This window comes from Pongo abelii, chromosome 6 (genome assembly GCF_028885655.2).
Source record: "Pongo abelii isolate AG06213 chromosome 6, NHGRI_mPonAbe1-v2.0_pri, whole genome shotgun sequence".
NCBI lineage: Eukaryota > Metazoa > Chordata > Mammalia > Primates > Hominidae > Pongo > Pongo abelii.
The window spans coordinates 115,285,848-115,574,205 of NC_071991.2; the positions used below are offsets into that span (position 1 = coordinate 115,285,848).

Sequence of the window (288,358 nt, forward strand, 5' to 3'; positions counted from 1 at the left end):
TAAAATAAAGATGGCAACAGTGCCTGTCTCATAGAGTTTTGGGGAGGATTAAATGAGATAGAAGACACACCATTCTTAGAACAGTGCCTGATATGAATGAAGGAAGTGCTATATGGGTCAGATGTTATAATTTTTATAAGAAATTTCACTTTTTTCACTTTTTCTGATTTTTAATTTTCACATATTTTCTTGAATTTTAATTTTAGCATTATCTTCCATCTTTTTCTTTCTCTTCTCAGGTTGCTAAGTCTATTATTTTAAATCATTATATTCGATTTGGTCTACTTTCCTGTTAGAGTTTTCCAATGGTTTATTTTAATTACTAGTTTTAGGACTTTCTTCTCCTTAGGTTTTGTTGACACCCTCTATTTTCCTCTTTTTCTTTTTGGTTGGTTGGATTGGTGGTTGTGTTGGTGGGGGCACATGTGGATTGTTATTATGGTGGTGGTGATTTTTAATAATTTGTTTTAATTATGATCAAAAAGCAGTCTAGAGAGGTGATTAGTAAACTTTAATGTATCTCAGAATAATCTAAACAGTTTGTTAAAGTAGACTGATGGCACCATGCTCAGAGTTTCAACTCGGAAACTAACATGTCTAACAGGTTCCCAGGTGGTGCTGATGCTATTGGTTGGTGACCACATTCTGAGAACCACTGGTCTGAGGGAGTGTGAACAGGGGAGAGAGTCTTTATTATACTAGAGAAAACCCTTTCCATGTACCCTCAACCAGTTTGGTTTATTTTGCCCGTGGTTAGAACTGGTTTAGTTTATTTAACCAAATAAACCCAACATGCTTTATTTTATTCTCCCCAACATATTCCACTCCCTGCTCAGTGTGGACTTTTCCCAGCCACCCACTGTATGTGGGTCATTGATTTACTGAAAAGTTATCTATTCAAACCTCACACCATCCCCTTTATGAGAAAATCCATGACTTTGAATCCATGGTATCCAAAATATATAATGATTGGATTTTAGAAAAACCTGAGCAATGTGTGCCACGAGGGAAAAGCAAGGTGAACTTCATACCCAATAGCACACTGTTAAGTCCTTACTCTTATGAGGAGCCAGGGGTAATGGAGTTCCCAGACGACCCCCTGGGAATGCTATGGTACAAGTCAGGTTCCTGTTACTTCTTTTAAAACAGTCACTTTTAATAAAACTTTGGGAGGACAGTGGTAGAGACAACTAAAATACCCATGATTACCCATCTTTGTGTCCTCTCTTTCTTCTGGGGATAACTATTTCCCCAGAGCATATATGCATTTTTCCCGTGCATGTTCATATAATTTTATTATCTACATGTCTTCCAATATTAGTATTATTATGTATTATATATTATTTACATATTTGGTATCTTTTTTCCCACTTTCAGATGATCCATGTTTCCCTTCTACCTCTATTATCCTGTTCCCAAATCTCCTCAGTCCCCCAGATTCTGGAATAAACAGAATTACAGAGAAATAACTGAACTATGCTTTTCCAGTCTCTTTTCTTTGTCCCTAGAGAGCAAAGGATGTTATCCTGAGAACACTAGAGTCCCTCAAGGGATACTTTTATCAAATTTGGGTCCAGATCATAATGATAACTCTGATAACAGTTTCCTCCTTATTCCTTATCTCCTGTTGGCTTTATTTCCTCCACTGAGAGACAGATTTTCCCCATGAAGGAACTCTTCTCCAATATCAAATAACCATCTGCCTTCTTCCTACCTCTTATGCTCTGCCATCTCAAACATACCACAAAGTTTCAGAAAGTGGGCAGTCACTTCACTGTCTCCAGATAGAGAGATCTGATCCAGTGCCTGACTCCTGCTGTGTCACCAGCCCATAGGGGAAACAGTCAGAAATCCTGCAGATTCACCCACCACCTCTGTCCAGGTGGGCTCAAGCCGGCTGGATCTGGAGTGCACTGGTTTTCAGGAGGTGGCACTCTGGCAGGCCACAGCCACACAACATCACCAAGGAGTATGGCTTATTAAGCCTGGTAGACCTGGAGCATGATCTGCATTCTCCGAAAGTCGCCTCTTGGATTTTAGCTGGTTGGGAATCTGACATGAAGGTCTCCAAAATGTTGAGGGCTTTTAATATTAATCGCCTGCTAAAGTTCTGAATTTTATGTCATCCATTTCCCTGTATGTCACCTTTTAGGTCTTTTAGTCCTCTAGCCATCATGTGAAAAAATCTCTTCCAGAGATACAGATCATTCCACCATCCTTACTTCTTTCACATTTAGGGCTACTGCTGCAAAATTGCCTAACACGTCCGGAAAGAAATATTTTCTTGTGATTTTTGATCTTACTTATTGGCAGGCTGAATATTGTGTGTCTCCATGTTAAAGTAAGCATATAGTTTATCACCTAGCCTGGAACATTTTTGAGAGTGACAAATGATACACCAGTTGGAGTGCTAGTACATCAGGAGAATGCCAGGACAGTCCAGACAAACCAGAACGCACAGGCATGGCCATCCTACATAATGTGCACATTCCCTCTCCAAAAGGAAATGTGCAGAAGCAGCTTTCAGTAAACAAGCTGTTGTGTCACCCCTGCCAGGATGATGCTTCTATTTGCAGCTCCAGGAAGGCTTGACACTGGCTACGTTGCCCAAAATATATTTGCACACATGTGGGATTTGTAGTCCAACTCCCTGGTTTCTCTGGGCAGATAAATCTATACAAGTCCATTACAAATAGAACCTTCATTATCTGTGCACTGCATGCTTCAGCCTTGGCTCAAAATGTAGGGATTTGCATTGTTTCCTTTTTCTAGGGAAAGTGTTGGCTACTTTAACATTTCTGCCCTCTCTCAGAACTGCCAAGAAAGGATCTTAGCAACTCTCAATTACTAGCAACTAATCATGCAAAGAGGAATGACTTAACTGATTGGGTAGACTAGGGAGAAACCAGTATCTATAAGGCCACATTTCTCAGTTGATCAGGGGTAATAATAATAATACCTAATATTTATTGAGTATTTCCTATTTGCCAGTGACTTTACATGTTTCTCCATGGTGCATTAGTCTCCTGTGGCTGTTGTAACAACTACCACAAATCTTGTGACTTAAAACTACAGAGATTTATTCTTTTACAGTTCTGTACACCAGAAGTTTGAGATCAAGGTATCTGCAAGGCTGCACTCCCCATAGAAGCTCTAGTGGAGAATCAGTTCTTAGCCTTTTCCAGCTTCTGGTGGCTGTTACCATTCCTTTACTTGTGGCTGCATCACTCCAATCTCTGACTTCATGGTCACTTTGCCTCTTCCTCTTTGTCTAATATTCCTCTGCCTCACGCTTCTAAGGACATTCGTTTATTAAAATATAAGGTCTACCCAGATAATCCAGGATGGCCACCTTTTCTTAAGATAATTACACCTGCAAAGACCTTTTCTCCAAATAAGGTAACATTCCCAGATTCTGAAAATTAGGATGTGGATATATCTTCTTGGGACAATCCTTCATGGTCCCTTCACGGGTTATCTCTCTAAATTCTCACAACGTAAGTCTAGAAGATGGGTACTCATAATACCACTTCTATTTTTCCAGTGGGCTTACTTTCTAAGGTCACACAGCTAATCAGTAGAGGAGCCAGGATTTGTACTTAGGAAGCTGGACTACAGCATCCACATTCCTAACCATTATGTTAAGAACACTACAAAATAGGTGCTCAATAAGCAAATACCAAGCTTATTGAGTTGGTGTCATTGGGACATTATAGGAGTTCATACATGGCCTTCTATGTCTTTCACTTTCTCTTATACCCTTTTCCTTGTAAATTAAAAAGGATCAGAATTCTTTGTTACTTCTGGCCTCCATATGGTAAAAAGCCCTAGTAGGTCAGCCCTATCTTTGGACCAAGAAGTTTAAGACAAAGCATGAAGGCCCACATTCTCCAAATTCTCTTGATATGCTTCAGTTTTTGTCAGAGAGATAATTGTGTGTATATGTGTATGTTTTATATTATATAATAAAATGTGTGTTGCTCAAAACAAACTGCTCAGTAAAATTACCAGAGCTTATGAGAAAATGGAATAGGGCAGACCACTCAAAACTTGGTGAACAACACACTAAAAAACAAGCCAATGAAAACAAAACAATAATTAGCATCTCAGAGAAAACTTGGACTGCCCAGAGAGGCAGCTCAGCATGGCTGGAGGCTGCCACAGAAGATATTTAAAATGTATGCACAAAAAACTACCAGCAAAGTAAAAAAGCTGGACATATGGCTTACTTTGTTTCTTAATTTATTCTACAAACCCACCCCTGGTGGAGCTGCTCACTTGTATGTGCCTACCCCCTCCCATTCCTGGCAGGTCTGCATGCAGGACCCCACCTGCAGGTGCTGAGGCACATGAGGCCTGCTTCCACTTGCTCTATTCCAGCAGGAGTCAATGACAGACTTTATCCTTAAAATGAAAGAGCAAACATGAGTGCTATCTTCTTAGGCTATTTTATTCTGCTACATATATTTCTGTGATGTGACTTAGCTTATACACAATTAGTAAATGGGGGAGTGATATCAGATTAACGCAGATATCAAATTGGTTCATTCTCAACTTTTCCTTAGCCAAAGGAGAGTAGAAGAATTATAACCTTCTGTAGGAAAGAAAAACACTCTGCTTCTACAATGGCAACAGAAACACATTTAGCTTTAATTTTTTAAATGTAAAGCTAATATCTGGACTCTTAGGAGTCCTGGACTTTGCATAGCTTTTGGCTGGTCGTGCCACCTCAAGTGCCCACCTTGAAGGCAGACCCAGAGACTTTGAGCTCCAATTCTATCCATATTGTCTTACTGTCATACAGTACTGCTCCCCTCTTATGTCTATTCTCAATTGGTGCAAAAAGGAGAAAACACAGGCTCTGGTACAGGCAAAGCTGAATCCCATCATGGCAATCATCACAATAACAGCAACAGGCACTCAGAGAGTCCTTACTATTGTTACATGCTCTTGTGTATGAGTGTATTAAATCAGCTCATCTAATCCTCAACACAACACTACAAAATAGGTGTTTTCAGCTGAAGAATAAGACCTGGGAAGGGTACATGATTTAGCTAAGGCCATTGTTATTAAACTGGCACAGCTTGGAAAAGAAGTAAAAAGTTCTAGAGTTGAAATGATAGTTTAGGGTATTGGGGTTAGAGGTTGAAGGCAGGAAAAAAAGAGCTAATACCAAGCTTATTGAGTTGCTGTCATGGGGACATTGTAGGATCAACTTAGATAAACTAGAATTTGGAAAAGTGCTATGGGATTATAAATGTTATCCTGAGGCTGCTCAGATAATTGATAGATGACTAAACATACTATTTTTAAAAATCACATAACAAAATGAATTCAAGTTATTCTTCAACTAGAATAGCAGCCTAGAACAATTCTTAAATGTATAAAAAATGGTATGTCTGATAGAAGAGTTAAACTTTTCCATAAGGGTTAAACAAATTTATCCCCCCTATTATTCTTTATAACTTGATTCAAAATGATTGAATGGTACTTTCAGGTGAGCTGGATACAGACTCATATAGAACACAGAAATATTGTTGTATATTCCAATGATGCGGTTATATTATCTTAATTCGTGAATGGCCTGAACAAACAACTGACTCTGCAAGCTCATTATTGCCATAAAACCGAGTTGTAGCTCAACTTTTCAAATGTGAAAATAATTACTTTTAGAAGGATGTCCCAGAACTTTTAACCAGTTTATAAAGTACAAGCCCATAAAACAAGTTATCTTGATGAATATTTCACAAACAGGGCATCTCTTTGGAGAGTATGTGAGGAAGTAGAGCTGTTCAAAGTTGGATAATATATGAATGGTAAAAGGACAGTTCAAAAAATTTTTGCTTTTGTGGTTGTTTCCTGAATACAGCATCTGGTTATACTGCTTTAAATTGTTTTCAAGCTAAATCAATTGTTGCCATGCTACACAGAGAAGAACTTTTGGATTTGATTTTATATTAATCTGCATGCTGGAACTAATCTAAAATTATATTTTGGGGAGTACTTTAGCCCTCTGCAGGTATTTTCCTAACTTGCCTCAAGGGGAAGAGATACAAAGACCAGCAGAGTAGCACATATAAGTGGGTACATAGCTGCTTTTCACCATACCCTTTTTACTCTTTTTTAATTCCAATCCTAATATATCTCATCTGATTACATTTCATGTCTTATTATAAGTAACTATAAATCACTTTCTGAAGAAACTGAGGTATAAATAAATTGTAAAAGAAATTGAATATATTTTTAATACATTAGTTCAAATATATTTATATTTCTTCAAATACAAGTTCAATTGCTGGCATAAACATACACACATACACATTGAAGTATCTCCAAAATTTGCATAAGTTGTTCTCCCAGTTGAACAACTGAATTGTTTACTGAATCTAAGGTTCCAGATCTTAGATTACAAACCATATTTAAAACCTCTAGATACTAAATATTTTATTTTCCCAAAAAAGGAAATTTGCAATAGCCACCTTTCCTAAGAAGATAGTATTCTCTTTCCAATAAGGCATAATTTTATCTTGAAAAAAGAAAGTTGCATGCACATTTAATGCACTATTTTGAAGTATATCTGTAGATATCATACTTCTTTGCAGGAATGGCTAATAGACAATAAGTCATCTTCCTCAGTTGGTCTTCTACCTGACCAAAGCCTAAACTTTTCCCCTCACTTCTATTAGCTTGATACACTGAAGCTAATGTCTAGTCCTCAGAATGCAAGCCCTTTTACTAAAAGGGTAAGACTAAAACTTACAGTCACAAGTTTAACTATTTCCACCAGTCCTAACTTTGGGCCTCATTCTTCAAATGGAACATGAAAGGATTTTTTTGTTTCATTATCTGACAAAATACCTCGCTAAGTTTATTTTCCCCCAAGAGGAAGAGTCACAGAGGATATTTTTAGTACAGGTAGTTTATTTGGGTGGTGATCCTAGGACATAGGAGTGAGAGACCAGAAACTTTAGTTCAGAAAATAGGAAAAGCCAACATAAAGGTTCATTGCCACAGTTTTCACTGTGGGCAAAATGAGCTCAATTCACCAGGACCTACTGAGAAGCACACATCATGCTTCCCAGAATCATATTCCTAAAGGACAAGAGGCTGGAACATTGATCCACCAGCTTCCATCTCCTATTGCTTTAAAGCTATCCTGGTAATTAACTCACCTGTACTTTCAGGTTCCCCAACATCAGGGAAGGACTAGAGGCAGAAAGCAGAAAAATACTGGCTCTCTTGAGGTGGGAAATGCAAAGTCAATCTGAGCTTGCATAGACATGTATACCACAGCTACAGCTAAAATCAGAGGTAGACCTAAGTAATGAAATTCAGTGTTCCAGGGGTGTCTAAAAGCACCCAGATGTGGTGGTAGATGGTTAATGTGGCGATCTCCAGTGAACCACACCTCTTAGATGGCTCTTATCAGAGCAGTCACAAGTTTAGACCTTCTGCTGTCTCTGGGCTGAGCTTGTTACTGCTCTAATACGATACAAGAGAACTGATGCTGTGCCTATTATAGGCTGAGCCCTTAACTGATCTGGCAGTTCTACTTCCTGCTTCTTGAAATGCTTACTCTTGGAACCCAATCTCTATGACTTGAGGCCCCCTGGCTTAGAGCTCTAGCGGGGCTCCTGGTTAATTCTCCAGATGACTAATGCTGTCCCAACAGGCAATACCATGTGCAGCAGCAGAACCACTCAGTCAAGCCATGAAATCACAAGCTATAATAAAACATTATTTTATGCCATTATATTTTATGGTGTTTATTTTATTCAACAATCAATAGCCAAAATATCAGTCAAGAAACCTTGAATAAAATAGTGTTCCCAAAGTCCCTAGAAGGGACAGCTGTGTCTTCTATAACACGACCATTGGAGAACTGCATTTTCTAGTTTTGCCTATTTCTTACCTAGTCATATGGTAACCCTTATCTTATCCTTGCCTATCAGTTATAGCTGTGGAGGATTCAGAATAATTTTAACGCTTCTGACAGAAAATACTTTTGATATCTCTTGCCAAATTACTTAGCTCAGTATTATTGTATAATAGATTTTCATGTATGCTCCAATTTTCTTCCTCAGTGTGGATGGTTACAGAGTTACCAGATTCATTAAATGTTCATTCAACAAAAAGTCATTTAAAATTCATTGAACAAATATTTATTGAGTAACACTATGTGGCAGGCATTTTTCTAGGTACTGGCATTATGAAAATTAACAAAATAGAGAATAAACCCTGTTTTCTTGAAGAGAGGAGACTGACAATAAGCAGAATAAATACAGGGAATATTCAGTATTTAGAGAGTGGTAAGTGTTAAGAAGAAAACTAAAGCAGGGAAGGGATGATGAAAATATTAAACGGTGGATGTTAAAATTTTAGAGTAGTGGCCCAAGATGGCAGAGAAGACGACATTTGAGGAAAGGCCTTGAGGAAAAGAGAGACAGAACAACAAGGAAATCTAGGAGAAAAGCGGAGAGAATAGCAAGAACAAAGAACTTGAGACAAAACTGTGCCTGATGTATTCAAGAAGCAGTGATGAGGCTATTGTGGCTGGAACTGAGTGAGCAAGGGTATAGTAGTAAAAGACAAGGTCTAAGAGTTGATGGGGAAATAGGTCATACAGGATCTTTTAGTCATAGTTAGGATTTTGGCTTTAATTTTGGTTGAGAATGGAAATCACTGGAGAGTTTGGGCAGAAGGGTAATATGACCTGACTAAGTGTTTTAAAGGATCATTCTGGCTTCTGTGTTAAAAACAGATATGGGTAAAGGGACAAAAGAAGATTCAGGAAAATCAATCAAGAGATAATTGCAATAATCCAGGCAAGAGGACAATGACTTGTACCAGAATTGTGATAGTACAGGTGGTGAGAAGTGGACAGATTAGACAGATTCTGGATGTAACTGAAAATACAGCCAGGCAATGGGATTTCCTAACAGATCAGAAGTGAGGTGTGATTTTAAAAAGACAGGCATTAAACATTACTCCAAAGTTTGAGCCTGAGCAACAGGATGAATGAAGTTTCCATTAACTGACATGAGGATGTTTGAGGGTTTACTGTTACACATGTTAATTTTGAGATGGCTATTAAACCTACAACTGAAGATGTTGAGGAGGAAGTTTTATCAACAAGACTGGAATTCAGGATAGAGGTTCAAGCTAGAGCTATAAATCTGGGAATCATCAGCATATGGTATTTAAAACCATAAGACTGGATTAAATCACTAAAAGATTGAGTATAGATAGAAAAGACAAGGGGTCTAAAGACTAAGTATTGGGTATTCTAAACTGTAGAGGTTGGTAGGGAAAGGGCATTTATATAAAATGGTGTATTATTTGCACATAACCTAGGCACATCCTTTCATATACTTTAAATAATCTGTAGATCACTTATAATACCTAATACAATGCAAATGCTACATAATTAGTTGTTATACTAAATTGGTTTTATTTGTATTATTTTCATTATTGTATTGTTATTTTTCATTTTTATTTTTAAAATACTTTTTTTTTCTTTTTTTAAGATGAAGACTTGCTCTGTTACCCAGGCTGGAGTGCAATGGCATGATCTCGGCTCACTGCAACCTCCACCTCCTGGGTTCTAGCGATTCTCCTGCCTCAGCCTCCTGAGTAGCTAGGACTACAGGTGTGCGCTACCGTACCCGGCTAACTTTTGTATTTTTAGTAGAGATGGGGTTTCACCATGTTGGTCAGGCTGGTTTTGAACTCTTGACCTCAAGTGATCCACACAATTCGTGCCTCCCAAAGTGCTGGGATTACAGGCGTGGGCCACCACACCTGGCCTATTTTTTAAATATTTCTGATCTGGGCTTCATTGAATCCCAGATGTATTAGATGTAGAACCCGTGGATACGGAAGGTCAACTGTAAAGAAAGCATTTTAAGGAGAAGAATGTATCTGACTGTCAAATTCCACACAGTTCAAGGAAGATGAGGTTTGAGAGCTATTAGATTTACTAATACAAATTGCATTGATGGTCTTGGTAAGAGCAGTTTTGCAAAAACAGTGGTGGTGAAAGCCTAATGGATTAAGATAGAGATTGAGCACTCTCTTGAGTAGAGAAAGTAGAGCCTGTCACTATAGAGAATTCAAGGCTTTTGTATTAAAGGGAAGAAGCAAAATGAAATGAAATTGGCACAGTAGAACTTTTTTTTTTTTTTTTTTTTTTTTTTTTTTTTTTTTTTTTTTAAGGTGGGAGAAATGACAGTAGGCTGACGGGAATGATCCAAAAGAGGATGATTATGGTTGAAGAGAACATTGAGAATTGCTAGTCATGCTTTAGTGGGTGTAAAGGGATGCCTTTATAGTGCATCAATGAGGGGTTGGTCTTAGCTAACAGTATGAACAGTTCAAGCTAATTCTTCATAGCAGGAAAGAAGGTAGAGTGAATGGACACAGATGTAGGAGTTAAGTAGATGAGGTGGGAGAGTTTATGGAAGTTCTTCCTAAAGACTTCCATTTTGACAGTCAAATAGGTATCAAGGTCATTAGCTAACAGCGATTATGGTAAAAGAGGTGCTGGAGGTTTGCAAAGAGGTTCAAAAAGTATGAAGTATCAACTAGGAGAGCATGGATTGGGGATATATGACATAATTGCAGCACAGTACCGAGGACACTGAAGGACAGTGGTCATGAGTGCAAGTGGAAGCAGTCAGCCTCATTGTGTGCTGCATAACATGTAGCTGTGTGGGTGCAGGAGCCACAGAGAGTTGGATTTAACCAGGTTGTGTTTGGATAATTGATCGCAGCAGCATACTCCACTCTCCCCATCCCCCTCACATTCTCACGGAAATATCTGCTTTCTCTTCCTAACAGAGCAATGTTGTTCAGAGATCTTGGTGATTCTGACTCAGCTTTCAATATTTTGCCCAAGGATGTCTTGCAAATGTTTTGTCTGTTGTCATTCACTTTTCCTTTCCCATCCCACAATTCATATGTTTTTCTATTTTCCATGTTATTCAATATAGTTGTACCCTGACTAATTTTCCAAAAGGGGGCAAAGACAATCATGGAAAGAGAGGTATAATTAGAGCTTCAACAGTATCTCAATAATGTTCAATATCATTTACTGAGCATTTATGTCCTGGGCATTTAACATACATTTCTAATCCTTTTAACAAGTTTCCCCACCTTAAAGGAAGGAAACCTTACAAGGTAAAATGAGGTGCTCAGCTAGTATAGGCACAAGCTAAGATCCAAGCCCTTTTCTACTTGTCCCCACAGAATTGACTCTGGCCACAGCTCCACTCTCTAGCCCTTATTTGCCAAGACCAAAATCAAGCTTTCATTGTCCCAGCTCTAACTGTTGCATATTCAAATGCTGTTATGTGGGCTTGCCCAAATATCCTTAGTCCAAGGTGTCATTTCCAGTCTTGCTTTCCAACCACTAGACCTCATCTGCTCCTGATCTTGGGACAAAAACTTTCGTTTTCATGTTCCAGTCTTAACCCATTCTGCAACGCTGAACTTTTACTGATGTCCTCTTGTTCAGTTTTAAACCTCTGAACACCTTTGCCTATATTTATAATATCCTGGCACTATGACATTTTGGGCCAGATAATTTTTTTTTTTAATAGTGGAAGCATGTCTTGTGCATTGTAGTCTGTTTAGCAGCATCCCAGACCTCCACCTACTAGATGCCAGTGGCACCCTTACCCTAACTGTGACAAACAGAAGTAGCTCCAGACATTGCCAAATGTCCTCTGGGAGGCAAAGTCTTTCCTGATTGAGAAACACTGGATATGAAGTAAAAAATTAGAGTTAATTTTAGTTTTTTGAAAATGTTTCTGTAATTTTATATTGCTACTTTATCCACAAGTAAAGATAAGTCGCAGTCTAAATTCATTATAACAGTCCCTATGTTCCCATTATACTTTGAAATAAATAAATCTATAATAATATTTATCACATTTAATTATAGTGCTTCAAGAAACACAAATACACCATACATATTTTTGGCTATAAAACTAGCATCTCTTTGGTGACAGAGATCATGTAATTTGCATCTCCAGTACTTGCAAATATCCTAATACATAATATGTGCTCATCTTGTACTTTTAAACTGTGTTGGGAGGAATTCCATGTGTTGGCTTTTTAAATGATCTAAGAGTACAGAATACTCATGTATTGTTTTGTAACCTTTATTCGCATCACGGCCCTGCCATCTAGTGGCTAATTACCCAAACTACAGGTACAATATCTAGGATGAAATAAGCTAACAAGCCGTATTTCTCAAATACAAAAATGCAAAATTAAATTCACTGTCATAAGATAAAGAAACTTCAGAACTCCTTTCATATATGTGCAAATATATTTTTCAACTACTGAAATATTCCAATTTTTGACTCTTTGCTTAGTGAAATTAATTCACCTGTATCAGTCTTTTACCTCCCATATATAATTTTTTTTTTGCAAATGAGTGAATATATACCGATGTAATGTCTAAATTATCCCCCTTTGATTTTATACAGTATCCTTTACTAATCAAGCTCAGCCTTTCCTGCTTTTTCCCTCAGTTACCTCTCTCCCTGAAGAATCTAAACCATTCAACAAAACACCTGCCAAGACACAGAACTCAGAGAAATAAGAAGACCTAAAGAAAAGCTCTCCAGAGAGCAGGATTCATTGTTGGATTCAGCCCAAAGTTGCTCCACTATTTGGATTGAAATAGGCAGTTTTGTGCAGCAGGCTATTCATGTGGTTACAGCATTGACTGAACTGTGATACATCAGTTGGATAGGGGTCCAACAGAATAGAAGGAAGGTGTGAGAAAAGGTTGGCAATTCAATTTCAACTTTACTATTTAGCGTCTGAGAGATCATAAATTAATTCATATTTATGAGTTACAAAATGTATTTGCTTTAGCAGGAAGGCATAACCAAATGTCTCTAAAATATGCTGAATTGTTCTTTCACTTACCTGTTTTGTTGAGATCATTAACACAGTTTGAAGTCAAATGCAGCAGATGCATAAACACTCAGATAGTTCTCTTTCTTCCTAATATTAGCTCCTGATACATTGATTTGAAAGATGAATATTTATTTTTAATACTGCAAACTTACCAGTGACATAACCTCACTTTTTTACTGTCAGATCCTTAACATGTCTAAAGAAGTTTAGGAAATTATTTAGATCAGTTCCTCATTGCATAGATGAAGCAATTGGGATTTTGAAGGGTTTAACACTTTCTCCAAGGTAATGTATCTAATTATGGAAAATGATGTAGAACTCTCCACTGTTGAGAGAGTAACTATTAGCCCAGAGGCTGCACCATAATTTAATGCCTTAGGCTGCACACACCACTAAGAGGATGGCAAGATGAGACTACCAGGTTCAAGCCCATCATGCTTCACATCCCTGTGTAGTTCACTAATCTGCAGAAGTTCCAGCCTCTCTAAGTCCTTCTTTTTCTCATAAAATCATAATCCACAAACTCTGTTATTCTCTCCACTTCTCCCCCTCCCCAAATAAACCCTTCTAGTGTTTCATGTGCCTTTCATCTGTGTTCAGCAGTCCAGTCTCCTTTCCCTCATTTTCCCATCATCTCCTTGCCTTACCTTAGTTGAAACCTATCTGGTCCCTGAGAGAATGTCAGGGCCAGGATTGGAGGTAGGTGTATTCCTTGCTCCCTCCCACTGCTACTTTCAAATTATTTCACCCCTTCCTTCCTGCAAAAATCACTGTTCTTTTGATGTTTATGTCATCTGGATATACCACCCTTTCTTAGTCCTTCTCACTATCTTCTGCCAACATCCTAGTCAAGTCTCTTCATTTACTGAAGTCTTCCATTCCTGGCAAAAGGTCTTCCATTCTAACCCAGTTCCTTCCTTTATCCTTGGTGATTTCCATACCTGACTGGATGATGCAAAAACTCTCAGCTTCTCAGTTTCTTTACTTCCATATTCCAATGACATTTTCATTTTTTCCACTTCAGTCATCCATTCTGTGTCACACCTTGGATCTTTTCATCTCTTAAAAAGCAGCAACCCTTTCAAAAATTTCAAATAATAACATCTAACTTTCCTTCTGCAGCTTCCTATGCATTCAGGTCACTGACGCAAGCACTCCATACAACCACATAGTTTCTCAATGATGTGGGGACATTCAATTCTTTCATCTCACCACTTTCTTGTCTATCAGTCCCCTCCTGCCATTACTTCCCACCTTGTTCAACACAGATCCCATAAACAATATAGTTCCCTCTTTGAAATACTTTCAACTCCCAGTCCTTTCTTTGCTTCACTTGAGCTGATCTTACAAAAAACCCAATCCATGGATGAATTCACTCTGCTTCAGACCTCTCTTTTTGCTATGTATGGAGATATTTAACTGTTTGTCTGTAGCTATATATGTAGAAACAAAAGGAAGGGCAGTTGCTTACATGACTCAGTGTTCAGCTTTGGCATAGTGAGTTGGAGTCCCAAGTATTTATTTTCCTTTCACGTTTCTCCCCCTCCTTTTTTTTTTTTTTTTTTTTTTAAGTCTTTGGAGAAAGCATTTTACAATAAAACTAGTCTCTTGTCTCAAGTTCTGTCTGATCTCTTGTGGTTAGGGCAATTTATTCCTAGATAAATAGGTCTCATGTTATGAAAGCTCATTTTTACCATGTTGTAGTCTCACTACCACAAAGAAAAAATAGGGGGAGGAAGAGAGAAACAAAACAAAGGAAAAAAAGGAGAAAATAACAAAAAACAACAAAGGGAGAACAATCTTGGAAAAGTAATAAATAACATATTACTCTGAAGTCTATACATAAGATTGCAGGTATGAAAATGGCTTATAAATAGGTTGCTGTTATTTTCTTCCAAAATTTAAGTTGTCTAGCTTCCATATTTCTAATCAGAAAAAATGGGGCGGGGGAAGGAAAAGAAGGAAGAAAAAAATTGAAAACATGATTTTGGAGACTTTTGATCAGGAAAGATTTTAGAATTCAGTCCAAATTGTAGAAAAATAATAAAAATTAAATAACACTAGACAAGGCTAAAATCTAATAACAAGTGTACTACAGTTTATTCTGAAATATGATTTTTTTCTCTCTTTAATTCCCTAATTTTGTTAAACACAAAATCATAATAGGACAAACTTATCTGTAAAATAAGTTTTAGTTGTATTATACTTGGCTTGATTATTTGCATAAGGTGCAGCAAGAATAATCATTTACCATACTGGCTCCCTCTTTTTTGAAATTGGCTTTGCTGGAAGCTTTTCCATAAGGAGTCTAAGATTAGACCTTTTTAAAAGCCTCACGCCCAGCCAACAATTTATCGGTGCCTGCAGATACCTGTTTGAATTGGGTGAATTCCTCTCTTTTTTGAGGTCCCAAGAAAACTTGGGGTTCCTGGGCCTATCATAAAGGGACATTCTTAAGACAAGCCAGGACCCTGTAAAGGACAATGTATGAGGTCAGTTTTTCCAAGGAGCTTTTATCAACTCTATAGGTCAGCCTGCTCTAGATTGGATCGACAATCCTCATTAATACATCAGCTTTCCATGAGAGTCCTGGAAGTTTTCTCTCTATTCCAATGGCACAATTTCTAAAGTTACCAGAAACTTATATTTAAGAGTACTTCTCAGAGTATTATTGCTGATTATAAATCACCCCATAGAAGGATCCACAATTGTGGATGACAAAGGTCTTAGAACAGTCATGGTTAAAGACAGAATTGACAAGGAAATTTGGTTACTTCTGTGGCATGCAACAATTTTACATAATAATCATAATCACTACTGATAACATATATTAAGACGTAACAGAATCACAGGAATCTCATACAATTTTGGAACACATACTAATAACCCATTTATATAAACATAATCCAAATAAGGTTAAACACCATTTTGTATTTGACAATGCTTTCTGTATGATTTTTATTATACCAAATAAGCTGAACATGTCTCTTTTGGGCTTCAGAAGACCTAATATCAAAAATTAATGAAGTCAACAGAACTGAATTTAAAATTTGATATTAGAAAGTTTGTCAAATATAAAAAGCTTAAAACACTTCATATCACACAGTAGAATCACAGGTTATTGTAAAATAAGTCATTCATTTAGCCAAAACGATAACTCAAAGATTTCCAAGAAAAGGCAAAAATCTTTATTCTTTGAGAGAGGAGGCCTTAATTTCCCAAACAAGCCCTTGAAAAGACAGCATGAGGCCAACTAAATCTGTCTCTCAAATCTTATAAACAAATCTATTAAATTTTAATTATCTTGACTATAAGATATAATTTTCATATACCTTTTTATAACCTCCTATAACTTTTTATTAAATAGTTGGTTAGTGCTCCAAGAAAACCTTGTTAATCTGACACAGGGGCCTAGATGCTGGTTTGCATTAGTGTGCTTTTGATATTAATGTTTAATTTACAGAGAAACTCTGAACTAATTTTGTCTCTCAAAATTAGCCCTTACAACCTCACATGTCCACCTATTCTGCAATAGTCCCTGGGTCCAGAGGTATTGAATAGTTTTAATTTCTGGCTCTGTGTCTCATGAACATGGTGTATTTTGATTGTCATTTTCTCCCAGGTCTGAAGATGACGCTTTAATTGTTGTCAGTGTTAAGATTTAGCAGGACTTAGTGTCCTTTTTAGACCCATGCATCAAAGCCCTGTAACTTAACAGCACAAGGACTTTAAAAGCAATACAGAAAGTTACATGGATGAGATAACCTTAATTTTTAAAATGTTTAAATCTCAGTTTTCCAAAGCAAATCAAAATTTAGCAACAATGACCTAGGAATTATTTTGATAAAATGTAAAATCTGTTAGGCCATTTACCAAAAGGCAAAAAACAAAACAAAACAATAAAAACCAATCTTCTGCAGTGGGACTACTTTTCCCTATAAGGAGTCCACTTAGATAACCTGGAAGTCAAAACTAATGAAAATGGTACTTGAATTAGATATAGGAAGAGTATGAAGCCAAGAGCACAGAATATTATACTGGAAGAAAATATGTCCTTTAGACCTTTAAGGTAAAACATTTTTAGCTTTGGGCCACAAGAGTAGTTAGAAGCTGAGTGAAAAAATTACAGGAGCTGACAAAAAAGTTGAAGGAGAAAGGTATTATCTCAGGCCTTCTTGAAGGAGAGAGAGCTGAAAACAGTGAGACACGATAAAAGTTGAACTTTTGGGTTAAAAAATTAAAATCTTATAATTTTATTAAGCATAAATAAATACCTTAAGAAAATCTTGTTGTTCTAACCAATTCTTCAGCATATTAGTGTATTTTTAATATCAAAGCCCAATCTCCAAAAGACTATTATAAATAATTTCCTTTTAATTATAGCCAACTTAATCACAATTTTTTTCCATAAATTCTCCGCTTACAAACCTTATTACAACTTATACAAATCATTTACAACATGCTTGGACTTGCTCTTTTATCCTAAACATCCCTCATTCCTAAATAACCAGTGAGTTTACTTTAGGACAAAAATTTACCATACAAGACTCTTTCTCATATAAAATTATTTTCCTTTTAACCTTTCTTATCAAAAATACCTCTTTATATTTATTACTTTCTTTACTAGTGCTTTACTTTGTTTCAAAAATAATCTTTAAATAACCTTTGAATTAGACAAAAATTATTTTCCTTCAAATAAGATTTTTAGAAAAATCTTTCCTTATAATTAAAAAAAATTGGAAATGACCTAGTCATTTAATGAGTATCTAGTATTTAATTTGATGTAAGTTTACATTCCAAATTATATGACAAGTTTATTCCATTTACCTAATTTTTTTATAGTTTACCGAGATTACTTATGAAAACATTTAAAGTTATTTCCCTGCTAACCATTTTAGAGCCTGTGAATTTCTTGTGTTTACCTAAGAAAGAACCTTAAGGTTAAACAGACGTTTTGTTTGTTTGTTTGTTTTTGCCAACAACGCAGGATTTAGCTATTTTCACTAAACCAACAATATTTAATGCCTTCTTGATTAAAAAAATTACACAAAGATAATTCTCTTTTGGGATATATTTATAGCTTTATAATCCTCATGACAAATTTTGACACCTTATAATATCTAGCAGAAATAAATATAACACTATTTGACCAATAAATAAACAATAATGTATGTTGACAAATCTGAAGACACATCTAATTTTATTTTACCAATAATTTAAAAACCAGCTTATCTATTAGAGGTTTACTTAAGTCATGTGAACTTGAAAAAGTATTTGGGCTTAAGGTTTCTATTTTTCTGATAAAGTATTTGATACAATTTTTTTTTCTTTAAGCCAATTAATTAGAGCTCTTTTATATACTTTGGTAGTGAAGCATATACAAGACACGTAAATACGCAGATGTTTTAGATACACAGGTAGTATTAGATCTTATAGATTCATAAGACCCCTTTTTCCTCCTATTTTAGACTTCCAATTTCTTGATAATCTGTTTCATTATCCTAGGCAACTGTCAGACAGATAGCCCTAAATTTGCATACTAAAGGAAAAACTCAGGTAAAAATCAGATAGTGAAATTTATGTCTCAAAGTACTTATATGCACACACAAACACACACACACACACACACACACACACACACACACACACACACAGAGACTGAGAGAGAGAAAGAGAGACTGGTTTATTAGAGGGAGTTAAAAATGAATGCCAAGTCAAACATAAAATTCTAGAAATCTATCATAGGATTTTATAAGGAGGCCAATATTATTTAAATAGGTAGTTTTAAATTTAGTCTCTGTCTTTTAACTGGACCTCTGAGTTCTGGGCAGAGCCTACAACGAAGCCTGGGTCTCCAAAAACAGAGACATATCATGAAACTAGGCCAGGTAATGCTTTTACAGTGCACTTTGTTGCAAGGACATTTCTCTAAGTGTCTAAACCATGTCACTTCTTATCTTAAACACCCAAGAATAGCCCCTGTTGTATGTAGTAACTATTTTAGTAAAAAAAAAAAAAATCAGGTAACATAATACAAAAGCAAGCAGCTTAAGGTCTGAGAGGAACTTGTCTGTTTGTAGTCTTGGAATTCCATAATTAAAAACAGAGATTTCTCGCCAGAATGGAGTCTGGGGCCTTCACTGTTTTCTTTAAGACATTCCAGGCTGTTAGAAATTATTTTAGGTCCCTTATGTAGCAGAGGGTAGCAAGAGGAAGGAGAGATAGACAGAAATAAATGGAGAAAACAGAATTCAGTCGACTGAGAAGAAAAAAAACCTTTTTCCCAATAAAACAAGATAATGGGAGAGAATAAAAGTATAAAGGCCTTTTAAATACATATATTAAACACTGCATATATATTACATATATATTACATATATGCAGTATTATGCATATGTATACACATATACATCTTAATTAGCTTTTAATTAAGCTGACTTTTAATCATTGAGCTCTTTAAAATATCATTTTAAATCTCTTATTACCATATTGTATCTGGGACAAACTGATTTTTCAAAAGTAACACAAATACCAATCCAGAAAGGATTTGATTTACAAACCAAACTCAGGCTGCCATGGTGAAAGGGCAGAACCTTAGCTACTGAACTGCAGCATGGAGCGACCACCGTTGTTGCTCTTTCAGTTTGGCTTTGCTAGCAAAAGGTGGCCTTGTTACATAAATAAAGCCCTTCAGGTAGTCAAAATATTTCTTTTTTCCTTTTCTTAGCCATTTTTTTTCTTTTTCCTTTTTTTTTGTACACAGCTTTGGGAATTTAGGCAATTCAAAGGCTGTGTTCCCCATAATTTGGAACTTTCCTTCAGATTTAACCAAGTCAAGCAGAGTTGGTCAAACCCAATGGGAGAAAGACTGAAATAAAACAACAAAAACAGAAACAAATAAACAAAAAACCAAGCAAAACAAATAAATGATCACACAACTTATATGATTACGGAGTGCTCTAATAGTAAAGAGAAATTAAGACCACCTGGTTGTTAATCTTAATTTTTAGTCATTAAGGAGAATTTCCAAGACAAAACCACAATTCAGCTACTTACCCAGAAATGCGGCCCAGGTTGATACTGCTCTCTACCACCTTAGAAGGAAGGAAAAAACTCTCAACCTTGCCTTCCCTGTTGGAAGTGAGCTAAAGCTCCAGAAAGGAATTGCCTGCCTCTAACGTCATAGAAGCAGGAAAACTTGCATTCCTTGTTGTTAGTGAGTAAAGCTCCAGAAAAGGAGTTGTACAGCAAAATAAACCTCAGATCTCAACTAAATTTGGGAGATCAGAGATTCTCTGGAGTGGGGAGCTCCTATGCCTCAGCAAATTTTCCTACTGGTTTGAGCAATAAAGATAGCTCAAGCTGGTCCCAAGCACTGATGGGAAAGTTACCAAAGGTCAGGGCCACCTCTACTCAGAGTCGCTTCTGATGATCACCAATTTGTACACCAAAAAGTACCTGAGAGAGTTCCCAATCAATTTAGAAGTTTATTTTTCCAAGTTTAAGGACATGTCCAGGAGAGAAGTCTGTGTCTTTCTCCAAAGATGATTTTCAGGGCTTCAATATTTAAAGGGAAAAAGCAGTCTTAGAGGAAAGAAGGAGGGTATGGTCATATTACCGAATCCATATGTTGCAAGAGGAAAGGAGCAGGTAGGTGATAGTCAATTATATATTCATTTCACACTCACTAAATTGGCACTTTACATAAGATAAGGGGAACATAGAGTAGCTACCTGTGGAAACATTTAACTTTTTGTCTGTAGTTATTTGCTTAGGAACAAAAAGGCACTTTCTTGCATGATTCAATCCATGAAAATAGGACATCATCCTATTTATTTATGTCTTTTTCAATTTGTTTTATCAATGTTTTATAATTTTTGGTGAACAAGTCTTTCAGCTTTTGGTTAAGTTTAATCCTTAAGTATTTTAGTTTTTCTTGGTGATGTAAATGGAATTGTTTTCTTTCAACCTTTCAGATCACTGTTGATTTATAGAAATATCACTGATTTTTGTATGTTAATTTTGTATTCTGCAATCTTGCTGAATTATTTTTTAGTTTTAACAGTTTTCCTTGTGGAGTCTTTGGGGTTTTCTATGATTATGTCATCTGCAAACATAATTTTCTCTTCTGATTTGTATGCCTTTTCTTTCTTTTTCTTGCCTGACTGCTCTGGCTAGGACTTGAAGTATTATGTTGAATACAAATGATAAGAGTGGACTTCCTTGCCCTATTCTGGATCTTAGAAGAAAAGCTTTCAGTGTTTCTCCATTGTTTATGATGTTGAGGGTATTTTTGTTTGTTTGTTTTTTGTTTTTTTTTGAGATGGAGTCTCACTCTGTAGCCTAGGCTGGACTGCAACGGCATGGTCTCAGCTCACTGCAACCTCCGCCTCCCCAGCTCAAGTAATTCTCCTGCCTCAGCCTCCCTAGTAGCTGAGATTACAGGTGTGCATCACCACACCTGGCTAATTTTTGTATTTTTAGTAGAGGTGGGCTTTCTCCATGTTGGTCAGGCTGGTCTCAAACTCCTGACCAAAAGTGATCCCCATGCCTTTGCCTCCCAAAGTGCTGGGATTGCAGGCATGACCCACCGCACCTGGCCGATTGTGGGTTTTTATATATATCCTTATTGTGTTGAGGTTCATTTCTTCTATACTCATTTTGTTGAGAGTTTTTTAAATCATGATAGAATGTTGAATTTTGTCAAATGCTTATTCTGCATCTATTGAGATGACCATGTGGTTTTTTCTTTCATCCTGTTAATGTGTATCATATTGATGGATTTTTTTGTATGTTAAACAATTCTCGTATGCCAGGGATAAATCCCACTTGATTATGGTTTATGATCCTTTTAATGTGCTGCTGAATTCTGCTTGCTAGTATTTTATTGAGGATTTTGGCATCTATGTTCATCAAGGATATTGGCCTGTAGTTTCCTCTTCTTGTGATGTGTTAGGCTTTAAAATTAGGGTGATACTGGCTGATAAAATGAGTTTGGGATTGTTCTCTCTTCTAGTTTTTAGAAGAGTTTAAGAAGAATTGGCATTAGTAAAATGAGCAAATCACAGAAGAACAAATACTATATGATTCCACTTATATGAGGTATCTAAAATAGTCAAACTCATAGAAAATGGTGGTTGCCAGGGCTAGGCAATGGGAAAAATGGAGAGTTGTTTGATGAGTATAAAATTTCAGTTATGCAAGATGAATAAATTCTAGAAATTTGCTGTACAATATAATGCCTCTAATTAAGAATACTGTATTGTGCGCTTCAAAATTTGTTTGCGGTAGATTTCATGTTCGGTATTCTTACTATACACTCACAAAAAACAAACAAAGGAAAAACCACCACCCGGAAACTTTTGAAGTGACAGATATGTCTATCACCTTGATTGTAGTGATGATGTCACAGGTGTATGCATATTTCCAAATTCATCAAATTGTATACATTAATGATGTATAGTTTGTTGTATATCAATTATACCTCAAGAAAAATAAAGGTAGAATAAATTTTCCAACCTGTTTTTTTTTTTTAGATTGTCAGCTATCTAACATCTTTTGCACTTCTATATAATTCCATTTTAGAATTTGTGTGTCAATTCCAATAAAAAATCTGCTGTGACTTTCAAATGAATTACACTGAATCTACAGATTAATTTAGAGTGTACTGATATCTTAACAATATGGAATCTTCCAGTACATTACTATACTATTCCATTTGTTTTGGTCTTCTTTGGTTTCTCTCTGCAATGTTTTGTAGTTTTAAATTTAGAGGTCTTGCATATATTTTGTTAAATTTTTCCTAGGTATTTGAGGGGTTTTGTGGCTACTGTCATTGGTATTGCTTTTTTCTTTGTTTGTTTGTTGGTTCTGGGTTTCCGCTTTAAATAAACTTTGTAATTTGGAAACATTTTAGATTTACAGAAATGTTAGAATGATAGTATAGAGTTCTGGTATACTCCTGACCCAGTTACTCTCATTGTTAGTATCTTACATTTCTGATTTATTTTTGTCAAACTAAGAAAATTTTATTGGTGTATTACTAAAAATGGTAACTGAATTGCTTTTAAATTTTATTTTGAAATTTTTGTTGATAGTATATTAAAAACAAAATTGATTTTTGTATATTAAAACTTGTGTTCAGTGCTAAATGCATTTATTAGTTCTGGTAGTTTATGGTTTTCTTTGAATTTCCTACATACACAGTCATGAAACTGTTGAACAATGATATTTTTACTCCTTTATTTACAATCATTATGTTTTTTATTTCTTTATTCTGCCTTATAACACTAACTAGGAACTCCAGGCCAGGTGTGTTGCTCACGTCTGTAATCTCAGCACTTCGGGAGGCCAAGGCGGGCATATCAGTTGAGGTCACAAGTTCGAGACCAGCCTCACCAACATGCAGAAACCCGGTCTCTACTTAAGATACAAAAATTAGCTGGGTGTGGTGGCGTGCGCCTGTAATCCCACCCATTCAAGAGGATGAGGCAAGAGAATCACTTAACCTGGGAGGCGGATGTTGCAGTCAGCCAAGATCCTGACACTGCACTACAGCCTGGGCAACAGAGTGAAGCTCTGTTTCAAAAATAAAAAAAAAAAAAAAGAAGAAAGAAAGGAAAGAAAAACCTACTAGGAACTCCAGCACAGCAGGCATCATGTCAGCAGGTATCTCTGCCTTGTTAGCAACCTTAGGTAGAAAATGTTCCTTTATTCTGTTTATGTGGTAAATTAGGTTGCCTGATTTTCAAATGTTACATTAGACTTGCATTTCTGGAATAAATCCTACTTGGTCTTCTACAGAAATTTTAACACTTGTACTCTTTAATCGATCCTCTCTTGTGGGACCTTTGTTATTTTAAGGATTCTGGTATTTTATTTCATTTTTTTTTGAGATGGAGTTTCGCTCTTTTGCCCAGGCTGGAGTGCAGTGGCACAATCTTCGCCTTCTGGTTTCAAGAGATTCTCCTGCCTCAGTCGCCCGAGTAGCTGGGATTACAGGCGTGCACCACCATGCCTGGCTAATTTTTGTATTTTTAGTACAGACGGGGTTTCACCATGTTGACCAAGCTGGTCTCAATCTCCTTACCTTGTGATCCTCCCACTGCGGCCTCCCAAATTGCTGAGATTACAGGCGTGAGCCACTGCACCCAGCCGTATTCTGGTATTTTTAAGTAGGATTGCAGTAATTATCCCTGCAGCTAAATCATTACATACTTTCAAAATAATTTCTACATGAGCAATCCCTAAAAATGGAATTGCTGGGACAAGGCTTTCAATATTTGTTATAAAATTTTCCCCTAGAAGTTCTGAATAAACATATCCTCTATTTCTATCAAAAGCACCTCCTCTATAGATGCTCCTCTGCTTATCATAAAGTTATGTCCCAATAAACCCATGTTACAGTTGAAAAATTGTAAGTTGAACCATTGTAAGTTGGGGACTCTTTGTATAGCATTAATATATATAGTAACCAACTCTGGATGCTATCATGGTTTAAATTGCCAATTTTATAAGCAAAGATGTATCATTTTAATTTATATTCATTTATTCATTAATGAAGTTAAACTTTTTTGCAAATACTTCTTGGGCATTTCTCTTTTTTTAGTGTAAAATGCTTATTCATACCCTTTGTCTATTTTGCCAATTAGAGTGTTAAATTTTCTCTTAATGATTTGTCAAAAGAGGTTATATTTATCTTAAGCTTTTGTATCAACTACATGATATGATAATAATAGAGTTATTAGGAACAAGTTAGAATACAGATTAGAATCTCAGAGATTAAGGCACTGACCTTAAGTGGTAAATTAAGGATGATGCCAGATTTTAAAGGATGGTGAACACTGTCCTCTGTAGGAAATAGAAAGGCTTTAATAGGGAGATACATGATCTAATTTACATTGTAGAGCAGAGGTCAGCAAACTATGGCCTTTGGGCCACATCTGGTCCATTGACAGTTTTGTAAATAAACTTCTATTGGAATATATCTACAACCATTCATTTATGTATTGCCTATGAAAACTAACACGTGAAGGGGGCCCTAGCTTGATCTGCCACATTATATTTCTTTTTTAAAAAGCTGCCAGTAGAAGGCACTGAGAGAAAGGTACAAATTGTCAGGAGAAAAATTAAGAAAAGACAGGTTCTGGACATCAGGAAAGGAAGGAGGTATGTTCTCAAAAGAAGAGCATAGAACACACTATCCAACTTTGCAGACACGTCAAGTAAAATAATGATTAAGAAGCTATCTATTATCAGTCAAAAACCTTTAAGACAGTTTCAGCAGAATAATGGGGGTGGGAGCCAGATGGTAGGGGGTGGAGAGGAGATACTTGGCACTGAAGGAGTGGAGGCAGCAAATGGCTCATTCAAAAAGGCTGGCAATGAAGAAGGAAAGAGAAGAGAAAGATATACAGTAGTTTAAATGAGAAATATTTAATTTATGTGATGTTTCAATTTCAGGCCAGGTAGGTACTCAAATAACTCATTTTTTTTTCCTTTGCAAAACTTCAAGTTCTTATAGCAGCAAAATAAATATATTTTTTCATTAAGGGATTATCTCCCTATCTCATATGTTAATATGACACAAAAATAACATTAAGAGCTTGGTTCATATCACATAACATGAACAGTAGTCTTGCAAAAGTTGAGAAAACCGAAGTCATGAGACGTAGGGATTTTCTAGGTGTACTGCTCACCCAGATGTATCCCCACAAAGTGGTATGTATCTTGATGCAGCCATCCAGTCCAGGATCTGTCCTTTTAGCCTCTCAGACTTAGAAACTTAATTTCATCAATGTGAACACATTTAGTATATTTGGGAAGGTGATTCATACTAACAAAGCTCATCAGGGTCTGATATTTAAGCCATTTTATTTATTTACAATAAGGAGTTTGATTGCCAAGCAGTCTAGACATAGTGAGCCCTGACCAGTGAGCCCAATTATCCCCAGGGTATTTGTGAAGCAAGGAAGCAGGATAAGGAGTTACTTATTGGAATGTGTAATGACATCTGGCTTTGATGTGACAGTCTTTGAAATAGCTATATTCCTGTCGAGTGGATTCTTGAATCGGCCTAACAGAGCATTCTCTCTTCAGGTGAAGGCATGCTGTTACAAATTTGCTTCTTCTGCACCTTTATTTCTAAATTTCCTTTTGAAGTACATATCTATTCCTTACCACTGTTAATACCTTTCTGCCTAGGAACAGACACATCTCTTTAAAATGTTCTGCTTTTCTCTGCACTGAATGCATTACAGATGTTATTGCTTAGCTTTCAAAGTTCTTTGAGGACATCTACGATCACTCCATATAGATGACAACATTTCATTTGTAATGATGACTTTTACCATTTCTGAGGACAACTATAATTTCATTGTTTATTCTACTTTTCTTCAGGTAAACTTATTTCTTTACCTATATTTTTTAAAGGACACCTTATATTGCTACCATCAATTACCAACCCAGTTTATTTGACAAAAGTAAAAAAACCAAAAAGATAGGCACAATAAGGATGTTATATTCTTTATATTCTTTAATATATTTAAAAATAATATTCTTTAATAATTTATTTGTTTCACTACTACCTGTACACTGATATGCCATCATTTATTATCACAACTGCTCAAACATATTATTTTGTACTTTTTCATGCAAAGTCTGTTACAGTTCTGCAGTCCTATCCTGTTGCTGATGATTGTAAAAGTATTACCTTGTAATAACATCAGCACTGCTCTGACTTATCAAATCCTGATGTGACTGTCAGCTCAACCTTTAAAATAAACTTAAAGAAAATATGAGTTGTTTATATGAAATGTTCCTTAGGATAGTATCATTTAAATGAGACCAATTTCCATGGAAATTATCTAGTATGTCTTTCACAAAATTCTGTAAAAGAGCTCTGACGGTGCACTTAAAGGGCTATCATTAAACCATTTATTGCTGTGTAGGTGCTGATTTTAAAACTTTTTCTCAGACATAAAAAGATACAGTTCTTTTGGACCTACAACATATCGTTATTTTGCACAATTCATTCTATTCAATTTGTATAACACTCTTAAGACATTGTAAATGTCTGAAAGTAACTATGAGGAAGAAAAAATAAAGAATTATGGGATTTGTTGAAAAAGGGACAAAGGGTATATTTTCAGAGGCTATTTGAGAATATATAGGGGAGCTGATTAAGCACAGACAATCCTGGAGGAAAGCCTAAGAAAAGTTTCTCTATCCTTTTAGTTAGCAGTGATTGTGGATAATGCTCTTTGTCCAGAAAGTTTGTGAGCAGAGATTCCAGAAAGTAAATATTGTATTCTCAACCATAAGATTTTTAGGACTTTTCACTAAAGGATAGCAATTGTACCTGTCATATAGCATTAAATCTTTATTTCCAAACTTAGGTTTAGGATGATATAGAAAACCTCAACCAAATTTTAAATAAAATAATAAACATCTTAGTAACAGTTTAGGTACCATAAATATTATATACAGGAAATACAATTAAAGTGATGAGCTACATACATATCTTAATCTCAGAGCTTTTTTGCATTAGTTTCAAACACATCTTAGAAAATAGTAGATATTTGTTGGCTGTTACCTCAGCATCCATTTCCATTTTTTTTTCCAACCAAAACAAACCTGATTTCCTTAGGAGTACTTACCCAGCCTCAGTATAAAGTGACTATGTGGATGGAGTGGACAGACCTCATCCCCAGGTTGAGTCCTGCAAAGCATCTTGCACTTGACCACAGTGATTAATCCAGAAATGGAGATGTATCACATTTTGGCCAATAAAACATTACAGATGTGCTAAGGACTCCTAAAAGCGAAGTTTCCTTGCTGCTGTGGGAGTTCCAGGAACTTTCCATGAACAGTGTGAGAAGAATGTGAAGTTCCTTAATGCTGCCATGAGGGGATCTAGTATGAAAACTAGTCCAGCATCTGCAGGAAGACAGAGCTACAAGAATCAAAATGGACTCAGTGTCCAGATGGCAACACGAACTGATGAATTAAGTCTCCCTTTTATAAAGCCTAAAATTAGAGCGGTGTGTACACAATTCAGTTACATGAACTCATACTCTCCAAGTTTTTTCTTTCATAATCCACTTTGGTTCAGGTTTTTTGTCCCTTCCAAAAGCCTCCCAGCCAATGTAGGAAGGTAATTTGGAACACTGGAGGAAGTATTGTGGTCTGGAGGTCTGAGTTCTGGTTTAGTTTTGCCATTATTTGTGTGGTCTTAAGAAAGTTCTTTATAACAAAACCCTTTAACCACTGTATCCTTTTTACAAGAGCATTCGTTCTAGATGATTTCTATTAACACAACATAGAACAAATCGGCTAGATGTCTACCAATTCCACACATCTTTCTGAGTGTACAGGTGGACTGTATTTATTGGCCTCTCATTAGTTCAGTTGGGGAATTGTGATTCAGTACTAAAAGATGGGATGTAGACCAAAGTGACGAAAACCACACCAAGGCCTTCTACTTCATATGATTCCAAAGTCCTCTCTTCCTTCTGTTCAATGACTATGGAGGCCAAATACTGAGGATGGCAGAATCAGGGATCTCTGATTTTTACTAGGATTCAATGCCCTCTTTCTTCAAGTTTTCAACCTAACTTTCACAAAATATTTATAAAATATTCTGAAAACTTTCCAATGTATTTCTGTTCTTCCAGGAAAACTTCTCCTGGATAAAATATTTGTTAATTGCACTCATGAAACTGCCTCAGAATTACTTCACTAATAAACTTAAACAGAAATTATGTATGATTTACAACCTTCACTCGAATTTAAACCTCATTTACAAAATGAAAAAAAAAATCTTAGTGTAGAGTTAACTGTTATTTTTTAAAACTCCCAAATTTGTTGTTATACAACATTTATTTCTTATTCACCTGGAGTCCGATGTGGGTAGAGTAGCTCTCCTAGAATTCTGAACAAATGGGGTAGACTAGGGAGTTATGATTCGGGATGAAATAATCGAGGCATCCTGAGCATGGGCTTGAACCTGCCCCTCAGCAGATGAGAATCCACTGCAGAGCCTTGAGTGGAGGGTATGGCCTATTAGGGGAGCCAGTCAAGAAGTGAAATGACCAAGAGACATCAATAAACTCTCTAAATCAATGTTGGCAAGTTATTCCACTATCTCAGGAAGGAGGAGACATTCATTGATTCAACTGATTCGTAAACCTATCTAGAAATTTTGTATCAGCCTTCTAAATTGGATTTATTTTGTCTCTCCTAATTAGTCCCAGACAGACCTTTGTCCATCACTTTACTTATTGGATACAAGGAATAATTCACTAATGCTAAAACAGGATCCTTCCAATTCTCATTTTCATCTAAGATTTTGCACCCATTGAAAGTTGAGCCAACTGTGCCTAACTCCATTTCCTTGCCTGCCAACCCAAACTCAATACAGGGAGAACCACCTCAGCTAGTTCTATTTATTTTAGAAAAGATATCATTACAACCTAAACTCCTCAAAAGCAGGAACAGTATCTTATTTAGCTTCAGAGAGCCAATGATTGTCTCAGTATCTGGCACTTTGCTCCATCGTTTATAGAATTGACGATGGTCAGGAAATAAGGCTCTCTGTCTAGTAGTGACCTCTTGATACCCAATTATCTTGGGAACTGAAAGGGGCAAGAGACACCACCCACAGAGAAACTGAAAAGTTTCTGTGCAAAGAGAGATACTGTTCCCAGCAGTATCTGTGTGGCAATACACACCACTGCATATTTTCTTTCTGCTTTCCTATGGTGGTTAATGTTATATACATACAAACAGACATGTATGTATACACACACACACACACTCCATGAAAAAGGTAAAAGTCTTAAGAAAATGTGTCTTACTTATTTCCAATATTCTCTATGAAAATAATTGTTCTATTTTTTAACATGTGAAACTTTCAGTAAAGATTTCTAAATGAGTGAGTAGAAAAGGTTAAAGCCCAGTGCAACAGCTATCGTTATTGAGGTTTTCTGTGTAAGTTTCTTTGGAGAGGCATGCTGGGGGAGGAAAATTTAAGGTAAAGTTGTGTCGATTGCTGCAAATCGACTGGTAATGCCTAATGTGTTTATAGTCATCCATTTGTATGGAATGAAAAGAGACTACAAAGAAGATCTTTTTCTTCACTCAGGGTCTTCTGGTCTTCCGTCTAAACTCTGGGGAAGGCAAAGAAGGGCTAGCTACGACAGAAGCAAGAAGAGCTATTTTCACAAAGATTCTCTGAGATAAGAAATGAAAACACACTTTTAATTATTTACTTTGGAGACAGGGATTCACTCTCACCCAGGCTAGAGTGGAATAGTGTGATCACAGCTCACTATAGCCTCGAATTTCTGCACTCAAGTGATCTCTCATTTCAGTCTCCCAAGTAGCTGAGATCACAGGCTCACACCACGATGCTCTGTGGAAACATACTTTTTAATTTTATTTTTTACCAAATTGGTAAGAGTGAAATTCCATAAACTCCAGGCCCTTGCAAGTTCACCAGCCCATGCCCAATTACTCCAGGGAAAAGGCATGGGTAGCTTATACCTTCATCTCCATGACTAACTAACATCACCACACTGCGAGTTTGGCTCAGGCTTCTTGAAAGCCACAACTAGATCACTGTGGTGTTGGGGAGGAAGGTGAGATCAAATTTGTCAAATGTTTGCTTGAAGAGCCCAATATGCTTGCAGGATGTTCAGGTTTATTTGGTGGTGACCACCCATGCCAGTCCACAGAGAGAGGTTGTTATTGCTGGAGGACGGGTGAGAATGGCATCTCACATTCACCTAACAGTGCTCTCTCCTTGGCTTGCTTTGAACCAGTACGCAAGCAAGGCAAATGATATACATGAGATTAGAATACAGATTCGTGGCTGCAACAAGCGGGAGGTTCTCTCAGAGCGTGGGGATCTCACCCTCCCAGAGGAATGAATCAGTAGGTCAGAGCAGCTCTGAAATGTGGGCTCACTCTACTTTTTCCATTTCTAGCTTGATGAGGTAAGTGGCAATCGGCAGTCAAGAGTCTGTCCTAACACCATGAAATAAATGTTAGCTGTGCCACAATCAGATAACTAAGTTACTTCTTTGTATCATTTCTTGCTACATAATTGGGCCAAGTTGAAGTCTGGTGCAGCAGACAGTCTATGGTCTACTAAAGACAGGAATTTTGTTTTTGAGTAAACAATCCACTTTAGACCAACTTTGGTGGTAGCAAAGACTGCCCACTCAGGAATATTTAGGGAGGCTTGTGCAGATGTGTGAAGATGGGGAGAAACCCTACCCTGTCCTTTGCTTCACATAAAAGAGAATCAGGTGAAGTCAAATGATGACAAGGACTGGGACTAGACTCCTGCTCCTAACTCAAGAAACAGACCTTTTTAAAGGAAGAGTACTTCTGATCTCTATCTTAGTTTGAGTTCTCCCAAAAGCAGATCCTGGGGCCAGAATTTAAGTGCAAGTAGATTATTTAGGGAAAACCAGTAAGGCAGTGGAGAAGGGTTATAAGGAAAGGAAGTGAGTCAATAAAATGTGCACAATTAAGCCAGCTACTGTTGAATGAGCAGATATAGCACCTGGATTATCCCACCTTGTTGATGAAGAGGCTGTTATTTATAAACTCAGTCACTGACTGAAGACTGCTCCCTGAGGGAGTGTTAATTCCCCAGAATTCCTAGCCTGCCACACACGAACAGGGGTGCAGAAAATGCCTTCAAACACGGAGATGCACATATCAAAAACTGAAAGTACACTGGAGCACAGTGAAGTCATTTTGAGAGAAATGGGAAATGGATATTATTATATACTAATATACCTATAAGAGACATAAAACTTGCCTAGGTAAGGAGTAGTCAGGGCTTTGCACCAGCAGCATCCCCGGAAAGAATGTGCAGTGATTTTTCAGGGCTCATGGTAGACTGACTCTCCAACAGCACTCACAGGATGCAGGGTAACATATTTACTTAAATAGAAAAATAAAGTCAGCTAATGGGTTTGATAAGGATATGGGCTCTACCATAAATATGACTTAAATTTGCAGCTACAAAATTTTAATGAAGATATATTTAAAGCATATAAACAAAACACTATGTGCTAGAAGTTCCATTCTTTGCAATTAATAAACTTAGTACATAAAAATTTAGCATTTTAAAGTAAACATGCATAAAAGGGTCTTGGTTTAAATTTTTTTTAGTTAAAATTTAGAAGCCATATGAGCAAAAATAGCTCATAATTGTCTTACAATTATGTGAGCTACTCAATATCCTTTTAAAAAGGAGAATAATATTCAGAGGTTAGGTAGCTGGGTGGCAGGTCCCAAATGCAGAGTAAAGCTGGGTAAGCCAGGACCCTCTGAACACCACTGTCAAACAATCAAACTGAAGCTTCTGACCCAATACACAGTGGCACTGCTCACTGTGCCCTGGATGTCACCACAGGCATCAATGGCATGCTCCTTTATGAATTTGCTCTTGCTACAACTGGTATGATCATCAGAGTCGTTTCTCTACAGGATTTGCTGCTTTGCAGCACCCGCCCTCAATTCAATATCTGTGGTAGTCATAAGCAGAGCCTAGGCCTCTTTCACTCCAAGAAACATCAGAAAAAAGGTGGCTGATACACTGAGCTCTATCACCAAAACTTGTAAAATAGGGAACTCTCAAGAAATAAAAAGACAGTACTGAGGTTAAGCAGCCAAAAAGCAATGACTAATGTCCCCAACAAATAGCTGTCTTTAATAAGAATTATCTTGTTTTCAAAAAATCTCTCTGGTGAGATTTTGTTTCAATTCACTGCATTATTTTGACATGTTGGTGATTTTCAATTTAGTTTCTGGTGCATACGTTAAAATGCAGACCATTATTTTTGATCATGCCACATGCATGAAAAATTCCATTATGTGAGTTATTATCACATGGGGTAAAGACTTGGAAAAGTTCCTGCATATTCTTTTTGTTGTTATTTTTCATTTATTTTCCTGCATATTCTTGACAGAAATTGTAAAAACAATAGGTAGAATGGTAGGTAGGGAGGAAACAATACAGACTTTCTCTGAAGTCCTCTGAGGTTTTGTTATGTCTGTTTCTCTCAGTGCTTTATTCTCAGTGCAAGAGGTCAAGTTCAGAAAAATGGAAGAATCATATCTCAAAGCTAGTCAAAAATGGGCATTATGAGAATACATGAGGCCGGTCAGAATGATAAATTGGTAATATAAAAGCTCTGGAAATCTCATTTGTTGACATCAGAAAACAGCGGTCTGCAAACTTTCTGTAAAGAGCCTGATAATAAATATTTTAGGTCTTGCGGGCGTCTGTTGCAATTACTCAACTCTGCTGTTGTAGCCTCAAAGCAGCCATAGATGATATACAAATTAATGATTGTGGTTGTGTGCCAATAACATTTACTAACAGAATGATTTCCCCAAGGTTTGTAGTTTGCCAACCCCTGTTATAGAAAACAGTAATAGTACAGATACTTAATACTGAAGAAATGGAAAAAATGCCACAGAGGCAGAAAAGTGTTGAATCTGTCTCTTCCTCTTTGTAAAGAGTTAGGCCCAGGAATCTGAAGAAACAGTCACAACTATTCAAATCTGAATAACCTTAAGTGATCCTTTGTCTATATATGTTCTTTATTTCTTGACACTACTGTGAATTTTTCTTGGGCAACAATCTCAATGGCAGTGCAGTACATTGGAGCTTGACTGTCTAAGTTTAAAGACCGGCTCTGTTAATTACCAACAAAACGAGTTCGGGCAAGAGACAAAACTTAGAGAAAAAACCAGCAGAAACCACTGGAGTAACAGAGGTGTGGAACACAGTAGGTACTTGACGAAGATGACTTAAAATTTATGTAAAGACTGAACATGTACCACTCCGACTTGTCATGACAGTGGAGCATCCACTTTATAAGAATGACAGTATAATAAGAAAAACACACAAATGTATTAAATAATACTTTGAAGAAACTCACCTTTTACTTAATGTCACCACAGAGGAAATTCTGGGCAGAAGTTTAGAATTTAGAAAGACTTTGTGCCACAGAAAAAGATGGTCATGAGCAATAGTACTTAAGTCGTTTAGAATGAATAAAAAATGTTCAAAACCTCCTATGTACAGTATAGACACTTTACTTTTATCCAGGAAGACAATAAATTAAGAGGTTGCATATCTGTATCACTTTGTATTCCTTCCATAACAAATCGCCACAAACTTAGTGGCTTAAAACAACAAAACTTTATCAACTTACAGTTCTGTAAGTCTGATATGGGTCTGACTGGACTTAAATCAAGGTGTTAGTAGAATGTATGCCTCCAGAAGTAGGCTGTAGGGAAGAATCCATTTCCTGCTCACTTAGATTTTGGCAGAATTCAGTTTCTTGCTGTTGTAGGACCAAGGTCCCTGTTTTCTTGCTGGCTATAAACTAAGAGCTGTTCTCAGCTTCTAAAGATAACCACATTTCTTGGCTCATGGCCCTCTTCCTCCAACTTCAAAGCCCATCAACAGCAGAACAAGTCTTTTCACGTCACATCTCTCAGGCCCACTCTTCTGATTCCCTCTTCCGCATTTAAGGACTCATGATTAGAGGGGGCCAGCTGAGTAATCCAGAATAACCTCACCATCTCAAGGTCCTTACCTTCAATCACATTTGAAAAGTGCTGTTTGACATGTAAAGTAACAATCACAGTTCCCAGGGATTAGGATGTGGACATCTTTGGGGGTTGGGGGGGTAGGAGAGATTATTCTACCTTCCACAATATCCTAGTTGCCTTTCCTATTCTTCCCATTGGTAGTGACATCTGAAAAATGTCAACCTGCCTTTGAGTATTCGGACTCAAAGGTATATATATTCCTTCTGATTTCTGAAAAACTCTACATACAATAGCAATGATGTATCCATGGATATGCGCTGATCATATGTACATATAAACTCAAAATTTTGTCCTTTGAGTAGAACAGTTACTTTTATTATTAACTATTGTAAGAAGCACTGAACTAGAATCCAGGAGGCCTTGATTGTAGGTTCTACTATATAACCCTAAAAGAGTCACTGAACTTATTTGGGATTCAGTTTCCTAATCCATATGACACAGAATGTAAATTCGAAAATTCTTAGGTTCCCTTTTAGCTGTAAATATTTGTGATCCATAGTCTGAAAGAAAAAGGATGGAGGTGGGAGAGTCATTCTGATTTGTTACAAAAATGAAACAAAACTTATATAACGAGAATTTATCAAAAATAAGGGAAAGCCTTGATATTTTTTCTGCCCCATGTTTTTAATTTAAATTTTTTTTTTAATATTTAGAGGGTACAAGTGCAGCTTTCTTACATGCATATATGAAATCTGGGCTTTTAGTGCACCCATCACCTGAGTAGTGAGCATTGTACCCAATAAGTAATTTTCAACCCTTATTCGCTCCCCATGTGTTTTAATGTAATTTCAGGCATTTGCTTTCCATTGGTCACTCAAGGTTATTTATGTTTAGCTTTTGTCAATGTAACTCTTATACTTCACTCTCACTATTCCATTTACATTTCTATACCTTCTTACATTATTCATCTCTCATTGCTTAACCTCAGTATTTTTCTCCAAAAAAAAAAAAAATCAATAAATTAGCTTTGCTCTACCTTGCCATACAATGTCTGCAAGAAGTCCAAATCAATCTATTCCTTCTGTGTGGATTATAACATTAAGGAATGAATTCAGACTGAAGATCCTAGTGACCTAAGTAATTTCTGATATCAATATTATTTTCCAATTTTGGCATGCAAAAATTCAATGGAAATGACAGTATAATTTTACCTGTATTGCAATCCAAGCTGCTAAAGACAATTTTTAAAAGCCAAGCAAAACAATAAAAAAGAAAGCAAATGTACTCAGCTTACAGTTCCCTAATCTGGTTCACTATAGTGATAACACATACATGGTAATTTATTTTTTAAAAAAAGATATTGAAAAATGATCAGCTGTGGGTGCTCCATTTGGATTAGTCATATGCTGTATGCGCTATTTAAATAAAGCTGAAGGGTACGAATTCAAGTACCCTTCTAGGGCAAAGTCAGAGGTGGAAGAACTGCTTACCTAAAGAATTACTTGCTGCTAAATGACAGTATGAACCACAGAAGGAGATAAGTAAAACGGGCAGGATGACGTTATTTAAACTCCAGATTCTCAGTGGAATACTAACATAGTCTGTTATGCTACAGTACTGTCTTTTTTATTTTTTATTTTTGAGACAGGGTCTAGCTCTGTTACCTAGGCTGGAGTGCAGTAAGAAGATCTTGGCTTACTGCAATCTTTGCCTCCTGGTCTCAAGGAATCCTCCCATTTCAGCCTCCTGAGTAGCTGGGACTACAGGTGCGCATCATCATGCCTGGCTAATTTCTTGTAGAGACAGGATTTCACCACATTGCCCAGGCTGGTCTGGAACTCCTGAGCTCAAGTTATCTTCCTGCCTTGGCCTCCCAAAGTGCTGGGGTGAAAGGCATGAGCCACTACACCCAGCCGAGTACTGTTTTTTATAGTACACATGAGGTCACATGAGATTGTTAAATAGGAGAGTAATGTTAGAATAATAAGGAAAGTGAGTTGGTTCATACATAATTTTTCACAGCACTTTAATGCTTTGTAGTACAAAGACACAATAGCTGAAGTACAAGTATTGCACTTAGTTTTGTGATTGAACCAGGCCTGGGGGAATATAGCACTCAAATGATGACCTTTCACGGTGTGGGACCCCATTCTTCCCTGGGCTTGGTTCAGCCATATGCTTCATTTTGATAGTGCTTATTTTGCAGCTCCCTCACATCTTTGGGCAAAAGCGACATCAGAAATGAGTCAGAGCCATCCATCTCTGGCAACTCTACATTTCCTGCAAAGTTTGCAACTCCTTCTCCATCTGCTACTTTTGATGATCTCCGGCCCTTGTTCCCATCACTCATCAGTGTCTACCCTTCTGTAAACTGTCATTCCTTAAGCAACCTTCAACTTTTTTAAAAAGGTAAAACTATTTAAGTTAATATAACATTGCTTTATTTGTTAGGAGCTTTACACATCCTTCTAAATGAACCACTATTTTCATTTCGGTTGTTATTGTCTGTTAACACTACAGTTCAGTGGTTGCCAGACTTTGCTGTGTATTAGTTAACTATGGATGTTTTAGAATACTGAGGCCCAGCTGAACCTCATTCCATTTAATTCAGAATGTCTTGAGTGTGGGAGCCAGCTATCAGTTTTTAAAGATCATATCAGTAAGTAGCAAAGTTTGGGAACCACTGCTCAGTTTTTCAGAGTTTGAAAGGGCTTTCCCAGACTTATTTTTTCCTTAGGCTCTTATTTTAAGTGAGCCATTTTCTTAAAATGTGAAGATTTTCAGGAATGTATTATACACAGCATATTATAGCCAGAATGTTTTGTCATTTTTTGGCTTCTGCTGTGGTCTGGATACTGGTGTCCTCCAAAATTCATGTGTTGGAACCTAATATCCAATATGATAGCATTAAGAGATGGGGTCTTTTTGGGAAGTAAGTCATAAGGACTTTGCCCTCATGAACAGGATTAGTGCCCTTACTGAAGAGGTTGAACGGAGCTGCCTTGCCCCCTTCTGCCATGTGAGGATGCAGCAAGAAAGTGTCATCTACAAGGAACAGGCCCTCATCAGACACAGAATCTACTGTTGCTTTGATCTTGGATTTCTCAGCCTCCAGAACTGTAAAAAATAAATTTCTGTTGTTTATAAATTACCAAATCTAATATATTTTGTTATAGCAGCCCAGTTTCCAAAATAAAAATAATGTAAAGGGAGAGCAGGATTTGGGGAGTAAAAAATGGCTGGTAAAAAAAAAAAAAATTTTTTTTCTCTTTTTTTTGAGACCAGTCTCAGTCTGTCGCCCAGGCTGGAGTGCAGCAGCACGATCACAGCTCACTGGGCTTAAGTGATCCTCCCACTGCAGACTCTCAAGTAGCTGTGAATACAGGTGTGGGCCACCATGCGCAGCTAATTTTTGTATTTTTAGTAGAGATGGGTTTTCCCCATGTTTCCCAGGTTGGTCTTGACCTCCTGGGCTCAAGCAATCTGCCCACCTTGGCCTCCCAAAGTGCTGGGAATACAGGTGTGAGCCACTGCACCTGGTCTAAAAATTTTAATATTAAAAATCAATTTCAAAAATATCATAAAGAATGCATAAAAGCATACACAAGTATTTTATTAACATATACTGCCCTTTATGAGGTGAAACAGAGGGCCTCCTGAGATATACTGGTTCTCCAGATCTTTAAGGTAAAGTATATGCCCGTGTAAGTATCACCAGTATGTTCTGTGGCCTCGCCATTGGCTAGTGAACAAAGTGTATCATGTTTACACAGTTCTACAGATTGGCCCCATCTACTTTGTTAACAAGCAGTCTTGCCTTTTCCTGTGTCTCCCTAATCTTGCTAACCTGATTCACCAACCGCCATTACTATGCCACCTAGGATTTGCTGTCTGCCTCATTTCTTTTTCATTTTTAGATAGGGTTTCACTCTATTGCTCAAGCTGGAGGGCAGTAGCTCCAACATGGCTCTCTGCAGCCTCAACCTCCCTGGCTCAAGCTATCTTCCTGCCTCAACCTCCCAAGTAGCTGGCACTACATGTGCATGACACCACGCTCAGCTAATTTTTTTTTTTTTTTTGGTGGAGATAGGGTTTTGCCATTTTGCCCAGGCTAGCCTCAAACTCCTGGACTCAAGCAATCTTCCTACCTCAGGCTCCCATAGCGCTGAAATTACACATGTGAGCCACTGGGTTTGGCCTCATCACCTTTCTTAAGCTCTGTCTTCAAATCACATTTTTTTCTGCCTCTCCATTCTTTTATTACTTATTAACCTCTGTGAGCACAGAATATGCCTCTCCATTCTTACTGCCACAAATCAGAAACGCATACCTGAACTCCTGCTGGCCTTTTTATCTTCAGTTTTTACCTCCGCTAAATACTAATGTCAGGACCAAGCGTGATGATTCACGCCTGTAATCCCAGCACTTTGGGAGGCCGACGTTGGCGGATCACCTGAGGTTGGGATTTTGAGACCAGCCTGGCCAACATGGTGAAACCCTGTCTCTACTAAAAATACAAAAATTAGCCAGGCGTGGTGGTGCATGTCTGTAATCCCAGCTACTCGGGAGGCTGAGGCAGGAGAATCGCTTGAACCCGGGAGGCAGAGGTTGCAGTGAGCCGAGATCGCACCACTGTGCTCCAGCCTGGGTAACAAAACGAGACTCCATCTCAAAAAAAAAAAAAAAAAAAAAAATTAATGTCAGGTCATTTTCCTAAAGTGTATTTGCACTTCTTCTCAAGCACTGATTTAAGTCTTACCTGTTTTGTAAAACCTTCTAAGATTTGAACTCATATCCATCTTTCCCTTCCTTAAGCACTTGAAATGTGCACAGCTGAATCTGTCCAATCATAAAAAATGGCCATGAACAAAACACCATATTGGAATAAGCTTTGGGACTTAAAAAAAAAAAAAAAGTTATTTATGGTATAGTCTGTGTCCTTGAATAACAGTGAGTACTCATTATATATCAGGCTCTTCAAATATTACTTTTAGTTCCTCAACAATTACATGTAGTTTTGTGTAGTTTTCCCCATTTTACAGATGGGGAAACAGGCACAGAAGGTTAAGTATGCTCAAAGTCACACAAATAAAAATTCAGGCAGTTCATGAGTCAGTGTTCTTAATAATGATCCTAAACTGCTTCTCAATTAACAAATCACTTATATTTGATCTTTTCCATCCCTTAAGTAATGGAGTTAAATCTACCTGTCTTTATCACCCTAAATGAAAAAAGTAAAGCACTTTGTAATTTACAGTGTTAAATGAAGACTATCAATTACCTTTATTTGTAATTTGGAATATTCATTTTTTTCATGCAATAATTATTTCATTTTTATAAGTAAAGGTCTGTAACTATTCAGGAATTTCCTTGTAAGTAGAGACACATGATCTACTTATGTCCTTTTCTGCCTAGGAGAACTCTAGTTAGGTCTATTCAATATATACTACTGATTGGTTAACAGCTTTGCAACTTGTAGGGAAGTAAAGCATAAACGCATAAAAGGAAATAAAAGTTCTCATCACATAAGGTTAAAAATATTATTTTATTTTAAAAAATTGCTATTGTGATAGTTTTCCATAAACTATTCAGAGAAGGGCAAATTCAGTTTCCTCGGATTCTACTAGAAGTCTGATCCTTTAGGTTAATGTCTTCTGCTCAAGATTTAGATTCAGAAGTAATGGAATAAAATTATCTATTACAAGCATACTTTGGTTGATACTTTATCACTGATATAATGTCATTTAAATGAGCATTACTTTGAGAGATTTTGACTTAAGGGGCAAGTTTCACTGTTGACTCTTAATTTTTTAGTAGTCAGATGTTTATATGGTTTATATGTATCAGTTTTCCCTTGTTGGAGCTTTAATGTAATTCTCCTTTATGAGATGCTAAGCTCTCTACATTCATGTACTCCCAAGGGTACATGGCTAATATAGATAAATCACGTATGTGATGTCTGCATCCAAATGTAATTCATTTTGTCTTAATAAACGGACTTTTATTTATCCATAGGCTTTCTCGCTACATCTGTGATCCTTACAGACTACAGAAAATATAGCTCTTTTAAGACACATGTAAAAAAGTTTCCAGCCAAAGAGATTTTGTGATGCTCCATAAACACTGCTCATCTGTTATTTATCTGGCATATTAATTTAATGACAACTACACAGGGCCATAGACTTACAAAAGCACACTCTAAGGGATGAAAAGCCGTAGGGAGTATTCTTTTTTTTTTTTTGAGATGGAGTATCGCTCTGTTGCCCAGGCTGGAGCGTAGTGGCACGATCTCGACTCACCGCAGCCTTCACCTCCCAGGTTCTAGTGTTCTCCTGCCTCAGCCTCCCTAGTATCTGGGACTACAGGCGCCCGCCACCACGCCGGCTAATTTTTGTATTTTAGTAGAGACGGGGTTTCACCATGTTGGCCAGGATGGTGTTGATGTCTTGACCTTGTGATCCGCCTGCTTCGGCCTCCCAAAGTGCTGGGATTACAGGTGTGAGCCACTGCACCCGGCCTCATTTTTATAAGATCACACATAGGTTAGTTTTTTTTTTTGTTTTTGAGATGGAGTTTCGCTCTTGTCGCCCAGGCTGGAGTGGAATGGCGTGATCTCAGCTCACTGTAACCTCCGCCTCCCGGGTTGAAGCAATTCTCCTGCCTCAGCCTCCAGAGTAGCTGGGATTACAGGAACACACCAACACGCCCAGCAATTTCTTTTTTTCACAAAACTCCTAACACGTCGTTAATCATTAATTAGTCTTTGGGTTTTGGTTCAACACCTGACATTTGCAAATCACACAATTATCTTTGTTCTTTCATTTGTGGAAGACACTTTCATTTGTTACCCTGAGAATATGAGACATTCACAATCTAATTCCTGACTACATTTGATTTCAAACAGATCGGAATAAGTTTCAGAATATAAAATATTAACTATTTGGGAGTATCTTGTAGGTATGCTCTAATTAAGAAATGCTTCCTTTTCCGAGGAAAACTGCTGACATTGCAAGAGTTATTCCAAAGCCACAATTCTTAAGAAAATACATGTTTAACTGAAATTATAAAGATAGTTTGCAAAAAAGGGAAATCGCCCCTGCTGGTGTTTTGTGTATAAATCTCTTTCTAACTTCAAGCTCTCTCAAGTTAGGGCAACAGTAAATAAAGTGGGAACAGTATCACATTGAGAAATATCTGAAATGATACCTATGGCACTATCTAAGGAAACTGAGGCCCAGAAGAATTGAAGTGACCTGTGCAATGGCACCAATTTGTTAGCAGAGCCAAGATTAGAACCAAGTTTGGTGCCTTCCTGCATCAGTCCTTTCTCGGTGCTGCGGCAGCCTTTTACTTACTAATTTCACCCTGGAGAAAGGTAGACCATCCTGGCGTGGCAGAAGCGTGGACATTCGTTTTCTAAGGGATGGTCACACACCTTTGCCTATTTGCACTTAGTTTCTTTAAAAAGTAAAAACACCTCCATTTTGGAACACTTTTAGAGACAAAAGCAGAACATACGAAAGTGTATTTCACTGTTGAGTTCTTAAGAGGCATACACCGTGTGGTTATAACGTGCGCAACTCTGTCCCGGACAACTGAACTTATTTTTAGTGTTATTTTCGGCTTCTGCTGCAGAAAACTAGGGATTCAACTACCCGCACCTGCATTTCACACAACTAGCACTCGTCTCTCTCCTTCACTCCTAATAAAAACACCTTATTTCGTTTCTTCCTGCCTGGTGTACCTCGTCTCAACATTTTCTCTTGTTAACTTCCACCACACTGCCTTTTACTTGGATTGGAAACCCAGTCTCCCCCAACTTGTCTCATACCCCACCTTCAGGAAGCGTCTTCCTTTTTTCCGCCTCTCGTTCGCTTTTGTCTTACGCGGTTTCCGGAACACGGCCTAGAATTACAGCGAAAACATACTGCGCACGCGCACTCTCTCGTAACCGCTGTGCGGCTTCTGTTTGGTTGGCCAGTTTGTCCCAATTTCCGACTCGCAGGGCTGCGGAGCAGCAACTCTCACGATATTTGCTGCGGCCCGCAGGCGCGAGCCGCTGCCGGGTTCTGGCGCGCCCTTTCAGTTCTGCTTGTTGCCGGCACCGCTGCGTTAGCCGGAACTGCCGGGCCGAACAGCATGACGTCCGCTTTGGAGAACTACATCAACCGTATCCTCAAGCTGGCCGCCTCGGGCGTGAGCCGGGGTCGCGGAGAGGCCGCCGGTCGGGGATCGGTGGGAGGTTGGGAGGCCCGGCCGCGGCGGGATCCTGGGGGCGGGCGAGGAGATGAGGGCCCCGGAACGATCCAGAGTTCGCCGGCGGCGCCTCGAGCCTTGCTGCTGCTGCGGGGCCAGGGGTCCTTTCCATTTTGCCTGTAAAAGCCAAATAAAAACCCACTGTGATTATTCTAATATACGCCCTTGATTTCCTATTTCCCCATGGCATAAGTGTTGAAGTTCCTTACTATTTCCCTATGGCATAAGTGGTAAAGTTTGTGAATAAGATGAACAGTCGTCCTGGCGGCGACAATAGTTTTGCAAATCTGTGTACTTGTTTTATTCACATGATTTGCTCGTTCGAGGATAGCAAAAAGTTTAACGATGGTTCGCAGACTGTTTCTGTCCCTTTGCCACTTGAAGTCCCAACTTGTTGGTAGAATGAAAAAAATGCTTGCTGTTGTAATGGATTATAGTGAGGAGCAAGTAACAACCCCATGGGAAGTCTTAAAATAGACTTTACAAGTGTTACCGTTTTAAAGTCTCAGGACAAAAACACTACGTTAAGCTCAGGTACAAACTGGGTGACAAAAATTAAATACCGAATGCTTTTAATGATGCGTTATTGGTACCCTGTGACGCTGCTTATATAGTTTCTTTACTTTTGAATTACAGAAGCCTGTCCTGGAAGACAGTTTTTTAACATGCTGGAAGATCGTCCAACATCGATTAATTTAGTACTCATCCAATTTTCATTTTAGAAATAAACAGGCCTAAGAAACGAAATATCCTGCCCGAAATAGATTGGTAACATTCCGAGTAGAAAAGTGTCAAAAATCCAGGATATTTTGAGATAGGATACACCGATCACATACAGAAAGAGCTTTTCTTTTTCTATTTTTTCCCTTTTTTAATCATGTAATTATCACAAAGACAAAGACAGAAGCTTTTTTTAAGTTTTTTTTTCTTTTTTCTTTTTTTGAGTCGAGGGTCTCACTCTGTTGCCCAGGCTGGAGTGCAGTGGCTTGATCATCAATGCAACCTTGAACTCCTGAGCCCAAGCCATCCTCCTGCCTCTGCCTCTGCCTCCTGAGTAGCTGGGACTATAGGTCACCAGGCCAGGGTAATAGAGATGGGGGTATCGCTGTGTTGCCCAAGCTAGTCTCACCTCAAGTGATCCTCCTGCCTTGGCGTCCAAAAAACTTTTAACGTTTTTATGTAGTGAACTTAGTGGCTGTGTTGAATACTTTTACCTAGTTGTTATATTTCTTCTAAAAATTCAAATCATTACCTTGCCAGAGTCTGTTTTCAATTTGCATTTCCTAAGAAACACTTTCTTTGATTCAGTTATCAGGAACTGTTGCCGTTATTACATCAGATGGGAGAATGATTGTGGTAAGTCTTCGGAATTTTCATTCTCTGCTTTCCTGTAGGTTTATTGCTTGCAAGTTTTATGTGAAACCTCTAATCTCTAATGCCTAGACAGGACATTACACCGGTAGTGCAATTTTATTATAATTCAGCTCTTTATCACTTTGCTGTCAATCCACGTTTTCCTCACTAATAAACATTGTGTGTTACCTACAAGGCTTCTAGGAGCTAGAATAATAGATTCTGCCCTCAGAGAGCTCCTGGTCTGTAGACCTTTATTAAATTTACTTTTCTTCTTCCATTTTTATTTCCTTCCCCATTCAGCACCACATGAATCAGAATTTTTTGAAATTTTGCATATACTTAGTAACTTTTTAATGATTTAGATACTATTAATATCTAGATATCAACATTTAAGGCTTGTATACAATCTTAATATTGTTTTTAGGTTGTGTGACATGTCTTCTGTAGGACACATTATGATGATTGACTTTCTATGTATATACATATATATGTAAAATTGGCTTGTTCCTTGAAGTTGTTTCTCCCTTGCTAATTCATGTCATATAACTAAGATAAAACGTTCCTATGGTGATACTTGTATTTGGAATTTGATCTGAGGAATTCATCTCAAGATTTTTGGGTACTTGATTATTTCTTCACTTATAATTCATACTCTGAATGCTTTCAAAAGAATTTTAAGGCTACTAAACTTTCTCTATTTTCTAACCTTACCTAGTTTCTTAAAATAATTTGATCCCTTATTTTTCCATTCTTCAGTTTTGCTTTTGTTCCTTTTCTTTTTAAGCCTTGTGATTTTTTTTTTCACTGGGTCCTTAGTGACTATTATTAGTCAAAGTTCTAGCTTTGCCATTTACTAAATTTATATCATGTGCCAGGTGCATATGTGTTACATTATTTAATGTACAATACAACCTTGTGAAGAATAAGTACCCCTGTATTCTAGATTAGGAAACAAGTTCAGAGAAGGTGACTCACTTTCTCAGAGTCGCAAGGGTAGCAAGTGACAGAACCAAACTGGGATTTAAATTTGGTTTGACATCAAAGCCAAGGCCAGTTGCCTGGCTTCTTTCTTAAGGAAGCAATGATGTTTGCTTAGGCACCTCACATTGTATTTTTTCAAATATGGACAGTTAGACATATTTTAATCTCAACACTTCAGGAAGCCTATTGCTATTAATAGATATTTGCATTTTTTTTAAATTTGGTGAAAACCTTAAGTTTAAATTTTCTTATTTTTGTTAACAGGGTAGATAATAAACTGGGAAATTATTTTTAATTTTAAAGAAGAAGGAAAGTGATATAGAAAGAGCATCTTAAGTTCTAAAGTTCAGTAGTTCTGTATTTCTTTGACACATAATTTATTTGATGGGATAATGTGTAAAATGAAGTCAAGAAGTTATGAATGGGTGTTTATGATAACAACCATTTGCTAACTAGTTCAATAAATACTCCATATTTTGTTTCTCTTCCAAGTTATAGATTTCATTCTCATTTTATTTCATTCTCTTTTTATTTCATTCTCATTTTATATATTTTGACTTTCAGAAGATAAAACAGTTTAAGAGCTTGAGAGATTTAACCATCAAAACCAATGCTAGTTGATATTTCTTTAGAAACTTGAATACCATGTGAGTTACTCTCTTATGCTAGACCCATGTCTTCTTTTATTCAATACTAAGCTTTCATAAAACTCTCCCTGATTATTTCCTTCAAGTTCTGGTTTTAATTAGTATAGTCACATTTGTATCTACCTTACTGGGAGAATTAAACAATAAACCCATATGATACACATTAAACAATACATGTGAGACACAGAACACTGGTAACTAGTATGTACTGATTAGGTGTTACATGTAACTACTAGTTAAATTTTTAGTATATTTATGGGACTGATTTGAATCTGAAAAATGGCAAATTATATTTACTTGTGTATAATAGTATAGAATGTTATGGTTTAGTGGTCTGGCTCAGGAGCTAGACTTTTGTGGATGTTACGGTTTAGTGGTCTGGCTCAGGAGCTAGACTTTTGTGGTTCATCTCCTGGCTCTGCCACTTACTACCCATGTGACCATAAGACACACCATTCTGTGCCTCAGTTTCTTCTTTGAAATGGGGCTAATTATAGTATTAAATCAAAGGGTAGAGATGAGTTGAGATAATGTGTACGGTGTGTTTAGCACACTGCCTAGTGCTGGCATATAGCCTATAGTGATACTATTACATTGCTGTAGTTGGTATGTATGGTTCTTCCTTATTTATGTATATTTGCCTATCATTTTCCCTTAAATCTCCTTTGTTTTAGTTTATACCTTTAGCTGCTGGTCTACGTAAGCTTTTATGCTACTTACTTGGAGATACTCACATTAGTACACAGGTGTCCTTTGTAACTGCCGTCAACTCTGCATATGAGTGAGATGTGTGGTGCAGGTCCCCCCACCCCAGCCAAATAACCAAGAGGTAAATTGTGTACCCTCAAATACTGTTGGTTATAAAAAAGGCATTTTATTTGCCATCGTACAGGTACTTGTATTGGAATACCTGGCAACTAAAATGACTGTGAGGCTAAATTTACACTTTCAGGTAAAGCAGAATATTTCTCTTTTTCTCCTGAATATTTTCTTTACAGGGAACACTGAAAGGTTTTGACCAGACCATTAATTTGATTTTGGATGAAAGCCATGAACGAGTATTCAGCTCTTCACAGGGGGTAGAGCAAGTGGTACTAGGATTATACATTGTAAGAGGTGACAACGTGTAAGTAAAATATATCTGTTAAAATGATAAATGATACTGCCTTACTTTGTGGAGGTTTTCCCCAAGATACCCTACTATATTGTCCATACATAGTTAATAGAATCTTGCATTCATTTCTTTCGTAAATATACCTTTTCTTATGTTTGCGTAAAGTAAGGCATATCTATACATTTTATGTCAACACTTCTTTAGGTTTCAACCAAAGCTGTCTCTCTACAAATTAAACTTTTGCCTGAGATTTGCCTATTTTTCTACTAGTTAAGTAGCCTGGGTAGAGTCCAGAAAGGGCTCTGCCTTATATTAAATACTTCATTAGAGAGGCTTCTGAAAACGTTCTTACAAATACCCAGAATTTTAGAGGACCATATTTCTAGAGTCCAAGGCCAAAGTTTGAAAAATGTTTTGAAATCTCTGATTTGAACAATATTCATTCATGCTCAATAACATAGGTGTATTTATAAATAAGTACTTACTCATTATTCATTTTCTTTTAAATTTTTAGTATCATTGACACACTGAAGATGTCCCTGTGGCCTCAATTTACTTGGGACAGACAGATATAAAAGTTTAAGAGTAATTGACTGGGCATGGTGCCTGTAATCCCAGCACTTTGGGAGTCCGAGGCAAGTGGATCAGGTCAGGAGTTCAAGACCAGCCTCGCCAACATGGCAAAACCCTGTCTCTACTAAAAATACAAAAATTAGCCAGGCTTGGTGGCGTGCACCTGTAGTTCCAGCTACTTGGGAGGCTGAAGTGGGAGAATCACTTGAACCCAGGAGGTGGAGGTTGGAGTGAGCCGAGATCACGCTACTGCACTCCAGCCTGGGTGACAGATTGAGACACCATCTCAAAAAAAAAAAAAGGCCGGGCACAGTGGTTCAAGCATGTAATCCCAGCACTTTGGGAGGCGGAGGCGGGTGGGTCACTTGAGGTCAGGAGTTCGAGACCAGCTTGGCCAACATGGTGAAACCGCGTCTTTACTAAAAATATAAAAATTAGCCAGGCGTGGTGGCACAAGCCTGTAATCCCAGCTACTCGGGAGGCTGAGTCAGGAGAATTCACCTGGGAGGCAGAGGTTGCAGTGAGCCGAGGTTGCAGTGAGCCGAGATCGCAGCACTGTACTCCAGCCTGGGCAACAAGAGCAAAACTCTGTCCCAAAAAATAAAAAAGAAAAGAAAAGTGGCTGATGTGGTTCGCGTGCCATGGCTCATGCCTATAATCTCAGCACTTTGAGAGGCCAAGGTGGGTGGATCACCTGAGCCCAGGAGTTCAAGACCAGCCTGGCCAGCATAGTGAAACCCCGTCTCTCCTTAAAATACAAAAATTAGCCTGGTGTGGTGGTGCATGCCTGTAATCCCAGCTACTTGGGAGGGTGAGGCAGAAGAATTTCTTGAACTTGGTAGACGGAGGTTGCAGTGAGCCAAGGTCGCGCCTTTGCACTCCAGCCTGGGCAAAAAGAGTGAAACTCCATCTTGAAAAAAAAAAGAAAAGTGGCTGATGTGACAGAGGAACTGAATTTTAAATTTTATTTAATTGTAATTAATTTTAATAGTTATATGTGGCCAGTATTAGTATAGTTATAGAGGCTAGAAGAATGCCAAATCAATTTTCTAGTGAGTACTACACTGAATCAAAATATAGTTGGAAAGAAGCAAAAGATACATTCACAATTTTAAGCTAGATACATTAACAAATTCTAGGGGACTAACTGTCCCCTGGAATAACTTAAAAAGTGCAGGAATAATTTACTCATTTAAGTTGTTTATGTTAGCATCACCTTTAGATGAATAAATAATTTGATCTGTAATCAAAAATCAAGAGTTTATAAAATATTTTAGAGATGACTTTTAGGTGAAGTTCAAGGTGAGCTGTAAGTAATGAGAGAGAGGCAGAGCAGATAGGGCCCAGGTCTCTGGATCAGAACAACACTGTTTATATTGGAGCTGTGCATAGTAATTGATTTTAAGGTTTCTCCTACTTAAAACAATTTTTTTTTCTTGAACTTCAGTGAAAAAAGTCGTGTGCTAGAGCCAGCTTCTACTGGCTCATGAAGCAGATTGTTATATTTTAAGGAATTTTACAAGCTAGTTAATTGATGTCTTGTTAGTAGGTTGAAATTGGCCATGGTGGGAGTGTTTGCACAATGGATATTAGTAAACGCTGCAAATCAGGCTCCCGCTTTTTTTCCAGAGAGCTGGTTTTTAAAAATGTATCAGCATTCCCCTGCTTACCATAGGGATTTTAAATTATACTGAATATTATCATTTAAAATTTAAGAATATTTAAGAGTGGAATTGAGGCCTTTAGTTTGAGAAAACTTAATTCATTCTGCCAGAGTTTGATATTTTTCATTTATTAGATGATTTAAGACTTTATATACTTTAAAGCAAAATTTGGCAAATCCCTTATTACTAGTATTCGTCTTTAGAATTTGGCCGGGCACAGTGGCTCACACCTGTAGTCCCAGCACTTTGGGAAGCTGAGGCTGGCGAATTACCAGGGGTCAGGAGTTCGAGACCTGCCTAGCCAACGTGGTGAAACCCTATCTCTACTAAAAATACAAAAATTAGCCGGGTGTGGTGGCATGTGCCTGTAATCCCAGCTACTCGGGAGGCTGAAGCATGAGAATCGCTTGAACCTGATAAGTGGAGGTTGGAGTGAGTCGAGATCATGCCACTGCACTCCAGCCTGTGCAACAAGAGCGAAACTCTATCTCAAAAAAAAATTTACTCTCATTAAAACCAAACAAATGTAAACCCAACCAATATTTTTTAAAAATAATATTTCATAGACATCTTGTGATCTGAGTGATAATATTGAATATTTCCAGTTGGAGGGCTATGGGTTGGTTATCTAGCATGGTATTAATGAATTTAAAGTTATAGATACTATGTTAGTGTTGAACAAGAAAAAATTTTCTAGCTTTAACCTGAGCCAATCACATCAAAAATGATTTGTTAGATACCAAAGTACATGTTCCTACTATTATTTTTGTATATGAAGAACTGGCCTTGGATTTAACTGAAAGCTTAGGAAAACAATCTGATAGCTGTTATCTATATCATTGATTTAATTAATCAAAGTTACTCAAATGATTGATACTTTTACTTGCTAATTATTTTAGGAGTGATTTTGTGAAATTTATTTTTAATACAGTCCTAGAATTGAATTGAAATATGCTTTGGAAGTTTGAGGGTTTTTTACTGTGTCTATCCTTGTGTGTCTGTTTCCTTTAAAGATTCATGATACAATCACTATGTACAATGTGTCCTTTAATATTGGTTCCTGTAATAATGTGCCTTCAAATTATTTCTTGAGTTTTGTGACTTAAATGTGCAGTTCACTGACTCATGCCAATGTTGTTTGCTTTTTACCTTAATTAGTTCTTTTTACTGTGCTCTCTCAGTTTTACGTTTTGGAAGAATGGTACTCAGTGCTTTGATTTGATTAGTAAGATTTTTGAAACACATGTAAATTTATTTCAGAAATGTGATTGTTTTAACTCTGACTTTTTTAGTGCAGTCATTGGAGAAATCGATGAAGAAACAGATTCTGCGCTTGATTTGGGGAATATTCGAGCAGAACCTTTAAATTCTGTAGCACACTGAGGAAAAACTACATACTTGGACATCTGTAAATCTTTGTACAGAAACTGATTATTCTGAGGATGATATATGGAATTTTTATGAATGTGTAACTGGATTTTGACTCCTTATTGATTCCTTGTAATATGTAAATTAAAATATTTCTACATTTTATTGAAAAAAACCTTTTTTTTTGGCCTAAATATAAGTTTGGTAGCTTGGTTTCTTTTTTTTATTAAATAGTGTGAAAATATAATGGGCATTTTGAAAACTTTTAGAAAAAAATAGTACTTTTTGATACTTTAGTATTTATGGAAACTAGTGGAAAAGAGAAATTAGTGTGCTATATAAATCAGGCATTCAAGTAACAGTAGTACAGGATATGTGTGTTTTCTTTCCCTGATATTTAGGAAAATCACAGGAAGGTAACTCTTTACTGGAGTTATCTGAATCATTGGCATTTATCCGATTCCACTGGTGGTAGTTTGCTAGTGCTTCTAAAAGTTGCTCCCTAGCACTGAGAGGTGTGGGTAGGTAAAAATGTGTTTGCTTGAGAAAAGCAAAAATGCTAACAAGGTTTTAATAGATTGGCCCAAAATTCCAACTTGAATATTAAGAATGACTAGGAATGGTAGAATTGACAGAGATGATTGGTAAAGTCTCTTGATGCCCAATTGGTTAGGTATGAAAGTAATATGAACACATTAATGTTGAATTTTACAGACAGTATATTATCTGAAAAAAATTGATTCCATGTAGTCTTCAATTTTTAATTTTTAAGAATTGGAGAATTTCTAATATTAAAGTTAGTTTATAAATGTGAGTAAATAAGCTCTAAGTTTATATTGAAGTAGTGCTAGCTATTATTGTCAGCAATTTTCCATAATTCATTATCCATAAACTTGATTTCAGAAGACGTCAACTCAGTTTTTTAAATAATTGATAGAAACAATGTTGTAAGTAGTGTTTAGATATTCAGGCTAGTCCATAAAATTTCTGATCAACTCATGTAGAGGCCCAAGTGTGTATCTTTGTGATGAGAAGAACATAGAAAAATATTTACATCCTTGTAATTGAAACAAATTTAAATAGTTTATTTGTTTTGTTTTTATGAAAGTGCTTAAAAATAGTAGTTGGCAAACTTTTTCTATGAAGATCCAGATAGTAAGTCTTTTAGGCTTTGAAGGCCATATGGTCTCTGTCACAGCTACTCACCTCTGCTACTGTGGCATGCAAATGACCATAGATAATACATAAATGAATAGTGGCTGTCTTCCAGTAAAACTTCATTTATAAAAATGGAGGTGGGGGCTGGATTGGGCTTGAAGGCATAGTTGCTGACCCTTGGCTTAATACAAGCTCAATAAGAAAAAATGAACAATTTGTATAAATTCTGGAATAGATCCTTATAGAGAGTTTAGAGGTGGGTTTCATTCATATTTTAAAAGATTTTAAACTTCATACTTATTAAACATAATAGCTTTTTGGGGGAGGAAAATATCTTCACTCAAATCAGCCTTGTAAGGGGAGAAGCACTATTCTCTAGAATTATTTGGTTGATGTTAAGGGCTGTCTCTGGGAGAATTAGAGAAGTTAGCTAGTATTGGCTATTCATAAGTATTTGGCTTTTGTAGTATAATGTTTTATAATCAATTTATTAATAAAATGATGGAAAGTGGGTAAGGCAAACAGGCAAATTTAGGGACTGTGAATAAAATATTTTAGTATATGGCATTTTGAATTGGTAAAGTAATTCCAAAAATTAAATAAGAATACACATCATTCAGTTGCTAAGAAAAATGCATTCTAACAGTACAAATGAAGTCCAGAGTCAGATCTTTTCTCAAAATATTTGGCATATCAACACATTACACATAAACAAGTAAATAAAAACCAGTCCTGTCCCTCATGATAATGGATTTCTAATGTGATGTATTCTTGCAATCTGAAACACCTTATAAAGCTGTATTTTCCTGATTGATGTTGGAAAAAGCATTCCCAAAATGTGAATTATTGTTTTTATGAATAGTTACGGAGGATGTGATGATAATATGCCAGATGATCTATGTAATTCTTTATTCCTGGATACAAGCACATGGTGGACTTTTTTCTCACGACCGATTAAAATTGTATTTATTTTTGCATGAGAATTGTAAGGGAGCCACAACCATGAGTAGTAACGTAATTAATATACAGTGTCAAGATTTTATATTTAATGAGACATTTATTCTATAATCAGTTCTTATTTATAAAGAGGCTCAAATCAATTTCAACCTGTAATTACCTCTGTGCTTTGTGACTCAGGCACAATCTAAACCCAGTTTAATGAATCAAAGAGATGTTTCTTGGCAAGATATTTTCATTAAAGTTATTTGGAAAGGGCAATTAACTGCAAAAGGGACTTTTTTTTTTAACTGACAAGATACTATCTAAACTAATAGTTTAAAATAACATTGCTTTTAAGTCAAAGCACTTTGGTAACTTGGCCTCACATGCTGACAGTTTTGGCTTAAATATTACAAATCTTGATCCCAGAAGAGCAAGAGAGAAAGTTTTACTAATATTTGCTTAAACAACGTGTTTAACAACTTTGTAACATCCTTCTGAATTTTTAAGCTAATAATGTGAGATATAAGTATGATAAAAACAACTTTTAAACGGTATTTAATGCAAATACAGAGTAACGATGTCAACATTTTCCTCAGCCGTGTAACCTGAGATTCATCATGGGAATGGGAAAGTAAAGTCCCTTTATAATGGCATGTGAACCAGACAATTTAGTAGCCAGGGTTGTAAGGCAACTCTTAACTGACAATATAGTTAGTATATTCTGGGCCTTCATCTTCAAAATTAGTAGGTAGTATTTATTGAGTGCATATCATGTGCCGGGCCTGATGCTGAGTGCTTACAATGATCATTTTATATATGGGAAAATTGAGGCTCAGCAGGGTCAAGTGCCTTATAAGAGAAGAGGTAGCACTAGTAAGTAACAGTGCTCAAATTCAACTAGGTCTTTCAGCTCTTTATACAATACTGCTTGTTACCAGAAAGTATAGTCTCAAAATGTGCTGTCAAGCATCTATCAGAAGCCTGATGAGAAATATTCAGATGATCTAACGCAGTTCCCAAACCTGCATTGTGGGCCATTTTCATTACAATTACCTAAGGTGCTTTAAAAATTTTCTTGGGCCCTACTCGTTGTGGTTCAGCAGCTGTGTAATGGAGCAAAAAGGAATAGTCACTAAACAGTGAAGGAAAGCATGGTGGAATTATTAAAAGACCTAGCACTTACGTGCTGGGATGAGTCTCTAACCCTACAGAATTGAATTCAAACACAGGATCTTATTCAAGATAAGGATAATAATAGCTATCTTCTTGGGTTGTAAAAAGTAGCATTAGACTGCATTTTAAACATTTGGTATGATTTTGAGGACATAACGGTAAACAGCTATTTAATACTATTCCAGATAGTCAAAGGCCAATGTATAAAAGTTACAAATATAGGTCTTGTCAGCTTAGCTTTTTAAGCGTCTTTCCCACTGACTACCATATCTCTACAAGAGAATAGATGAGGAATTGAGGTTATGTGGGAAGTATGTGTAAGTTTACACTATTTTAACAAATGTACAATAAAATTTGTTTCTATGTCAGCGTATACTCTTGACTCAAGGAGTTTGAAAGTGTAAACTCAAAAAGGTCTTTCACATATAAAGAGGAACCTCTCCATTCTGTACTTGTATAGTCATTACCTCATTATGTAGATTTAATTTTACTAAATTAAATTTTACTTATTTTGGGTTTAAAAAAATTTGGGCTGTGAATCTCTGTTTTAAGTCATGGGCAAATTTGATAAAAATTCCTTTCTGTCTACATGTAATACTGAAAAAAATGTTGATAAGGTAAAGCTATCTCCGTTTAGATTGATAGCCATTAAATAGCATAGTGCTCCCATTAAACTAGCAACAAATTCATTTAATTGTGAGATATCTAGTACTTATGCTCCATCCTGTTTATAGGGATTATTGATGTGAGATTTGATCAGATGCTTTGATGTGATCTTCATTCCTCTGTATAGTGGGAAACTGAGACGTGCTTAGTTTTCGTAAATCGATGCTGCCTCCTAGTGGCCATTGCGTTCTTTTCTACCTGTCCACAAACTTCAAAAAAATAGATTTTGGAATTTTGTCAGGGACACTTATCAAGCCATTAATACATGCCAGGCAGTGTGCTCAAAGCTGTGGATAAGCCAGGGAACAGTATTCTTGTCCTTGTGAAGCTTCTATCTATCTGTATCTACCTCAACCAAATCATCTTGACTCAGATTTACTGTCGAAGGTTGTGTTATTTCATCAGATTCTTTCAGTATTCTGGGATATAATTTATGGGTTCTGGATTCATTCAAAACAACTAGAAATAGTCTTTTTAAAATCAATATAATTCAAATCAATTATTTTCCCCATCTATTTTTTTTTCTTTTAAGATTGCTAAGTCTGTAGGTGGCATAATTCTAAGGAAAAAGGCAAAATAGGACTTCACCAGGAGAATTTCTTTCATTAGTTAACAGTATGCCATCTTCTACCTACTGGCATCATTTGGGGAATGAAGGAGCTGAGAACTGTTCTTCCAGATACCTTTCAGACCTCTTCTTGGTTTTGGCATTAAGTTTTTTTTAAACTCAATTTTTGTGTTAGTTTTTTGTTATGCCTTTTTATTTCCTTCTTTTTTTAATGTTTCTTTTTTTTAAAGTCCTTTAATTTTTATTTATGTATGTATTTATTTATTTATTTATTTTTGAGACAAGTCTTGCTCTTTTGCCAGGCTGGAGTGCAGTGGTGCAATCTTGGCTCACTACAACCTCCGCATCCTGAGTTCAGGCGATTCCCCTGCCTTAGCCTCCCGAGTAGCTGGGACTACAGGCACGCGCCACCACACCTGGCTAATTTGTTTGTGTTTTAGTAGAGACGGGGCTTCACCATGTTGGCCAGGGTGGTCTTGATCTCCTGACCTCGTGATCTGCCCACCTTGGCCTCCCAAAGTGCTGGACTTACAGGCATGAACCACCACACCCAGCCTAAGTCCTTTTATTTTACAGAGTATTACTTGTCAGAAATGGCACAGATCAAGCATTGCTACAACTGGTATCAAATTCCCATCAATGTCCCTACAAGGATATGATATACTTTCTGTCTTCTCTTTAGGGTAATGTTCAATTACACTGCATATATTTTGCTTTTATGTAGGTTTTTTTTTTTTTTTCCACATATACTGGCTTTACAAATGCCATATAATTAGTATGGTACCAAATTGTTATTACATTTGAAATGTGTTAAAAAGAATCCAGGAGTCAGGGTGGGTGGGAGACATCTCCAGAGACACAATACATTGTGTCTTGTGTTAAAAACTAGTGTGTGTTGGGGTGGGGAACAGGCAGGAAACTAATGTGTTTCTGTTTGATATATGAAAATATGCACAAGCTATCTTATGTTTCATCTCATATCAACAAAATGATTGTAATAAATCATACTCTAGAAAACTCAGTAACTGATACAAGTTGCCAGAAAATGCTGCACTATGGCTTATTTCACATTTTAAAATAAATTCCCTGAAAGTGATCACAATGATAGTTGAAAGTTAAATTTTTTATTTTAAAATTTAAATTTTTATTTTAAAAAGTAGCTCTCCGACTTGGATAAGCTTTATTTTAATTGTGATTCTGCTAATTACAGAGACACTTCAATTCACACTCATAGGAGGTATGATTTTTAAAAGGAAATTATTAGGGTCTTGGGCTAGTCCAGTGTAGCATGGCAGTGAAAGGCACAGACTCTGGAGTCAGACTTAGTTTGCAGAGTTTAGCATATTAATCTTCCCATGTCTTAGTTGCTATGAAAATGAGTACCTGCCTCCTTGTACTATCAAGATTAAGATAAGCAGTTAGCACTCCCTAGAACATACTGATTTGTCAATATTAATGATAGTTAACAATTATCCTGATATTGAATGATGGACTCCAAATTATTTATTGTGGCCTAGGAGAAGTACTAAGAAGTAATTGATAGCATTCCCTGATAATTTTCATGAAAAAACTAAGAAAATTCTGGACAGGACTAGAAATTTATTGTAAATGAAAGTATGTTTCCCTTGTGCAAAGGTAATGTGATGTTTTTAATCACATTTTTTAAAATTAAAAATTTGATCAATTTTTAAAAGTAATACGAGGCAGAGAAAGTACAGAAAGGAGGAACCAAAGTCAAAGTGATTAAGTTATAAAAAGGTTAGATGTCTTTGGTGTGAAAAGATAAATGAGAAATGAGAATATGCCAGAGATCTGAAATGAAGAATGGATAAGAGCTTGCATATTTAATTTTGTATATTAAAACCAAATATTCTATGAAGATTGGAAGGATAATTTTAGGTCAAGTGAAATTCTACATTAAAGAAAGAAGAATAAACCTTAACAACTCATTAGTAATCCTTCATTTCCTGAGTATTTACTGCATGACAACAATAACAGAGATGACATGCCCGGTAAAGTGGTGTTTGAAGGCAATATATAAAAGCTTCCCATGCATGGCAAAGATGCATTTTCCTCTATGCATAGCAATATGGGAGAGGTTGGAGGAGAATCTTCACGGAAATGGATGACTTGTGCTGGACCCTAAGGATAGTAAGGATTTCCATAGATGGTTAGGAAAACTTCAAATTGGCAGATAGGAAGGCAGGAAGGAGTAAGATGTGGTTGAGTAATAAGGAGTAGACTGACCTCTCTGTACAGTAAAGGCTCAAATCTTTTTTATTGCAAAGAAAGGACCTGTCCTTCACCAGTTCCTGGAAGAAAACCTCTTGAGTCCTTGGGATATCTTACCCGTTAAGAGTGCTTTTGTATGCCTGAGACCATAGGCCTTGCTGTTACAGTTTAAGCTCTGGGAAACGAGATTCAGGAGCCAAGGTCAGTTATGAGGGAACTGACTATTTATGTGACTGAACCCTGATAAAAACCCTGAACACCAAGGCTCAAGAGAGCTCATTAGCAATACTTTGCATGTGTTGGTAAACACCATTGCTGAACTAGGTGCTGTCTGTGCAGCTCCACTGGGAGAGGACATCTTGAAGTTTGTGCCTGGTTTCTCCTGATTTTCACCCTGCACACCTTTTCCATTTACTGATTTTAATCTATATCCTTTCACTATAATAAACTGCAACTGGGAGCATAGCAGCTTTTCTGAGTCCTATGATGCCAAGTGTATCAATGAACCTCAGTATGATCTTGGGGACCCCCAACTCACTATCTAAATACATTTTTCATTGAAAATTAGTGAGAAGGGAAGAGATGGCCTTCAATACTAGTGCAAAGTTAATACTTTATTCTTAGAGCAGCAAGTTGTTTTTAGGGGATTAAAAATGTAAGACGTTTAAGGGAACATGAATTTGGATGCATTGAACAGAATTGGTAACCTGAAGGAGAAACTGGAGGCAAATTGTTTCAAGTTAGGAAGCTATTGCAGTAATTAAACTGAGCTGACACATTTTCATGTCAGATTTTCAGATATGATAAAGGCTGGAAGTACAGAGTTTCAAAAAATGTACATAAATTTATGGAAAGGAAATTTTGGAATGGTGATTCTAACTTTTAAGGTTGGTGCCATGGAACGAAAACAACTAACTTTGCAACTATCTGTTCAACAAACAATGAGAGTTACCAAATGCCAGACACTGCTAAGTGCTGGGAACTTAGATGTAACCAAAGACTTACAAGATACTAGTCTTTAAGACAAGCTTTGAGAAATTCAAGTGTAGGGTAAGGCCACCTCCCCAGCAAGTAAATACTGACATGGTGAAGATATGTATTGGGTGACATGAGAGCCCATAGGAGAGACATCTAGAGAAAGTTTAACAGCAACACTAGGCTGGACTGAGTGGTGAATACGTTGATACAGCAATTTAATAAATGTGTTATTGTCAATGTAGGCATTTTGCTCATAGCTTAGGGCAAGTGATAAAAAACAGAGCTTAACAAAGGACTGGATGTTTTAGTTTGACAGCAGTGTCTAAATTACAGATTAGAGAACTAATGACTAGCCATACCGAAGACAATTATCTGGAAATGCCTTCCCTAAGTGCCAACAGATAATGAAAATATAATCAATAGCTTTAAGTGACCCCATGCATCTTAATGCCTTTCAAGCAACATGTTTTTCTGACTTGCAAATATAAACAACCTAAGCATTGTGCAGTAGCCATGAGGGATTAGGTATCTGAGTGCACATTATATTGGTTTTGTAGAGCCATTGGAGGGAGTAATAGTTTCAGAGTAATGAAACAAATCATAAGTAGCTGCTCTAGTGCTCTCTAGAGGCAGAACTTGCTGAATTTGAAGACTATTAATGCAGCTCTCACTGGTACAAGTGAAAAACCTCTCAGCCCTACATAGCGTCTATAAGAAAGCTTTAATTTTGGTTTTTCAGAGCAATATTCACATGACATCTTTAGGATCTGGAATCTTATTACCATTAGGTTGGAACTCTACCTAAACTAAAAATAAGTGGTCTCTATCAAGTGGAAATTACTTTAATATTTTCATTTATGTTTATACTATTTATTTAAATGCGGAGAACATGGCTAACCATTTAGTACCATTTAATTATCAAATTATTAATGATTCCATAATAAACAAACATAAACTGTCATATTTGTTGACTTATATTTTATTCCGTGGAATTCAAATTTAATTAATTGATAAAGCACATTGTACTTTATAAGAGTTTGTTCCTTAAGTGTTTGAATTTACACTTTTTTCTCCTGTGACAGCATCTATTCCCAAGGCAATAAACATTTTAATGGAACGAACTGAGGTTTGCGATGGCTAATGTTATTCTCCCATCCCAGTTTCTACTTGTTTCTTGTAAAAAAAGGTTTCTAAATCTTGACTGTTGATTGACAATTAATGGGCTAAATTTCTCATTAGCAAACACTTTTCACATATACACTAATATTAGTATCTATATTAAAATCTCTGTAATTTGGTAGCAATTGACTTGAAATTTGTGATACTTCAACTTGTGCTAGGTTGTAGTTTTGCTTGTATCACTCACAGTTACTAAAAATGCAAAGGGCAAATTTGAAATAACTATAAGAATAAACCTTTAATGAACTTTTTAATATGCAATACTCAATTGTAAATAACCACTATCTTTACTGAATCAGATGTTTAATTAACTGTTAGCAGTTATTTCGAGTTATTTATATATCACTGAATTTTGAACTAAAGGTAAAGATCATCTAGCTGAATTTCCTTTATATTAAAGAGGAGGAGAAAATCTTAATACTAAGTATGTGTGAGCCTGGAGCTGCCATGGAGCATGTAGAGAGAGTCTCCTAGGTGATACCGACTCAGGAAAGCAGAATCAAGCAATAAAGAGACATTTTGGGCCTGATGACATCATTTCAGCACCTGGATCCAGCGATGCCTAAAGATGTGACTCCTAGACTTTTCACTTACATGAGCCAAAATGGTTCCTTTGCATCAATAAATCGCTCTGTGATGCATTTTATAATGTACAACCAAGAATCTTAATATTTATTATTTTGCATTAAATATCAGTGTTTGATATAAAAAGCTCAGTAAAATTCATTAATTTGAGACTGTGTCTATATCATAGTAAAGTTTTAAACCTACATAATTTTCAATATTTATACCCTTTACTGCAAAAATAAAAATGAGTTTATCCTTGTCCTAAAGCTATAAAATTAAACTCTGTACAATTCTAGTTATTTGAAATATAAAATAAAATTATTGGTCATTTCGTGTATACATTTGTGTTAACACTTTAACTTTTTCCCTGTAAGGCCATCTTTTGTATGTTTCTGTTTCCATCAAGCAGGCTTTTAATGCAACTTTATCTTCTGGGTTTCCCTAGTCATAATTAAGGGTTTGGCCCTAGTTCACAAGTAATCTTCTAGCACAAATTTTATAAACAAATGCCCTGTGAATCTGCATGACATAAATCAAGTCTCTAGATCCTGATCACTTCTATGTGAATTTGTAATATTCTGCTTTTGGACTTGTAAGACCAAGAGCAGACTCCCTAAACACAGAGGAGGCAGTAATTTAGGACAGCTTAAACATTCTGGCTGACTGCCTCATCAATGCTATTTAATAACAGAATTCTGGGGATGTCTTGAAATAGATACATTGGCAGTTTTTTTGTTTTTGTTTTTGCTTGTCTCACACATAATGCTGATGAAGAAACCATGAAGTGTCATATGAAAGGAAGTTAACGATTATTATTGGTGAGTACATCAGTTAGAACGGTATTTGGCTATAAGCACTGGAAACTCTGACTGCCAGTGGCTTTAACAGGCAGGAGTTCATTTATCTCGAGAGAAAAGAACAGAAAAGTGAAAAGGAAGGCAGTTCAGACTGGGGCACCTACTCAAAGAAGTGACGCAGTACCCAGGCCACTATTTTCTGTTTGCCATCCTTTTGTTCTAATAATTTGCCTGTGGCGTCTCGTGACTCATATTTTCCATCTAATTAGAATAAAGGAAGACGAAATAGGAAAGTGAGATTATCACATGGGAAAAATAAATGCTTTCCCAACTATAACCAGCAGACTATACTGGCAAAATATACTGCTTGAATGCCATTGGCTAGATCTTTGTCATATGGTCACCCTAACTACAAGGGAGGCTAGGAAGGTGAGGGATTTTTTTTCCTTTTATGGTGACATTTTGCCACTCCAAATAAAAAAAGGGTTGCTGTTAGGAAAAAGAGAAGAATGGGGATGGGGTGGACAACCAACAATGCCTGCCATTGTGTTAGTATAGAAGCAAGTATCTCAGAGGCAGGTGAAAACAACTTCTATGCCCAAACAGGATTCTTTTTTATCTCTGATATAAAGTGCAGAATATGAATTTTAATAAATTCCCCAGGTGAGTCATATGCACATTAAAGTTTGAGGAGCACTGATCTATACTGTCTTTCTACACACTTTTTTACCTTACTTTATCCTTCAGGATTCTGGCATGAAGTCCCTCCCTATCAGTCTTTAAAAACTGTAGCCTTAAATCAGTAGGGATATAGAAGACATGAACAATACTTTCATCCATCTTGACCTAATTGCCATTTATAGAACGTTCTATCCCAAGACATCAGAATATATATTCTTTTTAAACATTTAATGAAAGGATTTAACTCCCAAACTCCAAAGCAAGATGTTCTAAGAAGACTCATTAAAAAAATTAATCTTAAAAAACACATTTTAAATTGTACAGGAGAAATGCTTATATGAGAACAGAATTATGGGGCACTCTGAATACTAATTTAAGAAAGAAATATAAACCCCTTATAAAACTCACATAATTTTCCCATTTCCCTTGAAGAAGATACTAATATTTCTGATATCACATAGGAGTAAAAATTGAGGGGAGGTCCTAATATCCAATATTAATAGAGCTGTGATTATTCAAGCTTTAGACTTAAATTTTTTAAATAGAGTAATGGTTGTTTAGTAGAGATTAATATCTAAATAAGTAAAATGAAGAAAGGGACTAAAAATCAAGTAAATAGGATAATTGAGTTTCAATGGGCAATAATTTTTATATCATGATTTTACCACCCTGAATATCAAAGTCAGTGATGTCTCCAAAAGGCAAAGGGAAGTGTACCAATTTTTGGAGCACTATAAAAAGTGAAAAGTCATCTGCCAGATCTAACATGGTATACTCTAATGGGAAAAATCATCAAGATTCTCTTCCTTCTTATGACTCTATGGTAACAGTTTAGTCGAGAAAATAAATCATAATTTGTGATTTCAAACATTTAATATGTGCACATGTATATTATAATATACTCATCCTTTATATTTATCATGCTTTTTTGAATAAATTTGCCACATTATTGCATATGAAGAATATCTCCATGTTCTTATAGCTGTTTTTCTTGGTTGCTTTCTAATTCCTTTCCTCCCTTATTGGTTACCTATGAATTGTTCAGTTCTAACAACAATTTGTAAATTTTAATACTATAGATATATTGCTGTTAATTATTACACTAAAAATAAATTATTTTACAGAGGCTACTAAGAATGTCCATGTTTTTTTCTGAGATTCTTGCCATATTTTAAGGGTGATGTGTAATTATGGGGATAAGGGATGGTATGTAAAAATAGCAAGGACACACTTTTTTAAAAAAGAAAAGTTTACATTTGAAGAAAGCCCTGGACTTTGATGATTTAAGAAGAATTTTAATTATTGTCCTCAAGCAAGATTCAATTTTCTGGTTTGATGGGGCTATATTTTTCATTTACTAGAGTAAAAAATAAAGCATATGAAACTATAAACAAGACACCTGCATGTGTATGCTTATCATTCCACTCTTCACAGTAGCAAAGTCATAGAACCAACCTAAGTGTCCATGAGTGGTTGATTTGATAAAGGAAATATTTCATATATACATATATATATACACACACACACATATGTAACATTTCTGTATATATACACAATAACATTTACTGTTTACATATTGTATAGTGTGTACATATAGAGTGTATATATGTGTGTGTGTATATATATACACTCATTCCATGATATATAATATATAATATATAATATTATATATATATATATAATGGAATACTGTGAAGCCATAAAAAAGAATTAAATCATGTCCTTTGCAGCAACATGGATGGAGCTACAGCCCATTATCCTAAGTGAACTAACTTGGAAACAGAAAATCAGCTATCACATGTTCTCACTTATCAGTGGGAGCTAAACAGTGTGTACACATGGACACAAAAATGGAAATAATAGACACTTGGGACTACAACGGGGGGAGTACAAGAGGAGGCTCAGGGTTGAAAAATTACCTATTGGGTAATGTTCACTCCATGAGTGATGGGTACACTAGAAACCCAATCTCCACCTTTACACAATATACCCATGTAATAAACATGCACATGTATCCCCTGAATCTAAAATTTAAAAAAAAGTATACAAAATTTAAATTTCAAATTATTACAGAACTCAACTGACAGATTTCAAATACCTTATTTTCCTATACAGCTGAGAGGTAGTTATTCATTTGTTAAACTTGGCTTTGGTATGTTCTGGAAAAATATTAAGAATAATGAGTATCAAATTGGGCCAAATAACAATAATATTCATCTTTGCTATGTGATCTAATTCAAAGAGTACAGGTTTGGGGTCAGACATATTTGAGATCAATTCCACATTCTGTCTATTACTAACTCCTTTTTATAAGGCTAGGGTGTGGATTAAATGAGATTAAATGTACATAATCTACAAAAGGTTACATTCCTTCCCCCTATTTTATGACTATTCTATGTATAGGGTATACATACATAGAATAGGTACCCTATTCTATGTATAGGGTATTCATTAGGTTACCATCTAGAGTACTATTGACAAATATTAGTTTTTGGAAATGAATCTAATTCATTATATATTGAAATGCCAGTTTCATGCCACCCAAATTATTAGTAGCAGGTCATTTAGATAAGTGAAATTATAAATGGTACAGGTTGCTTTGGTTTGTTTAAAAAACTAAAGAAAAATGATTATGTAAGTTCAGGTCCTTCCAAGAAAAAGAAAAAAGAAGAAAAAAAAAAAAGCATACACACACACTGTGGGGGCAATGGGAGAGTGGCTACACTTACACATAGCTACTAAGTAGAAAGCTGTAAATAAATACACTGACAATGGAGATGAAAAAAAGGAGATGAACTGAAAGAGTTATACATTGAATAAATGGATTCTGTAAGGTGGACATTTTGCTTGTAATAATTATCAAAGAAAAAGAAGAGAGAGAGAAAGAGAGGAGCAAGAGAAGTGAGTGAGAAAGAGGAAGGAAGGAGTGGTAGAGACAGAGGTGTGGCAGGACAAACCAATTAGGTATGAGCTTAAGCCAAGGAAGTAAAAGAAAAAGATAAGAATAGTAAAGTCTATGAAAAGACACATCAGAAACTTTTTTCATAGACATTTATAATTAAATTCGTGCATATTATTTTACAATTATTTATAAACACTTATTGTAATAAATATTAATATCTTAATTTTATAACTATAAACTGTCATGCAGTTTAATATGCTTATTACTACTACCTGACAGCTGTAGATTACTGGACAGAGGAAGAGAGAGAGGTGCAAAAATAGATAATAAAATCTGATACTTCTCTCTATATATGGTTTGAAATATATATTTAATGATACACGGGCATGGGTTAAAAAATGAGAAATTATGGTCTAAAATTCCCTGTACAAGCTTACAATGAGACGATATCAGAGAACATACTGTGCTCTTCTTTTTTATCTATAGTTCTTTAACATAACTCAATTGAACTTACACATCATAAACATCAATAGGGACTATAAATGTATGCCATACTTTTAGAAATTCAAAAATGCTAATTGCTAGGCATATTATGCAGATCGCATTATTGTAACGTTGCATTTTAATGCCTTTTATGTGCTAGACATTATTCTAGGTGCTCCAGGAAATCTACAAATATGACTCCTGATCTCAAACAGCTTCTAATACTGCAGGAGATACAAAATGGGTATAAGAATAACAATAAAACAAAAATTCCTGAGGTTGGGAAGCTCTAGATTGTGGTTATCAAGAGCTACTGCTTCTGGAATTATTTTAGGAGAGCATGCATTCTGGGATTTGGATGAAGAATTTTTACCATACTCTTAATGAATATATTTAGGAAGTATAGTGAAATCCCTTTGTAATATTGGTCTGGGGAAGAGAATTTAAATTCGTCTTACAAGATAACCAATATTTCTAAGATTTTGTTCATTCGAAGTATAGAACCAGTAATGAAGATAGAGAAAAAGTTATCTCTCTTTAGATACACAGAGTTCTCTCTCTATATATGTATAATTACTAATATATATTAGCTTTATATATATTACATATATGTTTATATATAATATTACATATATTATATATAATTTTTAGGTTATATATTATTACATATATTATTTTATATATATATATAGGCTTTGGAACTGAGAGGTACCAGGGAGATTTCATGTTTACTGCTGTAATTAATTAATTCAAGAAAATAACATTTTATTAGGCATAACTGATATAAAAGGCTACAATTAATTTGATTTAAATTCACAGTAAGACTCCTTACCCTCGACTTATTTTCCCAAGTAGAGAAACCAATTAGAAACACTCTCTAAATAGATGCTGAATCTAGTTAGCATAACATAGTCCATATGCATAGCATATTTGCATTGTACATTGTGTTGCAAAATATGTATTGTAAAGTAATTTCTAGAAGAACAGACTTGCCAGAGTAGGTATTGCTTAGGTCAGTTTCATGAAGATAAAGAAGCCAATCAACTCATCTATGGTCCTGAGGCCATGGTTAACTGAGATCTGCCTTCAAACACTTGATGAGGAAAACAAGTATTATTACTTCAACTAGAACAAACTCTAGGCCTAATCAGTCTTCTCAGAAATAAATTTTAACTGGAGTGAAAACATAACTAAATCTGACTTCTTCAAGTGGATCTTATTGGATCCCACATTTTGATACTATTGCTGTAAAAACACTATGGGGAGAGGAAAGAGAATGGGTTTGGGAGCCTGGCAGGCTTGGAGTTAAATTATGGTTTAACCACTTTTTTTAACTGTAGGATCTCGGGCCAATTAATCTCTCTGAACCATAGTTTTGTAATTAGTAAAAACAAGAAAATGACAGCATGGCAACCTTGCAGAGTCATTATAATTATGCAGAGAAGATACGCTCAGCACATAATATGGTGTCTAACCCAGAGTAAAACACTGAATAAATATTAGTTCCATCTCTCCCAACTCCCCTATTTAAAAGATAATAAAAGAATCATAAAATTCTACCAGTGTAAAGACTATTCTTCAGAATTCTCAGCCATTACTAAAAAGTATAAGGAATTCAATTAAACAATAGACAAATATATAGTAACATTAAGAATATAATGTTCTGAGGCTTTGCTACAAAGTACCCCTTTGGAACATAATTGAACAATATTCAGAATGAATATTCTTTATACTCTTGGTAGGCAATTAATGCATTAAAATATCTCACGTGGCACATCATCATATGCAAGGGAGAATGTGATTTATGAAAATTTGATACCTAAAAGTGAATTACAGTTATCATAATCCTAACCTGACCCTATCAAACTAACAGAAAATATCATCATGAACAGAATTGGTGTCACAATTGGAGAATGACAAATTTAAATAGCATGATGTTTCTGAGTTTATTCCAGTAGGGTCAGAGAGCATACTTATTTTGCTCTTTAATCCTTTAGTCCAAGGAGGGAATATTGGCAGACACCATTGAGTATAGCACAAAGCATCCATTGTGAGGCCTGGAGGCACTGTATTTTGCAAGTTAGCAGATGATAGAAAACAGGTAAGAGATAACAACCCTTGCAAAAACTTTCAAGCTGCCAAGGGAGATATGTGCAAGAGAGACCAATGTACTTACTTATTCTCCCCATTCTTCTTCTCAGGAAGATGCTAATACATTTGTTTAGCCCTAGCCATTTTATCTATCCTTTGACTGAATCCTGCAAACGTGGCCATTTCTGTTCTCTTGGAAAGAACAAATGAAAAAGTTCCATGTTAAGAATTCATCTATTCTGAACGACTTGGAGGTTATACTCAATGAATTAAGTTGAAGAGGAACCACTGAGAAAGTGGAGGCATGTGCCAGAGTGGTACCATCTGGAGATGCAACTCATATCAACATGTTCAAGCTTCCAGAGTGTGTCATCAGTTGTCCCTTTCTCCAGCGGGATAAAAGTTTGTTCATCTCATGTAAGCAAAACTGTCCCTTTTTTTTTTTTTGAGATGGAGTCCTGTTCTTGTCACCCAGGCTGGAGTGCAATGGCGAGATCTCAGCTCACTGCAACCTCTGCCTCCGGGGTTCAAGCGATTCTCCTGCCTCAGCCTCCTGAGTAGCTGGGATTACAGACATGCACCACCATGCCCAGCTAATTTTTGTATTTTTAGTAGAGACGGGGCTTTGTCATGTTGGCCAGGCTGGTCTTGAACTCCTGACCTCAGGTCATCCACCTGCCTTGGACTCCCAAACTGCTGGGATTACAGGCGTGAGCCACCACACCCAGCCCTGAACTCTATTTCTAATAAAGGGTTTGTGATTCTTGTTTTAAGTGGTGATCTCCTGGGATTCTCTCTTTTAGGTGGCAGAGAAGCTGTCTGGACTACTTCTTATAGCATGGTGGTTCAAAGAGTTAGCATCGTAGGATGTCACTTTTCTAACCCTTTCCATAATCATGCTTTATCAAGCATTATGACAAGACCTATGCCAAAAAACAAACAAATTCGAATAGCCACAATCCATTAAATTGGCATTTAATTTTTTAAACTATTTAAAAAGCTATTTGCTGATCAGTCTTTTATGGTATATTGTAACAAAACTTAGCTGCCTTGAAAATTGAATATAATTAAAGATTGAATATAATTAAAAATTGAATATAATTAAAGAATATAATTAAAGATTCACCCTCAAAGTAGAAGCATATGTAACATATAAAGTAATTTTAAAAGTATATTTAGGTAAGAAAATATGTTTTATTTCCCAATATTAGGGCATAACCTAGTACCCCTGAAAGATACTTAACAATTACTTGTCGAATGAATAAATGAATGAAATTAATGTTTTCCTTAGAAAAGATTTTTGAAAAACCATTAAAACTAACTGTTCTGTATGGGTACCTTGAAGATCAGGACTACACCTATTTCATGTTTGCATTTCTGGCATCTAGCAAAATGCCTGACTCATAGAAGTTTCACTAAATGTAGACTAAACTCATGATGGCCTCATGCAGTTTTTCAGGTCATGCACTACAAAAGTCACCACATCTAAAGGGAAACAATTTTCACTGTAGTATTATATTTTTGTTTTTGTGATACATTTTTGTACATCTATTAAAACTTTGAGTAGAGTCCAGCGATGGCCTCTTCGTATGTTTATTACACAAATGCAAATCTTCTGGCTAATGCCAATAAAGTATCTTTGTTGTAACAAAATTAGTAAATCATGACAATTAGCCAACAGATGAAATAAAAGTATTTTGTTCTAATGGGAGTCAACATATATCATTCCTTTCAACTTATGAAAGGGAAAGGATATTGGTAGACTGTTAATACAACCATGTGTAAAATAACTTGTGATTTTCAGTAAAAAAATGCTTTTAATTTCTATAAGAATCCACAAGAGTAAACTGAAAATATAATTTGGTATTAGTGTACACTGTCTAAACCTGACATGTCTTTTTTTCTTTTTAAATCTGACATTTCTTATTGTAGTTCATATTGTCTTCTGTTTGTTTACAGTCCTAGTTTAAACAGACAAGCATTTTTATTATGAATAAATCATTATATCATATTTAATGGTTATTAGTAATAATTCACTTGTAAAAGTAGTAGATCCATTTTGTAACAAATCCAATGTTATAAGTATAGAGAAACAAATACTATACTTATTTTAAAGTATATATGTACTTACAATAATTTACTTAATTTAAGTAAAAACAAATATACTTAATTTGCTTTTTACTTATATAACGGTACTATATGGGCTTCTTGAACATAGTGAACTTTAGAACTTAAAAGCTTCTCCTAAATGTGGTATATATACACAACGGAATACTATCCAGGCTTCAAAAAGCAGGAAACAACACTGGCAATTAATTTTTAAAACTATTTAGAAATATAAATATAATTTATAAATATAAACATAATTTTAAACTATTTATAAATATAACAAATAGTTTAAAAAATTAAATGTCATTTGCAACAACCTAGAGGGCATTTGCTAAGTGAGATAAGCTAGGCACAAAGGGACAAATATTGTATGATCTCACATATAAGTGGCATCTAAAAAACTGGAACTCACAGAAGTAGAGGGTGAATGGTGCTTACCAAATGCTCATGGTGGTTGGGAGGTAGAGAGAAAAAGGGGAGATGTTGGTCAGTGTATAAAGTTTCAGTTGGACAGGAGGAATAAATTCTGGTAATCTTTTACATAGTATGATGACCATAGTTAATAATAATGTATTTTATACTTCAAAATGGCTAAAAGAAGATTTTAAATGTTCTCACCAGAAATAAATGATAATATTTGTGGTGGCAGATATGTTAATTACCCTGATTTGAGCATTCCACATAAATACATGCATCAAAACATCACATTGTACCCCATAAATATACGTAATTATAATTTGTTAATTGAAAACTAAAAAAAACCCTCAAAAAGCACAAAAGTTGTACCATCTTCCAAGCATACTCACTTCAACCATTACAAAAGAAAGTCTGGCTTCAGATATTATTTCATAATTTGACAAATCACTTCTTAAATAATCCAAAATTCTTGAATTTTAAGAGAAACTAATACATTTACATAATGATTTTTAAAATGCTCTTTCATTGTCAAAACTTTCATAATCTTACTTTCCTCTTTAGCAGGACTACCAAAAGAAAATCTATCAGAAGTTTTAACCAGATTGCTGTATCTGAGAAAAAGAACATTTGGGTCTCTTATTTTTCCTGAGAAATTACTTGGTGATTGCTAAGTAAACAAAAAGTGTGATAAGTAACATTACTATTTTAATACTGATATTAATATAAAGTAGCAACCATATTACATAATACTCATTTCTGACAGTAGAAGAGATAGCAGCTCATAACTATATTAATAATTATATAAAATTAGTATATATCTATCCACTTCAAATTTCTGAGCTGTATGAGTTTTATATTAGTATGTAATTGAAAAATTATGGCTGAGTAATCCTAAATTGAGGTTGGTACAACTCTTTAACTGGAGGTGGCATGATGTGATGGAAAGAGTCCTGAAGTCAAAAGAGTTTAGTAGTTCTTGCCCTGGCTCTTACACGTAGCTGTATTTTCTTGGTTAAGTACTTTCTCTTAGGCTCAATGTCTTCCATCAGGTGTGGATCTTATCTGTCCTTCTTAACTTACAATAGTTGTTGCAAGGATTTAATGAGGTAACATTTACTATTATTTTGTGAGATAGTGAAGTCTAACAGAAGAATTTGCTCTTGAGCATTATTACTGAAACTATTCTAGAATCCCAAATAAAACCCATTGTCTATTTTAACATAGGTTTTATGATTTCAAAGTTCTGCAGTTTTCACAAAATGTTGTAAATCCTAACATTGCTTATTAGGTAGTCTATTGTCTGTGGTTTATAATTTCATGCACACAGGTTTCTATAGCAGCCTTATTCACAATTGCCAAAACTTGGAAGCAACCAAAACGTCCTTTGACACGAGTGTATACTTAAGCTGTGGCACATCCAGATAATGGAATATTATTGACTACTAAAAAGAAATGAGCTCTCAAGCCATGAAAACATGGCTAGTGATACAGTTTGGATATTTGTCCCTGCCCAAATCTCATGTCGAACTGTAATCCCCAGTACTGGAGGTGGGGCCTGGTGGGAGGTTATTGGATCATGAGGGTGGATTTCTCGTGAATGGTTTAGCACCATCCTCTTGGTGCTATTCTGGTGACAGTGAGTGAGTTCTCATGAGACCTGGTTGTTTAAAAGTGGGTGGCACCTCCCTTCTCTCTCTCTCGCTCCTGCTTTTGCCATGTGATATGCCTACTCCCCTTTTACGTTCTGCCATGACTGGAAGCTTCCTGAGGCCTCCCCAGAAGCAGATGCTGGTATGCTCCCTGTAAATCCTGTAGAACTGTGAGCCAATTAAACCCCTTTTCTTAAAATAACCCAGTCTCAGGTATTTCTTTATAGCAGTGCAAGAACAGCCTAATACAGACATGGAGAAAACTTAAATGCATATTACTAAGTGAAAGAGGCCAGTTTGAAAGGTTACATAATGTATGATTTCAACTACAGTATATGACATTCGGGAAAAGGCAAAGGCCTGGAGACAGTAAGATCAGTGGTTGCCAGTGGTTGGAGAGGGAGAGATTAAAGGGCAAAGTAGAGAGAATTTTTAGGGCAGTGAAACTATTCTATATGACACTATAATAATGGGGGACTCATCATTACACATTTGTCCAAACCGATAGAATGTACAAGACCAAGAAGAACCCTAATGTAAACTATGGACTTTCGGGTGATAGTGATGTCTCAATGTAGGTTAATCAACTAACAAATGTACAACTCTGGTGGGGTGATAATAGGGTAGGCTGTGCATGTGTGAGACCAAGCAGGATATGGAAAATCTTTGTATCTTCTTTTCAATTTTGCTGTGAACTTAAAACTGCTTTAAAAATTGTTTATTGGCTGGGCACCGTGGCTCACGCCTGTAATCCCAGCACTTTGGGAGGCCGAGGCGGGCGGATCACGAGGTCAGGAGATCGAGACCATCCCGGCCAACATGGTGAAACCCCATCTCTATTTAAAATACAAAAATTAATTGGGTGTGATGGCGCATACCTGTAATCCCAGCTACTCGGGAGGCTGAGGCACTAGAATCGCTTGAACCCAGGAGTTGGAGGTTGCAGTGAGACGAGATCGCACCACTGCACCCCAGCCTGGTGACAGAGTGAGGCTCAGTCTCAAAACAAACAAACAAAAAAGGTATGTTGACTTCATCGAAAATATATTTAATTCATAAGTGAATATGTTATGGGAGTTTCTTATTACATACTTTTCTACAATATGCTAATATTGATCATCAGAAATGTGTCTACGAAAATGGAAATGATGGTGTATATACTTTATTTCTATTGCTATTTATATTTAATGAAACCACTTTAAAGTTGTCAATCAAGTGGCCTATAATGGTGAGTTGTGAAAAGACAAGGATCCAGATAAAGGTGTGTTGTCCCCCGAACCCCCTGTTCCCCACCCGCCCCCAATCCTTTGTGCTGTTTTTAAAGATTTGATTCATGAAAGACTGACAGGCACACTTGGCCTGGACTCTGTGTGCAGTTACTGTTTTAGGTGCTTCGGTGTCCCTGACTGAAGGAGCCTTAGAAGGACAGAACAGGCCTCTCAGAACTTGAGGACTTGACCAGCTCCGCAGCGGTGGAGTCGAGGTCGGAGCGCGTCTCTCCGAGAATCCGTCTGGGCTCAGCTCCACGGGGCCTGTCTGCGCCGTCCTGTTACCTGTCTTTTTTGACTCCTAGGTTGAGCCCATAGATCCCCAGCAAAATACTGTGCTGCACTTTTGCCACGCTGCCCTCGCGGCACCCCGGTGGATTTTCCCGAGCTCTGTCATGGGGCACGGTTCCCATCCCTCGTCTCTAGCCAGAGCCCTGAGGCCTCTCCTCTAGCCCCAGAGGAGCCGGGGGCCACTGTCCCTTTCTTCTACGGGAGAACCAACCGTTTCATCTCTCTGGGGAGAGGGTTCAGGATACCCCGGACAAGTCCAGACGCACAACTGTCCTCTCTGCTTTTCGCAGGAACCCTTACACTACCGCTGGGTCAAAGAAGCAGGTCTCGCCGTGGACCTGCCGCAGCAAAGCCCTGCTGCTTACAAACCATGACTTCTGAAGCGGGCCCTTAAGGACGCCACGGCCAACTCCGTAAACGGCAGGTCTGCCCATGCGCGCGTCCTTTAGGTAGGCGCAGACTCAGCGCGCATGCGCAGACCAAGCACGCTGGCTGTAGCGGTGGTGTTCTTTGCTAGTTCTGGAGGTAGAGCATCTGGGGAGGCGTTCAAAGGAAGGCGGTGCCTGTGGCCAGGCAGGCTTGCAGAGGATCTGCCCCGTGCCGACCAGGGCGCCAGGACCCTGAAAGTCTCGTCCCAGTAAGCTTCCCCTGGCATCTTGCACTTAACAATTTTTTTTTTTTTAAGAGTCTCCTTATCCCACTTTAATAGCAGCTACCTCAGTCCCGGAGCATATTCTCTTCCCACGTCCCTCTGGGCTCTTCCGCATATGTTTCTTGAAGGTAAAGGGGATGATTAATGATTGAGAGCCCATTCAGCAACCCATGTCCCAGCTGTGTTTTCAGAGAGTGTGGCAGCATGTCTCCAAGGGAAACTTATAAGAAAGAAGAAAAGTACGCAGTCTAGATGTAAAGAAAAAACGGTATTCAGCAGAATAACTCCTCCTCTCCTCTTCTGGCTCTGTCTCATTCCATAAAACCTTACCTTTAAATTTTAACCCTGATGTCAAATGAGTGTCATGAATTCAATCATAGAGATACACTTAAAAGATTTGAAGAAATCAAATTTATAGCCAATGAATGCAATTTATATCAAAGATACATGGTTCCAAGGATGCTGAAGTAGTATACACATAGAGTAAAGGAGAAAAGGTTCTCCTTTATGAGGTCAGTCCTGGGAAGTGACTAGTACATCATCTTTATATTACATCGAAGGAAATGGAGCTATGGTTAATGTCTTAGTCTGTTTGTGCTGCTATGACAAAATTCCTTGAGACTGGATAATTTATAAACAATAGAAATTTATTTCTTACAGTTCTGGAGGCTGGGAATTCCAAGATCAAGGTGCCAGCAGTTTTGGTGTCTGCTGAGAGCCCAGTGTCCGCTTTCAAGATGATGTCTTAAACACTGTGTCCTCTAGAGGGGACAAATACTGTATCCTAACATGACAGACAGAAGGAAAGACTTAAAAGGGCCAAGATAGTTATCTCCAGACCTTCTATAAGGCAGTAATCTCATCCATGAGGGCAGAGCCTTCATAGCCTAATCACCTCCAAAAGGCCCCTCCTCTTAATACTGCTGGGTTGGGAAGTGATTTTCAGCATAAACTTTGGAGGAGATGCATTCAAACCCTAGCAGTTAAGAAGCTTGAAAATTATTATGCTTCCAAGTGGCTAAGTAGGAATTTGAATCTACTACATCATTTTCATTCTGTTACTAAGATTATCAATGGAAATAATAAATATATTAAGGAGGCATACAATATGGAGAATTTTTCTCTTATAATGTTTGTACAGGACAGAAAAAAATAATTTAAAAGCTTTAATAATAACTCTCATTAAATAGACACATTTTCTGAAGATTTAAAACTTAAAAATCAGGAGGCAAAGATATAATATTAGAATATGTGTCAGAGAGTGAATGTACAAATAGACAATGGCCAGACCATGTATGAAAGTAGAACTCTGACCCACAGCCTCTGCAACCATCAGCCCAGAATGGTCAATGACTGCCAGTATTTTGCCTCACTCCAACCAGAACCAACCAGAGAAAACCAAATAGATCCTCAAACCAATCACATAAGTTGCCCCATTTCTGGTCAGCCAACAACCCCCAATCAGAGCACACCAGAAGCCTTTTCTTTTTTTCACCATTGAAGTTTTTTCATTTTCCTTTTTGCCTTTGAGTCTCTGTCAGATGCAAGTATTGATGGCTGACTCCCTTGCTATGCAAACTCTGAATAAATAGGTTCTGGTTATTCTCATTTGGGTTATCTTTATATGAACAGTTTCCCTAGACCACCAGCAAGATTTGGTCTATACCACCTATTACTGCAGACCCCATCCTTCAACCAGTGGTTCCCGTGGAGACTCCTTGCACCTTGCTTTTCATGGCTTGTTGGGTCTTTGCTGATGTGACTAAGTCAGCACAAGTCTGCATTATGCTTTATGTGTGTGTGTTCAGTTCCTCTACTATTTTTTCTTCGATTTTGTTGGTTTCTTAATTTGGTATCTGGATTTTGCTACTGAGTCTCATTTGTTTGGCATCTTTGGTGAAATCAGGCCATTCTCTTTTGTTCCTTCTTGCTCTGTTTTTGGACTTTCATTTTGCATTGTGCTATCTAAAGTGTTGTTTGTCATGAGAAGGAGAATCACAAGATAAAACATTATCCAGTGTTTTATAAGCCTGGTATTTAAGCTGGTCTCACAGACCAGTGAATGCACCAGGCTGGCATCCTGTTTGGATAGACTTTGTTTTTGGTCACCAAAAAAACTGGATGAGGTGTCAATTTTTTTGTCCTGAGATCTTGAATTTGAGTTCTGTTTCTGATTTTCCACCTGGCAGGGGATTGGGAGAGGGGCACATTGTAGAATCTGCGTTTGGAGCAGGTCAACCATCAGATCGGGTACCTGAGGTACAAAGTGTCCAAGCATCACTTTTGTCAACATAAGAATCACAAAAGTATAAATTAAGAAAGGAGACTTTATTTTTTATAAAAGGTTGCAGTCTATAAGGTGGCCAGCCATTCTGACAGGCTGGGAAGCCTAGCCTTTAGCAAAGACTGTTAGCAGGCACTTTGAAGGAGGAAGTGTTGGGGCAGGAACTTTATGTTGCACAGGTTGGCTAAAGATTACATATTTAACAGGTTATAGGAAGAGCTGTGAATAATCATAAAAGGGGTCACATGAATGATAAGCATACATGCATGCTACATGCATTCCGTATTCACTTTGCATTTAAATGCATTACAGTTAGGCCCATAAGTCAAAAGGTGAAGCAGGGATATAAAGGCACTCGAGCACAGAGCCTCTGTAAACTGGCCAGAGCCAGTGTATGGTCAGTGATCTCTTATCAGAAGAAAGTTACTGAAATCAGTCTCTTGGCCAATCAAAGCAGAGGTTATGGCTTGTGGAACAGAGGGGTCAGTTATTCAGTGTCTGTTGCTTGGTGAAATGCAATTGTTTGAATATTGCTTATCTTGAGGTCAGTGCTTGTTTAGCTGCTAGAGAAAAAAAAAAAAAAACCTCATGACAGAACAGAGTTTATTCTTTAGGTGTATAGGTGTGTCACTTAACCCTTGCCTGGCATGACTCTGTAGCAAAAAGATACCAAATTAAAAACAGGACATAGATATCTTATTGCTTAGATATCTTATCCAATTTGATATCTTATTGCTACAAAGAACCCATTATGTCATTCTTATGATCTCTATTTTGACATTAATGCTGATCAGTTATTGTGTCTGCACCACAAAAGGGAGGCGGTATAATAAGGCATGTTGAGCCTCCTGTACTGGCATGGCTGGGAGCCCAGTTTTTAAGGTTTCTCTGGGGTCCCCTTGGTCCATTCAGTCAGTTGCAGGGATTAGGATTTCATTTTTAGTCCTCACTTTAGACTGACTGCTGCCAGCTGTTATGGATGGAATCATCTAAATCAAAATTCTCTCCTTCTCCAGGAAAAGCTGCTGCTTTTTACATGTACGCTTTTAAACCACAGAGGAGAAAACACTCATAGTACAAAACTGAAGCTAAAATGTGTCCCAGGCAGAGAGAACAACATGTGTGAGACCCCTGAGATCACAAATGGTTTGTGGCATGGGCACAAATGAGCAAGGGAGAATGGTTTAAAGATATACTCAGAACATAGATCATGTAGAAGCTTAAATATACTTGCTAAGAATTTTTCATTTTTCTCCATGAAGAAACAACGTAGAGTTTTAAGCAAGGAGAGTGACACAATTTGATTCATGTTTTGAAAGAAGTATCTATTTAATAATTATCTAGAAGGTTTCTTCTCTCAGTTAGGCACAGCCTGGTCCTATAAGATAAGCAGACATCAAGAGCTCAATAAATTATCTGAAAAATACTCCAAACCAGCTCTATCTTTTCTGTGTTATTTCAAGGCCGTGTGTTACAGGGCTTGGGGCAATTGCTCTATGTTACATCAGGCTAATGTTTATATTTTGAGTTGTAGGAAGTGAAGATCTATTGGAAAGTTTTCACCAAAGTTTTTAATAAAGTTAATGCTGGCAGCAGTGTGGAGGATGGGCAAGAGTAGTCATAAAAGTTGCGGCTCAGTGATCATTTAGATGTCTCTTGTAATAGTTTAAGGAACAAAGAAGAGCCTAGACTAAGGCAACAGGAATGAGAGACAAGGGGAAAAGGGAAAAGATAAAAAACAGCTCATTAGTGATAGAAGGCAATAACCCTTCTATATGTCTGTGTACCTCTCACATAAATGTAGATCTCCTGGGCTCTAGGTTCTGATGGGTGGTCCTATAGGATAGAGGTATTATCTTCCCGAAGAGAAGGAACAGACATCTGGTGGAAGCAGGTTTGAGAAAGAGTGTGAGGAGAAAAACTAGAAAAATCATTCCACACAACTCCATTAAGGAATTTTTGTGCTAAGAGAAAATGAGATCTAGGCAGCAGCTGTGCGTCTGTGTGTGTGTGTGTGTGTGTGTGCACGCGTGTGTGCATAAGCACGCTATAAAGCATTGAGAAATTATAGTATCTATTGAATAAAGGAAAAAGAAAACATCGTATTGAAATCAGAAAAGGGAGAATTAGTGGAGCAATATCCTTCAGAACTTAAGAGGTGATGACCTGTTTCCCAAGGGTTGGCCTACTTAGGAGCAGGAGCATTTCATCCACAGTAAGAGGAAAAAAGGAAAAATGGGCAAGGTGCAGGCAAGAGGGACAGTGTGGTCCAGGAAGCCTCTGTAAGTTGCGTTCTGCTGGCTTTCTGCGTCAGTGAAATACAAAGTCATCAGAGTAGGAGATAGGTAGATAGAGAAGATAAGAAATAGTGATCCGCAAGGATGGAAGTGTCAGTGGATCAGGGAACTATCATTATAGCCAAGTGACATTTAAACTCAGTAGAGGAAAAATTTCACAAAATATACACACATCAGATATTTTCAGTGACTCACCTAGGATTTAATTATATTGTAAATGGAGCTTTGAAAGATCGACTAGTACAATAGCCTTTATTCAGAAATGCTCTACTTTGAAGAGAAACAGAGAAACCTTCAATTGGCATTTAGTACTAATACTTTCACATTTTTCAATCACACTGACCAGAAGTAGATAAAAATTGTTTATAGCTGGAAGGGTCCTGAGAAATGGGAGTAAATGTCACAATAGGGCTCAATTCACCTCTGAGGTATGTATGAATGAAAGAATTAATGGATAAAGGCCCTTGGAGGACTATTTTTAAAGAAAATCCAGAAAGAAAGGTAATAATTTCGGTGTAGAAATATCTCACAATTTTGCTATTTTTAATTTTCAATTTTCTTAAGTAGGACTCAATTCTAATCTTTGTAAAATCTACAGGGTATACTAAAAATACATTCTTTAATTTGAAAAAGGAATTGTACATTTTCAAGTAATTCAAAAATCTACTAATATTATAACAAAAGAGATATAATCTTTAGGTGTATGAGATTTCTGTTCCTGTACTTCCCAAGAACAGTTTCTTTATACTAAACTGTCAGGAAAATTTTGTATATGAGTATTAATGTTAATTATAGAAGTAAGAAAATTGATGGAAAAAAGACAAAAATAGTAACCATAAACAAATGTGAAAAACAGCCATTTATCACTGTAAACACACATACTTCATTGCCACTTTTATTCAGTATCTTTTTTTTTCACAAATCTTGCTTGGATACTCCAACAGTTGATTTCAATTATTATTCTTTCAAAATTTATATTGTCTGTTTTTTAATGCTTCTTGGAATAGGCATACTATGAATATTGAAATTAAGCCCTGATGATTTGTAGTTCTTGCCAATTTTCTTTTTTTTTTTATTTTTATTTTTATTTTTTGAGACTGATTCTTGCTCTGTTGCCCAGGCTGGAGTGCAGTGGCACAATCTCGGCTCACTGCAAGCTCCGCCTCCTGGGTTCACACCATTCTCCTGCCTCAGCCTCCCAAGTAGCTGGAATTACAGGCACCCGCCACCACGCCTGGCTAATTTTTTTCTATTTTTAGTAGAGATGGGGTTTCACCGTGTTAGCCAGGATGGTCTCGATCTCCTGACCTCGTGATCTACCCACCTCGGCCTCCCAAAGTGCTGGGATTACAGGCGTGAGCCACCGTGCCTGGCTGCCAGTTTTCATTATGTAAATACTCCCATTTCTGAGTGTAAGCTTCCAAAAGTTCTTGTATATTTAGCAATCTGACCCTGGGTGTGATATGAGTCACCTCCAGCCCACCACTGTTTGAATGGTATTTAAAGTGAAGGTACAGAAGCTATTTAAAAGGTCACAGAATTAATCTAGGCAAGAGATAAAGAGACTAAATTAAGGTAGCAGAAATAGGAGAGACTATTTCCAAATAGAATAGATGGAAGGGAGCTCCTGAGGGAAATCATCCTTCCATATGTCTTTATATACCTCATATGGATGTTGGACTGCTGTGTTCTGATGACTTGTTCTGTCAGGCAGACGGTATATTGCCCTAAACATAGTGGATTTTTAAAAAGCAATCATCCAAATAAAAGACTTATCCTGGAAGAGGAAATGAAGGATTGAATTATAAGCACTGTGCACTTAGGCTACACTAAATTTATAGAAAAACATTTTTCTTTCTTCAGTAATAAATTAACCTTAGCATACTGTCATTTTTTTACTTTATAAACTTAAATTTTTTGACGTTTTGACTGTTTTGTAATAACACTTAGCTTAAAATACACATTGTACAGCCGTACAAAAATATTTTCTTTTTTTACATCCTCATTCTACAAGATTTTTTCTATTTTTATTTTTTTTAAACTTTTTAAACTTTCTTGTTAATGTGCACATTAGCCCAGGCCTACAGAGGGTCAGGATCCTCAAGACATCCAAGACATCAGCAGGCCACAGAAATTTTTCAGCTCTATTACAATCATATGGGCCTATAATTGTATATGCAGTCCCTTGTTGAGGGACATGATTGTATTTTTTTGATTTACATACTAAATATATGAGTTCGTGTGTTGGTACACTAATATATCATGTCTATTCTAGAGCATATAAAATTATTTTCAAGGGAAGATGTAAAAATAGGTATGAAGAAGTTCTGGTACTTTTTTCCCCACCCAGCAGATCACTTTTTTTTTTTTTTTTAATCACTTGAGTATTATGCACTGCTCTTTAAAGATTCCTTCTCTCAGGAGGACCCTAAGGGTAGAATAGGAACTGGCACTCTCCCATGGCCGGGACGCTGCCTTCTGGAGGCACTTATGGAGATGGACTGGAGTCTAGAGTCATGGAAAGTAGGCATATTTGATGGGCCAGTTTTACATTAAGTTCTGTAGTCTCATTGCATCTGGCACCCTCAAGTTTCTTATTAAATACTACAGCCTGGTTTTTAGCTTTGTTCCATAGTAGGAAAAGTTTGAGCATAGGAAAAGTTCTGTGCCCAAAATTGCATCCAAGAATTCAAAAGGCAAATAGAAGCAGAGGTTATTTTTCATATACTTATCCGTTCATTTGACATACATTTACTGAGCACTTAATGTGCCAAGCCCTGTTCTGAGAGTTGAGAAGTAGCCTGGAGTAAAGCATACAAAAATGGCTGCCTTCTCAGAGCTTATATTATTGTGGCAGGACCAGCATTCCAGGAAAGGGGAGCAATAAGGTCAGGGTCCCTGAGACAGGAACATGCCTAGTGTGCTGGGAAATAAATAAATCACTGTGGTTGAAGCAATTTGAGTTTGGGTAAGAAGAACTTGAGGTCAGAAAAGTAAAAGTGGAGGCAGGGCGTATGGGATTGGGGTCGCAGATTGCATAGGGCCATGTGGATCAGTATAAGAAATTTAGCTCTTACTGTTAGGAATTTGAGAAATGATTGGAGAGTTTTTTGCAAATAAGTAACTTCATCAGACAGTATGTTAACTGGATAATTCAGGTGGCTAGGTTGAGAATAGACCAGGGCAAGGGCAGTGTATGAGGGCAGAAGCATGAAGATCAGTCAGGATTCTAGTGTAAAATATTAAAGAAAGGTAATGCAAACGAGACAGATGATGTTGGTCTGGGATACAGTGACAGGAGTGGTCAAATTCTGTTTATATTTTGGAAACAGTGCAGTCAGGGTTTGCTAACTGATTAGATGTGGCCTTTGAGAAAGAGAAAAGTCAAGGATGACATCAAAGATTTGCCTTGATCAACTGGAAGAATAGGGTTACTCAATCTCAAGTAGGAAAGACAGTAAGAGAGTGGAATGTGAGGAGACCAGTTTAGACATGTTAAGGGTGAGATGTTTATTGAATCTATAATATAAACAACCCAAATTCAGGTATTGAATAGGCAAGTAGATTTACCAGTTGGGAGTTCAGGAGAGGAACCAGACTGGAACTCTCAATTTGAGTGTCAGTAGCATATAAATGCCATTTAAAGTCATAAGACTGTGATAACCCAGCAGGGAATATAGATACAATAAAAAAAATTCTGAATATATTTTGTATTTACAATTGACAGGATTTGCTGGCTGTCAAAATGTAGGTATAAAAGATAAAATTTGAGAACGCCTCCAAGGATTTATAAAGAATAAAAAAAGCTGTTGGTGGGTTGATTCTGGGGCTCTCCAATAATTGAAGATAAAGAGGAACCAACAAATTGGATTGAAAAAAATGTTTAAAGAGGTAGGAATCAAACTAGACAAGCATGATATCTTGGAAGCCAAACCAAAAAAAAATAAAAAGTGTTTCAAGGAGTTAGCAATGGTCAGCTGTGTCAAATGCTGCTGTATTTACATGAAAACTCAGAAATGACCATTAGCTTTCATGTGATAGACATCATCGTCAATCTGGCTTAAAAGTAGTGTCAATTGAGTGATGTGAGCAAAAAGGTGATGATGGGAACTGCTTTAAGTGAGAACAGAGGGAGAAAAATTGTAGCAGAGATTATAACATTTTAGACAATCCTACTGAGGAATTTTGCCACAAAAGTGAACAATTGCGGTGATGGTTTCAGGGGCAGATGTGATCAATCTTCCTGTTTGTTTTTTTTAGGATGAGGCAAATACTAGTATGTATTTAAGCTAATAAGAATTGGTTAACAGAGAGGGAAACTTTAAAGATACATATGAAAACAGGGAAGAAGGGTTTACTGAATAATGTTTTTGGATAGGCTAGAGAGGATGGGGTCTAATACATGCAAAAATGGTGCTGGCCTTTGCTAGGAACATGAACATATCATCTATATGAACAAGAGAGAGGTAAAGTTTTTTTTTTTTTTTTTTAATCAAGGCGCAGGTAAGTGGGTAGATATCTTGGGAGCTGGTACAGTTTCTCTTTTGATTGGATCTTTTTCTGAATGGATCAGGAAAAAGGGCCATGAGCCAAGGAGGTGTGAAGAGAGAGGAAGAATAACAGACCATTTGAGGTGGATTTTCCTGAACTGGAAATGAAAGATGATGGCAGGACTGTGTTTTTTCCTTTGGTCACATTTCGTGGCTTAGGGCAGAGCAAAGAGTTTAGATTTAATGAGGGTTTTGGTTTAGGCACAGATAGGTAAGGAAAGGAATGGGGAAAAACTTAGTGAAGGTATCTGCATGGGAGTGATTATGACGATTGACCGTGGAATTTAGTTGAGTAGTGAAGTGAGGACACAGGGTGTGGGGGTCCAGGCCAGGGAAAGGATATGAGACTAATGGACTGTAGGTTCAGTGAATTAGATTTTCAAAGGACTTTTGGAGTTTTGTGACCAAAGTGAGCTGGAATATGAGAAATGGTATTAAAAAGTGTGTATGAAATTGAGATTATTGAGGAATTGCAGTTATTATAAAGACAATTCGTAGCATGTGGCCAGGGAGGTGAGAGGCTGGGAGTAGGTTGGAGGGAAGATCACTGGAAGAGATCCACCCCTCCCCATCCCCATCACAAGGAAGGTAGGTATTAGTTTGCAAGAGTTCAAGCCCTTAGATCTGCTTTTGAAGGAGAAGAGGCTATTTGTAAGAAAGCTGGTAAGTTTCTATTCCAAGGTTCATGATCTAATAGGAAGACTGCAGGTGTGGCCGTCAGGCCCAAGTCCTAGGTGAGAATGCGGGTCTGCGAGCCCCTAGGACGGGACCATAACGACCTTAACAGCCATAACGACCGTAACTGCCATAACGGCGGCTGCGCGAGGCCCTTCCAGCATTTCCACTTTCGTCAGGTACTGGAGAGGGCTGCCGGCTCTTCGCCAGGGCAGAGGGGCAGGGCGGACGGCTAGGAGTCCAAGAAACATCCTGGTCTGAGGGAAAGACTGCAGCCTGCACCGCCATGAATAAGCTTTTCAGCTTCTGGAAGAGGAAGAATGAGACCCGCAGCCAGGGCTACAACCTTCGAGAAAAGGATTTAAAGAAACTTCACAGAGCTGCTTCAGTCGGGGATTTGAAGAAGCTGAAGGAATACCTTCAGATCAAGAAATATGATGTAAATATGCAGGACAAAAAATACAGGTGACCAGACTGAAGAGCCAGCGCGGGAGGACGGGTTGGGGCCTGGGTCATTCAAGCAGAAATAAGACAAGTAGGGGCTGTTTGACACTGATTGTCACTTTGGGTTTCCCAAAGAAGAGAGATTGTCTGGTAACCATTGGCAGAGGGTCCCACTCCAACTTTCGGCTTTTTATTTAATTTTTTAAAAATGCTGGGCCGGGCGCGGTCGCTCACGCCTGTAATCCCAGCACTCTGGGAGGCCGAGGTGGGTGGGTCTCCTGAGGTCAGGAGTTTGAGACCAGCCTGGCCAACATGGCGAAACCCCGTCTCTAACCAAAAATACAAAAATTAGTGGGGCGTGGTGGCGGGCGCCTGTAATCCCAGCTACTCAGGGGGCTGAGGTAGGAGAATCACTTGAACCGGGAAGGCGGAGGTTGCAGTGAGCCGAGATCAGGCCACTGCATTCCAGCCTGAGTGACAGAGCAAGACTCGTCTCAAAAAAAAAAAAAAAAAAAAAAAAAGTTGCTTACTTGAATATTTTCTACCCTTCCTGAGTCTATCCTCTCCTCTGACCGGCTTAGTCTCCACTGGCAGTCCATCTTTTCCCCACCTTACTGTTTTGCTTCTTGGTAATAGATCGTCCCCAGGCACTAAGATGTACAATTTTGCTAATGGGAGAATAGGAAAAGAGTAGAGACGACCCCCTGGAACATTGGTTAGTTAGATTTTAACACTTGGAAACATCAAAACAAGTATCTTTTAAATTTTTTGAAAAAGAAGCTTGCTGAGTTTATTGATACTTAACAAACTTATTTGGACAGAGGATGATTTTTTTTCTCCCTTCATTGCTACTCATTACTTATCACCTATTTTCTTAAATCTGATTTCATTTTCTCACCAAATATATGCTGCAAATATGTGTTACAACTGTATAAACGTGTCAGATTCTGGGATAATATGATGAATAAGCCGTACTATTCATTAACCACACTCATTACCATTGAACTTGTCAAGTCACAAAGGTCCCTTGTAGCCCCCGGGGCCTTGATGCAACACAATCAGCTATATGAACTCTGTTAAACCACTGTCCTTACTTTGGTTACAATTTAAAAGAGACTTTTGAGAATCTCCAAACTCAGAGTTGCTGTTGAGCTGGAGTTGGCAAACAGAGGGACTCCCCAGATAGCTTCATACCCAGGTTAGCTTTATAACAAGTGTAGTTTTAGGCTCTATCGTGGCATACTTGAGAGCACAATGGCTGCTTCAAAACAGGCATTTGAACTCGCTGTTTAATCAAATTCTCCTTTAATCTAAAGTGAGTTTCTCATAGAGAGCATATACACTTAACCCTTGAACAACGTAGGGGTTGGGGTGGGGAGCCAACCCCCTGTGAAGTAAAAATTTGCTAATAACCTTTGACTCCCCCAGAACTTAACTATAAATAGCCTACTATTGATTGGAAGTGTTACCAACAGCATAAACAGTTAACATATATTTTGTATGTGATATGTATTATCCACTGTATTCTTACAATAAAGTTAGCAAAAGAAAAGAAAATGTTATTAGGAAAATTATAAGGAAGAGAAAATATAATTACTATTAAGTTAAAGTGGATCATCATAAAGTTCTTCGTCCTGTTTTCTTCACATTGAGTAGATGGAGGAGGAGGAAGAAGAGGGGTTGATCATAGTGTCTCTGGTATTTTTTGGTAGTAAATGATAAAATAGACTGATATCTACATATATTTTATGCATTCATGGCATACGTAACCTTTTTTAATTTTTCAATATTTTTAGGCTACATGTTTCATCTGCAAGTTTTTTCAAATTGTTGCAAATTTCCAAAATTTTTCTAATATAGCTATTGAAAAAAATCTGTGTATAAGTGAACCTACACAGTTCAAACACCTGCTGTTCAAGGGTCAACTGTAGTTGCATCTTGTGTTTTATCTATTCAGCCACTGTTTGATTACAGAGCTTAATCTATGTACATTTAAAGTATTTATAGATAGGGAAAGTTTTACTATTGCTATTTTGTTAGCTTTCATGTTACTATTATAGTTCCTTTGTCTTTTTCTTACTGTCTTCCTTTGTATTTTCTTGATTTTTTGCTTTGATATTGATGTGCTTTGGTTCCTTTCTCTCTTTTTTGTGTAACTTCTACAGATTTTTTTTTGTGGTTACTTTGGGACTTACATAAAATAGCTCACAGCAGTTTATTTTAAGTTGCTAACAATTGAAGTTCAATAGCATATAAAAATTCTAAATTTTATCTCCCCCCAAACTTTGTTGTTGTCATAATTAACATGTATTCATATTGTTTATGGGGAAGCTGGGGTGCTGGCAGGCCACCCCCTTTGCTCTCTTGGGTAAAGCTGGGAGCTAGTGGGTCTCTTTCTGATCATATGGCACTGTGTTGGAGGCAGGATCTTCAGCAAGAGGGTGTTCTGAATCTCTCTATTAGTTCTAGTGCCTCTGGTTTTGTATTCTCTCAGGGTGCAGGAGACTTTCAATTAGTTTCTGAGTTTTCACAAAGGGAGTTTGTCCTTATGCTGTTGCTGAATTGGTGTGTTTGTTGTGAGGAAGGGTAATTCAGGGTTTCCTACTCTGTCATATTGCTGACATCACTCTGGTTAATCTTTTTAATGTGGATCACTTACGAAAAATTTCCTCAATTACATAATATCTTCAAACAAACCCATTAACAACCACTTGCTGTGAAAATTAATACATATTAAGAAACAAAGTTAGGTGTTTGGCATTAGTAACAGTAAATATGTACTATCTGTGGCTGCCTTAAAATATTTTTGGGAGTTTTCAAGTCGTAGGGTATGAAAAGCATCATCTTTCATCACAGTTGGGTAAGTGAAAACTATACGGTTAGGAAAAGGATTTGTATTTAGCTTACTGGTAGTATTATGTCTTTTTTTTTTTTTTTTTTTTAACAAAAAGTGTTGTCCAATCTTCTAGATGGCTTTTATCCTACACCACTCCACTGAATGACTTTATAAGGTAATCGATAACTTCAATGTGACTTCATTCAGGGGTCAGTTTTTAGTCTTACCTTGCTGGCATGTCAGCAAAGTATTTTATTTGCCATATCAGTGGTATTTGAAATATTGTCTTTCAGAACACTGGGGCCATCTGGCATTTCTCCTAATTCTGTGGACACTTCTTTTGAGACTCCTTTGCTGGTTTCTCTTCATCTTCCTGACTTGTAAACACTTAAGGAATTCCACCAGAAATGATTCTCTCTCTACTTTTATCTTCACTCTCCTGGTGAAGAGAGATTAGCTTTAAATATATATATTCCAGTGCCTTCCAACTTTTAATCTCCAGCCAACCAGACCTCTTGGCTGCCTATATTTATACTTGGATATATAATATTCACTGGTGTGCTAATAAATGTTTAATAACAGGCCCTTAATGGGTAGGGGAGGGAAAGAGGGAAAACCCTGATTCATACGGTTTGTAAATTGTGGCCAATTTTAAGCTACCAATGTGATATCAACTGGCTTGCAAAATTCCTGAAAATTTAAGAGTTATCTTGTAAGAACCACTAGCTCCATCACATCACTACTTAGCTTTCTCAGACTGAGGTCTCAAACATTCCCAAACTAAGATCCTGTTATTCTACTTCTGACCTGCCTTTTCTTTTTCAATAAATGCCAAATGTTGTCTTTCAATTGCTTAAGGCTGAAATTTTAGAATATTTTTGATTCCTCTAATTCCTTCACGTCCATTTGATTAAACAGCAAATCTTGTTGGCTCCTCCTTCAAAATAAATCTAACATCCAAGCATTTCTTGCCACCATTATAAGTAACTTACTACCATAGTCAAAGCCACCATTATGTCTTAACTAGAATTACTACAGTGGCCACTTAACTACACTTTTCCCTTTTCAGCTTATTCTCAACACAGCAGTCAGAATGATCCTGTGTGATGTATGTCAAATGATATTATTCCTTATTTTCATAACTTCCAATCACTTCCCATATTACTAGGGGTAAAAGCCAGATCCATCCAGTGTCTCATACAACCCTATATGATCTTCATCTTCACCCTGTTACTTGTCTGATCTTACCTCCTACAACTCCTCCTTTCATTCATTTACCTCCAGCTACGCTGGCCTTCTTACTGTTCCACAGAAATGCAAGACATGCTTTTAGGGTTTTTGGACTTGCTGGTCCCTCTGCCTGGGGTGCTTTTCCCTCAGATAGTCATATGACTTGCTCTTTCACTTCCTTTAGGTGTTATTCAACTGTTACCTTACTAGTGAGGCCTTCCCTGGCTACTCTTTACCTACAGTTGTACCCTTTCTCCTCACTGACATTTCCTACCCTTCTTCCCTGCTTTTCTCTTTAGAACTTAGTATTGTCTGATGTACTCTTTATCTTTTAAATTGTTTGTTGTTTACCTCTTCTACTAACATGTATGATTTATAAAAGCAGGTATTTGCATATGTTTTGTTTGCTTATATATCCTCATCACCTAGAACCCTGCCTAGCCATAGTGAGGGCTTAATATTTTTAAAATAAATGAATGAAAGGATGAATACATACATACATACACATATAAATAGGATAACTTAAAGATACTATTCAGCAATAAATGCAATGAATTATGGATATATGCAAAAATATGGGTGAATCTTGAAAGTGTCATGCTAACTGAAAGAAACCAGACACAAATGACTCCATTTACATGAAATTCTAGAAAAGGTAAAAGCACTGTAGCATACAGGAAACAACAAAAAAAGAAAACTACAGTCCAGTATTCCTGATGAACAAAAATCATCAACAAAATACTAGCAAACCAAATCCAGCAGCACATCAAAAAGATAATTCAACACAATCAAGTGGGTTTTACTCCAGGTATACAAGGATGGTTCAACATATGCAAATCAATAAATGTGATTCACCACATAAACAGAATTAAAAGCAAAAACCAGATGATCATCTCAATAGCTGCAGGAAAAACATTGATAAAATCCAACATCCCTTCATGATAAAAACCCTCAACAAACTAGGCATCAAAGGAACATACCTCAAAATAATAAGGAACATCTATGACAAACACACAGCCAACATCATACTGAATGTGGAAAAGTTGAAAGCATTCCTCCTAAGAACTGAAATAAGACAAAGATGTCTGCTCTCACCACTCCTATCCAACATAGTACTGGAAGTCCTAGCCAGAAAAATCAGGCAAAAGAAGTAAAAGGCATCCAAATTGACAAAGAGGATATGAAATTATCTCTATCACATGGACATAAAGGTGGAAATAATAGACATTAGGGACTCCAAATGGGGGAATGGTGGGATGGGCATGAGAGTTGAAAAACTACCTATTAGATGCTATGTTCACTATTTGGATAATGAGTTCAGCAGAAGCACAGCATTATGCAAGATACCCATGTAACAAACCTGCATATGTACACCCCGAATCTAAAAAAAAAGGATAGTGACATAATGTAAATTAATAGTTACCAGTGGTTTTAGATATGGGGGGAGGGGAAAGAATTGACTGTGAAGAATTGACTGTAAATTGACTAGTCAAAATTCATAAAATTGTACACTTTCTTATAAATTACACCTTGATAAAGCTGAATGAAAAAAACTCAAACTGTATAGTTCTGTTTGAACGTGTGTGTGTGTGTAGAGAGAGATACTGAAAATGAGAAAGATAAAATATTAAAGGACATATACTTAAATTGCTATTTCCGAGAGAGATGAAATGTGGGCAGAGGAAAGTAGATAGAGTGAGATGGTCATTGGGAACTATTTGTTTTGTTTGAATTTTTAATAAAGTAAATTACAATGTTTTATCAAATGTTTCACAGACTCATTTTGGAAGCACTGTGCTTATGGTCTCTGAAACCTCATGTAAGCATATGTGCATATTAATGGCCTAATGGAAGTAATATTTTTAGATATGTTTTCTGGTAAAAAAAAGATACTGAAAATTGGAATTTCTGGTAAAAAAGAAAAAAAGGGACAGGGGAAATAGCATAAGCAGATCGTTCAGGAAGCCATAGTGGCCTAGTAGGAAAAACATTGTTCTGAGAGTCAAGATCTGAGTTTGAGGCCTTCTCTACATCTGTATGATGCAGAGATACCTTCAGTCTCATCTTTCAAACTAGAGCTACTACTCAATTAGTGGTTTTTAAACAAAGATCTGCAAAGCTCTGTTGCAGGCATCTTATTAAATCAGAATAGCTCCCTGTTAATGTGCTCTGCATAGTTAGCTTCTATTTTTGTTTTTATTTCAAGAGCACTGTGCCTAATAAGTTTGAAAATGAATTGGACATGTTTAATATCTCTCCTGCTATAAAATCACTTTTATGGTTTTTAATAAAAAAGCCCTTAAGATCTATACATAACTTGGTGAGTGGAGGCCCAATTCTAAATTAATACCTTCAAGCATACTACTCAAACCTAGATTACATCGAAAGTGCCCAGCCTAGAGATGAAAATAAAAGACCTAGTGTGAGTTAGCTTCCTTGGTTACTTCTCCTTCACTCACCCTGAACTCTTAAGTTATCAAGAGCCCAAGAATGTCACTTAAAAAGGGCATTCTCATGATGAGACTCAATTGAAGGCTACAGCTATGCCCTGGCCCTGTACTCTGTCTAGCAGGTAACACTTTTCACTTCAGCTTTCAAAGTAATCTTTCAGCCTTGACACTCATCTGAGTCATCCCTTTTGCTAAAGTTCAGTTTGAGATTTCTGGTATCTGATCATTCATCACCTGTCCACAGTCTATGCTGACAATTTTTCCATCGATATATGAGAGTGAGTCTGGGAGAAAATAGAACTTGAATGAAACAAAATGACATCGGTTAGCCTGAAAACCTAGAAACCAGTACTAAGCTTCACAGGAATTTAGATTTCTGGTTAGATTAAGTACCATGAGTTAAGAAGTAACAATATAAACTAAAGTCTTAAATTGGGAGTATAATGTATTCATGAAAGTTAAGGATTTTTGACAAATGGAATAATATTGATTTTATAATGTTTCTCTAAGATATCTGTAAATATACTTTTTGCATTCAACTCTTTCAAAAAATAGAATGGCCTTTGTTTTTGACATTAAGTGGAAAAGCATTCCTATTGGCCTCGAAGCATTTACATTATATGTGTAAACATATAGATAAGTGGCCACGGCAAAATTTTATTTTTTGCTGCTTGCTCCAGTTGTGAACTCTAAAATTTAAGGACACTTAAATCTAAAATTTAAAATAAAATGAATGTAAATGTTAAATCTGTATGTTTTTAAAACATTTTGGTTTTTTTTTAAACTAAGATGACTGCTTTAAAAGTATGTCAAATATTCTAAGTAAAAATCTTCTTTGCAAGATTGACGGTTTGAGTGAATATTGTGAACTTTTTAATGTTTTTGCATGCTGAAAGCTAGATTAGTTCTTGTTTTCAAATTTTGTATAAATGACCCCTGGCTGTATTGTTCAATACCTCCTTTGAAAGTGGAATCTTTCATGGCTATTTTATTTTATTGAATTTGTGGCTGATTTCCTAATTTCTTGGAGCTTAATATGAGCCATGAAATTTTTTTATGAGATTTGTTACTGAAGGTTTTAGATTCAGTTGGTGGAAGAGCGAGGTATACAGCAGGGTGCAGCAGCCATTTGTGGAGGACCTATTGGGAATCCATTTACTTTCTCTTAGTAAGAGCAGTGTGTGTGTGTGTGTGTGTGTGTGTGTGTGTGTGTGTGTAATTTTATGTATTTATTTTAAATTAGGTAAAAAATTGGAGTTGGAGGGAGAGGCAGATCTAAAAATTGGGTGGAAACCACCAAAGTTCCTTGGAACTAAATTCTCAAGATATGTGTAATAGCAGATGAAGGAGACACATCAAAATGTTTGCCAGGATTTGCTATCTACTGCAAGGGCTTATCTTTGGTGGGCTTAAAGCTATTTAGCCCTGTGTTATGTTTGTATTGAGGGCTCTGAAAACTCCTATTACATAAGGAATTTCACCCTTAAGCCAAATTATAAATGTGAACAGAAAGCTTAATCAGTGCTTCGTATCAGGATTACTGAGAAATTAGTCATCAGAAATTTGCTTGGTAAAGATGGAATCACAATAAAGTAAGGTGGATAGTTTTGAGGGAAACATAATTTAGACCATGTTGTTTGATGAATCATTTTTGTCCTACAACAAAGTACTTCTTTGTTCGTTCCTTAAATTCAGATTGTCTTTTCCATGAAGTATGTTAATTAATTATGGATAACTTCTGGTTTTATTCTGTTATGTTAGCTGACTGTCCTCTTCCTGACTGTGGTCTCTCTTTAGCTAAATAATAATATAATTGGTTAAAATTTGGCTTTTTATATTGTAGTCGTATTACAGTCTTGCCTTCCAGAGATTACGTTCAGCTAAACTTAATTAGAATTTTAGCTTTCTCCAATTTTTTTGAACTGTTTTTATATTTTCTTGGTTTATTGCCAGAGATGATAAGTTATTGTGTATAGGTTTTGTTTATCTTTTTGAAAATTACGTTATTTTTAAGCAGTTATCTTATTTTTGAGGTTCACCTTTTTGCTACTCCTGTGTGTCAATAGCAGGTCTATTTAGGTACCCGTAGAATACTTCTGAGGAGCTAAAGTGAAACAAGGAAAATATATTTAAGTTTCCTGTTTGGAACATGGATTATTTATATGTGGCCTTGGTATTATAAAATTGTCTAAAAACAAGGCTATAATGATATCACCTTAGAAGTAGATAAATGTTTATTGAGGGCCAGTTCAGGCTAAAAACTGCAAAATTTAAATGGATCTAATTAGTCTTCTGTCATAATTCATGAATGTGTGTCTGGTTTCAGGTAGGCTACCTAGAATAGGGTTCTTTAGAAGTAGAAATTAGTGTACTAACTTAAAATAGGGTTAATATCTACAACTTAGAGAGTACTTAGGCATTCACCTTTTACTTCTCAGAAACAAATGCCAACTTTAATCACTGAGTAAATAAAGAAAAACACACAATTAGGTATAGCATGTCATTGATTAAGTAATATACTTTCCTCCTGTTACCTATTAGATGTATTTCAGGTTTTAAATATAATTTCTAAATTTTATTGTGATACCTAACTTTATTATCTTTTCCAAGGCCCAGACATCATTTTGGTATTTTTTTAAAAATCTATTTTCATCTCATTATAGTTAAGTTTTCCTTGAAGTGAAATCAGTTTAATATTTAATCTTCAACACACTTGCGCAGCCCTGAAAGTTCAATAAAATGTAATTGTAATTAATGTACATTTGTTTAAATAGAAATATGTGCATGAAGCAAGTACCTTACCAATGTACAATCTGGCTTGTTTTGGGTAAAACAAGTAACTTCTCAAACGAAGACTTATCTCTAACTTTGTGTTTTGTTTTATTGACATAGAACACCTTTGCACCTAGCCTGTGCTAATGGACATACAGATGTTGTACTTTTCCTAATTGAGCAACAATGCAAAATAAATGTCCAGGATAGTGAAAACAAATCCCCATTGATTAAGGTATGCCATAATTTTTCTTTTTCAATTGGAATGTGTTTGAGTTCTCCTAGTTAACTTTTGTTGATTTTTCATGTTTTAAAACATAGTATCAAACATTAATTTATCATATCCCAGGCAATAAATTGGTTACTCATCTACTCTTGTTGCATTAACAGGCAGTACAGTGTCAAAATGAGGATTGTGCTACTATTCTTCTAAACTGTGGTGCTGACCCAGATCTGAGGGATATTCGTTATAATACTGCTCTTCACTATGCTGTTTGTGGTCAAAGTTTGTCATTAGTTGAAAAACTGCTTGAATACGAAGCTGATATTGAAGCAAAAAATAAGGTAGTTTTCTATTAAAGAAAAAAATCCTATATTTTAGAAGGCAACTGAAGAGCATATTTCAGATAATTCATCTATGTTGAAATATATGTTATATAAAGCATGAATTTTCCAAACTAAAATTGGGGAGAAAGAGAAGAGATTATCAAAAACTGATAAAATTTTTCTTTTCTTAAAGTCTTTCTTTATTTTATTGCAGATTGTAATCCTGACCTCCAAAGAAACACTATATTTAACAACTATAATTGTTTAACAGGCCATAACAAATGAGGAATATTTAATTCTCTTATAACTGGGTATTGATAAAAATCATAAAACCCACCTTTTTTCTATTTTATTGATATACTCATGAATAATAATAACAGGGTTGAAATAGCAAATGACACAATATTAAAATTAATCTAACTCTTCTATTGAGGCATTATGAATAGCCGATGAATTTTTTTAAAAAGCGTATTGAGCCGGGCATGGTGGCTCACGCCTGTAATCCCAGCACTTTAGGAGGTCGAGGCGGGTGGATCACGAGGTCAGGAGATCGAGACCATCCTGGCTAACGCGGTGAAACCCCGTCTCTACTAAAAATACAAAAAATTAGCTGGGCGTCGTGGCGGGCGCCTGTAGTCCCAGCTGCTCAGGAGGCTGAGGCCGGAGAATGGCGTGAACCCAGGAGGCGGGGCTTGCAGTGAGCTAAGATCGCGCCACTGCACTCCAGCCTGGGAAACAGAGCAAGACTCTGTCTCAAAAAAAAAAAAAAAAAAAGCGTATAAAAAGCGTATTGATACTTTACTGATATTTTGTCCACATGACAGCCAAAATAAGTGCCAGCCTTGGAAGTTTAAATGAAACCCAATGGAAATCTGAATGTGACAATATTATGAAATGTGAATTGATGGTATGCAATGCTTACATTAAATGCTAGGTGCTCATCACTTACTTATTCTAGGCTGCTCTTACCTACAATTTGAATTAAGCCTAAAGCAGAAACTTTAATTTTTTTGTCTGGCTCAACCCTGATTTGTTTTCTTGGTCTTTGAAATCACATTCTTTTATGTATTAAAATCTTTTAAGAGTTAAAGTGTATATTCAGAAGTTCTTATGCACACATATTTTAAGTTGAACTTAAATCTAAAGAGCATGAAAATTTGCTACAATGTTTTAATCATTTTTAAATAATTTTTTCAGGATGGGTATACTCCACTATTAGTTGCCGTTATTAACAATGATCCAAAAATGGTAAAATTTCTTCTGGAGAAAGGGGCTGATGTGAATGCTTCAGATAACTATCAAAGGTATAATTAATAAATAAGATAGCACATAACTAGAGCTACCTAATAGGATTATGTGTGTGTGTATGTACGTGTGTGTGTGTGTGTGTGTGTGTGTGTGTCCACAAAACACAATATATATGATATTGGGAAAATATAGAACCATAAGACCCGTAGGATGTATGCTCACATGCCTTTGGACAGATTACCTAAACTTTCAGGATTTATTTTTCCTTTTGTAAAATCAAACAGTTGGGCCAGGTATTAATTGGTTATTATTATTATTTATTTATCATTTATTATTAGAATTTAACATTAGACTCTTACATAGATGACCAACTGTTGTAGTTAAATGGGGTCAGGGGACCCAAAGTCCCAAGACACATTCCTTCATGGGATTTTGAGACATATTTTTGAAAACACTAGGCTTCCAGGAAGAAGAGATTGAAAATGATTGAGCTAGCTGCTTCCTAGGTACTGTTCATGTTTAGACTCCATGATATGATCTGTGACTGGCACACTTTTTTGAGCAGATCTGCTGTACTTTTTACATTGTTGCCTTGACTCTTTCTGATAGAGGTCCTGCATTTGAGTAGTAAATTGAGAAGACTGAATTTTTAAAATTAGGCGTGTTTAAGATCTTTACATGGGCATTCATTTCTATCTCTTGCTCCAGAACAGCCCTTATTCTTGCTGTCAGTGGTGAACCAGCATGTTTAGTAAAGCTTCTTCTTCAGCAAGGTGTGGAATTATATTACGAAGGTATTTGTGGATTCACAGCTGAGGAATATGTTTATTTCCATGGTTTTACCGTGTAAGTGATACTGCATGTCTTTTAACAACTGTATGGGGTTTGATTATAAGGATCAAAGCCTAAGCCCCAAAGTACAAGGCTGGAATAGGCTCAACAGTAGGGGTAACCACATACAAATCTGAGCAGGGATTCTTGATTTTCTCTGTTTGTGGGTTCAATCAATATAAGGGCTACAGATGGGCTGAATATGCAAATAAACTACCAGAGGCAGGAGCATTGGAAGTGTGCCAGGACAGGGATTTAGACACTTGTAACATAGCCATTAATAAAACATATAGGTGATAGAGTTGGACAAAAGATGATTCATTCACACAAAGCCTTTCATTGCCTTTAGATGTTATTAATATATGGATTGTATTCATGTTTTGAATATTATTGTTAACATTTCATTAGCTAACCTTAGTTCGATAAGTGTTCAGAATTCTAAAGTACACTCTATTTACACCCAAAAGAAAAACTATTTTCGTATGAATACAAAGTTCTGATTTTTAATAGTTAATGAGAAAATTAGATACGATGTACAAAAATTTAATTTATAGCTTATGAATTTAACTTATAGATAATTTGTAGCTAACTTAATTTATAGCTTAATGAAGTTAAATAACATACAAGATATTTTCTCTATAATTTTAAGAGCAATTTAAAATTATAAGTAGATATTTTTTTCAGTTTTTATTATTCTTCTTCCACTGCTTTATTCACATTTTAGGAATACTTTTTAATCATTAATTCCATATGAAAAGCATAGGTGGGAGGGAAGAAAAATAATCACATATACATACAGATGTTTAGTCTTAATTTAACTTTAGACACAAAAGAATTTTTATTCTATTAAATGCATGAACCATAATTGAATAAATATAATACTTTCATCTTTGTAATACAGAACATGTGTACTTTGTTTTACTTTGGTTTAAGCAGATGATATGCATAAAATCTTAAATGAAATAAACATGTAAATTATTGGTGAACATCCAAACTATAAAAGGATTCTTCACTCTACAAAAGGGATCCCTAATGTTTCTTTTATGTATGATTTTTTTCCATCACTTAAAAAGCTTAGGTATATGAAACTAGAAGACGCATGTATCTGTTTAGTAATGTATCTATTGGTCAAAAACAAAACTTGTATATTTAAAATACTTATTTACATATATGTAAGCAAGTCTCATGAAGGCATTATTGGATAGTTTGATGAGAAGGAAATCTTACAATCTTCCTTTATCTCCCCCAAATGGCTTTTAGAACAGAAAATTCTTTTTGTAGATTGCTCCATCATTAATTTTAAAATACAAACATATTGACCATGAAGTTTTTGTCCTCTTAATAGATTCATATTTTCAATGTCGAAAATTGTAAGAGAATTACATTTTTTTCTTTTTTTTCAAAGAGGTGAAAGGGAAGAAAAGCAACTTCTTATGATTAAGCAATTACCTCTAGGATGTGGAAATGATCAGCATTTAATAAAAATTGCAAGTGACTCTTCAAAACTACAATCTAATTTCCCTTGTCCTTTCACAGTATTTGCCCCTTTTTTGCAGTTGGGAACTAAGCTTTCTGTAATTGTGACTTTTGTTGCTCAAGTAGCTGTTGCCTATGTAACGTACTTAAGCATGTGCTGCTTCATAACATCATTTGTTGGCTCTCTATGTAGAATCTACATAGATTCTATGGCTTAGTAAAGTGGAAGCATAGACAATATTCCTCATAGTTTCAAAAAATTAGTGAAACACTTCCAAATGAAGGAATTATATTTAAGTATTTATTTTATGGTTAGCCATAACCCATGCATTTCTTCATTTCTCTCATTAAAATTCAGAAGCCATATGGCTCTTTTCTGTCATGGAGCAAAAGTATATTCATCACTGGATGTGTTTCAGTCCCTGACTGAGTTAGTTGTCTTCACTTTGTTAATTTACTATTAAACCTGAGAGTTGTGGGCTGAATTTCCCCCTAAAATTCACACGTGAAAGCCGTGGCCTAGTACCTGTGAATGTGACCATTTTTGGAGATAGAGCCTTTAAAGGGGTGATTAAGTTAAAGTGAGGCCATTAGGGTTGGCCCTAATTTAATTTCTAACCTGGGTCCTTATTAAAAGGGGAGGTTAGAACATGCAGAGAGACACAGGGGCGCTCATGCTCAGAGGGATGACTTATATGAAAAGGCCAGTCATCTAAAGGGCAGTCACCTAAAGCAGGTGTCCCTAACCCCTGGGCCATGGGTCTGTGGCCTGTTAGGAACCGGGCAGCACAGCAGGAGGTGAGCCGCAGGCCAGCAAGCAATGCCGCCTGAGCTCCGCCTCGTGTCAGATAAGCAGAGGCATTGGGTTCTCATAGGAGCACGAACCCTCTTGTGAACCACTTTGCAAAGGATCTAGTTTGTGGTCTCCTTATGAGACTCTAACTAGTGCTTGATGATATCAGGTGGAACAGTTTCATCCTGAAACACCCCTGTCCCCCAACTTCTGTGGAAAAATTGCCTTCCACAACGTCAGTCCCTGGTGCCATAAAGGTTGGGGATCACTAATCTAAAGAACAGTTATCTAAAAGGCAAATAAATGCCTGGGACAGATTTTCCCTTAAGGACCTCAGAGAAAGCCTACCCCACTGGCAACTCAATAAATGTGCAAACGACAGAACCATGAGAAAATTAGTTTTCTGTTTAAGCTGCCCCATTTGTGGTGTTTTGTTATGGCACCTCTAGCAAATGAATACACCAACTATAAATTAAAGCCATTTTTGCTATCTTGATAGTGGCTTTTAAAAAAATCATATTTGTGATAGCAGGAAGAAAAGAGGTGCCAGAGAATGCGAGTACGTGAAATAAAAGTGGTGTCTGTTGACAGAGTTGGCTCAAGAGGAAGCTTGTCCTCAAGTGTGTTACATTCTTGGGGCAGCATTGGCTGGTGTCTAAGGTTTTGATTTGATACTTATATGTTAGGAATTAAATTTCTATGCATGCTGGCATTCACACATAATTTCCTTTATGGATAGATACCCACAATTCACTGCGAGCTATGGAAAGAAGAAACATGCTAAATAGACACCTTATTCTTGGCACTACATGTGACTAAAGGAAGGTAAGATTGCTAACTGGATTAGTATTTTTTTCTTGTTGCTTTTTATTTGTTAATTTTTTAGGAAAGGAAACAACTTTCTTAAGTAACATTTAATTTTAAAATGGAAATTTTGTATTATTTTGAAATGTCAAATATTTTTAAGAACTATTCTTAAGAATATTTGTGATTAAAATATTCTGACACTGTGTTGGCTGAAAATGTAAAGATGTAATGTAAAAATATGCTTGATGATTAAGATTTTTTAACGCATTGTCTCATGTCTAGCTATAAAAAACAAAATTTTTGCACATATATATTTTAATAGATGAAAAACTATCATAAAAATTTTAATTTTATTGTAAAAATACATTAAATAAGCACTGTTGATAGTAGTTAATATAAGATATACCAAATAATTATATAAAATTTTAAAGAAAGTAACAATATTTGTAAAGAATTGAATTTGCTGTGCATCAACTAAAATAAAATTTTGTTATTCATTTTCAAGAATATATAGTTATTTAGGTCTGTAAAAATTAGCTTTTATTGACAAGTATGTTTTACACTGACTTGTTTTGTTGGATGAGAGAAAAACTTTTAGAACTCTCTTCTGTACTCACTAGCAAGCAGACTCCTGCACTACAATTCACCCCCAGTGTAAAGTGGAAGAAAATAAAAAGGACATAGAAGGAGTGTGGAGGCAATAGAAGATCATATAAATTCGCAACTATTCAAGCCCTCTCCATCCCCCATCCCCACAAATCTATAGTGATAATGCTTACAACAATGTTTGGTCCTATCAATTCCAGGTGAATAAACTTAAGGGAGAATTTCTCTGAATTACCTTTTCTTTTTTTTTCTGTTTTTGAGGTGGAGTCTCACTCTGTCACCCAGGCCAGAGTGCAGTGATGCAATCTCAGCTCACTGCAATTTCTGCCTCCCGGGTTCAAGCGATTTTCCTGCCTCAGCCTCCCAAGTATTTGGGATTACAGGCTCCACCACCATGCCCAACTAATTTTTGTATTTTTAGTAGAGATGGGGTTTCACCATGTTTGCCAGGCTGGTCTCGAACTCCTGACCTCAGGTGATCCGCCAGCCTCGGCCTCCCAAAGTGTTGTAATTACATGCGTGAGCCACTGTGCCTGGCCCTCTGAATTACTCTTAATGTATACTCTTATTTCCTCTTCTCCTGCACCTCTCTCTCTCTTTTAAATGTCTGTGTAGCTCTAAGAAGTGAAGAATTTCTGTGGTTTACACTTCGTTTCTTAAGGGAACTAAAGCAGTAGAAACTACAGAAAAATCTTTGCTACATTTTGAGTGCCTCTTGAGGGTAGACATTTAAAACCAGGCTCACTCATTTTATTTTGGCAAGTTTGTTCACAGTTCATAGTGAAATGTTAATTTTAATTAATGTTTTAAAGCATAGATTTATTGTGTCAAGAAAATTACGAAAAGATGTTGCAAAAATGGTGAACGTAAAAAGTTATATTTCTGTCAAATTCAAAAGGGACTACCTAATCATTTAAAAATTACTATTAGATATAGAAATGCTAAATTATAATTGTGTGTAGATGAGGCATATAATTTAAGAAATACATGTAGAAATGGAAATATTTAGACGTAAGTGAAGACATTATAAATATCATTTGTTTCCTAGATATGGAACCCATTTCTACAATTTCTTTGCCGCTTCCTTGAATTGGAAAAATGTATTTTGAAAGAACTGTTAAGTGAACTATTATGATATTTTTGCTGACTACCCAGTTGAAGAAAAGTTTGTTAATTGGATGGGATTTTTTTTTTCACGTTAGAAGACATGAAGAAATTTTAAAATATAAACATCTATATTGTGAACCATCAGCTGAAAAGATAAATTTGTGTTCAATATATAGGCAGAAAAAAATTTGTGTCAAAATATTGAATGGAATAATAATGAGTAAACTGTGTTAGGCATGTGTTAAAACATTTAAATAAAATAAAAATACATTTCAGCTACAAAATGAAGGAAAACATTATAAATAATCCTGTATAAATCGAAATTATCTTTTATATACAAGTATTTTCACTGGTAAGACCTTTTTGATTTTTTAGAAACACTACAGTAGTATAAAATATATTCAGAAAACTTGGGTATTATAGAAAAGAAAAAAGAAAATGCGTCACTCAAAGTCTCATTACCCAAACAAAACATTTGTTAAATTTTTGGCATGTTTTGTAGTATTTTAAAATTTGCTTAGTTTTTTTTCCTCAAAGAGAATTTCCAATTTTACATTTTTCTTCTTGAAAACACAATACATTGTTCACAGTTTGCACTGTGCTCTTTGCTATAGCTTAAACACATCGAGTGTGGTCTGGCTTCAGAACAGTTCCCTATAAGACCCTTTTTCCTTTAGTTGTTGCCTAGGACAACTCCTCATGGGACCTCAGTCACTGCTCTGTCATTCTGTCACTTACAATGCACTACTCTCTTCTTGCATTTTGGAATTAAAGCTCCATGAGGGCTTGAACCTTTTGTTCCCTACTACTTGTTAAATGCCTGGTGTATAGTAGATATTCAATTTGCTGAATAATAAGTGATACTTTCAGGCCCTGTTCCAGTAACTTTACATATCTTACCTCATGATCTTTGCACAGTCTTGTGAGGTAGGAAGTATTTGTATCCTCATTTTAAGATGAGAACATTGAGGTGCAACATGGTTCAATGACTTGCTTGAGATTACTGAGCTAGAACACTGGGAGCTGGTGTATAAACCCATGCTCTCTGGATTTGAACCTAACCAGTCCCATGCCAGAATTTGTACCATAAACCAATATGCCATGTCATTTCTCTCATGAATGAATATATATCATCCTTGTAAGCTCTACTTTTAATGGCTCAGAAGGAAGATTTTCTTTGAATTTGAAACTCATTTAAACCACTCTTTTATTTAAGTATGTTTGTTTCACTTATTTCTAGTGCTAGGTGATATTGAAGAGCTAAAATGGAGGGGAAATAAAACCAGACAATTCCTGACTTCAAGTCAACAAACATTTAATTTCTGCTATGGTTTCAATCAGTGATTCTTAACTGGGAGCAATTTTGACCCCAGGGGGTATTTGGCAATGTCTGCTGAGATTTTTGATTGTCAAGACTGAGAATCAATACTGCTAAATATCCTATCATGCATGGGACAGTCCCCACAACAAGTAATTGTCTGGCCCCAAATGTCAACAGTTTCACGGCTGAGAACTCTGATGTAGATTCTATATTATATGCTGGGGACCAAAGATGAAAAAGATGTTTTTATATACTCTGCCTTAAATGAGCTCACAAATTTTTAGTTTCCCCACTCCCAGTCTTTATGTAAGCAGAGTTAGAACATGTGTAGTGTACCTTCGCCATTAACAGAAAAGGAGGGAGTGGTAAACTACCTAGCGTAGTTTAGGGAGGGTCAGGGGTGATTTCAGCTAAAAAGGAACTTTTTGGCTGGGCTCGTAGAATAAGTAGGGTTTCTCTAGGTCTCCCAATCAAAACTTAGTCAACCATAATAAAAAGTTTATAACAGAGGCAGAGGCAAAACACCCAAGAATCAGAGGAGAGAGGAAGTCACCACAAGGTTAACATTGGTGGGGTAGATAAGATTTTAACCAGGTTCTGAAGGGTAGGTGGAATTTTGACATAGTACTTCTAATAAGAAATTAGGCTTGGCACGTTGGCTCACACCTGTAATTCCAACACTTTGAGTGGCTGAGGTAGGAGGATCACTGGAGCCCAGGAGTTTGAGACCAGCTTGGGCAACATAATGACATCCCATCTCTACAAAAAATTTAAAAATTAGCTAAGCATGGTGGCACATGCTGGTAGTCTCACGTACTTAGGAGACTCCTGCTGAAGTGGGACGATTGCTTGAGCCTAGGAGGTTGAGGCCTCAGTCGGTGGTGATTTTGCCACTGTACTCCAGCCTGACCTTGTTACAAAAAAGAAAAAAAATAAATTAGGTGGGATGAAGAACTTTGTGTATTTTATAATAGAATTTGTGTTGACTACTCCTTGGGGAAAATGTGTACTCTAAAATGGTATGCTGTAGTGTAGATGTAGTGCACAGATATTTGATCTGATTTTGCCAGCTCTGCTTCTCCATTACTATTACATCTCTAGGAACAATTTTGTGAATTCTCTCAAGTATTTCAATTCTTAGAATATTGTCAAATTGTGAATTACTTTTTAGTGTGCCTGGTAATATCTAAAACAGAACAAATTCACTTTTCCTTTAAGAAGTTTAACAACAGAAAACAACTATTTAATACATACCCAACTTTAGGTAAATATGTACACTTCCTGTAAGCAACCATATAAGTAGACTACTTTTCTCACTCATGTGGACAGCTAGGAGGAATACATTTCTTCATGAATGATCTCTTCCCCTAACCAACTTTGTTATGGCATAAAGTCGTGCAGATTTAGAGCACCCTCGTGAAGGGAGTGATGCTGACTAAACCATGTGCTTTGACACAAGTCTGGCAAAGAAAGGGCACATTTTTCTAATTTTTCAAAGGTAAGTGGAAGTGACACATTGCCTTTTTTTTTCTTATCAGAAGCCCATCACCCTCTTGCACTCTTGCCATCCTCCCCAAGGAGAGCATGTTAGATAGCAGCTACTTCTCCAGCCTTGGTCTCCCAATGAGACACACATGGGCATGTCTGAATTAAGCCCAGCTGATAAGAGGAACCCTGCGGGGCTTAGCAGAGCCACAGTACTCAAAAGAAAGAAATAAATGTTTGGAGTTTAAACCAGTGATACTGTGAGGCTGTTTATTGTCCCCAGCAAAAAGATGACTGATAACAGAAATCATGGGGTCAGCTTGTCAGATCAACAGTGTGCATCTCGCTTGTGATGTGCTTACCCACTTTCATTCTCTAGAAATAAAGCCTCTCCCCACAAAAGATTCTTTTACCAGCTGCAAGGAAAACCATCTCATGTGTTACATAGATGATGCTTTTATTCTGCAGTCTTTACTGAGATTTAATGAATCATACGTTTACATAATCACTTTTTGCTTTACAAGAAATACCTGACATTTCTTTCCTAAGGAGTTCTATTAGTTTGCTATTGTTGCTGTAACAAACTACCACAAATGCAGTGACTTGAAACAAACACGAATGGATTATCTTACAGTTTTGGAGGTCAGAAGTAAAAAGTGGATCTAGGAGGGTAACCACAAGGTGTTGGCAGGATGTGTTCCTTTCTGGAGGCTCTGGGGGAGAGTTTGTTTCCTTGCCTTTTGTAGCATCTAAATGCTGCCCACAATCCTTGGCTCCTGATCCCCAGCAATTATATCACTCTGACCTCTGCTTCTGCCCTCAAATCTTCTCTGACTTTCCTGCCTCCTCCTTTCACTTATAAAGATGCTTGTGATTACATTCAGTCCACTTGGAAAATCTGTGATAGCCTGCCCTCCCATCTTGAAACTCTTAATCTAATCACATCTTTACATCATTTTTGCCTCTTAAAATAACATATTCCCAGGTTCTGGGCATTAGGATATGGATATCTTTGACAGGCCAGTATTCTGCTACCCACAGGTGCAGTGGAGTGGATTGGAGATTACTTACTGATTTTATTTTAAATTTTGAAACAATCTCAAACTTAGAGAAAAATTGTCTTCTCAGTAGTTTTTTTTTGAACCATTGTGTGAGTAGGTGACCTTATGTTGTATCACCCCTAAGACTTTTGTGTGTATTTTCCTCGAACAAGAACATTCTTCTGCATAATCACAATATAACCATCTAAATTGGGGAATGATTAATATTGATACAATACTAACATATACTTCTCAGATTTCATTCATATTTTCCCAAATGATCCAATAATGTTCTTTATAGCAAAATAATCAAATATTGCCTCTATCATGTCTCTTGATTCTCCTTAATTTTTCAATAAATATTTGGTATTTCATTCATTTTTATGACCTTGACACTTTAGGAATTATAAGCCAGTTGTTTGATAGGATGTTCTGATTTTGAGTTTGGTAATTCTTTATGATTGGATCCATGTTATGGGTGTTTGGTAAAATTATCTCAGAAGTGTTGTTACATCCTCCCTTGTGCCACACCATTTCAATTTGCAGTTTACTTTGATCACTGGATTAAGGTGGTATTGTCAGCCAGGCTTCTGCAATGTAAAGTTGCTCTTTTTTTTTTTTCTATTTGTAATGATATGTATCTTGTGGAGAGGTATTTTGAAACAATGTAAAGATCCTGATCCTCATTACATTTTCCATTCGTTTATATGAACTTGAATTCCTAGTTTCCTATTTCAATGGATTGTGTAACTTAATTTGATGCTCAAATTTTCTCAGAGTTGCATGTCTAATTTTTTTTTTTTTGGTGAAAGACTGGACATTCTAGAGAATATATTTAGCAATTCTGGCTTCTGTTTTATTTTTCTGAGGGATTTCTTAAAGCCTAGTACACATTAGTTATTTTTCCTGATCCTCTCCCTCCCATTATCTGCCATCTGATAGGCCCCAGTGTGTGTTGTTCCCCTCTGTGTGTTCATGCGTTCTCATAATTTAGCTCTTGCTTATAAGTGAGGGCATGCAGTATTTGGTTTTCTGTTCCTGGGTTAGTTTGCTAAAGATTATGGCCTCCAGCTCCATCCATGTCACTGCAAAGGACATGATCTTGTTCTTTTTTATGGCCACGTAGTATTCCATGGTGTATATATACCACATTTTCTTTATCCAGTCTGTCATTGATGGGCATTTGGATTGATTCCATGTCTGCTATTGTGAATAGCACTGCAATGAACATATGCATGCATGTGTCTTTATAGTAGAATGATTTATATTCTTTTGGGTATATACCCAGCAATGGGACTGTGGGGTTGAATAGTATTTCTGTCTTTAGGTCTTTGAGGAGTCACCACACTGTCTCCCACAATGGTTGAACTAATTTATACTCTTAACAGCAGTGTAAAAGAATTCCTTTTTCTCCACAACCTTGTCAGCATCTGTTATTTGTTGACTTTTTAATAATAATCGTTCTGACTGGTGTGAAATGGTATCTCACTGTGGTTTTGATTGAGCTTTTTTCATGTGATTGTTGGCTGCATGTATATCTTCTTTTGAGAAGTTTCTATTCATGTCCTTTGCCTACTTTTCAATGTGGTTGTTTTTTTTCTCTTATAAAATTGTTTAAGTTTTTTATAAATGCTAGATATTGGGTTTTTGTCAGATACATGGTTTGCAAAATTTTCTCCTGTTCTGTAAATCGTCTGTTTACTCTGTTGATAGGGTTTTTTTTTGGTGGGGAGGGGCTGTACAGAAGTCTTTAATTGGATCCCATTTGTCAGTTTTTGCTTTTGTTGCAATTACTTTTGGCATCTTCGTCATGAAATTTTTGTCCATGCCTAAGTCCTAAATGGTATTGCCTAGGTTTTCTTCTACGGTTTTTATAGTTTTGGGTTTTGCATTTAAGTCTTTAATCCATCTTGAGTAGATTTTTGTATATGATGTAAGGAAGGGGTCCAGTTTCAGTTTTCTGCATATGGCTAGCCAGTTATCCCAGCACCATTTATTAAATAGGGAATCTTTTCCTCATTGCTTTTTGTCAGGTTTGTCAAAGATCAGATAGTTGTAGGTGTGTGGTATTATTTCTGGGTTCTCCATTCTGTTCCATTGGTCAGTGTGTCTGTTTTTGTACCAGTACCATGCTGTTTCAGTTATTAGTATAGAGGCAGGTAGTGTGATGCCTGCAGCTTCATTCTTTTTGCCTAGGATTGCCTTGGCTATTTGGGCTCTTTTTTGATTCCATATACATTTTAAAATAGTTTTTTCCAATTCTGTGAAGAATGCCAATGGTAGTTTAATGGGAATAGCATTGAATCTATAAATTACTTTGGGCAGTATGGCCATGTTCATGATATTGATTCTTCCTATCCATGAGCATGGAATGTTTTTCCATTTGTTTGTGTCATCCTTGATTTCTTCGAGCAGTGGTTTGTAGTTCTCTTTGTAGAGGTCATTCACTTCCCTTGTTAGCTATATTCCCAGGTATTTTATTCTTTTGGGGGCAATTGTGAATGGGAGTTCATTCACGATTTGGCTCTCAGTTTGTTGAATTGTTTAAACTTTAGACCATGCCAATGTATTTTTAAGTGGACTTAAATAAAACTTACACTAAAAAAGAGACTATATCTTCTAAAAATGCCGAAAATTCTAAAATGTTATTGAGAAGATACTTAGGGGCTCAAAAATCTGGCTAAGATTTTACTCCCCCACCCTCACATACATGAAATATTTTGAAACATAGACATTTCACAGGATGAAAACAATGTTCACTCTAACTTGGTACCTTAATTAGCAATAATTACCTTATTATAGGGCTATGCTGCTATAAAAATAAAGAGATTAAATGGAAACGACTGGATCCATATGATATAAGATGCACAATAATCCTTTTTTTGTAATGAGACTATAACCATTGTTAACAAAAAACAGCTGTCAGTTCTATTCATTTGAAAGTCACATATGGATCGTTCATTGTGGCAGGCAGTATGTGGGAGCAGTGGACATAGAGATCAGAGGATCTCTTATAACCTGAGTCAAATATTTTCCCCACATTAGTGTATCTAATCAGTAAACACATAAACTCTTGCTGTAAAGCTTGCCTAAGAAGCTAGCAACACTGCCTCAGAACTCACTATATTTTTGAACATGATAACTTTTAATATTTTGATATAACATTTCAAAAATAATTCTAAGGACATTTTTGTGGAAGAATCTATTTTTGGAAAGATGAACTCTTTTGTATTGGATAACTCAAGACTACTGTAAATCAGCAACTGTACTGTTAAAAGGATATCATTGTCAGTGGACCTGGCCATTCCACATCTTGGAATATATTCTAAGAAAATGACTAGAAAATAAGGCAAATATTCATATACACTGATGTACATCACAGATTTATTTAAATATTAGCAAAAGTTTAGAAGCCATTTGTGTTCAATCATAGAGGATGCCTTGGACTTCTAGGGTGAGGTGATCTCCTAATGCTAAATATGATAAATAAGTTTCTTGCCCTCCTGCTTGCTGGCCGGTATCCTATCTTGATTCTGCTGATTCTTTGCTGTTCTTTACTGCATTTATTTTGTCATTTTCTTTTGATGCATTAGAAAATATAAACTTGGGATCAATTTATATACTTATTAAGACAATAAATTTGACTTACCCATCAACCTTGCCTGTGCCTCTCTTCTCGTCTGGCAGTACTGGGTATTAGCAATCTTCAGAGTCTACCAGTTGGATACTAGTGGTGGGGGAACATCTTCATGTTTATTAGCCATTTGATTTCCTTTTGGGACAATAGTATAAAATGCCTGGCCTATCCTTTCCTGTTTCCTGTTTTTTCTTAATTACCTTCATTAATACTTAAAATATGAAGACTACAAATACGCATTCATATACATTTATTGCATATGACGTACTTTGTAGTTGATTTAACTTTGGTTCAACAGATTCTTTCAGTGATTTCTTATAGCAATCAGCTCCACCCCCAATAATATATTTATCCTTCACTGAACTACCACATATTTGAATAGGTCCTCTTCATATGATTATTTCTCTTCTAGACATAGTTATTATTAATAAGTGATTACAGTCTTTAACAATCTAGACTGTTTTACTTACAGAGTTGCTTATGGCACATTTTTATCTTATTTACACCTATTTGACTGAAAAATAATTGTGCACCTTTTATTTAATCCCTATAGTTAAGAAAGATTTCCTTTATATAACATTTCATTTCTTGTCTTTTTTCTCTTTTTGGCCATGTTTTTGATTCATAAGCAATGATAAGGTAATAGGAATATCGAAGGATTTTATTCTGGATAAGATTAAGATTTAAGGTGCTTTTAGAATATTTTATTTGGCATTTGCTTCATTTGTTAAAAAACCCTGCCTTTTCTTTATCACAAAATCTATAATTCTATGAAGTATTTGTTCTATTGGGTATTTCCCCGTGTAACTATTTGCCATCTAGTGGACAGTCTAAATGCTGCTCAGTTTTACAAAATAAAGTTTCCAATTTGATCTTTTCACAATATCTTATAGGGAGAAAACCTTTTTTCCAAGTTTTCAAGTTTTAAGCTATTTTAATACACAGGGATTTATAAATCAGTTCTGATTTGTGTATAAAAGAATTGTTATTTTGAATGAACTTGTATCCTCTCCCATATCTACTACATTTCTTAGCACCTAGTAGGCACCTATTAAAATTAAATATTTATTGAATGGAATATTTGTTGAATGAATGAATAAAATGTTTAGTGAACTATACATGTCTTTCAGTGGTTGGAGCATTTACAATTTTTATACTTCATTATTTTTATTTAGTAGAGTTAGCAAAAAGAATGGCTGGAAGTCAGAGGACTTGTTCACATATTACCAAAGAATGTCTATGTTACATGACCAATTTATGCATCTACACTACATGTGAATGTGTGTTGACTGATTTGCTACTTTTGCATTTTTTCATATTCAGGGTTTTCATAATTCATGGACATAGTGAGTGAAGCTATGCTGCTTTTACTAGGAACTATTTCTTTTGGGATTTTGCTGGTGTATTCAACTAGCAGGGAACTTCAAGTGGAATCTAGGACACCTGATTGCCTTGAACAATTAAGGCAATTGAAGGTGCTGGAGAGTAAGGTTAATCGATGCATGCTTTAGAAGTCTGTATTCACAAAGGGAAGTCAAGTGTTCCATTCAACAAATACTGAGTTTCTGTTACATGTCAGGCATGTATTATGCATGGCAGTACTAAGATAAACAACATCTTATGGTCTATAAGATTTTTTACCTAACTGGAGAGATAACACATTGAAAATCTCTTACCTTACCTTCTTCTTTGAGAAATTATGCTTTAGCTTTTGTGGTTCCCCATGCCTTGTGTGATAGGCAGAATTGTAAAATGACCCCCTGTGACCTATGCCATTATGTATTCTTCTTTTGAGTGTGTTTGGAAATTGTAAATATGATGAAGTGTCACTCCTGTAATTATGTTACTTAAATGGCAAAAGGGAGATTAACCTGTTTGGGCTTGATCTGATCACATGGGCCCTTTAAATCTAGGTCCAGAATTCAGACACAAAAGTCAGAGATGGAAGTATAAGAAAGATCTCAGGTGAGGGAAACTCTCTTGCTGGCTTTGAGTATGAAGGGGGCCATGTGGCGAGATCTGAGAGTAGTTTCTAGGAACTGAGAACATCCCATGAGCAATAGCTAGCAAGAAAATCGGGACCTCAAACCTGCAGATACAAATTATTGAATTTTTTTCTGCACCTATATGAGCTTGGAAGAGAACTCTGAGCAATAGCTGAGAAAGCAGCTTGTGGACACCTTGATTTGAGACCCTGAGCAGACAGCCCACCACCCTGTGCCAGGACTCTGACATATAAAACTTTGAGTTTGTCAATGTTTTATAGCTTTTAGTAAGCCTTTCACCTCCCTAGCTAAGTTTATTCTTTTTGGTGTTATAAATGGAATTGTTTTCCTGATTTATTTTTCAGGTAGCTGGTTGTTGGTATATAGAAGTGTAGTTGCTTTTTGTATATTGATTTCATATCCTGCAACTTCACTGAATTTGCTTATTAATTCAAAGTTTCTTTGCAGTCTTTAGAGTTTTCTATTTAGAAGATTATGTCATCTGCAAACAAACAATTTTACTTTCTCCTTTCTGATTTGGATGACTTTTCTTTCTTTCTTATTGTATAATTCCTCCGTCAAGGACTTCAGTACTTGACTGAATAGAAGTGCTGAAAGTGGGAATCCTTTCCTTGATCCTGATCTTACAGGAATAGCTTTCAGTTTTTCACCAGTGGGAATGATGTAAGCTACAGGCTTTTCAAATACGACTTTTATTATATTTAGGTAATTTCCTTATATTTCTAGTTTGTTGAGAGTTTTCATCATGAAATGGTGTTGAATTTTGTCAAAAGCTTTTTTCTGTATCTATTATGAGAGTCATAGGAGTTTTACTCTTAGTTCTGTTAATGGGCATGGTTATACTGATTGATTTTTGGATATGGAACCACCCTTGCATCCTAGAAATAAATCCCACTTGATATGATATACGATCTTTTAATGTGCTGCTGAATTAAATTTACTAGTATTTTGTGGAGAATTTTTGCCTCTATGTTAATCAGACATCCTGTTGACCTGTAGTTTTATTTTCTTGTGTTGTTTGTCTTTGATATCAGGGAATGCTGGCTTAATGAGTTTGCAAGTGCTCCTTTGTCTTCATTTTGGGGAAGAATTTGAGAAAGGCTGACACTAACTCTTGTTTAAATGTTTAGTAGAATTCACTAGTGAAGCCATCTGGCTCTGGGCTTTTCTTTGTTGAGACGCTTTTTGATTACTGATCCAATCTCCACATTAAAATAGGTCTGCCTTTATCCTTGAAATAACCTGCTCAATTGTCAACAAGAAGTGTATCTGGAGACAGTTTGCATTCCTTTTTGTTTGTTTAATGTTGATTATGTCCCTGATAATTCAGGCATAAATAAAAAATAAGGTAAAAATTATATGTATAAAAATCTATGTAGTCGATGTAACTAAAATATTTGAGGAATTAATGCTGGATTTTGAGAAGAAGGTATACATAATGGAGATTCTGGAGAAAATGCAACTGAGCCACCCACATCAAGTATAATTTTTCTTCTTATTAGAAGCACATGAGATTAATAGACTACAGTGATTATCTATTATTTACAAGTATGATACTGTAAGAATTCTTTCCTGCTTTCTGGAGATTGACCATTCAGAGACAATAAGGAAGGGGAACATGTGTTTTTTGAATCATCCTTGTGTATTTTTATGTTTCTTAAAAGTTAGTAAGAAGCTTCTCCTTTCTATTTAAGTAAGATAAATTTAAGATGTGATAGAATGTCACAATGGATTTCTGATTTCTGCTTCAGATTTAGATATCTGTACCCTACCCTTCTTTTAGTCACATACGCACACACTTGCTAGAAGGATCATCCAACTTTATTCAAAAGACTTGGCTGTACACTGAAAGCCTTCATAGTCAAGTGAACCACACCTACTCTGGGACTCAAAACTATTGGGATTGTTGAAGAATCCAAATGCCAGCAGAAGCCCTGAAACCTTATGGGAAATGTTGGTCTTCTGATGCCCTGAATAGAATATTTCTATTATTATAATTTTAATGAATATTTATAAATATATAAAATTATATATTTATAAATATATATTTATAATTTATAATTTATATATAATTTATAATATATATAAATTACAGATATATTTTAATAGATGTATAAATTATAATTTATAAATTACAAATATAAATATATAAATATGTAATTTATAAATACATAATTATAAATATTATAATATTTCTATTATTTAGTTAAAGAATCAAAGTATGATCTTAAGGAAGACAAAGTATAAGAATAGGAACTTGGAAGGTGGGAGTTAAGCGGGTCACTGGAATTTTATCAGTTAATTGCTCCTATATATAATGGGATATCAAGAATTCCTGAGAAAAAAACAACAGTTTGGGTAATACACCAGAAAAGGAAAATAGCAACACTTTCCTTTGGCCTCTCTCTTAATAGTGATTCTATCTATATATTAAAGGGCCTGAATTGTTATGGTAATAGAAGGCATAGAATTATAAGGAAATTGCAGCTGGTGTGTAGTATAGATACACATTTACTTTTCAAATTTTGTGAACGTTTCCTCCTTTGAGTCAGGCATAGAAGCTCCCTAAGTGCTGATAGATAGAATAAGTTAAAAAAAGACATTGTGATATTCTATTAACTGAATCTGTCTCAGTCTTGTTTACATTGTTCCCAAATCTCAGACGCTACAAGTGAAAGAGCCTTTTAACAGTAATACTGTCCAATGATTACATATAAAAACATACCAAACCTCACAAAATTGACCAATCTATATTAAATACCTGTGAGAAGACCCAGACTTGAAAATTTGAGTTTTTGTTTACATGTAATATGTCTAACTGTAGTAGAATGAAGTATGTTTCAGAAATATCTTGCCATGTCCTTGATATGAAGTTTGGTATGATCACTTGCTCTGACCAGGATCTTGGAGTGTAGATGACACAGAGCAGAGCTTCAGTCCACCTGCAGTGGACATCTAGCATGGACATAAATAAATCTTTGTTGTTTTAAGCCACTGAAGTTTCTTTAGCCATAGCAAAATACAATCTATCTTGACTTATACACTATCCTGAGCTTCGTATGTGTAATATCAAAAGTATGTATCAGAAGAATAAATGTATTTGTTCTTCCTTAATTTTAGAGGTATAGTCAGTGAGAAAATAAAGCTTAATTCCACCAAAGGAATCCGTTTCTACCACTTTAAAGCAACTTGTTTGATATTTAAAGAAATATCTTAGAAAACAGGCAGGAAGTACAGTGATTCTTTATGTTCTCACACAGAGAAATATTAAAAATAATGGCATATTTTCTTTAGAGAAGTAAAATGAATTCATCACCTTTGTGAATATCATATTTATGTACATTTTCTGTGGTAAATTATTTACTTCAAATGGATTTGTGTATCAGAAATGACAGGAATATCAAAACTATTTATGAATGGTTATAATTAAGAATACTTGACTTTTGTGAAAATTTAGAGATCAAAAATATTTTTTCAACTTGGTTTATATGTGTAGCAGAAGGCAGCCTAACAAAAAAGAAAGTTAACTTAGAGAGTAACCAAGGAAGAAATTACAACAGAGTTATTTTTAGAAACTATGCAATCCAGAAGACAATAGAGGGCATCATCTTAATAATACAGATTGAAAGAAGAAAAGTAAACCCTAGAATTATATACCCAGTGAAAATATCCCTAAAAAAGGAAGGTGAAAGTCTTTTTTACACAGCAAAAAGCAGAAATAACTCCTTTCCAGCAGACATGAAATGTTAAAAGAAGTTCTTTAGACAGGAGTATAACAAGAGATGGAAAGTTAGATATGAACAAAGAAAGGATTGTAGAGGCCAGGTGCGGTGGCTCATGGATGTAATCCCAGCACTTTGGGAGGCAAAGGTGGGCGAATCACCTGAGGTCGGGAGTTCCAGACCAGCCTGACCAACATGGAGAAACTCCGTCTCTACTATAAATACAAAATTAGCCGGGCGATGTGGTCCATGCCTGTAATCCCAACTACTTGGGAGGCTGAGGCAGGAGAATCGCTTGAACCTGGAAGGTGGAAGGTGGAGGTTGCGGTGAGCCAAGATCGCGCCATTGCACTCCGGCCTGGGCAACAAGAGTGAAACTCTGTCTCAAAAAAAAAAAAATAAAATAAAATAAATAAATAAATAAATAAATAAATAGGATTGTAGAAATGGGAAATGTGAGAGTAAATAAGAAGTTTACCTTTTAAAAATTTATAACATATGTAAATATAGAGATGTAACATGCATAAAAATAAAGGACAATGCAGGAAAGAAAATATATGGAAGTATATTGTTTGAAGATTTTTATGCTACATGTGAAGAAACATATAAACTAAATAGACTCCTACATACTAAAGAAATGTAGATAAATATTTTTCACAAAGAGAACTCCAGATTCAGATGGCTTCACTTAGTCAACATGGTCATATAATTTCTAGACAGCATAGTAAAGGCATGAAAAGAAAATAAAAGGCATAAAGATTGTGAAGAAAAAAATAAAATTGTTCTGATTTGTAGATGACATAATTGTCTACATATAAAATCCGAATGAACCTAAACCAACAAACAAAAACCAGCTACTAGAATTAATAAGTGACTTTGTCAAAGTCGCAAGATACAAGATAAACATACAAAATGAATTGTATTTCTGTATACTAGCAATGAACGTGTGGGCATCAAAATTAAAAATACTTTTTCATAAAGAAAACACTTCTATGAAATAGTTGTAAATGAAAACATGTACAGGACTTATATGCTGAAAATTACAAAATGCTGATGAGAGGAATACAACATCTCAATAAATGGAGAGACATAATACATTTGTAGATTGGAAGACTCAGCATGGTGAAGATGACAATTCTTTTCAAGTAGATATGTAGGTTTAATGCAATCTCATCAATATCCCAGCAAGATATTTTGTAGATATAGACAAGATTATTCTAAAATTTATATGAAAAGGCAAAAGAACTAGAATAGCTAAAACAATTTTGAAAAAAGAATAAAGTGGAAGGAATCATTCTACCTGATTCAAAGACATTATATGGCTCTAGTAAGCAAGTCTGTGTAGTAGTATTCGTGGAGGGATAGATACATAAATTAATGAAACAGAAGAGAGAACCCAGAAATAGACCTACGCAAATATGCTTGAATTTTGATGAAGACAGAAAAGCAATTCAATAGAGGACAGATCACAAAGAAAGAGAGCTGGAGCTATCATACATCCACAGGCCAAAAAATGAACTTTGACCTAAGTCTCACTTTGTATGCAAATAAACTAGAAATGGATCATGGAATTAAATATAAAGCATAAAAATGTAAAACTTTTAGAAAAACAATCATAGAGAAAATCTTTAGGCTTGGGCTAAGCAAGAGCTCTTAGACCTGACACCAGAGGCATAGTCCATTAAAGGAAAATTCAGTGAATTAGACTACATTAAAATTGGAAATTTTTGCTGTGTGAAAGACCCTGTTATAGGGAGTAAAAATTCAAGCTATAATCTATTATAGGAGAAAATATTTGCAAATTACATATCTGATAAAAGACTAGTATGTAAATTATATTGAGGACACTCAAAACTTAACAGTAAAAAACAATCAATTAGTAAAAGGACAAAATCAATGAAAAGACACATCACCAAGGAGGATATATATATGGCAAATAAGCAGATGAAAAGATGTTCAACATCATTAGCCATTAGGGAAATGGAAATTAAAACTGTACACCAATGTTCATAGCAGCTTTATTTGTAATATCCACAATCTAGAAGCAACCTAAATGTCCTTAAAGGGGAGGAGCAGTATTGCATGATATGGATGTGCCACAGTTTGTTTAACAGTGATCCTTTCCTAAGTTTGTTTAACTGTGGTACATCCATATCATACAATACTACTCCACCCCTTTATGGACATCTAGGTTGTCAGATGACCTAGATGGATGTGGTACATCCATATCATACAATACTACTTAGCAATAAAGCAGAACAAACTATTGGTACATACCATGACCTGTGTAAATTTCCAGAGACTTACACTTAATGAAAAAAGCAAGGCCCGAAGGTTCTTATATTGTATGATTCCATCTATAGAACATTCTTGAAATGACAAAATTATAGAAATGGGGAACAGATTAGTGGTTGCAAAGGGTTAAGGAAGTAGTGCAGGGCAGGAAGGATGTAGGGATGGCTACAAAAAGGCAACATATGGGATCCTTGTGATTACAAAAATGTTCTATATCTTGACTATATCAATGATGATATTTTAGTCATTTTGCATGGGTGAAACCAGGATAAAGAGTAAATGGGATTTCTCTGTATTTTTTAATGACTGAATGCAAATTATAATTTAATGTAAAAAATTTTAATTAAAAATTATATACATATGAAAAAAGTTACTAGGCTAAAACATGCTCCTCTGAAGATATGGGTACTTAAGGATAGTTTATTTCTTCCAACCTAAGATAAATTTAGGGGTACTTTACTTAAATATTTATGGCCTTGAAAATTAACTATTCTATATGGTTGGAGAGCTCAGACTGTTTTATGGGTGCAATATTCATATTTTTCCAGAGACATTTAAGTTAGCAAAAATAGAACTCAGAAAAAGTTGTATTTATTTTTCCAAACAATAGGTGGCATCTGAGTTTCACAAACTGATAATTCATGCTTATATCAGGAAATGCAGTTGTATTTTTCAAATTCATTCAAAATTTAGTTTACACAGTACTCATCATGGTTTATATTTATAAGTATTGATTAATTAAAAGAATACACTTTTTTCTAAAATTAACACTGGGAATTTTGCTAGTTTTGAGGGAAAATATGAAAATATGCCATAGATTTCATAATGTAATGTTACATCTTTTTGAATATAATTTATACATTGTATAAGAATACACTTTTACTCTCAAATTTGTACTGGAAGTTTTAACTAAAATTTAGTGAATTCTAATGCATGTCAAATGTTAATTTTTCTAATTTTCTTTCACATTATTCAGCTGTGTAGAAAAATCTAATATAAGTATTCAGTATATGAATGATACATAACTTCATTTTCTAATAAAACTTACATTATTTGGAAATACCAACCTTCTTGACTCTGTCAGCTTTGACTACTGTTTTATATACCTCAGGCACCAAATGTTTTCTTGTTTCCCTCCCTTTCACAGTTTGGAGCTTATTCTTGGGGACTATTCTAAGCCTGAGGAACCAACAACCCACGGTGAGACTAATCATTTCCTATTGTTTTCAGGTATTGAATACCTCTATATCAGTTTTAAAAAAAGAAAAGTCTGGAGCCTTTTGTGTTATTTTTCCTAGCTGTAAGACTATAAATTCTCATACATATTCAAAGCTGTTGAGTTTATTCTTTCCTAAGAACCGCTAGGTTATACTGGCTCTGAATATCTTTATATTTTGTTCTCATCCTTTTATGGGGCCTGCCAGCACACAACCCTATGGCGAAAGCCACCTGTCTGCTTTGCCATAACTACCTGGGTCTGGCTCCCAGGCTTCATCTCCCTAGCTCAACAGGATAAAAGCCCGAACTCTGAACAAATGAGTGGTAGAAACAATGCCAGGTTTTCTCTTTAAAAAATGGATTTGGATTCATCCCCTGCCATTTTTGAACTCTAAATCTCTGGTTAAGTTGTCAAACCTATCTGAGGCTCAGTTTTGTCAACGACATAATCTGTTGTGAGAATTAATTTAGGTTAAATATTACATTTGTAAGCCATTCTGTAATGGGGCCTTATTTATTTTTTGTTGTTCATTAGAAAATAAAAATTTAAAAATGAAATCAATATATAAATTCAAGCTATTGTTAAAAGAGTAATAAATATAAATTTTGAGTAATACTTAGCTGGCATAGCTGGCAGTTGTATGTAAGCTATAGGAAATTTTTAAAAACAGAAAAAGACATTTTTTTTTTTTTACTTTGAAAGTTAGTGTTCAGAGTAGACAGAGTAGAAATGCCCTTCCTTCCTTCCTTCCTTCCTTCCTCTTCCTCCCCTCCCTCCCTCCCTCCCTTCCTCACTTCCTCCCTTCCTCCCTTCCTTCCTTGTTTCCTTCCTTTCTTTTTCTTTCTTTTCTTTCTTTCTTTCTCTTTCTTTCTTTCTTTCTTTCTTTTTCTTTCTTTCTTTCTTTCTTTCTTTCTTTCTTTCTTTCTTTCTTTCTTTCTTTCTGTCTCTCTCTCTCTCTCTCTGTTTCTTTCTTTCTCAGAGTCTCACTCTGTTGCATAGGTTGGAGTGCAGTGGCACATGCTTAGGCTGGAGTGCAGTGGCACAATCTTGGCTCACTGCAACCTCCACCTCCCGAGTTCAAGCGATTCTCCTGCCTCAGCCTCTTGAGTAGATGGGATTACAGGCATGTGCCAACACTCCTGGCTAATTTTTATATTTTTAGTAGAGACGGTGTTTCGCCATGTTTATCAGGCTGGTCTCAAACTCCTGACCTCAGGTCATCTGCCTGTCTTGGCCTCCCCAAAGTGCTGAGATTACAGACGTGAGCCACCATGCCTGGCCGAAATGTTCTTTATGTAAAGGTATTACCTGTTTGATCAAAATATTACTATAAAATCTTCAAGGTGGGAGTTTGGAAAAACAGAAGCAGTCACGAAGAGGGTTTATTTTCACTAGAGAGAAAGTAAAGACAGACTTCAGGAGAGATGAGCAATGTTGGAAGGGCTTTATATTCGAATACTTAAAGGGCTTTGGTACTCTGGGAAGTGTGTGTGTTTGTGTGTTGTGTTGTTGCTATTAATACTAAGTCCCTACCTGAGCCATACGGATAAACAATAGAGGAGATGTGGTTCCACAAAAGAAAACAGAGGGACTGTTCCACATTTGTATAATGAGGATAGTATCTCTTAAGTCATAGTACTGAGGTGAGGATTAAATGAAATAAAGTATATATTGCCTGATGGATGCAATTAGTGGCCCAGAATAAGTGCTCAACAAATGGTGGTACTAGGAGTAATAATAATTTTTATTATTGTTTGTAAATAGGATGATTTTTGTTGTTGTTATAGTAGTAATTTTCTAAAACAGTTTTAGGGTCATATTTGTTATCTTAATTATTTTATCAGCATACAAATGAAGGATAATTATTTGAATATAATCTTTGCAGAGCCATTATGTAAAGGTGGCACTTCCTCCAATTATATCCTTAATTTGTTTATTATCTCCATGCCTAATCATGGTACTCTGAATTACCACAATAAAATTTTCTGTATCTCAAAAAAAAAAATACTAAGTCAAGAATTTGAATGCATGGTTGAAAACCTAAACTAAGACAACTGTGTTAAGTACATTGATTACATTACTTTTTGCTACAAAACCTCTTCTGATAGAAAGCAGCAAAAATTATGTCTGTGTTCTGCATGCCAAATCTTCACAGTGTTTCCCAGCTGCGTTGGTGTTCCAAGCCAGGCTCTTTCTCTTTAGAGTCAGTGTGATGAGCTATAATTGATGGTAGCCATGATGATGATGAAGCCTGAAGTGAGTATTTCTCATGTAAGCTCATTCAAAGGAGTTTTGAGCAATCATTTCTGTGTCAAAGTCAAGTTTTTATAGTGAATGAAAAAACTATACATATATATATATGTAAACATTCATTTTGGACCTGATAGCATTTTTTTTCCTTTTACCAGCCAATAAATCTTAGAGTTTTTTTTCTTGTTGTGGAGATTTATAAGTGGATTCATTTTCCAGAGCTTAAGCTTCCTCCATTCTATCAATGATATTTTCCTCAAAGTGCCTTTGATAGCTTAAATAGCCTTGAGAAGAAAGTTTATAAATTAAGTATAAGATTAATAAGTATATTTACTTCATTCTTTTGGGGCTGCTGCAATTTCACTGTAGATTTTTAAATCAGTGTGCAGCATTTCATATCATTAGGAAGTGGAATGGGTATATAACATTAAATTCAATAATGTCCTGGTAAGTAAGTTACAAACATCAGTATTTCCTCTCAAATAACTTCTCTCAAATATTTAAGAGCACATATTAACTAGACTTTTATATTTACATTTATATTTTTAAGGTGAGATTTATATAAAATGAAATGTCTAAATCTTAAGTATACTATGAGATGAGTACGCACAAATACATGTAACTGTGTAACCCAAAACCCTATCAAGATACAGAACTTTGCTAGAAGGATTCCTTCATTTGCTTTCCCATTCAATCCCCGTTCTCCACCAAATTTTTTTTTTTTTCTGGCTGGAGTAGTTTTGCCTTTTCTAGGATTTTACATAAATTGAATCATGTGGTATTTACTCTTTGGGGTAAAGCTACTTTCACTCCGCATACTGCTTTGAGATTCATCAATGTCGTATGTGTTAATACTTATTTTCTTTGTCTTGTTGAATAGTATTGCACTGTAGAATCTACCACATTTTATCTGTTCTCCGATTAAGATCTGAGAAGTTTCTAGTTTTCAGGTATAATGAATAAACTACTATGATCGTATCTGTTCAAGCCTGTTTTGATTTTTAAATAAGAAACTGTGTGTTTTTACTTTTTTATACTCCTACCAACCACGTATGAAAATTTCAGTTGTTCCACATCCTCACCATCAGTTAGTATTGTCTATATTTTTAATTTTAGCCATTCTTGTGTTTTTTTTTTTCGTGTAGGGGTTTGTTCTTGTAGAGGCTTCCAATAGTGGTTCTACTTGTATTTCCCTGATGACTAATGGTAGTGATCACTTTTTCATCTGCTTATTGGCCATTTGTATGTTTTCTTTTGTGAGCTATTTATATATTTTATCTTTTTATGTATTTACTTTCATTATTGTGCTATGAGAATTCTTTATATATCCTATATATTAGCCCTTTGTCATATTTTTATTTTGCAAATAAATTCTTCTAATCTGGAGTTTAACTATGTATTTATTTACTTTGCTTCAACTTTTATTTTAATTTCCAGGGTACAGGCGCAGGATGTGCAGGTTTGTTACCTAGGTAAATGTGTGCCATGGTGGTTTGCTGCACAGATCAACCCATCACCTAGATATTAAGCCTAGCCTCCACTAGATATTCTTCCTGATGTTCTCCCTTTCCCTGCAGCCCCCAACAGGCCCCAGTGTGTGTTGTTTCCTACCATGTGTCCATGTATTCTCATTGTTCAGCTCCCACTTATAAGTGAGAACATTTAGTGTTTGGTTTTCCATTCCTGTGCTAGTTTGCTGAGGATAATGGCCTCCAGCTCCACCCATGTCCCTGCAAAGGACATGATCTCACTCCTTTTTATGAATGCATAATATTGATGGTGTATACTTACCACATTTTCTTTATCTGGTCTATCACTGATGGACATTTGGGTTGATTTCATGTCTTTGCTATTGTGAAGAGTGCTGCAATGAACATACATATACATGTATCTTTATAATAGAATGATTTATGTTCCTTTGGGTATATACCCAGTAATGGGATTGCTGGGTCAAATATATTTCTGCTTCTAGATCTTTGATGAATCGCCACTCCATCTTCCAGAATGGTTGAACTAATTTATATTCCCACCAACAGTGCAAAAGTGTACCTTTTTCTACACATCCTTGCCAGCATTTGTTGTTTCTTGATTTTTTACTAATCACCATTCTGACTGGTATGAGATGGTATCTCATTGTGGTTTTGATTTACATTTCTCCAATGATCAGTGATGTTGAGCTGTTTTCCATATGATTATTGGCCGTGTGAATATCTTCTCTTGAGAAGTGTCTGTTCATGTCCTTTGCCCACTTTTTAATGATTTTTTTTTCTTGTAAATTTATTTAAGTTCCTTGTAGACTCTGGATATTAGACCTTTTTTAGATGGATAGGTTGCAAAAGTTTTCTTCCATTTTGTAAGTTGTCTGTTCACTCTGATGATAATTTCTTTTGAGATGCAGAAACTCTTTAGTTTAATTCATTCCATTTGTCAATTTTAGCTTTTGTTGCCATTGCTTTTGTCGTTTTCGTTGTGAAGTCTTTGCTCATGCCTATGTCCTGAATGGTATTGCCTAGGTTTTCTTCTAGGGTTTTTAGAGTTTTGGGTTTTACATATAAGTCTTTAATCAATTTTGAGTTAATTTTTGTATAAGGTGTAAGGAAGGGGTCCAATTTCAACTTTCTGCATATGGCTAGCCAGTTTTCCCAACACCATTTATTAAATAGGAAATCCTTTTTCCATTGCTTGTTTTTGTCAGGTTTGTCAAAGATCAGATGGTTGCAGCTGTGTGCTCTTATTTTTGGGTTCTCTATTCTGTTCCATTGGCCAATGTGTTTTTGTACTGATACCATGCTGCTTTGGTTACTGCAGCCTTGTAGTATAATGTGAAGTCAGGTAGTGTGATGCCTGCAGCTTTGTTCTTTTTGTTTTGGATTCTCTTGGCTATATGAGCCCTTTTTTGGTTCTATATGAATTTTAAAATACTTTTTTTCTAGTTCAGAAGAATGTCAATGGTAGTTTAATGGTAATAGCATTGAATCTATAAAATACTTTGGGCAGTATGGCCATTTTCACAATGTTGATTCTTCCTATCCATGAGTGTGGAATGCTTTACCATTTAATTGTGTCTGTCTTCTTTGAATTTTTTAAGCAGTGGTTTCTAGTTCTTCTTGAAGAGGTCTTTCACTTTTTTGTTGGCTCTATTACTAGGTATTTTATTCTCTTTGTAGCAGTTGTGAATGGGAGTTTGTTCATGATTTGCCTCTCTGCTTATCTGTTGCTGGTGTATAGGAACACTAACAAATTTTGCACATTGATCTTGTATCCTAAAACTTTGCTGAAGTTGCTTATCAGCTTAAGTAGCTTTTGGGCGGAGGCGTAGTAGCCTTGAATAATCTTTTATATTTCTGTGGTGTCAGTTGTAATATCTCTCGTTTCATTTGTAATTGAGCTTATTTGGATTTTCTCTTCTTTTCTTGGTTAATCTTGCTATTGGTCTATCAATTTTATTTATCTTTTCAAAGAACAAAAAGCTTTTTGTTTCATTTATCTTTTGTGTTTTCTTTTTGGTTTCAATTTTATTTAGTTCTGCTCCAATCTTGGTTATTTCCTTTCTTCTGCTAGGTTTGGGTTTGGTTTGTTCTTGTTTCTCTAGTTCCTTGAGTTATGACGTTAGATTGTCTATATGTGCTCCCTCAGACTTTTTGATATAGGTATTTACCACTATGAACTTTCCTCTTAGCACTGCCTTTGCTGTATTCCAGAGGTTTAGATAGGTTGTTCACTATTGTCGTTCAGTTCAAAGAATTTTTAAATTTCCATCTTGATTTCATTGTTGACCAAATGGTCATTCAGGAGCAGGTTATTTAATTTCCGTATATTTGCATGGTTTTGAAGATTCCTTTTGGAATTGATTTCCAGTTTTATTTTAGTGTGGTCTGAGAGAGTACTTGATATAATTTCAATTTTCTTAAATTTATTGAGACTTGTCTTGTGGCCTATCATTGGTCTATCTTGGAGAACATTCCATGTGCTAATGAATACAATGTATATTCTGCAGTTGTTGGGTAGAATGTTTTGTAAACATCTGTTAAGTTCATTTGTTTCAGGATGTAGTTTAAATCCATTGTTTCTTTGTTGAATTTCTGTCTTGATGACCTGCGTAGTGCTATCAGTGGAATATTGAAGTTCCCCGCTATTACTCTGTTGCTATCTCATTTCTTACGTTTGAGTAATTGTTTTATAAATTTGGGAGCTCCAGTGTTAGGTGCATATATACTAAAAATTGGAATATTTTCCTGTTGGACAGGCCCTTTGTCATTATATAATGTCCCTCTTTGTCTTTTTTAACTTCTGTTGCTTTAAAATTTGTTTTAAAATTTTATACAAATTTTAAATATACAAATAGCTGTTCTGATATACAAATAGCTGTTCCTCCTGGCCTTTGGTGTCCGTTTACATGGAATATCTTTTTCTGCCCCTTTACCTGAAGTTTATGTGAGTCCTTATGTGTTAGGTGAGTCTCTTGAAGGCAGCAGATAGTTTTCTTGGTGAATTCTTACCCATTCTGCAATTCTGTATCTTTTAAGTGCAGCATTTAGGTCATTTACTTTAAATGTTAGTATTGAGATGTGAGGTACTACTCCATTCATGGTGATTATTTTTTGCCTGTATATCTTGTTTTTTTTTAATTGTATTTTTGTTTTATAGGTCCTGTGAGATTTATGCTTTAAAGAGATTATGTTTTGATGTGTTTCCAGGATTTGTTTCAACATTTAAAGCTCCTTTTAGCAGTTCTTGTAGTGGTGGCTTGGTAGTGGCAAATTCTCTCAACATTTGTTTGTCTGAAAAAAGACTGTATCTTTCCTTCATATATGATGCTTAGTTTCGCAGGATACAACATTCTTGGCTGATAATTGTTTTGTTTGAGGAGGCTGACGATAGGGCCCTAATCCCTTCTAGTTGTAGGATTTCTGTTGAGAAATCTGCTGTTAATTGGATAGGTTTTCCTTTGTAGGTTACCTGGTGTTTTTGTCTCACAGCTCTTAAGATTCTTTTCTTTGTCTTAACTTTAGATAACCTGATGACAATGTGCCTAGGCAATTATCTTTTTTGCAATGAATTTCCCAAGTGTTCTTTGTGCTTCTTGTATTTGGATGTATAGGTCTCTAGCAAGGTTGGGGAAGTTTTCCTCGGTTATTCTCCCAAATATGTTTTCCAAACTTAGATTTCTCTTCTTCCTCAGGAACACCAATTATTCTTAGGTTTGGTCGTTTTGCATAATCCCAGACTTCTTGGAAGCTTTGTTCGTATTTTCTTATTCTTTTTTCTTTGTCTTTGTTGGATTGGGTTAATTCAAAGACCTAGTCTTCAAGCTCTGAATTTCTTTCTTCTACTTGTTCAATTCTATTGCTGAGACTTTCCAGAGTATTTTGCATTTCTGTAAGTGTGTCCAATGTTTCCTGAAGTTTTGATGGTTTTTTATTTATCCTATGTATTTCATTGAATATTTCTCCCTTCGCTTCTTGTATCTTTTTTGAATTTCCTTGCATTGGCTTTGCCTTTCTCTGGTGCCTCCCTGATTAGCTTAATATCTAACTTCCTGAATTGTTTTTCAGGCAAATCAGATTTCTTCTTGGTTTGGATCAATTGATGGTGAGCTAGTGTGATTTTTGGGGGGTGTTAAAGAGCCTCGTTTTGTCATATTACCAGAGTTGGTTTTCTGGTTCCTTCTCATTTGGGTAGGCTCTGTCAGAGGGAAAGTCTAGGGGTGAAGGCTGTTGTTCAGGTTCTTTTGTCTCACGGAGTGTTCCCTTGATATAGTACTTTCCCCTTTTTCCTAAAGGACGTGACTTCCTGAGAGCTGAGCTGTAGTGATTGTTGCCTCTCTTCTGGGTCTAGCTACTTAGCAAGTCTACCAGGCTCCAGGCTGGTACTGGGGGTTGTCTGCACAGAGTCTTGTGATGTGAACCATCTATGGGTCTCTCAGCCGTGGATACCACACAGTATTTGGGGTGTGTCCTGGGTCCTGCAGGAGCAATCTGCTTCCTTCAGAGTGTTTGTGGGTCCTCTTGGGTTTGCTGATTTATTCCTGAAGTTGTTCTGGAGCTAAAATTCACTGTGTGAGCCTCCAAACACTGCTCTGTCTGTCCAAGTTGTAGCTGCAACCTAGTCCTTCCCCTTAAATTTTTTTACAGCCTTTGATTTATAGTCTGTTTTATTTGATGTAGGTATAGCTATTCTTGCTTTTTTTTTTTTTTTTTGGTTTCCAGTTGCATGGAATGTCTTTTTTCATCCCTGAATTTTTAGTCTATGTGTCTTTACAGGTGAGGTGAGTTTCCTGAAAGCAGCATATGGTTGGGTTTATTTATTCATTCAGCCACTCTATGCCTTTTAATTGGAGAATTGAGACCATTTACATTTAGTGTTATTATTGATAAGAAAGAGCTTATTATTGTCATTTTTGTGGTTTGTTTTCTCATCGTTTTGAAGCTTCTCTCTTCCTTTTTTTCTTTCTTACTGTCTTCCTTTGTGATTAAGTGATTATCTCTGGTAGTATGTTGCTTTTTCTTTTTAGGGGATCTGCTATAGGATTTTGCACTTTGGTTACCATGAGGCTTACAAAATACATATCGCAGATATAGCAAGTTATTTTGCAGAGGGGATGACTTATCTTAGATCACCAATAAAAGAATAGAAATAAATATAAGAAAAACACACATAAAAATTCTACACTTTAACTCCATCCCCCAGCATTTTGACTTTTAGTTGTCTCAATTTAATATTTTATATTACCTATTTCTTAATGGGTTGCTGTGGCTATTATAGTTTTTGATAGATTTGTCTTTGGGACTTCGCATTAGAGTTATGCATGTATTGCAAACCACAAATTTAATAATAGATTATTCTGGATTTGTCCATACACTTAATTTTACTAGTAGGTTTTATATCTTGAAAAGTTTTCTTTTGCACTTTTATGTTATTATTTTCTTTCAGATTGAAGAACTCTCTTTAGTATTTTTTGCAAGGTGGGTCTGGTGTTGAATTTTTTCAGCTTTTATTTGTCTGAGGAAAACTTTATCTTTCATTCAAATCTGAAGGACAATTTTGCTAGTTACACTATTCTTGGGTTACAATTTTGTTCTTTAAGCACTTTGAAAATGTTGTATCACTCCCTCCTGGCCTGTGTGATTTCTGTTGAGAAGTGTGTTGCCAGTTGAATTTGAACTCCTTTATATGTTATTTGCTTATCTCTCACTGCTTTTAGTATCTTCTCTTTGTCCTTGACCTTTGAGAGTTTGATTATTATATTCCTTGGGGTAGTTTTATTTGGGTTAAATCTGTTTTGTTTTCTCAGACTTTCCTGTACTTGGATATTTATATCTTTCTCAACTTTTGGAAACCATGTTTTGGAAGACTCAGTTATTTATTTGAATAAGATTTCCATCTCTTGCTTTTGCTTGGTCCCCTTTGAACACCGGTAATTCAAGAGGGAACCCTGCTGGCTAGCTGCATACAATGCTCTATGATCCTCAGTTCTCTCTCTCAACTCTTACCACTATGAAGTGTGGTAATAGAGATTCCTTGTCTATGTTTAATAAAATTTCTTTATAATTTCTAAGATTTTGATTCATCTCTAGCCTGATTATACCCTTGCATTTTTCTAAATTTCACAAGGTCTTCTTTATGTAAACAAGTTTTGGTCAGGCATGGCAGCTCATACCTGTAATCCCAGCACTTTTGGGAGGCTGAGGTTCAAATTATATTTGAGGAATATAATTTTGTAACCAGAATAATTAAACATGTTTGTACCTAAATAGGCATTAGTAATCTTTTCATCAGTGAGACAACCAGAGTTGTAACTTAACATGCGTTTCTTTGGCACATGAGAGAAATTTAAACCTCATCTCTACAAAAAATACATAAATTAGCTGGACATAGTAGCACGTGTCTGTAATCCCAGCTGCTCAGGAGACAGAGGTGGGAGGATTGCTTGAGCCCAGTAGATTGAGACTGCAGTGAGCCATCATGATTGCACCACTGCACTCCAGCCTGGATGACAGAGTGAGACCTGTTCTCCCAGCCCCCACAAAAATACAAATATATTATTTTGTTGAATATTTCTGATTTTAGAAAGCCCTTTTTGGGGGAGTGAGCACTAGGAAATGTTATAATATTTACTTCTCTAATTCTACCTTATATTCCTGGTAGTCTGGTCTGGGAAAAAAAGTCCCCTACTTCCTATTCTTAATACCTTCAAAAATATTGATTAAGAGCATGTTATTTGGAGTAGAGCACAGTTTATACTATTCCTTGCAATTTAATTAATCAATTAAAGTTTACACGTGTGGATACTTTTCTATTTATTTTTAGGTTAGAAATATCAATATGTTTTCTTCAAATTTCCTTATAGAAATAATGAACTTCATCATTAAGAGATTAGTTACTTCAGTATGGGAATATAATTTTATAACAAGAATAATTAAACATGTTTGTACCTAAAAAGGCATTAGTAATCTTTTCATCAGTGAGACAACCAGAGTTGTAACTTAACATGCATTTCTTTGGCACATAAGAGAAATTTAAACAGCATCGATCTCTTTAGTACAAGTTGTCTGTACCGGTAGAAATGAAAAAGAGCATAATAATTATTTTGCTTATAATCTTCTATTGCTTACAGCCTATTTTTCTTAATTTAAAATGTGTTAGTAACTCACAGAAATATATGGTGAAATATTTCCCATTTAGAAGGTGTCTGAAACTATTTCTGCACATATTGACTGTCCATTAGAATGTAGCTTCTGCCTAATCTTTTCTCACCTTGGAGGGCTAAGAGTGACTGCCCCATATTTTGTCATGTTAAGTACTGTCCAGTTAAATCATGCTTCTTCTTCCCAAATTACCAAGCTATGTGTTAGCATCCCTAAGACATGATAACCATTCTCCAGTATTGCACACAAGAAGTAAATATATGGTATTCCATCTTTAGACTGTTGGGTTCATATTGCTAAGGGTAAATAATTATCACTTATCTTCTGTGCTACTTTTCAATTAACACCCTCTACCTTTTTCTAAATAAAAAGTTTGGCCATATGGAACTTTACTTCCTTATTCAAAAGAAGGACAGGTAGGAAGAGCCCTTATTTATTCTCTGAATTAGTTGATAATTTAGTGGAAAGAAATAACATAAATAAAAATCATTGAATTTGGGAATATGCACAAGGGAAATAACAATGAAGTCAGATGAAACAAGCTGAATAAGGGAAGTTAGTATAAGATACAAAGCTATAAATCTGTTGACGGAAGGCCAAAGACTTAAAAAATAATGATTTATGTGGATACCATCCTAAATTGGCCAAATAGTAATATTGTTTCTAATGTGAATTTTATATAATCATGATATTTATGAGCATTTGTTTTTCAATTGGAATGACTTTTGGTAATTAAGCATAATTGCAATTGCAAGGATATTTTATTTAATTAAAAATGCACAAATTGTTTAGTTCAGGGGTCTCCAACCCCCAGGCCTGGTCTTTTACTGGTCTGTGGCCTGTTAGGAACCTGGCCACACAGCAGGAGGTGAGTGACAGGCAAGCCAACATTAAGGCCTGAGCTCTTCCTCCTGTCAGATTAGCAGTGGTATTAGATTCTCATAGGAGCATGAACCCTATTGTGAACTGCACATGCATGTGAGGGATCTAAGTTGCGAGCTCCTTATAAGAATCTAATGATATGAGGTGAAACAGTTTCATCCTTTTCCCCCGCAACTCCCACCTCCTCTGTGGAAAAATTGCCTTCCTCAGAACCTGGTGCCAAAAAGGTTGGGTACTGTTGGTTTAGCTGGTAAAGAGAGCATTGCTTCCTCTCTTGGAATTTACTACCATGCAGACACAATGAAGATTGCCTAATGCCTGTGAGTAATATCAAAGTTAATTTCATTTTAACTTTTATTGTTTTACTCTTTTAAAAAATGTATATACAGTAGTATTCGCTGCTTTTGGCACAGAGTTCTTCCAGTTTTAATGTATGCATAGATTTTTGTTACCATTATCTCACCTGGATACAGAACAATTGCAACATGCCAAAGAACTCCCTCATATTGACGCTTTTAACTAGACCCTCTCCCCTACTCTTAACTACTGGCAACGACTGATTTATTCTGTGTTCCAATCTTTTTGTTTGTTTGTTTGTTTGTATTCTTCTAGACTATCGTATTGTGGAATCATATGGTATGTAACCTTTTGGGACTTACTTCTTTTATGCAGGAAAATGCCTTTGAGGTTCAGGTTGTGTTCTAGAATTCATTCATTTTTATTGTTGAGTAGAATGCCTTTGCATAGATGTACCCATTTGCTTATTAACCCACTAAAGCATATTTGGGGTATTTCCAGTTGGGGGCACTTATAAATAGTGCTGATTTAAACATTCATCTACATGTAGAAATTAAAAACATTTGTTCTGGAAAGAACACTTAAAGAACAGTTAAAAGAATGCAAGGATAAGTTGCAGACTAGGAAAAATACTTGCAAATCATCATGTATCCAGAATATAGAAAGAATATAGAATATAGAAAGTTGATTCTTGAATTATAGTATATATATATATATATATATATATATATATTCTTGAATTTTTGCCTGAAACAAAAAAGAGAATGTTAGGGAAACCGAATGGTAATTTTCTGAAGCCAGACAGGATTACATTTTGTTTTGAAATGAAACAATAATTAGAACACTATAACATGGCTAGAACAATAATGTAAAATAATATGGAAGCTGAAAAGATGCCTAAATATGGGCCAACTAGATTATATTCATGAAAAAATAGGAGTAAGATATTTGATGTAAAATTTTAACAGGGGAAGAAAGAGGTCATTGCCTTTATAGGGCTGCTGCACACATTTAAAATATAAGAGCATCTGAGCATGAGCCCTGGCATTTGGAGAGCTTTAGATGTGGAAAACCAGGTCACAGAAGTGATAAACCAAAATGCCATTATTCATAAAATATATGGAAAAGAGGGAGACGTGATTTCCTGGTTGTCTAAAGGCTGAACATATTGATAGAGACCAGAGAAGGGAATGGGAATTTGAAAAAGAATTAAATCGTAAATCACTTTGAACTCATATGGGTAGTTGATGTTAAAGGATCTGGGAAACAAGCATAAAATAATCTGTAGAGAGGGCAGTGAATGAGAAGGCATTTATGAAGGTGGTGGAAAAAAAGGACAACCAGGTTGTAAAAAAGAAAAATGCACAAGTGGCAGATTGTGGCTATGAGTGTTTCGAGAGATGGCAATACCATTTCTGAGTGCTGTCCCAAGGACAAAGATATATACCATACTTAAAGGATAGCAGCAGCTGCATGCATAGAAATAAAGAAACTTACATGGCTTTCAGAAGGAACTGTCTTTGAGAAATTTAATGCCGGTTATCACATTTATTTTCCAGATGTTTTCTGAAATTAAACTGTGTTCAGCCCCTGCACTTTTTACTCCAATATTCTTTGGGAAACCATAATGTGAAGCAGACATTTCTAAAGAGAAGAGAATTTCTCCTTGTGGAATTGTGTTATAATTAGTGATATCAAATAACTTGTGTATGAAAAACAATATGTTATAAAATAAAAAATAATGAGAGGTGATAGACAATGAAATGTGATAAACAACTATTATATTCTATTATGTGACTTAGTGCTTTGTAAACTCCAGAGATCATTTCAACAGTAAAATGCGTCCTATATGCTAGTGCTCGAAGGAAACAATTATCTGCAATATTTTGTTGCAGATAATCAACTGAAGTTACAGGTCACTTAACTTAAAAAAATATGAGTAACAAGCTAATTTTTATCTTCTTACCTGTATGTCCATATCCCTATAATTTTATATTTTTATATATATATATATATAGTTAAAACGGCAAATAAAAAAGAAAAAGACCTTGAGTTAAAAGCTGTTAGGATAAAAAGGAGGCTGGTGGAAAAAAACATTTGTAGTTTGGAAAACATCAGGTAGACTTGTGTTTGAATCTACACTTTATCACTTGGGCAAGTAACATTACCTGACAGAGACTATTTTTCGTCTGTAAAATTGGGGTAAAAATATCTATTTCCTAACTTGTTTGGGGAAATTCAATAAAATATAGTGTACAGATTCTAGCAGAATGCCTTACACATAGAAGTTTCTTGAAAAATTGCAGATGATATTCTCCCTCTTTGATTGGTGTAGTATCACTGTTGCTAAACAATTGAAGCCCCACTTCTTGATCTTATAAACAAAATATTCTAACATTATAGTTTAAGTCATTGAACCATCTTATAATTTATATGATCTCATAGTTTTAAACTTAAATTGGAGTCTTTGGCAGATATGTTTCCTCAAACTATTCATCCTCCACAAATTATGTGACACTCTCTTGCAGGGGAAGTAGCCACTAAAGACCTCCCACACCCATCCCAATGAAAAGAGACACAAAAGATTTGGAACCAGCAAAGGGCATTAGTGTCCAGCAAACATGTCATGGTCACGCATACCTCTGAGGCCTTAGTATTTGTGTTGAGTTCACTGAGAAAGTCTCCCCTTTCTTCTTTTATTGAGTGCCTCATAAAAATTTAGAGGCACTTAATCACAGGATCCTGCAAGCGCAGGGTCACATTTCTTTTTTGTTCTTCAGATTCAACAGTCTTTATCAATCTGTCTTCAGGGTTCACTAATTCTTGCCTCTGTCATCAATATTCTGCTCTTAATCCCATCCAACGAATTGCTTATTTCATATGTGTGTTATCTATTCTAAAAGATCCATTTGGTTGTTTTTTACATTTTCTATTTTTCTCCTGAAATTTTCTACCTTTTCGAAAATTATGATTTTAGTTTCCTTTAGGATACTAAGCCTACTTGTAATAACTGCTTTAAAATCCTTGTCTGCTAATTACAACATGGTTTATCACTGAATGCTGTCTGTTGATTAGGGCTGGAACTTGCATCAGGCAAACAAGACACCTGGAACACAAATTTTAAGGATATCCTTACTCTCAGGTGCTGACCCACACTTGCAGGAGCCTGTAAGTAAGTGCCTCTAAATTTTATGTTCTAGCTTGCCCAACCCTAGTCCAGGCACCTGCTGTAAAGAGTCTCATTTTCTTGTTTCTCCATATATTGAGAAATTTTGGCATATATTCAAGGTATTTTGAATGTGTTATCACAGATTCTCTAGTTCTATTATGTTCTTCTAAAGTCTGTTGATTTTTTTCAAAGCAAGCAATTAACTTGGATGTACTCAAACTGTAAACTTTGTATTTTTGGCATCAGTTCAAAGTTCAAATCTCAGATTAGTTCTCTATATCTGGCCTACTCTGAATTTGTCCTTCTCATGTATGGTTAAGATTCAGCAAGAGATTTCAGTAGTCAAACAGTTTACTCAGACTTTCAGCTCAGTCTCTTGCTTTCTCTTTTCTTGGGTTATCGCTCACTTTATACCAGCTTTTTTGTTTTGTCTTTTTCTCCAAACTCTGCCTTCCAGTTCTTTGAGTCAGAAAGAATATGCATTTATGGCCAGCTGCCAGTGGTTGCTTGTCTTTAGTCTGGCAGTTACAGCAATAGAAAATTCATCCTGTGAACTTCCTTCTTCTATGTGCTGACTCTTTGTGACTGTTCGCTGTGCAGTGCCTTCAAGTATTCCCCTCTCTGATGTTTATAGCTATCTGCAGGAAGGCTGATCAAATAGAAGCTTATTAAGAAATATAAATGCTACACCAGCAGTTCCTGAAAGGGATATTTTCTCTAAATTGATGAAGGAAACAAGTAGGAGATTTGGCAAAATTAGTGTTTTCCCTTTATCTCATTGCTTTAGAGTTAATAAAACTTCATTACTTGAGATATGCTACAACTTGGCAAGAAGAGAAAAGGTAGGTAGGAAAAGGGTGTAGTTAAGGTTGGAGAAGGTTGTTAATCTTATGTTATAGCTCCCTATAGAATAGTCAGGAATCTAAATCATTGCATCGAAGCATGAGTTGCAATCTGTGTTCAGGATTGGCTGATGGTCTCATAGTGGGACTGATTCAAGGCTGTGTGGTGGTAAGAAGCATCTTAGGAAAAGATAGTGGCTATAGTTAGCTATATGATGATGTTTCAAACCTGGAATTTATGTGAGTTATAATAAGAATATAGCGAGCAGAGGTTGGAATCTAAGCCTGTGGAACTGACAGGAAGGAGGTAAGCATTAGTCAAGTGGACTGGGGTTCAGACAGTCTCACCAGAGTTTGTTGTTTGCTTTGTTTTACAGGGGAAATTGGAGTATAGTCAAATTTGTTAAGACAAAATTATCATAAGAAAAACGGTGAAAAAAATCACAGTGGTATGAAGGAGAAAACTAAGGCTGCTGAGATACATACCATGTGTTTGATAATTTTTATACGGTAGCTTATTTTAACTTTTTGAATAAAATTGTTTTGGGGTTGTCCTTAAGCACACCAGGCTTGCAGCAAGAAAATAAGTTTTAAACTTCATTAAGAGAATGAGTCTTTCTTAGGTTTTGTGGCACCTTGTGAAGGAGCATCAGTTTAAGACCCTGGGTAGACCTACATTTATTGGTTGTTGGTCTTAAATCCCCATAAGTGGATGGAGCTTGAATGACAGATTGCACATTTCCTAAGCTCAGTGTTCCCTAGTTGTGTCACAGATTCTTTATGTGTGCATTAGTCAGTCACCTGGGCCTGCCTCTTCGTTGCCCTGTGAAGCTGGTGGGGGCACAGCAAGCAGCATGAGCAAACATAAAGCTCATGCTGCTTGCTGTGCCATAAGTAATAAACTATTTATATCCACTTGGATTCAGGGCTGTTTTGGGGCATGCTGTGGGACTGATGTTGGCAAGCCTGCCATGGAAACAGAGATAGGCAAGTCTCCTAGCATGATCCGGGCTGGGCAGAACTATTCTTCAATCATAGATGAGAGGGGCTGGGGCTGAGATTCAGGGCTGTTTTGAGATCTGCTATGGGTCTAAGTTTGTATACTTGGTGTATACAATTTTTATGTATTGATTGAAAAAAAAATCCTTTTGGAGTGGTGATCTCCTTACTGGCCAAATTTATGGAAGTATTGCAAGCCAGCCTAGCAGAAGTCCTTGTGCTGCTGCTTAGGAATTGCTTGACTGCTTGACAGGCCAAAGGAAAACTGCAAAATATCACTATTGTGCCCTGTTCTGTCTCCCCTAAGTCTATTGTTGTATTAAGAGTTCTTTGACAAATCATGGGAAATTGCATAGTGTAAATGTTTCAAGAAGTATTCAAATATAAAGAAATTGTTAATTGTCACTTGTCATCCATATTTAGACAACTAGGTTGATTCATTAGCCTCAAGTTTGGCATACTTATAAATGAATGTTTTTCTGTTCTTGGCCATCTCCTACCCCATTGCCAAACAAAATTGGTTTTTGTTATTTAAAGCATATTCTTAAAGTAGATATAGATTTCCCAGATCTGAGCTTCACATATTTAGAGAGGAAAATGTATTGCCATACATTTGACAACTTTTCTAATTTCATATCATTTGTTATGATGTGCTAAGTTTAATTAGATGAGGTAGCACATAAGAAATGAAACTGCCATATTGACATATCCCCAAGGAAGACTATTTAGGAAATTGAAAAAAAATTCTCATGCTTCTAGAAATCATGCTCTCTGGTTGAAATAACTCAATTTCTGATGAAGGATTTTAAATGAGTTGGATTTGTCTTTGAAAGGTTAGAAAAGATATGGACCACACTTATTGATTTTCCTAACAGAGCTTTAATAGGGACATAAATAGTTTCAAATCAATTCCCTTGATAAAGATTTTAATACAGATAAAATATAGTATAAAAATTACTATGTCGACAGAAATAGCAAAATTAATATTCAAATTCAAACAACAGTTGACGTAAAGTAAATCATACCAAGTAACTCAGTTTCTTTGAATATAAGAGAACTATGACGGCATGCTTTATTGTGAGTATTTTGCCAGTGTTCAATGGAAAAAGCTATATAGATTTGATATGGTTTGGCTGTGTTGCCACCCAAATCTCATCTTGAATTGTAGCTTCCATAATTCCCACATGTCGTGGGAGGTACCTGGTGGGAGCTAATTGAAAGATGGGGGCAGATCTTTCCCATGCTATTCTTGTGATAGTGAATATGTCTCATGAGAGTTGATGGTTTTGTAAGGGGGTTTTCCCCTGGACATGCTCTCTTGCCTGCTGCCGTGTAAGACGTGATTTTGCTCCTCATTCACCTTCCACCATGATTGTGAGGCCTCTGCAGCCATATGGAACTGTGAGTCAATTAAACCTTCTTCCTTTATAAATTACCCAGTCTTGGGTATGTCTTTATTAGCAGTGTGAGAACAGACTAAAACAGTATTAAAATTTAAAATAAAAATAGCACGAGGTAAATATAGACAACAAATAACTGAATATAATTACATGTGCGTTGGATAAGAAGGAAGACTAAATGGAGATTCATTATAAAATAACATACATTAGGAAAAATAGAAATAAGGAAAATCTTTATTCATGGTGAATAGCTGCCAAAATAACATGAACATAGAGAGTATCTGTCAAAGTCAAGTGTTACTAGCTTGTAGAGCCTTCTCTATATTATTTGATAGGTAAGTGATATAATTCTACCAATTGGAGTAAATATAAGTTGTACTAAATTTCTTTAGGGAAGAGGGTGAGCAATTATCTTCACATTTGAAGAAAAACTTCAGTTCAAGTGGATTAATGGTAATTTTGTTTATCTCTGCATGTTTAATATACTGGGGACCTCACGAGACAGCCAGGTGGCTGAAAAGACTAGGATAATAACACAACAAAGTCTGTACTGGATACATACCTCACAGATACTTCTATTCCACATTACCTTAGTGTTTTAGTCTCTTGATCCTTCTTGTCAATATAAAAAAAGTGTTTCTTTTTGAAAACTTTAGCTGCTCTCTTTTTAATTTGAACCCAAGTAAGCAGCATTCAACCCACTGTATGCCTATTTAGAGATCTCAAAATCTTCAGTAGCTTTATTACTTATTCCTCAGGAACAAGATAGTTTTATTATTAATGAGAACATTTTCCCTTCTACAGCCAATATATTTATTTTATAAATACAGGCATGCCCTAAAATATTTCTGAGTAAATATTCCATTATTTAAATTTTACACATGAGGTCTTTAATGCCCTTCTTAGCCCCATTAAGCAGGCCACTCTTAAGGGCCATGATTTCTCTGAGGATTGACACAACCAGACTTAAGAATTGCCCAATCTAGGTTTTTCCATGGAAAATAGACTTTCTTTCTTAACAATGTTATAGAGATTCTAAAGTAAATATTTTTATATATTTAATAACAACCTCATGGCTACATTCCTTATAAGTAGTGACCAACATGTTGTAACAGAAGTTTTCTTAATTTAGTGAATAAGTTAGAGTCATCCAAATCTTTCTCCACCAATTTTCCTAGGGGCATAATTGCAGGAACCCTTGCTTCTCTTTAAAAAAGATAAAGCAATACCATTTGACCCAGCCATCCCATTACTGGGTATATACCCAAAGGATTATAAATCATGCTGCTATAAAGACACATGCACATGTATGTTTACTGCAGCACTATTCACAATAGCAAAGACTTAGAACCAAGCCAAATGTCCAACAATGATAGACTGGATTAAGAAAATGTGGCACATATACACCATGGAATGCTATGCAGCCATAAAAAATGATGAGTTCATGTCCTTTGTAGGGACATGGATGAAGCTGGAAACCATCATTCTCAGCAAACTAACTAACGCAGGAACAGAAAACCAAACACTGCATGTTCTCACTCATAGGTGGAAATTGAACAATGAGAACACATGGACACAGGAAGGGGAACATCACACACCGAGGCCTGTTGTGGAGTTGGGGGAGCGGGGAGGGATCGCATTAGGAGACATACCTAATGTAAATGACGAGTTAATGGGTGCAGCACACCAACATGGCACATGTATACATATGTAACAAACCTGCACGTTGTGCACATGTACCCTGAAACTTAAAGTATAATTAAAAAAAGATAAAGCAGACATCTCTTATATCAAGAACATTTTATATCTATATTTAAAATATATAGGCTGGACACAGTGGTGCACACCTGTAATCTCTGCATTTTGGGAATCCATAGCAGGAGGATTACTTCAAACCAAAAGTTCAAGACTAGCCTGGGAAACATGTAGAGACCCTGTGTCTACAAAAATAAAAATAAAAATTAGGTGGTGTGGTGGCATATGCCTGTAGTCCCAGCTACTCAGGAGATGGAGGTGGGAGGATTGCTTGAGCTCAGAAGTTTGTGGTTACAGTGAGCTATTATCATGACACTGCATTCCAGCCTGGGTGACTGAGTGAGACCCTGTCTCTAAATATAAATAAATAAGTAAATAAAATATATAGCCAATTCATCACCAGAAATTTGATTCATACCATCATATATCCATCAGGAAGTAATTCTGATGAGATTTAAAAGCAAAAAAAAAAAATGAGGCAGAGGGAAGGAAGCAAGAACTTTAAGAGTATTTTTTCAACTAAATTTCATGGTATTACAATAGGAAGAGAGAGGTGGAGGTAGACATTCAGTTTCCACACCATTCTGGGACCCTTCGCAGGAGGTACTCTGTGCCCCATTGGAAACATTGAGGATATTGGCAGGCTAGATAAGCTGATATTGGTTGGAAACAAGAAACAGGGGCGGGGCTGTCAGTTGCCAGTGAAAGGATCTTGGTGTCGGCTCTGCACTTCAGCCAACAGAGATTCCCCACCAGAGAAGCCAGCCAACAGCATTGCTCTGCAGGAAGCACAATCAACAGGTCTTCCAGGCTTGAGTTCCCCATCAGCTTCTCCACCCAGCCTCAGTGCCCTCCTTGAGCCTTACCCAGACCAGGAAGCAGGAGCATGTCAGTGATTATCCACAGAAGCAGCATCTGGCTCTCCCCAGGCTTAGCAGCCAAGCGGTGAGCTAGCCACATCCCAGTGGTCTCCTTAAACCTTCCCCAGGTCAGAAGTCAAGGGCAGGTTGATGATTATCTGCAGAGGGAGCATCTGGCCCCATCTAGGCCTTGCAGCTGAGCAGTGACTCAGTCAAGCTCCAGTGCTCTCCTTCAGTCCTCCCCAGGCTGGGAGGCAAGAGTAGGTCAGCAAATACCTGTGGAAGGGAACATTTGATTTTGCCCAATTCAAGTGGCCAAGCAGTGACCCCACTCAGCCTCAGTACTCTGCTTGTCCTCACTAGGCTGGGAGGCAAGTCCATTCTAATAAATAACTGTGGAGCATAGCCTCTGTCCCTGTTCACCCTGAGTGGTTGAGCCATGACTCCAGAGACCTCACCCAGCCTCTGAGCCCATCAAATGGCTATGCCTGACTATAGAATCTAGCCAGAGAAGACATTCTGCAAACTACGTGATCAGAGGCAATTGCAGAACCTATCCAGCCCCTCTGCCTGACTCCAGAGTCTAGTCAGTGGTCTCACTGGACTTCACAGCACAGCCAACAGTTCCACTTGATCCCAGAGCACAGGTAACAGCCCAGCACAACCAGAGAGGCTGACAGCAAGGTCTCCCTAGCCAAGGTTACTACCAGCTGGCACACCCAGAGTCCAAGGCTAGACTAGATAGTGAAGGTTTATCACTGTCACAAAACTACCTGCAAAGGCCAGAATGTGTGTTTCCTCAAATGCACAGGCAACAACACAAAGACAAAATGATTATTTAGAAATGAGGAAAATATGACACAACCCAAAGCAACTAATTAAGTTCTAATAATGCACCCTGAAGAAAAGACCTATTAAAGGACTGATGAGAATTTAGAATAATCCTCTCAAAGAAATTTAGGAGAGAAAAAGAAAATATGAATAGAAAATTAAATATAATTTGTAAAACAGTTCCTAAACAATATGAGAAATTTGAAAAGTAGATATAAATAATTAAAAAAGTAGAAATCCTAGAGACAAAGTATACAATACCTGACTAAAAATCTCAACAGAGATCTTCAACAGCAGATTTGAATAGGCAGAAGAAATAATCTGTGAACTCATGGATAGGACATTTGGAATTATCCATTCAGAGAAGAAGAAGAAAAAAGAATGAGAGAGTAAAGAAAGCCTGTAGGAATTATGGGATACCATCAAGAGACCTACTTCCATAAAATAAGAGTTCTGAAAGAGAAGAGAGAGAGGGAAAAACACCTAGAATGCATAATTAAGGAAATAGTGGTTGAAAATTTCCTAAATTTTGGGAAAGATGACAATATCCAGAAATAGGAAGTGCAGAGATTTCCAGCTGAATGCACTCAAAGAGGAGTGCACATCATAATCAGATTAACAAAAATCAAAGGAAAAGAAAAAAATACTGAAAGCAGCAAGCGATAAGAAACATTACATTCAAGAGGATCCCATTATGGCTACCAGCAGATTTCTCAGTAGGACCTACAAAGCAAGAGAGAGTGAGATAATATATTCAAAATGTAGAAGGAAGTATACCTGCCAAGCAAAAATACTTTCCCCAGCCAAGATGTTCTTTAGAAATGAGGGAGAAATAATCATTTTCTTAGACAAACAAAAGCTGTGAGAGTTCATCCTCACTAGGTTTGCTGTACAGAGTTCTGTAAGCAGAAACAGGAGGCTCCTAATTAATAACATAAAACATATGAAAGTAAAAACATCAATAGTATAATAATATGTAGTCATATTTATAATACTCTAGTACCATAAAGGTAGTGTGTACAGCATTTTTATCTAAACTATGAGGGTTAAAGGACAAAACAATTGTATCTGTAATTAATTGCCCAGGGATACAAATGACAAAAAAACGTAAAAAGGTAGGGGGATGGAATGAAAGTGTAGTGTTTTTGTTTGTGAGTTAAGTTGTTATTAGCTTAAAATAGCCTGATTTTAAGCATAAAATGTTTATGTAAGCCTCATGGTAATCACAAAGCAAAAACTTATAGTAGTTGCACAAAATATAAAAAAACCCCACAGGATTCAAATCATACCACAACAGAAAGCCATTAAACCACAAAGGAAAACCACAAAGGAAGACGGAAGTGAGGAAGAAAGAAACCAAGGCTCTAAAAAACAACCAGAACACCAATTACTAAATGACAGTTGCAAGTCCTTACTTATTAATACTTTCATTAAATGTCCATGGATAAATTCTCCAATCAAAAAACATAGAGTGGCTTAATGGATAAAAATACAGTATCCAACCATGTGCTGCCTACAAGAGACTCATCTTATCAGTAAGGACACATATAGACTGGAAGTGAAGGGACAGAAAAGGGAATTCCACACCAATGGAAACTAAAAGAGAGTAGGTGTAGCCATACCTATGTCAGACGAAATTGACTTAAAGTTAAATAATATTAAAAAAGACAAAGTAGGTTATTATATAATGAAAAAATGATCAATTTATTAAGGAGATATAGTAATTGTATATGTATTTAACATTAGAACACCTAAATTCATATAGCAGTTATTAAGTAATTTAAAGGGTGAGTAAAGTGCAATACAATAACAGTAAGGGACCTCACTACACCATTTTCAACAATGGACAATTCATTTAGACAGAAAATCCATAAGAAAATATTGAACTTAAATTAAACTTTAAATCAAATGGACCTAACAGACATATACAAAACATTCCATTCATCAGCCACAACTGGTATATTCCTCTCAAGTGTACATAGGACATTCTCCAAGACAGAGCATATGTTAGGCCACAAAAAGTCTTTAAAAATTTAAGAAGATTGGAATCATATCATGTATCTTTTCTTAATCACAGTGGCCTGAAATTAGAAATCAATAATCAGAGAAATCTTTGAACATTTTGAAACATATGAAAATAAAACATGTTCTTTAACAACCAATGGATGAGAGAAGAAATAAAAAGGGAAATTAAAAAAATACCTTGAGATAAATGAAAATGAAAATCCAACATAACAAAAGCTAAGAGATGGAGCAAAAACAGTCCAAAGAGAAAATTTTCAACTTTATGCTTATATAAAAAAAGCTTATCTCAAAAAATGCCTACATCAAAAAGAGGAGATATTTCTAATATAGAATCTAATATTATACCTCAAGGAACTAAAAAAAGAACAAAATAAGCCCATAGTTATTAGAGGATAGGAAATAACAAAGATTACAGCATAAATAAATAAAATTGATATGATTTGCCTGTGTCCCCAGCTGAATCTCATCTTGAATTGCAATCCCCATAATCCCCACATGTTGTGGGAGGGACCCACTGAGAGGTAATTGAATCATGGGGGCAGTTTCCCTCATTCTGTTCTTGTGATAGTGAGTGAGTTCTCACAAGACCTGGTGGTTTTATAAGTGTCTGGCATTTCCCCTGCTTGTACTCATTCTCTCTCCTGTTGCCCTGTGAAGAGGTGCCTTCTGCCATGATTATAAGTTTCCTGAGGCCTCACCAGCCATGTGAAACTGTGAGTCAATTAAACCTCTTTTGCTTATAAATTACCCTGTCTTGGGTATTTTTTCATAGCAATGTGAGTACAGACTAATACAGCAAATTGGTAGTGAGGGAGTGGGGAACTGCTATGAAGAATACCGGAAAATGGCTGGGCATGGTGGCTCATGCCTGTAATCCCAGCACTTCAGGAGGCCGAGGTGGGCAGATCATGAGGTCAGGAATTCAAGACCAGCCTGGCTAACGTGGTGAAACCCCATCTCTACCAAAAATACAAAAAAATTAGCTGAGCGCAGTGGCATGTGCCTGTAATCCCAGCTACTCAGGAGGCTGAGGCAGGAGAATCACTGAACCCGGGAGGCAGAGGTTGAAATGAGCCAAGATCCAGCCACTGCACTCCAGCCTGGGTGAAAAAGCAAGACTCTGTCTTGAGAAAAAGAAGATTCCCAAAAATGTGGAGGCAACTTTGGAACTGGGTAACAGGCAGAGGTTGGAACTTCTTAGGTACTTAGAGGGCTCAGAAGACAGGAAGATGTGGGAAAGTTTGGAACTTCCTAGAGACTTGTCGAATGGCTTTGACTAAAATGCTAATAGTGATATGGATAATGAAGTCCAGGTTGAAGTGGTCTCAGATGGAGATGAGGAACTTGTTGGGAACTGGAGTAAAGGTCACTCTTGCTATGCTTTGACAAAGAGACTGGTGGCACTTTTGCCCCTGCACTAGAGATCCGTGGAACACTGAACTTGAGAGAGATGATTTGGAGTACCTGGCAGGAGAAATTTCTAAGCAGCAAAGCATTCAAGACAAAGTAGAGCATAAAACAGTGGAAAATTCGCAGCCTGATGATGAGATAGAAAACGGAAAAATTTTCTGGGGAAAAATTCAAGCCTGCTGCAGAAATTTGCATAAGTAATGAGGATCCAAATGTTAATTACCAAGAAAATAGGGAAGAAGTCTCCAGGACATGTCAGAGACTTGACGGCGGCCCCTCCTATCACAGGCCTGGAGGCCTAGGAGGGGAAAAGTGGTTTTGTGGGCCAGGCCCAGGGCCCCCCTGCTCTATACAGCCTCAGGGCATGGTGACCTGCTTCCCAGCTGCTTCAGCTCTAACAGTAGCTAAAAGGGCCCAAGGTACAGCTCAAGCTGTTGCTTCAGAGGGTGCAAGCCCTAAGCCTTGGCAACTTCCACGTGTTGTTGTTCCTGTAGTTGCTCAGAAGACAAGAATTGAGGTTTGGGAACCTCTGCCTAGATTTCAGAGGATGTATGGAAATACCTGGATATCCAGGCAGAAGTCTGCTGCAGGGGTGGAGCTCTCAGAGAGAACCTCTACTAGTGCAGTTAGGAAGGGAAATGTGGGGTTGGAGCCCTCACATAGAGTTCCCCACTGGGGGACTGCCTAGTGGAGCTGTGAGAAGAGGGCCGCTTGTCCTCCAGACCCCAGAATGGTAGATCCACCAACAGGTTGTCCCATGCATCTGGAAAAGCTGCAGAAACTCAACACCAGCTCATGAAAGCATCTGGGAGGGGGCCTCTTCCCTGAAAATCCACAGGGGTGGAGCTGCCCAAGACCATGGGAGCCTACCTCTTGCAGCAGCATGACCTGGATATGAGACATGTTGTCAAAGGAGATCATTTCAGAGCTTTAAGATTTGACTGCCCTGCTAGATTTCAGAGCTTTAAGATTTGACTGCCTTGCTGCCTGTAGTCCCTTTGTTTTGGCCAATTTCTCCCATTCGGTATGGGTGTATTTACCGAATGCCTGTACCCCCATTGTATCTAGGAAGTAACTAACTTGCTTTTGATTTTACAGGATCATAGGCAGAAGGGACTTGCTTTATCTCAGATGAGACTTTGGACTTGGACTTCTGGGTTGATGCTGGAATGAGTTAAGACTTTTGAGGACTGTCGGGAAGACATGATTGTGTTTTGAAATGTGAGAACATGAGATTTGGGAGGGGCTGGGACAAAATGTCATTGTTTGGCTATGTCCCCACCCAAATCTCATCTTGAATTGTAATCTCCATAATCCCCGTGTGGGAGGGACTCAGTGGGAGGTAATTGAATCATGGGGGTTGTTCCTCCATGCTGTTCTCATGGTAGTGAGTGAGTTCTCATGAGTTGTGATTTTTATAAGCATCTCACATTTCCCCTGCTTGCACTCATTCCCTCTCCTGCTGCCCTATGAAGAGGTGCCTTGTGCCATGATTGTAAGTTTCCTGAGGCATCTCCAGCCATGTGGAACTGTGAGTCAATTAAACTTCTTTTCTTTATAAATTACCCAATCTTGGGTATTTCTTTATAACAGCATAAGAATGTACTAATACATAAATAAAAACTACAGAAAGAGTAAGAGAATCAACAACACTAAGATTTGATTTTTTAAAAGATAAAATTGTCAAACCTTTAGCTAGACTAAGAAAACAATGACTCACAAATGAAATGAAAAAGAAGTGAGAAAAAGAGACATGAAAATGTTACAACAGAAATACAAGTGGTCATAAAAGAATATTTTGAACAACTAAATGCCTCCAAATTTGATAACCCAGAGGAAATGGCTAGATTTCTAGACACATACAACTTCCAAGACTGAATCATGAAGGCAAGGAAAATCTGAACAGATCAATAATAAGAGAGGAGATTAAATCAGTAATCAAAGATTTCCCAACAAAGAAAAGCCCTGGACCTAAAGGCCTCACTGCTAAATTCTACCAACATTAAAAAAACTATTACCAATCCTTCCCAAACTCTTTCAAATAACTAAAGTTGAAGGAATACTTCAAAACTCATTTTGCAAGGCCAGCATTGGTCTGATACCAAAACCAGACCATGACACTACAAGAAAAGAAAATTATAGGCCGATATACCTGATGAACCTAGATGCAAAAATATTCAACAAAATGAATAGTCGAGTGGTTGCTGGTCAAGAGGTACAATGTTTTTTTTTTTAGGCATGGGCATTAAGCTTTGAGATCTATTGGAGAGCAAGGTGACTATAGTGAATAATCATATATTGTGTATTTCAAAATGGCTGAGTAAATTTCAAATATCTCCCCACAAAATATGATAAGTGAGGTGAAGGATATATTAATTAGCTTGATTTAGTCATGTCGCATTGCATACATATATCAAAACATAACATTGTACACCTTAAATGTACACAATTATGATCTGCCAAATAAATAATACTAATAAAAACAATATACTCAATAGAGATCACTATCTGTTACTATATTGGCTTTTACTTCCCTGAATAATAATTTTTCTTGGATGAACACACACAGTATGTTTGGAATTCTGAGGATTTACAAAGTCAATAGCCTTATTCGCAAAAATTGTATCTCTAGGTAGAAAATTCACACATTATGAATGCCTCCTTGTTTTAATGTAATTTGTCTAATTTTATCATCACAATAGCTCTAAAATGGGTATTGTTTTCATACCCAAAAGAGATCAAAACCCAGGCTCAGAGTAGAGAAGTAAAGGTACTTTTAGCAAGCTAGTGGCAGAGACTGGATTCAAGGTCACACATTCTGATTTTAAATACAATGCTCTTTTTATGATTTCAAAGTATTCCAAAATAAATCGGGGGAAATAAATTGCTGTGGTTGTTGCAAGCCACCCATCTTTAGAGGAACAGTGATTAAATACTTCAGGAACAAGAGTGCATCTTCTTTGATTGTATTTGAGAGAATAAAACTATAAGGAAAAATTTTCTTCCACAGCCAAGTAAATATTTTATATGAGAAATTTCTTTCAGGTTGTGCAGTCTGAATCAAGGCCAAATAGGGCCAAATGAGCCTCCTGAGAACAGAATGAAAGAGAATGCAGTAAAATATGACAAGGTAAAATGCCAGACCTTCAGATGACCATGGATTGTGTCATCAGCCGGGAAGGTGAGAGGTTGAGCTATTCTAGCTAATTGTATTATAAAATAAGCATCTTTTCCTAACCACGATGGTCACCCTGACATACCCGACTAGAGTCCCCCATCTTGGGGGATACTTACTATGTGGAAATGACAGATTTGCACTTTTATTCCTCTATAAATTTGCAACAGAACCAGATCCAGATATCTCAGTAAATTCAGAGGGAATATGGTTTTCTATCAAGTGAACTTTGTGACATAATCCTACAACATATCTCAGAAATGAATAAAAATCATTGCAGATGCACCTACATGTCTCCAAGCTTATGAGAAAATAGGACTTTTGGGGCCATTGGGTGGTGTATAAATTACACACATGAAGTTCCTTGAGTTCTCTAGTTCAGGGACCTTCCTCTTACTTTCCAGGCAACAGGCGCAATCTGTGTCAGGCAGGATCCCACTTGAATCCTCTCTGCTTACATAGGTTTATGGCTCTAAGGGATCTGTCAATTCCCTTCTGGAAAGGAACTGAAAAGCTGGTGAAAGCTGGTATCACTTTCAATCTTTTAAATGGCTTTTAGGTCAATGCTAATAAATTTTGAATCGGTAGTTCATAATTTTTAGTTCAACCACATAATTATTCTTATTTTGTTTATCATGTTAAAGCCTTAGCATAAAATGCTACTCTCATCATTCTAGATGCTTAAGAAAAATCACCTGTCAGCTTGAATTAATTATAATTTCCTTTTTAAATATTATAAGAAGAATCTTGTTCTTGGGAAGTACTAAACAAGCCCCAAATCTTTTCTTCAAATATTTTTAAGATGTATGCAGAGGGGTAAAAAGCAAGCAATAGAGTTATATGTGTAAACCTATTTCTTGGCTGGGAATGGTGGCTCATGCTTGTAAACCCGTTGCTTTGAGCCCAGGAGTTAGAGACCAACATGGCAAGAACTTATCGCTACAAAGTGAAACAAACAAACAAAAAATTTAATTGAATGTTGTGGCGCTCTGCCTGTGATCTCAGCTACTTAGGAGGCTGAGGTGGGAAGATCACTTGGGTCCAGGAGGTCAACGTTGCAGTGAGTTGTGTTGTGCCACTGCCCTACAGCCTGGATGATAACAGTGAGACCCTGTCTCAAAAAATAAATAAATACATAAAAAGTAGACTTATTTCTTACTCTAATTCTATACTACTCTATGGATAATTTTATTTGCTACAAATTATGCTATAGATAGAGGTCATGAAAAACATACAGGAAGCATGGTGAAGTGAAAAATGTAGCACAATAGATTTAGATAATTCTAGACTCATTTCTGTTTCTTCTTGACTATGTAACCTTGAGTAAGCTCTTCAATCTGTGTCTCATCCGTAAATGGGGATAATATTATTTGCCTCCAACACATTATTGACTGATTCAGTTATACTTCCCATGTTTTCAAAAACAATATGTTGGGGACCTTTTGCGCTAATATGACTCCTTGTGTTGATCACTGCCAGGTAATATGATGATTTATATTATTAGTGAGAGGTATTTTAGTTAGAGTTGAAAATATACTCAATATGTCAGGGTTTTTTTGTGATCTCCACAATAGAAGTTGAATATCCTTGGTGAAGACTGGAACAGAGCTTCTCAACTTCATCCTGGAAAAAACTCTCCAGGGTATTGTGTTCTGTTCTGGAAAACTCACCTCAGCAGGTTCTTTAATCAAATTGAGGAGTGCATATGGCTAGGCAGTGAGTGTGTTTTTGGGCCACTGTCTGGGGACAGCCATGATAGAATTGAAGATATTTTACTTGGAGAATGAATGAATTAGGGACTTGCTATCTGTGATAATTTGCAAGAAGGTAATGTGTGGCAAGGTTTGGACTAGTTTTGTGAAGCTCTGGAGGACAGGAGTAGGATGAATAGGTGGATGATAACAAAAAGTAATTTCGAACAATTATAACTGATTTCAAAATGGATTGAGGTTATAAATATCTCAATGCTGTAGGTGTCTAGTCAGAGTCTAGACAGACGCTTTGGAGAGTTTTAATAACAAATTAGCTTAGGCTGGGCATGGTGGCTTGCACTTGTAATTCCAGCAATTTGGGAGGCTGAGGCAGGTGGATCAAGGCCAGCCTAGGCAACATGGCAAAACCCTGTCTCTACAAAAAATACAAAAATTACCAGGGCATGGTGGCACATGCCTGTAGTCCCAGCTACTTAGGAGGCTGAGGTGGGTGGAGGTCTAGGCTGCACTGAGCTGTGATCATGCCATTGCACTCCAGCCGGGGTGACAATAATACCCTGTCTCAAAAACAAAAAACAAAAAACAAAAACAAAAACAAAAACAAAAAAAATTGGGTTAAATTATGTCTTAACAGCCAAGGTCACTTTTTACATAAATATTTTATAAATTTATCATTTTCATTACCATTTTTATTGGTAGATTAATAAATAATTACAATAAAGTATTTTAAATGTCTATTTCTTTATAAGTATATTTAGAGAAAACTTCAGCTGAACATCAAGTACATTCATATCACTATATTGTTCTAATTCATCACATTTCTTCAGGCCCATATTCTTGAGATACGTATGACTTACTGATAAATGAACTTGTATTTTTTGCTTTACTTTTCCATGGTTTCTGTGAGTTAGAAGAACATTATTTCATCTTTGATATTATCTTATTTTGAAATCATTTAAAGAACAAGGAATTGGAGGTATCTTAAATATTTCCTAGGCTGATAATTCATGATGTTCTTATTCCCCCTTCTAACATTTTTGACTAGTGGCTGTCTATTACCACTTCCAAATGTAGGAACTCCCTCGTTCTTAAGACATCTCTGGCATCTTTAAATAGGTCTTAGTTTTAGAAAATCTTTTCTTTATGTTGTTCTGAATTCTTTCTTCCCGTCAGTTGTCAGTTCTCCCCACTGGCAGCACCAATGTGAAGCTAACCCTTCCTCCCCATAAATGGATCTTTGTACATTTAAAGAGGGTCACCCTGTGCCTCACCTGGAGTCATGTTTTTTGGGATTCCTGCTGCAAAATGAGTGTCATTGTCACTTTGGCAACTTTCCTCTGGGTAATCTGCTTTTTTACATCCACTCTAAAGTATGCTGTTTAGAACTGGACATAAACCTAATATAGCTGTGGTCTGGCTATAGAGAGCAGAACAGGACTGTCTCCTCCCTTGTTCTATTGTTTGTATTTCTATTAATGCAGCCTAAGCTTTTAATGGCTTTTTGTAGTAGCTGGAACTTGTACCTGACTCCTTCATTCAAGCAATATTTTTTGAATGCCTGCTATGTACTGGAGTCTCTTCTATGCAAATGAAATCATGAGCCAAACAAAAGTGTTTACATATTAGGGAATTGTATATAATGAAAACCCTTTACTCTTTTCATAAGGTCTGTCATTAAATCATAGTCTCCAACTTGAAATAATGCATTAACATTTATCCAAGTGTAGGATTTTACATTTTTCTAATTAAATTTTATCTTGAAAATATATGGTTTTTTTTTTAACATTCTGAGATTTTATGGAATCATGATCCTATTCTCTAATGCATTTACAATGACTTGGCTATGTGAACAAAAGTAATAAAGTTTGTAATGTTATTCTCAGTAGGAATTAAAACATTGAATGGGGAAAGACTGAAGACTGAGCTATGTGACATGTGACTAGAAAACTCCAGATTGACACATAGCACATTGTTCCGTACCTTTGGGTATGAATACTTAACTATATATTTGTCCACTTGATTGTTCCTGCATATAATATAACTTATATCTCTGCCTTTTTTGTATGTGTGATAATGCCAGAAAAGGCTTTGTCAAATGCCTCGCTGAGACTTGTTTGCCAAATTTTGAGATAACTTCGTGTGAAGCATGATCGATCCTCTGTGCTTTTTGCAGCTCAGAGTTGGTGGATAGAAAGAAAAAAGGAGAGGAAATGGCTTTGTTTCTTGTCTTTAGAGCTGAACATAAGCAGTCCTGACTATAATGGTTGACTTCTCCACAGAACAAGGCCAGACATCCCTATTGTTCAAGGTACTAACAGGCTCAGTTTTAATGCAGCTACAACTGGTATCTCATATTAAATTTGGTGGGTAGACTACAGTGAGTGAGCTGAAAGTCAAGCAGTGGTCAGTTCTTGGGAGCCAGGGGAATGCGCAGTGGGCTCTGATTCTCTCTGTGGCTCTCTAACCTGGGAGGAGGGATAGTGTGAGTGAAAAATATAAGTGGGGCTTGTGTTCTCTAGGTTGATATTTAAGTCAGGATTATGATCTTATAGGGGAGCCACAGAAGGTAACTAGTCAAAACTAAGGAGTTATGCCACCTGGAGAAGCACAATCTTATAGTGTAGCCCAAATCAGGGAGAAAATAAGAAATTTAAGTTGGAGAGTTTTCCCTCAGTGAGGTCGAGAGGGCCGATATAAGGAGACTCAGGAAACAATGTGACTTGAATCTTTGAATCCAAAGCTTCAAGGTGTAGGGCTAAGAATTTCAGTTTGATTCAACAATCCTTAAGGCCAAGAAAAATGAATGATGACAACTACCCTAGGTCCACTGGGGAAGACTTGAATGTAAACAAAATGTTATAATATGATATAAATGCTGTAAATATTAGGTAGAGAACACCTTTTACTATTTATATAAGGTTAAGAATCAAGAGGAGAGATGACACTGAGGTCAAATGTGATGATTGGATAATAGCTTTTTGGTAGATGGAGACAAGAGAAACATTTGGAGGAAGCAAGATGGACCATTTTTGGCTGAGCAGAAAAATTTATTTAGCATCAACCATATGCCAGGCACTATACTGGGCCATGGAAAAACAATAATGAATGAGACTATGTCCCTTTGCTTAGAGAGCTTATTATCAAGCAAAACGGGAATCTGGAAACGTTATGGCCAGGAGGAATGATGCATGGGAAAAATGTGGAGTTAGGCTATGCAGGAATATAGTGTGTGCTTCTGAAAAGTCTGGGTTTTCAACCGTAGATAATAGAGAGCTATCAGAGGATTTTAAGTAGGAATGTAATGGGGGCAAAATTTGTATTGTAAAAAAAAAAAAAAAAACTGCTGACAGCGTGGAAGATAAAGTGGAGGAAAAAGAGACTTGAAGCATTTTAAAATTTATGTCCCTAAATATTTTTATTCTCAACAACTTGAGATTTACAAGTGATTTGGGAGAAAGAGTAGACATACAAAAGAGCTAGTCTTGGATTTATTTTTAGGGGTTCATAAACATGATTCATAAGAAATAAAAACTTAAACTTACTAACTTAAACAAAAAAATCTTCTCTCACACAGTTTCTGAAGGGCAGGAACCTGGGAGGGGTTTAGTTGGGGTAGTCTGGCTCAGGGTCTTTCATGAGGTTTCAGGCAAAATGTTGGCCAGGCGTTCAGTCAGCTGAATGCTTGTCTGGGGCTTGAGAATCTGGTTGGAGGCCTCAGTTCCTCATTGGTTGAGAAAGAATGGATTAGTTGGCTTGGGCTATGGCAACAAGGTACCACAGACTGACTGGCTTACAAAACAGAAATGTATTTCCTGACAGTTTTGGAGTCTCAGATTGAGGTGCCAGTCCATTAGATTCCTGGTGAGGCCTCTTCCTGGCTTGTAGACCTGCTTGTTATGTCCTCATGGCCTTTCTTTGTTTGTGAGTGTGAGGGAACATAGCGAGCAAGCTCTCTGGTGTCTCTTCTTTTAAGGACACTAATCCTATTGGATCAGAGCACCATGCATATGACTTCATTTAACTTTAATTTCTTTCTTAAGGGGCCCAATTTCCAAATATAGCCACATTAATGGTTAGGGCTTGAACGTATGCATTTGGGGGAGACATGAACATTCAGTCCATAACCAAAAGAGGAGAGAGAGAGAGAAAGAGAGAGACAGAACAGAACCATACTGTCTTAAATAAGTGTAAAGAAATAAGCATGGCTTTATTCTGATAACACTTGATTGCCTGTGGAGTGTAGTTTATCAAACTCGTCGGCATGTATCCCAGTTTTTTGACTTGCTAGTCTAGTGCTATATCAAAGAATGAATTAAAGTAAAATCTACACAATCTACAATTTATTCTAAGTGACCACAGGCTGGGGTTTGATGATTTTGTATTCCTTTTGAAAACATTTACACACCTTGCTTTCAATGATCTAGGCTAGCATTTTGCATGTCATCGATTTTGAGCTCACGTCTTGGCAGAATCCATCTTTGACTCTGGACAATTGAAAGAACATTTTCCCAGATTTCCTCTTTGGGTATTTGTATGTTTTTAAGAATTGGTGTCAACAATATGGCATTTTGATGATAAATTCTTTTAGCACTCTGAATTATGGTGTACCTCTCCCTGGGAATTTGAAGTCATTTAGATCAGCTGGATTCTCTCTTCTAATCACGTCGCTCATCATGGACCTCAAGCCTTTCTTTTCAGTATTCTATTCTTCTCTCTTTCAAGTTGCATGCAAAGATGGGGTAGAAAAAGCCTGTTTTTTTTCTCTCATGCATTAGTATAATACTACCGCTAGCACAAACAGAGCTCAGACCACACATCTTCCACCATTTACTATCCTTTCCTCTGCTCTTTAGCATAGTCCAACTTGTTTTAAGAGGCATTTTTATACCCTAGCTGCACTTTCCCATCTTCTTCTCAAGCCTGGGGAGGGAAATAGAAATACAAATTCAGGAAGCCCAGAGAACAAATAGGATGACGCCAAAGAGATTCATACTGTCACACATTATAATTAAATTGTCAAAAGTTAAAGACTAACAGACATACATAGAACATTTCATCCAGCAGCAACAGAACACAAGTTCTTCTCAAGCACAACATTCTCCACTATAGCTCATATGTTAGGCCAAAAAACAAATCTTAACAAATTTAAGAAGATTGAAATCATATCAAATATCTTTTTCTTTATTTTTTAACATACTTCTACTTGGATTTCTTTCACACTTATCGTGAGGTAGTACTCAATTAACTAAAACTGCTCCCATGAATAAAAATCAAGTACATTTTTAAAGAATATTTATTTGAATGATTGCCTGTCCCAAGTCTTACTACTCTAGGCCTAGACTTGTCTTCAATAAACACCTCACTTAAACCATAATTCTGATCTAATTTCTCTCCTTGGTTCTCCCTTTCTGTTATTGTGGACAGAGGAATGCCAGCATCTTATATTCATAAGTACAATATTTTTATGGGATAGATAATAAAAACATGACTCAGAAATAGTTCCACAGTTGGAACCAAGTTTTTTCTGCTCCAGAACCAAGAATAGCTCTTTGTACTGGCCTTTCCCCTTTCGATTCTGGTATTAGATGAAAGATGAGTATTAAAAAAATTCAATGTCTTGTTTTATATATAAAAGTTATAAATATATATAACTAAGAACAACATATCATTTTATTTTAGCATTAAATTTAAAAATATATTAAAATTTAAAATACTGCCACTTTTGTCTGTTAAAAAAGAGGCAAAAAATGCTACTTCAGTTTGCAAAATTCTGAGAAAGAGGTGGTAGAACATTTTGAAATGCATTTTTATAAACAGCTGCTCTGCCTGTTGTGATTAGATAAAGAAGCTATTTATTCTGCTTTGGTGATATTTCAAATCTTACAAGCACCTCACCGTAAAAACTGTGGGAGCCAATTTTCCAAATGGCCAGTTTGCCAGATGACCTTGTTTCTTTTAGGTATATTAATTTTGGTTAACCAGTTTTTATTTTGTCTTTATGATTGCGAATGTTAAAATTTCTACACATCAAATGGTACGTTGAAATTATATTTACTAGAATAATAGAAATATTTAATAGAAAATCTTTTATTTACATATTTTATTGATGTCATTTATTTATTTTAGGTGCAAATGCAGAATTCATTTTTAAAATAGATATTGCTGCTTTTTTCTGCTACTGTGAAATTACATTTTACAATTTATCATCTTGATTTGAAAATTGAGATGTGTTATAAAACATTTTAATGCATATATTTTTAAAAGATGGTGTATAGGCTGGACACAGTGGCTCACACTTCTAATCTCAGCCTTTTGGGAGGCCAAGACAGGAGTTTGAGACCAGCCTGGCCAACATAATGGAACCCCATCTCTAAAAAAAAAAAAAAAATCTGGGCACGGTATTGTGTGTCTGTATTCCCAGCTACTTAGGAGGCTGAGGTGGGAGGACCACTTTAGCCTGGGAGGTCGATGCTGCAGTGAGCTATGATCACCCCACTGCACTCTAGCCTGGGTCACAGCGTTAGACTCTTTCTCAAAAAAAAAAAAAAGAAAAGATAGTAAATACTTTATATAAATTTAAAATTTGCTTTTGAAATATGAGTCCCGGAATGTTAGAGAAATACAACTGATTATTATAAAATTAGAGAACTCAGAAAACATGTTATCATTGATGTAACTTAAGCATATAAGGATCTGCTTTGGGGAAGGATTCTTCTGCACCACAAGATTCTCATTAGGGCAATTATATTTATCAGATTGTCAGAGATGAGAGAATGAAGGTGAATATGTCCACTCAAAAAACTATAATAGGATGTTATAATGAAGAATCAGCAGGATTTTTGCTTAAAAACCAAATGAGACATTAAGGCTGGGTGTAGTGACTCACGCCTGTAATCCCAGCATTTTGGGAGCCTGAGGCGACAGGATCACTTGAGCCCAGGAGTTTGAGACCAGCATTTCTACTTAAAAAAAAATAAGAAAATAAATGGGTCATTAAGAAGCAAAATTTCAGCAAACAGAATAGAAAATTGATTATGAGGAACCTTTTTTTTCTAATTTTTATCAATAAGCTTATTAAAAATAGTAAAATGACCCACATATACAAACAAAGGCCTAAAGCTAAGAAATAAAAATTAAAGAACAATTTATTTCTATGAGTAAAATAGTTTTGAGGCTTAAATAAAAGTGTGGAATTTGCTATAGTGCATTTGTTTTTGGTTAAATATTTTGATAAGAAATGAAAGTGGACAATTTTTATTTATTTATTTATTTTTTATTTTTTCTTTCTTTTTTATTATACTTTAAGTTCTAGGGTACATGTGCACAATTTGCAGGTTTGTTACATATGTATACATGTGCCATGTTGGTGTGCTGCACCTGTTAACTTGACATTTACATTAGGTATATCTCCTAATGCTATCCCTTCCCCCTCCCCCACACCCCACCACGGGCCCTGTTGTGTGATGTTCCCCACTCTGTGTCTAAGTGTTCTCGTTGTTCAATTCCCACCTATGAGTGAGAACATGCAGTGTTTGGTTTTCTGTCCTTGCGATAGTTTGCTGAGAATGATGGTTTCCAGCTTCATCCATGTCCCTACAAAGGACGTGAACTCATCCTTTCTTATGGCTGCATAGTATTCCATGGTGTCTATGTGCCACTTTTTCTTAATCCAGTCCAACATTGATGGACATTTGGGTTGGTTCTAAGTCTTTGCTATTGTGAATAGTGCCGCAATAACCATATGTGTGCATGTGTCTGTATAGCAGCATGATTTATAATCCTTTGGGTATATACCCAGTAATGGGATGGCTGGATCAAATGGTGTTTCTAGTTCTACATCCTTGAGGAATCGCCACACTGTCTTCCATAATGGTTGAACTAGTTTACAGTCCCACCAACAGTGTAAAAGTGTTCCTATTTCTCCATATCCTCTCCAGCACCTGTTGTTTCCTGACTTTTTAATGATCGCCATTCTAACCGGTGTGAGATGGTTTTGATTTGCATTTCTCTGATGGCCAATGATGATGAGCATTTTTTCATGTGTCTTTTGGCTGCATAAATGTCTTCTTTTGAGAAGTGTCTGTTCATATCCTTTGCCCACTTTTTGATGGGGCTGCTTGATTTTTTCTTATAAATTTGTTTAAGTTCTTTGTAGATTCTGGGTATTAGCCCTTTGTCAGATGGGTAGATTGTAAAAATTTTCTCCCATTCTCTAGGTTGCCTGTTCACTCTGATGATAGTTTCTTTTGCTGTGCAGAAGCTCTTTAGTTTCATTAGATCCTATTTGTCGATTTTGGCTTTTGTTGCCATTGCTTTTGGTGTTTCAGTCATGAAGTCCTTGCCCATGCCTATGTCCTGAATGGTATTGCCTAGGTTTTCTTCTAGGGTTTTTATGGTTTTAGGTCTAACATTTAAGTCTTTAATCCATCTTGAACTAATTTTTGTATAAGGTGTAAGGAAAGGATCCAGTTTCAGCTTTCTACATATGGCTAGCCAGTTTTCCCAGCACCATTTATTAAATAGGGAATCCTTTCCCCATTTCTTGTTTTTGTCAGGTTTGTCAAAGATCAGATGAATGCCAAAAGCAAACAAATGTTAGTTCTGTTAACAAAGATCTACATGTCAGATGGTTGGATCTTGTCACCCTCAAAGAAAATAGGTTAAGTGTAATATAATTTCTCTGGGGACTTTGGAGGTATTAGGCTATTTGTGATGCAAAACTTTGCTCCTTCATTCAGTTAAAACTAGGTTCTTGTCACACAATCAGGAAAAATTAGGCATGCGGACACCTTGAAGATTGAGTAGAGAATTTATTGGGTGAAAAGGAAAAAAGGAACAAAAGCTGTCAGCAAAATGAGAGGGGATCCTGCAAGCAGGCTGCCATCTCACATACTGAATTCCAAGCCACCACTCTTGAGCTGAAGGGGCCAGGCTCCTCCCCACTGCACAAGGCACGAACTTCCCTTAGCTCTACGCCATTCTCCCAGTGTGCTGGTGGGTTGAGGATGCTCCACAGACCCTCCTTTTTATCTGCTTCTTGCATCTATCATTCGGATAGAAGGTTATTTATTGTGATTCTCTCTGTAAATCTGTTCTCAATGAACAGAAAAAAAAATCTAGGTGATAAGACAATAACTGGGTGGAGAGAGAAAGATGTCAAGAATAAATGGATCTCAAATGAGGATTATATCAAAACATGCTATAATAGGGGCCAGATGAGAAGACCATTATCTACATAAATGAAGCATAACCTGGCTCCCGCCAGTTTCTATTAAAAGTTTGGCTAATGTCACTTTAGAAGAGCCAGATTTATGTAGAAATGAGCTCTAGGTCAATAAGCCAAAAGTCAATTTATCAAGTGGCCAGTTGGCCAAATGACCTTGTTTCTTTTAACTATATTAATTTTAGTTAACTGGTTTTCATTTTGTCTTCATGACAGCGTTTAAAATAATGATCAATTTGCTTCTCCCCCAGTTTACTAAATAATGTTCTTTTTGTTTCTACTGCAGCTGAAGACCAAGGGCCAGAGGGAGGGAAAGACTGACAGGCATAAGGACATGTTTTTGATTATAAAAAATTCTTAACAATGTATTCTTCATGAATATATTCTATATATGGATATATTCTTCATGAATGTATTCATTTAAATTTATATATATATATAAACAATTTATCTTTAGGAGACTAGATTGTTATGAATATATTTTTCTTAAGAATAGGAATATGTAACTCAGAAATATTTTAGAATATTAGGAATTTCAAGTTTAATTTTGATCTTATTCTTGAATCTAATCTATCTCTCCTTCCTCTCTTCATACTTCAAATCCTCCTCTTTTTTCTCCCCCATTGCTAGCTCTTGAGCATGGTGTCATGAAGACAAAATAAGAACCAGTCAATATAGTCAGAAAAAATAAATAAATTAGGTAAATTAGTGAGTTATCTGACCTCTGTGGGGATGCAAACTTGGTGTGGTTGAGGGAGAGTTAATTTGTAATATTTTCTAAAGGAAATATAAGGATGATACTTTGCTTATAAGAAGAGCAGGATAAATTATATCACATAGCTATTAGCACAAGTGCTTGGAATGAACATCTTACAACTGTTTTGGATCATTCCTATAATGGCTACACCTTCGTTAAGATTTATGATTTTAATGCAAGATTGATTTAGAGTCTACATGACTATTATGCAAGATTTGTAGTCCTGCATTGGATTTGTCACTTCACCCTTCATCAAATGTAGGGTAAAAAAGGTCCTATATGTGCTGAGTTAAAAGAGAAGAAAAGGTAAATAAATTATATGAAGATATTTATATTTGATGCATGTCATAGGTATGCAGATAATGCTATTAAATAAGCAAATGCTGCTGAATTTAAGGAAGAGGGGAATTATCTTTTAGTTATCTTATTTGAGAGATTTAAATAAGCCCACAGTAAAAAGCATACACAGAAAGCAATATGTTTCCCAATACTTTAATAGAAAGCCTGGTCAGAGCTTCCTGCCTATCTGGTGATTCACAGTACAACACTGTGCTGTGAATGGGTCAGTTACATCCTTTTCCAGTTACCCTGTTGTGCTGTATGAATGCAGTTCTTTTCTATGTGTGCTGCATTGTAAGCAAGGTGGAAAGTACTGGCTAGACAACGCTAATATTAAAAACAATTTTTATTTTAGCCTTTAAGAATTGTGTGATTGCCACTTTACACTGATGCCCTCTGGGAAAAAGACTAACAACAGCAAAAAAAGTCAGTGAACCTTTTTTTTTCTTTGTCTTCTTAAAGAATTGACTAAAAAATTGCTCCTGACCAACAGTTTTTAAATTCAGTCAACTTCACAGGGAAAGCAAGTGAATGAACACTATTAGGGAATGACTCCACTCCAATGCCATCAAATTAGATGTAATGAGTAGGTGACCTGAATACCATGTACAAAATCTGTTATTCTGAGAAACTTATTTGATTACTGAATCAGGGATTTAAAGGGTGACTTCCATAATAATTAAACCAGAAATAAAATAGTCCTGGAAAGATAAGTAAGTGACAGTCTCTTGCTTTGATTTCTAGATCTCCATTATCTGAAAATTCATCTGAAAGGCAGTAGGCAAGAGTTGAAACAACAGGGTGCCATTTATTTAGAAAAAAAAGATATCTCAAAACTGAAAATATTAATAGAACCTTACTTACTAACGTGGATAATTGATAGAACATTGATCTGAATGAATGAAAACACTGAATTGCAAAATTTATTCAAAGAAAGGAAAGTTAGTTCATTCTAAATTTATAGTTATACAAATAAGCTTAATAAAATATGTTGTTATTAAATGTCCTTTATATCAAGTGGAAATAATTCATGATTGGTTAGCTTCCTAGGACTTCTGTAACGAAGTACCACAAACTGTGTGGCTTAAAACAACAGAAATGTATTCTCTCATGGTTCTAGAGACTAGAAGTCTGAAATCAAGAGCTGGCAGGTTGGTTCCTTCTGAAGACCTTGAGAGAGAATCTGTTTCATGACTCTCAGCTGCTGGTGTTTGCCAGCAATTTTCGGTGTTCTGTTGTCTAGATGTATCACTCTAATTTCTGCTTCTATTTTCACATGACATTCTCTCCATGTATCTCTGTGTGTTCAAATTTCTCTCTTCTGTATAAGGACATGACTCATTGGCTTAGGGCCCACCCTAGTCTAGTAGGACCTCATCTTAACTAATTACATCTGTGAAGACCGTATTTACAAATAAGGTCACATTCTGAGGTTCTGAATGGATCTGAATTTTGGGGAACACTCTTCAACCCAGTATAATTAATACAGTAAACCACCAGCCCAGACAATCAGCTACACCCGGCACACACACTAATGAGTTGTTTGCAATACATCTGCGATGCTTGGAATTGTTTTTTAAGAAACAAAATTTGGCCTGTAATTCAAGCACTTTGGGAAACCAAGGTGGGTGGGTCACTTGAGCCCAGGAGTTCGAGACTAACCTGGGCAACATGGTGAAACCTTGTCTCTACAAAAAATACAAAAGTTAGCTGGACATGGTGGTGTGTGCCTATAGTTCCAGGCACTCAGGAGGCAAAGATGAGAGGATTGATTAAGCCTGAGAGGTTGAGGCTGCAGTGAGCTATGATTTTGCCACTGCACTCCAGCATCGATGACAGAGAGAGACCCAGTCTTGAAACAAACAAACAAAAGAAACAAAATTTGCTATATCTATATTTTTATTACCAATTTCTTGGTAACTCTTTAATATTGATATGATAAACTTAACTCATTTCTTCTTTTAATTACCATGTATTCTAAATGTATTAAATTAGAACAAATGATTTTATCATAATTATACTTGGAATTCATTAGTATAACCATCATCTACAGAATAACCCCCACTTTTTGGAGGACAATTAATGTGATGAAGGGAATGCAGTGAAAGTATATTATCTAAAGTGATTTTTTTTCAATTAAATGGCTCATGAATCTAATTTTTTCATACCAATATGTAATGGCTGCTGGAGAAATAAACCATAAACTATGTTTGAATGATATCAGGCTGGATTACCCTGCTACCTCCCTGTCCTCTAGTTTTCTTGGGCTGATTTTATTTTAAAATCCAAAAAGAGTACAGTGACATCCATACTACTTACCTGGAGGAGCCCACTGGTGCTCTCCTTAATACGTTTGCTAATTCCTGGGTAATGGGGAGAAGAGGTTACCTTCTGTATTACTCCATTCCCACACTGCTAATGAAGACATACCCAAGACTGGATAATTTATAAAGGAAAGAGGTTTAATTGACTCACAGTTCAGCATGGCTGGGAGGCCTCAGGAAACTTACAATCACGATGGAAGGTGAAGGGGAAGCAAGGCACCTTCTTCATAAGGTGGCAGAAAGGAGAAGTGCCAAGTGAAGGGGGAAGAGCCCCTTATAAAACCATCAGATCTTGTGAGAACTCACTCACTATCATGAGAAAAGCATGGGGGACACCACCCCCATGATTCAATTACCTCCACTTCATCTCTCCCTTGACACGTGAGAATTATGGGGATTCCAATTCAAGATGAGATTTGGGTAGGGACACAAAGCCTAACCATATCATTCTGCTGTGGCCCCTTCAAAATCTCATGTCCCTTTCATATTTTAAAATCAGCCATGCCTCCCAACAGTCCCCCAGTGTCTTAACTCATTCCAGCATTAACCCAAAAGTCCAAGTCCAAAGTCTTATGTGAGACAAGGCAAGTCCCTTCTGCCTATGATCCTGTGAAATCGAAAGTAAGTTAGTTACTTCCTAGATACAATGGTGGTACAGGCGTTTGGTAAATACATGCATTCCAAATGGGTGAAATTGGCCAAAACAAAGGGGCTATGGGACCCATGCAAGTCTGAAATCCAGCAGGACAGTCAAATCTTAAAGCTCTGAAATGATCTCCTTTGACTCCATGTCTCACATCCAGGTCATGCTGATGCAAAATGTGGGCTCCCTTGGCCTTGGGCAGTTCCACCTCTATGGGTTTGCAGGATACAACCCCTTTCCTGGCTGCTTTCAGGAGCTGGCGTTGAGTATCTGCATCTTTTCCAGGCGCACAGTGCAAGCTGTTGGTGGATCTACCATTCTGGGGTCTAGAGGATGGTGGCCATCTTCTCACAGCACCACTAGGCAGTGCACCAGTGTGGATTCTGTTTGGGGTCTTTGATCTCACATTTCCTTCTGTACTGCCCTAGCAGAGGTTCTCCATGAGGGCTCCACCCCTGCAGAAAACTTCTGCCTCAGTATTCAGGCATTTCCTTACATCCTCTGAAATCTAGGTGAAGTTCCCAAATCTTAATTCTTGACTTCTGTGTCCAGAATTTGACCTGCAGGCTCAACACCATGTGGAAATGTCAAGGGTTAGGGTTTGCACCCTCTGAAACCTGACCTGTATGTTGGCCCCTTTTAGCCACAGCTGGGATGCATGACACCAAGTCTCAAAACTGCACAAAGCAGCAAGGCCCTGGCCACAGCCCATGAAACTGTTTTTTCTTCCTCAACCTCTGGTCCTGTGATGGGAGGACCTGCTATGAAGTTTTCTGACATGACCTGGGGACATTTTTCCCATTGTCTTGGAAATTAACATTTGACTCCTCATTACTTATGCAAATTTCTGCAACTGGCTTGAATTTCTCCTCAGAAAATGGGTTTTTCTTTTCTATTGCATTGTCTGGCTGCAAATTTTCTAAACTTTTATGTTCTGCTTCCCCCTTAAACATAAGTTCCAATTCAAAATCATATTTTTGTTAATACATAAAACTGAATGCTTTTAAGAGCACCTAAGTCACATCTTGAATGCTTTGTTGCTTAGAAATTTCTTCTGCCATATACGGTAAATCATCTCCCTCGAGTTCAAAGCTCCACAGATCTCTAGGGCGGGGCAAAAAGACCCTTTGCTAATTCCTGGGTAATGGGGAGAAGAGGTTACCTTTGCTAAAGCAAATAAAAGTGTCTACAGTAATTATGACCTCCAGTCTCTCTTGCACCATAAACTGTTGCAAAATATTGCCTCCTAGATTCAATGTAGTGAGAGAAATGCTCCTCATAGTTGTAAGAACACTTAAATGGGATAACATATGTAAAGAACCTTGAACAGTTTCTGGCATTTAGTAGGGGAACAATAAGCTTGAATTTTCTTTTACCATGCTTATAAGGTTTTTACATAGATAATGAAAAAAAGTTTTTCATGAGGGCTGCAGAAAAAATAATAATGCTTATGCAAATTTGAATAAATTTTCAGGATGTTTTCAGCCTTTGTAGTGAGTGTTTTTTGCTACATTAGTCGGTTTTACTATGTTTTTATATTACTCAGCTAAGATGACAGTAAGTTATCTATTGAGTTGTTATTTTTTCTTTTTTAGATACAGACATGAGTAAAATGTTAAATTTGTTATGAATTTACTTAAGAGAACCATGGACAAGAACTTTCTGAAAAGGCTGGGGCAGGAAATTGAAAGGCCAAGCTCTCTGAATGTTCTGCCTCTGGTGCTGCCAGTTGGGTTAAACAATCATCCTAAATAAGCATTACTCTTGTTAGTGTGTCTGACATTTTCTTCACCTTCCCATCTGCTTGAAATTGCTAGTAGAGTTGCTCCATGTACTCCTGTTCTTGGGGAGTTTACAAGACATTTGATCACTTTCCCTGATTTCCTTTCTGCTCATCTTCCTGGTAATAACCCAGTTCTTTCTGCTGACTTTCAGTTGTTGCATTTGATGGGGATTCGCTTGCTTTGTTTGTGATTCAAATTTACTCTGAAGCCGTTGTCAGGGCCAAAAGAAAACTTCCCTTTTGCCCTTCGAAGGTTTGCTGAAAATCACTGACAAGAGGCAGATAAAGGCACATACATTTATTTGATCATAGTTTTACATGACACAGGAGCCTGCAGAATAAAGATTCAAAGATACAGGGGAAATTGTCCATTTTTATATATAGGTTTAACAAAGTATAGACAGCTGAGTAGAAATATGATTGAGCAAAAATGCTAATAGACTCTTTGGGGAAACCCAGCAAGATTCTTCTTGGCCTCCCTGAGCATGCATTTCTTCCTTCTGGGTGTGAGGTAGAACCCTCTCTGGAATGGGGTTCTTGTAACTATAGTAAAACAAGGCAGATCAGATAATTTTTCTATGGTCAGTTTGTACACGTGAAGGTGGAAGGAAAGTTAGAATAATATTTTTAGCTTTTATCGCTGGCTTTGTGGAAAAGGGATCTGTGTTCTATGACCCACCTTGGGAAGAGGATTCTAGTTTCTATGGCTAGGCTTGAGGGAGCATGGGACTGAGAGGAGGACAGGGGAAGGTCAGAGAAAATTTTGCTTCTGAGGCCTTCATTTTGGGGCATTGTCTTCTGAGTCACAACAACATACTTGGTGGTTTCTAGGCTCTGAAATCTGGCTTTCCCCACTTAAAATTTCCATGTAGTCTTGTGGTCCTAACAGGCTGATGCATATGGTGAGTATTCAACAGTTGTAGATGTAATTTCCTGACACTTCAGGTCATTGATTCCTACTGTTTTTCTTTTTCTTTTTCTTTTATTTTTTTATTTTTTATTTTTATTATACTTTAAGTTCTGGGATACACGTGCAGGACGTGCAAATTTGTTACATAGGTATCCATGTGCCATGGCGGTTGCTGCACACATCAACCCGTCATATACATTCAGTATTTCTCTTAATGCTATCCCTCCCCTTACCCCTCAACCCCTGACAAGCCCTGGTGTGTGATGTTCCCCTCCTTGTGCCCATATGTTCTCATTGTTCAAATCCCACTTACGAGTGAGAACATGCGGTGTTTGGTTTTCTGTTCCTGTGTTAGTTTGCTGAGAATGATGGTTTCCAGCTTCATCCATGTGCCTGCAAAGGACATGAACTCATCCTTTTTTATGGCTGCATAGTATTCCATGGTATATATGTGCCACATTTTCTTTATCCAGTCTATCATTGATGGGCATTTGGGTTGGTTCTATGTCTTTGCTATTGTGAACAGCTCTGTGATAAACACACGTGTGCATGTGTCTTTATAGTTATAATCCTTTGGGTATATACCCAGTAATGGGATGGCTGGGTCAAATGGTATTTCTAGTTCTAGATCCTTGAGGAATTGCCACACTGTTCTTCCATAATGGTTGAACTAATTTACACTCCCACCGACAGTGTAAAAGTGTTCCTATTTCTCCACATCCTCTCCAGGATCTGCTGTTTCCTGACTTTTTAGTGATTGCTATTCTAACTGGCATGAGATGGTATCTCATTGTGGTTTTGATTTGCATTTCTCTGATGATCAGTGATGATGAGCTTTTTTTCATATGCTTATTGGCCACATAAATGTCTTCTTTTGAGAAGTGTCTGTTCATATCTTCTGCCCACTTTTTGATGGGGTTGTTTTTTTCTTGTAAATTTGTTTAAGTTCCTTGTAGATTCTGGATATTAGCCCTTTGTAAGATGGATAGATTGCAAAAGTTTTCTCCCATTCTGTAGGTTGCCTGTTCACTCTGATGATAGTTTCTTTTGCTGTGCAGAAGCTCTTTAGTTTAATTAGATCCCATTTGTCGATTTTGGCTTTTGTTGCCATTGCTTTTGGTGTTTTAGTGATGAAGTCTTTGCCCATGCCTATGTTCTGAATGGTATTGCCTAGGTTTTCTTCTAGGGTTTTTATGGTTTAAGTCTTACATTTAAATCTTTAATCTATCTTGAGTTAATTTTTGTATAAGTTGTAAGGAAGGGGTTCAGTTTGTTTTCTGCATATGGCTAGCCAGATTTCGCAACACCATTTATTAAATAGGGAATCCTTTCCCATTGCTTGTTTTTGTCAGGTTTGTCAAAGATCAGTTGGTTGTAGATGTGTGGTGTTATTTCTGAGGCCTCCGTTCTGTTGCATTGGTCTATATATCTGTTTTGGAACCAGTACCAAGCTGTTTTGGTTACTGTAGGCTTGTAGTATAGTTTGAAGTCAGGTAGCGTGATGTGTCCAGCTTGGTTCTTTTTCCTGAGGATTGTCTTGGCTACATGGGCTCTTTTTTGGTTTCATATGAAATTTAAAGTAGTTTTTTCTAATTCTGTGAAGAAAGTCAATGGTAGCTTGATGGTAATAGCATTGAATCTATAAATTACCTTGGGCAGTATGGCCATTTTCATGATACTGATTCTTCCTATCCATAAGCATGGAATGTTTTTCCATTTGTTTATGTCCTCTATTATTTCCTTGAGCAGTGGTTTGTAGTTCTCCTTGAAGAGGTCCTCCACATCCCTTGTAAGTTGTATTCCTAGGTATTTTATTCTCTTTGTAGCAATTATGAATGGGAGTTCCCTCATGATTTGGCTCTCTGTTTGTCTGTTATTGGTGTGTAGGAATGTGTGTGATTTTTGCACATTGATTTTGTATCCTGAGACTTGCTGAAGTTGCTTATCAGCTTAAGGAGATTTTGGGTTGAGATGATGGGGTTTTCTTTTTCCTTTCTTTCTTTCTTTTTTTTTTTGAGATGGAGTCTCACTCTGTTGCCCAGGCTGGAGTGCAGTGGCACAATCTTGGCTCACTGCAAGCTCCACCTCTCGGGTTCACGCCATTCTCCTGTCTCAGCCTCTGGAGTAGCTGGGACTGCAGGTGCCCGCCACCACGCCCAACTAATTTTTTTTTATTTTTAGTAGAGATGGGGTTTCACCGTGTTAGGCAGGATGGTCTCAATCTCCTGATGTCGTGATCCGCCCACCTTGGCCTCCCAAAGTGCTGGGATTTCAGATGTGAGCCACACGCCCAGCCACGATGGGGTTTTCTAAATATACAATCATGTCATCTGCAAACAGAGACAATTTGACTTCCTCTTTTACTATGTGAATACCCTTTATTTCTTTCTCTTGCCTGATTGCCCTGGCCAGAACTTCCACTACTATGTTGAACAGGAGTGGTGAGAGAGGGCAGCCTTGTCTTGTGCCATTTGTCAAAGGGAATGCTTCCAGTTTTTGCCCATTCAGTATGATATTGGCTGTGGGTTTTTCATAAACAGCTCTTATTGTTTTGAGATATGTTCCATCAAGGCCTAGTTTATTGAGAATTTTTAGCATGAGAAAGGCTGTTGAATTTTGTCGAAGGCTTTTTCTGCATCTATTGAGATAATCATGTGGCTTTTGTCATTGATTCTGTTTATGTGATGGATTACGTTTATTGATTTGCATATGTTGAACCAGCGTTGCATCTCAGGGATGAAGCCGACTTGGTCGTTGTGGATAAGACTTTTGGTGTGCTGCTGGATTTGGTTTGCCAGTATTTTATTGAGGATTTTCACATTGATGTTCATCCGGGATATTGGCCTGAAATTTTCCTTTTTTGTTGTGTCTCTGCCAGGTTTTGGTATCAGGATGATGCCGTCCTCATAAAATGTCCCAGAGATTCTGGTACGTTGTGTCTTTGTTCTCACTTGTTTCAAAGAACATCTTTATTTCTCCCTGCTTTTCGTTATTTACCCAGTAGTCATTCAGGAGTAGGTTGTTCAGTTTCCATGTAGTTGTTCAGTTTTGAGTGAGTTTCTTAATCTTGAGTTCTAATTTGATTGTAGTGTGGTCTGAGAGACTGTTTGTTATGATTTCTGTTCCTTTACATTTGCTGAGGAGTGCTTTACTTCCAATTATGTGGTCAATTTCAGAATAAGTGTGATGTGTTGAGAAGAATGTATATTCTGTTGATTTGGGGTGGAGAGTTCTGTAGATGTCTATTATGTCTGCTTGGTCCAGAGCTGGGTTCAAGTCCTGGATTATCCTTGTTAATTTTCTGTCTCATTGATCTGTCTAATATTGATAGTGGGGTGTTAAAGTCTCCCACTACTATTGTGTGTGGGAGTCTAAGTCTCTTTGTAGGCTCTAAAAACTTGCTTTATGAATGTGGGTGCTCCTATACTGGGTGCAGATATATTTAGGATAGTTAGCTTTTCTTGTTGCATTGATCCCTTTACCATTATGTAATGGCCTTCTTTGTCTCTTTTGATCTTTGTTGGTTTAAAGTCTGTTTTATCAGAGACTAGGATTGCAACCCCTGCTTTTTTGTGCTTTCCATTTGTTTGGTAAATATTCCTCCATCCCTTTATTTTGAGCCCATGTATGTCTTTGCACATGAGATGGGTCTCCTGAATACAGCGCACTGTTGGGTCTTGACTCTTTATCCAATTTGCCAGTCTGTGTCTTTCCATTCTCCCTGTCACTTTCAGGTACACCAATCAAATGTAGGTTTGGTCTCTTCACATAGTCCCATATTTCTTGGAGTCTTTGTTCATTCCTTTTCATTCTTTTTTCTCTAATCTTGTCTTCATGCTTTATTTCATTAAATTTATCTTCAATCTCTGATATCCTTTCTTCCACTTGATAAATTCAGCTATTGATACTTGTGTATGCTTCATGAAGTTCTCGTGCTGTGTTTTTCAGCTCCATCAGGTCATTTATGTTCTTCTCTAAACTGGTTATTCTAGTTAGCAGTTTCTGTAACCTTTTATCAAGGTTCTTAGCTTCTTTGTGTTGGGTTAGAATTTGCTCCTTTAGCTTGGAGGAGTTTGTTATTACCCACCTTCTGAAGTCTACTTCTGTAAATTTATCAAACTCATTCTCTGTCCAGTTTTGTTCCCTTGCTGGCAAGGAGTTGTGATCCTTTGGAGGAGAAGAGGCATTCTGGTTTTTGGAATTTTCAGCCTTTTTTCACTGTTTTTTCCTCATCTTCATGGATTTGTCTACCTTTGGTCTTTGCTGTTGGTGACCTTTGGATGTGGTTTTTGCATGGTCATCCTTTTTGTTGATGTTGATGCTATTGCTTTCTGTTTGCTAGTTTTCCTTCTAATAGTCAAGCCCCTCTTCTGCAGGTCTTCTGGAATTTGCTGGAGGTCCACTCCAGACCCTGTTTGCCTGGGTATCACCAGTGGAGGCTGCAGAACAGCAAAGATTGCTGCCTGCTCCTTCCTCTGGAAGCTTCGTCCCAGAAGGGCACCCACCAGATGCCAGCTGGAACTCTCCTGTATGAGGTGTCTGTCAACCCCTGCTGGGAGGTGTCTCCCCATCAGGAGGCACAGGGGTCAGGAACCCACTTGAGCAGGCAGTCTGTCCCTTAGCAGAGCTTGAGCACTGTGCCGGGAGATCCACTGCTCTCTTCAGAGCCAGCAGGCAGGAACGTTTAAGTCTGCTGAAGCTGTGCTCACAGCTGCCCCCTCCCCAAGATGCTCTGTCCCAGGGAGACGGGAGTTTTATCTATAAGACCCTGACTGGGGCTGCTGCCTTTTTTTCAGAGATGCCCTGCCCAGAGAGGAGGAGATTCCTATTGTTTTTCTGCTGTTGCTTCTAGGATTTGACAGGTTGTATTTCAGTAAAGAGTAATAAACACCCAGAAAGAAGACAGGAATATTTTACCTAGTGCTTCACTGAAATCAGATTCAGTATATTTATCAATAATTATTCACTGAGGCTATCCTGTCCTTGATTTGGAGCTAGTGAACATGTTGTATATGTGACATAGAATAATATTTTAACTAAAAAATAAAAATCATAGCCCATCAACTGGATTTTTTGTCACAGAAACCTGATATATCTAGGGAATTATCAATATGTGGATACTTTGGTGTCAAGCATTAAACATAACCTATTTTGTTAACCACGTGAAAACATTAAACTAGTACACATTTTATTTGGCATGTTATCATCCAGTGACAAAAAATATTAAAGAATCTTAGTGGAAGGAGTTATATATGACAAACAGGAATAATAATTTAAGACAAACAATAAAGATAGATATACGTTAGAAAATCTCTCTTAGTCCACTTGAGCTACTATATAAGAAAATACCATAGACTATGTAATTTATAACGAACAGAAAATTATTGCTCACAGTTCTAGAGGCAGGGAAGTCCAAGATCAAGGTTCCAGCAGATTTCGTGTTTGATGAGGGTTTGCTGTCTGCCTCATAACATGGCACCTTCTAACTGTGACTTCACATGGTGGAAGGGGCAAGGGAGATACCTTGAGCCTCTTTTATTGGAGTACCAAAAATTTATGAGAGCGGGGCCCTCATAACTTAATCACATCCCAAATGCTCCACCTCTTAATACTATTGCATTGGGTTTTAGGTTGCATCCTATGAATTTGTGGAAACACCAACATTCAGACCATAGAACTATCTAAAATAACACAATTGTGGTAATTACCTTTTTGGCCAAAATATACTTTTAAAGTAATAAGAAACCAGTTGGTACTTAGGTCAAATTATATTTCTAAAAGTTAATAGCTTAGATGATTTTTATTGTGTCATATACAAAAGTTAAAAAATTATATTTAGTTACTTAAGGCTGATGCTTTAAAAAACAAAACTATGTGAAAAGAATCCACTCTTCAGAATGCATTCTCGTGTTGCTAATGAAAACTTTGCTGTCATAAATAAAAGGAAACAAATATATATATAAAAGAGAGCTTTTCTTCACAAGTTTTATTTGACCTTTAATAGAGTCAGGAGATGCTATTAACATCTAAGTAGTTTTAGAATTTCAAGAATAAAGGGATACTCTCTGACTGCAGCCTTTTTGTATTTTTAATTCCAAGGCCTGTGTTATGGTGTTCACATACTGATTAAAGAATTAGTTTTTCCATTTTTCTGCCAATCTTGTAAGCAACAACTTGAATGATCAAACAGATGGTAAATATAAATATTTAATATGCAGAATTTTATGTAATCATTTGTATTAATATTTATCTAGCACTTTAAGTTTCCAACTCCCTTTCGTGTTAGTCATTTCCCCAGCATCCTGGTGCCCGTGAGTTTAGGAGCTTTGTTTCTTGCTGGGGAGGCAGGCACGAGCATTGAGAAAATGGACTGGGGTGTTGGGCATCTGAACTTTCTTCTTTTCTCTTTGGTCTGGAAATATGATAAAAGACATATCTAATATCTTTTGCTTATTTGAAAGAATTATCTAATCCCTTTGCTAGATTTATGTTATGTTGATTGGGGGGAGAGGGAGGAAATGCATGATATTTAGACTAATGGCATATCAGTTAGGGGCTGGGCTATTTGAAGGAGAAGTGTGAAAGTTTAACATAGCCTTAGCACTTATGATGTGTTAGGCTATAAAACCCAAAGTTAATAACACTGCCTTCTGCTGTTGGTTCTATTCAGCTCTCATCTTACCCTTCTGTGACTGGAAAGGGGTCTGGATGCAGACCCTAAGGGAGGGTTCTTGGATCTTGCATAATAAATGATTCAGGGTGAGTCCATAGAGTAAAGTGAAAGCAAGTTTATTAGAAAAGTAAAGGAATGAAAGAATGGCTACTCCATAGACAGAGACTCTGGTTGCCCATTTTTATGGTTATTTCTTGATTATATGATAAACAAGGGGTGGATTATTCATTCCTCCCCTTTTTAGATCATATAGGGTAACTTCCTGACATTGCCATGACATTTGTAAACTGTCATGGTGCTGGTGGGAGCGTATTAGTGAGGATGTCCAGAGCTAACTCTCATTGCCTCCTTGGTTCTGGTGGGTTTTAGCCAGCTTCTTTACTACAACCTGTTTTATCAGCAAGGTCTTTATGGCCTGTATCTTGTGCCATCATCCTGCAACTTAGAATGTCTTAACCATCTGGGAATGCTGACCAGTAGGTTTTTAGCCTTATTTTACCCAGCACCTATTGAAGATGGAGTTGCTCTGGTTCAAACACCTGTGGCACTTCCAGTCTTGCCTACTTCAAACTGTTCCCCATGCTGCTAACGCATAGCTACTGAGCAGATCCCTCTTAATGCAAATATATTATTTACTCCACTATTAGAAATTTTGTTATAGGCTGTCTGTAGCCTACAAGAAAAAGGTAAAACATCCAAACCACCCCTGATCCATCTAGGCCCCCAACCTCACTCAGCTCACCAGCTACCTCATAGTTCATGCTGTATTAATGAGACAGATATCTCTAGGACTACTTCATACCTCCACACTCTTGCTCCCTGTTCCTACTTCCCAGAATACCCTCTTCCCAGAAAACCTTTCCCATACCCCAGTTGATTCTAAGTACCCTTGTGAAGAAAACCAGAATATTTTACCCCAAAATGTACTTCATTGGCATGTTTTAATATGGCTATTCAGAGGGGCTGCAAAACATAAACATAGCCTTGAAAAGCTACCTGGTTTGTGGGAAATTTGCATCTGTAGAGGAAATCTACGTTAGTGAAATGAAGTAAACAACAGATGAAAACAGGCTTTCTCTGAGGTCCCCCTTGGATCTAGGAAAGGTTAACTCACAGAAAAAAGAGACTCAAAGTCTCACACTTCTAAAGGTCTGACAGAGAAGCCTTACAAAAGCTACCATCTATTCTTTTTAGGACAGCTCTGAGATTACCTGAAATATTTTCATGTGCATAACAAGACAGCTTTTGCTTGACATACTTTCTTCCCTTTACTCTCTCATAACCTGTAATACCACCTTTCCCTGTCCCCAGGACCTCCAAGCCGCTATTCTTTCTGTAACCAGAGGGTGTAATGAAAACTTCAGTTATTTGACCCCTCCCTTGAGCCTCATACCTTGTAGTATGGCTCCCATGTCCATAAGCCCACTAATAAATTTGTAAACCTTTCCTTTCCACGAATCTGTCTTTTGTTACAGAGGTATCCCAGGTAAGAACTTATGAGAATTGAGAAAAGAAATTGCATATTTTTTTTTCTCCCCTTCCATGGCCCTAGGCATCCATAGACTTCTTATTCATTGGCAACAACAGCATGTTTGATAGTCCAGGCCTCAGACTGGGTTTGATTCTATAGTCTGTCCTTTACGTTCTGGATAACCTTAACTTCTTCAACCTCCTATTCCTTATCAGTAAAATAAGGTATTTATAATAATAGTACTTGTCTCATAGAGGATTCAGTGAGTTAATACTTATAAATTGCTTTGACATTGTGCCTTGTACATTGTAAACATGTAATAAATGTTTCAATTACAATGATGCCATTTTCTATTGTCAGTAATTATGATTGCTATAGCGTCTTTTGCATTATGATTTCAACATTATCTTTTCCATGAGTTTGTTTTCCTACTAGATTAATTCCTCCTATAAGGCAGTATTCATTCCATACTTATGTCTGAATCCTCAGAGCTGTGCATTGAGCCTCTTTCATAATAGGAAGTCAATAGATGTTACATGCTTACGAGATTGCCAGCTTATCGTCTAAATTAATATTAAAACATCACACTCTGGACTTTGTAGAATGGCTAAGAAAAGTGTTTCTTCATAGGCTAGAGGTTCAGATTATACGTTTGTTACAAAACTGGCAGGTTTGTATGCCCGTTCTGCAGAAACATATCAATATACTGAGACAGTGGAGATTGCAGCAAAGAAAGAGTTTAATAATAGCAAGACCAAAAAGCAAGGAGATGGGAGGAATCCTCAAGCCTCAAATCTGTCTCCTCAAGGGATGCTGCTCAAGGATCTTTAAGAGGATTGTGGAAGGTGAGGGGCTGGAAAGTTGAGGTTGTTGATTGGTTGAGGAAAGGGGGATAGAATCATCAGAATGTGGATATTGCATTCTTCCGTGAGTCAGTTCCTTGCTGGGCCCTTCAGACAAGCAGCTTTTATTAATATGCAAAATATAAAGGGAAAATTTAAAGTTTATTATTTTATTTGTTTTAGATTTTACCTATAAAACAAACAAACAAACAAAAAGACACAATATCCTGTGACAAGGGGTACATAATAAACAGCAACTAGCTATAAGAAAGTGGGCCAAAGAGCAAGCTGGCTTAATAATTACTGCTGATTTTGCCACAAGCCCAGCTAGATTTTTTGTTTTTCTTAATTGATTTTATATAGTTTTCTTAGGGGTAGTTCTGTGTTCAGGTACATTTCTAGTACTTTCAGTGTAGTCTCTGTTGAGTGTTCCTGGAGTTTGTTTCTGACAGCCATTTTCTGTTTTCTCCATAGGTACCAGGCTCTTGGAGCCTTTCATTCTTCAGCATTTGGAAGGTACTTAAATATTTAATTCCTGTTTTTGAATTTATAATTAAATAGTAAAACTATTTTATTGTGTGCAGATATTGATGATGTTATTTATGTATTTGGTTTATGTTTTTGTTTGTTTATTTATTTATTTATTTTGAGGCAGAGTGTCACTCTGGTAACCCAGGATGAGTGCAGAGGTACAATCATGGATCACTGCAGCCTCAACCTTCTAGGTTAAATCAATCCTCCCACCTCAGCCTCCCAAGTAGCTGGGACTAGAGTTGCGCGCCACGCCATCTGGGTAAGTTTTAATTTCTTGTAAAGACAGAGTCTTGCCATGTTGCCCAGACTGGTCTCAAACTCCTGGACTCAGCTGATCTCCCTGCCTTGGCCTTCCAAAATGTTGGGATTATAGGTGTAAGCCAGAACACCCAGCCTATGCCTTTGTTGAAATTCTGAAAGCAGAATGGCAGAAAGTAGCTTTAAGTGAACCAAAAGAAACGATTTTTTTCTTATTTTTTATTTTTGAAGATCTCAAAGTTTGTAATTTTTTTCTTAACCAAATGCAATATTGTTAAATAGATGGTGTTTCTGAATATAACTTTTAGTAAGTTATCTTTAATAGTTCTGTTTCCTTAGTAAGATGAGAGGTCTTCAATGACAAATAATTTTCTTTTAATCTTGGTAGGACTTGTCAGTTCTGTTGGCATAAACATAGAGTTTTAAATTGAAAACCAAGATTGTTTACTAGATATAGATAGAGGTTTACTATAAAATTCTATTATCCAAGACTTCTAAAAGATTGATATATCTTTGGTTATTATTAATACTCCCATGTCTGCTCTTATAGTTTTCTTTTTTTATTGCTTAATGCTTCACTTTTCTTACTTTTCTCTGGAAAAGCATTCAGTATGTAGTATTAGAATGCATAACCTTGTGAGCATGTTTATACCATCTAATTTTTTAATATTGTGATGAATGATTAATCATAAAGGGTTCATCTTTTTTATCCTATGCAATAGCTAATGTATCCATGATTTAATACTTTGAAGGTTTTTGGAGGGATGTTTATTAGAAAGTGGAAATGTTTATTTTTTTTAAATCCTTATTCTAAGATTTAAAAAATCCTTTTGCTCATGCATATGAGCCCTCTCTTCTGTTTAAGACTCAAGAGGACTTCAAAAAGAAGTGTAAGTGTTGAGGAGTTTTTCCTCTACTCATCTTGGGTTCATTGACTGGGACTCTGAAAATTAGACAGACAAAAGTCGAATTAACAAGAGAAAAACAACAACAAAAAAAGCTAATAAGAAGCTTATTAGCAGGCATTATGCAACTGGGGGTACTCAGTGGATGAGTAACCCAAAGAAGGGGTTAGGACTTGGGGAATATGAATCATCTTAACAAAAGAAAAATACATTTGTAGAGGAATTACAAGGGAAAGAAAAATGCTTCCGGTTTTTAGGGACAGCAGCTGTGAGAAGGCAAGTATATGGTAGAAACCAATGAAAGAAGGTTATTTTAGCAAGGTTTGCTACATAGATTCCAGTGGTGCTTTCTCTATTCTGACGAGTTTAGAACTGTCTCCAATGATTAAGAATACTCTTGCTTTTTCTGATAGAGAGGGGAGGAAAAGCAGATTTTCTTTGTTTCTATTCCTCAATTGCTCTCAACTCAAAGTAATGCTGACAGAATGTGTCCATACTGAGTAGTTTCAATAAATGGCATGTATTTTTAAATACACAGAAACACACACACACGTTTGTGTGTGTTTGCATGTGCATACAGGTGTAAAACACACAAATCAACCCCAATACTTTGAAGTCAAGAGGAGGATCCACAAAGAATTCAAATAACCTATTGAAATTGCAGGAGAAGGTGAGAAATTTCTTCCCTCTCTACATTGTCTCCACATAATTATAGTTAATGCTGTGGTACTAAAACTCAGCAAGGGGTTAGAGCAAGAACTTTGGAATTAGGCTGCTGAGAGTTCCAGTCCTCTTTCTTGCCATTTCCTGAGTGTCATCTTGGGCAAATTATTTCAATTTTTGTATCAGTGTACTAACCATATTGACGCAGTATATTTTTGGTGCCGCTTCACCAGCTGGAGACCTCTGTGGCCCGTGATATCCCTGCCCGAGCCCTGCTCAGCCCTTAACTTGCTGCTGGAGGTACCCTGCCCACTTGGCTATGCAGGCTGTGTGTAGCTTGTGCCCTGGCCTGGATCTCATGCTCAGCCTGCAGCTGGGCTCGGTGTTTCCCAGCCCACCTCTGTTACAGCTCATTTAGTCCCACTGCCCCACTCTGGCCTGTGGCTCCAGGGCTGGTCCAGTGCCACCACTGCTTCCTGTTACATGGGGCAGCTACCCCATGCCAGCAGAGGGCAGAGGGTCACAGTGTTACAGACTTTTTTGTACTCATGTTTGGTGGGTTCCAAGTTCTTGTCCTGCCTCCAAGAGGAATGAGGTTACACTGACAACCAAAGGGTGAGAAGGGTGGAGAAAAGTTTTATTGAGCAATGGAACAGCTCTCAGTGTAGAGGGGACTCAAAACAGTAGTCATCCACTTGAAGGTGGGTAGTCCTCCCCACCCAAAGTCAGGCAGTCCCTCTGTCAGTGTGCCTGGGTCTGGGGCTTTTATGAGCTCAGAATGGGTGAGTGCATGGTGATTGGTTTGTGAGTAAACAAAAAAACCTAAAAGGCACCACTCAAATGTGGGCATGATAATGTTAAAAAACCAATTAGGGAAGGGGAGGTGTATGCAAAATAGGTGAAGTGTAGGGATCAATCAGAGGAAAGCATGCCAAATGAGAAGAGAGGTTCTCAATCCAGTCCATAGGTTTATCTGAGACTTGTAGCTTGGCTACAGGCTTTAAACTGTCCTTGGTTTGAAGGTGTGGTTTCACTGTGGACCTGCCCCATCTGCCTAGGGATTTTTCTGTCTCCTGCTACTATCAATATTAGATAGTTGTAAATAATGTTTCAGAAGTTGTTGGTATATGGAGTCCCTGAAATTAGAAGCAAGATTTAAGAGTTCTGGGAAAGATCTTATTTTAATCAACTCTATCTCACTTAAATGGATTAATTTTAAAAAGGCAGGAGAAAGGTTTATTGAATGCTCTAGAGAGAGTGACTTGCACTAATCCTTCGTTTCATTCAACACAATTCTCATCCTTTATTAAAAGCAGAATAGCCTCATGGTCTGCTTGTCCTCCAGATAGGAGTGGCTTGTATATGACTGATGTTTCTTGGGATCATGAATATAGGACTTGCTCCCGCTCTGGGTCTAAACATTAGAAGACCAAATGGCTTGGCTTCTGTGGTCTTAGGTTTCTTCTAAATAGGAAGAGTGTGCTAACAGCTCTAGTCACAATTCACGACCAGGCTCCTACATTTAGGCTCCTTGCTCCCTTGGTGTTATGAATCTGAAAGATAATGCATCTCCCTCAAAGTTATGTGAGAAGTGAAACCTTTTACTGAATAATTTTTTTCTTAAAGAAGAAGAGATCTATTATTGACTTGGCTGTTTTATCTTACTTATGCAGTCTAGACTTAGTAATATTCTTAACCAACACTTTTTTTTTTTGGTGGAGCAGTATGGATTTATCTTTACTTTCCTCTAGTAGTATCAAAAGCTAACATCTAAATGTAAAGATATTAAATATGACTCAATTTCTTTTTTTCCAAGGAAAGATGTCACAATATTATTTTAGAAATTCTCTATATAGATTGTGAGAAAGCCTATAGAAATGTTTACCATATAACAATTCAATCAATACTATTTCTGTGTTCCTCATGACAAGTGTTGTTAATTCATAGTGAATTTCTCTCAATTTCAAGGTCTAAGGTAAAGACCATGTCCTTGGAGAAAAAAACATACTATAGTCTAGCTGTCACTATTAAAACAATTTGTTGGACCAGCTGAAAATTTTCATTAATTCACCTTTATAAGTATATATTAAGTCATTGTATTTTTGTCTTAATAATACTTGAGGTAAAGGTAGTTGATTTCCTACATAACCTTATTTAAGAAACAGATGGGTTCTATTATTAGTGGATTGTAATAATAAGAAAAAAACCCACTCATCACTTTGAAAACTAAAAATCAATCCTGAATATTGAACTAAAAATTAATAAAATGTGATATTCATTAGAAAATGTTTTTTTACTTTGAAACTGCAAATAGTCTATGTAAATTTCTTCTTACACATATGGAATATTGAAAAAGCAAGCAACACTTATGACTATATTCAGGAGCTTTCACTTGTGATTAATAACAAAACAGTATTTTAATAAATAAAATATTTATGTACTAAGGTAAAATAGACTTGAATATATAGATAATCCAGCTTCACTGGCACTAGTGTTATATTTTAAAGTAATATTAAAGATAAAATATGTATGTTTAAGCCAAATACCAGAAAACATCATATAAATTATTTTTTATTATAAACATTTTGACATCACAAGCTTAGAGTAGAAATTCTTTTTCTATTTATCATTTCCATTCCTTTCCTAGGATGAACACTTTATATTTTTCATTACATTTGTGTAAGAAATTCTCAGACTATTCATTCCTAGCAGATATAACCTAACAAGAAAAACGTCATGAATCAAATGCATGGTGACCTCAGGCTGCAGCTTGTCTTGTGTTACTGTCTTCTGAGGGAGAACAAATCCAAGCATCTTAACTAGATTTATAGACTTCTGTTGACTCACCACAGGGATGTTTTAGAAGGTCTCAGAGTATGGTGGTTTTGTGATAACCAGCTAAAGAAGTTATGGCCTGTCACAATTTGTGCTTTAAGTAAACTCCAATTTGTTGTGTGTATATCAAGAGCAATACTTTAATACTTGATAGCAGTAGGAAACATTGTAGGTACACTCACCACTTCTCTAATCTCTAGATTGGAGCATCATCTCTTTTCTAGTTTCTGGAACCGTTGAATGAACACGTCAAGAATCTCTGGTGTTTAAACCTCAGATGTTGTGGTGCATGCAAAGAATTGGACACTTGAACCGCTTATGGTCTACTTGAGGAAATGTGCTAGGTTATTTTGGTAGCTAGAAACAGACCCAGGTTATCTTGAATAGTAAAACTGTGGTTATATTGCATATGAGAATGAGGACAAGAATGTTGTACAGAAATAAACCAGAGATCATAGACACTAGAAAGTACTTGAGGCTCCAAGAAAATCTAAGAAGCTTTAGCGTTCATCAGTAGGAGAGCTTTCATTTCCTGCACTGAGGAATATACTCTTCCTCATTTCTGCTTCTACTACAATCATTTGCTTCACTCTCTATTATAAAAACTTCTTTTATCTATTTCAGTTTTGGCTTAGTTTTAACATACACATAATCATATTTTTACTTGTGGCCCACTATGATACTGATATTTCATGACCTTTCTTTCTGTGCATATTTTCAGCTCCTCTTATCAGCTCTTTAAGTTCTTCTATAGCTTATGCTTAGATTACCAAGAGAGGGAGAATCTGAATTACCATATAATCCAAGAATTTGACTTCTGGGTATATATGCAAAAAAACTGAAATAGAAATGTTGAAGACATCTCCATGTTCATTTCTGCATTATTCACAATAGCCAAGATATGGAAGAAATGTTAGTATCCATCAATGGATGACTGAATAAAGATGTTGTGTTACATACACACAATGGGATACTATGCAACCTTAAAAAAGAAGGAAAGACTGTCATTCGCAGGAACATAGATGGAGCTGTAGGACACTCTCCTTAGTAATATTCTTAGTAAAATAAACTACGCATAGAAGAAATACTGTATTTTGTCACTTACACGTGTGATAGTCTTTCTGCTCCTTAGCTCAGCTAGGTCCAAGTTCTTTTCTCATGAACAGGAAGAAATAGGCACACGGACACTGGAGAGCAAGTGGAGTAGAATTTATTAAGTTAAAGGAAAACTCTCAGCAGAGAGGGGATACAGGGGGTGGTTCCCCTACCCGAAGGCAGGAAGGCTTTTCCTGTGTGGCTGGGGCCTCTTATGGACCTAGAATGGGGAGTGTGTGCTGACTGGATTGTGAGTATGCAAAAAAGATTGAAGCGAAGACACTACTCAAAGGTGGGCATGGCAGTGTAGAAAACCAATTCGGAAAGGGTGGGTGTACGTAAAATAGGTGAAGGATGGGGAACAATCAGAGGAAAGCATGCCAAAAGGGAAGAAAACTTCTCAATCTGGTCTGAGGATTTAATTTGTAGCTGGGCTTTCAGGCTTTAAGCTGTCTTCAGCTTGGAGGTAGGGTTTCACTGCAGACCCACCCCTATCTGCGTAGGCATTTGGCTGCCTCCTGTCTCTCTCATGTGGGATCCAAAAAGTAACTCATAGAATCAGATAATAAAGTAGAGGAATGAATCAGGGAGGGGTGAGGATGGCGGGATGTAGATCAAAGAGTACAAACTTTCAGTTAGACTGGAGGAATACATTTTACTAATCGATTGCACTGCATGTTAACTGAAAGTTAATAAGAATGTATTGTATATTTCAAAACTGCTAAAAGAATAGATTTTTAACATTTTCACCATAAAAAAAATTTGGCTAGGTGATGGATATGTCAGTATGACAGAATGTTTCTACAATGTACACATAGATAAAAACATCACATTGTACTCCATAAGCATAAACTAATTTTATAAAAAGACAAACAAGAAATCAAGGATTATAACTTACAGCTCTGAAAAAAAGCACCCAAAAACTGAAGAAACTACCGAGGAAATGCTAAGCACAGTGGATAAAAAAATGCAAATCTGAAGCTATTTTTCTTGAATTTCAGAGTTCTAAGGATGAATAGAAGACTATTGATTTTCTAGAAGGCCAAATTAAGGCCACTACCAAAGAAATACATATTGGAATGGGATCAGATTTGTCATTAGCAACACTAGATGCTGAAGACAACTGAGAAAGTCTTTCAGAGCTTAGAGGGAAAATAATTTTTAACTTAGAATTTTAAGCCTAGCAAAACTGCAATCAAATGTGAATAAAGAACACAATTATACTCAGACATCTAAGTATTTGGAATACTTACACACCATACAGTCCTCCCCTTCTTTCTTTAAGTTACTGAGTATGAACTCTGGCAAACACAATTATAAATCAAAAAGTACCACAATCAGTTTTCCACTTGGGGATATAGAGAGATGAAAAAAGTGTTCCTACTATCTTTTTAATCATCACCACCATCATCTTCCAATGGACAAACAGTAAGTTTATGACTTTGGAGTGCTGAGATTACAGAGAAACCAACTTCCTGACAATTTAAAGAGACACTCCTGACTTCAGGGATGGAAAAACCATGAGCATTGGTTTACTGGGAAAGATATAGCCAGATATAGGAAAGAAGAGTTTAACTAGAAAGAGTGGTAAAATGCTGGGGGCTAATCAAGGCTGTACTAATGAGAGAGGACATTTCATCCTATTGCATGTTTTTTTTTCACTCCATGAATCTTGCTGGGACTCAAAGCAAAGATTTGGACAACTTTAAAAAGTCTCCCTTATGGTAAAAATCTGGGTGGGGAAGAGTAGATACTGTGTGGAAGGGGCACTAAACTCTATCAGAGCACTTTTCTTCGAACTCTGTAGACAGGAGCCTTAATCTATGGAGACAGGGAAAATAAAACACTTTTGCTATTAAGACACTGGTGAAAACAGATTGCAGTTGGGGAAGAGAACTAGAAAAACCTGTCTCTAGTGAAGGGGCAGGGAAATACTTAAATTACCAACAGGGCAAACGTATTGAGGTAAGGGACATTGAACCTGGATAAAACAAGTTTAATCTTAATAAAAAAGACTACCTTGAACTCCTTACCACCAGGCTAAGAAGTGTTAAGTAGCAATTAGTTTGCATGATACACTCTGAGGTGAGCAGAGAGTGATGACTAATAGCTGAGGGTGAGCCAGACATTGAAAAACAAAACCAAACAAATCAGACGCTGCTTTTTAAAAGATATTTCTAGAAAAATTTAAAGACTGTGTGCAATGAGGGTAACCATTGCAGAAACAAACCTCAAACAGTCCATCTCCTAATTAGATTACCTGAAGCTCCGGCATTAAAGGGATAGCAGAGGAAAAAATGTGCCCAGTTTCAGGGATAAAAAGTTGGTTACCTCAGTCTCTACTGTCCTGCACAAGATACCTGACAAATTTGCAAAGCATATGAAAAAACAAGAAAAAAAATGCATCAGAAGAAAGAAAATGACTGTAAAAATTGAACTAAGATGTGATACAGATATTTGGATTATTTTAAAGAAAATTTAAAATAACTATAATTAATATGTTAAACACTGTAATGATGGTGTTATGTCAATTATCAGGTGATTAATTTCAGTAGAGAAATGAAAACTAGAAGAAATAATAGAAATGCTAGAAATGTAAAACAGTAAGGAGATGAAGAAAGTCTTTTAAAGGTTCATTAGGAATATCAAGACAGACAAGGAAAGAATCAGTGAACTTGAAATTAGGCCTATAAAAAGTTATTCAAACACAAACATAAAATGTGGAAAGAAGCAAAAAACTAAACCCAAAACTCCAAACAGCATTCCAGTGAGTTTGGACAGTATCAAATGACCTACTATATACATGATTAGAATTTGAGAAGGAAAATAGAGAAAGAGAACAAGAAAAAATGATATTTGAAGAACTACTGGCTGGGTTTAAAAAAAAACCTATTAATGATAGGCATCAAATGATACATCAAAAAGATTAGATTGTAGACAGAGAAATCTTCAACAAACTATTATCAGATAGAATCCAGCAATATAAAAAAGAGATACAACCAAGGGCAGTTCATCCAATAGATGCAAGACTGGTTCTGTATTTTAAAATCGAAGCATATACATGATGAGGCACACACATATAGATATATATGTGACAAAACCCAAACTGAGGAACTTTTTACAAAATACCTGACAGTTAAGCTTTAAATAAGTCAAAGTTATAAAATACAAGGAAGCCTTAGGAGCTATAATAGGTTAAAAAAGAACTATGGAAGCTGAAAGCAATGCTGGATTCTGGATACTGGAACAGAAAAAGAATGTTAATGGGAAAACTGGTGAAATCTAAATAAAATCCGCAATTTAGTAAATACTGTTCGTGATGGTTAATTTAAAAAAAACTCAATAACTGTATGGGTACAGGAATCTTTGCTTCTGATATTTTAATGCATCCATCACCTGAGTAGTTTTATGCAGTTGTGATGGTTAAACTGGGCTAAGGAATGTTCAGATAGCTGGTAAAAACGTTTCTGAGTTGTTTCCGGAAGAGATTAGCATTTGATTCAGTATACCAAGTAAAGATCCACCATCATCGATGTGGGCAGTCATCTCTCAAACCATTGAAGGTCCAAATAAAACACAAAGGCAGAGAGGAAGGGTGAATCCTCTCTCTTTTTGAGCTGGGATATCCATCTTCTCCTGCCCATGGACAGCTGAACTGGTCGTTACGCCTTTGAACCCTGGGACCTGCATCAGCAGATTTATCAGACCTACTGCCTCGGACTGAGAATTACACCATTGCCTCCCCTGGTTCTCAGGATTTTGGATTTAGACTGAATTATGCCACTGGCATTTCTGATTCTCCAGCTTGCAGGTGGCATTTTGTAAGACTTGTCAGCATCCATAATCATGTGAGCCAATTCCCATAAGTCCCCTCTTACATAACTCTACATATCCTATTGGTTCTGCTTCTCTGGAGAACCCTGAGTAATACAGTATTGTACCAATGTCAATTTTAAAATTTTTATCATTGCATGGGATTATGTAAAATGCTAACGTTAGAGGATTCTAGGTGAAGGATATACGGGAACTCTGCACTATATTTGCAACTCTTTTCTAAGTCTAAAATATTTAAATATAAAAATCTAATTGCATGTAAAATTGCATGTCAATTATACCTTAAAAGAGCTGTCAAAATTTTTAAAACTTGAAAAGGACTATAAGCTTTCTGGGAAATAACTAGATGAGTTAATATAAGTACCAGGAAACTCAGACCCAATTAGGAGATCAGAAGATTTGGGTAGAGAGTTCTCCAGGGATTAAAGGAGATTTAATAGAATGTAGAATGATTGAGAGCTTAGAAAAAAATTCAGAGATGATAAAGAGATAAGACAAGGATAATCCATTTAAACTTCATGCTAAAACTTTCTCTTTTGTGGAGCACAGGAGTCATAGTCTTGGACCTATATAGTAGGAAATATAATTTTAGCACTTTTCTTTGATAGGGAGAAAATTTATGTACTTATCAATCTCCACCTGACTGACCCTTGCTGGCAACATCAGCTTATCAAATGAGAAGTCAAGGGGTTGTGGTTTTCAGAATAAGAAATGTAGATTTACATATCTTGTTTGAATTTGCTTACTCGATCAATCAGAGCAGTGACAAAACAATATTAGCAGAAGAAGTAGATGAAAGAGTGTGGGGAAGATCATCCTTATTTATCATATTAGAAACTCAATAGCCTATACATGAAAGCCAACTACACGATAAAATTTAGATACAAAACTGTTTAGGAAAGAGATGTTAACCACCTAAGGAACTAGAAAAGATAAAGAAAAGTTTGAAAAAATGATGGAGAATGTGAATTAGATAATCAAGGAAAGGGGAAGTTTGAGACAGTGACTTGTAGTTCTTTCTATGATCTTTCCATGAACTTTAACCACATATTTCCATGTTATTATATTTTTTGAAATGTTCTGTCAATATAGTTATAACCTATTAGAGCCATTAAAACAGGTGTGTGTGTGTGTATTCTCTTTTCTTTCATATATATGTGTAGGTATACATACACATATATGTATAAATGTACATATATATACACACACATATATATGAAATGGAATAATATACATTCCATATTATAAATTATCAGATATAAAGCTAATTCACCGGTAATTATTTCTAGCAGTAGATTCAGGGATTCAAGTGATAGCTGTATTCAAGTTAATTATTTAAGAAATGACTTTTTCCCCTAGACTCAAAGCAACACATTGGTAGCATATTTTCTTAAATTGAAAATCACCCATCTTCCATGTCTAGTGCTTAATTGAACACAACTAAGCAAGTTCATTTAATTGAAAGTCCCTTGAAAATCACTTGTTTTATTGAACCCTCTTAAGTTTATAATTGAAAAATAATGCAGATGAGTGATTCTTTTAGAAGTAGATTCTAGTGAACAAATTTTGAGATCATTTGACATCGAAGCTGAGAGTGTGATTCTTTTGGTATACTATGCACTCATATCAACAAAAAAGTTAATTTACATTATAGTATTGAATAATTGATTAAGAAAGAAGTTTACATAATTTTTATCCTAAATAGTTTCAGGTCAAATACTGTTCACATTTTCTTGGCCACTCAGCAAATGATATTTTTAGGAAAGAAGTCAATGATGTTCAGAACTGAATTTGGATGCTACTTGACAGGATTTCATTATGGACAGAAGATCTTGACAAATATTTTAGTTAACAGTAAGAGAGAAGAATTTGAAACTAAAAACACCCCTCATCTAAGTTCTTAAGGTAATATGGCTACCAATGATGGAACATTAATGGATCTGCATAATTTACTGGTGGTGAGCCAATCTCTGAAGCCCAGCTGCTGCTGTCTCTGATATTTATTCAGAGAGACCAGAGAGACTCTTGCCCAGCTTTTTTGGCTCTCCCTCAGACTGTCCACTAGATTTCTGGTAGGATCACTCGATTTCCTTGCCCTGAAGATCACCGCTTGAGTGATGAACTTCAGCAACATCTCTCAATAAAGGTCTAGTAAATCTCCCTCTGGCTTCACTCATTGTGGCTTTGGGTCAGAGACCTTTCCCTTCCACTAGATTTCCAACTGGAAAGAGGAATGGCAACCATGAGCATGGGCTGGGAGCATTAGTAGATGTATTTGACTCCTTTCCGCCATCCACACACTCTGGCCTCACTTTTTCCATTTCTTTTCTTTCCAAGAGGAGTGATTGCTGGAGCCAGACTTGTTCAAATCCCAACTCCATTGCTTACTAGCTATGTGTCTGTAGAGAAGTGTTTGTCTTTTGCAGGGGTTAGTTTCTTTATCTGTAGAGTGTGAATAATAATTGTATTTCTTCATAAGGTTCTTGTCATGAGTAAATGAGATTTTACATGTAATGTGCTTGGTTAGTATGGTGTTTGGTGTATAGCTGGCATTTTGTGAATGCTAGTTATTATTATTTTACTTTTTCTTTTTTCTTTCTACTGCCCAAAATACTTAGTGGGATGTAATGTGAGAGAAATAGACATGCAGATCTAAGAGGAAATATTGACAATATAAGCCTGAACAATGTGTCCAAAATGAAGCTCTGGGATTAAATAGGTTGCCAGCCTATTCTAAAATTAAAATAACAAAATGCTATACTTCTGTGGCTTACCTCTATACTAAAATATATGTTTCTAGATGCGTACTTACAAAATATTCATTATAATGTGGATTATAATTTTTACAGTTATCTGGCAAAATCTGTGAAGAGGAGGTGATCATATTACCTTGTACTTGAAAATAAAAGCAGAGGGTTCTCAATTCTGTTTTGCTTCCTGAGACAGCCAAAATTCTCTTCTATATTTCTTGAGGAAGTCTTTCTCAATAAAGTTTAGTCCCTTATCTGCCATTGATCCGGAATAAACTGCTAACTAGCATTCACATAGTTAAATTGTTTTCTGAAATCTGTGACGATTTTGTTGAAGCACTATTTGGTAGTGTTATTTTTTCCCTCCAAGTCATTTTTGTCAAAATGTGCTTCAATATTCTCTTTGATTGCAACTGAAATGCTCACACAGTTTTCCTAAGATGCTGTCAATGTAATTTTGTAGTAAATAACATTATAATGTCAATGTATAACCAAGAAGGTGATACAATGTCAAGGATACACTCAGCATGGCTATATCATCAATTCAATGGAAAATGCATATTTATTCAGACCTTAAGATGTCAGAATTGAATCTTGCCCAAGTGTTATATTACAGAGAAAAAAAAAAAAAAAAGAAATCAAGCCAGAGAAAACTTTATTAAAATTCTACTGAATAAAGGAAGTTTCAGGTTGTAGCACTCAAGGTGCCTTCAGATTATAAAATGCTATCATATCTCCCATGGCAACTGTGGAGGACTCCTCCAACCCAAATTGCAATGCTTGATGTTCTGGGACCTAAGGAATTTTATGGAAGTAATTAAAGGATTCTCCCGCCATGATTTACTGATAGTACTAGAGAACTTCTAATTTCATGAAGAAGGCGAGGTAGTTACAGATGCTCTAATTCCGGGTTCTGCCCACTGTGATGACCTTCTTCTTCCAGCCTGCCCTTCTATTTAGGTACTAGAAGGATGGAATTGAGATCTTGGACCTAACATAGGCCTCTCTATGTGGAGAAAAGGACTGCCTGTGTGCTCTTCTGGTATACATTTAGTTGATTTCTGGATTTCTTTTATTATAAATTCATTCCTTTGGGTTAAGCTTTTAAAATGTCATTTCTACTGGGGAGAGTAACACATCAAACTTTGATGAAGTTGATTGAAGTGCTCTTCAAACTATGGTCAATGGATGCCATACATCTGAAGTCTCTGAGTTGTTGGTAGAAAAACAAGATTCTTTTCTGACTCTTTCTCAGATGCCCAGAGTCAGAATATCTGGAGATTAATAGTTATTTTCTGCCTATAAGAGTGTCCTGAGAAGGCCCAGCCACCAAAAGGCATACCTTTTCTCTGGGCTAAGAAATACCTAGCTATTAATCATCCTGGCTCCAAGTCTGGTGCTCATTGTTTTTTCTCTGCTTGGTGTATACAGTACTGTCTTTCTATCTTGAGCAGTGTTTGCTACTCAGTATTTTTCAAAGATCCTTTGAAAGGGCATTAAGTAGATAAAGATCTTTGTTGCTTCTTTGCACCAGCTCATCTAATTTCTTGCCCAGGCAGACAGAGAAGAAGCATCCTTACAGCTTCCATATATTTTATATTTCATTCTTATGAATAAGTAAAGTAACTATATAATTTATTGTTTCAATTGGGTTACTCTCAAGAAAGAAAGGGAGTGCTACTAATTGTTATGCTGGGCTGGGCTGTTGGAGAAAATTAAGACTTTCAGACGAGCCTAGATATATGGTCATCTTAATTCTACTTACTTAAAACAGTAATAACAATCAAACTTTACCAATGTATTGTAAGTTACCAATCACAGCCTTTTATCAGTTTTTTTGATGGAATATTAATGTAATGCCTTTTTAGGAGGGCAGTTATAATTTTCCTGATGTTATCCGTTTCCTCCTTCATCTTCCCCCTACTCACAGCTCACTTCCTTAAGCCTATGGGGTTTTCTACATGAGGTCCTTGGGCAGAAGCATCAACAGTATCTGAGAACTTGTTGGAAATGAACATTCTTGGCTCCATCCCTGATGTGCTAATTCAGAAATGTGGGAATATAGCCCAGTAATTAGTGCCTCCAAGTGATTTTGATGCACACTAAAGTTTGTGAACTACTACCTGGGACTTCTAGAATTCTTTTCCTTTTGTCCAATTCTCCACTCGCCTTTAATTCTCTTTTTCCCTTTTGTATAATTGAACTTGTGATATTATTAGTTCTGTTTTTCTTTTATTTTCTTTTTAATTTTTGTGAGTATAGAGTAAGTATATGCATTTGTGGTGTACATGAGATGTTTTGATACAGGCATGCAATGTGAAATAATCACATTATGGAAAATGGGGGATCCATCCCCATAAGCATTTATCCCTCATGTTACAAACAATCTAATTACACTCCTTTAGTTATTTAAAAATGTACAGTTAAGTTATTATTGACTATAGTCACCCTGTTGTGCTATCAAATAGTGGGTCTTATTCATTCTTTCTATTTGATTTAGTACTCATAAACCCACCTCCCCCAGAGTTCCTCACTACCTTTCCCAGCCTATGGTAACCATCCTTCTACTCTCTGTGTCAGTGAGCTCAATTGTTCTAATTTTTAGATCCCACAAATAAGTGAGAATATGCAATGTTTGTCTTTCTGTGCCTGGATTATTTCACTCAACATAATGATCTCCAGTTGCATCTATGTTGTTGCAAATGGCAGGATCTCATTCCTTTTTTATGGCTGAATAGTAAACCATTGTGTATATGTACCACATTTTCTTTATCCATTTATCTGATGATGGACACTTAGGTTGCTTCCAAATCTTGGCTATTGTGAACAGTGCTGCAACAAATATGGGAGTGCAGATATCTCTTCAATATACTGCTTTCCTTTCTTTTGGGTATTGATATGGTTTTGCTGTGCCCCCACCCAAATCTCAACTTGAATTGTCTCTCCCAGAATTCCCACATGTTTTGGGAGGGATCCAGGGGGAGGTAATTGAATCATGGGAGCAGCTCTTTCCCATACTGTTCTCCTGATGGGGAATAAGTCTCCTGAGATCTGCTTTTGCTTCTTCCTCATTTTCTCTTGCCACTGCCATGTAAGAAGTGCCTTTCACCTCCCTCCATGATTCTGAGGCCTCTCCAGCCATGTGGAAATGTAAGTCCAATTAAACCTCTTTTTCTTCTCAGTCTCACATATGTCTTTGTCAGCAGCATGAAAATGGACTAGTACAGTAAATTGGTACCAGTAGAGTGGGGAGTTCCTGAAAAGATACCCGAAAATGTGGAAGTGACTTTGGAACTGGGTAGCAGGCAGCAGTTGGAACAGTTTGGAGGGCTCAGAAGAAGACTGGAAAATTTGGGAAGTTTGGAACTTCCTAGAGACTTGTTGAATGGCTTTGACAAAAATGCTGATAGTGATATTAACAATAAGGTCCAGGCTGAGGTGTTCTCAGATGGAGATGAGAAACTTTTTGGGAACTGGAGCAAAGATGACTCCTGTTATGTTTAGCAGAGACTGGTGGCATTTTGCCCCTGCCCTAGAGATTTGTGTAACTTTGAACTTGAGAGAGTTGATTTAGTGTATCTGGTGGGAAAGATTCCTAAGCAGCCAAGCATTCAAGATGTGACTTGGGTGTGTTAAAAGCATTTAGTTTTAAAAGGGAAACACAGCATAAAAGTTTGGAAAATTTGCAGTCTGACAATGTGATAGAAAAGAAAAAGCCATTTTTTGGGGAGAAGTTCAAGCTGCTGCAGAAATTTGCATAAGTAGCAAAGAGCCTAACGTTAATCCCCAAGACCATGGGGAAAATGGCTCCAGCCCATGTCAGAGACCCTCAGAGCAGCCCCTCCCATCACAGGCCCAGAGGCCCGGAGGAAAAAGTGGTTTCATGGGCTGGACTCAGGGTCCTCATGCTGTGTGCAGCCTAGGAACCCTGTGTTCCAGCCACTCCAGCCATGGCTGAAAGGGGCCAATGTACAGCTTGGGCTGTGGCTTCAGAAGGTGGAAGCCCCAAGCCTTCACAGCTTCCATGTGGTGTTGAGCCTGCAGGTGCACAGAAGTCAAGAATTGAGGTTTGGGAACCTCCTCCTAGATTTCAGAAGATGTATGGAAATGCCTGGATGCCCAGGCAGAAGTTTGCCAAGGGGTTGGGGTCCTCATGGAGAACCTCTGCTAGGGCAGTGAGAAAGGGAAATGTGGGGTTGGAGCCTTCACACGGAGTCCCTCCTGGGGCACTGCCTAGTGGAGCTGTGAGAAGAAGGCCACCATCCTCCAGACCCCAGAATGGTAGATCCATCGGCAGCTTGCACCATGCCCCTGGAAAAGCCACAGCCACAATGCCAGCCTGTGAAAGCAGCTGGGAGGGAGACTGTACCCTGCAAAGCCACAGGGGTGGAGCTGCCCAAGACCATAGGAGCCCACCTTTTGCATCGGCATGACCTGGATATGAGACATGGAGTCAAAGGAGGTCATTTTGGAGCTTTAAAATTTGACTGCTGTGCTGGATTTTGGACTTGCATGGGTCCTGTAACCCCTTTGTTTTGGCCAACTTCTCCCATTTGGAGTGGCTGTATTTGCCCAATACCTATACCCCCGTTGTATCTAGGAAGTAAATAGCTTGCTTTTGATTTTCCAGGCTCATAGGTGGAAGGGACTTGCCTTGTCTCAGATGAGACTTTGGACAGTGGATTTCTGGGTTAATGCTGAAATGAGTTGAGACTTTGGGGGACTGTTGGGAAGGCATGATTTGTTTTGAAATTTGAGGACGTGAGATTTGGAGGGGGCAGGGGTGGAATGATATGGTTTGGCTGTGTCCCCACTGGAATCTCAAGTTGAATTGTATCTCCCAGAATTCTCATGTGTTGTGGGAGGGATTCAGGGGGAGGTAATTGAATCATGGGGGCCAGTAATTCCCGTGCTATTCTCATGATAGTGAATAAGTCTCACAAGATCTGATGGGTTTATCAGGGGTTTCTACTTTTGCTTTTTCCTCATTTTTTTCTTGCTGCCAACATGTAAGAAGTGCCTTTCACCTCCTGCCATGTTTCTGAGGCTCCCCCCGCCATCCATGTGAAACTGTAAGTCCAATTAAACCTCTTTTTCTTCCCAGTCTCAGGTATGTCTTTGTCAGCAGTGTGAAAACAGAATAATATAGGTATATACCCAGCAGTGGGATTGCTACATCAAATGGTAGCTCTATTTTTAGTTTTTTGAGGAACCTTCAAATTGTTCTCTATAGTGGTTGTACTAATTTACATTCCCACCAACTGTGTATGAAGCTTCCTTTACCTCCACTTTCTTGCCAGTATTTGTTATTGTCTTTTGGATATAAGCCATTTTAACTGGGGTGAGATGATATCTCAGTGTAGTTTTTATTTGCATTTCTCTGATGATCCATGATGATGAGCACCTTTTCATATGCCTATTTGCCACTTATATGTCTTTTTTGAGAAATGTCTATTCAAATTTTTGCCAATTTTTTTTAATCAGATTATTAGATTTTTTTTCCTATAGAGTTGTTTGAGTTCCTTGTATAGTCTGGTTATTAGTCCTTTGTCAGATGGGTAGTTTGCAAATATTTTCTCCCATTCTGTGGGTTTTCTCTTCACTTTGTTTATTATTTTCTTTGCTCTGAAGAAACTCTTTAACTTGATGTGATCCTATTTGTCTTTTGCTTTGGTTGCCTGTGCTTGTGGGGTATTGATCACGATGCTTTTGCCCAGACCAATGTCCTGGAGATTTTCCCCAATGTTTTCCTCTTGTAGTTTCATAGTTTGAGGTCTTAGATTTATGTCTTTGATCCATTTTGATTTGATTTTTGTATATATTGAGATATAGTGTACTAGTTTCATTCTTCTGCAAATGGATATTGATATGGTTTGACTGTGTCCCCACCTAAATCTCATCTTGAATTGTAGTTCGTATAATCCCCATGTGCTATGGGTGGGGCCTGGTGGGAGGTAATTTAGTCATGGGGGGGTTACCCTCATGCTGTTCTTGTGATAGTGAGTGAGTTCTCATGAGATCTGATGGTTTTATAAGGGGCTTTTTCCCCTGTTGCTCTGCACTTCTCCTTCCTGCCACCATGTGAAGAAGGATGTGTTTGCTTCCCTTTCTGCCATGGTTATACGTTTCCTGAGGCCTCCCTAGCCATGTGAAACTGTGAGTCGATTAAACCTCTTTTCTTTATAAATTAACCGGTCTTGAATATGTCTTTATTAGCAGTGTGAGCATGGACTTATACAGGTATCCAGTTTTCCCAGCACCATTTATTGAAGAGTTAGTTACTTCCTAGACACAATGGGTAGTTGACATTCTTTTTGTGTGTCTGCAAGTTGTTATGAGGTCAAATTTGATATTCACTAAAGATTTTTTCATCTTCAAGTAGAACCATAAAATATCATATTCTGTCTTTGAGTTGCTCCAATGAATATCAGAGCTCTAGCTATTGTTAAGACAATTTCATCTAGTAACAAATTCAGACTAATTTTGTCTTAAATTTGGAAACATTCTTTTTGTGCCATGAATCCTTCCATATTTAAGGCCAAATTCTTATTTTATACCTTTCCTTTTACCATTAAAAGGAAAGGTATACGTTTTTGAAATAAAGCCGTTACCAAAATGGCTAAAATTCAAAAGACTCACAATTATTGACAAGGATGTGGAGCATTGGGAAGGCTCATTCAATGCCCATCAAGACTAAAACATATAGATCCATGCATGTTCCTTTAGACATACATATATACAACTTAAATAGTAATATGAATTGTTTAAATTGCAAAATATTTCCCAGCTGCCATGTACAAATGTTGCAAATACTGCCGTAATTTGTGACTATCTCTAGAAACACAATTGTTTCCTGAGAATGTGGTAACCCAAACAATTTTCCGAAACAAAATGAGAAGCAAGAAAATGGACACTTGGCACTATTAGAAAATATCCCATGCAAGAATTCATTTCATTGATGCTTTTTGTGAGGACGGATTTGACATTAACAAATTCGTTTTTCCTCTTTCCTAAACGTTTCAACACTCAAATCTTCTCAACAGTTCTAATCACCTGTGTTAGCAATAGCACGATTTTTAAACCTTTATGGCGTTTAAACTCAGTTGTCTTTTGTTTTGAAGATACACGGTCAAGTGATAAGGAGAATAATTTTCCTCAGAATTGAACAGTGTTTGCCATGAGAGCAGAGTTATTGGCTTTTCTGAATCAGCCTGAGTCCTGTCCTGGAACCTGAGTGACTAAGAATTACAGATAATAACTGTCCAATTTTCATTCTAGTAAGAGAAGAGTTTATACCAAATAATTTAAATAGCAGCTAAAATCCAATTATAAAAAGTTTCATGGTAATATCCAGAAACTTTCTTTATATGTAAGTTTTATTGTACTGTAGATTATCTTGAGCTTCCTTAAGAGAAATGGTCTGCAATCTGGGGCTATCAGTATTTACGAAACAAAACCAAAAACCTAGGTAAAGCACCAAAGAGCATACAGAATTGAAGTTGCCACATAGGTGTTGCTCAAAATGTTTTATATTTGTTTAAATTTGAAACTGCAATTTTTGTATAGTAGCACTTCTAATTTTGGTCTATGTTGAATTAGCTCACTGTTCTGCAATGTTGAGGCAAACAGATAATGATCCCAGAGTTTGAAGAATATAAAAGACAAACACGAAAACAAATTATCTACAGTATCCATAAATGCTGCATTCTTAGCCCTTTTAAAAGTACAATCCATTGGATCATTTTTCAAATAGATTAGAACTTTCAATAGGTAAAAATTACTAAATTGTTTGCAAAATTATTTTTTTCAACATTATGCTGATATTTATCTATAGGGAAATGTGCCAAAGATTAGAGATCAGACTGCAGTTGGTGAAAGTGTTTCTTATCAAAATTATTTAAAGATCTTCTGGCATAAATATGGTCTGATATTCTTACTGTTGGGGCAGAGATCAGACTACACTTGTGAAAGCATTCCTTCGTGAGTGATGAAGAGCTGATAGAATTGGTCAGAGTTTCGTTACTCTGCTGGGAAAGTTTGTTTTGACAGTGTTGATGGACACCATGGATTGTAGGTTTCCTAAAGGATAAAATGAGCCTGGACTTGATTTTTAGCAAGCAGATTGAAAAAACCCACCGTGCTGCCGTCTCTACTTTCAAATTTGATTAGCTGTGGGATAATTACTATTTCAACTTCTTACAGTATTAACAGTTATCAGTTTATATTTTGAGAGGGTTTTTCTGTTAAAATAATAGTTCAAACACTGGGAAATTTAGATAGAATGACTGTATCTACTTGGCTATTAAATACAAAAATAACCTTAGTTAATGTTATTTAAAATTGCCTCATCACAGTTTCCTGGTTGACAAAGTGTGTATTAAAATAATAGTGCCTTCCTTATAGGTTTGTATGTGAATCAGGCAAGTCAGAATTGTGCCATACACCTAGCACACACTCAGTAAATAATATTGTTTATTAAATTATTCAATTTTAAATAGTTTTGGACTTTTCAAGCAATGCTGAGTAATTTTTTTCTTTGTATAATGTCCTTTTAAAATTTTGGAGGGGGCGTTTATGAGTTTTTTGGCGTACAAAAACTGATTCACAGAAAACAGTCTCAGATATGAAGGAAGGCAGGTTGATTATACTAGATGGGATGAGATATGATATCCTGATTAGTAGGAAACCAAAAAATGGTTAGTTCTGTTTCAAAATTCATTTGTCTGGCTGATTGGCATGTAGACATAAAAAATGGTCATGAACTGACTTGTTCACTTTTCAACTAATTTAAGGATTATAAAAACTTAATGACCACATGCTGTTAAAACTCCATTTAGAAATTAGCAATTGATTATGTGGCACATTGCAATTCTTAAACTCTCTTCATTAGTAGAGAGTGTAATCTAATCACATTTGCAGAGCTAAAACTATGCCTTTGGATAGATAGATAGTCTGGAACCAGGAGACTTGGTCCTCCCTGATTGTCAGGGTAAAATACTTACCTCTATTCAGCGTCTCATAAAGGCCTTTCTTCTGTGATCTCAGAAACTCATCTAGGCCAAGGTGTTAATGGCTTAATTATACTTACCAGGACTGTTTTCATTTGAAAGGAAAAAAATCCTATAAACACAACAGTGATTGAATAAATAGCAGCTTAGGAAGAATTTCAGTAACCTAGAGAATAATTTTTTTTGGAGGTTGGATTATTAAATAGATAACTGCTTATTCGTTCTTTCTCTTTCTGTATATATGTATATAAAATGTTTACATATAGATATACATAATATATACACATATATATCATGAATATGTGCTATGATAAAATGTGTATTTATATGTATGCATATACCTTCCCAGCCCCCAGCCTCTACATATTTATAGTCTTTGATCATTCTGGGGATTCCGCTGAATGTTTGAATGTCTTGGAGAATGACTGAAGACTCTCCATACTGGGCAGTTGGAGATATAATGTGTGGAAATTGTTGAGTTTAAGACTCATCTGTTTTTCTTTGCCCCACTTTGGGAGTTTAACTGTATGTATGCCCTGTCATTACTCAGCAAATAATGAGGAGGATGCCTATGCAGATGTCTGGAGCTCTTTTTCTGCATAGCTCTTTTCTCCCTGGAGGTCTGCTATGTGTATTTCAGCCAACTCCGTCTCCCCAAATCCTATGGTATCTGGCATTTACTATCATTTTTCTGGGTTATGTAACCTCTGGCATCACTTACTGTTGTGTAAGTGATGTTTTTCTAAAAATTAAACTCTGCAAGGAAAACAAATATGCAGTTATTTTCCTCAGAGAAATACTTTGTAATCTATACAATTGAGTACAGTCTCAGAATATATATCAACTTTGTGGAAGAGAAAATTAGTAAAGTTTAATTATAATAATTTCTTTTTATTAAAAAAAGAGTTGATGTATGTCCCAACAGAACCACATCAGGCACATTTTTTTACTCCAAATTATATACAGGAGTAATTGTAAAGATTAAAGTTATAAAAATGGATTCTGGAAGTCATATTAAAATATGCATAGCCATAAAGTAATATTTCTTATATATATTATAGTTACACATCTCTCTCCTTTTATATGTCTCATAAAGTTGGCTAAATATATATTTTTTCTAAATCTTTTAAATTAAGCCCACCCAAATTGAGTACTCAGTGGAATATTAGAAGTTTTTCTTCCTTCTTTAAAGTTCAAACACAGAGTTTAAATTGTGTTCAGTGTGATGCTGGTGTTTCTGATGGAGGAGAGTCATTTAGCATTAGAAAATTTGAAGGGTGCCAAGTTTCACTTTGCAATTTTATTTAAGGTAGGACTTAATATACATTTCAGCTCAATACATAAAAACATGGGTTTGTTGTTGTTGTTGTTGTTTTTAATTTCAACAACTAACTGAGGTGTTTGCCCAAGAAGAGTAAAAACTTTGATGGGATAGGAGAAAAGCAAAGGATGGCTTTTGATTAAACTACTTTGCATTAAGTAGTAAATGATAGTTTGAGGCAATGACAAATTTGCATATGAAATTATTTATCTTACTTATTCAGATAAATGCATCTGTCTCTGTCTCTCTAATCTTTTTTTGATATCATATCTAGAGCACATCTTTAATCAATTTTAATTAGCCATTTTCCTTCTGAATTTAATATATATGGAGATGAAAATTCTAAATGGTTTTAAACTGTTCAACTTTCTGGCAACAAAATATGTAAAACAAAGAGCTGATTTAAACAGTAGAAACATACCTACATTATGAATTATTACCATTATTAACATCTTTATATCAAGAATTGAGCTCTTACTACCTATCACTGTCATAGTAAAGTTATAGTGGGATGTTCATCCTTAAGAGATTTTAAAGCCCTCTTGGAAACTGATTATTTCTTTCCATTCACAAATGTTGAATGCATTCTAAAAGGAGATGAAAATTCCTATTAATCAATCTTTAACAATAAAAAAGTTCTGGTACATTGGGTATATTATTTGGCTTGTCCAATGCAAAGATTGCATCTATAAATATTGCTAGCTATCTGGATTACTCATGCCCAACTGCACTTTTAATTAGTGTATTGACTTTTTAAATTTTTTTAAAGTGTTTTACATTCATGAAATTACATTCTATGCTCATTCAGAATGAAAATGTTCTTGTCATTTTCCCTCTATCACTTGATGACCAGCATTTAAAACAGGCAGAAAGTATACCCAAATTTCAGTGATAATTTATATCAAACAAGAATACTGTTTTTACTTTTATTTCTATCTCAGAATAAAATTTGTTAGAAACAATCATTTGAAGATGGGGGTTCAAAACACTTTCTGAAAGTAAAATATGTGTTTATATTAACACGGTTTATTGGATTTTAATATTCTGTTGATCCAATAACTTGCTCTGAGCTCCTTTTCTTTTTTCTTATTAGAAAAACAAATTTTCTCCTTAGCATTCACATGTACATTAAAGAGTAAATTTAAAACTCATATAAATATAGTAAATATCATAGAAGGTACAATTGCAAATAGCATATGTCACTTAATAGAGTGAGGGGCTGAACTCTGCAAAGCCAATGTCTTTATGTTAAAATATGATTTATTTAGAACATGTTTACTGATTATCTTCGCAGTGTATAAGATATGCTATGGTGTATAGGACAATTTATGTAAAAGATATAAGGTATACATACACATAACTGTTAAATAAGATTGGGTTTTCCAAAAACAGATTCAGAGGGCAAGCCATCAGAGTAAGGGACATGACAGTTCCTTTCTTGGTTTGCAGTGAAGGTAAAATTTGATCTTGACTTGAGCAGAATCTAGATGTGGCGATGATAGGAGATAAAGGGGGCATTACCAGCAAAGGAGACAATTTTATCAAAGGTACAGAGCCTACTATTTATGAGATATTTATTGGATGTGAGATTTTGATTAGAAGCTAAGCTGAATATAATGAAATAGCAGAAAGAAAGGCTAAAAGACAAGTGGGACAGATCAAAAAAGGATTTGAATAGCAGATTTAAAAGTTTGATTTTTACCCACTAGGTGATGAAGAACGATTTTAATAATACTAATGAATGCTATTGCTTAACATCTACTGAATTATTACTCTATGTCAGGTCGTATTCTAAGTACCTCACACGTATTAGTTCATTTCTTTTTTTATTATAGTAAATGAATTTATTGTGTATATTTAAGGCATACAATATGATGTTATGGGATATATGTGGATAGTAAAAAGTTACTGTAGTATAGCAAATCAACATACCCATCATCTCACATACTTACTCATCTTTTGTGTTTTTTTTGTGGCAAGAGCAGCTAAATTTTCATTTAGTATGAATCCCATGTACAGTGAAATTATATTATCTATAGTCCTCATGTTGTACATTAGATCTCTAGACTTGTTTCTCCTACATATCTGCTACTTTGTATCCACTGAACTGTATCTCTCCATTTCCTGTTCCACCCCTGGTAACCACTGCTTTGTTATCTATCTCTGTATACTTGAATGCTTTTGTCTTTTTTTAGATTCTACATATAAGAGAGATCATGCAATACTTTTCTTTCTGTGTCTGGCTTATTTTATTTAGCATATCTTTCAGGCTTATTAATGTTGTGGCAATTGACAAGTCTAATTCTCAATTATTTTTTGAGGCTGAATAATACCTTATTGTATACATGCACTGCAGTTTATCAGTTCATCTGTTGACAGACACTTAGGTTGTTTCCATATTGTATTAGTCAATTTTCGTGCTGCTGATAAAGACATACCCAAGACTGGGAAGAAAAAGAGGTTAAATGAACTTGTAGTTCCACATGGCTGGGGGGGGCCTCACAATTATGGTGGAAGGCAAGGAGGAGCAGGTTAATGTCTTACATGGATGGCGGCAGGCAAAGAGAGATCTTGTGTAGGGAAACTCCTGTTTTTAAAACCATCAGATCTTGTGAGACTTATTCACTATCACAAGAACAGCATGGGAAAGACCCACACCCATGATTCAATTACCTCCCACCAGGTCCCTCCCACAACACATAGGATTCAAGTTGAGATTTTGGTGGGGACACAGCCAAATTGTATCACACATATCTTGGCTATTTTGAATAATTCTGCAGTGAAAATGGGAGTGCAGGTATCCTTGTGAGTTAGAAATTTCATTTCCTTTGAGTATGCACTCAGAAGAGGGATTGCTGAGTCATGTGGTAGTTCCATCTTCAATTTCTTTATGAACCTCTGTACTATTTTCTGTAATGGCTGTCCCAATCTACATTCTCACAAACAGTGTACAAAGTTTCTTTTTCTACACAATTAGCTCTGTGAGTTGATTCTATAATTATCCTTAGTGCATAGATAAGGAAACAGAGATCCTGAATAGTTTAGAATCTTGTCCTATGTCAAACAACTACTAAATAGTTGAACTCAGTCTTTCTCTGGAGCAACACTGTCCAGTAGAACTTTCTGTGATGATGGAAATGATCTGTATCTGTGTTGTCTGTTATGGCAGCCACTAGCCCCATGTGGCTGCTGAGCACTTGAAATGTGACTAGTGACTATTGATTATTTAAATTTAAATAGCCACACCTTGCTTAGTAGTTGGCTTACTGAACAGCAAATTTCTGGAGTATACTCTCTTTGCCATTACGTTTTTGAACAGAGAGGAGAAGTTCTTACAATGATGCTATATAGCAGCACTTTCCAAAGCATCTTCTATGGAGCATTGGTACAAGAGATGATTTCACTTTAAAAAGTTTAAAGTCCAAGTAAGAGAGGGAAAAACTGCATGGTATTTTCTCTTACTGAAGGCTCACATTCACATTAGTATATTTTAGCCTCTGCAGTAAATATATAAATTTTAACTTTAAAAAAAAGTCTAGTTTTTCCATAACTTATTTGGCCAGAGACTTTTGTTCACCTAACACAGTGAACTAGTATTTTGCTTAAGATACTTTGAGGCAACACTGCTCTAGGATGATCAAAATGGCAGTAGGAATTAGAAGGCGATGCAGTGAGGAGACACCAAAGTCTTCATAGCCATGTGGCTGATTACTGAATGTGGCTAGGTGAAAATTAATCAATATTTTAACTGGGCATATGACAGCAAGAATGGAAAGTGGGGTGTGTGTGTGTGTGTGTCTGTGTGTGTATGTCTTTGTATGGTGTCTGAAGTGGGAGACATGTATATGAAGTTTAACAGAATTTCAAGTTTTATTAGCTGGAATGATGGCTTGATGTTATAATCAGGTTGAAGTGTTTGTAGAACAAGTACGCTTAGCAGATATACTAGGTATATATACAGGCATATCTAGTAGGAAGTTTGAAAAATGTGCTTTGGGTCTAGAGCATAGAAGAGGGCGCGTGGCTGTAGGTGGAGATTTTGGAGTCATCTACATAGAGGAGCTGTTTAAAATGTTGAGGATGAACACAATTTCTAAGAGGAAGCGGGTAGACAGAAAAGAAGATGACCAAACATAGAACTTTAAGAGCTTATTTGTAAATTAATGTAGCTTATGAATTGTATGTATGTTTTTGTATGTGTGCATTCTATTTAATATATTCTGATGTAAGAAATAATATAGTTCAAACAAAACTTCCAGACCTAACCGTATATTAATTTTATTATTTATTAGAAAATTTTCATGTCCAATTATCTCTTTTATTAAGAAGTCAATAAATATACACTGAACACTTACTGTATATCAGATACTGTTTTAGGTGTTGTGGGTACATCTTTGAACAAAAAGGAAAACCTTTTTACATTCATGAACAGTGATTACATTCACTGAAGATTTTCTAGTCCTTTGACTTATTCAATTTTAGCAATTCCTAATTAGTAATTTAGGCAACAATATTTTATTGAGTATATGTTTGTTATCATTTTATGAAATGTATGTAAATTATTAGTAATTTAAAGAGAAAGCAGTAAAAAGCATCCACAACTTTAAATGGAAAAATAATAAAATGCACTTCGCATAACGTCTCTATTGAATTAAAAATATGAAGAAATAGGCAAATTTGAGTATGTGGGACTGTGGAGCTTACAGCAATAATCTTTTTGATAAAAATCAGGCATAATAAATAAATAAATAAAACCATTAAAGATCTTCTACTGGAAAACATTTCCTTAAACAAGAACAGAAAATGCAGGTCTGGGAATGTCAGACCCTCAGCTCATGATTCTAATAGCTTTCCCTCCCATTCTACTTAATTACTTTTATAAATTACATGAGAGGTTTTCATGAAGCATGAATCCTTACTCATTTAATTAGGAAGTTAATATAACATGATATAATTTTTATATGTCCCTATAAGTTCAGCATATATTCTTATTTACAAAATATAAACTATATTTATAACATATAAATATGTAAATACATGTTATATAATTATAATTAATATTTATATAAATATACATTACATAAATATATTAAAACTACAACATTTCATGATATAAGTTGAGGCAAGGTACTAAAAAGTAAAAACAAAAAATAATAGGTTGGTATAGAAATATTTAATCTTCATAATCACTCTGTTTAAGAAATATTACCATTAAAGGAAAAATCTATATACTTCTCGCCCCTCTCTTTATCATTTTAGTAAATATGAACTACTTATTAAGTTAAGGGACTTCCTCAAAATTTACACATCTTCAGGATCATTATACTAGCCAGGAGATGGCACTAATGCACTTTGTTCTATCTTCCGAAAAGTATAAGCCAAAGGTTACCTTAGCAATGCATTATGTAATATTGTGTAAATTAAGCATTTTGTTTCATTCCACTTTCTACCCTTCAGTTATTTATGCTGCATGTTAAGATTAGTGTCTACATTAAAAGCTCAATTTGTTTTAAGTCAGGAGCATAATATATGCTTTAACCAAATGAGCTGTTTCATTTTGCAATTTAATAAATGGTCTAGCCTAAAAAAGAAGTAAAGGAAAAATATTTATGTATGAAAAGTTCAGAGGTTACTAGGTTTGTAAATAATAATAAACTGCATGGATACCAATGGAGATCAAAAAACTCTATCTAATTTAGGTTGGGGATAATGATAATGTGAGAACTGCTGTGGCTATTAATTTCCTTCATCACTTGTAATTCCCATAGTGTTAGTGGATCCTTTTTTTTTCTTGTGAAGAAATGTAACTTTTCACATCTAGTAAGTATGAGCTAAAAGTATCTGATACAAGTCTCAAACAATTTATGAAGCTTATTTTGCCGAGGTTAAGGATGCATCCATGACACAGCCTCAGGAGGGCCTGATGACATATGCCCAAGGTGGCTGGGATACAGGTTGCTTTTATACATTGTAGGGAGACATGAGACATCAATCAATATGTGTAAGATGTACATTGGTTCAGTCTGGAAAGGCGGGACAACTCGAAGCGGGGGCAAGGGTTGGGGGGTGCTTCCAGGTGATAGGTAGATAAAAGACAAATGGTTGCATTCTTTTGTCTTTGATCAGCCTTTCACTGAATACACAATTTATATATGAGAAGGGGGTAAGGTAATAGTCTCTTATGGCTTAGTCTGGCTTAGTGAATCTGCATTTCTACATAAACAATAAGGCAGAAGAATCAATCAGGTATCCATTTTTCTCAGGTGAGCAGAGGAATGACTTTGAGTTCTGTCCTTTGTCCTGCACTTGTGAAGATAAGCTATCAACTTACATTGCCAGTGTGAAATTCAGCAGAACTATTTTAGGGTAAAGATCTTGAGGCCCACAAGGAATTTTCTTGCTTTCCTGTCTTGCCACTAAACCTAATATATCAAAATAACCTGTTTTGGGCCATACTCTGAGCCTGCATTCTTTCTATAACTTTCTATAACTTCAAAATAGTATATAAGTTTCTGTACCTTACTGGTGGGTTGGGTCATCATCTTGAAGGCTCTCATGTATACACGTTAAATAAATTTGTGTGCCTTTCCTCCTACTAATCAATATGCCTCATGTCAGTGATTTTTCAGCAAAACTTTAGGGGGCCAAGCCCCCACAGTTTGCTTTCTTATTATTGAGTTTTGATTTTTTTAACACATATGCTCTAGGTACATATACTTTATGGGTTATATAATTTATAAATATTTTCCCATTCTGAGGTTTACCTTTTCATGTTCCTTAGAGTGTGTTTTAAAGAGTAGAAGTTTTTATTTTTGAAGTTTATATTATTAATTTTTTCTTTTATATATTGTGCTTTTGGTGTAATGGCTAAGAAATCTTGGCCTAATCCAAAGGAAAAATAATTTGTTCTATGTTTTCATATAGAAATTGTAGAGTTTTAGGTTTTATATTTGTATATATGACACATTTTGAATTACTTTTTTATATGGTTTAAGTTTTGGATCCCGGTTCATATGTTTTTGCGTGGGTAACCAATTGTTTCTGCACCATTTCTTGGTAAAATTCTTCTTTCTTCACTGAATCACCTTTGCACCTTTGTAAAAAATTACTTGCTTGTATATTTGGAGGCTATATCTGGACCCTACTTTGTTCTGTTGATCCGTTTGTCTATCTTGATGTCAATGTTACACTGTGTTAATAACTGTATTTTTGTAATGTCTTGAAATAACATAGAATATTTTTCCAACTTTATCTTTTTCTAAGTTATTTTGTATATTCCAAATCATTTGCATTTCTTTATCAATTTCAGAATCAGCTTCTTAATATCTACCAAGAAAAACCCAAACAAGACAAAAAACAAATCCTGCTGGATCTTTGATTGTGATTGCATTCTTACTGTGGGAGATGAGCCCGTGATTTTGAAGTTTTTCTTCTTTTCTCACTAAATATCTCACTAGATATTTAATGTTGTGCATTTTCTTTTAATTTCTACTTTAGTGACATCCCATAAATTGTTATATATTTTATTTTCATTTTCATTAAGATCAAAATACTTTTTAATTTTTCATTTAATTTCTTCTTTGACCCATGTGTTACTTAGAATTGTGTTCTTTCAGTTTTCAAATGTTTGTAGATTTTCCTGATAGATTCTTCTTATTTATTCCTAATTTAATTCCACTGTGTTCAGAAATTATACACTGTATGACTTAAATCCTTTTCAATTATTGTGACTTGTTTTATGCACAAGAATATGTTCCTGCGTATACTTGTGAAGAATGTATAGTCTGCTTCTGTTGGATAGAGTATTTTATAAACATAAATTAGATAAAAATTGATGGTTAGAATTGTTCGTATTATTTATATTCTTACTGAGATTCCATTGTTCTATCAGTTATTGACATGGGTTATTGAAATCTCTAGCTATATTGGATGATTTGTGTGTTTTTTCCTTGCAGCCTATCAGTTTGTGCTGTATGTATTTTGAAGCTCTGTTATGAGGTATATAAATGTCTAGAATTATTATGTCATTTTAATAACCTGCTTGTTGTTATGAAATGAGCCTCTTAATATTTTTGTTATAAAATTTACTTTCTCTAATATTAATATAGCCATATAGCCAGTCCAGATTTGTAGTTATTGGTAGCAGAGTATATATTTTTTATACTCTTATTTTTAGCCATTTTTATTTTTATATTTAAATTGGGTTTCTTATAAGCAACATATAGTTGGTGTTTTTTTTTTCTTTTTTTTTTTTGTCCAACATGACAATCTCTACCTTTTAATTGGGGTATTTAGACCAATTACATTTAATGTGATTATAGATAGGGTCAGTTCCATTAAAGGATATATCATGTTTAAGGTATACATCCGCAAAATAGATCTTTGGACTTTCTTCCTTTTATCCTTTTTTAAGCTGGATGTGGTTGGCATATTACTTAGTTGCATAATTATCCCTGCACCTCAGCTCATAAATTGGATGACCGTATGACCTATCATCCAACTCAGCACTCTTTTGAGAAAGAAAGGTGTTCTATTAATTATATTTTTGGGGTAATTGGTAAAAATGTTAGAAAATTCTGATCAAACAAGGTAATACATTCACCTTTTTATAACTTTATACATATTTCCTTGTGTGCCTGCTTATACAGAACTTTTGAGTGAACAGGAAGTTTGAGAGGGCAGGCCTAGTCATCATAGACTTATCATCTCATATTTACTGATACTAGTGTCAATATGAGGTTATATGGAACAACATAAAGAGCAAGATTATCAGACACCTGCAATTTCAGCAGTACCTGTTTGTCAAGAGTCACTGAAGAATATAAAAAGACAAAGTACAAATTTACAAGAAAAAAACAAACAACCCCATCAACAAGTGGATGAAGGATATGAACAGACACTTCTCAAAAGAAGACATTTATGCAGACAAAAGACACATGAGAAAATGCTCGTTATCACTGACCATCAGAGAAATGCAAATCAAAACCGCAATGAGATACCATCTCATGCCAGTTAGAATGGCGATCATTAAAAAGTCAGGAAACAACAGGTGCTGGAGAGGATGTGGAGAAATAGGAACACTTTTACACTGTTGGTGGGACTGTAAACTAGTTCAACCATTGTGGAAGTCAGTGTGGCGATTCCTCAGGGATCTAGAACTAGAAATAACATTTGACCCAGTAAACCCATTACTGAGTATATACCCAAAGGATTATAAATCATGCTGCTATAAAGACACATGCACATGTATGTTTATTGCAGCACTATTCACAATAGCAAAGACTTGGAACCAAGCCAGATGTCCAACAATGATAGACTGGATTAAGAAAATGTGGCACATTTACACCATGAAATACTATGCAGCCATAAGAAATGATGAGTTCATGTCCTTTGTAGGGACATGGATGAAGCTGGAAACCATCATTCTCAGCAAACTATTGCAAGGACAAAAAACCAAACAGCCCATGTTCTCACTCATAGGTGGGAATTGAACAATGAGAACACATGGACACAGGGAGGGGAACATCACACACCGGGGCCTGTTGTGGGGTGGGGGGAGCGGGAGGGATAGCATTAGGAGATATACCTAATGTAAATGATGAGTTAATGGGTGCAGCACACCAACATGGCACATGTATACATATGTAACAAACCTGCACGTTGTGCACATGCACCCTAAAACTTAAAGTATAATTTAAAAAAAAGAGACAAAGTAGAGGTTCATTTATCCCATGTTAATAAGAAAAGTTATGGAATTTTGGAAAATCTTAAAGATATATTTTAATTAAAAAAGAAATCAAACCAATCTTTATTGAGTTATTAAAATAAAATATCTAATTCGATAAATTTCATACTTTGTACATATTTTAACATTGTATACATATTTTTAATGTGATCATATGTATGAGCTTATAAAAGTATACATATAAATAAGTGAAAACAATAAATACGTTATCTTAAAACTTGCAAAATTCTCAATCATATATTTTATGATACATAGGTATCTAAAGACAACCGACTATAAATAAGATCAGTTTTTGTTTGTTCCCTTCAGTTTTATCTTACTCTCATTAAACTGACACACCATACAAACAAATTTCAGAATATTCCTTTAAAAATTGGTTTAATATGACCATTTATCTGTTAAAATTTTTTACATAAAACATTTCCTGATTATAATATTTTTATAATCCTATGTTTTAGAAATTCTCTAAAAGTCTTCTTTTCATTGGTATAAAACAGATCTCAAAGGAGATTACATTTTCTCAATGGCAATAACTATGTTATTTTTACATCCATTAAAAATATTTCTTTTCAAACCCTGAAACATTAAAATAATAATTTCTGATTATCTTTATTCTTTCTGTATATATCATTTTCACTGGTGATTAACAATGACAAATTTCTATAAAAAGGACTTCATTGAAAGTAGTACAAGTTGTGTGTGAATAGCAGCTGCCTGAGTACAAAGCTTAATCAGTACATATAGTTAGCGAAGACAGGTTTGTATTCATAAGTGCATAAACATTAATGACAAGGTAAAATAATTTTGGCAAGCAGTTTTTTTCATTGTGAAATCAAATTTTTAACTATTATTCAAGTCTTTTCAGGCATAACTGATATTTCTCAAGTTGGTTAAAATATCATTTAACTTATATGTTCTATTATATGTTTTTGAAACAAATTTTTGGTTCTGGAAACCATAACATGAGACTATTTTATTACAAGATATTTTATTCTCTGCTTAGAGACCACCCTCTTCTATCCTCACCCTTTGCCTAGCCAGTTTCTCATCCATCAAATACCAACTTAAACTTCAGTTCCAGGAATGCCCAAAGAAAGTCTTCCACAATTCCTAGATTAGATCATATGCCCGTTCTTATTGTAACAATGGTCTTTTATAGCAGTTATAACAACTGTGATTAAAACAACTAATTATTTAATTATTATCTGCACTGGGGGCTATGATGTACATGCTGTGCCGGTAGGAATTGTGTCTTGCCACCGAGTCCTAGCACCTAACATACAACCAAGTACAAAGTATGTCCTCAGTGACTATTAATTGATTTTGATCATTTATGACTAAAAAGAGAAAGTTGATTGGATGTTTAGGTGTTGATGTTGTATAGGAAAGCACAATTAGACAAGAGGGTCTAAAATCCTCTAAGAGCATATAAAATTAAAGGTGTGAAAGCATTTAATAATGTTAAGAGTATAATTTAAATACTTAAGGTACTTATTTTCTTACAGCAGATTTATTTACAATTTAATTGATATTTAGGTGCTTTAATGAGGTTAATCTGCTTTATTGGTTAGGACCTGAGGCATATGAGTTCGAAGTTGGACATTCTTCCTCTTGTCAATTTCAACGGGGAGTGGGAGGAATTGTTTCTATGGACTTAGACTATAAATAACCCCAACTTGTTTTATACATTGTCCTGATATTGGCACCAGTCAAAAGACTGAGTGTCTTTGAACAACTGCACACAGTGTTTAACTTCTCTATGTCAAGGATAAGGAAAAACTTCCCCCTCACACTCTAAAGTTGCTGAAAACAAACACTGACAAGAGGCAGATTAATAGTAGAAAAGGTATATAAATTTATGTAATCATAGTTTCATGTGATATGGGAGCCTTTAGCATGGAGGACCGAAGATATCAGGAAAATTGTCCATTTTCTTCTTAGGTTCAACCAAGTACAGACAGCTATGTAGAAATATAATTGCACAAAAAGGCTATGATTTAATGCCGATAGACTGAGTGGGGAAACCCAGCAAGGCCTATCTGTCTAGATTTTTCTTGGCCTCTCTGAGCATGCATTCCTTCTTACTGGGTACGGCCAGTTTTTACATAGAAAGGCCTATCTGTCTAGATTTTTCTTGGCCTCTCTGAGCATGCATTCCTTCTTACTGGGTACGGCCAGTTTTTACATAGAAAGGCAGAGGAACAGTTAAGAGTCATATTTTTAGGTTTTATGGCTGGCTTTGGGAAAAAGGGGTCCGAATTCTATGACCCAAGTTGGGGAAGAGGATTCTAGTTTCTATGGCTAGACTCAGGAGAGAATGGAACTGAGAGACAGAAGGGCAGGGGAAGGTCAGAACTACACTTTTGCTTCAGAGGCTGCTTTTGGGGCCTTCACTTTGGTGCATTGTCTTCTGACAACTGACAATTCAAGTTAACCAACATTTATTGAGCGCCTGAGGTTACTGAGAAGATAACTGCACTGAGGAGCACAATGTCTAGCAGGAAAACCAATACTGAGTGTATTGAAACAATTATGACTACCTCATATGTGAAACTTATGATCTTTTTCATGCAAATTAGTTTACACATTCTGTCATGCTTAAAAATTGTAGTTTATGTCAATAGAGCTTATAAGATTCTCAGTTAAGAAAACTTTAGCTGCAGATTTTGAGTTTATTCATTTCTCCAAGTTTATGATCATTTGAGGGTAACTTTTTTTTTTTCAAATGAAGCTGAATTTATATAGACAAATAACCTGTTTTGAAAACTTTCCTCACAAACCATAGAGTAATAACGCAGATATGTGGTACAAACCCCATCAAATAATTTTTCATTGACTTTGATAGAATATTTGAAATATAGCCAGTTGCTTCAAGTCAGTATTTTGTAAATTAGTTACACATGGAAATTGATGGCAAACCTATATTTTCTTGCAATCTAGCTACTCATTACTTGTAGACTAGTAGTACTTTATTTACTGTATCTCAGCTTTGTATTAGCATTAGTTTTATACTATGACTTAATACTGTTTTATAGGCATCATAAAGCCAATAATTTGTCAGATACTTTAAATATAAATTGGTAGATATTAAGTTACAGAGACAAATTATTATACCAGTAACTTGATGAAATCTTTTCCACACAAAAACTCAGAGGGAAAATGAGGACATTTTATTGAGTCAAGCTCAAGAAAGAAAAACTTTGTATACGTTACCACAATTTGAATATCATTCAGTCAGGGAGCCAGGCCAAGCGAAGTCAAGGAGAAAAGAGGTCAAATCAATTGGACTTTCTTCCTGTTTAACAGAAATATTTTGAAACTCTGAAGTAGTTTTTCTACTAACATGTTTTTGTCCAACTATTTGGAAAAACAGCCTTAAGCTGCCATTTCTGTCACAAGGTTGATTAGATCCAGAAACAAAGAAAGTCATATTACTAGGATGCATAAGATAATCAAACAAGTTATTTAAGTTAATTAACTATTATCTAATTTTGTAAAAATAAGTTCTGTGTAGAATCGATCCAAATTATTGCAAGAATATTGTAGCCAGCATGTTTTCAATTTCTCCATTTAATTCTAATATTGTCTCCAGACTTGTATTTTTGAAATTAGTATGTGATCATGTAAACATTCAGTGCTCTTTATTACCACGGCAAAAGTCTTCAAACTTTAAAAAAAGTCATTAATATTTACTTGGTTATTGGCAATGTGTCTTTTAAAGACATTTATTCAGCTTTTATCAATTATTTAATATAGTTACAGGTAAGCTGCTAGGAGACAGAGCCTAGTAGAATCCCTTTTCTATATTTTTTATGCATGGAAATACTGGGATAACTTGTTCAAATGTATAACTAGATGGAAATGGAAGAAGTATTTTGTTTCTATTTTCTGAGCAATATCATTCAATTGTGGGCCACATAGAGTACTAAAGTCACATTCCAAAAATCACATGGCAATCTACTATCAAATATGTTGTTAATCTTTCGCATGACAGCTTGTTGTGCTAAACCCCTATCAACTCCAAAGGGGGTGGCACCAGATTCAAGAGGCAGACCAAGATACCCAGAGCCAGCAAATGAGCCATGGAGATATACAGAGGGCTTACATACAGGGAAGGAAGAAAGCCCAGTGGCAGTGGGCTGGATAGGAGACTTGCTGGCCCAGTGGTGGCAAGACAGGCAGAACTGCAACTGCTTGTAAAAGGCATGCAGTTCATATGACATTTTCACTTAACACCCTCCCTGTAACAACCTTTACCTGGCAACTTTCATTTAACCCAAAACAAAGGGGCTGATCTCCTGTATGGCCCAAGTTCTTTGGGAAGGGCCAGGGGCTCAGATGTTCCTCATAGATAAGGAAGGAATCTCAGATTGACCACTCCCGGATTCCTTAGCAAAGAATTCTGGACACACATTCAGGCGAATCTTCCACATAGGGTCATTCTCAGGGTATGTGCAAGTCAAGTTATTGCTGTCAGGTGCATCTACCATACACCACTCAATTAGATTCTCTAAATCCAGGAAATGAAAAGCATATAATTTGTTAGCAGTTTTGTTATACAGCTATTAGAATTACTAGTCACTTTCTCAACATTGAAAGAATTATATCAACCATCGTCTTTGATTCAGGGAAAGATCTAGGTAGTTGTCTTTCTTTTTTAAAAAAGGAGGAGAGCAAGAAAACTAGCATGGGTTCTGTGATGGTTAATATTGAGTGTTAAATTGATTGGATTTAAAGATGCAAAGTATTGTTCCTGGGTGTGTCTGTGAGGGTGTTACCAAAACAGACTAACATTTGAGTTAGTGGACTGGGAAAGGCAGACCCACCTTCAATCTGTGTGGGCACAATCTAATCAGCTGCCAGTGAGGCCAGAATAAAAGCAAGCAGAAGAACATGGAAAGACTAGACTGGTTTAGTCTCCCATCTTTCTCCCGTGCTGGGTGCTTCCTGCCCTTGAGCATTGGACTCCAAGTTCTTCAGCTTTGAGGCTCGGACTGGCTTCCTTGCTCCTCAGCTTGCAGATGGACTACTGTGGTACCTTACCTTGTGATCGTGTGAGTCAATTATCCTTAATAAACTCCCGTTTACATATACATCTATCTTATTAGTTCTGACCCTCTAGAGAACCCTAATACAGGTTCTTTCTCAGCTCAGTTTTAGAAAAGTGTAAATATGGCTTTGACTATATTGCCTGGGTGTCCTTTGAAAGTCTTTGTCTACTCCAGGGGATAAAATATCCAATGTCAAAACCAATAGTTCAGACTATAGGAGTAAGTTTAGACTCCTTAACCTGGCATAGATTCTTTCTGGTTGTGGCAATTATCTACCTTCCCATCTCTGTCCTGTCCTCCAGCACAGCCCACTCCAGATGCCCAGAGATGAGATCTCACTGACCTAGTTGCTAATTCCTAAACATGAAAAGCTATTTTCACTCTCTGTGCTCTTAAAAATATTGTTTTCCTTTTTAGTTAAAGAAACCCCTTGTCCTTCTAGATTTCTGGCAGTTCTACCTCCACAATAAAGCCCTCTCTGATTTTAGGAAGCAGAATTCCTCACATCTGTGTTGGTCATTCTGATCTAATGACACCATTCACATTGCATTGATATTGTTTGTTAAAATTTTAATTAGACTTATTACAGAGATCTTGGAATGTGCCTTACTTATTTTTAATACTTATTTGTATTATCTAGATTGGAGGTATTCAATAAACATTGGATTAATACATATATTTGACTAAGGTAAACATTTTAAGAATATGCGTTAGCAATGTGATATATTCCAATTGCTATATAAATTGTATTTTATAAACTCTGACAATATTTCCCTTTATAACTCAATTTCCTTTTTATTATTTTCCATAATTGCTCTGTATTATATGAATAAATTATGTTTAATACATTCATGGACTATATATTTAAATACTTACTATATATCATAGTATTTTACCTTGCCTGTCATACTGTTTCCTTGGTTCATTTGGGGTGTTATTGCTTATTTGAGTTTATAAAATACAGTAAAATTCAAATTCATAAATGAACATTGTTTCAAGAGTTCATTATTAAATCAGTTGTTTTGATTTTAGAATTTATAGTCCCAAAGAGGTAAGGCTGTAAATGGTGATTAAATTGCAAGGTGGCCAAGCACAGCCTATTTAACCTATCCTAACATGAAATATGGTATAATGGTATGATTTCAAATGTATTTAAAATAAAATAACACTAGAAGGAAGGACTATTAATTTTCCCTAATAAACTGCATTTTGATTTCTAACTGAATAATGTTAGAAATGCATTTGTAGGGCTTTTGAAACTCACTTGAGATGAGAAAAGGCTAAAGAAAAGAAGGAGGGAAATGTGTTTTACTTCTTGCTACTGAAAGCATGGCCCATGGAGCGGCAGCATCACCGTCTCCTGGGAGCTCATTCGGCACACTTTCACACTCACCCCAGCCTACTGAGTCAGAATCTGCAGTTTAACTGGATACCCAGGTGACTCATGTTTACACTAAACTTTGAGATACATTATGCACTGGAGATCAGTGGTGGCTTTTTATCTTGTTTTTTTTTTTTTTGTTGTTGTTGTTGTTTTTGAGACAGAGTGTCGCTCTGTCGCCCAGGCTGGAGTGCAGTGGCGTGATCTCGGCTCCCTGCAAGCTCCGCCTCCTGGGTTCACGCCATTCTCCTGCCTCAGCCTCCTGAGTAGCTGGGACTACAGGCGCCCGCCGCCACGCCCGACTAATTTTTTGTGTTTTTAGTAGAGGCGGGGTTTCACGGTGTTAGCCAGGATGGTCTCGATCTGCTGACCTCGTGATCTGCCCGCCTCGGCCTCCCTAAGTGCTGGGATTACAGACGTGAGCCACCGCGCCCGGCCTTTTTATCTTTTTATATATGCATTTGAAGAGGGATATCTCTACTGTTAAACATCTACATAAACGGAAGCACTTCTTGAGATCACCAATTTCTGGGAATTATTAATTTGAGAAAAAGAAATGTCTCTCCCACAGGGGTCTATGAAAGAATCCAGGACTTGTTCTATGCTGCTCTCTATTGAATTATATTGCTATTTTGTAAGAAGGAAAAGTAAGTGCTTGGGATAATCTAAAATTCATTAGATTAAACATGATTACAAATTAGCGACTTCAGTTTAAAAAGTAACGTCAATGGTGATACACATTAAATTTGTTTGTAATTTTTAAAATCAGTTGACAAGATACTTTAGATTTAGAGAATTTCTTGAAATAGTTTAAAATAGTTAACAATGCTTGTTCATCAACAATGTAGTAGGATAAATACTTGGCAAGACATGATAAAGTTTTATACAAGCTTTACTAATAACACACTGTATACATGAATATATACACACTGCTATGATTAGTTCAGAATAGAATATTAAGGTATATAAAAATAAATAAGGCACAGCAAAATAAATATCCCCAAATGGCTAAATAAAAAAAATAAAAACCACAATGAAAACTTCAAATGTATTAATATGATGGAATCTAAAATTCAAAAATTATATTGGGTTGTTTTTGACACATTAAAAATAATATAAATAAAAATGTATTAAATATATAGAAATAAGTTATATTCATTGTACACCAACTAAGATAATGCCTTGATGAAAAATATCGTTATGTATCTACTTTCATTGTTTTCTGGATGTCACATTTGAAGTTCAGTTTCAGAACTACTAATAGAACAAAACAGCATTGGTAAATCGTATCTGTAAATTTAGTTGTTTAATCCAAACTTCTTCTTTAGTGCCTAATTATTATTAGCATCAGCTGGCATTATTGATAATGCAGTTTTGGAGAATGTCTCCTCTGAGCTGTACTAATGTTAACTATGTACACTAACTGCTAGTAAATATAGTCAATGTGTAGTATAGTGTTTACCCATAGTTTCCACTGAATACATTTCCATGTGCTATCTTTAAAATAAATATATTATGTATTGCCACAAATGTCTTTTGAGAGCATGAACATGTTTTTATAATGGAAGAAATTATAATAAAAATAATAAATACTAAGATATTATCCTTATCTTCTCTCTTTCTAGACCTAATTTATTGAATTTCCATTAAGAATGTAAAATATCTATTCAATGAAACTAAACAAGCTAATATTAAGTCTCTTCTTACTTGTGGGAGATATCATGATGTAGTAGAAATAATGTTGTATTAGGGAAAAAGAAACAACCTCAAATTTTCCTGTGCACTTTCTAGCTTTGTGGCTCTGAAACAGTCACTTGTCTCCTGGCCTGAAGGCAAATTCTGAACTAAGATAATGTCCTAAAGATCCTTCTAGTTTTAGATCTATAATTAGAGAGCAGTGTTTTAAAATTTCTATACACACACATACACACACTATATATATATGTATGTTTATGTTTATTTTTTCCTAATACAGACAGTATTACATATGGAATATTAATCCAAATAATGCTTCTAGTAGTAAATTCAACAGTAAATATTGATTTTTCTTCTTAACTAACTTCAGTAACATAATAGAGACTGCAACTTAAATTGTAGATAGGCTTATGGGGATCTTTGATACTACAAATACTAAGTAAACTCAAAATTCTATCTGTTATTCTAAAAAAAAGAAAAGAACACTTTTTTCTACCAAATTTTATTCGGTACCTATATCTCAAAAAATAGTTTGTAAAGAAGTCTATTTTCCCATATATAGACATAAATTTGAGTTGCATGCCAAATGTAGTACTAAACTGTAAGTCAGTGACTTTATAACATATGGCAATTCATTTAAAGTTGATTCATGTAGTATTACTAGGCAAAGCATAATATGAAAGAATCTTTAAAGTAATTGCAAAAAAATTGCTTAAAACATTGCTCTTTGATTTTTTTAAACAGATGCCATATGATTTGTTTGTGGATGGGAGGTTATGAGTAGAGTGTAGTGATGTTGATGTGTTCTGTGGAACTTGCTAGTTGTTGACTACGTGTACTAGTTGTTAGTACATTAAATATGTACTAGAAATTAGCATATATAATCAACATATTTTCACAGATACATTTTTTGTGCTTTCGCTAGCACCCTTTTTGAGGTTAGTTCACATTTAGTTTATTTTTGTATTGTCTTCACCTTTCTTAAAGCAGAGGCCTGTTGAAATCACATGGGCAGATCTTAATTTGCAGGTTTTTTTCACTTATTACCAAAGAAACCTTCCTTGTAATCACACTTTTGTATTCATCCCTTTTTTCTTCTATGTCATTTTCTCTTCTGTATGTCTCGTGTATGTATTTGTGTTGAGATCTCTGTGGTGCTAGAGTCTTTATGTTTCATATCATGTAATCTGGTGGAAAGGGACTATCTTCCCATTGTAGCATGTGAGTGGTATAGATTATAAAACTTATTGAAATATGGTTACATGCGTGGGACTGTGAGGATGAATTCCCTGGGGCTTAGGGATAAAGGTTAAGAATGAGTTTATTCATGGTTTAAAGTATCATTTTCGTATGCTTGAGAAATTAAAACTATTGTTAGTGCTTTAAGCATTCAAATAATAAAACATTTATTGCCTTCACATAGACATTTTTCTGAGTTTTTATTTCATTAGAAGAGATTCTTTGAAGGGAAATTACTAGGACAATGGATTTGAACAATTTAATCCCCTTGGTATATATCGCCCAAGTGCATCACTGAAAATTTTCAGTCTTGTCATATTTTGACGTTTGAAAGTTCTCCTATTTATTATTTTAATTTGTTTCTGAAGTTGAGCAATTTTAAGAGTATTAAACATTTGTAGTTTGTATTCTAAAGATTTACCATTTTTTCTGTAACTGAGAGCACTCGGAGATCAGCTACCACTCTTACCTTTCCTTCACATCTTTTTCCTATAATGAGGCTCTTTCTTGTACCTTAGAATTTTATTTACTTTTTAAAAGCAGCATATTATGTAAAATGTTCTGTAAAAATATCTGTGCTTTGTCCTCATTTTTCTGCTTTTTATGTCTCTTACATATCCTTTTAATGTCTCAATTCTCTAAGTTATCATTTTATGCTCACCCCTCTGCAGTTTTTAAAAATTTTGCTGATAGTTATTCTCGAATTCAAAATCTTTCAGAATCTCCTTCCTGTGATTAGGTAGAAACTCCTCTGCTTTATAATAAAAGCCTTCAACAAAGAGTATTTGTCTTCCATTTTTCCAGTTTACTTCCATTCATTTAGACTACACTCTAGGCAGCTTGAATTATCTGTATCCATCTTCCTCTGAATTTCTCAAACATATTCTCACATTTGAATCTTTGTTAATTTTGGTTCCACTTTCTTGACAGCTTTGTCCTGTTATCTCTAACTGAAACTCTACAAGGCACGTTTAGAATTTTACAACTCTTCATGAGAGCTACTTTAATCCTCAGTGACAGTTTATTGGAATCATCATTTATGGATTTACCATGCTATGTTGTATAGAAGTTGTCTTAAGTTACCCTACAGTAATGATGTTAGCACATCAAGGGTTGGTTCTGCCCGCTCTTTCTCATGTCACTGTGGGTCTTTATACATAATAAAGTATACATACACAGTTATTTAATTGAATTAAACCTAAGTGGTAGTTGGTTAAATCCAGATTTATTAAAAAGCTTACCAAACACCGCATATTCTCACTTATAGGTGGGAATTGAACAATGAGAACACATGGACACAGGAAGGGGAACATCACACTTCGGGGACTGTTGTGGGGTAGGGGGAGGGGGGAGGGATAGCATTGAGAGATATACCTAATGCTAGATGACGAGTTGGTGGGTGCAGCGCACTAGCATGGCACATGTATACATATGTAACTTACCTACACATTGCGCACATGTACCATAAAACCTAAAGTATAATAATAATAATAGTAATAATAAAAAAAATATTAAAAAAAAAGAAAAAAAAAAGCTTAAATTAAGTCCTACAGGAAAGGTCTCAAAAGTTATCATGGATTTTCGTATTTGATTTATACACTGAGCCAGAAGCTTTGGAATTATTACTACTCTGGTTTAGAGAACATATTTATAAATATTCTTTTGGGGAAGTACCTTTCCTGCCTTTAAAATAAGATAGGCCCACTGCAAATAATTCCACAAGTAACCTTTCCTATGCCACCCATGGGCATTGGGCAGTAAAGCCTCAAAATCCAGTTAATATTTAAAGAGGACAGTTTGAATATAGGGAATCATGAAACTATCTCTCTATGCTTGGGGAGATTTTTAATTTGACAATGTAAATAGGAAGTAATATTTAGAGAGATACTTTAACAAAGAGATAACAGAAAATCTACAAGTTCCATCTTAATGAGAAATTGGTATTTCTAAAGACATGAGAAGACATCTGCTTCTGATCAAGATGAACTAACAGGGGCTGGATTTACCGGGTCACCAAAAATAACAAACAAAATATAAAATGGCTGGGCACAGTGATTCACACCTGTAATCCCAGCACTCTGGAAGGCCGAGGTGGGATGATTGCCTGAGCCCAGGAGTTCAAGACCAGCCTGGGCAACATAGTGAGACCCTCGTTTCTATAAAAAAAAAATATTAGCTGGGTGTGGTGGCTTGTGCCCGTAGTCCCAGCTACTAGGGGGGCTGAGGCAGGAGGATGGTCTGAGCCCAGGAGGTGGAGGCTTCAGTGAGACGTGATTGTGCCACTGTACTATCATACACACACACAAGGACAGTGATCCTAGAGTAACAGTAGCAATCAAGATGAATCATAATTACCCAAGCTTATGGCCTTGAGGGAGTTTTCAAGCTGTAGTAAAGCAAGGGGCAACCCAGGCAAAGCCTGGCAGATACCAGTTGAGAAGATGGAGCAGACAGTGTGGGGAGGCCAAGGTGGCTAAAGTTTGGAAGACAGAGTACCAGAGAGGGGAATACTGAGCAGATAATTCCAGAGCTGTTCTAGGCCCCACTCAAAACTGATAACTGCTTTTTGTCATCTAACATATGGTCCCAAAACTATTCTTCCGTATGGAATGAATGGGTTCCCTCCAAAACCCAAAGAACCAGACACTGTGAATCCTTCTTTGTACTAAAGTATGCAAAATGCACCAATCTGTCCCTTACTTCAGAGAACCAATGCCTCAGTGCCCATGACCACTGGACCCCTTTAAATAAGAGGCAGTTCCCTAAATCTTAAAAACTTTCATTTTCCAGTGTCTGTAGCATGTGTGTTTCATCACATCTTCCAGTGTTCTAGCCAACAGTTGCTCACCTTACCCAGTCATTTTATGTTGAAATAATCAATGTGATATTATGTGGAATGTTCAGATGGCCCAGATCTCTTGATAGTAGATTATGATGAAATGTAGGAGAGTTAGCCTAGTCCTGAACCAAAACGGTATGTGTGTATTGTTGTCTGTTGCATGTGAATTTGGTTTCTGGTCCTCTTTTCTGACTGGATAGGAAAGAACAAAATTTGTAAAATCAATGCCTACATTTCATATACCTGAATCAAAATTAATCCATTCTAGTGGAACTTCACACCTGGCAAGACAGCTGTGACAAGGATGCTATTTGAACTTGAGATAGCCTATAGTCATTCTCGAGGAGCCGTCTAGCTATTGTGGGGGCCATATTGATGAATTAAATGGTATATTGTATGAACCACCACTTACACATTTGATAAACTTTTAAAAGTGGCACTAGTCTCCATAATTCATCCCAGTATATAATACTGGTTTTGATATCTTATCTTTGCAGAGAGTTGGGGCCTGTATCATAGGCTTCCACTTGGCTGTCCCCACTATCTTTGTCCCCAATAGCTGGTTATTCAGGTACATGAGACCCAATATGCAGAGGTGAAAGCTTTTAGCAGACCTATCAAGCTTCTGTATACATGGTCTCTTTTCTTAAATTTATTTTTTTAATTACCATATTGCAGTTGTACATACTTATGGGGAATAGTTTGATACATATATATATATATTCAAAAACATACACATAATGCCCCCACTGTTATTGCTCTTACTTCGTAGATCAAGTACCTAGTCCTGGGGTTTCTTTAATTGACAAGTGTGTCAATCTGAACTATACATTTAGGGGCTAAGGGTATTGCCATTGGGTGAGTGTACAGACCTGGTTAATACAAGGTAAGCCAGACTTAGCTTAGGACTCCATTTGTTACCTTTTTCTCACATGCTCCCACTCTAATGTGGAGGTTACGATGACACTTCATGTCTTCAGGTATCAACAACATCACAAACCCCGTGTTTTCAAAACATCTGGGCAGTTCCAGGTGCACAGTTCCTTGGGTAAATAGCCACAGGTCTGTTTGAGGGAGATAGAGGATCGTTACACTGTATTTGTCATCACGTGGCAGGATCTTCCTCTGGAGATGTGTTCACGTCTTTAGTGAATCTATTGACCTTTTAGTCAATAGGTTCTGGTCCTGAAACCTGACTCAGACGAAGAAACTGGAAAGTGATTATGACATTTTATTAAGGTGACCGCTTTCAGCGTTTTGCTCATTCATTCTTGCTCACTTGTTTTTGTGTTACTTATTGTAGCAAAATATAAATAACATAAAATTTACTATTTTAATCATTTTTAAGTGTACAATTCACTGGCATTAAGTACATTCACACTGTTTTTGCAACCAACATCATATCCATCTCCAGAACTTTTTCGTCATCTCATACTGAAACTCTGTACCCGTGAAACAGTAACTCCCCATTCCCTTTCCTCCCTGCAGCCACTGGTAATCACTGTTCTACTTTCTGTCTTGCTCACTTTTGATATTATGTTAAGCAGCACCTTGATGACTGCCTGCCTATTTTGTCCTTGGAGGTGCCATATTCTATTTACCATCTTCATAATGCTCTATGGCCCTCTGATTTTGTTGCTTGTTAAAATAATTATAAAACCCTGACTTCTGCTAGTTCAGCCACACCACCTTGCTTTTGTTGCTTTCTACCTTTGCTATCAGTAAGTGAGTTTCTGTGATAGCCTCTACCATCAGCCTTGGCCCGTATAACAGAGCCATCCCTGACCATTTTAGTGATGCTAATAATGCTCGGGCCTGCACATTTCTTATAATCCTGGTAAACAGTGTGTCTTCTAGGCCTTCTCAAGAAAGATTTTTTTTTGGAGAATCTTGTGGCCTCACATAACATTTTCATGCTGCTGATAAAGCCATACCCGAGGCTGGGTTATTTACAAAAGAAAGATGTTTTTGGACTTACAGTTCCACATGGCTGGGAAGGCCTCACAATCATGGCAGAAGGCAAGGAGGAGCAAGTCATGTCTCATGTGGGTGGGATGGCAGCAGGCAAAAAGAGAGCTTGTGCAGGGGAAATCCCATTTTTAAAACCATCAGATCTCGTGAGACCCATTCACTGTCACGAGAACAGCATGGGAAAGACCTGCTCCCATAATTCAGTCATCTCCCACTGGGTCCTTTCCACAACAGGTGGGAATTATGGGAGCTACAAGATGAGATTTAGGTGGGGACACAGAGCCAAACCATGTCAATAACTACTCAAGGAGTCCTAAATCCCTGAGCCTTTTAATCCCTTAGTTTAGCATCTGCCACAGCAGCTCAGGCACTTCAATCTCACTCACCCTGGGTCATGACTTTTTCCAGGCTTCTAATAGAAATCCAAGCAACAAATTTGTATTAATATCATCTCCTTTTTTGTGCGAGGATGTTCAATCCTGTATTTAGAGAGGGTGTCTCCAAGTCAATAAATTCCTACTTATTCAATTTACAGTCCCACCTCTTTGAGTACATTCAGGATCCAGTTTCACCAGCACTTCCTGGGCTCCTCTGTATTTGCCTGTTGCATGCCTTATCTCCTTTGTGGGTATAGTTTATGTCCTCCTTCATTAGCCCCCACACTTCTTAGATGCATTAACCTTGGCAATGGGTCTGATGGCCAGGTGAGGAGACTAGGGAAGCTCCTGAGAAAATATGTTGTTTTGTGTGGAAGGATGGGAGAAATTTCTGTATAGTCTTTACACATAGGATGAGTGCTAGTCCTTCATGGGGAAGAGTGAGACCATTCTGTACGTTGAGAGGATTCAAAGGATGGTAGGGAGTCAGTATCAACTGGGTTCCCCTTGTCCCTCTACCACGCGACAGTATCCCAGTATTACTTGACTATGGACCTGACCTTGGCATGAGAGCCCTGCCTTGAACATTTAACTGCCTTTGAAGTTTAGCATCTCTGACTACTAAATACTGGTCTTGAGCTTCATTTTTTTCTGCTTGCCCATTTTATGAGAAGTGAACTTCTTGTTAGCTGCCAAACAAACTCTCTTGCTCTCACACTTAGCTTTTAATTGTTTGTTAATTTCTCTCAGCCTTTTATATACATCTTTAGGGAAGCAATGAACTTAGTAAAAATAATTTAATTCCATTATGGTTCTATTTACTAATTGCCCTGTACAGTTCAAATCCCTGAATCCTCACCGTATTCAGGGAACAGTCCTACCCCAGCATAGTCTCCCAGGTGGCCACTGGTGAACGTTTTAACAATTGGTTGTCCATGCTCCACTTGCCACTCAGGATGAAGTCTACATTGCTAGCTGAGGAGTGAGTGACAGTCCCATATCCCATCTTAATGCCTGTCTTCTCGGGCCATTCCTGGTAAAATTGTGCCCCCTAAGTTATTTGGAAATCAGATACTGCAACAAAATTGGGAATGCAAAAAGTATCCCGGAAGGTAAACCCATGAAAGAAAAAGGAAGTAAGAAAGAGGCAAGCAAAGTAGTATCCAACACCAAGAATGTCTCTGCCAGCCTGGTAGGGAGCTCTGGAGCAAAGATTTATGTTGGAGAAAAGCTGAGCTGGTTACAGTCCATTTTACTTAGCTTTAATCAGTCTTTGGCTGGGAGCCAACATAAGTGATTAAACTTGGCTCAGGAGCTAAGTCAGACCTTGAAGGAACTAACAGCTGAGGTTATCAGCTAACCACACTCTCCACAGCTGAGCAGTGAGTCTCTTCTAAAAAGAGGATCTGTAGGCAATATCATCATTTCTGCCAAAGCTCCTATAAAGTATTACTCTTTATGTTGATTTTTGAATCTGTTTCTGCTTGTGACAGTAAATCTAGAACTGGAAGCTTCAAATGTTGCCCTTGCTGAAAGTGCTCTTCACCTCTTCTGGGTAAAAATAGACACATATGACAGTTACCTGGCAATGCTACACTGCAAGAGAAAGGGCCTTAAAAGAAAATGCATTCCCATTTGTACTGGTTAAGTCATTATCTTACTGATTTTAGGTGTATGTGTTCTCCTCTAGCCTCTTATTTGCCTTTTCATGCACTTAATCCTTGATTCCAGGAAGAACGCAGAGTTTCAGATAAAAGGATTGAATGATGTTAATACATCTTACATAGGAGATATTAATTAAGCATTTGAAGTATTTTTAAATAAAAACACAATAGACATTTCAAATGAGAAATACATTACTTATTTGAGGAAGTTTCCACGGAGAAATACTCATAATTAGACACCTAGAATATGTTTTTCTGTCCAGATCACTGTAGTTCAGGCAATGTGGCAATTTAGGACTGAACTGTTAAATTTCACTTTTTAATTTACCCTTTATGAAAAAATAGATTTACCCCCTTTGGCTTGGTGTACCTATTCAAATCTCATCTCAAATTGTAATCCTCACGTGTCAGGAGAGGGGCTTGGTCGGAGGCAATTGAATTATGGGGATGGACTTTTCCTTTGCTGTTCTCATGATAGTGAGTGAGTTCTCACAAGATCTGGTTGTTTGAAAGTGTGTATACTTCCTCCTTTGCTCTCTCTCTCTCCTGCAATGTCATGGTAACATATGCTTGTTTCCTCTGTGCCTTCCTCCATGACTGTAAGTTTCCTGAGGCCTTCCAGCCATGCTTACTGTACAGCATGCTTACTGTACGGAACTGTGAGTCAATTAAGCCTTTTTTCTTCATAAATTACCCAGTCTTAGATAGTTCGTTATAGCAGTATGTGAACAGACTAATACAAATATTGCAGAAAATCTAACTCTTAAAGGCTTCTAGAAGCACAGCATTTAATTATATCACCTCCATTTACTTCAACATTTATTATCCTTGTTAATTAAAGCATTTCCCCCAAGACTTCTGCTTGCCAACCATGTGTTCCTCTGGCTGAAAGTGCCCTATATTCTTGAAGATAAAATTATTTAATAAAAATATTGTATAGAACATTCATGTTACTACCAAGTTGCTCCCCCCACCAGGTGTGCAACATATACCTGAAAATATTTTCACTTAAAAGTTATGTAAATAATATATTTTACTAATCCACATTGGTCTTTTTCAATGCACTGTGCCTTTATTTGTGTGTTTGAAACTCTCAAGCTTGACCTAGCATAAACAAAAAGACAAATTTATTATAGAAGTGATGGTGGAAAAAATTGCTATTTAAAATAACCATTGTCTAAAAGAGTGAACACTGTTAATTTCTTTTCTACAGAGTTCTTTGATGGATTTAAAAATGCAAATCTGGGCTTTGAGCTGAATTTCAAAGCACTGTTCTGAGGATAATTTATAGTTCTTTTGGAAAGAAGATGAAAGAGGGAGATGGGATAGAGGAAGATAAGGAGTCAGCAGTATGGGGGAAGGTGCAATTCTAAGTGGGGGCCACAGGGTCAGTGAAAAAAATCCTGGAATGGGGTTACCAGAAGTTTAATGATAAAAATTATGTTGTTTCTATTTCTTTATTGTAAATCCTATTGTGACTCCTTTAAATCTTCAGTAGAATCTGTCATACACACAAATACCTAGTTTTGGAGTCAGAGTATTTTCTTATAGTTGTGAAGTTTGCTTAATTGTTTGAAATAATTATGGAAAGAGATTGAAGCTGAATTCCATGATTGGACTGATACAAATCAGAGAAGGACATCATTAGTTAGAAATATCGGCCGCGTGTGGTGGCTCAGGCCTATAATCCCAGCAATTTGGGAGGCCGAGGCGGGCAGATCACAAGGTCAGGAGATCAAGACCAACCTGGCCAACATGGTGAAACCCCATCTCTACTAAAATACAAAAAAATAGCCGGGTGCGGTGATGCATGCCTGTAGTCCCAGCTACCCAGAGGCTGAGGCAGGGGAATTGTTTGAACCTGAGAGGCGGAGGTTGCAGTGAGCCGAGATTGTGCCACTGCACTCCAGCCTGGCGACAGAATGAGACTTCATCTCAAAAAAAAAAAAAAAAAAGTATATATATAAAATATATAAATAAAATAAAAATAGAATAGAATTATCAGCAGAATTAAGGCACCAGAGATGAACGTGAAAATAAGTTGAAGCCACTCTGATGTCCTGCCCTCCATGTGTTGAACCTTGAGTGATTAATGGAAATCTTGGGAGGTTTTTTGAATTGTTCACAAATAGTGGAATTAGGATTTAAGCCCGTTAGCTAGATATCTTTAAAAATTTCTAACCATTAGGTCTTAAGTGGTGGATGATCCCGTTAAAATGTCAGTTGCACGATACTGAAATCCAAGGCCTCAGTAATAGTGGAACGAGAAACTCCAAATTCTAGAAGAGTTTCCTCAATGTCTCACTCCTCTGAGTTTCTCTGGGTACATTAGTTTTTACTCATCTTATTGAAGACGTGCTTTCTTCACACTTTAGAAAACTCAGCTTCTAACAGCTACCTGAAAGGAATGATTAAACTTGCTGAGTTCCTAATCACAAAGTACTAGGTAAAGGCAGGCTTATTCTTGACCCAGATCACTTCAAATGACCTCCTCTCCACCAACCAGCTGTGCCATTGTATGCTTTGCCTTATAGATTAGTATAAGGATTTTTATTTTAATTAATTAATTAATTTTTGAGAAGGTCTTACTCTATCACCAAGGCTTGGGTGCAGTGGTGTGATCATGGCTCATTGCAGCCTTGACCCCCTGGGCCCAAGTGATCCTCCCACCTCAGCATTTGTGAGTAGCTGGGATTATAGGTGTGTGCCACCACACCCGGCTAATTTTATTATTATTTTTTAGAGATGAGGTCCCACTATGTTGTCCAGGCTGATCCTGAACTCCTGGGCTCAAGCAATTTTCCTGCTTCAGTATCAGTGCTGGGATTTGCAGCTGTGAGCCACCATGCCTAGTGAAGGATTTTGTTTTTAAAGCATCAGCATTTTTAGATATATTATTTCTCCTTTCTTACAGTCATTCATTTATTCTTCTGATATATGGATTTGGGGACACTGCATGCCCCCAAAGGCAATAGGTGTTTTAATCCAGTGGCTATAGAATATTATAAACTGCCTTTTTCAATCACAAATCATGTCAACTTTGAAAAATAACATCTACTAAAATAATTTGGGGACATGGCAGCAAATAATTAATAAAACAATTGAGATGGGAAGAATGCACTTATTGTAGTCAGGATTAGTTGATTGATGACAGAGCAAATTTTTTTTTCATGAAAAATTTATGTTAGACTCCCAAAAGACCATCTGGAAAGTGTTCTCTGGATGTTTACCTATATATTTTGAGTTTAATAACAGTTCTCAATATCTTTTAATTAATCACATCTGTCAAATGATGTTGAAGATAGGCAGCTAAATGGAACCTCTTCAAGGACAGGTTGGCTTTAGTGACTAACTAAGTATTTCATTTACTGAGAAAAAGAGGCTTGCAAATGTGGTATATATTAATTTTCAACAGTTCTTTCTTAAATCCAACAGAATATAGACTACTTAGGATATGTTTGAATATATGTGTAGTTGTGAGAATGCGTATGTATGTAAATATCCTTTATAGGTGTTATTTCTGACCTTCATCACCAATGTTGTGTTCATAGGCCATGTAAACAAAACAGTGTCTGCTTGCTCTTCTTTCTTAGCTATGTTTCTATTGGGGAGGGATGAATAAGGACAATAACTCTTTCTTCTTTGTATTGTTCTTATAATTATTTCATTATTTTTGCAGTGTTGTTACCATATGTTGAAGTAATCAATTAATTCTAAAATCTAAGTGGCTTAATTTAACAAGTTCTTTTTGTTGGCCCATGAAGCACATACAGTGCAAATTAGTAGGGGGGATTTTGTGGGGATTTGGATCTTCAGTCAGGGACCCTCACTGACAGAGGCTCCATCACCTTCTATGTGAACTGTCTGGAAGATGTGGCCTTTCCCATTCATGCAATAGGTGAAGAGACACAAGACAGTCTTGCACTGGTAATTAAGTACTTTGCTCTGGAAGTATTTAATGACCAGTCTTCTGGAAAAGACGTGTGATTTCATTGGCCAGAACTCGTCACATGACCTCACCTAAATGCAAAAAGATTTGGAAGTATAAGAGAGCACATGAAATAATCAGTGGGCTGACTCATTGCCATACTATATTCCAGAATTATATTTGTTGAGCAAGAGAAAATTTAAAAAAATTTATTATTATACTTTAAGTTCTGGGGTGCATGTGCACAACGTGCAAGTTTGTTACATAGGTATACATGTGCCATGTTGGTTTCCTGCACTCATCAACTCCTATTTCTCCTAATGCTATCCCTACCCCAGCCCCCCACCCCCCGACAGGCCCTGGTGTGTGATGTTCCCCTCCCTGTGTCCATGTGTTCTCGTTGTTCAACTCCCACTTATGAATGAGAACATGTGGTGTTTGGCTTTTTTCTTCTTGTGTTACTTGAGCAAGAGAAATTTTAATGAAACCAAGTGAAACATTAAATAAACTCTGCCCTTTTCTTTTTATTCCAAGGACACAGCATGTGTAATATGTAAGATGATATCATATTTAGACTCTTAATTCAATGTCTGCCTGATTTTTATGCTGCACATACTGCTCTTCTTCCCTTTAACAGTCTCCAGCTCATAAGTTATATGTGGATTACTCAATGTGCCAAAGACGATTGATTCAATGTGCTGAGAGCTCTAAGGTAACTCTTCCTAGAGAAAATAAATATATTAAAACACACATGAAACAAAACACAAGTCATTGTTTTTGTAATGTAAAGTTAATTTCTGATTGAGAACTTATTGTGTAGGGTAAAAAACAAACCACAGTTTCTGTACCTTTTTGACTCCTCCAGCACTTTACTGTAAACTGTCTTTAGTCAACTTTGCCCCAAGTGACCCATATTAGATCTGAGATGGATTAAAAACCAAATGAGATGTTGGTGAACCAAAACAGTAATCAGAGATAACAAGTAGCATTAACATTGTGGAAAACATCCGGTATTCTTTTGAAAATTGATTAATTAACATAATACCTAAGTTTATTCTTTTCATTTAGTAACAATTTAAGGAGTGCTCTGAAAAGGATATGCCAATTTTAGCAGGTACAAAATGTCTAGCTATGTAATAAAATATCACAAACAGGTCCTGAATTAGATTCAGTAGCAATTGAGATTGCATGCAGGGACAGACATATTCTTTGGTGGGGACTCCTGCGGAGAGTCTCATTTATGATAGATCAAAATTATTTTTGCTTCATTCACATACAAATGCATACTTATATGACAGTCTAGGAAAGGACTTTGTGGAACAAGGCCTGGATGCATTTTTCCTGGTGCCTGTTTTTTACAAGTTTATTTTAAACATCTAACTCACTGTTGTGGGCTCTTAGAGATGAACCATCTGTCACAAACCAGAATCAACATTTATTGTAACTTATTAAGAGAGGAAAAGTTGCTAGCAAAAACCATTTAAAGTGTAAAGTTGGATATTGAAGACTTTATTTCCCACAGAACCTTTTAAAAAGCAGATTAGATGTTTATCTGAGAAAATGATTCTGACTTTTGCGAATAGGTAATGATCTCATATGGTAGAATCACTGACAAGGTGAGGAATGCATGGGGAAGGAAGGAAGACAGAGGAGCACAGCACATTCTCTCTGTGTGTGTGTGTGTGTGTGTGTGTGTGTGTGAGAGAGAGAGAGAGAGAGAGAGAGGCAGAGAGAGAAAGATAAAGATATAGAAAGGAAGGAAGGAAGGAAGGGGGCTGTATCTCTTGGGGGTTGTGCCAGTACAGGGAGGATGCAGTTTCTTCAGATGGCAGCAGAGTGTGGTATTGAAACCAATGAGATGGCAGAGGGCTCTATAGTCTGGAACCTAATTTCCCTGTGAAACATTCATACTTCAGTGAAATTACCAAATGAACTGATTCTTTTTTTTTTTTTCTTTCTGAGACAGTGTTTTGCTCCATCACTCAGGCTAGAGTGCTGTGGTACAAACATGTCTCATTGCAGCCACGACCTCCTGGGCTCAAGCAAGTCTTCAGCCTCAGCCTCCTGAGCAGATGGAACCACAGGTGCACCATCATGCCTGGCTATTTTTAAAATTTTTTGTAGAGATGGGGGGTCTCACCATGTTGCCCAGGCTCGTATTGAATTCCTGGGCTCAAGTAAGCTTCCTTCCTCAGCCTCCCTAAGTGTTGAGATTACAGGTGTGAGCCTGGGCCCGGGTAGGTTCATATGACCAGCTCTTTTAATGAAATCAGCAAAAGGGTTAACATGGTGCCTTTCAAGGAGGCGAATCAAGATCTTAATTTAAACACAAGAGCCGAGACAAGGCAGACAGACAATCTTAAAACTTGCTAGAAGTTAGTATGGAGATTGGTAGAACTTGTTCAGAGAGTGCAGATTTGCTCAAGGTAATATATCTGTAGTCTTAAATTACATTTTCTTAAGTTTCCAAATGGTAGGTAAGTCTCAACTGATCTGGGTTACACAGATGTTAAATATTGCATCACACTTTATTGCTTGAGGTAAGCACCAGGTAAAGTGACTAATCATATAACATATTCTTAGGAATTAGGGGATTCCTACAGTTTTTGAGAATAGATGAGGGCCTTGAAATGGTGGCAGGCAAAAAACCAAGATTTTGGACCAGTCACTAAGATGCTAAAAAACACAATTTAATAAGGTGTCTTACATTTATTTCCAAAATTCTCAAGTTATAGGTTTTTACTTTTAAATACATCCTCTTCTTTTAAATATTTTTCTTTCGATTCACTTTAATCATGAGTTAACCATATTCAACTGTCATCCTCAAATCCCACATATACAAGGCATGTATTACCAATTACTCTATTGTTATAGATGAATGCATGTGACTAAAGTATTCTGAAATTTATATGCACCCACAATATATCACTTAAAAATTAATGCCAATTCACATAAAATCCAATCTCATTTTATTTGTCAAGAAAATCTTGAAAACTTGGTACATTTAAAGAAAAACTTGAGGAAATTTAATGTCTGAGAGACTGTGTAGTCTTTTCTAATGTATTATTTTAAATATTAACTTGCCCTTTTAATTATTCTCTAGTATATGAGGCCTACTTAGAGCATCATAAGGTTTACTTGTTGATTTTAATCAGTGTTGATCAATCGTTTACATTTAAGCCATGTCTGCTTTTGATAAACATGCAAACCTAATTTCTTTCATAATTTAGTTTTGAATACATTCTTCTCAGTGACATCTCTGATATTTTCCCACCCCAAGAATCTCTAAAAGGTAGAAACTAGTCTACCTTTGGTCTCTACTACCATAAAATAAAATGTCTTTGAGCTTTACTTCCTGTAGTTTACATTATATTTTTTTTAAATTTTTATTTTCCAAATACATAAACAAGTGGTTGGTGAGGAAGAATCTGAGAAGGATGAGCTATTGTGTCCCTGATCTCTTTTATGAAGCTCCAATGTCAGTTAGCATCCATTGCTTCTGGGGAAAAACAATGCATGTATGAGTTTTTTGTTGGTTTGTTTTCTTCAAAATGCTACAGCTTGACTGTGGGGGAGACCAGAGGATATAATGACATGTTCCCTCCCTTAATTAGATTACACTATGTGGCCAGAGTAATGGGATAGTAATTTCCCTGACTACATTGTATGATATAAGACTTGCTCTGAAGTTAGAAATTCCACATGAGAGAAACATTCTCTTGCTGCTGCAAAGAAGCAAACAGCTGTATCCTGAAAGGGGTCATGTGGCAAGAAGATGTGAGTGACCTCTAGGAGTGGACAGGGGCCTCTGGTGACATCCAGCAGGCGAGGTCTTCAATCCTACAATTCAAAGAACTAAATTCTGCCAACAACCAATGAGACAGGAAGAGGACCCCAAATCTCAGATAATGTTACAGCCCTGACCTGCCTGCATCTTGATTGTAGCTTACTGGGATGCTGAGCAGAAGATTTTATTAAAATGTACCAGACTCTTGACCCAGAATCATGGCATTAATTTGAAATAATAAATGTGTGTTGCGAGTACTAATTTGTTATGCAGAAACAGAATACTAAGATCAGTGAAAACATTTGTCCACACAAAACCTATATGTGAATGTTAATATTGCCTTGAATCCAAATAGCCGGAACTTACAAGTAACCCAAATATCTATCGGCTGGTGAATAGACAAACAATATATGGTCCATCTTTATAGTGGAACGCTAGTAAGTAATATAAAGGAACACCCTTCCCACATATTCAAAAACATAAGTAAATCTCAAAGCCTAAATAAAGAAAAAGTAAAGTAGCTAAGTAAAAAAGGACAGCCCTAAATGGCTTCATGCTGTGTAAATGCACTTATATAACATTCTTACAAAAGTAATGCCATAGTGACAGAAAAGACATCAATACTTGAAAGAAGCTAAAGGTATGGTTGAGTTGATTGCCTACAAAATGGAAAGAGGAAACTTTTTAGGATGATGAAAACATACTTTATCTTTTTTGTGATGAGTTAAATGTCTATCTGTCATCCATCTATCTATTTTTAAACTCACTAAATATATATATATAATTATACATATATAATAATATGCACAGAAGAAAGAACAGTTAGCCAATCATAAATTTTGTTTTCTTCATTTCCATTGCTAATATTTATGTTGCAGAAAGAGATTCTGCCTTGATTGGCCAAAAGTCAATGGACTTTATTTGCAATTTCTATGTATATTTAATTAATCAAATATCATGTTTCATGCTTTAATGTTTTGTTAATCACATGTATTCATTTAACAAACTTTGTAGACATCAAGAACATTTTGATTATGAAATGTACACAAAAATAATTTTAATAAGCTTAAAAATTCCAGCTATACATTAACCAAAATTTTCCAATAATCCTATGGATATTTAACACATAGATTTTTAAAAATCCTCATATTAAGGATTTCTGGCACATCAATAAACACTTTAGAGTGAGTAGAAAATTTATAATACTTTGTTGCAAATAACATTATAAAATTTGGTTACTAGAAGTCTCAATAGCTCCAGTAGTAAATAACAATCTCTTCTTTCAGATTTATAATATATTTAAAAGTTAATATTCTACAAGACTGAAATTCACTTATTTTTTTTAAAACAAAGACCCTTTAAAGAGATTTTAAGATATTTTACAGTTCTCAATCAGGATTTGTTTTCACTTGAATGAAATATTTGTGTGTTGTATACAGAGCTAAAATATATGCAGTTCTTTATCTTTTAAAATTGTCTTAATATGGATGACAAGTGTTAATGAAACTTTGGTGTCTTTGAGATTAGGTTTTAATAATATGGATTCAATTTATTTGCTTTCCAAATAAATTTTCTAGTTGTGGTATTTTCTCCTTAGGATGTAGCCTTTATATTAAATTTATTTCTAGATGACTAAATCTCATAGTGAACTGTATTTAATAACCAGCTCAGACAGAATCTCTTAAGATGCAATATATATTTAAATATTTAGGTACTTAAGATAAAAATATGCACATTTTAGAGGTGGACACTAAATACAGATTTGTATTTTTAATTGCAAAACAAACAGACTTACATTTTTTTGGTTTCAAGAATGTAAAGGGTAAGTTCATCTTTTCACCTGTAAGACTTCTATGGGCTTGCCTGTAAATATGCACCACTTGTCATTTGAATTGCTGAGAAGAGGAATTCATTCTACAAGCTTCAACAATGGGAGATTTTCCCCTAATTGGTAGAATGATGTATCATGATCATTTCAGGTGCTGTATTTGTTAGACAGGCTTTTAAATTTGTCAGCTAAATACTCTCTATATCTAGTTTACACAGCTGAATTTTGTGAATTATTTGTGCAAATGTTTAGGTTTTTAACAGAAAATTAAAAGGCATTTGGATGTATTTAATTCACTTTCCCAGATAATATAACATTTTATTTACATAATACAGAGTAACAATAAATATCACTTATGTATATGTATGTATACATGCTCATTTATCCATCAATTGATCTGTCAAGCTATTGATCCATGAATCCACCCCTTTTGTCTTTTGTATGAAGTGTAAGAGAGGAAGTCTTCCAGGGTGATGTATAGAAAAGCGTAATGAGAATCAGGGAATACAAGAGTATGGATAAACAACAAGATAATTTCCTTGCAGACTATATGATGTGGTTTGGCTCTGTGTCCCCACCCAAATCTAATTTCAAATTATAATCCCCAAGTGTCGAGGGAGGGACCTGGTGGGAGGCGATTGGATCATGAGGGCGGTTCCCCCATGCTGTTCTTGTGCTAGTGAGGGAATTCTCACGAGATCTGATGGTTTTAAAAGTGGCTGTTTCACCTGTGCTCTCTCTCTCTCCTGCTGCCTTGTGAAGAAAGTACCTGCTTCCCCTTCACCTTCTGCCATGATTGTAAGTTTCCTGAGGACTTCCCAGCCATGTGGAACTGTGAGTAAGTTAAAGCTCTTTTTTTAAATGAATTACCCAGTCTCAGGTAGTATCTTTATAGCAGTGTGAAAATGGACTAATACACTACATATTATCCTAAATAATCTCTGGATAATACTGTGGAATATTTTATTTTAACACTGTCTTTATCCACATTTATTTTCCTTTGCCCTCTTACTAAAGCTAGTGGGCATATTATGCAAGGATTTAGCTATGGTGTTATAAAGAGCTGAAACACAATATTTACTCCAGATGATGGAAGGTCTTGGAAAACTTTTGTGGTTAAGAATTGTCAAAGAGTTTCTGAGATCTTCTGAAAAGTTATATTTTAAAATAGAGTGCAAATGTTGAAAAATATAAACCCATCATCAGATATGTTTTTTTCTTAGGCTCCAATAATTGACTCTTTTGGTTTACCAGTTGGGAATGGGTAGCTGAATTAAAAACATGACATTTCCTTTAAAGACAGCTTACAAATAAGAATGTACATTACAAACTGGTGTGCTTTTAAACAAAGTTGTCATAACTTAGTTAATGTGAGTATTCTGACATAATTTTTCGCAGTTAAAAATGTCCACCTTGTGAACAAAACAGTCATCATAGTTAATCTTCAGCCCTCCTCATGATAAAATATTGATTTACAACATGACAGTTATCTAATAAGCATCAACTAAAAACCCTGGTCATTGGAATAACTGAGTTGATGAATATATATATATTCACATATATATATATATGTATTTCATCTACCTCAACTCTCTAGGTTTTATTCAAAGGCTTATCAACTTTTCTAATTAAAACATGCAAATAAATAATTTGCAGTGATTATGTCAACCTATATAAAACTCTTTGCTGCCTTAATTGTTCTACTTATTTGTCCTGTAAAATATATGATAAAGTGATATTCTCATACAATACATAGATATTGAGGTCTCTAATTAAAGAACAAATCAGTGCTTAATTAAATTCACCTGAAACTTCAATGATTGTTAAATTCCGATGGCATATATAATAGTGGCATATATAATAATGTCATAGGTGCCTCAGAATGCTAAGTCACATGGTAGTGGCTACCTGTGAGGCCTATTTTTAGTAAGTGTGCATTCTTTAAATATTAAAAAGAAGAAGTGCTTCTGATAAATGATATTAGGGAAAAAAATTGAGATCATTGTAGATACTTGGCATGTCCCCAAATCTTCTGAACATGGTTGCTATTTCCATTTTATCTTCAGTATGTTTAATCCATAATGAATTTCAGAGGGTGTTATGCAAAGAATCTTGATTGCTGAATACTGTGAGCCAAAGGGATTTATTTAAAGTGAGGGCACACATGAATTGGTCTTTTAGTAAAATCATTCAGCATATAGTGTCAAGTTAAGACAAGATATCAATAGCATATAAGCCACTTTTGTGAATGGAGGGCAGGATTACCATTTGCAGGTTGTCTTTCTAATTATTCTGTTCTTTAATAAACAAAATGCTTTACAAATAAACTATTTCATTTTGATTTCTATTCCATGCTAACGGATAATAATTTTTTTGAAAGAGACATTTATTATGAAAAGAAATAGGAGAAAAAAAAGATACCTAGAAGACAGAGGATACAAACAAATATAGTGACCACTTTATTAGTTGAATTATACTAAAGTAAGTTTTCTTAAAAATATATGACATTGTAGGCCTAGGAAACTCATCTTATGCTAATATTATGTTGACTGTTGAGTTTTATGGAGCTAGCCAGTAACTTTTGTAGTTTATCTAATGGGTATATTTAATTATAGATTCATAACATACCTATGTGTGAATGCAGAGAAGATCTGACGGGATAGTAATTTTTACTTCAAAGGATCTTTATAGTTAAACATGATACATTTCTAAATATCTGGTTTCTAAAGCATACATGATAGCTTGCTAAAATACAAATACCCAGGCTTAGGAAATGAAGATATAATTTTACAGAATTTATGTTTCTGAAATTGTTATAACATTAGATGGTACACTAAAATAAATTTTCCACATGACTGTAATTTTCCTTTGTATTTCAAACACTTTTAGTGCATTTTTCTATTACAATAGAAATATGTCTGAAGTAGACAGATACTCCCTTGTTCCCTTAAATGAAGTAGATGATGTATTTTTGTGCATTAGTACTTCCATTGTGAGTGTCATTTATTGACTGGGGCTGTGAAACAAGAATGCCCCTGGTGACCCCTAGGGCCTTATAGCCATGATACTGGGCTCCACTTTTATGGTTCTTTTGGAATGCAGTCATTATTTTTTCAACTTCTCCCCATCTCATACCTTTGCTGCATTTAGTGCATTTGTTGCTTTTAATCTGCTGCATCATTTTACATGTGCTTGTCAAGTATATAGTTTAAGCTTTTCCTGCTTTACCTCTGAGGCTGTGTTCCAAGCAGTCAAACTGAAAAGAAAAAAAAAAAAAAAACAAACCTGAACAACAGAGTAAGGAAGAAATTGCAGGCACTCACTGAGAGGATCATAAATGACATCCTACAAATCAGTTTTTACTCTTTTAATGATACAGATGTAAGATGTGCTTCTCCAGCATTTTAATTTTTGATAAACTAGAGTTTAATATCTTACATTATTTACAAAAAATTCATATTCAAAAGTTTTGTAATTAAAATATTTCCACAAGAAAATTTGCAATATATGCGGTTTCTCTGTCTCATGAATTGGAGCACTTAGAGAGAAATTTTTATGTGGTATATTTTCCCTCTGATTATTGTTCTGCTAGTATTTAATACTGACCAATCCTTGAACTCCGGGTGGCTATGGCCAGTGCAACTAGTTCATATATTATGATTTTTAAAAATGACATTTATATTCTCTAAATGGTGCTATTGGTTAAAACTGATCATTTATCAGGATGTATATTAGGTCTCAGACTTGGGGTGAACCTGCAGGGCTTCTTTTCTGAATTTAGACTGCCACTGACAGATTATTCTTTAAACATAGCTGATGTTTGCAGAAGAATGTTTTGCTTCCAAATATATACAATAAAAATAATTAATAAATCAAAATCTAAAAGATTAAAAATTGTTAATTATAATTTTATTATGCAAATGCAGCCCCTACCAAGATTCAGTCTCTTGTTATTGTCTATTTTCTTGTCTGTCTTCTCCTCAATATGTTTTAATATCTTTGTGGGTAGAGTTTTAATCATCATCATATTCCCAGTGACTGGCCTAGAGCTCAGTTCATAAAAGCCCTCAGTATTTAAAAATAACATCTGGTGTAAACTCCAGATGATCAGATATTGTTTATAGTTTTGGCAAGACATAATCCTGTCTCTGAATAAGCTCACATTTAGGAAGGAATGAAAAATACTCCAATGAGTGGGTATAGTAAAGATAGACTATATGCAGTAGTTATAGATTTTTGAGATAGCAAATAATTAATGTTTAAACTGTCTAGGAACCTATTGAGGAAAGGATATTCCTTTCTACTCTTTCTCTATGTCCTGTCAAAAACAAATCTAAGTGCATATGAGATAGAACAAAATCCAGAGCTCAAGTGTGCACATAATAAAAATAATCTAAGCAGTTGCTTTGCTTAATGCTGGAAAATGCCATTTTTATAAAATTGATCCCATATGTGCAAAATGACTAAGAAGCCAATGTTATTTTATTATTATACAAGCTATGTAATGAAAGTAAAATTTATGTTTAGAGGAATTAACACAAAATAGAACTCAGTTCTATTGTCTCTATTCAAACATTTTTATTGCATTTTACTATTACAACAGAAATATATCTGAAGTAGACTGACACTCCCTTGTTCCCTTAAACAAGGTAGATGATGCATTTTTGTGCATTAGTACTTCCATTATAAGTGTCATTTATTGACTGGGGCTGTGAAACAAAAATGCCCTTGGTGACCCCTAGGGCATTATAGCCATGATAATGGGCTCCACTTTAAGGGGAAGCATTGGATCTCTAATCCTATTTTGTTTTTATTATCAAATAAAAACAAGTCCTTGACATTCCATTCATCAGACTGAAAATTGTTTGGTAAAATGTAGTGGAAGTTTTAAATGAGTTAGCAGAGAAGACTCTGTATAAGAAGCATTTTTGTACTGCTTTAAAAATGTCTAAGGTTGAATTTAATGAAATAACTGAAAGTTATAAGAGATTATTATTTTGGCAACAGCCAGTAGATTTATCTAGCTATCAAGAAGTTTGGTTAGGAATATTCAGGGAAAAAATGTGGTTATGGCAAAAGCAATAGAAGGCTTTGAAATTTGCAGAAGGGATACTGTGCATGTCACAGTACACAAATAAATCTGCCCAGGAAGACTTTTTGTCATAAAATTACTGACATTAATAAAAAACAAAATGAAAAATAAATTCACACATAATTAAACTGCTACTCCAAAATGAATTGCTTTCTTTTCATATAATCCTTATCAATATGTATATACAATTTGTGGTTACAAACCCTGTACTTTTGTACACTTTGCTTTTCTTTTAGGATTATATCCAATATTCTATCCTACTATTCAGTCCTAATTATTATCACTTAAATTTTAATTACCACTTTTATCTGTTAGGTATTTCCTTAAGTGAACATTTTCACAATTTCCTTAGTTATTTTCCTATTAGTAGATAGTCTCTAATATGCTTCTACATTTATACTATAATAAAAATACCCTAATGATAATTTTATGCTTATAAATATTTTAGATTTATGCAGTTATTTGTTTCCTTGGAAGAAAATCCCAGAAATGATACTACAAGTCAATTTTTTTCCCATGTTTACTTTTTAAAGGAGTTTCATCAGCTTAAAGTGCTATCAAGGATGTTTGAATATACCATTTTCACCAAAAGCTTTTTAGAATTTCACAGTATAATTATATAATTTTGCTTGTTTGGTAGGTAGATAATATTATCTTCCTGTTTCCATTTTCATTTCTGGTGCAGGAAAAACATTTTTCATGTTTGTTTGTTCATTGTCTTTCCTTTTACGTACATTATCTTTTCATGTCACTGGCTTATTTACCTATTGAAGTCAATGTATTTTTTAACCTGCTTAAATAATATAGGTTGTAATCACTTTGCTACACTCATTCCTATTTTTTGATTTTTTGAGTTTTTATTATCAGTAATTTCATTAATAGTTTTCCATTATATTTTGTGGAATTTTAGGACCATTTGATAGTAATTTTCTATATTTCCTCTTATAAAATCACTTGCACTTAGGTGGTGTTGGTTTAAATAATTTTTTTCACTATTTTCTGTTTCTAATTAGAACAAAAAAGAGACATTTCTTAATACAAGTATATGCTAAGACCGACTTTAAATATCTAAAAATATTATGTTGATAAGAATGTTAGTCATCTTTTTGAGTATCTGCCGGGTCTACGATGACTATTTTCCTCTAAAATCTGAACCACCTCCCTAATGCTCTACTGTCAGCTACCTATAAACCATATAATCTACCTGCTGCCAGTGATTGGACTCAGCTGTGTTCTAGAACCTAAATGATGCCAGTGAAAATGAAAAGTGGCCATCTTCTGCTAAGAGCATGTAGAGGTAAAACAAATGAAACAGTTATGCAGAGAGAAGCATGGAGGGAAGGAGGAAGCTCTCAACCTCTTTAGGACTTTCCAGTTTCTGGATCCTCTCTGTCCTGAGAACTTGTCACATTTCTTGGGCACAGGTCCTGTGAATAATCTTTTACCCCTACGTCAAATTCCAACACTTAAAAAAGTTTATTCATGTGTAATTCTACTATTTTTTTGCATAAAGAGATTTTGACAAAAATATTAAGAAACATGCCTGTATGGTGGCTCATGCCTGTATTCCCAGCTACTTGGGACGCTGAGGCAGGGGGATCATTTGAGCCTGGGATGCAGAGGTTGCAGTGAGCAAAAATTGTACCATTGAACTCCAGCCTTGGTGACAGAGCAAGACTCGGTCTCAAAAAAGAAAAAAAAATATGCCTGTATTCCCAGCTACTTGGGAGGGTGAGGCAGGAGGATCACTAGGGCCCAGGAGTTCGAGTCCAACCTGGGCAACATATGAGATGGTACCTCTTAAGGAAAAAAAAAAAAAAATCAAAACGAGGGCAAGACTTTTTGCTGAAGAATTACGATATTCTTGTCACAGCCCTCCAACTAAAATAACATCTTACAGATTTTTGTGTATTGTGTTTTGCTTCATTCGGATAATTTGATCAGACACATGCAGCTAACTTCTGTGTTTTCTTATCTTCTGAACGTTGCCTTTGGTTCTGGGCTAATTGAGTGGGCAAGTGGCTTCTATTTCAAGATACCTTTTCTGGAGATAATTATTTAACTTACAGATACAGGCTAGAGTCAGTAAAAATGTATTTTCATAAAATAGGTTGGTATTCATTTCTACCTGAAATAAAAAACTAATAGAACTTTTTTTAAATGTGAAAATGCAAAATGTTGCAAGCCTTACCAATAAGCAAAGCAACTTCTGGGTGGGTACCAAAAAGACTGTCTGTCACAAGCTTTTCTTTATTTTCCTGTATACAGTAAGTGTTCCATATATTTTTACTGAATGAATGCGTGAATAAGTAAATGCAGTTATAGAAAGTATAACCTAACAAAAAGAGAAACATTGATTTGACCCTTGGAAAAATAAAGATTATATGTTTTTATAAAGTTACAGATCTGAGGTTCCTTATATTGAACTACTGGCACTTTACATCATATTTGCTTTTGACTATGTTTCCTTTTGAACTAGTGAGCTTTTATACTCCTCTAACACTGTAGTATAACAAGTTTTTATCTTACTTTTTCACTATGCTGTAAACCCCTTAAGACAAGGATTACCTTATTTTTCTTATTCACTGTGTGTGAATATTATTAATTTTGTTTCTTTTGGAGTCTTAAAATATTATGCTATTATGAATTACAAGTTTACTTTAAAAAATCCTTAATAGTTAATTGAATATGGCCTTTACCCAGAAACTTGAGAATATAATGACAAGCTTGATGCTAGTGCCTGTGCTTCCCAGTATTTGTAATTAAAATAGACAGAATTACCATAAGAGATCCTGACTAGAGATGTACTTGGCTACTTACTGTTTGAAAAGAAATTTTAAAACTTGACATAAAGCTATCTTGCTCTATTTTTACTTCACCTTAGATAAAAAAGATTTGATGCCATAGGGAAAATATAATACAGGATCAACCATTATTCAGAATTTTAAATTTCAGGTCATTGTTCAATTATAGAAGAGTGGCACCTGATTCAACATTGTAAGTTTGATGGTTTCTTGAATGACAGTTTCCTGAATTTGTTTTTAGGGAGTTTTTACAATAAAGAGGTTTTACAATAAAGATATAAAAATGTGCCTGTTGAATATATCAATTTTGATGTTCTTTTTATTTTTTAATTTTTTTTGAGACGGAGTCTTGCTCTGTCACCCAGGCTGGAGTGCGGTGGTGTGATCTCACCTCACTGCAAACTCCACCCCCGGGTTCAAGCGATTCTCTTGCCTCAGCCTCCTGAGTAGCTGGGATTACAGGCGCGTGTCACCACACCTTGCTAATTCTTTTTTGTATTTTCAGTAGAGGGAGGGTTTCACCATGTTAGTCAGTCTGGCCTTGAACTCCTCACCTCAAGTGATCCGCCCACCTCGGCCTCCCAAATTGCTGGGATTACAGGCATGAGACACTGCGCCCGGCCTGATGTTTATAATGGTCCAGGAAAAGTCCCAAACTGGTGAAACTGCATCACACCATGGTCTCAGAGATTAAAGGAGCAGCCTGTATTGTAAATGTTGTTCATAAAACATACAGCTATCAGGCTGTTTCCAAAAGATCAGTAGATAGCAGTGACCACCTATCACATACTAAAATATTTTCATGTTTAGACCTACTAACTGGAGTGTTATCCACTGCCCTGCTTAGAAATTCAAGGTTGTGGTGGGAGGAATCTAAAGAAGCATAGAGTACAGTCAAGACCATGTCTTTTTAAAGAGCATTATTATTCAGGGATCACAGCATATACATTCTATAAAAATAAGGTATATTTTCTGGAAGGTCTGTATAGTCCCTTCTTACTTCTTACTGTTCTTTATAAAAATTTTATTTCAGAAATGACTCCTTTAAAGGAAAAAAAAAAAAAGAAACAATGATTTCTCTGAGACTTACTTTGACTTTTTAATGAACTTCCTACATTTAAACATTCAGATATTTAGACATTTAGAATCAACCCAAATGTCCCTCAGTGATAGATTATATAAAGAAAATGTGGTACATATATACTATGGAATACTATGGAGCCATAAAAAGGAATGAGATCATGTTATTTTCAGGGACATGGACGGAGCTGGAAGGCATTATCGTCAGCAAACTATTGCAGGAACAGAAAACCAAACACTGAATGTTCTCACTTATAATTGTAGCTGAATGATGCAAATGCATGTGACACATGGTGGGGAACAACACACACTAGGGCCTGTCAGGGCAAGGCAGGGGCAGGGGCAGGGGCAGGGGCAAGGAGAATATCAAGAATATCAGGGAGAATAGCTAATGGATGCTCTGCATAATACCTAGATGATGGGTTGATCTGTACAGCAAACCACCATCGCACATGTTTAACTATGTAACAAACCTGCACATGTACCTCAGAACTTAAAATAAGTTGAAGAAAAAAATATAAAAAATATTATTATTTATTATAATTCATTTTCAGATTTTTTTTCTTTACTTCTCCTAAAAGTACTCTCATTTGCATAAAGTGCAGTTTTAAAACTAGAGTAAATATCTCACAGATCTGGAATGCCTTCAAATATGTCTTTGAAAATAATACTGAAACAGGAAAAGTTCCCTTGTCTCTTTTTTGGTTCCATATGAACTTTAAAGTAGTTTTTTCCAGTTCTGTGAAGAAAGTCATTGGTAGCTTCATGGGGATGGCACTGAATCTATAAATTGCCTTGGGAAGTATGGCCATTTTCACGATATTGATTCCTCCTACCCATGAGCATGGAGTGTTCTTCCATTTGTTTGTATCCTCTTTTATTTCATTGAGCAGTGGTTTGTAGTTCTCCTTAAAAAAGGGCCCACATGGCCAAGTCAATCCTAAGCCAAAAGAACAAAGCTGGAGGCATCATGCTACCTGACTTCAAACTATACTACAAGGCTACAGTAACCAAAACAGCATGGTACTGGTACCAAAACAGAGATACAGACCAAAGGAACAGAACAGAGCTCTCAGAAATAATGCCACATATCTACAACTATCTGATATTTGACAAACCTGACAAAATAAGCAATGGGGAAAGGATTCCCTATTTAATAAATGGTGCTGGAAAAACTGGCTAGCCATATGTAGAAAGCTGAAACTGGATCCCTTCCTTACACCTTATACAAAAATTAATTCAAGATGGATTAAAGACTTACATGTTAGACCTAAAACCACAAAAACCCTAGAAGAAAACCTAGGCAATACCATTCAGGACATAGGCGTGGGTAAGGACTTCATGTCTAAAACACCAAAAGCAATGGCAACAAAAGCCAAAATTGACAAATGGGATCTAATTAAACTCAAGAGCTTCTGCACAGCAAAAGAAACCACCATCAGAGTGAACAGGCAACCTACAGATTGGGAGAAAATTTTTGCAACCTGCTCATCTGACAAAGGGCTAATATCCAGAATCTACAATGAACTCAAACAAATTTACAAGAAAAAAAAAACAACCCCATCAAAAAGTGGACGAAGGATATGAACAGACACTTCTCAAAATAAGACATTTATGCAGCCAAAAAACACATGAAAAAATGCTCACCATCACTGGCCATCACAGAAATGCAAATCAAAACCACAATGAGATACCATCTCACACCAGTTAGAATGGCCATCATTAAAAAGTCAGGAAACAACAGGTGCTGGAGAGGATGTGGAGAAATAGGAACACTTTTACACTGTTGGTGGGACTGTAAACTAGTTCAACCATTATGGAAGTCAGTGTGGCGATTCCTCAGGGATCTAGAACTAGAAATACCATTTGACCCAGCCATCCCATTACTGGGTATATACCCAAAGGAATATAAATCATGCTGCTATAAAGACACATGCACACGTATGTTTATTGCGGCACTATTCACAATAGCAAAGACTTGGAACCAACCCAAATGTCCAACAATGATAGACTGGATTAAGAAAATGTGGCACATATACACCATGGAATACTATGCAGCCATAACAAATGATGAGTTCATGTCCTTTGTAGGGACATGGATGAAGCTGGAAACCATCATTCTCAGCAAACTATCGCAAGGGCAAAAAACCAAACAGCGCATGTTCTCACTCACAGGTGGGAATTGAACAATGAGAACACATGGACACAGGAAGGGGAACATCACACACCGGGGACTGTTGTGGGGTGAGGGGAGAGGGGAGGGATAGCATTAGGAGATATACCTAATGCTAAATGACGAGTTAATGGGTGCAGCACACCAACATGGCACATGTATACATATGTAACAAACCTGCATGTTGTGCACATGTACCCTAAAACTTAAAGTATAATTAAAAAAAAAAAAGTTCCCTTGTCCCCCTCGAAGGATGTGCGATGGGGGTGTGGCTTGCTTCTTCAGTTTCCCGCTTCTCAGACCTCTAGCGGAACATGCAAATGGGCAGGCTGTGGGGCTCTGACCCCATGGCAGTGTCTAGGGGTGAATGTTTACAGCTCCTGAAGCCCCAGTGGGCATATGCTACCGTGTTCTCTTTTAGTTTTGCCGTCTATAGGCGGCTTGTGTTAACTAGCTCAATTAGACCATCTATCTTGTCACAAGGACAGAGGGCTTTCTGTATCCCAGGTTCTTGCCTTGGTGTACCGGAAGAATCAGTTCACACCTGGGCTTGGAGAATGAGTGCAAGGTTTTAGTCAATGGAGGTAGCTCTCAGCAGGTGGGGGAAGCCAGAAGGGGATGGAGTAGGAAGGTTTTCCCCTGGAGTTGGGCCGCTCAGCGGCCCAGGCTCTCCTCTGCCCCAGTCAAACTCTGTGTTGGTTTGCCAGTTGATGGCCTGCCAGCGTGCAGGTGTGCTCCTATGCTGTCGTGTTCCTCTGGACAAATAGCTGCTTGTGTGTTCCTCTTGACGTCCAGCAGCTTGTGTGTTGGCCTGCAAGGGTCTTGGGGATTTTATAGGCACAGGATTGGGGCACGGCAGGCAAGAGGAGGTCTTGGGAAATACAACATTCGGGCAGGAAAACAAAAACCCTTGTCCTCACCTAGGTCCATGGGCACAGGCCCGGGGGGTGGAGCCCTAGCCAGGGACCACGCCCTCCTCTACCCCACACTTCCCTTTCTGCCTTCTGTAGCATTTAAAAGGAACATGCCCTTCCCTTCCCAGCACTTCCCTTCTGTATCAATACTATTGAAACTAGTTTTTAAAAAATCTAGCTGGGTGATGCTATTGCACTAAAACACCGCTACTACACCAGGGACAAGCACTAGCTAAATTTTTTTTTTTTAATTCTAGAGATATTTCTCTCCTAATTTAGTTTTGTTTATTTTACAGTTTCAAAAGCATAAACTCTAATTGGTAGGATAAAAACTTCTTTCTCTTTGATTGAGTACCTTGTAAATTATGACCAGTTTTTACATAAAAACCTCAAGGTCATTCTGTAGGGGAAAGATTGAGGACATATAGCAGCATGCATCCATTGATTTACTGGATTTCTCAAACCTGGCACACATCAACCATCTGGAGTGTAGAAGAAAACTCCATGAATTTGTTAACAGTTTGCTGTGTTTCTCTCATAAAACCCAAAGTCATAAAGAAATAGTTGCTGGTGGATAATAGGAAAGGGAGTTGGGGTGAGCAAACCCAATATATAGTGACGACCAGCTTGCAAGTAGCCAAGTAGTGACTAGAAATTTATGCTAGCATTAGTCCTACACCATTAATTTTATCCCTGTACACACTAGGAAATAAAGAAATGTAGAGCCATTGAATCCAGGGGTTCGTAGTAAACCCAAAATTGACCACCAGCTTCTGTCTGTTCAGTACATCATCTGTGCTGGCAATATGTGTTCCACAAAAAGCAAGATCAGAAAAGACCAGTGAAGATTCTGCACATATAGATTAGGGTGTTTCTTCTTCTTACTTAACACATAATAATCACATTTTTCAGTAATACAAAAAAATGCTCTCACAGATCACAATTCCTAAGCATTTTCTTTCTATTCTCCTTTTTTTTTTTGGTGGGAAATTTTGTTGTCAGTCACTCGTGTAACTACTTGATATTTATGAACAAGGACATGATTTGCATATTAGATTTATGTATCAGGTTTGCCAATTTGGGTGTGTGGATATGGCCTTGAGCAGGTTGCTTAACCTCTCTGGGTTCTGCTTTTCTATAATATAAGGATAGTAACATATATCTCATTGAGTTGCTCCATATTTGATTGTGTTGTAAAGCAGCTATCACTCTTCCTGGTATGTGGTATGTGGTAGATGGTTGATGAGTTGTAAATATTATGGTATAGCAACATGTTTGTTATTTCCCTTTCACTGTATGTTTGTCTATTCTCCTTAATGAAGTTTGAGGCTTCTAGAAGGGTAATAGGACACAGTAGTCTTATTCCATACATGTTCCGTGAACTCTCATTATCTGTCAATGGGTTTGAGTCTTGCTGCCAATACAGAGATAGAAAGCATTTATTTATTTGCCTCCTGCCTGTGGAGTTAGAGATATATTTCACTGATAATATCACATGACATCTCCTCCATTTGCACTTATGAGGAGCCCAAGCTGCTGGACTTCTTCATGTATTTCTTAGGTCCTGGGTATTTTTTCATTCTTCCTGTCTGTGCTTCCAACTCTTGCCTAGGTCCTGCTTTAATTCTCATTCTTACCAATCTTGTTTCCAAGGGGATTTCTTCCCAGTTGAAATAGGAGAGGACTTTTTGCAAACTCATTGACCTTGAGTTTTGACCCTTGGCTACATTCCTTGCTGTATTTCTTCACTTCAGATGCTCCACATTCCTGCCGCTTTATGAAGATTGACCCATTAGCCCACGCAACATTGGTTTGGCTCAGTTCTCTTTGCCTTTCTTTCCTTCTAGCATTTGGAGATTCAACCTAGTGTCTTAAAAATGTGATGGGTATTGAAAGGTAAAATAATCTATCAGAGCTTCCATTTATATTTATTTAAAATAACTTAAGAAGTAAACTAAATCTCACTACTATAAAATGTATTAAGGGACACTGTCAAACCCACTGCATGCATATTACAGGTGAATACATATCTCACACTATGAGGTAAGTTGAAATAAAAGGGCGGAAGCTCCCCAGCCTGGAGACAGGAGTAAAACCCACATTTGTTCACTTGATTTCAATATCTTGCATATATTACAGTTTACAGATGTTCTAGTAGATGGATTTATAGATATATAAAATCAACAAATGATTTCAAAGATTTCATATAAAAAGACCTCACACTGAGGGTAGTACTAATAATGCAAAAACAAATAAATAAAAATAAAAGGGCAGATGGCACACTTTTCTTCCAAGCAGTGTTTTTCATTAGCCAGAGTGTAGTCTAAAAATACTAACAATCAATTTTTTAGTTATGTATTTATTTTGAGACAGAGTCTCACTCTGTCACCCAGGCTGGAGTGCAGTGGCGCGATCTCAGGTCACTGCAACCTCCGCCTCCTGAGTTCAAGTGATTTTTCTCCTACCTCAGCCTCCTGGGTAGCTGGGATTACAGGCGTGTACCACCACGCCCGGCTGATTTTTGTATTTTTAGTAGAGACAGGGGTTATGCCATGTTTGCCAGGCTGGTTTCAAACTCCTGGCCTCAAGCCAGTCACCCTAAAGTGCTGGGGTTACAGGCATGAGCCACTGCACCCGGCCCTAATCAATTTTACAATAACCATTCAACATAAGTGGTTAAGATGCTTTGAAATATAGGGATTTATACCTATTATCATCATACATTATTCTTTCCACAAATATATCTTGCATATTGTATCTGTTGTATATTTTTAACTTATATTTCTCAGATATAATAGTCATTAAGTGTAGAAATAACCTGAATTTAGAATCATACTTTTCAATGGCTGCATCACAATTTTAAACAAGTAATTTTGAAAGTTCAGAATATTTACTTATATTTATCACACATATTATCCTATAATTATAAATGCATATAATACAAATATTTAAATATAATTATTCATTATTTTAGTGAAAGCAAAATATTTTAGTCCCATTAAAATTATTAAATAAAACTATTTAAAATATTAAAATAGTATTTATTATTTTATCTTTATCTCAGTCTTTTCCATTTCTACTTAGTGCATATTTCTATAATGTACAAAATATTATAATAACATATATATCTAATTTATGAGAAATCTTCAGAAACCAGTCATTTATGCTAAAAAATTATGCTGATTGTGGTACATGGTCCAAAATTTTGGTGACAACCCTTATAACCTAACCCATTTACTTGAAGCTAATGTTGGATGTGTTCCATGCTGCAAGGGACCACTGAAGATCTCCTTCAGGTATAGTCAGTAGAACAGTGCTTCTCAAAGCATTCAAATTACTTGAGATATCGGTAAAATGAAGATTCAGTAGGTCTTGGGGGGTCTGAAGTTTTTCATTTATAGTAAGATTCCAGGTAACACTTATGCTACTGGTGTCCAGAGCCCACTTTGAGTGTCATGGCTGTAGAGTACATAGAGAAATCTGGAGTGACTATTTCCCTCTCTGACATCTCACTGCACAGGCAATCTGTGGCAGCCATGATTCCAGGCCTTGCTAATAGTTAAACATCCTTTAGTTTAAGTAATAATGGAGTTTGACTGAATATGAGTTGGAGAAGCACGAATTTACAGTCATGATAACAAATTACTTCCTCTAAGTGGTCAGTGTTTTTTCATTTAGTGACATTGGCATGACCTCAGCTGAAGGATTTAGGATCCTATGTGGAAGCAGCAGAGCACAGTTACAAGAGAAGAGAGCAAGGGTTGACCTGCTGGTAGGGTTTTCAGGTTGTTATTAGAAGAGACTGCTGTTGTGGGACAGTATGCAGCAAGATCTCATTCAGGATATTTTAGCAGTAGAAAAGATGATTCCTTTTTGAGAGGACCATACTAGATGTGTATTTGATATAGTCAAATGTATCAGGATACATTGAATCAGAAGGCAGCATAATAAGGTAGTCAAGATATTAGGCTCTGAAGCCAGATCTCTGGGTATGCAGCTTGATATTTGGCAAGTTACTGAGTTTCTCAATCCGTAATAATTATAGCAATACCTACCTCACAGGGTTGTTGTGACAATTAATGAGCAAATATATATGAAACACTTAGAAGAGGGCCTGACAAATAATCAGTAACTAATAAATATTAGCAGTTATTCTCTATATATTAGAAAAATGTCAGCTGGGCACAGTGGCTCACGCCTGTAATCCCACCAATTTGGGAGGCCAAGGTGGGCAGATCACTTGAGGTCAGGAGTTTGAGACTAGCCTGGCCAACATGGTGAAACCCTGTCTATACTAAAAATACAATAATTAGCTGGGCATGGTGGTGCGTGCCTGTAATCCCAGCTACTCAGGAGGCTGAGGCAGGAGAATCACTTGAACCTGGGAGGCAGTGAGCCAAGTTAGCACCACTGGACTCCAACCTTGGTGACAGAGCAAGACTCCATTTAAAAAGAAAAATGAAAAAAAAAAAAAAAGAAAAATGTATCCATGAATATATCTAGTTACTATTCTTCAAGAAAATAGAGAAATGATGTGGCCTCAGGTGACCAAAACATTGGGAGTATTTTATGAGTGAAGAACAGTAACTAAACTCAAGGTCACATTACTGAGGCATAATATATTTTAGATTTGAGGATTTGTGTCCTATTTTATTAAATAATTCAGCAACCATGCTAACTGAGCAGCTAACATATGCACATCCACATGTTAGAACTTGAAGGAGCACAAAAACATATAAGAAATGGGAACTGTCCTTGAGGTATCAGACCTCAGACAGAATATATTCATGTATAACATACGATTATATGTGAATTAAATGCCTGTCTTCGTTTGTGCCATTAAAATAAAATACTGGAGACTGGGTAATTTATAAAGAATGGAAATTTATTTCTGACAGTTATGAAGGCTGGGAAGTTCAATATCAAGGTGCCAGCAGGTTTAGTGTTTGTTGTTTGGTGAGGGCCCCATCTCTGCTCTAAGATGGCACCTGAGTGCTGCACCCTCCAGAGGGAGCAAACAGCATGTCTTCACATGGTGAAAGAAATGGAAGGGCAAAAGAGCCAGTTAGTTCCCTCAGCCCTTGTATAACGACTTTAATCCATCTATGAGGCCAGAACCCTTATGGCCTAATCACTTCCTGAAGGTCCCATGTCTTAACACTGTTGCATTGAGAATTACGTTTCAACATGAATTTTGGAGGGGACACAAACATTCAAACCATAGCAGTGTAAAATGGATGATTATGCAGTATCCGTTCCAATTAATGAGCATTAATTGCATTAACTAATGCAATTAAAAATCTGGTCTTGAACCAGTCTCATTACTCCTATCCTTACAGCAAGAAAAAAGCTAAAAAAAAAACCCTGAAAACCAACAACTTTTCTTGATTCACGAGAGAATTGAGGTTACCAAACAAAACAATTCCCTGCAAACTGGAGCAAGAGAAGGTTATTGAAAATCTTGGTGGACAACATGCAAGAACAAACAGGTAATGTAAGCAGAGAGATGGAAATTCTATGAAGAATCAAAGAAAATGCTAGAAATCAAAAACATTGTAACAAAAATGAGGAATGCCTTTGCTGGGCTCAGCAGTGGACTGTATACAGCCAAGGAAAGAATAAGTGAGCTTGAAGATATGTCAATAGAAACTTCCTAAACTAAAACGCAAAGAGAAAAAATAATAGAGAAAACACCCACTAAACAGATCATTTTAAGAACTGGGTGGATGTGACAATTAGAAAGATGTAACATAGGGAAGAAAATGAGGAAGGAACAGAAGAAATATTTGAGGTTTTAATGGCTAAGAATTTTCCTAAATTAATGAAAGACACTAAACAACAGATCCAGGAAGCTTAGAGATAATCAAGTAATAAATAAAAAACAAAATCTAGGCCGGGTGCGGTGGCTCACGCCTGTAATCCCAGCACTTTGGGAGGCTGAGGTGGGCAGATCACGAGGTCAGGAGATCGTGAGCATCTTGGCTAACACGGTGAAACCCCGTCTCTACTAAAAATACAAAAAATTAGCTGGGCATGGTGGCGGGCGCTTGTGGTCCCAGCTACTCGGGAGTCTGAGGCAGGAGAATGGTGTGAACCCAGGAGGCAGAGCTTGCAGTGAGCCGAGATCGCGCCACTGCACTCCAGCCTGGGTGGCAGAGCGAGACTCCGTCTCAAAAACAAACAAACCAAAAAAAACCCCCAAAAAACAACAAAAAAACTCCAAAATCTATACCTGAGCATATCCTATTCAAACAAACAAAAAGGGGCAGAGGGAAAATTTTGAAAGAAAGCAGAGGGGATAGGGAAAACAGCTTACCTATAAAGTGACAGGGATAAAAATTACGTTGGGTTTTTTTTGTTTTGTTTTATTTTAGAGAATAGAGAGAGTTTCTAAAATATAATACAAACTGCACTTGTGAAAAATTAAAAGAGATAGAATAAGGGAGTCATAAGGTATTATTGTGCTAGTCTAGACATCAGTTTTGTTAAAACTCAAACGGTGAAAGAAAATGTTCAAATTTTACAAAGAGGGATATATAAATGTTGATAAATATTTTTTAATTTTGTATATCTCTAAGGGTAGCCTCAGGAAGTCTCAGAAACAAATAGTGGATTCCGAAAAATCTAATATACAACATGTTCCCCAACCATTTGCCCCATTCTTCCTTTTTTCATCTTATTACTTCTATATCTGCAAAGCACTTTTTGTTGCTTTTAGCATTTTTCAAAGTTACCAATTTGTTCTTTAGACTTCTTGAGTCTTCTTTAGATTAAAATTGCAGGCAGAACTGCACAACATCTATTTTTCTTTTTTCCCTGTCTCTTAAATAGATCATTCTTCACACTTGAAGGGGTAGACTGTGCATGTAGGGCAGGGGTGACAATATGAGGGCAACTGCCTGTTTTTAAGTAGAATCAAATTCCCAGATGAAGCCAAAATATTTTTCTAGTGCTGAAACCTTGCTGAAGCTGCATCTCTATAAACAATCAGGGATCAAAGAAAATGGGAGAGGAATTCTCCTGCCTTGTGAAGGATGGTTTAGTTGTTTGTTCAAGTAGAAGCCTTGAAAAGTCTTGTATGTGGTTATACATATTTGAGTTAGTCCTGTTTGAGACCCCTAAATAGTAGGCAAACACAAGCAGGATGCTAAGAGGTGTTTTTTGAGTTAAAATGGTGGCAGGGAAATCACCATTTAGAAAACTCTTCCTAACAATATGTACCGTGTACTTCATTATCCCTGGCCTATGTCTATTTTCTTAGTGGCTTGATGCAACATCCTATTTCATCTTGTTGACATTTCTGATGTTGCCATATAAAGAGTTGTCTTTCCTCATAATAGCTTTCTCATCATTTAAAAATATTTTCCTCTTTTCATTCATGTTATCTGGAATTCAGCATTTACAGTGTGATATGTTGTGAATATCAATTATCACTTTTTCACATTAATCTTTTCAGATTTCTTAACAAATAATCTACTCAATAATATACACACTTTGATGTACCTGGGATCCAATTATAACATAGAATTCCATTCTTTGCAATAAATTTATCTTGAATAGAATCTTCTAGATTGTCTCACATTACTACTGCTTTTATACTAATAGTTTTAGAATATTGAATTTTGTAAGAAAAATTAGTATTTCACTGCCCGTTAAATATTATAAATTTTTAAATTACTTTCAAAGACATTAATTGACTTAAAAATCACTGTTTCTGGTCATAGTTAAGGTGTTATGTTGGTGCAAAAGTAATTGCGGGTTTGCCATAAAACCACAATTAATTTTGCACCGACCTAATAAATTCTGCAAACAGGATTACAGGTATGTTAAGAATCTATCTGGGACTGGCAGCTGTTGAAACAGTTTACCTGGTAACAACTCCAAATCTGGGGTGGCCACAGATTTTGGTTACTGATTTTTTTTAACTTTTATTTTAAGTTCAGGGGTATATGTATAGGTTTGTTACATAGGTAAATGTGTCATGGGGGTTTGTGTACAGATTATTTCATTACCTAGGTATTAAGCCTAGTGCCCATTAATTGTTTATCCTGATTCTCTCCCTCCCACCCTCCACTCTCCTGTAGGCCCCAGGGTGTGATTTTCCCCTCTATGTGTTCATGTGTTCTCATCATTTTGCTGCCTTTCATGTGTTCTCATCATTTTGCTCCCACTTGTAAATGAGAGCATGCTGTATTTGTTTTTCTGTTTGGCTGCTTCTAAAGGCAGATAGTCCCAATCTTCTCTATTGGAAGAAAAATATATTTACCAAAAAATAGTCTTACTTTTGAATGATCAAATTGCCTTAGGCCAATTTACAATATTCATTAACAACATAAAAGTGTATTTCCAATGTAAAATTTGCAGATACATTTTAATAAGATAACGAAATAATATAGCATGTTTGAGATAATTCATTTATATGTATTCATTCCTAAGTCATTAAAATTCAGTTAAAAAATAATGCCAGAATATTTTGAGAGTGTTTAAATGCTTTGCTGTGAAAATTTTATGGTCCCAGAATGCAATTATATTAACCTCACCTTGGCATATATAGGAAAGGGGTTTGTATTAGGGGAAAAACAAAAACAAATCTTCCTCTTTCAGGACCAAACATGTAAAAACCCCAAAACAACTCAGATACTTACCACAATCTGATGTATTGACAATAAAAATAATTTTAAAAATATTTATTTAGAACAAAGTATCATAATTTCTTGGGACATATAACCAATATTATAAATAGCCTCTTGTTTAAGCCTATTTTTTTTTTCCTTGTGGACATCGTCATATGTCTTCCGAGTTCACCCTCCAGGAAAGACTTGCCCCAGCTGCTGCGAGTGCTGTCAGTAGACAGCCTTTGACTGTCTGGTTCTTCAGGGATTGCTCCACTGTCGAGAGCTGCTTCAGCCAAGATCACCTCCTCAGAACAACCCACCTCCAGTGACTGAAGGGAGGTTAGAATAGCCTAGCCATTTGGCTCGACAAGGACAACTCTGACAAGCAGCTTCAGCTTAGGAACTCTCTTTAGGGTTGTCTGGCATGCCTCATAGCACATAACTTACCATTCTGACCAACCCTGCTTGCTTTCTCTCTCTTCCATAGGTATGGATCTCAAGGGGATTCTTTAATACACATTTGGCCCACTAAATACCATTTCAGAGGCTACTTCCCAGAAAATCTCTTGTGCCACTGTTTTTTTTTTAAATTAAATTTAATTTTTTGTATTGACATAAATTGTATATATTTACAGTGTACAACATGATGTTTTGAAGTACGTATACATTGTGAAATAACTAAATCTAGCTTATTCACATATGCATTACCTCACATATCATTTTTATGGTGAGAACACTTTACACCCACTTTCTTAGCATTTTTTAAGAATACAATACATTATGTATTACAGTTACCATGTTGTACAATAGGTCTCTTGAACTTATTCTTCCTGTCTAACTGAACTTTTGTATCCTTTTTCCAACCTCTCCCCAGAACAAGCCTTTGGTAACTACCATTCTTCTCTCTACTTCTATGAGATCAACACTTTTTTTTTTTGTTTGTTTCCACACATGTGTGAGATCATGCAGTATTTGCCTGGCTTATTTCACTTAATATAATGTTCTCCATATCATCCATGTTGCACAAATGACAGGATTTCATTCTTTTCATGGCTGAATAGTATTCCATTGTGTATATATACTATGTTTTCTTTACCCATTCATGTTTTCATGGGCGCTTAGGTTGATTCCATGTCTTGGCTATTGTGAATAATGAATGCTGCATTGAATGTTGGAGTGTTGTTTGAGTTTGCTTGATTGGATCCCTTTTATGTCACATAATGTTCTTTGTATTTCCTGCAAACTGGTAGTTAGATTTAAAATTTAGTTTCAGGGTTGATTTATTTTTTTCAATACTACTTTATAGTAGTATTATAACATCATCTTTCAACATTAGAAACCATTGATAATCATGCCTTTATCCAGCATGTCATTGTTATTGCTATTATAATTGTTTAGTACATTTCAAGGATATAATGTACTAAATATCACGTCCTTCTACTCATAAGACAAATGTAAAGCAGGGGAAATTTGATTTTGGTTGTTCTCCATCTTCTTTTCCATTAGACCATTAGGCATCCAGTGACTTTTTGCCATGTGGAGTTTCATGCTTTGGTCCTTTGCTGTCATGCCCTTTTATCACACCTTAACTATTAAGGGTGATAGTAATTAATATTGTGCCCATTTATGGACTGGGTACTAGTAAAAAGTAATGGCTCATGATTTTTTCTAGAAGAAAATATCTACATTGCTGACAGCCACATTTTGGGTCTTATTTCAAACTGGTAACACAAGGCTTTTTTTAAACAAATTTTTAAAGTCCTTCTTTTTATATGGTCTTTTCTCAAGAAAATAAACACAATCTGGAACATTAATAAGTTACAGCATGTCCTCAAATAACATACTTTCATTTGTTTTGTTATAATATTGGTGAGAAAAAAATCGACAGTGGCTGATATGGTTTGGCTCTGTATCTCCAGCGAAATCTCATCTTGAATTGTAATCCCCACTGGTCGGGGGAGAGAAGTGATTGGATCATGGAGGGTGTTTTCTCCCACGCTGTTCTCGTGATAGTAAGTGAGTTCTCATGAGGTCTGATGACTTTATAAATGAAAGTTTCCCCTACCCTCTTCTCACTTCCCTCCTGCCACCTTGTGAAGAAGGTGCCTGCTTCCACTTTGCCTTCTGCCATGATTGTAAGTTTCCTGAGGCCTCCCCAGCTATATGGAATGGTGACTCAATTAAACCCCTTTCCTTTATAAGTTACCCAGTCTTGGGTATTTCTTTCTTTCTTTCGTTTTTTTGAGACGGAATTTCACTCTTGTTGCCCAGGTTGGAGTGCAATGGTGCGATCTGAACTCACTGCAACCTCCACCTCCCGGGTTCAAGCAATTCTCCTGCCTCAACCTTCCGAGTAGCTGGGATTACAGGCATCCACCACTATGCCGGGCTATTTGTGTGTGTGTGTGTGTGTATTTTTAGTAGAGATGGGGTTTCACCATGTTGGCCAGGCTGGTCTCGAACTCCTGATCTCAGCTGATCCACCTGCCTCAGCCTCCCAAAGAGCTGGGATTACAGACGTGAGCCACTGCACTCGGCTGGATATTTCTTCATAGCAATGTGAAAATGGACTAATAGAGTGGCCATGACCACTGTTTGTGTGGTTTGCATGTTCTCCCGTGTCTGAGTGGGTTTTCTCTGGGTACTTCAGTTTCCTCCCACCTCCTAAAGCTATGCATGTTAATTGGTGTATCTAAATTGTCCCAGTCTGAGTGAGTGTGAGTGTATGTGTGAGCATGTCCTCAGATGGACACATGGAGCTGCCAGTATAGTCTCTTGCTACCAGCAACCCTGAATTGGAATAAATGGGTTGAAATCAAGTGAATAAATGAATACAAATGATTATCAAATAAAAATGTGTAGTCTACAATAATCATACAAATGCATGACAATAAGTGATGCAGTATTAAAGTACTCAGTGAGCCCACTATATTTGTTACTGTTGTTTTTGAGCTGCTTGATGGTAAGAGGTGCTCATTACAATTTTCACTCTGCAGACACTCTTTCCTTAATTTAACCTGCCACTACGATGACTACCATCACACACCCATTCACCGAAAATTGGTTAAATAATTATCTTACATGTTTTCATTAATCTTTCTTAAATCTATGTATAGCATACATTTATTTCAATGTTTAATATTGTAAGTGTTTTGAATCTTTATTTATAATTTTAGTGATAGTTTGTGAAATACACTCTAGGAACTTAACTCTTGTTTACATCAATTAGCCTAGGCTAAAATTAGATTTGTTACATGTTGTTTCACTCCAAGTTATACTTTTCAGGACTTATTAATGATGTTAGGTAAGAACTTACTGTACATAATGTATGAGGAACATGGAAAAAATATTGGTGACTTTCCAAAGAGTTTTGAAAAATTTTGGAGATGACTTTACGGCTACATTCACTAGTAGAAATCAAACTGTTAAATACAGTGTCATTTGATAAGGAGAGAAGCAATGAGATTGTTAATATTTTAGGAATAAATCCCATTTTAGACTGATGACAAAACCCTAGGAGAATTGCATAGGTAATGGTTATTACCTAACAAGTCTTCAATTATTAGGATGGTATTCAAGTCCAAGTACGTATATATATATATATATATATATATAATTCATATATATATGAATGATAAAACCAAGTAGCCTTTTATTACATGAGAATATATAAAATTCTAAAAGTTTATCTATCTATCTCAAAGGATCCTAATAACAATGTTTCTCCAGAGATCCAAGAAGAGCCAGTTTTTCAATTTGAAAAAGCAGAAAAAGACCAATGTCCCAAATCAAGTAGTCAGACAGGAGGAAGTCTTTCTTCCTCAGGTTTTTTTTCTTCTATTTAGGTCTTCAATCAACTGGATGAGGACCACCTTTACTAGGAAGGTCAGTCTGCTATTCAGTCTAGTACTCAAATGTTAACGTCATGCACAATCATCCTCTCAGACACACTCAGAATAACATTTAACCAAATATTTGGGCACCCCAAGTTCCAGTCAATATGACTCATAAAATTTACCATTACAGTGAGTAAAAACAGATTGTTCTTATGAAAATATCTTTTATCTAAAGTATACAATTGAGAGACTGGATCTACTCTTAGTTAATGTGCTTTCTAACTGGTAAATATGCATATCATAGGCAATTACCTTACTAAAAGATCTATGGGATGAAAATAAAAGGAAATAGTCTTGAAATCTGTAGTTTATATATGCTTTTGTAACAGGAACTAAGAGATATTATATTCCTTCAATTATAGGATATATTGAAATCTGTTTATTCTTTTTATTGAAGAAATGTGAAATTATCATTAAATATTAAAACAGAGTCATAAGCAGTTATTCTTTAAATTCAAATAAAAAGAGCTCCGTATTTATTAGTTTCTAGATTTAGTCTAGATACTACTTAGCTTATTTTTCTACAGATTTTTTTAATCTTAATGTCTTAAATTAAAATATTACCCATTATTTTTAGGAAGTAGAGTCAACATAAGGCAATCTATTAATTTGTATGTTTATGTTGATGGGATGACTACTAAAGAAAAAGTGCTTTCAGCTTTTACAGTAAAGTCACATTTACTTTACCAATAGAAACACTAAATTCATACTTACAATCTTACTTTTGAAATCTTTAAAAATGTAAATGTAAATATGTACATTAAAGCACATACACGTTAAGTATAAAGTCCTATGAAATCAGCAGAATAGCCAAAATGCAGTTCAAGACATAAAAATTACAACACTCCAAAGTCTATTTTATACCTTTCTCTAGTCATTGCTTCTCCAATTGTAGCCACTATTCTGACTTCTACCATCATAACTTAGCTTTGCCTGTTTGAAAATTATATGAATTGAAATCATATTCCAGACAACCTTTTGTGTATATCTTCACAGTTTTTTAGTTTTAATTTTTGTGGGTACATAGTAGGTGTATCTATTTACAGGGTACATAAGATGTTTTGATACAGGCATGCAATGCATAATAATCACATCATGTAAAATGGGGTATCCATCCCCTCAAGTATTTATCCTTTGTGTTACAAACAATCCAATCATGCTATTTTAGTTATTTTAAAATGTACAATTAAATTGTGACTATAAAACGTACAATTAAATTGTGACTGTAGTCACCCTGTTGTGATATCAAATACTAGGTCTTATTCATTCTTTGTATGTTTTTTGTACCTATTAACGATGCCCACCTCCTCCCCACCTTCCTATTACCCTCCCAGTCTCTGTAACCATTCTTCTACTCTATATCTCCGTTGAGTTCGATTGTTTTGATTTTTATATCTATTTTTCTAAATTATGTCTTAGAGACTTATCCATGTTTTTTGACTGTAGCAATAATTAATTCCCTCTCATTGCAGTAAAGTATTCCTTATATGCAAATATGACAACATTCTACAGTTGATGAATATTTGGGCTCTCCAGTTGGTAACTATTCCAAAAAGGCACTGCTAAGAACAATTCTGTTCACATTTTTAGTACATAGTAAATATGAAAAGAATTTTCCAAAGCTGCAGAAATTTACCCACCCACCAACAGTACATGATAGTTGCACATCCTTGACAATGCTTGGTTTTATCAGTGTTTTTCATATAGGTGTTTTTCTGAATTTGTAATTGAAGGTTACACATAATTTTAACTTGCATTTTGCTAAAGACTACTGAAGATTTGCACGTTTTCATTCCTGTCTATTATGCATAGAGCATCCTCTTTTATAAAGTGCCCATTCCAGTCCTTTGATCATTTTAAAAATTGTATTCTTTGTCTTTTTCTTACTGATTTGTAAGAATCCTTTACATACATAGGATATGAATCCTTAGTCAGATATAGTTAAAGCAAATTTCTTCTTCCAGTTGTGGCTTGTCTTTTAGTCTTTCAATGGTTATAATAAACAGAAGTCTTTAATTTTAGCAAAATCCAATTTATGGGTTATTTATTTTATAATTATTGCTTTCTATGTACTAGGAAATCTTTGCATATCACAAACTCATGAGGATATTTAACTATGAAAGTTTCCAGAAGCTTTTTAAATCCTTCCCATTGAGTTCTGTAATTTATCTGGAATAGATATTTGTATATACTATATGGTAGGGGTTTAGATTATTGTTTTCAGCATAGCTATAGTACAATTGTTAACGCTTACAAAAAGTTTTTTTCTGCTATTTTATTTGGCTTTCATACTTATTCCTAATGGAAGAAAATATCTGGAAGCCGTGCCATAGGCTTAAGGCATGACATAGGTTTAAGTGGAATTCCCATTGTAAACTGCTTATATTTCTCTTTAAATGATGTAATGATCAGGCTGAATCAATTATTAAAACAGAATGATTTGTCTAGCTATGGACCATTTTTGTATATTTCTATATCATTACTTTTCTCAATCTCTTAAAAATACGATAGTTCTTTTAAAAGTTGATATTTTGCTGATAAAATGTCTCTTTCAGATGCATATTTCTGATATATACAAAGGACTTAAAATGAAAAGTATACTTCTATGTTAACATGATTATGTTAATATTATCTTGGTCCGTGAATTACAATTGAATCTCAGGAGAGGCAATACATTCTCCCACACTTCTAAAAAATAAAAACGTACTCTAATTTTTCTTAAAAATTTTCAGTCACTTTATCAGTAAAGAAAAAATTCATTTTGGATTTCAGCTGTAGGAAATTGGTTATATGGGGCAGCAATAGGCAAAATATTCTGTAAAATTAATTGTCATGCTGATAATAACTGTTAAAATGTTGTTACAGACTGTCTATAGGTCAACAGGAACACCACCATTGTAGAAATAGTTGTAATCTCTCTTTATTTTTGAGGAAATATAGTTAATTATTTTAAAGCTGGATATAGACAGAAAATGTACATTGTTTTTACATTCTCCTAACTTATTTAAAAGGAAATAACATTTATTTAGTTTGTATAATATACATTTAGTAATACCTCAATAGATATTTTGTATATAATACTTATAAATCCACATGTTATACTTCTCATTTATTTTAGATTAATAACAGGTTATTAGGATTTTAACTTGGTTTTTGAAATATGACACATTTTAAGCATTTTATAATGGAAGAAACTCATTTACATAAATATATTTATATAGCTTGGTGGCCATGAAAATATGCTACTCAGATCTCTTACTGCTAGAGGCATAATGGACTGATGGCCTCTGCTGTTGGCACTCTTGTTCCTTCACTGTGCTCCTGCTAAAGCCAAGCACTCTGTGAACTGCTCTCATTCCATGTCTGAGCACAACAGGGGTATTAATGCATTTGCTATAAATTGTTTTCAGAAAAAGATAAAATCATGGCTTCTATACAGATATAAAATAAAGTTAAAGATTTTATTAAACTTATCATGACAGAACCAGTTATTCCACTTGCTGAAGTTTCTAAAGTAACAAATTCATAGAAGCAGAGAATAGAATTGTGGTTGTCAGGGGCTGAGGGGAAGGGGTGTATTGGTCCATTTTCATGCTGCTAATAAAGACATTCCCGAGACTGGGTAATTTATAAAGAAAAAGAGGTTTAATGGACTCACAGTTCCACATGGCTGGGGAGGCATCACAATCATGGTGGAAGATGAAGGAGAAGTAAAGGCACGTCTTACATGGCAGGAGGGAAGAGAGTATGTGCAGGGGAACTGCCCTTTATAAAACCATCAGATCTGGTAAGACTTATTCACTATCATGAGAACAGCATGGGAAAACCCACCTCCATGATGTAATTACCTCCCACTGGGTCTCTCCCAAGACATGTGAAGATTATGGGAGCTACGATTCAACATGAGATTTGGGTGGGGACATAGCCAAACCATATCAAGGGGAAATGGGGAATCATTGCTTAATGGGTATAAAGTTTTAGTTATACAAAATGAATAAAATCTAGATATCTGTTGTACAACATAGTACCTGTAATTAACAATACAGTTAGCCATCCCCATCTGTGGGTTCTGCATCCACAGACTCAATCAACTATGGATTTAAAATTTTTTTTAATTAAAATAATACAACAATTAAAAATAATATAATAAAAATAATACAGTATAACAATTATTTACACAGTGTTTATATTGTGTTAGGTATTTTAAGGAATCTAGACATGATTTAAAGTACTGTCAGCCCCTGTATCCATGTGTTCTACATCCGTTGTTTCAACCAACCTCTGACAGAAAATATTTTAAAAAATTACATCTATGCTGAGCATGTGCAAACATTTTTCTTGTTACTATTCCCTGAAAATTACAGTACGACAACTATCTACATAGCATTTACACGGAATGAGATATTACAAGTAATCTAGAGGTGATTTGAAATGCAGCCATGCATTGCTTAATGATAAGGATACATTCTGAGAAATGCATTGTTAGGTGATTTCATCACTGTGAAAACAGTGTGGTTACACAAACCTAGATGGTATAGTCTACTACATTCCTAGACTAGATAGTATAGCCTATTGCTACTAGGCTACAAACCTGTGCAGCATGTTAATGTAGTGAATACTGTAGGCACAATGCTATTTGTGTATCTAAACATATTTAAACATAGAAAAGTTATAATAAAAACACAGTATTATAATTTTATGAGACCACTGTTATATATGTGGTCAGTAGAAATGTCATTATGTGACATATGACTGTGTACAGGAGAATGTGCATAAGTTATATGCAAATATGATGCTTGTTTATATAAAGGGCTTAAGCACTCTTATATTTTGGTGTCTATGGTGGTCCTGGAATCAATCCCCTCAGGATACTGTGGTTTGGCTGTATTGTATTTAGCACTTTAAAATATGTTGAGGATAGATTTCGTGTTAAGTTTTCCCATCACAAGCAAAACAAAACACAAATGAATATAAGGAAATCTTGGCGATTATGGATATGTTTAGAGTCTGATTGTGGTGGTGGATGTATGCATGAATATAAATGCAACAAAATGTATACATTAAATATGTGCAAATTTTTGTATATCAACTATACAAAAAGTTTAAAACTATATAAAGTTTAAAAAAGAAAAAAACTTGCTTGACCAGATTTCACCTGCAGTACCTATCAATTTAGGCAAATTCCTATCTTCTTGAGGTTGCTGAAATAACCCAAAGTCTCTGACCTGCTAGAAAGTGACCTTCCTTTGCTATCTGTAATGCCAGATCTTGTAAGACAGGTGTCAGGCCAGTTTTCCAGGGACAGTGTTATACACTTTCACTTCATAAAGTTAATCTTAGTTCCTTAAAAGTGGTTGATGATCTGATAAACTAAGCACCATTCTCAAATACACCATCCAGGCAAGGCTTTGAGTGCTTCACCAATTTTTCCAATTACCACAAAAAAGAAGAAATGATTTATTCAATATTTGTAAATTGCCATGAAAAGGAAAAATACTAAATTATAATTTCTGAATTCTGGGAAGCAGAAGAATCAGTGTGGTCAGGTAGGCAGAATGAGATATCATTTGCAAATATTTAATTTCAGTTTACAAAATCAAAGTGTTCCAAATTGTTGTGAGTTATAGAAAGCTTACAACTGTAGAGAAAGGGCTTTCTTATATATCTAGAAAATAGATTGTTATAATAATACCAATAACATTCCAAACAAAACTGTGGTTGTTATCAGTTCATGAGGTCCTATGTAGTTTATTCTTTTTCCACTAGATCTCTGGTTAACATGCTCATGAACCCTTCTGCTTTTTGACTAATAATTCATCACACCTGCAAGTCCTCTTTGCCATAGAAGGCCATAGAAGGTAACATTTGCAGAGTCTGGGGATTCAGATTTGGGTATCTTTTGGGGGGTCGTTTTTGAGCCTATGAGAACAAGAAAATAAGTCCATGAAAATTGAGTAAAATTTGCTATTGTCTTACAACATTTCATAAATTCATATTCAGATATTGTAACCAAAGCAAATGAAATTCCTTCTGTGTTTTGGGTTTTATTGTCCTATCTTCTGGAACAAACTTACATTTTACTTTTGGACAGGTTGCAGGAAGTTGGCTGCATCAGAACTAATTTTATAAGATTACTAGGATATTTTTTAACATGCAATGTATTCATTGTTGCTGTCATCAAATAAATCAAATACACATTTAGAAATTATCAGTTTCAATATCAATTGTAAGATCATTATAATGCATCAAAAATGCACTTGAAGCCGGATGTGGTGGCTCACGCCTGTAATTCCAGCACTTTGGGAGGTGGAGGTAGGCGGATCACTTGAGCCCAGGAGTTTGAGACCAGCCCAGGCAACATGGCAAAACGTTGTCTCTGTAAAAAATACAAAAATATTAGCTTGGCCTGGTGGCTTGCACCTGTAGTCCCAGCTACTGTGGGGGCTGAGGTGGGAGGATCACTTGCTTAAGCCCTGGAGGTTGAGGCTGCAGAGACTATGATCACACCATTGTACTCCAACCTGGGTAACAGAGCAAGATCCTGTCCCTATCTCAATAAAAAAAAAAAAAAAGAAAAAGAAAAAAAAAGAAAGAAAAAAAAAAGGAAAAAAATAAAAAGAAAAGGCTTTGCACCTATTTCAAAATATTGGCTAATTGATGATATATACTTCTCTTTTCTTATTGATTGCTATTTCTTGAGATATTCTAACACCAGAAATTTGGACAACTTCTCAAATAATTGACAAAGGAAAAATGTGTTTTTGCCTTATAAAATTCGTTAGCTTATTTGCCAATTTATTATTCATTACTATTAAAAGTGTATGGTATAGTATGGTGGAAAAAACACACAAATTGAAGAGAGAAAACATTAGATCTAAATTAATATCTTTGAAAACACCAACTTATTCTCAAAAGATATATGACTCTCCTTTATACATACAAGTTAAATGGGGACATGGTTTGTGAATTACTGCATCAAAAGAAAGTAGAAATTACTATAATTTTTCTTATAAGATTTCACTAAGAGAAAATTATTTTGAGGAGAAATTATGGAATGATGGAAATATAAGGAAATTAGAAGACATGGTGATATAGATTCAAGATTAGACTTGGCCACCATGTTAGCTGTGTGACATGCAACAAGTCAACTAATTTTTTCAAGTCTGTATGTGTGTGTGTGTGTGTGTGTGTGTGTGTGTGTTGTGTATGTGTTGTATATGTGTTTAAATCTACTTAAGTAGTGGGGGCAGGGAGGAATCAACATGAAATCAAATGCGTCATGAAGTGGTGATTTGTAGGAATTTAGTTTGCTCTAATAATTTTAAAAGGTTACAAAATAAAGTTACACTTCTTATGCAATCTCCCTTAATATTAAAGATGAGCATACTAAAACAGTGAGAATTTGTCTTTGTGTGCATACAGTCTTCCAGTCAGGATTCAAAACTTAGATTGTTTACGTTTAAATTAATTGTTAAAATTTCCTTGTTATAAATTATTTACATTTATCTTTTTAAGTTCTTCACAGTATTACATCTTTCCATCAGACAAGTGCTCAGAAGACTTACATAAACAGAAGTTTGAACCATTCTTAAAGACTTTGGATTGTTGACTCCTCAAGGCGAAGCCTAATTATTTTGCAAACGTGAAGTCAAAATGAAAAGTTAGCATCTTTAATGGAGATATAAATTTGATGATGGTGGAGGAATCTTTTCCTATATTTCTGTAGTGTTAAAATGATAATTATATAGTCTTGCCTTTAACAAAAATTGGCCTTTTTAGAACTTTAAGAGGCTTGACCTATTAACTATCTGGTTTTAATATGCAATAGAAAATATAACCCGCAGAATCACTACTATGTTCCCATTAAATTAATTAACTTTTTAACCACTTTAGAACTTTAGAAGTTAAAATTTTAAAACCTTGGGCTTATTTCTTTGAGAGAACAAGAGGAACAGATGTGTGATTGAAAATTATTTTAAAAGTAATAATGGCAAAAATAATTATCATTAATGTAAAGCATCAGAGGGAATGGGACTGTAAAAACAGGGTTCATCTGGGACATGAAGGGGCAAAGCTCCATTTTTCCTTCCTGTCTGTGAACTCAATAGATGTGATTTGCTTGGCCCTGCTATAGTGGCAAAGCCTCTATTTTAAAAAGTTCCAGGAACAATATGTTGGTCATCAAAATAAGTCTGGGTCTGGGCCTGGGCCTGGGGATTTAGCAAGCATGAACAGTTAATCCAAGTACCAGGAGTAACAGTGAATTTAGAAGCATTCTTATTTTATGCAGGCTACCATAATTTCCTCCCTCCCTCCCTTCCTTTTTCCTTCATCTTTCTTCCTTCTTCCCTTTCTTCCCTTCAATGACCAAAAAGATCCTAAGGATTGTGTGTGTGTATATATATATGTTTTGTTGTTGTTGTTGTTGTTTTATTTTTTTACTAACAATCTTGGTTTTATATCAAAGTCAATTCAGTAAAACAACAACAAGACACACAAGATGCAGCTCTGTAAAAGGTACAGACATCTGCCAGAGCGTAGAAAGGAGGGAAGCTGAATGAAGATATTGGTGTTAAACATGGTTCCTGTGTCATGGTAGGTAAAAATATTTTAATTTGTCCGCTCCAGCATTATGTATGCCCTCACTGTATCTAAATGGTTCAGAGTCCTAAATTAGCTAAACATGTAGTGGCCCCCTCTACATCTTTATTTATTTATTTATTTATTTATTTTTATTATACTTTACGTTTTAGGGTACATGTGCACAACGTGCAGGTTAGTTACATATGTATACATGTGCCATGTTGGTGTGCTGCACCCATTAACTTGTCATTTAACATTAGGTATGTCTCCAAATGCTATCCCTCCCCTCTCCCCCAACCCGCCAACAGGCCCCGGTGTGTGATGTTCCCCTTTCTGTGTCCATGTGTTCCCATTGTTCAATTCCCACCTATGAGTGAGAACATGGGCTGTTTGGTTTTTTGTCCTTGAGATAGTTTGCTGAGAATGATGGTTTCCAGCTTCATCCATGTCCCTACAAAGGACATGAACTCATCATTTTTTATGGCTGCATAGTATTCCATGGTGTAAATGTGCCACATTTTCTTAATCCAGTCTATCATTGTTGGACATTTGGGTTGGTTCCAAGTCTTTGCTATTGTGAATAGTGCCGCAATAAACATATGTGTGCATGTGTCTTTATAGCAGCATGATTTATAATCCTTTGGGTATATACTCAGTAATGGGATTGCTGGGTCAAATGTTATTTCTAGTTCTAGATCCCTGAGGAATCGCCACACTGACTTCCACAATGGTTGAACTAGTTTACTGTCCCACCAACAGTGTAAAAGTGTTCCTATTTCTCCACATCCTCTCCAGCACCTGTTGTTTCCTGACTTTTTAATGATTGCCATTCTAACTAGTGTGGGATGGTATCTCATTGTGGTTTTGATTTGCATTTCTCTGATGGCCAGTGATGGTGAGCATTTTTTCATGTGTCTTTTTTCTGCATAAATGTCTTCTTTTGAGAAGTGTCTGTTCATATCCTTTGCCCACTTTTTGATGGGGTTGTTTGTTTTCTTCCTGTAAATTTGTTGGAGTTCATCGTAGATTCTGGATATTAGCTCTTTGTCAGATGAGTAGATTGAGAAAATGTTCTCCCATTCTGTAGGTTGCCTGTTCACTCTGATGGTAGTTTCTTTTGCTATGCAGAAGCTCTTGAGTTTAATTAGATCCCATTTGTCGATTTTGGCTTTTGTTGCCGTTGCTTGTTTTTTTTTTTTTTTTTTGTGACAGAGTCTCACTCTGCAGCTCTGTCGCTCTGTCGCCCAGGCTGGAGTGCAGTTGTGCGATCTCAACTCACTGCAACCTCTGCCTCCTGGGTTCAAGTGATTCTCCTGCCTCAGCTTCCCAGTTGTATATTGCATAATAATTTATTTTGATGAGTTGGAAATTATGGATTTGTTACATATACACTACTGTTTATTAATAATTAGTAAACTGTAAAAACTTTGTTTACAGTTGTGTTCTTAAAATATCTTTGTGGTTTATTGGAATGTGTATAAATTAAAAGATATCTTTGTGGCAGCTGACCACAGACCATTATAATTTACTTGGTTTTTTTTTATTGTATTGTATAGGAATGTATTTATTTATTTATTGTATCTATACCACCTGGGTATCAATTTGTAGAAATGTTAATCACAAATGTTAATCTTGACTAGTATAGTCAAGAGGAAAGATGAACCAAATGCTAAAACTACTGGGGGCTGGAGAATTATTCCAATGGATTCCTTACAGACTTAATCAGATATAAATCCACAACTTTATTTAAAAAAAAATGCAACAGATTAAATCAGTAAAATATACTCTTTGAATTTAGAAATTTTCTTTGACAGAGAATCATCACCCAGTCATTCAGCTCTTTCATATAAATCTCCAGCTCTAAAGCTAATATTCTAACTGAAAATTCAACAGATTATTTGATTTTCCAGTAGAACCCTTTTCTGCTTCTTATTTGTTTCTTTGGGATAAAGTCTCACTCTGTCACCTGGCCTGGAGTACAGTGGCGCAATCATGGCTCACTGCAACCTTGACCTCCAGGGCTCAGGTGATCCCCCCACCTTAGCCTCCCGAGTAGCTGGGAGTACAGGCACCTGCCACCAAGCCTAGATAATTTTTGTGTTTTTGTAGAGATGGGATTTCATCATGTGGATCCAGGCTGGTCTCGAACTCCTGGGCTCAACCGATCTGCCCGCTTCTGCCCTCTAATGTGCTGGAATTACAGGCATGAGCCACTGCACCCGTTCCTGATTATTTAACTTTTAATTTCTGTTTTCTAGTTCTAAATTTGATTAGAGAAAAGAGAGGAATAAATATATTAAGAAGTAGGTGATCAGAATTTTAGGCCTAATTATGTCATTGTCTCTTTGACATTGAGGAAATGGAGAGATTTGTATCTCTTTGCTTACTGAGGTTGGATAACAAATACATAAGACATTATACTTGTAGGCTCTTTGAAGCCTGTAAAGCACTATAATAATGCCAGAAATTATTATTAAGAAAAAATACAGCATAATGGGTTTTATGTACTTAAAAAAATCAGAAACCAATATTATCTAGCTATATTAAATTGAAAAGTATGTGACTGATATTATAATGTCTCTAAATAACAGCAACAAAATTGCTAGTGAGTTCTCAAACCCACACTAATATTCTGAACTGTGTAAATGATAACTGTATTTTGCTTTATTCTGATCTATAGACATTGATGCTAATTGCATTATTGGAATCTATTTATTCATTCTACAAATATGCATAAAGTAGTAGTAAAGCAACATGCAAAAAGGCAATACTGCTTCATAATCAAGAATAAAACATACATATAGATGCATATATGTATATATAGATATGCATAAAACACAAGTGTGTGTATGTATATAGTATATATGTATATATAAGGGAGACTGAAATATGAATAATAAAGTGATAAAAATATGACAGAAAATACAGCATTGGTGTTTAAAGGAAAAGACAATTACTGTGATTGTCAATATTATTGGAATCCCAAGGCTGGTTTTCTAAGTTAAACAAAATTCAGAAAAATTACATATAAATAAGCCATTTTAGTACTAGGCCAAATAAGAGATTCTGCAATTTGATCCCCTAAAGGGAGGAAATTAATGATTTTAAATTTAACATAATTATTGACCTATTAATGTTTATGACTATTGCAATTTATTTGATATATTATTAAGTTTGCTGTTTCCTTTTGTATCATTTATTTCATCTTTGGACTAAATACCTTTTGGTATTTACTTATCTTCTATTGGTTTTTAGTGATTAATTCTTTTCTATTTTTTAGTCATTATCCTAGTGCTCAATAGGCACAAATGGCTAGTGTCTACCGTATTGGAAAGGACAGGACACAATAGAATATTTACATAATGCTGACAATTCCATTGAAAGTCACTGTGTTGGGTGCGGTGGCTCACGTCTGTAATCCTAGCACTTTGGGAGGCCGAGGCAGGTGGATCACGAGGTCAGGAGTTCGAGACCAGCTGACCAACATGGTGAAATCCCGTCTCTACTAAAAATACAAAAATTAGCCAGGTGTGGTGGCGTGTGCCTGTAATATCAGCTACTCGGGAGGCTAAGGCAGGAGAATTGCTTGAAGCCAGGAGGCAGAAGTTGCAGTGAGCCAAGATTGCACCACTCTACTCCAGCCTGGGCTACAGAGTGAGACTGTGTCTCAACAAAAAAAAACAAAAAAAAAAAAGAAAATCACTGTGTCAGAGCCTTTTTAATGCTTTTTCCTACTTTCCCAAATTTTGTATTATTATTGCCTTGCATATTTGATTTACATATATTTAAACTCTACTAGATTTGATATTATTGCTTTTGTATAGTCAATGTTTATTTATATTTACCTACATATATGACTTTCCTTTTGTCCTTTCTTCTTCTCTTTCTACATTACCATAATTTATTTATAATACTTTTATTTTAACCTGAAGAATGCTCTTTAGTGTTAGTTTACTTCAGGAAAAAAAAGTAATGCATTATTTCATTGTTGATTGCCTGAAAATTTTTTTATTTCATCTTAAACTAGAAGAATATTTTGAAATAAATAGGGATGTATGTCCAGTGTTTTCTTTCAATATTTTGAAAATGTTATTCCATTTTCCTGAGGCTTCTGTATCTTATAATATAAAATCAGTCACAACTCTGTTATTCCCTTAAGGGTAATATGCTTTCTTTGGCCGCTTGCGTTTTCTGTCTTGTCTATGTGCCTTAGTTTTACTCTGAAGTGCAAAAGGAAGAGAGTACATTTTTTCTGCCTGAGTTCCAAGCAAGATAAATCTGTTTTATCTGTGGTTCATATCTTATTTCAGTTTTGAAAATTGCAGCCTGATAGTTGCTCAAACTTTTTCATTCTGTCCCTAACCCCTCTGAGGTACGTGTGTGTGCACGTGCGCACACACACACACACGCGCGCGCACAATTTTATCACGTATATCAACTGTATTTTGCAATCTTTCCTGCATATTTCATTGTCTTAGCATTCCATGATTCTGATTGGGCATTTTCTATTTATCTACCTTCTTCTAATTCTCTAATCTTCTTTTTTGCTCTGCCTATTGTGCCCGTTAAATCCACCTATTGACATCTTAATTTCAATATTTGCAATTTGCAATTTTAAATTCTAGAATTTCTTTTTGATTCCTTTTTACAGGTTTCAATTCTCTAGTAAAATTGTCCATCTTGCTCTCTATTTATTTGAATATAGAAATCACAGGTATTCTAAAGGTCAACTGTGATATGCCCAGTAATTAGGTCATCTATGGTTCTTCTATTATCTGAAAGACAGCTTCCAAGCACAATTGAACTTCCCATGTGCCTAGGGCTCTCAGGAATTCTAAACAGTCACATTAGCCCACACTTATTTTTAAAGAATATATTTTAATTTTACCTATTTTCATCTTACCTACTTTTATGGCTCTCACCTCTTCTTGTGCAATGCCAAAGGTGAAATAGTTCATGTGCCTACTCACTCCTTGAAGGGGTTTACTGCCTTTGAAATTCATTTCATCTGGTTGACCCCTGACCTCATATACCTGATGGGCTCAAGAAAAGTTATAGTTCTGTAGATTATTTTGATGTCAGCATATGAATGATATTCTCTCGTGACTTTCTAAATCTTTATTTTAACTTAAGGAAAATAACAGCATGTTAGCTGAATTTCTGTATTTCATCCCAAATTATATTATCTACTTATCAATGGCTATTGAAATAAAATCCACTAAATAATAACATTATTAATCATTACCAAAAAGCACAACAAATCAATGCCAATTATTAAAACTTTAAATTCACATGTAGGAAAATATAAAGAGAAATTGATGAAAACAGCAGAGACCTGATACCAGTTAGCTTAGTGACCCTTTATGAATCACTTATCATTTCTTAATCTGTTTTTCAAATGTCAGTATAAAAAATGTTAAGTCCAGAACCTAAGTTTCTCATCTCTTTATTTATTCTGCCGCCTCCCTCCTTCCTCCCCAATGCATACACACATAACCTGAACTCTAGTCTTACCAAACTACTATTTCCAGTTTTTATTTGTAAAACACTGTGATACATAAATATAATATGTATTTTGTTTGACATTTTAAAAGTGAATTGTATATTTTGTTTTATTCTTACTAGACACTGAAATACCTGGCCTGGGGGCTTTTACTTTTTCCTTGGGAACTTGATATTCTCAATGAGACAGTAAAATGAAAAGTTTGTTTGTAAACAAAATCTGCTTGCAAACTTGCTCACAGATGAGTACCTAAAATGTCTTACAAATCCCTCTGGATATTAGAGATGTACTATTTAAAACTTGTGGGTCTCCATACTGACACATTTGAGAAGATATTTAAGTTGTTCTGCATTTATAATGGTGATTTCATGCATCCTAATCTCTTTACATAGGCAATATTTTATTCTCTTTCTCATTTTACAAATCTGCTCACATTAACATTCAGGTATTTCAAACTGTTTCATTTTTTGGATTTCCAATATACCTCTAGAGGTAAAGTAAATTAGAAGACCAAAGGTTAAGTACTTATATAGCAGCCAGAGAGGCCCAATGACTATCTTCAAATGCTTTGCCTGAGGCATCTAATATTGTTATAAAAATGAATTCTTACATGAAAGAAAAAAACCCATAATGCATAAATTATGCATTTCCTTGGCAATTTTGGTAATGGATTTGATAATTTTGTCATCGAGTCATAAAGCTCCAATTATGGCCAAGGTAGTAGAGCTGTTTTAAGATAACAAATAAAAGCTTCATTCACTCAGTGTGAAATCACTCAGTGTATGCCCTCTTATGTCAATAACTAGTTTAACAGTGAAGATGGCAAGTAGGGGCAATTTATATAACTCAACACCATGTAGACATCTAGCATGGAATTTTCATTGTAGCAATATCACTTGATAATGAAATGTATCAATGGAGTGCTCTTGTTAATTATATTTATGACATTTTTATAAAAGCAAAATGTAATCAGCAAACTCTGCAGGCTTGCAGCCTAACAAATATTATGGTAATGTTAGGTGGATTAATTTGTTTTCATTCTGAATAGCAATAATAGAAATATTAATATTAACATATAAATTAAAATGACCTAAGTAATATTAATTCATACTATTAATTCACTCTAGCTAAATTCAGTGATAAAATTGGAATAATAATTATATGAAAATGAATTTAATGATATTCAACAGGTCACTTTAGTTATTATGCATAACTGTCTCACATATTACATTATTTTTATATATACAAATGCCAGGAGACTAAATATTTAATAATTACTGAAACTCACATCTGGATAGAGTGTATGATTATAACATAAAGTTGTTTTTTTCCCCCTAATTTGCAGGCCCTTTATTACTGAAATCCTGAAAAAAAACTTTCTGAGAAAAATGTAATGCAAAGAGAAAATCATCATCTATGTCTTTATCTGGAAATGTGGTTGCATTTGTTCTAAGGAAATTCTAAAGAAATTTGAGTGTTTTACGCTTGATAAAATGATCTCATTTTGACCTTTTCTTTGATGAAGGAGCATTAGACTACCATGAGTGGTAAGATACATGTGGAAATAGAAACCTAGATACTGTTTGCCAAGTAGATTTAGTTTACATTAAATTTTATATCAAAGTAGTCTAGCAAATATTCATGAAAACATATTGGTCATTGGATAAGGACACACACACACACACACACATACACACACACACCGCTTACCTGAGTCAATCACTATCACTTATTGCTTTACTGTGTTCCCTGTATTCCGGTGCCCTGGCCCCCACATAAGCTGCAAACTCCTTTAATCCCTGTTGCAACAATGCAATTACAAGAATCTTTCATAAACTTTTTGGGGATGAAAGTACAAATTAGTGTTATATCCATAACAGCCAAGTAAATTGGCCATATTCTAATAATGACTTCTGTTCTTAAGGGTATTTATTCAGGATTTAATGAAAGTGTTAGTAAATGAAAATGTTTGCTAAGTGATATAGGGATGAAATCTTTATTCCAATTAACAACTTTATGATAAACATGAACTTGACTTGCAGTAACAGAAAACCTTTCAAATGCTTACAACTCTGAACATTTTATTTTTAACCAGGAATTTGTCATAGGGTGAGAACCAAAATCAAACAGTAACAACTTTATATATATAATAATTTATATATATAATAATTTATATATGTGTGTATATACTTATATATACATATAATTATATATATTTGATATGTTTGTACATACACATATATATAATTATGTATCTTATATATAATTATGAATTTTTATAGCTTTTTGACTCCTGAAAAATTAGAAAAGATCATGAGATAATTCCTGTAGGAAAAAATGTGTATTTAACAGACAGATGGGTGAAACTATCATAGATACGCGTGGGTGCACCACCCTTAGTATAAATTAAAATAGTCTGAGCCATAGCTAGAAATTGTCCATAGGAAGAAGAATAATTTTGGATGGACAAACATTGTATTTTATTTTCAATGCAGATCATTATAAGAAAAGAACTTCTGCCTTCATTCGGATTATTTATTAATCTTGCTGAGATGTGTCACAAAATGTTGAAATCACTGAAATCGATCACTTAAAACATCAAAGAGTACTTTTAGTAACACTGTGAGAGTTTAGAAGGAAAGCATGGCAATGAAGCAAAACAATTAACGTTCAGTTTTGTATGTTTGTGTTTGTGTTTACAATCCCCGGCCTGGGCCTTTTATGAGGATGCTCTGGAAATAATTTGAACACTCTCCTCCGCTATTACTTCAATTAGAGTTTCTCACGGTCTAAGCAGCTTGATTTTTGACAATTTATTTTTTGGATGACATTTATGCCTGTGCTTACTATGAAAGCCTAGGGCTGTTGGTTTTAGCTCTTTAGGTATTGTGGTATTTCCTTACCCTAGGTGTACTCTTTTAAATATCATGTGGATTTAAGTATCATATCAAATGGGACAAAGGAGGGAAATTTTACCTACAAGTTTCTCTCTTACTTCCTTTTTTTTAACTCATCAAGATTCACCCTGCAGGAAGGCAATTCTCTTGTACTTAGAGGTCCATCATCTGGCCTTTTGTGGCCACTGAGAAAGCAGCATCCTATGCCATAGAGTGAAGCATTTAATGTGGATCTGGAAGAGGAAAGACCTGTAGCTAAGCAATGAAGAAAGCAAACAGCAGGCGTGTCTGTAGTTGTGGATCCCAGTGGTTGAATGGTAAAAGCTTCTTTGTGTAAATTCTCAATAGCCATTGGTTTATCAGACACTAAGAATAAAATAGTAGAAGGAATTTGAACTCGTCTAGATGCATGCCTAATATACTACCAGATGGATGAAATATTGTGACTTGCTGTTGATTTAACTTGATTAATAGTGAGTTTAAATATTTTTCATGTATCTGTTGGGTGTTTGCACATTCTCTTCTGTTAATTTCTTCTTCAAAACTTTTGCCCATTTTGTCTTGAATTTTATTTTTAAAATATTTGTCATAAATAAATTCTAGATACTAAATTATTGCCTATTACATACATTACAATATATTCTCCTGTTTTTTGCTTACATTTTAACTTCCCTTAGGTAGTTTTTATTGTATAAAAGTCATAAATATTAATGTAGGTAAATCTATCTTTCTATCCATCCATTCATCCATGTTTCTTTTGGAAATTTATTTTGAAAAGATCTTTCCAATTCTAACCTTCTAGACAAATCCTTCTCTATTATAGTGCTTCTGTTTTGGCAATAAAACTTTTTTTCATTTTACATGACAGTATAAATTGGATATCTTTCCAATTTTAGTTTTTCCAAATAGTCCATCAAATAGTGTCTGCATGATGTATTGAATAGACTGTCCTTCCTCACTTATTTAAAATGGCATATGTATCACCTGTTGATGATCTATACATGTGTAAATGTTTATTTGTTCTTTTTCGCTAAGTCTTTGGCTGTCCTTTTATATTTACTCTTTCACATGAATTTTAGAATTTCTGTTCTAAAATTTGTAATGTCTTTTACAATCCTATGGAAAATCTTGGTGGGGTTTTATTCAGAAATGCACTGAACTCGTAGATTAATTTGAGAAATTAAGAATTGCTTTTATGTGTGAATCTTACTTGGAATCTCAACTATAAGACAGATACATTTGAAACAATATTAACTGAAGGAACTAAGTTAAAAAAATTCATAGAGAATTCATGAATCATAGCTGGAAATTTCTAAAAATAGTTATAAAAGGAGATGGCAAAACATATTTGATCTTTTAGATTTTGCTAACTACAATTACTTAATTGACTTTTGCAAGGAGAGAAAGCAATGGAAAACTCAACTTGGAAAGAGATGAATCACTCTTTAGGCTTTAACTCTTGGATATACGGGTCTGGTCATTTGCTGACGGGATATCAAGATCCCCAAGGCAGAGGGTTTCTCAGCATCTTCTTTTTACTTCAAGAATAAGGTCTTTATTTCTGAGAAATGTGATACTTCTATTTTTTAGATTATTTAATTGTATTTATAGCATTTTAAGAGCCATACCTGTTAAAAGTCATTGAACTGTGATTAAAATAACTGCAACTGTGTGCATTGTAATTACCTTCAGAAGCATTTGACAATCTTACAAGCTGAAATTACAAACTGCATGAGACACTTCGTTTATTTGCTAAGTGGCTATAGCCCCAGAACTCTAGACTTTCTGGGTATGGTTAAAATACTCTCTTGGGATAATAGAAATACTAGCACACTGGGTCAGAGAAAAATATTGACTTTATCTTTGATGTCTGGGTGCAAAACAAAAGGTGAACAATAGCAGATAAAGGGGTATAATCTGGTTTTATCAATATTGTTGCAAACTTTCTTCCTCATTTTTATTTTCTAGTTTGATTCCTGATCTCTAAAAGTCTATTTTCCCTCATAGGTGTAAATGTTACTTAATTCCTCCTCTCAGTGTAAATAATGCCTAATATTTGAGCAACCAAAGTGAGCTGCAAAAATGCATTATGTAGAAAATGGAAGGTGTTCATGCTTTAATCTTCCTTTAAAATATTTTTTTTCTAGGACAACATAGTATGAGATTATGAGTAGGTGTTTAAGAACTGAGATAAAATTCATTACTTGTAATCCCCAATCTAACATTAAATGTGATGCATAGATTTTATCTAGAAAAATAAACCCTTACAAATATGCTGCATTTTTTGATATCATTGTTTTAAAGCAGGAGTTTCTAATATATCTAAGTATGAGGAAACATACTGAAAATGCATAAAAATGTGGTTTTGCTTTTTAGCATTTGCATACCGGGAAAACATATCATGAAAAAGAACAAATTGAAGCATTGCAATATGTTAAAAATAACTTGCACATCATTAATAAAAACATAGATATACTTAACATTTATACATATATGTAAAATGTTATACCAGTATACAGACAATGCTTGATAATCACTTGTATTAACAGGCCAGTTGAAATAAACTCATGGCTCCCTTGGCATCTGAACCCTACACATTGGGAACCATTGTTATAGGGGAGTTCTTTTTGTTTCCCTTCTGTCTTTCTCCTCCTCCCATTAACCTTCCTTTAATTAGCTTCCCTTAATGATTATCAATAATTATTTTTGGGCATAGATTATAATACTTTTAAAAAGGTGTAATTTTTGTCCAAACAATTTTAATAAAAAGTAATGAAGTCACTGAGCCAAAACACAACATATGAATTGTCAACATAGAACAGTCATACCTGCTGAGGTAGTTATCCAAAGTCATTTGATAACCATCTCTTGTCTAAAAATGGTGTACAGATTAAAATATCAATTAAGTATTCACTAGGAATTATGAAAACAAAATCATCCATCGAAAGCTTTTCTATAAAAAAATACGCTAACTAGAAGTGTGTTCTGCACAAGACAGTTAAATAATTTTACTTTCTGAATAATTGATACCTTACTGGAAACAGAACAAAACATGTTAAAGTTTTAATCAGCCACAGGTTTACTGTGCTTGTAATCTCAAGTTTCTAGTAGCAATGTATTGTTTAAACTAAGTGATGTAAGACACGTGCCTAATCATACTATGTGGTCACTTTTCCCCCATTGAACAAGGGTTTGTTATTGTATGTTTGTGTTGCATTCAGAAGCTAATGAACTAGTTGGGAAGATCAGTCACATGTAGGTACAACCATAACAAACGTTATAAAATGATGAATTTAAAAATGGATGCACAGACACATTTCCACTCCTAAAAAAAGCAATCCTCGTCAACTTCAGCCATTATAGACCATTTTTTAAGAGTGGAGTATTAGGTAAAAATAGCTGCTTCAATAAACAAAGCTAAAAATATATTAAGTCTGAGTCAATTATTGAGAGAATACTGTGTGCCAGATATGCTACTAAATACCAGTGAAACCACCATAACTAAGAAATAAACTTTGCCCTCAAAAAGGTGCTAGTGTGAAAAGGTATATATGAAATAAAATCTTTATAAGAATTTTTGTTAATAGGTATAATAGAGGTAGAGGCAAATTTAAATGGGATTTAGAAAGTGGAGAGAATAATGTTGTCAATGGAAGAGATGGTTAGAATGCCCCATGGAAGTGTTAGCATGTGTCTTGAGGAGTGAGTGGAGTCTGCAAGTCAGATATAAATATAATTTATATTCCTGGAATGGAGTACTTGACTGTGGGACTAGACAATTCTTGGAATAGTCTTTGAGACTCTGGATTGTTAGCTGAACATTCTTTATAATATAAACTATAAAGATTCAAAATTACTAACAATTTTTTTTTACCTCCATATCATTTATCATACTGGTTCTTACCTCTGTTTCTCTTCATGCACAGACACAAACAAGATAATTCACACAAGAGTAACTAAACAAAGTAAAACATGATTATTCCCAATTTGGTGAAGTTAATAAAAACTGGTCTGATATTAAGGCAAGAGTTAGCTTTTAAGGATGAAAATCCTTACCAATTAATTGTCTTCTTTGAATAAGAATTGGAGAGAGGATTTGTATCTGATGTCCCATTTATGTCCATTATCCTTGTTTGCATCTTGCATTTCTCCATTTCTGAATTATCCACTTAAAAGAAAACTATCTCCAGCACTACGAAAGGAAAGTCTTTTTTTGACCCTTTCACTCAAGTTTCACAAAAAAATTGAGAGCAGGCAAGGGAACTTCACTTTTGGTTTCCTTCCACCTCTTCCTTCTAATTTCCAAGATATTGCAAGAAATAGTTCTTGTTTTATTAATACGGTTATTGTGAAGATTGAGATTAATCGTAATGCATTATTATGTAGAAAGCATACCCTGATGATTAACTATTGTTGTGACACTTATCTTGAGTGGAGGGAAAAAAGTTTAGAAACCTAAAGTTCATGGCTTCATCATCCTTTCCCTGGGCATCCCTTTACATCAATTAAAGATAAATGATTGACCAGCTTTAGTGATATAATAGTATGTTATCAAGGAAACATTTCACTAGATAATTATTGTGTACATAAAAATGGAGTAGAGAAAATGGGAGAAATATGGAAAATGAGGGTATTAGGATGAGAAGCAGCAAAATACTTTGGAGATCTAGTCTAGTAGAAATATTTGTTGTGGTAGAGTGTATGTCAAATACAGAGAGAATAAATGAAAGAACTGTTGGCAAAAGACAGTTTATTTTGAAAATTTAACCTGAGTTTCTTCTCCAAAAGTGAGCAGTTTCAAGTGTGTATTATTATCAGAATATGCAGCCCAACTTTACATGGATCCATTCAAAAGTAATCTTTAAGCTATGCTGTTACTCAAATGCACTATTAATAATGCAGTTAATTGAACAACATATATGGAGCATTGCCTACACTTCAGGCATAGCTTAATCATTAGATATAGAAATATGAAAAAAGACAATATGCTTGCCCACATGGCACCAATAATAGTGTATATGATGCAGTTTAGGTAACAAAATAGTCATAATTTAGTGGGACAACTTATTTAAAATATTGTACAAGACATCATATGTTCCTATGAGAAGATGCAACTATTTTCACAAGAGTGGAACCTGGAAAGTTTAAAAGAGAAGTGATAAAAAATATAATCTTTTTTTGAGAAAATTAATTTTTTGAGAAAATTAAGATTAGTTCCTCAATTTAACTCTCCTTCAGAATTTTAAACAACAATCTTTAGACTCATTTAAATAATTGTTTTTTTAAGAGAGAGGAAAAAGGAATTTGTGTTTTTTTTTAAGGAATAAAATCATCTGATGAGGTTTTAAATTAAGTACACAAACTGATTAAGATGTAAATTATTTTAAACTAACATTTCTTCTATAATAATGATAAAGTATAATTCTTAATCAAACTTCCAGAAGTTGCTTATGATTTACTGGAAACAAAAGAAAACCAGACAAAATAAAGATGTCTCAAAATATTGTGCTGGTAAATTGCAAACTAGAGTTGGCACTAAATACTTTAGATTAATTTGTTTTCCTTGTTTATTCTGTAGCAATTCTGTTACTTTGGACAACAGTTGTTTTCTACATAACATTTTCCTATTTGAATGAGTTGCAAAAAATACATTTCCTAGTTGAAGAATCCTTGATGTGGGAAGAATTATTTCAAAAAATGAATATTTATATTTAGCTCAGAAGATAGTGAATTGCTGGAAACTTTTATATTCCTTATATAAGATGCATAGAAGACAATGAGTTGCAAATGTATTTATATTTAAAGTATATAAGCCTTCTTGATACACTAAACTTCAAGTGCCAAATGTTTCAAGTATGCTATTATAAATTCTTCCTTGATATATACATATATATAGCTTCACCAAGAATCAAGGAAGAATTTATAATATATATATTTATAATATACAACATATAATATATATTATATGTTATAATTATATTACATATATTTTATAATATATATTACATATATAATAAATATTATATTATTATATTATAAATATATTGTGTTACAAATATTATAATATATACTACATATATGATATATATTATAAATATATATATTTTTTATATATATATATATTTTTTTAAGATGGAGTCTCACTCTGTCACCAGGCTGGAGTGCAGTGGTGCGATCTTGGCTCATTGCAACCTCTGCCTCCTAGGTTCAAGCAATTCTCCTGCCTCAGCCTCCCAAGAAGCTAGGACTACAGGTGCGTGCCACAATGACCAGCTAATTTTTTTTTATTTTTGGTAGATACAGGGTTTCACCGTGTTGGCCAGGATGGTATCGATTTCTTGACCTCGTGATCCAGCCACCTCAGCCTCCCAAAGTGCTGAGATTATAGGCATGATCCACCATGCCTGGCCGGTAAAGCTATGTTTTATAGGCAATCATGCTTGTATTATTTTGGTGGCTTTTCTTCTTCCTCTTTGTCCTCCTTATTCCTGCTCTTCATCTACCTTTTCCTCCCCATCTTCTTGTATTTAAACAGAAAATGAGTTTACTTACTCTGCATCTAATAGCAATGAAATAGAACATACGTATGTGATCTCCCTGTGTACTAATAAATTACTAAAGACTCATAAGATATAGCAGAGTTGGCTCGATCATTCACACATTAAAGGAAATTTGGGTTCTTTTCAGTATTTGGTTATTACAAATGAAGCTTATATGGACATAGTTTTCATTTTTTGTAGCATAAATATTCACAGGTGCCATTGCTGAGTCACAAAGGATATGTTTAGTTCTAAGAATTTTTTAAAAGGTTGATATTATTTTTATTGTTATTAGCTTCTTATAATCATAAAATTGATCTGTTTTATTTTCCTTTTGTGATAATTTGTAACAAATTATCACAAATTTAATGGCTTAAAACAATAACAATATATTATGTTACAGTCTGAAGTCTGAAATGGGTCTCAAGAAGCTAAAATCAAGATGTTAGCAGAGTTGTGTTCCTTCTGAAAACTCTAGGTGAGATTAAATTTCCTTCCTTTTCTGTCTTTTAGAAGGCTGCTCACTCATAGATCTCTTCTGTCTTCAACACGAGCTATCACATCACTTTGACCTCTGCTTCTGTCATTATATCTCTTTCCTTGATGCTGATGCTCCTGCCTCCCTTTTACATGGATGTAAATGCTTGTGATTCCATTGAGTCCCTCCTGGATGTTCCATCATAGCCTTCCTATCTCAAGATCCTTGACTTAATTATATCCATAGTCTAATCTACAAATATGTCCATCACAAATACAAATTGATAAATCACATCTTTTGCCATGGAAGTTAACATACTCACAGATTCTGGGAATTGGGACATGGACATCTTTGAGGCAGCATTATTCTACCTACTACACGCCTATTAGTCAGTAATAATCTTGCATTCAGAATTGAAATCCAAATATATTGATGTAATAGTTCTTTTCAAAAATTATATTTAAACTAATGAATTAATTGTTGCAATTTTAATAAACATACAGAGTTAAATACAATATAATTTCTTTAAAGGGATAGATATCATGAAGAGATAAGTTTATCCAAAGCAACAGAAATACTTTCAAATTCTCTCTCCAAATCAAAGTATAAGAGAAATAATGTTCAGCAATGTTGTGTTTTACCCACATTTTTGAATACTTTCAGTATGGCATTAAGAAATTCAGATAGATTGTATTACAACAATTTCTCTGCTTGTGAAACAAAGGCTATGCGTTGGTGATAAATTTTTCCTCATTTTTTGCACACACCATATCCCCTATTGATGAACATGGATTGGCATAGCCAGTTAAGACTATAATCAACTATATATTATACAGAACAAAATTTTCCTCTTCATTTGCTTTAATTTATTCTAGTTGTAAATGCCATTGCCTTTCTTAACCAAAGAATAAATCTCACTCTAGGCTCAATTATCACAGCTTAGAATTAGATGCGAGTTGTTTTACAATTATATCAATTTCGGAGTACCATTTTAATTATCATAACTTTTGTGAAGACATTGGATCTCAGAAAACGACATACGTGACTACATTTACATCCTCTTTGTAAAACTTAAAATTATATACAACATTTTTTCATATTTCATTGATTTTACAATTTCAAAAAGTAAACACCTAAACAGATGTTTACTACATTTAATATAAAATCTATGCTGTGACATTAAACATTTTCTTCCTTCAATAAAACTTATCTTTAAGAATTGTAGAATGCTCTAAATCATTTTCTTTTACTTTGCATAAGAATAAAAAATTTGATAACTTCTTGTCATTAATTTTTCCTGAAATATTCTTACTCTATACTGTTTTTTGAAGATGTGGTAATTGTCTCTCCCTCAGTGTTCCTGGTGAGGGGTAAGTGAGGTCATGTCTATAAAGGATTTAGCACAGCCTCCGGCATGTAGGAAACCATTGGTAACTCTTAGTGTGTGGCCTGCCTTGATTAGATGATAAACTCTTGGGAGGCCAGCACCACAATTGTATTTTCCACAGTCATGTTGGAATGATGCAGAAACTAAATGAATCTGCAGCTACTTACTCATCCTGCCTCTGGGCAGGGTCATCTTAAAATTGTTCTTGCTGCCAAGTTTCCTATGGTCAAAGAGCCCTTGGGGAAGCAAGCTCCATGGCCCCCATTGATAATGCACTCCTGAAAGTTTTTCATAAACCCCCATCGTTGCTATTAAAATTTTACATGCCACTTACACACGTAGAAAATGATCCTCAAGTCCACCACCACATAGGTAATCACTGTGACACTGCAAGGGTATCTCATCTGGGGTTTTGCTGTGTGTGTTTTACAAAATCTGGGTCCTACTACATGTATGGTTTCTGTCCAGCTCTTTTCAGTGAAGAGATGAACTTCTGTATCATTAAATATTTTTGAGAACATGAAAAAAAGGAAGTCTTATAAAAAGGAATCCAGGTTTAAAGAGGCTTGCATCTATCGTTTCAGTTAACATTATTATGAATTTACAAGTAAGTGTTACTTGATGTTATAGTTGGAAGTATAGTCACTCTACTTAATACTACATTAATCATACCAATGGATCAACTATGACTGTTATTAGTTCAATTGTGCGTCCCCAAGTTTATATATTGAAGGCCTAACTCCCAGTATCATAGAATATGACATTATTTGGAGATAGGGTCTTTACAGAGGTAATGAAGTTAAAATGAAGTCATTAAGGTGTGCCCCAATCCAATATGATGTGTGTTCTTATTAAAAGGAGAAATTTTGAAGCCAATCATACACATAAGAAGAATGCCAGATGAAATTAAAGAAGCACTTAGGAAAATGCTTCTGCAAGCCAAGGAATTCCCAGGAGTGCTAGCAGACCACCAGCAGCTAGTGGGGAGGCATGAAACAGATTCTTCCTCCCAGCTCTCAGAAAGAACCAACCCTCCTGATACCTTGATCTTGCAGTTTCAATCTCAAGTATTGTGAGACAATGCATTTATTTGTTTAGGCCATTCAGTTATGGTACTTTGCTATGATAGCCCAGGAAAACTAATACAAGAACTTTGTCTTTAAATATTGTATTCCATTGATATGTTGAACTATATTATGAAGTCTTAAGGAGTATTTCTGTTTAGCATCAGTTTTAAGTGTACAATATATTGCATTGGAATAATTTACATTTTTGGTTTCAGAAAATGTCATTGAACAAGATTTTAACAAAAATTTATAGGCTGGGCAGAGTAACTGATTAAAAGGTAGACTTTTTAAACTTTTAGTTTTAGGGGTGCATGTGCAAGTTTGTTATATAGGTAATTTGCATATCACAGAGATTTGCTGTACAAATTATTTCATAAGTCAGGAAATAAGCACAGTACCCAATAGGTAGGTTTTTAATCCTTACCTTCCTTTCACCTTCTACCCTCAAGTAGGCTCTGGTGTCTATTTTTCTCTTCCTGTTTTTGTGGGTAGTCAAGATTAAGGTCCCACTTATCAGTGAGAACATGTGGTAGTTGGTTTTCTGTTCCTGCATTAGTTCATTTAGGATAATGACCTCCAGCTCCATCCATGTTGCTGCAAAGGACATGTTCTTATTATATTTTATGGTTGAGTAGTATTCCATGGTTTATATGTACACATTTTCTTTATCCAGTCTATTGTTGATGGGCATCCAGGTTGATTCCATGTCTTTGCTATTGTGAATAGTGCTGTGATGAACATACATGTGCATGTGTCTTTATGATATAACAATTTACATTCCTTTGGATAAATCCTCAATAATGGAATTGCTGGTTAAATGGTACTTCCATTTTAAGTTGTTTGAGAAGACTCCAGACTACTTTCCACAGTTGCTGAATTAGTTTACATTTCCACCAGCAGTGTATAAGTGTTCCCTTTTCTCTGCAACCTTGTAAACATCTGTTATATTTTGACTTTTTAATAATAGCCTTCTGACTGGCATAAGATGGTATCTCAGTGTAGCTTTATTTGTATTTCTTTAATGATTAGTGATATTGAACTTTTTTCATATACTTGTTGGCCACACGTAAGACTTCTGAAAAGTGTCTGTTCATGTTCTTTGCCCACTTTTTAGTGGGATTGTTTGTTTGTTGTTTGTTAATTTAAGTTCCTTACAGATGCTGGATATTAGGCCTTTGTCAGATGCATAGTGTGCAAATATTTTCTCTAATACTGTGGGTTGTCTGTTTACTCCATTGATAGTTTTTTTTGTTGTACAGAATCACTTTGATTTGATTAGGTCCCACTTGTCAATTTTTGTTTTTGCTGCAGTTGCTTTTGGTGTCTTCTCATGAAATCTTTGCCAAGGCCTATGTCCAGAATGGTATTTCCTAGGTTATCTTCCAAGGTTTTTATAGTTTTAGGTTTCACACTTAAGTCTTGATATGGTTTGGATTTGCGTCCCCTCCCAAATCTCATGTCAAATTATAATCCCCAATGTTGGAGAACAGGCCTGGTGGGAGGTGATTGGCTAATGGGGGCAGATTTCCCCCTTGCTGTTCTCACAATTGTGAGTGAGTTCTCACAAGATCTGGTTGTTTGGGAGTGTGCAGCACCTCCCACTTCATTATCTCTTCATCCTGTTCCAGCCATGTAGGATGTGCCTCCTTCTTCTTTGCCTTTTGCCATGATTGTAAGTTACCTGAGGACTCCACAACCGTGCTGCCTGTACAGCCTGCAGAACTGTGAGTCAATTAAACCTCTTTTCTTTATAAATTAACCAGTCTCAGCTAGTTTCTCATAGCAATGTGAGAATGGTGTGGAAGCAGCTTTGCAAGGGGCTAATGGGCAGAGGTTGGAACAGTTTGGAGAGCTCAGAAGAAGACAGGAAGATGAGAGAAAGTTTTGAACTTTCTAGAGACTTGTTAAATTCTTGGTAACAAAATGCTGATAGTGATATGGATAATGAAGTCCAGGTTGAGGTGGTTTCAGATGGAGATGAGAAACTTATTGGGAACTGGAGCAAAGGTCACTTTTGTTATGCGTTAGCAAAGAGTTTGGAGGCATTTTGCCTCTTACCTGGAGATCTGTGGAAGTTTGAACTTGAGAGAGATGATTTAGAGTATTTGGCAGAAGGAATTTCTAAACAGCAAAGCATTCAAGATGTTGTCTGGCTGCTTCTAACAGAGTAAGTTATATGCATGAGCAAAGAGATAATCTGAAACTGGAACTTTTTTTATATTTAAAAGGAAAGCAGAGCATAACAGTTAGGAAAATTTGCAGCCTGACAATGTAGTAGAAAAGAAAAACCCATTTTCTGGGGATGAATTGAAGCTGGTTGCAGAAATTTGCATAATAATGAGGAGGTGAATGATGTCAATAGCCAAGACAATGGGGAAAATGCCTCAAAGTCATTTCAGAGAACTTCATGGCAGCATCTCCCATCACATGCCTGGAGGCCTAGAATGGAAAGAATGGATTCGTGGGCAGAGGTGAGGGCCCTGCTTCCCTGCACGATCTCAGGACACTGCTTCCTGCATCCCAGCTGCTCCAGCTCCAGCTGTAACTAAATGGGCCTCAGATATGTCTCAGGCCACTGCTCCAGAGGGTGTAAGCTGTATGCCTTGGTGGCTTCCATGTGGTGTTAAGCCTGTGGCTATGCAGAGGGCAAGAGTTGAGGCATGGGAGCCTCTGTCCAGATTTCAGAGGATGTATGGCAATTCCTGAATATCTAAGCAGAAGTTTGCTGCTGAGGTGAAGCCCTAATGGAACCTCTACTAGGGCAGTGTGGTGGGGAAATATGGGGTTGAAACTCCCACACAGAGTTCCCTCTGGGGAATTGCGTAGGGGAGCTGTGAGAAGAGGGCCACCATCCTCCGGACTCCAGAATGGTAGATCCACCAGCAGCTTGCACTGTGTTCCTGGAAAAGCCACATGCACTCAACACCAGTCCATGAAAACAGCCGAGGGGGCTGTACCTGCAGAGTCACAGGTGTGGAGCTGCCCAGTGCCTTGAAAGCCTGCCCCTTGAATCAGTGTGGACTGGATATGAGACATGGAGTCAAAGGGGACTATTTTGGAGCTTTAAGGTTTAATGATTGCCCTGCTGGGTTTTGGACTTGCATGGGGCCTTTAGCCTCTTTGTTTTGGCTGATTTCTCCCTTTTGGGACAGGGATATTGACACAATGACTGTACCCTCATTGTATCTTGGAAGTAACTAACTTTTTTTTTTTATTTTACAGGCTCATAGGTAGAAGGAACTTGCCTTGTTTCAGATGAGACTTTGGACTCTGGACTTTTGAGTTAATGCTGAAATGAGTTAAGACTTGGGGGGCTGTTGAGGAGGGATAGTTGTATTTTGCAATGTGAGAAGGACATAAGATTGGGAGGGGCCAAGGGTAGAATGATATGGTTTGGATTTGTGTCCCTGCCCAAATATCATGTCAAATTTTAATACCCAGTGTTGGAGGAAGGGCCTGGTGGGAAGTGATTGGATCACTGGGGTGGACTTCTCCCTTGCTGTTCTTGTGATAGTGAGTTCTCATGAGATCTGGTCATTTGAAAGTGTGTGGCATCTCCCCCTTTACTCACTCTTCCTCTTGCTCCAGCCATGTAGGACATGCCTTCTTCCTCTTCTTCTTCCACCATGGTTGTAAGTTTCCTGAGGCCTCCACAGCCATGCTTCCTGTACAGCCTGTGGAACTGTGAGTCAATTAAACCTCTTTTTTTTATTATAAGTTTCCAAGTCTCAGATAGTTCTTTATAGCAATGTGAAAATGGACTAATAGAAGTCTTTAATCCATCTTGAGTTGATTTTTGTATATGGCATAAGAAAGGGGTCCCGTTTCAATCTTTTGCATATGGCTAGCCAGTTTTCCCTGCATCATTTATTGAATCCTTTTCTCTTTGCTTGTTATTGTAATCTTTGTCAAAGATCAGATGGTTGTAGATGTATAGCTTTATTTCTAGGCTCATAACCTGTTCTGTTGGTTTGTGTGTCTATTTTGTACCAGTACCATGCTCTTTTGGACCCTAATATTGTAGCCTTGTAGTTTGAAGTTGGGTAAGGTGATGCTTCCAGCTTTGTTCTTTTTGCTTAGAATTGCCTTGGCTATTTGAGCTCTTTTTTGTTCCATCTGAATTTTAGAATAGTTTTTTTTTTTCTAATTCTGTGAAGAATGTCATTGGTAGTTTGGGAAGAATAGCACTGAATGTGTAATTTGCTTGGAACTGTATGGCCATTTTGACAATATTGATTCTTCTTATCCGTGAACATGGAATACTTCTCCATTTGTCTGTGTCATCTCTGATTTCTTTCAGTAGTATTTTGTAATTCTTGTAGAGATTTTCACCTCCATGGTTAGCTGTATTCCTAGATATTTTATTTTTGTGTGGCTATTGTAAGTGGGGTTGCATTACTGATTTGCCACCCAACTGAGATGTTGTTGGTGTATAAAATTCTACTGATTTTCATACATTGATATCCTGAAACTTTGCTGAACTTTTTTTATCAGACCTGGGAGCTTTTGGGCAGAGACTATGGGGTTTTCTAGACATAGAATGATATCATCTGCAAAGAGATAGCTTTACTTCATCTCTTTGATATTTAGATGCCTTTCATTTCTTTCTCTCCCCTGATTGCTATGGCTAGAACTTTCAATACTATGTTGAATAGGAGTGGTAAAAGTGACCACCATTTTCTTGTCTGGTTCTCAAGGGAAATGCTTCCAGCTTTTGCCCATTCAGTTTGATGTTGCCTGTGGGTTTGTCATAGAATGCTCTTATTATTTTGAGGTATGTTCTAAAGAGTAGAACATAATCATACTAATTACATACTCATATTAATCTGACATCAATCCCAAAGATAAACTGGCATGGGTAGCAGTCATACACCTTCTGGGTATAAGACTAGAGCTCCCTGGTCAGGGGCAGATGACCATCTTTGCTGATTCACAGCCTCAGCCACTGTGGCCTTAGGGCTCTAGGGAGTCCAAGACAACTAGATCCTGAAGTGGCACAGCTGCTGCATACTGCAGCAGCCCTATAGAAAAGTGTTAAATCTGTTACATGGGTGCCTGTTTCCGTACCTCCTCAATGGGCAGGTCCTCTTGTCCTGGATCTCCAGCAACTCCCTGCCAGGAATATTGAGCCAGTAGCAGCTCTGCAACTCCTTGGACAGAGCTCTCAATGGGAGGGATAGGTTGGCATCTTTGCTGTCTTGCTGCCTTCACCTTTCCTGTCTCCAGGCTTGGGAGAGTCTGTGTGGACCAAGGGCTGGTCCAGACCCCCAGCACAGAGGAACTACCTCACAGAAAAGTGGCCAGACTGTTCTCCATGCAGATCCTGGTCCTCACCTCTCCTAACTGGGTAGGGCCGCTCAACCTGGAACTCCAGCACAACCATTCTTACCCCACACTATCACTGCAATCAGAGGCAGCCCAGCATTTCTCCAAGGAGGAAGCCCCAAAGTCAACCCACAACACCTCTGCCCCTACAGTGGTGCGGCCCTACAGCCCTAACAGCCCAGAGAAGGAACAAAGAGCCTAGTTATTACGCTGGCATCTTCAGCACACTGCAGCCACCATACGGAGAGGAGTCCAGCTCCTCTTCCCTGGGAACCCTCACCCCCACTTTTCACCAGGCAAGGCCCCTGGCTCATGAATGCGGAACAGTTGCCCCATCCATGGCTAAGCATACCCACTGGTAGTGGACTGGAGTTTCCCTGGGGAGAGGCTCCTAGATACTTACAACAGCCCCTCTGCCACTGCCACAGTAATAGTTCTATTTCTGCTGCCCTTGGTTTGAGGAAGAAACAAAGAGCCTGAGGGCTACACTCAAGCTTACAGCATGCCACAGCCACCATACAGAGAAGAGGCCAATCTCTGTTGCTTATGAGCCTTCAACACCCTGCTCCCCAACAAGTGGAACCCCAAGGTCATGCCAGGAGTACAGCCACCACAGCCCACTGGCTGAACACCCTCACTAACAGCAGCTCCACATTTCTTGGAGATGGAGCCCCCAAGGGTAACTAAAAGCCTCTGCCACTCCTTCTGCAGTGGAACTGCCCTTGTCACCATCAGACTAATGAATGAACAAAGACCCTAAGTGCCTTATCTGCACCTCCAACAAACTGCAGTCAACCCAAGGAGAGGAGAGGTTTGTCTCCCATAGGTGCCCCTCACTCTGTGCTTGTCACCAGACAGGAAATCCTGGACTTTGGCTCATAGAACAAACCCTCATCCTGGGCTGATTGTGAAGTGGCATCATTGTCTGGGGTCTACTCAAGATTCGTTGTCTCTGAGCTATACGAAACTAGGATACAGACACAAGAGTGATGTTCAGAGTGGAAGTCCAATATATGAGAAAAGGAGAGAAGCTCTTGCTACAGAGAAGGGTCCTGGAGAAATGGGTTGCCACTTCTGTGATGAAATGCAGCAAGTTTTATAGATGAGCCTGAGGAGCTGG

The 288,358-nt window shown here is 36.1% G+C and overlaps 2 protein-coding genes and 1 long non-coding RNA gene across 7 annotated transcripts; all 3 read left to right on the forward strand.

The window, feature by feature from the left end:
- The first annotated feature begins 42,554 nt into the window (after nucleotides 1–42,554).
- LSM8 (LSM8 homolog, U6 small nuclear RNA associated) lies at nucleotides 42,555–54,276 on the forward strand. Of its 3 annotated transcripts, none has more exon segments than NM_001131767.1 (4): nucleotides 42,555–42,688; nucleotides 44,090–44,130; nucleotides 46,757–46,884; nucleotides 50,402–54,121. In NM_001131767.1, coding segments are annotated over 4 exon segments (291 nt in total). In that variant the 5' UTR covers nucleotides 42,555–42,657; the 3' UTR covers nucleotides 50,493–54,121.
- A 17,828-nt stretch (nucleotides 54,277–72,104) lies between these two features.
- On the forward strand, nucleotides 72,105–100,516 carry ANKRD7 (ankyrin repeat domain 7). 2 transcript variants are annotated; one of them, XM_063726149.1, is made up of 7 exons: nucleotides 72,105–73,265; nucleotides 92,939–93,053; nucleotides 93,209–93,382; nucleotides 94,562–94,668; nucleotides 95,321–95,458; nucleotides 98,452–98,537; nucleotides 100,174–100,516. In XM_063726149.1, exons 1-6 carry the CDS (start codon nucleotides 73,099–73,101, stop codon nucleotides 98,498–98,500), a joined length of 750 nt encoding a protein of 249 aa, XP_063582219.1. In that variant the 5' UTR covers nucleotides 72,105–73,098; the 3' UTR covers nucleotides 98,501–98,537; nucleotides 100,174–100,516. The 2 variants fall into 2 exon arrangements, with proteins under 2 accessions (XP_063582219.1, XP_024105619.3); XM_024249851.3 differs by lacking the exon at nucleotides 72,105–73,265 and adding an exon at nucleotides 73,316–83,551.
- A 16,368-nt stretch (nucleotides 100,517–116,884) lies between these two features.
- LOC134761787 (uncharacterized) lies at nucleotides 116,885–234,194 on the forward strand. 2 transcript variants are annotated; one of them, XR_010140920.1, is made up of 4 exons: nucleotides 116,885–116,938; nucleotides 172,652–172,693; nucleotides 172,833–172,970; nucleotides 231,648–234,194. It is a non-coding gene; the product is annotated as an uncharacterized LOC134761787 (long non-coding RNA). The 2 variants fall into 2 exon arrangements; XR_010140921.1 differs by lacking the exon at nucleotides 231,648–234,194 and adding an exon at nucleotides 202,690–204,858.
- The last annotated feature ends 54,164 nt before the right edge of the window (nucleotides 234,195–288,358 follow it).

Bases quoted from the DNA above. Each gene is read 5' to 3' on its own strand.
- ANKRD7 (XM_024249851.3), top strand. From the start codon at position 83,373: ATGAATAAGCTTTTCAGCTTCTGGAAGAGGAAGAATGAGACCCGCAGC. The intron at 83,552-92,938 runs GTGACCAGACTG...TTATTGACATAG, and splicing joins ATGCAGGACAAAAAATACAG to AACACCTTTGCACCTAGCCT. The intron at 94,669-95,320 runs GTATAATTAATA...CTCTTGCTCCAG, and splicing joins GCTTCAGATAACTATCAAAG to AACAGCCCTTATTCTTGCTG.
- LSM8 (XM_024249281.3), top strand. From the start codon at position 42,658: ATGACGTCCGCTTTGGAGAACTACATCAACCGTATCCTCAAGCTGGCC. The intron at 44,131-46,756 runs GTAAGTCTTCGG...TTTTCTTTACAG, and splicing joins CAGATGGGAGAATGATTGTG to GGAACACTGAAAGGTTTTGA. The intron at 46,885-50,401 runs GTAAGTAAAATA...TGACTTTTTTAG, and splicing joins ATTGTAAGAGGTGACAACGT to TGCAGTCATTGGAGAAATCG.